General features: G+C 40.7%; 3 protein-coding genes across 9 annotated transcripts; 1 reads left to right on the forward strand and 2 right to left on the reverse strand.

Annotated features, from left to right (window-relative positions):
* Positions 1-4,134: 4,134 nt before the first annotated feature.
* tex29 (testis expressed 29) lies at positions 4,135-22,034 on the reverse strand. 2 transcript variants are annotated; one of them, XM_062975446.1, is made up of 4 exons: positions 20,729-22,034; positions 9,632-9,742; positions 6,032-6,101; positions 4,135-4,699 (listed from the first exon to the last, which is right to left on the reverse strand). In XM_062975446.1, the coding sequence occupies exons 1-4, from the start codon at positions 20,910-20,912 to the stop codon at positions 4,594-4,596; spliced, it is 471 nt and encodes a 156-aa protein (XP_062831516.1). In that variant the 5' UTR covers positions 20,913-22,034; the 3' UTR covers positions 4,135-4,593. The 2 variants fall into 2 exon arrangements, 1 of the variants encoding a protein (XP_062831516.1); XR_010004356.1 differs by lacking the exon at positions 6,032-6,101.
* Positions 22,035-25,922: 3,888 nt separating this feature from the next.
* Positions 25,923-173,835, reverse strand: arhgef7 (Rho guanine nucleotide exchange factor 7). Of its 4 annotated transcripts, XM_062975448.1 has the most exons (23): positions 173,682-173,833; positions 173,293-173,549; positions 147,846-147,932; positions 131,025-131,109; positions 123,955-124,085; positions 122,972-123,173; positions 118,601-118,689; positions 99,225-99,319; positions 98,607-98,702; positions 94,547-94,669; positions 82,682-82,820; positions 81,477-81,536; positions 77,676-77,822; positions 76,971-77,057; positions 76,279-76,357; positions 74,859-74,998; positions 73,860-74,084; positions 72,392-72,485; positions 70,712-70,801; positions 64,693-64,869; positions 44,695-44,794; positions 43,924-43,978; positions 25,923-27,926 (listed from the first exon to the last, which is right to left on the reverse strand). In XM_062975448.1, exons 2-23 carry the CDS (start codon positions 173,455-173,457, stop codon positions 27,804-27,806), a joined length of 2,589 nt encoding a protein of 862 aa, XP_062831518.1. In that variant the 5' UTR covers positions 173,458-173,549; positions 173,682-173,833; the 3' UTR covers positions 25,923-27,803. The 4 variants fall into 4 exon arrangements, with proteins under 4 accessions (XP_062831518.1, XP_062831519.1, XP_008105207.1 ...); XM_062975449.1 differs by lacking the exon at positions 147,846-147,932 and having other exon boundaries at positions 173,293-173,835; XM_008107000.3 differs by lacking the exon at positions 64,693-64,869 and having other exon boundaries at positions 173,293-173,831.
* A 46,666-nt stretch (positions 173,836-220,501) lies between these two features.
* Positions 220,502-249,029, forward strand: ankrd10 (ankyrin repeat domain 10). Of its 3 annotated transcripts, none has more exons than XM_062975451.1 (6): positions 220,502-220,855; positions 227,110-227,262; positions 227,705-227,796; positions 243,601-243,836; positions 244,641-244,736; positions 247,437-249,029. In XM_062975451.1, exons 1-6 carry the CDS (start codon positions 220,652-220,654, stop codon positions 247,913-247,915), a joined length of 1,260 nt encoding a protein of 419 aa, XP_062831521.1. In that variant the 5' UTR covers positions 220,502-220,651; the 3' UTR covers positions 247,916-249,029. The 3 variants fall into 3 exon arrangements, with proteins under 3 accessions (XP_062831521.1, XP_062831520.1, XP_003218774.2); XM_003218726.4 differs by having other exon boundaries at positions 220,544-220,855; positions 247,455-249,029; XM_062975450.1 differs by lacking the exon at positions 244,641-244,736 and having other exon boundaries at positions 220,542-220,855; positions 247,455-249,029.
* Positions 249,030-288,358: the final 39,329 nt, after the last annotated feature.

Raw genomic sequence — 288,358 nt, forward strand, 5'->3', positions numbered from 1 at the left:
CTTTGGTGGGAAAACGAGACCCTATTTAGGTTCTTTGCCCTGTAGGAATCTTGCGGAGTCAATTCGTCAGCTACTGGAGTAGGTTGTGTGTGGACAGCGCTACTCCCGCTTCCAAGCCTTCGTTCCCGCTTCCAAGCCTTCGTTCCCATTTCCAGCCTTGTTTTGCTCCACGGACCTTGCTTTGCTTCCTAGGACTCAGCCTTGCTTTCCAGGACCTTGCCAAGTATTTACCACGGATTTTGTCCCTGTTCCTCGTTCCTTGTTGCCTTGTATCAAGCCTTGTGTTTCAAGAATCAAGTTTACCTTCTAGCCTTACATCAAGTTCCTTGGACTAAGAACCTTGTCATCTCCCCTCACTTTGCTTGGCAAAGTGAGTGTTTCGGTTATTGGATTACAACTTTGGACCTTAATATTTTATATTGGACATTGTTTTCCTGGACTATAATTGACCTTTCCTGAAAGGTCTTCTTCTGAACTATATTCTACACTTATTTTTATTGACTTTACATATTTCCTTAATAAAGATATTAGATAGATTCTGGCCTCTTTGTATGGTTATTGGTGCTCTGCAGCCTGGGTCGTGACAAGGAGGTGAAGGCCAGGCTGTAGCCGCGGAGGCGGAGGCAGGCCAGGCCACAGCCGCGGAGGCAGCCCAGGACGCGACTGCAGCGGGGACAAATCAGCGGAAGGAGAGGAAGGCCATGCCTGGGCAGAGGGTGCTGCGGGTGGAGGACCAGGAGGGAGGCCCAGGCATGGCCTTCCTCTCCTTCCGCTGCTTTTCCCCCGCCGCCTCCACCTATTCTGCTCCTCCTCCTCTCAGCGGCAGTGATTTCCGCACGCAGAAGGGGGAAGGTGAGGCGCGCCCGGAGGGCATGCCCCCTCCCAGCAGGGAGGGGGAAAAAAGACAAAAAAAGACCAAAAAAAGACAAAAAAGACAAAAAAAGACCGTGCTCATTAGCCTTAGGCAACAGCCTTCAACAACCGCGTAGTTTGCCTACCGGTTGAACCGCCCCTCCATAAAAGGGGCCTGGGACACATTCAGTCCCCAAGCCAACTTGGTATCTCTGTTTTAAAGTTATGAAGCCTCAATCACACCCTCAATTGTTGTTGTGGTGATGTGCCATCAAGTCATTTCTAACTTATGGTGACACTATCATGGGATTTTCTTGACAGAATCCATTCAGATGGGGGTTTATCATTGTTTTCATCTGAGGTTGAGTGAGTGTCTTACCTAAGGTGAAGTGACAGTTGAACCCTCACCCACCCTACCTTTAAAAACATGGCTTTGCTCTTAGAAAGTTTTACCGTCTGTTCCAGGCGGTTCTCCCCACATAGAAAAGTGTCATTTTCCTTATATTTTCTTCTCCACATATAAACCTCTCTTAATCCTGGTTTAAAACCTAGAATAGACTTGTCTAGGTAGGATTATGTAAGCCATAGGGTTTTTGCCATTTAATGGAGGAACTACTTCACAATGTATTCCTTAGTGATACCCATTCACTGATACTTTTTTAACTAAACCTATGTGTTTCACTTAGATAATGATCCTGAAAAACAGGTGCTCTCTGTTTTCAGACATGACATTTTTACTTCAGCAAATTAGTTCTGTGAATGTAAAATCTGCATTGGACAGTGTGCTCATGGCTTCCATGGTGTGTGAGTGAGACAAAAACTTCTTTTGGGTGAGTGGTAAACACCCTCACTCCAACCACAGATATGGCTCACCAAACATGCATAAGCTTTTGTTCTTCTGGGACTTAGCCACCTCTTGCAGAACAGATGGGTACTCCAAACACTGTTCCACTGTCACTCCCAATATAAGAAGATATCATCTCAGGGACAATAAATGTTGTAGTCTCTAAATAAAGTTAAAGTGTATTGGGAAATGCTATGGATATAGAGAAGAACTGTGTGAACAAATTGGTCACTGGGTATCTCTAAAAAAAGTAGCTTCGACAAGGCCTCCATCCAGTGTCTAGTGGTGGTCCACGTTATTCTTTTGCCATCTTCAAAAAATCAGAGTGAAACTCCCCTCCTTTTTCATACCATGAGCCACTGATTTTCTAATACCATAAGGTGGACCTCCAGGATTTCAGACAGGTGTCCTTCTCAATCCTATATGTGAAATGGTAAGGACTGAACAGGGCAGGCCCTAGGGAATTTTCAAGTGTAAGCGACAAGAATGTTGACGCCTCCCCAAACCAATCACTGAAAAATAAAAGCGTTGGATAAGCGAAAATGTTGGATAATAGGGAGGGGTTGAGGAAAAGCCTATTAAACATCAAATTAAATCATGATTTTACAAATTAAGCACCAAAACATCATGTTTTACAACAAATCAACAGAAAAAGCAGTTCAATACATGGTAATGTTATGTAGGAATTACTATATTTGCGAATTTAGCACCAAACATTGAACTGGCTTATAGGGCAGTGTGGACTCAGATAACCCATTTCAAAGCAGATATTGTGGGTTACTCTGCATTGATATTCTGGGTTATATGGCTGTGTGGATATTAGGTGATATCAGTTTGGTCATATGTTATGCTATTTCTTAGGGAAAAAATCAGTCTTCAGTTTTGTTTTTTATTAATGCTCCCATTAGAAAATGCATAAGGATGTGGGTGAACTACAATTCCCAAAAATCTTTGGTCAACCCTTCCAAAACTCCCACAGTATTCAGAGTTGGCCATGTTGGGACTGTTTGCCAAGTTTGGTCCAGATCCATCACTGGCTGGGCTTAATGTTCTCTGAATATGGGTAAACTATAGCTCCCTGATGCCAATGTCAATCACCCGCAAAGCCTGCCAGTATTCATAGTTGGGTCTGTGTGCCAAGTTTAGTTCAGATCTATCACTTGCTGGGTTCAGTGTTCTCTGAATACGGGTGAACTGTAACTCTCTAATGCCAAGGTCAATCATGGTAAGTTGGCAGCGTTGGGTCTATGTGTCAAGCTTAGTCCAGATCTGTCATGGGTGGGGTTCAGAGGACTCAGAGGACACAGGTGAACTATAACTCCCAGAAATAAAGATCAATCACCCCCAAAGTCCACTAGTATTCCCAGTTGGCCATGTTGGATTCGTCATCAGATGGGTTCAGTGTTCTCTGAATACTGGTGAACTATAACTCCTGAATGTCAAGGTCAATCACCACCAACCCCACCAGTATGCATATTTGGCCATGTTAGGTCTGTATGACAAGTTAGTTCCAGGTCCATTGTTGGTAGAATTCAGAGGGCTCTTAGATTGCAGGTGAACTATACATCCCAGTCTCCACAACTCCTAGATATCATGGTGAATTCTCCTCAGACCTCTCTCTCTAGTATGTTCAGTTGCTGATCAATTCCCCTTTGCTGTGTGCCATAGGAAATGGTAGGAAAGGGTTAAGGGAGAGGCAGTGGGCGGGGTCATGCAAATGGAGAAAGGAACACTGGGATGTGCTTGCTGTAACCTGCAATGTCATGGGAGGGGTGACTTGGTGGCTCCACAACACTGGGAACTATAGCCTGTTTGCGGAGGCCGGAGGCTGTCTGTGTGAGTGGACACCCGTGCCACATACACACATAAAGATTTTCACTTTTATTATGTGTATAGATAGATGTGTATAAATAGATGAGAGAACAATTTAAAAATATCTAAAACTTTCTAAATGCTGAACAGATATTTAAAAGCACACAGCCTTGCATTCTAGTAGATGTTACAATATAACGGTAAACAACACAGTCAATTGCAATCTAATGGAATACAAAAGGGCAAAGGAACGGGGCACAAATAGTAGAAGAAAGAGAAATGCAATTAAGCAAGAAGCTGACAATCTTATCCTGTTTCTCCATAATACCATAGTATCATTTGTCTAGCTACTCAATTCCTCTTCAAAACAGATGGTTATTCTTCCTGCCCAATCTTTGCTGCGCCATCCTCCCACTCACAATGTGTATGTTTGTGGACCACAGTGCAATACAACCATTCAATGGTTAGGCAGGCATTTCCTCTCTACAAGCAAGTTAAACATATGTGAAGTGATTCTATATTTCTTTAACCAGTGAGAAAGAAATTATCTTTTCCTCTTCTGGAGTGAGAATGGCACATTTCTCACTTTGCCCACATGTACACAGAGAGAGAGCTGCCCTATTAAATTTGATTGAAATGTTTATTATAAACATATGTGGAACAGAGATATCATAATTCTTTGCCTTTGATCTTTATTTCAATTGTCCTATACACTCAAAGTGTGAGATACTGAAATGGAGGGTTTCCACCAACCTGTTGAGTTTCTCTCCAAGTGTTAGGACTCTGAAAAATCATAGAGAATTCCTATGACTAGTGGAGGCTCTCCAATTTTGAACATCATTCTGTATGGACAGAAGTTGTCAGAACTGGAAAGAGAGGAGGTGAGGGACTGTGTTTCTTCTCCATGTGTGTTTAGCATAACACTTTTATCATATCTCAAAAAGGTCTTCAGAACATTTGTTGCTTGGTGAAGGGACCTGGGTTGAGATAAGAGGTACAGCTACCAAATATGATAAAATGTTGACTGATGGTTTCAGTTTGCCAGTGTGTTTGAGACGCTTGTTTTTCACATAGAGTTAATATTCTTATTCGCTTGAACTTTCACTTGGTCCAGATGACGACTCTTCTATCTCTAGTGGCTGAATCGTCTCTTTTATAGCTGACCTCTTTGGTTTTCTTCCTACAATACAACTACATTAAAATTTTATTATTTAGCATGTGTGAGGTTTCATTTCAAATTCCACAACACTGTAGCATTGAAGAGGACATTCCAGATCACTTTAGCAATAGTTCCACATTGAGGAGACTGACAGTGGTGAGCAACCTCCTAGAAACACAGCTGGCTTTCCATCACTGACCATACCCTACAATGTGCTGGCTTAAGAAAGTGGACACTGTGGATGAGTGCCTGCAGTGCCAACCACACTAGTTCACACCACAGAAAGAAATTGTGGCAAAAATATTCTGCTATAGGCTTGGCATAGCAAAAAACATTGAGTCATACAGTTAGAAGAGACCACAAGGGCCTTCTAGTCTAATCCACAATATACAATCAAAGTACTCCCAGCAAATGGCCATCCAGCCTGTTTGAAAACTCCCAAAGAAGGAGATTCCACCACATTTCAAGGCACTTGGTGAATTACCTTGGACATGTTCTAGCTTGCCAATATCCTTATTGATTTCAATACCTAGAACTGGACACAACATTCCAGGGGAGGTCCGACCAAAGCAGAACAGAGTGGTACTATTACTTCTCTCAGTCTAAACATTATGCTACTACTATTGATGCAGTCTAGAATCATATTGGCTTTTTTGGCTGCCACATGCCACTGTTGACTCATGTCCAGACTCCTAGATTTCATTTCTTCTTGCTAAGTATAGTAACATATATTTTTCTCTTGTTGAAATTTATTTAACTAGTTTCTCTCATTAATTAAAGTTATTTTGAATTCTGATCCAGATCTCTAGGATATTGGCTACTCTTCCTAATTTGGTGCCCTCTTCAAATTTGATACGCATGCTCTCTATTCTGTCACTCAAGCCATTTATAAAGAGGCTGAACACTTGGTCCAAAACACACTCCATTTTTTCCAGTGATCTCAATTTTCTTTAGGAATGTTCCTCTTCAAAAGGTGGCATAAAGGTAACACATTAAATAAATAAAATAATATGTAAATACATAAATAAATAAATCTGAAACCAACCGAATCCATATATATTCGCAAACATATGGTGATCTCTCACACCTTCTCTTGCTCACACATGCATCTGCATGCATGCCCGCATACATACACACACCTATTGTATATCCCAAATCATTATATCTTCATCCATTTATGAAAAACTTAACTCTTTCATTTTCAGTGAATCAACATGACTCACAAGGTAAAGTAGTCTGTTATTCTTTTCTAAATCCTGTCATTTGCAATGTTTCCAGGACCTAATCCTGAAATAAATCCTGTTGTAAGACTTCGGGGAACACCAATCAGCCACTGATTAAATTCATTCAAAATAGCGCCTTACCTTTGCAGCATATATAAACTGAACATGGCAAAGACGATGAATATTAAGCCAATAAATGCTCTCATGTATTCTAAAAAAGCAAACAAACACAATAATGTAACATTCTTCAAGTCTTTGTCAGAGTTCATTTATAAAAGGTAACTGACACTACTGACACTTTCTTTGGATCAGTTCCTTTTAGGAGTCAACCCAGGATTTACTAAAGTATGTCTATTTTATGTAACCTTATTAGTTTTATGATCTATTCAATTGTTGATTGATTTGTTTTATTGTGTTTTTACATTGTCTGTTTATCCTGGGCTTGGCTCCATGTAAGCCACCCCGAGTCCCTTTGGGGAGATGGAGCGGGGTATAAAAATAAAATTATTGTTGTTGTTGTTGTTGTTGTTGTTGTTGTTGTATGACACAGCAAACAAGATAGATATGCTGGATTTTGTTTCACAAAATCACAAGTCAAACATTTCCCAAGTGTCTAGGACTGTGTGATGTATTTTCGGATGATGCGTGCAGATCCCAGTAGGGTGGCCTTTTGCAGTTGGCAGATTGAAATTTTGTCAATGTCTATTGTTTCCAAATGCCGGCTGAGATCTTTTGGCACGGCACCCAATGTGCCAATCACCACTGGGACCACCTGCACTGGTTTCACTGGTTTATTATTATTATTACTGTATTATTATTATTATTATTATTATTATTATTATTATTATTATTATTATTATTATTATTTATTATGACACAGCAAACAAGATAGATATGCTGGATTTCGTATCACAAAATCACAAATCGAACACTTCCCAAGTGTCTAGGACTGTGTGATGTATTTTCGGATGATGCGTGCAGATCCCAGTAGGGTGGCCTTTTGCAGTTGGCAGATCGTGATTTTGTCAATGTCTATTGTTTCCAAATGCCGGCTGAGATCTTTTGGCACGGCACCCAATGCGCCGATCACCACCGGGACCACCTGCACTGGTTTCTGCCATAGTCTTTGAAGTTCAGTCTTGAGGTCCTGATAGTGGCTGAGTTTTTCCTGTTGTTTTTCGTCAATGCGACTGTCACCTGGGATGGCGACATCAATGATCCAAACCTTTTTCTTTTCCACAACTGTGATGTCTGGTGTGTTGTGTTCCAGAACTTTGTCAGTCTGGATTTGGATTATTATTATTATTATTATTATTATTATTATTATTATTATTATTATTATCTCTGATATAATAATCAAAGAGGGAACATCACCATTCATTGCAAGCATTTGTCTGTCCACCATAAATGTTATCAAACCTTGGGAAAGTTACTTTTTTGGATGACACCCACTGGACTTTCCCAATGAGGCTGTGTTTGAAGCCCACGGTTGGCAGGCAACTTCTCACTTCACCTATTTTTCTGAAACAAAGCCATTTCTAAGATGGTTGAGAAAAGATAGGAAACTCTTTTGTATTATCCCTCTCCTCTCAGCCCAAGATGGGAACATTTCTGTTTGATAATAAAAGATATCTCACAACATTTTTTTGTGAACCCAACAGGTACATTTTAAACGGCGTCACACCTGGACAGATGACTTCAAACAAAGGGATGGGATGACTTTCATTCATTTCCATAACAATGTAGGATGTGTCTGCATCTTTCTGCTGCCACTAGTCTGATATAGCAGGAAGCAGAAATAAGATTTACTATTTCAGACTATAACACCCAGAATTCCCTAGTCAGTGAGCTTGCTAGGTAGTGTATTTGGTGAGTTATAGTCCAAAAAACACTCTAGTGAAAACCAGAAGAAACTTTTATTCCTAATGTATATTTCAGCTGCTACTTGATTTATTCTCTGTAGATCTGAGTGAGCATATGGTAGCAGAGGCATAGATACTGAGGGATAAATTGGGGGCATTTGATCCACCATAAGAAATCTGCTGCCCAATAAAAGTTTTCTTCAGTTCCCAACTTTCTAGCATTGTAGTACTTTAAAACTTCAATCAACTATTTAGAAATACAGATTTGTTGGAAATGGCAACATTCCAGGCCTTTCACTATTTATTTGTTAATGTATATATGGATTTTAATCTTGGACATTCTTAAAATTTTATATAATGTGATTTTATTTTGTAATGGTATATGTTTTATATGAACTGTTGTTTTGTAGATTGTTTTATATGAATTGTTGTTTTTACATTGTTTTTAGGCATTGAAGTTTTGCCTATTTACTGTAAGCCGCTTTGAGTCTCCTCGGAGAGAAAGTGATGTAAAAGTGATGTAAATAAATAAATAAATAAATAAATATATTTGCTAACCTGTATTGTATGTATATGTTGATTTGCCAGTTTGATATTACCTCTTTGGTGTGGAAGGGGTTATAGACATGTGATTTTACTGAGCATGTTCAGACTCAAGACTCCTTTTTGTTATCAGTATGTGTTTAGACTTCAATAGAACAAGTTGCGTATGGATTTTAATGCTATCAGTCTGCTTTAGACCTCAGTGGAAGTGGATGCATGTATGCTTTGGACTTCAATGGATACAGTGTCATTTCGGACCTCAGTGAATACAATAATACTCTGGACTATGGACTATTGATTAAAAATGATATCCTGTATTCACTTTAATAAGAAATGTGTCTGTATAGTGAATTAGTACAAGATGTTTGTGAATAAACAAGATATGTTCTTTTTCTAAAGAAGACTTTGGTTTTTTATCTCTGAGTGCATATTTTAAACTAAGCGGTTTCAAGGGAGTATATATGTTTTGGGCAACTGCAATTGCAATTTCAACTTAAAAGAAACATCTTTAAAACTCTGCTAACCAAACGTATTTTTGTAGCAGCATGTTTTTGTCCTTTGCAGTTCAAAGACATGGTTCTTCAGTTTAACAGCTGAGTTACCTGTGTGACATTACATGAATGCTTGTGGATATCACTTGTTCAAAGGGTTTACTAACAAGGTCATGCCTTTTCTTGACTAGTGGTTTTCAAAAGGTGGTCTCCACATGTTCATGGAGATTCAGATTTACCAAACAGATGAGATATCATTTTTCCTTTTCACTAAGGTTATGATTGCCATTTTTTCCAAAAGGTTATGTTTTCCCAAAAGATTAGCCATCTAAAGAAAAGGACCAGGAAAAGTATCCAAGGAAATAGGAAGACATCAAATAAAAGAGTTCTCAGTATGAATGATTTTCAGTGTCCCATTTCTCTGCAGTGCTAGACATCTTGACGAAAAATTCATGGGAGGTGTGTGGAATTATTTGGAAGAGTAGTGATCCTTATTTTGCCATCCACATAGTTACACTCCAGCATAGGTGCCCATTTTTTCCTTAGTCTCCAAGCTTGTACCTGGTTCTTCTGTGACAGAAGATCTATGTGCCCTTTGGCTATATGTGACATCACTGTAAAGTCAAGATGCAATTGTACCAGGAAAACTGTTTTCTAGAAGCACCTTTACAAGTTTGTGTTTTCACAAGTTTGTGGGCAATTGTGTTGTGACCAAAATGTTGCTAGACTCCAAATGGCCAGAAGGCTGGAAGTCAATCTATCTTTTTTTTGGCGGGAGGGGGGGGGGAGCACACAATCCTTTCTTTTATTTAAATATTAGCAATGAAGAATAATCAATTACTTACGGGGCATGGCTTTCTTGTAGCATACTTCTTTGTGATAACAACATCCTAACTCTGAACACGCAATTCTTGTCACATTTGGACGGCATACTTTATAAAAAGGGATTTCACATACTTCAAAGAGAGAGAGAAAGAGAGAGAAAGAGAGAGAGAATAATTTAGTGTTATTTCAAAAATGTGAAAAATCCACATCAATTGAAAGCATTAGTTTTTAAGGAGATCCCATCAAATCAATATAAAGCCTTATTGTATTACTAACATGATACCTTATGAACTAAATTTAATAACCTTGATTGCATACTGATGAATCAGGAGAGAATACTTCTGGAACATGGCCACAGAGCCCAAAAGACATACAACAACCCTGTGATCCCGGCCATGAAAGCCTTCGACAACACATTTTTAAATAATTAAGTTTGAAAGCTTTTGTGTTCTTCAGTGTCTAGTAGGCAACAGAATAGAGAAACTGGGGCCTCGTTCACGTTGAACATTTATTACATTATGATTCCACTTTAATTGCCATGGCTCAGTCCTACGGAATCCTGGGATTTGCGGTTTAGCGAGGCTCTAGACTACAGCGATCTGGCTATAAGTGGCCAACTGTCCCTCCTTAAACAACAAATCCCAGCGTTCCATAGGATATGCTCATTATAATGAAAATGGAATTGCAGTGCCTGTGTGCCACGAAAGAGGCACTCTGAATGGCAGTGTAAAGCTCAGGGAGATTAGTTCCAACAGACTCTGTCTCACTTCACAAGTTAGAGATTCCCTTTATTCCATCTGCTGAATTTCTCCTTGTGCTCAAAGGGAGGATATAGGGTGCTCAACACAGACCTTCTGTTTTCAACAGTAGCCTCCCACTCCAAGTGCTTTATCACATCCACATTGTTCAGTCATATTTCTTTATGTCTCACCAGCAACACTTAAGTGTTTGGAACAGACACACATATGTTTTATTTCGGCATCCATGCTGTGTTCAGAAATGATGGGAACGGCTGAATCAATTTCCTTTTGAGTGCTCATGAAACATTCCCATGAATATTAACAATGAAAGGAGGTAATGTCCTTGTCATGTATGCTTAACAAAGACCTCAATTAGGGTCACTTTCTGGCTCTCTGGAGATTTTCTTCAGTCTAATGTTCAAACCCAACTAAATAGCTATGCCTCTGTTGATTACCTGGTGCCATACCATGCAAAGAATAACGTGATGGCTACTACTCACAATAGTATATATTACCAGTATCAAATGAAGTATGTTTCTGGAAATCATTTCCTTGAAAACAGTACTAGGAAGGTATTATGATCCTCATGACTTGCTTGGTGATTTCCCAGGCACCTGGTTTGCCACTGTGTGACCACAAAGCTGAACTGTTAGATCCTTGATAGGATCCAACAGGGATCTTTATATACAGTACATGTACATAGACGGTTTGAATAAAAGTAGTCTTAATGACAGTGTTGGACTGCATGGCCCTTGTGCTCTCTTCCAATTCTGTGGTATCTTTGTGTGCTTGTCCAAACTCTAAGATCTTAAGGACAGGCTCCTCTTACAGACCTACCAATCTCCCTGGCATTTCAGGTAGGAATAAGGGAGAGGCCCTTTTTGTTGGCTGTTCTTAGACATTTGAATTTCCTCCTTATGGAGCCTAGTATTGATTCCTCCTTGAACTTATCCCACTACCTTTATATTCTGTTCGGCTTTTAGGAATTGACTGCCATGGGCTTTCAATGAGCTGCTGCCTCACTGATTTTTATCTCCCATCTCTTAGTTATTTTTAATGGAAATTTAAAATATATTTTAGGTACTTTTATGTATGTTTTAATATTAGACCCTTTGATTTCATTTGTCAACAAGACAGGGAATGACATAACTCCACTTGTCAAAATGTGCTGTTTGTAGCAGGCATTACATCTCATTGCCACTAGAGGGAGCGTTCCAGAATTTCATAACATGGTACTTGCACCAGAAATATAGTACAGACAGTCCCCAAATTACTAAAAAGATAAGTTATGTAGGTTTGTTCCTCAACTGAATTTGTATGTAAGTCAGAACAGGTACATTTTTTAAGTGTAACTCCAGCCATTTTTTAAAAGTTTCGAATAGCATAGCGAAGGGTGTTTATTTTGCTGTCTGTTCCCCTGTTCAGAAGATTTCACCACACTTTCTGTCCCTGTGATAGTTAGATTTTGAAAACTGTTGCTTATTGTGGAAACAAGAGTTGATGATAAAAGCTTCAGTGGAGAAACCTTTTCCCCATGATAACTCCTTCAGGAGTGAATTTCCCTTTTGAGGGGTTATTTCTCTCACTTTCTGTTGTTCTTAACGGTGAATTATTTGTAAATCAGATGTTTGTAACCCAGGGATTGCCTGAAATTCCTTACTATGAAAGATTATTAAGAATTAATATGTATGTCATTAAATTATTGCCACTTTAAGCAAGACAGTTCAGAGCAATTAGCAAATTACATAATGACACATCAACACATTATAGCTAAATGGGATTGTTTCACAGTGTTATGATGACCCAGTTGAAGCTGTTTATTTAAGAAACAGGCAAAACATAATCTGCATCATTTTTTGTGGATGAGTCCACTCAAGATTTTTCATCAGATCTATCATTTGAGAGATTCTGGACTTGCTGAAATATTTAAGCAATCAGACAAAAGGCTTTCTGGTTAGGGTCTGACACAGTAGCTTCATCTTACTATCATTTGAAGTGCCTTGTTTATGTTTTGTTGCTGCTGCTGTTGGTGCTTTCAAGTTGTTTCTACTTTATGGTGACCTATCACAGGCTTCCCTTGGCAAGACTTGTTCAGAGGTTTGTCACGGCCTTCCTCTGAGGCTGAAAGTGTGATTTGTCCAAAGTCACCCGGTGGATTTCTATGGTCTCCCAGGGCCATCGTCAACTTCTCAAACTGCTACACAACTCTGGCTCTCTTCTATATGCTCCAGAAACCCACAAACTTGATCATAGCATCACCAATTTCACTTCATTATCTAACGGGGACTCAAAGAAGGACAGGTTGCTTACCTGTAACCATGTTTCTTCGAGTGTACTCTGTGAATTCACACTAATGGAGAGGCTGCGCCTGCGCAGGTTCCAACGGAAACTCTTCCCAAGCTGAAGTTTAAATTTTGGCGGTAGCCACGCCCCTCCGTCCCCGGAGGGCATATAAGGCAGCCCTCGGCGGTTGCTCCCCAGTTCCTACGCCGCTAAGGCAACGAGGAAGGAAGAGGGTTTGCCAGAGGGGAAGGAAGGGCGGGCTTGTGTGAATTCACAGAGTACACTCGAAGAAACATGGTTACAGGTAAGCAACCTGTCCTTTTTCTTCATGTACTCTGTGAATGCACACTAATGGAGACTAGCAAGCTTAGGTCTCGGAGGCGGGCTAAGCAAACCCTGACAACGAGATAATGTCCAAACATATGTTTATTAAACATCAATAACATGGTCCGAAGGACCCATTGAAGTATTGCATGAACACACGCATAATACCGAGAGCAGTCCGGTAAGGCATGATATAAACAATCTAAGAAAACATGTGTAAGTCAGGCACATCATTCCTCAAAGGAGGAAGGCAGTAGCAAATAAGGCACAATATTTCAGAGAGAACAGTGCAAACATGTACTGAACAGGAAAAAACGACAAAAGAGTCGCATGAAAACATCCTTAGAGAAGGAACATATGAAGAAGCCTTTCAGGACAAACAGGATGACAAAACTGCTCTAGCAAAGGCTGAGTCCTTTAAGGTTTTCTGGTCTACCCTGTAGTGAGACACAAACGTAAGGGGGTTGGACCAGATAGCTGCCCTGCAAATAGAGTCCAGGGGAATGCCCCTTAGGAAGGCAGTCGACGTGGAGAGGCCCCTCGTCGAACGCGGGCGAACCGACGGGGGAGGCGGTCGTTTGGCTAGTTCGTAGGCCAGTTCAATAGCTTGAGCAATCCAATGAGACAGTCTTTGCGAAGAAATAGGATTGCCCAGTTTATCTGGGGCATGGGCCACAAAAAGTTTTGGGGTCTTTCGAATGTCTTTAGTACAGTCCCGATAGAAAAGGAGTGCCCTACGCACATCAAGAAGGTGCAGTCTCCGCTCAAGAGGAGACGAGGGGTCTGGAAAGAAGGCAGGAAGGACAATGTCCTGGTTAAGGTGAAAAGCTGAGACCACCTTGGGAAGGAAGGTGATGTCCGGACGGAGAACGGCACGGTCATGATGAAAACGGAGGTAGGGTTCATCAACCCGAAGGGCCGCCAGCTCTGAGGGTCTGCGCGCCGAAGTTATGGCCACCAGGAAGGCAACTTTCCAAGAAAGGAGACGTAGGTCGGTCGAAGCCAAAGGTTCGAAAGGGGAGGCAGTGAGCTGGGAAAGCACGAGCTCGAGGTTCCACCCCGGAGTCGGAGGCTGAGACGGTGGGCAGATGTTATTGTATCCCTTCAAGAAGGTTTTGACGAGGTGATCAGAGAACAACGACGGTTTACCATGCTGTTGAAAACACCAGGATAGGGCGGCCAAGTAAGATTTCATAGAAGCAAGAGAAAGTTTTTGGTCTGCCAGAGACATAAGGAAGTCCAGCACTATCGGTATCGAGGTTGGAAAGGCAGTAATCCCTCGGGAGCGAAGAAAGGAGCGGAAGCGAGAAACCTTATAAGTGTAAGATCTGGTTGTAGCCGGCTTGTGAGCTGCGCGGAGGACCTCCTGCAGGTTGTGCGGGAGGGAGGTCAGGTGAGAATTCTCCAAGCAGTGAGATGTAGAGAGGGGAGATCCGGGTGTAGGATCTGGCCGTTCTCTCTGGACAATAGGTGTGGTAGAAGAGGCAGAGTGAAGGAGGTCGCTCTGGAGAGACGAAGAAGGGCCGGGAACCAAGGTTGGCGAGGCCAGGCTGGAGCTATCAGGATCGCCGACGTCGGTATCGACCGGAGTTTCTGTAGGACCTTTGGTATGAGAGGAAAAGGCGGAAAGAGGTAGATCGGTTCCGCAGACCAGTCCAGAAGGAAGGCGTCTCCCAGGCAGCCTGGAAAGGAGGACGGGGGAAGTCTCGCCCCGTACCGAGGCAACTGTGCGTTTTGGGGAGAAGCAAAGAGGTCCAGAGTGGGAAAACCCCATTTGTGAAAGAGAGAAAGAAGAGTCTCGGGATCGAGCATCCACTCGTGGGAGGAGGTCGTCATCCTGCTGAGGGCGTCTGCTAGATTGTTCTGGATCCCGGGAAGGTGAATTGCCGCGACTTGGATGTTGCGGGCTATGCACCAGTGCCACAGCTGAGAGGAGAGAAGCATTAGCTTCCTTGAACCCGTGCCGCCCTGTTTGTTGATGTAGAAGACTGCTACTGTGTTGTCTGATTGGATGAGGATAGATTTTTGGGAGATCAGGCGGGAGAAGGCTTTCAGAGCCTTGAAGATGGCAAGGAGTTCTAGAAAGTTTATGTGATTGGCCTTCTCGGAAGGAGACCAGAGGCCTTGAACGGTGAGACCGCTCATGTGGGCTCCCCAGCCGAAATTGGATGAGTCTGTGGTTATGGTGGTCGAGGGAGGGATCGGGTGGAACGGAAGACCCTTGCAGACGTTGGAGAGGGATTTCCACCAGAGAAGCGACCGACGAACGTGGGGCGGAACGGAGAGAAACCTCGAGTTGAGGTGGCGAAATGGCTTGAAAACGTCTATAAACCATCTCTGCAGAGTCCGGAGATGGAGTCTGGCAAACGGGGTCGTGAGAACTGTGGAGGCCATGTGACCGAGCAGTACCAGGATGGATCGAGCCCGAACCCTCCGGTGGGTCTCGCAAAAGATGATCTGTTGGCGGAGGGCTAGGAACCTGTCGAGCGGGAGAGAGACAGTCCGAGAGATTGAGTCGAACAGGGCACCGATGAAGCGGATTTTGTTCGACGGAGTGAGGTGAGATTTTTCGGGGTTTAGTTGTAGACCGAGGGATTCTAGAAGAGAGAGGGTGTAGTCGACGTGACGTCGAAGAAGGGCAGGGTCGGATTCGACCAGAAGCCAGTCGTCTAGATAAGGGAAGACTGTGATCCCCTGGAGCCGGAGGTGGGCAGCCACGACAGCGACGACTTTGGTAAAGACCCTTGGGGCCGTAACGAGGCCAAAGGGTAAAACGGTGAACTGGTAGGTCTGGTCGAGAACCTTGAAAGAGAGGAAGCGCCTGTGGTTTTCTCGAATCGCCACGTGGAAATAAGCGTCTCGAAGGTCTATAGACACGAAGTAGTCTCCGCGCTGAAGCATCGGGAGGATGGAGGCGATGGACACCATCCTGAACTTGGTTGGGCGTATGAAGGCATTGAGCATACGTAAGTCCAGAATGGGGCGGAGGCCCCCACCCCTCTTTGGGACCGTGAAGTATCTGGAGAAGAAGCTTTGAGGGTCCTGTACCGATGGAGAAGGCCGAATAGCCCCTTTGGCGAGAAGGGCGTCGACCTCTGCGAGAATTTCTTGAGAAGGGTTGGAGAGAAGGACCTGACCCGTGGGCGGGAGTTCCTCGAACTCTAAGGCATAGCCTTCTTGGACAATTTTGAGAACCCAGGCATCTGAAGTAATAGATTTCCACCGGTGAAAGAAGGGAGCCAGGCGGTCTAGAAAGAGACCATGAGGTTGATTCGGTGAAGGAGAGGGGTGCGGAGGAATGAGAGCTGCATCGGTACCGTAGAAAGAGTCTTTGGAAAGAGAGATGGCGTCAGGAACGCCGGAGAGGCTGACCAGCGGTGGGGGTGGCCCGGCCGCGCTGTCTTTGTGGTTGAGCAGCCCGACGGGGCTGTTGGCGGTTCTGGTTGTTCGATACCGAGGGACGCCTGAAGGATTGATGGCGGTAAGAGGGAGGCGGGAAGCGTCGAAAGCGTTGAGGAAACCACTTGGTGCGGTGAGCTTGGGGTTGATCGCCGCATTTAGTGGCCAGAACTTTAAAGTCATGGTTGGTTTTGAGCTTGTCGTCGGTGCCAGAATTAAAGAGGCCCATGGCGTCGAAGGGGAGGTCCTCGATGACCTGCCTCGAGGAGGAAGACAAACCGGACGACCTCAGCCAGGCGTGGCGACGAATGGCAATGGCGTGGGCGATCATCTTGCCGGCCGTGTCGCCCGTATGCTTAGCCATCTGGATTTGATGATGTGCTAACGAGTCGGCCTCTTGCTGGAGGGTGGACATAACCGACCGGTCTTCGTCGGACAACTTCGAGAAGAAGGGCTGAGCTTTCTCCCAAAGGATCTGCTGGTAGGCCCCCATACAGGCCCCATAGTTCGCCATTCTACAAAGTAGAAGGGCCCCGGAGTAGAGCTTTCGGCCGACCGCGTCAAATCTCTTGCCCTCTCTATCTGCAGGGGTAGTGGATTCACGACCGGAAGATTGAGAAGCTTTAACAACCATGGAATTTGGGTCGGGATGGTGTTTAAGCCATTCTAAGGTGTCGTCATCTGTACGATACCAAGATTCAATCCTCTTCGAGGTAGGAGGAATCGAGGAAGGAGTCTTCCACGATGATTGGATGACATCCAGGAGGTAAGGCAGAAACGGCAATAGCGTGGCCGGGGGGGCCTGGGCTTGGACCCGTTTGAAAACCGGGTCAGACACTGCCTTAGAGGTTTGTTTGATTTCTAGACCCAGGGCATCAGCCATTCTAACCATTTGTTCGGAGAAGGCCCGAATGTTGTCGGTAGGCGAAGGAGGGTCCACCTCATAGGCATCATGAGGAGGAGAGAGATCAAGGCCTAGAGATACCACCGAGGCCGAGAGAGCGGAATCAGGGCGATCGATATCAATCTCATCGTCCTCAGCCCCTTGAGGGGACTGAGGGGGAGACGACAACACAGTCTCTGGTGGTGGCAAAGCCTCAAGAGCAGGAGCCATCTGTGGCCGAGGTTCCTTAGAGGCCGAGGCCTGGGCCGCTCGAGCCAGGCGGGCGGTTTGTCTACCCCGCTCCGGTGTCGAGGTCGGGGGAAAAAGCTGTTGTCGAGACGGGCGATGTGAGGCAGCAGGTCGAGGAGATGGCACCCTGACCACTGTCTGGGTAGAGTGGTGGGGTGAGTCCTGCAGTTCGCCATCAGAAAGTTGCTGAGGAGAAGGTTGACGAGGCCGCTGAGCGGGAGGGATTGGAGAGGACTTTCTGGACGAAGTCGCCGAAGAGGGGACGTCCATCTTGGAGGAGGCAGAGGAGGAGGAACGCTGGGTAGCCCTCTTCTTTGCGAGCGGTTGCTTTGATGGAACCCTCATGGATTTTCCCGGTGTAGGCGGGACCATTGCTGAGTCGGATTGGGTCCGACGAGCTTCCTCATGCGCCCTTTTAAAGGCGATCTTCATCGCAGAGGTCGATGGAGGGGCCCCGAGATGGGATCGGGCCGAGGAAACGGAGGCCACCGAGCTCGATGTCGAGGAAGGGCCGACTCGACCGGAACGTGTCGACATCGTGGCCGTGGTGAGTGTGCACGGCGGTTTGGCGGCTTTAGCCGATCTGGAGGCTCTGGACGCCCTGGACGAGACCGAGGGAGCTTTAGCCGTTGGAGCCGACATCGATCATCGTGCCCGAAGTCGACGGAACGGGTTCAGGAGCAAGCGATTTTTCGTAGAGCGCTGCTCTAAGCCTCGCGGCTCTATTTTTCCTAGCCTGAGCCGTCAGGGCCAGGCAGAAACGGCAGGTACCGACGACATGTGCCTCCCCGAGGCAGTAGAGGCACTTGGCGTGGCCGTCGGAATCAGGAATTTTAGCGGCACACTGAGTGCAGCGCTTGAAGTGAGTCGTAGACATGAGAGTCCGAAGTGAACCTTGCGGCGGAAAAAAAGGAACTGGGGAGCAACCGCCGAGGGCTGCCTTATATGCCCTCCGGGGACGGAGGGGCGTGGCTACCGCCAAAATTTAAACTTCAGCTTGGGAAGAGTTTCCGTTGGAACCTGCGCAGGCGCAGCCTCTCCATTAGTGTGCATTCACAGAGTACACGAAGAAAAAACGTTGTACTAAAGTAGAGGGTGGGTGCTAATCTGTCAATTATTTTGGCTACCTCCCAAATAAACACATGGCTGCAGCCAGGACTACCTTTACCCAGATAGGCTAATAGGACTTGTGCATTCCTAATGAGGTTAGAGCTACCCATTGTGATATCTGCCTCAGTTACACATCAACCTGATTTCTCGGTTACATCTAAACTGCAGTAATGCATTACACAGCCCAACAAAAAGGAAATTCTGGGTGTTTTGGCTTTTCGGCCTCTTCCTGCGGTTATTTGGGGTTATTTAGAAAATTGCATTTGATAGACCGCATCAGCTCTAGTTTCTTAGATATGGTTATTATGGTTCTCTATGGGCGAGCAGATGGCGACTTGTAGATGGCATCTGTTCTGTATCTCAAAAATACTAGAGCTAATAAGGGGAAACCGGTGCCATTTTTTTCATCAGCGGGTCAAATATATACAGAAACAGGACTAACATCTGAGGCACCAAAATGTGTGTTGGCCGGTGTAATCAAATCTGATGAGAACACTTAAAATCACCTTCTCTCTCCTCTAAATATTAATTTCAATTTTTGAAACCATATTTTCAATCATATAGATTTAGAACATAAACATTTAAATTAAATTAACAATTATCAAAGGGAATGTTGCAGGAGGGTTCAATTACTTTATTATATTTATATAATATATAAATATATACATTGCTAAATGTAAGATTTCAAGTAATTACTGCCAGATTTAGGGTATTTGGAACTACTAGTGTGATGTAGTGGTTTGAACATTGGACTAAGATTTTGGTGATGAGGGTGCAGCTCCATTTGGCCATGGAAGCCTATTGGGTGACCTCAAGTGAGTCACCTCCTCAGATCCAGAAAACCCTGTGATAGGGTCGAATCACAGTCACCATATGTCAGAAACAACTTGGAGGCACACAATGAAAGTGCACAGAGAAAAAGAGAGGGACAAAGAGAAAATGAACTCTCTCTCTTGAAAGCCTCTCAGAGCACTGATTCGCCTTTTAAATTGACCATGGGTTTTTTTGTTTGTTTGTTTGTTTTTTGGGGGGGGGGGAATAATGCAGCCCCTAGACAACGTGCAGTTGCACATCTTGTTCTAAGGTAAACATTTGAATTAAGCCTTCATCCTTCCCTATATGCACAAGTCCTTCTTAGTTCACTTATTAGCTTGCGTCTTATACCTGGCACCTTTCCAAATATATTCTTCAAACTAGTTTTAATGCATCAAAGCATCACAATGTTTCTGTGAATATGACTTTTTCAATAACCTTGATAAAAACAAGTCAATACAACTTTCGGGTTTATAATTTTATTTAATTTAAAAAATGACAAAACCAGGCATATATGAAAGTATGAAGGCTGCATTTGATCACAACTAGTGTAGAAAACATGGCACATAATATCCAGTAACACATCTCACCAGTTTTCCAAGTAAATAGCTGGATTAATTAGGTTGCAAATAGAAAAGAATTTGGTTAGCAGAATTGGCGGGGTCTCTAGAAATATCTGTCCAAGTTGGAAATAGTTTTACAAAAGAGAGGTACCATTCTAAAATCATGAATAGCTTGAGAATTTGTTGTCGAAGGCTTTCATGGCCAGGATCATAGGGTTGTTTTCTGGGCTGTATGGCCATGTTCTAGAAGTATTCTCTCCTGACAATTCGCCCACATCTATGGCAGGCATCCTCAGAGGTTGTGAGGTATAGAGAAACTAAAACTTGAGAATTAATTCTTGGCTTCATACAAAATTAACATTCAAAATAATCACAGAATTGCTAATAGAATCCAGAATATGTGTATAATATCTGACGAGTTAGAAAGGCAGGAAGTGGGTAGTCTCAAACGTATGTAAATGTCACTGCAGACAACAGCACATTAAACAGACCAAGTACAATTTAACTCTAGCTTTGACATCCCAAACAGTTCCAGAGATGATGTTGGAGTTTAACTCCCTAAAATTCTATAAGATCAAGTCAAGCATATCTATATCGTTTTTCCTTCTGTGTGATTTCTAACATCTTTGCTTAATGAAGCAAGCCAGTAGAACATCAAAAGCTTGTATTTTGTGCATTTTTGATGGGCCTAATAAAAGTATTAGTTTTGTAGATTTTGGATATTATTATAGTGTGATACTGATCTATCCTTACCTGCAAACCCATACTGAAGAAAGTTAGCATTTCGTTTTTTCAGCTGATGAGCCAAGGGTGGAGACGGTATTGGTTTGACCATATTATCAGACAAGTGTACACATGCACCAGGAGACCACAATGTTAAGCAATACATTAGGAAAAGAAATCCTAGGTTCTGGCCATGCTCTTCCAAGTCCTTCATTAATTGAATTATTGGGGCTGATCCCTAAAAAGCCTTTACTAGAACTATAAAGGAAAAAGCAGCAACAATATTTATGATACCCAACAATGTTGTGTCTTTAGCTCTCAGCAAATGGGTAAAAGCAATGTTTCCATAATGTTGAACAGCTGATTGGTCTACTCTAAATACTAAGTTAATGTCATTTGTCTTCAAAACCTTCCCATTTGCCCAGTCTGCCTATTTCTTTCCTCTACACCAGTAATGAGCAACTGAAGGACATTGTGACACGTGACATCCCTAAGAGCTTTGATTGTTGTCATTAGAGTAGTTACCTAGGGAACTGAGCAATACACGTAGTATGTAAGGAATTAGTGATCATGACACATCCTCTGGAAAGAATGAGCTAACTCCTCTGGTGTGGATTTAGGCATATATCCCCTATATTCTCTAGAAGTGGCCCTGGGAGGATAGACCCCTGGAGTACTTCTGGCTGAGTCTCTTGTGTTGCTTGTGGAAAGTGGAATCGTAATTTTATTTAGACACCATTTTTTGTGTATTGGATATATCCACTTTCAAGGAAAAGATTACAGGCAATGCTATAGAGAAATGGTGCTTACACAGTCAAGCTACTAAAGAGGAGAAAAATGGCTCTCCCAGCCGTGACCGAAAAGTGCCTCTAAAACCATTGCTAAAAACCTGAAGCAGGGAGGGGGACTCCTTTGCAGAAAGTTGGAGGAAAGAAATTTTTCCACATACCTGTATCCAGTTCTTTCCCAATCTTTCGGTGCTAATTTTTTTAATTCCTATTGACACTGGACCAGTATCGGCAATGGGGGTTAAAGGAGAGGAGAGGTCAGAGACCTTTGTTTTTTTGTTAATAATTTTTATTGCATATTTTAGATAGGTATACATATACATACATATATACATATATATATAAAAGCGAAGAGAAATACACACACACACACACACACACATATATATATAGGTGTCTTAGATGAGAGAGCGCAAAGAGAGAAGAGAAAAAAAGGAAGAGAGAAGTTAAAAAATCAAAATTTAAAAAATAAAATTTAAAAAACTGAAGAAATAAAAGGGAAAAAGTAGGGTATTGACAGTTAGAGAAGTGTCAGGACCCAGGCTGCAGAGCACCAATAACCATGCGCAGAGACCAGAATCTATCTAATATCTTTATTAAAGGATTATATAAAGTCAATAAAAACAAGTGAAGAATAAAGTTCAGAAATAGACCTTTCAGGAAAGGTCAAATATAGTCCAGGAAAATAATGTTCAATAGGAGATATTATGGTCCAAAGTTATAATCCAATAACCGAAACACACACTCTGCCGAGCAAAGTGTGGGGAAATGACAAGGTCCTATAGTCCATTGAAGCTTGACAACAGGGCTGGAAAACAAACTAGATTCTTGGCAAACAAGACTTGATACGAGGCAACAAGAAGCAAGAACAAGGTCCGTGGCGAGGTCCGGGGAACAAGGCAGGCTTGGAACTAGAACAAGGTCCGTGGCGAGGTCCGGGGAACAAGGCAGGCTTGGAACTTGGTCCTGGAAACAAGGAACTGGAGTAGCATAGTCCACACACGTTCTCACTCCTCAAGCTGACGAATTGACTCCGCAAGGATCTCCTTGTAGTAAAACACCTATATAGGATCTTGTTTTCCCGCCAAGGAACACTTTCCCTGGAGAACAAGAAGTGAAACCAAAACTGTGTCCAGATGCATGACTCCTTAGAATTTCCCAAGGGAAACAGGCTTAATCAGCTAATTGTCTGGCAGCGATTCTGGCGCTTCGGCGATTCGCCTCCCTAGCGCCTCTATCTCTATTATAATTATCCTTACGAGAAAACGGGGGAGAATTCTGCCCAAGGCTTGTTTGGCTGACTTCTTGAGGGCAAACATCCTGCAGGTGCAGGGGCTCCGATTCTGGCTGAATCGGTGGGAAACCCAAGTTTTCCTCTTCGTCTGCCACAATAGTACTAGGAACGGGGCTACATGGCCCATGAGACATCACAAGAAGGGATTGGGGAATAGAAAGTCCTCTGGTCCATTCCGCGGGGAGATTATCTTCTGTTATTCCTTCCTTATTCTTAGAAATTTCCGCTGCCTTCCCCTTCCCTGTTCTTTCATTTGTCATCTTCTCAATTTGTCAATTTTCCCAGAGGTAATCTTTTAGTGGTGACCAATCCATCCTATGTCTCTTATTCTGATCTTGTAGCAGAAACGTCAACAAGTCCATATCCATATACTCCCTTATTTTTATAATCCATGTGTCTACGGACGGAATTTCTTTAGTGCGCCATCTCTGCACTAAGAGTGTCCGTGCTGCTACCGTTAGATAATATAGTATTTTGTCTTTATTCCTCCCTAATTTGAAATCCTTTAACAGGTAGTACTCCGGCTTCAAGTAATACTTTGTCTTTAATGTTTTTTGTGAGTTCTTGTGGATTTTTTTTCCAATAGCTATTAACTTTCTTGCATGAAAAAAGTCCCCGATCTGTCTCCACATTTCCAGCATTTCTTATATTGATTTTTGTAATATTTAGCCAGTTGTTGGGAAGTTAGATACCAGTGGAAAAACATTTTGTACCAATTTTCATTTACCTTTCTCGATCTAGAGTATTTTAATTTAACCCTCCATACTTTCTCCCAATCCTCTAATAGGATCGAGTGGCCAATATCTATTGCCCATTTAATCTTTTTTTTTTAACCAGCTTTCTTTCGGTATTCCATTCAAGAAGTTTCTGATATAGGATCCTTATCACTTTTTTCTCCCTTAGTATTATTTAGTCCCATATTGTTTCCTGTACCGTAAAGTCGTTTGTCATCTTTATAGCTATCCCTTATTTGCATATAATGATAACATGTTAAATTTTTGTCTATTGTCCTATGTTCTTCTAGTGATTTTAAGCTCCAAATATGTATTATCGTGTTTATTCAATAAGTATTTGTAGGTGTACCATTTATCCCTTGGAATCTCTATTTTGTCATGAGCCTCCCCGGCTGAGATCTAAAGGGAGTTTTATTATAAAACCTTCCCTTATACATATCCCATACCTTGAGAAGTGCAGCCCTGACAAAATGATTTGTAAAATTATTTTCTATTTTGGCTTTATTGTACCATAGATATGAGTCCCTAAGGTCATAGCCCCCCAAATATAGAAGCTTCTTTTTAACTAATGTGGCCCAATCCTTCACGCAAACCAAGGCACATGCTTCAAAATATATCTGGAAGTTCAGGAGGGATAGTCCTCTGTCTTTTGAATCTGTTAATATTTGGAATCTGTTCTTTGCTTTTCCCCCCATCCCAAATAAACTTTGTAATCTCTTTCTTCCATTCTTTAAAATAGTAGTTTGTCCTTAATATCACAATCATCTGAAATAAAAATAACAATTTTGGTAGAATACTCATTTTTATTAATGAGATTCCACCTAGTAACGTTATGTTTAAGAATTTCCATTTCTCTAATTTCTTTTTTATTTCTCTCCAGGTTGCTTCATATAGTTGTTTTTAAGAAGTTGGGAGTTGTGTGCTGTTTATTTGAATTCCTAAGTATTTAATGCTCTTAGTTACTTCTAGATTCGATACATCTTGTAACTTTTCTCTTCCATTTCTGTTATATTTTGGTTATTATTTTAGTTTTGGACATACTGATTTTAAAACCTACAACTTTCCCAAATGCTTCCATCTTACCCATCCATTTCTGTATTGTATCTAGCGGATTTTCAATTATGCAAATGAGGTTGTCTGCAAAGGCCTTGACCTTGAATTCCTCATTTCTTATTTTAGTACCCTTTAACTCCTCATCTTTTCTAAGCTCCCCCAACATTACTTCCATCACCATAATAAACAAGAAGGGGGACAAGGGGCACCCCTGTCTGGTGCCTTTCTTTATTTGTATATTCCCTGTCTCCTGGCCATTTATTAATATATTTGCTCTATGTTTGTGATATATTAACTTTATTGAATTCGTAAAGTAAAAGCCCATGTCCATATCCCTTATGATCTCTAAGATAAATTCCCAGCTTGTGTTGTCGAACGCCTTTTCTGCGTCCAAAAATTGGAGTCCTAATTTTTTTTTGTGGTTTATTCTCATAAAATTCAACTATATCTAGCACTGTTCTTGTGTTGTCCTTCATATATCTATTTGGTAGAAAACTCATTTGTCCTTTATATATCTATTGGGTAAAAAACCCGGGTAAAAAAATAAAATAAAAAAGAGACCTTTGAGTAAGGACTAAATTGCAAAACCCTGTTGAAAGCTCCTTAGGGAAGGGAGCTCTCTTTGGACTTTTGCTGCTCTATTTGGCACCACTATTATACAACTACTACACAACAGCTCAAATTCATCAGCTTCAAAAGACCTTCAGTGAATTATAATGCTCCCTGGATCATCCTCCTGATAATCAGATATACTGATAAATCTGTGAACATCTTGCGGCTTCTCCACGATGACCTGACGGCAACAGTCTTGGACAGCAACAGCTCCCAAAGTGACCAATTTAAGGTGGGATCAGGTGCCAAACAGGGATATGTTATTGCCTCAAACTTATTTTCCATCTTCATAGCCATGATTCTACACATTGTTAACAGCAAGCTTCCAATCAGTGTGGAAATCGCCTATTGGACAAATGGCTATCTCTTTAACCTTAACAGGGCGAAAGCCAAAAGGTTGCAAAAATGTATGTTATAGAATTCCAATATGCTGATGATAATGCAGTCTGTGCTCATTCAGAGTGATAGCCTATGATTATGACACAACAATACAATGGAAAAGCAGAGATACTCATGGAAATATAGCTTGAGAAATGCGAACTAACCCAACAACCTAACTTAACTTTGCTAGCTTGAATAAAGATATTGTCAACATATAGATTATGGATCTTCTTTTCTCCTTTATGGCCCAGCATACCTTACTTTGTGGAATGTGAAATTTTAAGTAGGTACTTACCTTTGTGCAACATAACCTGAAATAGATGTACAAAACCATCCCAGAAAATAAGGCCACGCCAGCACTCTATTGTGACAATAACCATTTATTTTCAATGGAAATATAGCTGCCCATTTCTGGTTGCTGCCAGCAAGAAACAATAAATAGCTGAGCCTTATTGCTTCAGACGTGGGAAAGGGGAATGCTTTATCTTCTTAATACAAGAATCAGTTATACCACATATATAAGCAGCTGAAATGTGTTATCTTTTGGGGGGGAAATTTCATTTTAGCACAAAAATGGGGCTGCCCTTCTAAATCCTGAGATGGGATATCCCCCTCTATTCAAATGGAACAAATACAATCTTATGTTTGGGTGCCATTGGGCTGAGTGTTTTTCTGCTTCAGATCACAGATGAGAACACGTAACTCACACAACGGCATTAGGACACCAAGTGAGTTTTACTATGCAGTAAAGCTCAAAGAGAGCATGCTGCTTTTAGACCAAAGTTCTGCTTCTTGTAACCTAAATTCCTGCTGTTAGGAACCAGCCTAAAACTCTGCAGTAAGACTGATACTAGCATCGCTAAGATTTGAATTGATTTGCCAGCTTCAAAAGTTTAACTATTTTGCCTTCAAAAACCACGAGCAACCTTCAGATCAGAGTACTGAAAATATATTTGACATGATCATGCACATTACCCAAACTGTGCATTTTCAATGTTCAATAAACAGGACAGTGCCACATTTTGTTTACATGATACTGATGATGTTTTCCAAAGTAACTGAAGCTTATTCATATTGAAAAAGGAAAATGGAAAGTGTTTGTTCCCCATATAAACACTATTTCTCTTTACTTTACTTGTCGCATAAAAAGAATTAAAGCAAATGGATTACTATTTCACTTGATCTTATCAATGGGGAGACAGGGCACAGAAATAACAAGATGAAATGTCAAGCCTGAGGTCTGAATTTTCCAAATGCTCTACATGCACATTAACCTGACCTCTGCTTCAATCATGATAAAAATAAATAATACATTTAATTCACACATACTATTGCTGCCCTGCAAAACCCATATACCCTAATTAGGACTTTTATTTTAACAACAGTGTTTGAGTTATATTAATATACTAGCCACCTGTAGGGTAAAGTACAGGCTCAACCATTTTAAAATGTAGTACATGAATCAACTAGTAACTAACATTTAAAAAACAAGAGCAAGCAGGTCCACCTTCACCCACCTATTCTGGATTCAGACATTCCCCATGAAATGTAACTGTTTGTCTTGGCTCCCAAGATATTAGCTTTAATATCAAAAAGCCAAGACAAAAAGTCAATTGATAATTTACTGCATTGTCAGTTTGATGTTTTAGAATACCGGTTAAAACGGTGTCGGAAGTTTAAAGAGACATAAATAAATTGGATTAAATTATTAAAACAGTCCAATGAATACTTGGAAACATGCTGGGACATAAAAATAAAAAACTAATGTCTAATACAAGTAGAACAGGTCAAAACAACCTTGGAACAGCGCATAATTTTCAATACATTTTAACAGAGCGTCAGTCATCACTTCTGCCGCTTAGCTGCAACCACGGGAAGATAGTATAACACTGTATCAGTCCTGATACATGAATCACATTTGCATTCAAAATTACAGATATTTACAAAGAGGAGGGAAGAACACCAGGGACTTCATAGCCAGCTGTTGCACTTGCTGCAAGATGAGGTAATTTAAATGCAAACAAGTTTAGTCTAGTCAAGTTTAGGGTCCATGCTATCTACACTTAAGTACAGACAATTTCAGTGAATGTACTGAATATTATTATACATTGTAGGAAAGAAAAAAAATTAAATCCAGTTAAAAGTCGTCTTGTAGTGCTCTCGATAAAACACTGACAAAATGTCAGAAGCTTTCCCAGCTTGATTGACAACTGGTCTTTCAACAGAAAGAAACGGTAAATTTGTTATAAATTGGTTTCATCCCAAGAAGGATCATTCATACTTTTCAGAACTTTCCGGACAAGTTTTTCAAGCTCCTTGCGAGCCCTTTGTTCTTCTTCCAGTGATTTCTTCATCTTTTTGTTATCCTGGCAAACAAAAGACAAACATATGGTAAAATGTTCTGAACAGCTGAAATGTTTTAGCCATCAAGATACCTGTTTTTATATCAAAGGGGATTGGGTGAGAAGACTTATTCAGTTGTACAGTTTTACTATCTCAGGTAGAATTAACAAGTAACAAAACCTGTCAAAATAATCAAAGGACAATAACAAGTAGCTAACTCGTGAGATACAGTGATGTTTTTAGGCATATTGTTATGTTGTTAAAGGGTGACTGAATATCTTCCAATTTTATTGTTCAGAACAATGTATAGAGGATTTTGAAAAAAAGGTAAACTGAAGAAATACACATTATTTAAATAACTTTGAACAGTATAGTATTAGAACAGTCTATTAAGAAAAAGGCAACAAAGGCTTAAATGTTTTACTGTTCAAATACTCAGAAGAATACAAGTCTTAAATGGAAGAATTACAACCAGGTTGCTTCCCTATAACACTGGTTTTTCAAGTGGCCATCTATGATTCACACATAATTGTGTCTGTACCTGAAAAGATTCTCAACTGATAAGATGCAGAACGGGGAGCTGAGACTAAAAGCCTACATTTCTGCTATATCATTATCCCTACCTCTTCAAAGGAAGTGTCTCAGTTCTCCTGCTCAGATCTCAACTAATTGCCAGAGAGTAAGGTAGTACAGAAGGAAACATCTAGATCAGTGTGCATAGCCTGTGGCTCTCCAGTTGTTTTGGACTTCTGGGAGTTGAAGGCCCAAACATCTGGAGGGTCAAAAGCTGTGCACCATTATCTAGAGCAGTGGTTTTCAGCCTGTGGGTCCCCAGGTGTTTTGACCTACAACTCCCAGAAATCCCACACAGTTTACCAGCTGATAGGATTTCTGGGAGTTGAAGGTCAAAACATCTGGGAGCCCACAGGTTGAGAACCACTGATCTAGATGTAAGGATGGGTTGTGTGAATGCACAGATGGTAAATCAATGATGTTACAGTTAAGCAACTCTTCTGTTTCATGGTTTCTATGACTAGCCAGTTTACCTAAAACCAGGTAAGCAAGAACATCAATCAAGAAATGAGAGGCTGAGTCAACCAAACATCAATCAAACATCACATATACGAAGTCCCAGAAATCTACATAGTTTATAAAGGTGAAAGGCTGATGGTCAGTAGCAATAGTCTTCGTGTACTAGAAGGATCATTACATACCCTTTAGTGTCCATAACATTAAACCACTTCACAAATTGCTGAAATGCTACTGCATCCCCTTGCCAACATCTAACAGAGCAGACAGATACTGGTATAAGAAACTTTGCCATCTCTGTCCAGAAAGAAACGTCTCTTGAGAGATCAAAATCATGAAGTGAGTGTTCCAGATAGGACTTTGCTCTGGGGAAGAAGGCAGAGAACTTAATTTCCTGGTTTACAAAAAAGGAGAGAATAAAAAGTGTATGTTGACATTGAGAAAGATTTCCTTCTGATGCCATATCAGGAAGCGGGATATGCTCATATATGTGAATAGGATAGATGAGTTCACCTATCCAGTGGTGAATGTTGACAAGGAAGGCTACAAACATGGAAAGGAGTCACAAGAAAACTGCAGACAAGTATGAACTGCAGTAGCACCATGACGAATTCCAATGCTTTGAAACTACTAGCAAAAGATGAACAGGTAGCTGTTGCCCTCTCCCAGTAAAACTTTGCCACAACCCAGACATGGCAAGCATTGCTGAGGTGAACACAAAGTCCAAATCTCCACAAGAGGACAAAGATGACTTAGGGAACAGAACTGAAGAGGGTGGCAGTGTACTCAATGATTTTAATGAACTCCAGGTAGAATTTCTCCACAATGACACATAGGCTTAAGCTGCCACAGAGGAAGAGAGTGTATCTGATATGCTGACAAACACTAACTTAAAAGATGGCCACCAACCACCAATATTTGATATACCTAACAATCTCTCCTTCCAAAAGGGGGGAATGAGCAGCAATTACTATCATTCATTCCATGGAAATTCACAAGGCAAGACCAACAGACAATACATTATCTTCAGAAGCAAAGAGGAAAAACTTCTTGTGGCTGGGATTAATCTCTACATAAAAGTAAGCATCTCAGAGAATGACAATCACAAACCAATTACCTCACCAGTTAAACACTCTTTAGGGTAGCTATACTGAAAAGTTTCACTGTGATTAATTCTTTGATGTTCTTGAGATCTACCGTAGTATAGGAAGCACTGAGAATAAAATATATCCCTTTCTCTACGTTTGCTAAATGCTCAACGGCCTCCTTCCATGACTTGGAGAGGAGAGAGAAGTTGAGCCACAGACCTCAAGAGAGAAGTCCTAGAATTCAATGATGCAACTCTGAAGATGATGGCACACACCCAGTGGTCTGATGACATAGCAAACCAAGCTGCATATAATTAGTGACATCATCCAAACTAGTGACATTTTGGATCACCTTGGGAAATACAGATCAAAGCTGTTTCCCCAATGAGTCAGCAATCATATGGCAGGCATAGTATTTTCAGCCCATCAGAGATTATTTATACATCTCCAACTGAGATCAGAACCTAATCTCATAGAATGATAAAAGTTATGACACAAACTTGTGACTTTCACCTACAATCCACATCAAGATGTGTTCACCTATTGCTCTGATAGCCTGCATGCTAGAATAAGACATAGCAACTTATGTCTTATCCTAGATGCCTGAAATATTACAAACCCTTAATCCAAAACAACAGTTGTACCATCCCCACACAACCTGGTTGTTTGCAATTCTCGGGCTACCACAGAGACAGAGCAACTACAGAAATGAACTTTCTACTCCAAAGACTATATTGTACCATATTCACACAACCAAGTCACTAGCAATTCTCAACATTACCATAGACTAGAGCACAATATAATCTCTTGGTATCTACCAGCCAAGTGAAAATACCAGCATGACTTTGGTGCGCCTCTCTCTGGTACAGAATATGCAGTACGGGAGTGTTTCAGGAGGAGCTCAGCACACTTACAGCTCAGTCGGGACTATCTTAGCCGCTTTCACTGAACACTCAGCTGGTCTAGAGAAGGTAGACAGCAAATACTCTGAAAACAATGTCCATTACTTGCTTTGTCTTTGTGGAGAATCTTTTTGAAATCCCACCTCTGACACCGATTTGCAGAGATGTGGAGGAGTTCCTCTTAATTATATTTATATTATTTCTGCCACCACTTATTAAGGATGTTTATTTACGCTGCCACCAGAGGTAAAGATGTTTATAATGTGGCCACCAGATGTCAAGGGGATTATCAACTCTTGCCACCACTATTGGAAGATTTAGCCACTGGCTACTTAGAGAGGAGACTTTTATTTTTCTTCTTTCTTCTTTATTCTTGATGTGTGTATATATGACAGACTGAGATGTTTGAGAGAACAATAACAAGTTTATTCAGGCACAACTTAATGGTTACAATAACTTTTCTTCTTGTTTGAGGCACGTTACTGAACAGTTGCAAAACTATATTGAGGTGTTCCAAACTTCTTAAAACGTCAGTTCTTTCTCCACTAACAGACTACCTTAAAATAAGCCACCAAACTTATTTTAAACTGACTCAAATAAACTCTTGAGCCTCCCTGATTCCCTCAACTGAGAATCAGACTTCCCTGTACCTTATCAGGGCACAGACTACCTAAAATAAGTCACCAAACATATTTTAGAATTGACTCAAATCCCACATTTGAGCCACCCTGATCCTCCAATTGAGAATCAGACTTCCCTGTGGTTCGCTGACCACAGACACTGACTGACTGACTTTCCCTCCAAATTCTGCTCTCTTCAGCTAACCCAGTTGGCTCCGCCCGCTTCTCCATGGCAACCAGCCTCTGAGTGCTGAGTAACTGAAATATTAACCCTTTTTAAAACACAGTTAAACATGGCATCTGTAAATTAAAATTCATACTTCTTTACAGTCTTGTTTTCTGAAAACTTGAAACTAGATCTTGACTACTCTTCTGGGTGTTCCTCTGTTGGCTACAGATTGATTCCTGCACTTCCTGACCTCTGAACTGCTAATTACTCACATAGCTTTTCTCTCTCCTCAAAGTGAATGATAACAGCCTTGCCTCAATGGTGTGCTGCAACAAAGAAATACTGATGATCTTTAACTTGATAGAAGTTCTCTGGAGTTTTAAGGTCAGCAGTACAGAGGAAGGCTTAAGATAAGAATCCTTGACCAGAAAGATGACAGCATTAGAATGACTAAAATGTGGAAGCAATTATTAGCATTTTCAGTGTCTGATTTATTTATTTATTTTATTTACAGTATTTATATTCCGCCCTTCTCACCCCGAAGGGGACTCAGGGCGGATCACATTATAACACACATAGGGCAAACATTCAATGCCCATAAACACATCAAACAGAGACTGAGAGACACACGCAGAGGCAAGTTAACGTTCTTCTGAGGGGATGTTCGATTCTGGCCACAGGGGGGAGCAGCTGCTTCATCATCCACACTGACACCACTTCCTCATTCCAGGTCATAAATTAGTTAATCTTGCCTCCCACTTTATAAGTGGTACCTTATCTCCTACTTGATAGATGCAACTATCTTTCGGGTTGCTAGGTCAGCAACGAGCAGGGGCTATTTTTTATTTTTAATTGACGGGTGCTCACCCCGCCACGGGCTGGCCTCGAACTCATGACCTCATGGTCAGAGTGATTTAAGGCAGCTGCTCAACAGCTGCGCCACAGCCCGGCCCTGATGTACCATCGACCCAGGGATAAGCGCACTAGAGTTTTGGCGACCCTGGAGAAGGTTAGATGTGGTAGCCTCCATGACAGTCCCCTCGGATTAAAGCTTTTGCTGTTCAATGCCAGGTCCGTCAATGGTAAATCAGCTATCATGCAGGATTTGATCCTGGACGAGGTGGCGGACTTGACTTGCATTACTGAAACCTGGTTGGACGAGCTCGGTGGGGTAAATCTCACCCAGTTGTGTCCTCCAGGTTTCGGAGTGCAACAGCAGGTTAGATCCGGGGGGCAGGGAGGTGGGGTTGCAGTGGTCTTTCGGCAGTCCATCTCCCTGGTCAGGTGCGCCGTCCCGCAATCTGCAGGTTTTGAGTGTGTTCATCTTAAGGTAGGTACCTGGGACAGCTTGGTGTACCATCCACCCTGCAACACAGCAGTCTCCCTACCCGAGCTAGCAGAGGTGATCTCTGGTGTGGCGTTGGTCTCCCAGCGACTGGTAGTGCTGGGGGACTTTAACATTCATGCAGAGGTCACCTTGACAGGTGCAGCTCAAGACTTCATGGTTGCCATGATGACCATGGGGCTGTCCCAAGTGATATCAGGTCCCACCCATCAAGCTGGTCACACACTCGACCTGGTTTTTGTTGCTATGGATGGTGGTGTCAGAGTGGAAGAGCAAAATATTCTTCCATCACCTAATCAGTTTAAAACTCATCGTAACCTCAAACCTCCGCAGGTTTGGTGGACCCATTAAGATGGTCCGCCCCAGGAGACTTATGGATCCTGATGAATTCCTGAGATCTCTTGGGGAACTTCCTGTCATGGAGGCTGACGATCCTGTCGATGCCTTGGTGGACTGCTATAATAGCGAGATGTCCAGGGCAATTGACACCATCGCCCTCAAACGTCCCCTCTCGTTGCAAAGAGTCACTTCAGCTCCCTGGTTGTCAGAGGAGTTAGCAGTGATGAAGCGCAAGAGAAGAGGACTAGAGTGCCGCTGGCAGAAAACTCAGGACGTCTCTGACCGAACACGGTCTAGTGCCGCTATTAAGGCCTACTCCATGGCTTTGCAGGCAGCCAGGAAGACCTTCACGACTGCCCACATAGCGTCTGCAACTAATAGACCCTTGGAGTTGTTCTGTGTCATTGCGGAGCTCCTCCACCCTCCCGAGGGTGGGGAGGCACCCGAGGACTCGGCACTCCCCCTGAAGGCACAGGTCCGCAGCTTGGGGGTCCTCCAGGACTCAGCGCTGACATTTGATGCTCAGGTGTCGGCGGTGGCCGGGAGGGCCTTTGCACAATTAAAACTTGTGTGCCAGCTGTGACCATACCTCGTGAAGTCTGACTTGGCCACGGTGGTCCATGCCTTAGTTACCTCTAGATTGGACTATTGCAATGCGCTCTACGTGGGGTTGCCTTTGAAGACCGCCAGGAAACTTCAATTAGTCCAACACTCGGCAGCCTTGTTTCTAACAGGAGCCCAATACAGGGAGCAGTCAACCCTCCTGTTTAAGGAGCTCCATTGGCTGCCGTTCATTTTCCGGACCCAATTTAAAATGCAGGTGATTACCTATAAACCCCTGAATGGTTTGGGACCCATCTACCTTTGGGATTGTCTGTCCCCCTATGAACCTGCACGGTGTCTTCGGTCATTGGGGGAAGGCCCTCCTCTCGTTTCCGCCACCGTCACAAGCGCGGTTGGTGGGGACGAGGGAGAGGGCCTTCTTTGTAGTGGCCCCCTGGCTCTGGAACTCGCTGTCTAGGGAGATCAGGCAAGCCCCCACCTTGATGGCGTTTCGGAAGAGCCTGAAAACCTGGCTTTTCACCCAGGCTTTTGGTTAAGATCGCCCACCCCCATCACAATTATCATCATAATTACAATTATACTCCTCGACCTTTTGTATTGGTCGCGCTATTCCTGATTACTTGATATTAATTCAGGTCTCCTCCCAATCCAATGTTATCTTAATTGAATCTGGTACACTTTATCTATTTCTGAATTTGCAACTCATAATGTGCACTTTGCTTATCCACTTTTGCAACCTCATTGGTTTTAATTTGATGTCTTAATACTGCGTTTCTGGGTTTTTCCGGTTATTGTGTATGTATTATTACTGGTTTTTGTTCTGTATTTTGATGTTTCGTATTTTGTTATTGTTTTGTATCTGATTTTGCTGTAAGCCGCCCCGAGTCCCCTTCAGGGGAGATGGAGGCAGGATATAAATAAACTACTTATTATTATTATTTTATTATGACACAGCAAACAAGGTAGATATGCTGGATTTCGTATCACAAAATCACAAGTCTAACACTTCCCAAGTGTCTAGGACTGTGTGATGTATTTTCGGATGATGCGCGCAGATCCCAGTAGGGTGGCCTTTTGCAGTTGGCAGATCGTGATTTTGTCAATGCCTATTGTTTCCAAATGCCGGCTGAGATCTTTTGGCACGGCACCCAATGTACCGATCACCACCGGGACCACCTGCACTGATTTCTGCCAGAGTCTTTGAAGTTCAATCTTGAGGTCCTGATAACGGCTGAGTTTCTCCTGTTGTTTTTCGTCAATGCGGCTGTCACCTGGGATGGCAACATCAATGATCCAAACCTTTTTCTTTTCCACAACTGTGATGTCTGGTGTGTTGTGTTCCAGAACTTTGTCAGTCTGGATTCGGAAGTCCCACAGTATCTTTTCGTGTTCATTTTCCAATACTTTTGCAGGTTTGTGATCCCACCAGTTCTTTGCTGCTGGGAGGTGGTACTTGAGGCATAAGTTCCAATGAATCATTTGGGCCACATAGTTGTGCCTCTGTTTGTAGTCTGTCCGTGCTGTTTTCTTACAGCAGCTGAGGATATGATCAATGGTTTCGTCAGCTTCCTTGCAAAGTCTGCATTTTGGGTCATCAGCTGATTTTTCAATCTTGGCCTTAATTGCATTTGTTCTGATGGCTTGCTCCTGGGCTGCAAGGATCAGGCCTTCTGTCTCATTCTTCAGGGTCCCATTTGTGAGCCAGAGCCAGGTCTTCTCCTTATCAGCTTTTCCTTCAATTTTGTCAAGGAACTTTCCATGCAATGTTTTGTTGTGCCAGTTGTCAGCTCTAGTTTGTAGTGCGGCTTTCTTGTACTGGTTTTTTGTCTGCTGTGCTTTGAGGAGTTTCTGATTTTTGACTTCAATCAAAGCGGGTTCTTCACTTTGCTTTACATATTCTGCCAGGGCATGTTCTTCTTCTTCGACTGCTTGTTTTACTTGTAAGAGTCCTCTGCCCCCTGATCTTCTAGGCAGATATAGCCAGTCAACATCACTGCGAGGGTGCAGTGAATGATGAATGGTCATGAGTTTTCTTGTTTTTCTGTCCAAATTGTCCAGTTCCGCCTGTGTGCAATTTATAATGCCAGCAGTGTATCTTATGACAGGTATGGCCCAGGTGTTTATGGCCTTGATGGTGTTGCCTCCATTGAGCTTGCTTTTGAGATTTTTTCTGACCCTTTGTGTGTATTCTTTGCTGACCACAGTCTTCACATGTTCATGCTTGATGTTGTCCAGCTGTAGTATGCCGAGATATTTATAGGCCTCTGGCTGGTGACACTTTATCGTTTGGCCATTAGGCATATTTATGCCCTCACTTTCAATTATTTTTCCCTTCTTCAATGCCACTGTCGAGCATTTGTCCAGACCAAACTCCATGCTGATATCAGTGCTAAAAATTCGGACAGTGTTGGTCAGAGACTGGATTTCAGTTTCTGTTTGCCCATACAACTTCAGGTCGTCCATGTACATCAGATGTGAAATTTTGTGAGATTTCTTAGAAGTTTGATAGCCGAGATTTGTTTTTTATAAGATTGTTGACAGAGGGATCATGGCAATAATGAAAAGCAGAGGGGACCATGAATCTCCCTGGAAATTTCCTCTTCTGATGTTGACAAGTCCATAGCTTTCATTTCCAACAAACAGTTCAGTTTTCCAGTGCTCCATCATGTTTTCAATGAAGGGACCAACTTTTTACAAATCCCGATGGCGTCCAGGCACTTGATGATCCAGCTGTGTGGGAGTGAGTCAAAGGCCTTTTTGTAGTCAATCCACGTCATGTGAAGATTAGCTTTTCGGCTCTTACAGTTCTCCAGAATCATTTTGTTAATCAATAACTGGTCTTTTGTGCCCCTGCTTTTCCGTTTGTTGCCTTTCTGTTCATCTGGCAAGATGTTTTTTTCTTCAAGATAATCTTGAGCTTTGTCAGCTATGATGCCAGTCAGTTGTTTAAACATAGTGAGCAGACACGTTATTGGCCTGTAGTTTCATGGTGCTGCTCCTTTTGCTGGATCCTTTTGTATCATGTAAGTTCTTCCAGTTTTTAGCCATTCATTGATACTTCCTGTCTGCAGCATCTCATTGAATTGTTGGGCTATTTTTCCATGTAAACTAATCAGATGTTTGAGCCAAAATCCATGAAGTTGATCACTACGAGGCGATGTTCAGTTCTTGACTTTTTGCACTCGTTTGCTGATCATTTCAGTTGTTATTTCCATCTGTTCCATTTTGTTCTGTGAGAAGTTTCCTTCAAACTCCTTTATCTACCCAGCGTTTTTGTTGTAGTTCTTATTATTTTCCCAAAGCTCTTTCCAGAACTTCGTTGTTGCAGTTTTCTCTGGCTTTATGGTTACTGTGTCTGTTGTTTTGGTTCAGACTCTGGTAGAACCGTCTTTGGTCTGATTGAAGCAGTTGATTTTGTCTGTACTGGATGATTCTGGCTTCATATCTTTCAATTTTTCTGGCTGTTGCTGTAATTTGTTCTTTCATGATTTCCAAAGCTTCTTCAATTTTTCTGGTGTTCAGCCAGTACTTTCTGATCAGGTATTGCTTGATTTTGTCATTCTTCACTTTCTTCTCTTTCATATTTTTCAGGTTACTTGAATCTGATCTAAGATTTTTGATTTTCAGCTCTAGCCTGACCTTCCACTTTGGTTTCCCAGTCGATTTTCTTTGGGACTGCCTTGGTTGTAGGAGCCCAAGCTCTTCAGTTACTATCACTGCTGCACTGTAGGCAAACTGGTTTGTTTGTTCAATTGATGTTATTTGGACAGTGGAGAGTACTGTATTTACATCTTTCATGAGAGGCGCCAGGTGTCTCTTGGGCACTGTTTTTAGAGTTGGGAGCCACTTTCTTACTGCATTTGTTGCAGTATGAGCCATGATCTTATCCTTGAGCTCTTGTTGTCTTGCTGTCAAGGTTTCTGGTGGTTCAACAGGTGTTTCACGTGCTGGTTCTTCAAATTCTTGCAAAAGCTCCACACTTTCTTCTGGTTCAATCTGTTCCACCATTCCAAGTGTTGCTGGAGTCTCTGCTGCTGTCTGTACTGTGGTCTGATGGTAATTTGCTTTGCAGATTTTCTGGATTTTTTCGAGTTCAACTTCACTGAACACTTTGTTTCTGATTATGAATCTTTGTTGGTCAGCCAGTCGGGGTTCTGTTATCTGTGAGTCAGGTTACTCTTGTTTCCATAGTTGATGCATCCTTTTTTGGTAGCCGCACTTTTGAGGTTCAGAGTTGTAGTAGCATTTCATAATTGTGTGGTTTTCTGGCATTGTATATTTTTGCCGCTTCTGTGACTGTTCATTTGTATTTTGATTCCGTAGCTCACTTGTCGATGGATGTCCAGAATCAGCAGCATCCACCGCGGTCCTTTTTATCCTGGGTGACGACCGAGCCAGTATAGACTTCGTTGTGGTTTGATTCTCCATAATGCTAATGGGTTAGGTGCTCTTAGTTCCACTCCTCAGCTGAGGCCTCTCTGGCCCCCACCACCACCACATCAAGGTGGCACCTGTGGGGGGGATTATTATTATTATTATTATCACCAGAAGGGACTAGCTGCATACATCTGGTGATACCATGTTGCACATCTAAAGGAAATTGTGACATTTTGGAGGCACAAAGCTTTATAGACAAGAATAAAAAAGCATATCATCTGTCACTCACCATTTCAGTTTTGACAGAACCATCCATCTCACCTCTCCAACAGGCTGCACAAGTATTGGAAAATTTATTGTGCCTATACTTTCCTCATTTCATGCATCTCCTGCCATAGTTCTAGTCATGGTGGCCCAAATGCTGCTGCTAATAATGATAAAACCTTTATTATGGTATCACTAGATGTATGCAGCTAGTCACTGTCCCATCACCCTGACAGGTACATCTGGTAGAAACATGAGATTATTGATGTTTTCAAAGCCATTTTCTACAGGAAAGGGCAAAGCTTTTGGAACTAGTTCCAGAAAGCTTGCTTGTACACTTTGGCAAAGGCGACAAGTGCCAGGTATCCTTCTCCAGACAAAGGAGACAATTTGGACAACACTCTTTTTGAAAAGAATTTTGAGATATAGGCCACGAGGCTGAACTCAATATACAATGTGAAGAAAAAGAAAATGTTAATGGAGAAAACTGTCAGAAGAACAAAATAAGAAATACAAACAGCTCTCTGCCTCACTTAGATTTTTAATTACCTTGAACAATAAAAAGCCAGAATAGTAACTTGAAGTATACGCAAGCATTGAAAATAGCAACAAAAGTTCATATACAATAAAAGTACAAGCAACTTGCAAAATTATCCCTGCAAGAAGAATTGAGCACAATGACTTGTGTGTTGCTAAAGGCTGAACAGCTACTCAACCCTTATTTAGGAAACATAAAATAAAACAATCCCAAATGGCAGTAAATATGACTGCACCTGAATCGACCTTCACAATTTGGATTTGGCAGGTAAATTTTTAAGTGGGGCATCTCTAAACTAGTAATCTATTGATGTACTTTTGGGTCTTTCCCATCTTTTGGCAATTTCTAGCTTTGCTGTCTCAATTAGAAGCAATAATAATAATAATAATAATAATAATAATAATAATAATAATAATAAAACTTTATTTGTATTCCGCCCTATCTCCCCAAGGGGACTCAGGGCGGATTCCAACATACAGTGGCCAACATTCAATGCCTCCGTAAACAAACAATACTGACATAAAATCCCAGAGAAACTCCGCATATAAAAATAACATTAAAACCTAACATCAAATTAAAGCCTAACATCAATGAATTAAACCTAACATCAATAAATTAAACTGCATGTAGTCAAACAAAATTATATAATAATATAAAATCCAAACAAACATTAATTTATAGCAGCCAACTAGAGTTCACAGTTTAAGTTGGTTATATGGTCAAACGATGACCATTGGGCTGGCATGGACTAGGAAGGTCCAAATATGATATAGTTCTCAGCCACAGGCCCGGTAGTGATCTCTCTTTATCTAATCCTCCTCCTCTCTGTATGCTAGTGTGCATAAATAGGTCTTCAGTAGGTTTTTGAAGAAGAGGAGGGAGGGGACCAGCTTTATTTCTTTAGGGAGGAAGTTCCAGAGGTGACCACAGAGAAGGCCTTCTCTCTCGTTCCCACCAGCTGTACTTGAGATGGGGTGGGACCGAGAGCAGGGCCTCCTCCGCTGACTGCAGTGCCCAGGCTGGTTTGTAAGAGGAGATGCGTTCAGTCAAATAGCCTGGACCTGAGCCATTTAGGGCTTTAAAGGTAATGACCAGCACTATTAAATTAGCAATATTAGGAATACAAGCAGTATTAGATTTTTGAGACACATTTTTTTAAAAAAAAGAAAATGCTAGCAACACTATTTAATAATGTCATTTTAGGGGTCAGGGTAAGCATCTCATTTGGAATTGTCTTATTTCAGTTTCAACCGGAAACCAGAACCTGATAATCTCAGAGCACAACCACAAAATATAAAAAAGATAATCCCAGCTCGCACACTTCTTCCAGAAACCAGAGCACGAATCAGTGATGTGGGCCAAGTTGATAAGTGTTCCATGCTAACTATGGAACACTTTCCTAATAATGGCTGAAAGACTTCATAGTACCCCCCCCGCCAATTGACAATTTAACAATTATATGAGGCTGCTCCCCAATATTTCCTCTATAAATCCTAAAACATGTCCATGTTTCAGTTTTAATCCAAAGTCCACATAAAAGAATCTGCACTGACAGGGCAACAAATAAGTGCTGAGGTTGCTAGGTGGTGTGCTTTCAAATAGATCAAAGTGTCCACTGTATTATCAATCCACTCTTGCTAGAAGAAGCTATCCATAATCCTACCCTTCTATACCTAGGGGAAACCACTTTCTTATATTTCTGTATTCTGTAGTGAAACATACAAGAGTGGTTTCCCTTAGATAAAGGTAGGATTATAAGTAGCTTCCTTTAGCAAAAGTAGATGGTTAATACAGTGAAGCAAAACTATACCCTCTATGTGTTTGCACTCTAGCAGTAGGATGGGCATCACAGTATGTGTGAAGTACAAGGACCATGATGAAAAAGTATCTAGTTATAAGGACCTCCGTGGATATTTTAGAATAAATAGTACAGACAGACATTCTGCTGGTTGGAGGGGGGAGCTTTAAAAAATATGGCAGTGCTAAATACTACATGTATTTACAAATTGAGTAGATATATAACTTATAAATCAATTTAGATGACTGAAGTTGGAAGCCTGACTTTCTGCTTTTTCCTATATCCAACCTGAACATCAGTTCACAATAGTAGTGAACCATTTCAGCTTGTGAAGATCTCCTTCTGGTCAACTAGAGATTAGGAAGACAGCACTTTGAAGGCAGCACACTCAATAGAAGATACACGCTTTTCTAAATGATGCTGTTTGATAGACTGAATTAAATCAAGACAATTTAAACAGGCAAGAACAAAAGACCAATTTAAATAATTGAGTGCAATGAATTTGCCAACAGAACCTTCGAAGTTATAGGCAAAACGTCAGGAGAGAATGTTGCTGGAACATGGTCATACAACCCGACAAACTTACAGTAACCCAATTTTTCCATTCACACTTCATATATTCCTCAAGTTATTACACACATTTTCTAAACAATGTTCATTTACAACCAAAATAGGGATGGGTAACTATGTTCATTACTGTTTCCCCCAGTTTTCTAGTCTTAAATTCATTCCATCTGGTTTCTTTGTCACTTTGTCACTTTGCATTTTTAAACAAAAATACACAAACATTCTTGTACATTTTGATGCATTCTGTTCTTAACACATACATATCCTTTTCAAGCAGTTTTCACTTACATATGTTAGTATATTTCCCATTAACATGTGAATTTCTGTGCATACCTTCCTCCTAACATAGAAATTCTGAAAAATACTTTTGAGAACTTTGTGTATGTTTTTCCCCTGAAAAATAATCCATGTATGAAATAACTTGAATCGAGGGTAGAGAAAAGTCAGAACATGCTGCTAGGGTGCAAAAAGGCAGTATAATAAATGCACAATGTAAGCCATCTACAAGCAGATTCCAACTGCCTTTCCAACACACTTGCAGTCTGAATTTCTCAGAGGTTGTCAAATACTGTAGCAATGTTTCCAGCAAAGCAATACCAGTACTGATCTAGATCCATGGATCCAAATGGATTTATTTCAATTTTTAAAATTGAGTCATAGAAGCAAAACATCCAGCACGTTACATAATAATTAAAACTCTGAATTTCTGAGCCCCAGATTTGGGAGAAAGGAAGGACAGAAATAAAATCGAATTAATTAAAATTCTCCAGCAGTGCTCTTGCTGTATCTTCTCTGAAATGTTGAGGATTTAACAACTGGAGAAAATGTTGACATAAATTCCACAAAATTTAGCAAGAATGAAAGCAGACAAAAGCCCATACATTTACAGTTGCCATGATGGGTGGAAGAGAAAGCAGCTATGCAACTAATTATTTGATATAGAACAGTAGTTCTCAACCTGTGGGTCCCCAGATGTTTTGGCCTTCAACTTCCAGAAATCCTAACAGCTGGTAAACTGGCTGGGATTTCTGAGAGTTGTAGGCCATAACACCTGGGGACCCGGAGGTTGAGAACTATTGATATAGAGTGGTATATAGAAAAATAGACATACTCAGACATAGTTCAGGATTCAGAGTTTACAACAGCACTCTGACCAAGAGAATAGGAGGATAAAGTGCTCAGACACTGACTACCTAAATGTCACCAGAGAAGACATCAAAAAGAGAATGGCAGCAAGGAAGTAGTAAGGTCTTACATTAGGAACCCTTATTGCAGAGACAACCAAGGCAGGATAGGTGAAAGATAAACCTTCCTTGGCACCAAACAGGCTGATCTGAAGGAAGCAGGAAAAGCCCTGTTGGACACTTCCCCTTCCTCCAGACCAGGAATAAGAAAATACACCTCTTAAAGTTCCCTTGGCCTCCTCTAGTCCTTCTGTTCCTGACAAACAAACAAAAAACTGTCAAAAAGGTTAATTTTCCACTTCCACATATTTTTGCAATAAAATACAGGTTCAGTATCCTTTATCCAAAATGCTTGAAATACTTGCATATTCATAATGAGATATTTTGGAGATGGGACCTACATCTAAACATGAAATTAATGTGTGTTTCATAAACATCTTGTACACATTGCCTGAAGGTACTTTTAAACACAGTGGTTTTTTTTTTAAAAAAGTTCATGAAACCAAGGTTGTGTACACTGAAACGCCAGAAAGCAAAGCACCCATGTAGGAAATTTTGGATTTCCAGATAAGGTATATACATGTCACAAAGCTTTCCCTTCCAAATAAACAAAAAAGTCCAGAATAGGAAGAAGGCTTTGGGCTATTTCCAGTTTTGATTTTTCATCCTTGTGCATTTAAAAAAATACATATTTTATCATTTATACTTTTAGATTAAAGAGGTTTGATGCATTTGTATTACCTTAGAATGATTTTAATTTGTAAGCTTACAAGCCCCAATCTAAGGCAAAAAGTCAGTTATAAATTGAGAAGAGGAAGGGAAGGAGAATTAGTAAGGCTAGTGTGGTCTGCAATGGGTTCTAGGGGCAGAAAATCGGCATCGGTCTCTCCAAAAGGTATGAGTCACATCGGCCACGAAGAAGAACTCCATGATTCCACTTTGACATGGTTTCATCTTGTGGGATCCTGGGACTTAAAATTTACAATTGTCATCACAGAAGTCCTTCAGAACCTCAAACTATTAATCCCAAGGTCCCATAGGATACAGCCATGGCAGTAAAAGTAGAATCATAGTGCTATACTTGTGGAGTGTGAAATGGGCCTGGTTCTTTTGCTCATACTCTTTAGCATAAGTCCCAACAGATTTTATCTTTTCCCCAATACATGCCATTTAACCCACTGCTTAGAACCCATCCTATCACATGTTGATAAAGTATGTTATGTATATTTTACCAACCTGTCTTAATTCCTGTACTTCATCCTTTAATGCATATACTGTGTCAACAAGACTTCTAAAACAGAAAATTAAGATAAAACACTTTCACAAAATGTAAATAAATTCTATAAAATCACATTAACAAAACAGCCAGCATAAACCCCCCCACCCCGTCCCTGCAATCTGATTAGCAATATACCTTTACCATATACTGTCTCTTGCTATATTTTTAATTTAGACTTTTGGGTGGTTATGCTTATGCAATGATATAGCATCAAATCACATTGCTGGTGAAGTTGCTAGTTAGGGAATTACTTGGTATTGATATTGTGCACTAGCAATTCCGTTTAAACTAAAGGGTGGGAAGGGGCTGAGATAAAACAGCTCTTTAAATTTACATTTGCAGAAGCAATACAGTTATCAACACTAAAGCATCTAGGGATCTTAATACATTACTAAGAGCAGAAATCCCAGAGCGCTCAAGAATAACACCTTACCCACAAAACTGATCAATTCCCAGCTGGTACAAGGATGAAGAAAGAAAGATGCAAAAAGAAAAGTTAGAGAACCCAAAATGGTTGAAATTGATCTAAATGGGCTGTACAGTCAGACCAGAGACATCATAGGGCATTCAGCAATGAATTCCAGTAGGATATTCATCTCTTTTAAACTACAAAACCACAGAGTGTGCAAGGAGTAAGTTTACACACAGCTAAAATAGCAGACAAAACGTCCTGTTTTCAAGCGCACAGACTGTTCAAAATTCATCGTTTGCTTAAAAAATCGTCTTACTTTTCTTCTATCACAGTCTGACCATTACTTTTTGTTTCTTCTACAATAATTTTCTCCTCCTCTGGAAGCAGCACTTGGGGAGCAGATTCTTTACGGGAGCCTAATGCAAAATAATAGAATTAAAAGATAAATATCCAGACATGAAGGCATTTAAAAGAGCACATTTATTTTTAATTGTAGGATATTATTATTATTATTATTATTATTATTATTATTATTATTATTATTGTTATATTCTGTTATTATTGGATAGTTAATTCATGGGAGTCGGTGACTTCTAACTTCCTACCATTCTGTTTTCAAAACAGGGATACACCAACGACCTCTCTAGGGATATTCCCAATAGTTTCAGTGAGAACAAGCAAAAAAATTGACAACATATGTTTCCTTCTATCCCTGAATTAGAATAGAATTGCTTAATCAAAGTCAATCAAGATTTTATGCACAGGGCCAGTAACATTTCAGAAAAGAAAGACTTTTCACTGGCAGAATCTGCTTGAAATCTCTATATTAATATTAACAAAATTATCCAGATAACAGTATTTGGGTTGGCTATGATCCACTGCTATAAACACTTTCTTGAACATTCTCTTGGGACGTAAGAGAAACAAGGAATACATACAGAGGGGTTACTACATTGCGAGAAAATACTTCTGCCACAACAAATGAAGAAGCACACTAACACAAGGCGCATACAGACAACTATTTTCTCACATATTCACAGGTGATGTGCAGTAAAATTCTCCTAACCATGTGGCATGATGATGGCACCTTAGGAAGTGTAACATTTACCCTGAATCTATGGTACACAGAAAGTCAAAAATCTTAAGTCACTTACAGAAGAGTTGTTCTGAAAATAGGATCAAACCCAGATCTTTTATGCTGCAAATACAGGACAAAGAAGATGCGAGCAAGTGTCCCCCTACCAGTTGCTTAATTTCTTGACAATTCAAAAAGTAAAACTAAGGATAGAAAGATTAATACAATATATTCTAAAAGCTAATAAAAATGAACAAAGGTTCTCGAGTTATCCAAAACAATTGAGACAAAAACAACAATTTGATAAATCCGATCGAGAAAAGGTCAATCAAAACATACGTCAGTAATGGTAAAGCAACAGCACTACATGGATTCTGTGATTTCTCCATGTAGAATGGCACAATACGTCTTTTAAAAAGATAAAAACATGGTTAGATCCAGTATTTATTTTCTGTTGGGAAGCAAACCCTTATGGTCCAGTTTTTTTTTTTAATCATGTCAGAAGCGAATTGAGGCAAATCGCTTCTGGTGTGAGAGAATTGGCAGTCTTCAAAGATATTGCCAGTGAAGCACTTTCACTGAAAGAACAAATAAGGAGATGGTTACATGATTTTTCCCTTCCCTCCAATTTATTATCCAAATTTTGGGACTCTCTCAAACAGTGTGGGATGTAGATAAGGAGAGGAAACTAACCATGACTTGGTCCCTTTGCCTACCTGAGCAAAACCTCCTAAGCAAAACTAAGTAGCAGGCACTCCCATCCACGGGATGAAAATGCTGGATCTAAGCCACAAAACTTCTGAATGTTACAGTGGAATAAAAGCCATTGTTGTGATAAAGACATTCAAAAATTTAGACAATGAAATATTTGTATCCTTTGTTCATGGTAAAGAATACCTGTATAATTTCCCAACTCTTGACCAGCACCCTGCTGGGATCTACTGAAAAACCAAATACATGGTTTCAGCTCAACCCAGCTATGTATACCTGAGAATTACCACTGATTTCAGCAGATCTTAATTCCAAGTTAAATATTAAAATATTAGAAGGTATTCAAAATTTTAGTTTTAAAACCTCATGCAGTTGCACAGCCAAGGAAAGCATGGTAGTGAAGGAATGAATTGGAAATGGAAGGCATCTAAAAGCTTGGTATGTGATTAAAATGAGGCAGCACCATATACTTTTGCTCTTTAGAAGAACTATTCTAAAAAAGGAATTTTTATTATATGAACCTGAAATGATCTTTCAGATCTTGCAAAAATTAACTTATGTAGTGCTAAGGATAGCAATCTTGTGACTTAGAAATTCATTCCACCATCCAATCAATTTTAAATTATTTACATTAATATTAATTTATACTCTCTGAAGTAAATAAGATAAAATGCACATATAACAAGCCAGGTAATCAGACAAAGTTGCTTCTAACTTACTTTCTCTAAAAAAGCAAGTAGTGAGAGATAGCAGAGATCCGTCATTGTTTCAATTTCTTTTGTTAATTTAAACACAAGTATTAAACGAATGGAACTTAAGCTAGTTTTCTTTCCTAGAAGTCAGTGTGCTTCTACTCTAAATGTACATCACACAATATACAGAAATGTGTAAAATCTCAGCCTGTTTATATACACATTTATATTAAAACAGAAGCATAATTCTCAAAATAGCTTTTTGAAACAAAATGGGCATAAAAATACTGGGCTTAAATAACATATCAAAATGTTAAAATTTAAGGTTAAGCTAAATGTGAATTAAATGGTGCACTTAAAAATGCAAATAGTCACTGCTAGAAAGAGCTGATAATTACTTGGAGCCAATGACATTGGAAGGGAAGTCCATTAGAAGATTTTATTTCAGTGAAAGAAGCAGCTTTAAAGTAATTTTTTTTGGCCAAATGGTGGCAGAGGAGAGTTAAATTCTGCATCCTTCCCTGCTGCAATCCCAGCTTAATATCAGCACATCCATAGCAACTATTTACATTTTCCACCAAGTACACTATAAAATATCGCATTGCATTTAAACCTTACTGGAGACATAAATACACAGGCCGGTCTACCGATCTTCAAGAGCCCTGAGATAGAGGGCAAGGGTCTTTGCTCATCACCTGAAAAGATATCCTAAACAAACCTTTTGCTAGGACAGAAGAAAAACCTGAATTCATTTCTCCATCTCTCCCAAAAAGATTACCAATGTATCTCTGAACTGATCTGTCATATGTTGGAGAATATGTGGGAGATGACATCCATATGTTCACATGCACAGTTCATGGTCAGTTTGGATTGCTTTTTAAATCAGGAAATACACCTTTGCATAGAGTACATCCAAACCAGACATTCATGTGTACTGGAGTGGGAAACAAAAGCAGCACCACTCAAAAGATCAAAAACGTTTTTATTTTTTTATTTGAGTTTTTATCTCTTTGGGTTTTTTTTCTATCTAACCTTTCTTCCAGTGTTGGACCTAAAGCGGGAAAGAGATGGCCAACATCAAGGGTGAAATCAGTATTGAAAGAAAATCAATTTAAATTAGACAATTTCTGGAAAGGAGTCGAGGAGTATAAAGCATAAAAATGGAGCAATCCAGTCTCAAATGCACCTAATCCCCCTTGCCAAAATTTGCTAGGGCACCTTTTCAGATCAACAGTATCACAGTCATTCTTCTTAAACCACATATAGATCGTGCTGATGCTACTAAAATCATACAAGAATACATCTATAGCTTTCACAGTCCTACAAATACATTCATTTACAAACAATTGATAAAAAGGCAAGGTGATGCCATAAGCAATAAGAGATACTACCATCAGCAGAATTACTCAAGTATTATAATTTTTATGAATTATGATTTGATAGACTATACCGAGTAGAGTTCGGATTATAAACCCCCAATCAGCACTGATATATGATTCCTTGTACCTAACCAAACAGCTTTAAAATATCTGACATTTCTTCACATTACAGAATACAAAAAAAAGTTTGTAAAAGAATGGATGCAGAAGTATTTATACCATGGATAGGAATTATGCAATCCCCCAGATATTGGGCTGCAAATCCCAGCACAACCAACTGTGAGGGATGTTGACAGCTGGAGTCAAAAACACCTAGTGAGCCACATACATTCCACTCTTGGTTCACAGAGAAAGATTACACAATTTGACATACACTCTGATAATTCATGCAAGTATATGATCCCCTACATGAAGCACCATTAGCAAAAACAAAGCCTAACATTCAAAGCAAATTGACTTGACAACCACTCAGAACACAACAAAAGAAAATGTGCACGACTCCAAAACTGCAGATTATTTCTTTCAGTGGAACTTGACCAACATCTATAATCATCATCATCATCATCATCATCATCATCATCATCATCTTATATCCTACCACCATCTCCCCGAAGGGACTCAGGGCTGTTTGCAGACAGCACAAGGTGCCAAAAAACAACATAAAAGTGAACACAATATAAAATACAATAAAATAAAACACATGCAATATAAAATATTAATTCAGACGCAATCAAGCTGTGATCCTCTATGTGAAAACTTACTCTAGTTTATGCTCATTATACCTAGAGAGTTATTTTGCTCTCGGCCTGGCTAACTTTTTGGAGAGATTTCTGCCTCTTCTTACTCTTAATTCATATTTTCCTTAGTGATCTTAAGAAGCACCTAGAACTATAACTGATAAGAACCCACCAAAAAGACCTGGCATGACTGGCCCCATTTCTGATTGGGTCATCTTCATCAGCTCAGGAATTATTCCTACCATATAAAAGATCCCGGTGTACAGTATATGCAACATACATTTCTACAGTCTAGTTTTTTAATCCAGGGTAGTTACTGCCAAAATATTCTACTCTGCTGTGGCTTCATTATGCAGGTGTGACATGTTCATAAAACATATTGTGTTGTTTTTGTGCTATGCTCTTTTTCCAAACTGCTGCAATATTGACAGGAATTGCAAGGAAACATTTTGACTTTCTGTATGCTATAGTTTACGGATAACATTGCTCAATAAAACTCGCAAGTGTTCTGCTAAGAAGGGTTCATGCTTCTGTTCTATACTGTTTCACCACTCAATAGACCACCATCTGAATAAATAGTTATCGATTAAAATATTTATATTCCAGTCCCTATCCAGAGATCTCAGGGCAGTATATAATACTGTACCACAAACATGCTGACGGGTATTTTTAACAATATGAGGCAATCTGAAATGCCTTCTACGTCGTTTTTCCTTCTCGGGACAGTCACAATCTGGTCATAAGAGCAGACAGGACATAAATCAATTTATCTGGAAAAATAAGATGAAAACCGCCTTCATTGAAATGTAGTGCAATGGGAAGTATAGGAATAACAGGACATGTAGGAATAAGGGGATTTTGCTGAATTATGCCCCAAAAAATGCTTTGCATGCCAGGGGATTGGACTGCATAGCCCTAGCAATCACTTACAACTCTACGATACTGTATATTGTAGTGAATTTCTCCTATAAGGGCATAAAAAATAACCAGAGAGTATCAAAAAAGGAGATATATCATATTGCCAGTTTTAAATATTTTTGATAAGGGACTGTTCAAGTAACAAGTTATTCTTTCACCCTAAAGAACTGCTCAACTCTGTTGTCTTCCAACTATATCTGTATTTGCATTCAAACGTTCACATTTGTATTACATTCATCATACAAAGAGCACACCTGCAGCATATACACAGTCCATTTTCACAACCATGCAATGTGATGGCTTAATGTGTCCTACCATTGTACCATTACCACCAACTCCATGCAAACTATGCAAACTATGAAAACATGCAGAATTTCTTTCTACAAAGAAGAGTGAATCTGCAGCAAAAATCTGTACATGTAAGTTTATATTCTAGAACTTTAAGAGCAATGAGCTAATTGATGTACCTATTAGAACTGGAGTAGAAAAACCCCTTCCAAATGATACATGCCTTAAAAAATTGTGAGTTACTATACCATGAACACTTTTCATATGAGATAGTACATTAATCTGGGGGAAATTAAAGGCCCTTTTTAGATGCATATGTGGCCCCATTCAGTAGGCATTTCTGCAACGTTTGCCAGCTCTCAGTAATGCCACGAAAACCTCATTTTTCCAGTTTTTCTAGGAAGAGTTCCATATCTTGGTGTCCAGCTAATATCTGATTATGTTAGTCCTGTCAACTATTAAAAATAGATTGTGTATCCACAGATTCAGTCACCCACAGTTTCAAACAAGACTTTGATTTTGTCATTTTAGACACTATTGCACAATGCCATTGTGTATAACAGAACTTGAGCACCTACAGATTTTGTTGTTCACAGAGAGTCCCGGGATCAAAACTGGATACCGAGGGCTCACTGTAGTCCAGTCTAAGGCAACTGAAATTTTGCACCGTGACTACCCAAATTGATTATCTAACACATTTAGCACATTAGATTTTCTAACATAGGCATGGGCAAAATTCGACCCTCCAGGTGTTTTGGACTTCAACTCCCACAATTCCTAACAGCCTGCCGGTTGAAGTTGAAGTCCAAAACACCTGGAAGGCCGAAGTTTGCCCATGCCTGGTCTAACACATTAAGCACATTTCTCCATAACTCCTTATTTTGCAAAAAGTTTTCATTACTAATATGTGTATATTTATTTTCAGTCAGTAGGGAAATATAAATCTTCTGCCATGTATTTCCAAATAACGGAAAGTCCAAATACAAGGAAATCCTCTCCCGGGGGGGGGGGGGTGAGAGAAAGTAGTGGGTCCCATTAGATATAATTCCTGACATATTCAATTGAATAGTCACCTACTTTTGGTGGACAGTTCATCCACAAACCTTTCAAGCTATACAACAGTATGCAATTTTTAGAACAACGTGAAAGGAATGTCTGCATACTACATTTTTTACAATTCCTTGAAAAATTGTGAAAATAGGGATCATTTGCAGAACTAGCTAAACAGTATCAGGGCTTTCCCTAGCAATGCCCTTACTCCCAATGTAAGTGTTCCTGAATTACAATTTCTTTGAACTTCCCAAATTTCTATAATATCGGACAGAATGAGACAACTGAAAATTCTTTACACCATGTACGCGTTTCCTTGGCAGCTTTGCCTGTCGCTTTTCTTTGGGTGCCTAAATGTATTTCAAAATGTTCCTCTGAAGTTTTACTGCAGTGCTAGAAATTTGGGGACTGAAGAAAAATCTCATTAGGAGGAAACATTCTTATTTGGGGGTGGTAGGCAATGCTGCATGCTGCATGCTGTTTTACAGGAACACTTACTGGCTTTTTAAAATGTGTGAAAAATTAATCAGAATACCATATTTACGAAGTCAATTTAGTAGAAACAGCAACACCTTCATTACTTCAAGAAGTACAGAACACAGGACACAAATATAGGGCTATCATGTTCATTTTATTCAAATGCAAACAGGCATTCCAGAACCACCAGTGTGCTTTTTATCATTTAGAAATGTAAAAATAAATAGGGCATTCTGTATTTTAAATGGGAACCTTGTATGCGTAGAATGGTAACAGTCAGTAAGAAGAAATCAAGTATCATTAAAAGCAAACTCTGAAAAGCAGATTCCATTCAAAGCACTACCTTTGACAATACATAAGCATGACCATAGGATAGATTTTAAGCACCACTGAAATGATCATGAAGAATATCATTCCCCAGATTAGGGAGTTTCAGTCAAAACACTCCATCAAAACAACTACACAATTAAGAAGGGTTAAATTTCTGGGGATGTGATGGAAGAGGAGATGTAGAAAAATAAAATGGCAGCACTAGAACTCTTCCTATGATCAGCCTCTTTCAGAAGCAGACTAGCAGTACAAATTCACATTTACTGGTTGAGAGTCTCTGGGAAAGATCTAAACTCAATTTCCAAGAAAAGATTTTGCAGTATTTAATTACTGGGCCACAACACTCATGACTCCCCATATGCTGTTTAAAAATTCCTATCAAGTGGGTAAAAATGATAACATAACAACCCATCTCAATCTGGAAGATAGGTTTCCAGCCCTGCTATATATGTTTAAACAAAACTCACAAGAATTATCTAAAAGGAAGCAAAGAAGAGGCGGCAAGAAATGAAATAACTTTGCATACGTAACATTATAAAGCCATCCAGAAATTGCTGGACATGTATAACCCTCCCAGAAGGCTAGTTGTAAATTGTGTTGAATTATATTTTGTTCTGCTTTCTGTGAAAAAATATTCCTGTTATAAAGAAAAAATGTTTAAGTATATAAGTTGCAGAAGACTATCTCATTTAGGTAGCATGATAGTCTCTATCTACTAGTAGGATAATGCATTGAAGACAGGTTTCAGATGTATTTGTAGTAACGGAGAGAAGGGAAAAGTTTGATTCTAAAAAGATAAAAAGCTCAGCCATACACAAGAAGAGATTTTAGAATTGGGGTGGGACGGACGACAAAAACAGAACTAAGCGTAGTGGTGAATAACAAGACTTAGGGCCTCATCACACGTGAGAATTTATCCACTTTAAATCTGGTTTCTGCCTCCTGCAGAATTCTGGAGTTTGTAGTTTGGTGAGGCCTAGAACCCATCTGAACCCTAGAACTCTACCCCCCCCCCCCCCAAAGCAGATTTAAACTGGATCCAAATTCTAGTGTGATGAAGCCCTTTGGAGATGAAAATTCTCAAAGCTGAGATCAAGGGCTGCAAAGTTAGAGTGGGAGTTATTGCCCAAGGTTTAAACAAGTGGTCGTTAAGAAAGCTTTGCTGCAAATTAAAATAACGAAATGTTTCACCACATGTTGAACTCTCTCATGATGGAAAAACACTAGAATTTTTTTCTGCAACCTGATCAGACTGATTAATTGGCATGCTACCAGTTATAGCTCAGGGGCCTTTTCTCTCCAGATTGCAAGAGCATTTTAATTGACTCACACAAGTGCTCAACTTCACTCCATATCAGTTTTACTCCATACTGGGCCTTTGCATTTCTTAATGAAGGTGGTCTATTTTATTTAACTATATTCCAAGGAGAAGGGAATAACTTCATCTTAACCTCAGCAACTCACTGTCTACAAAGTAACATATGGAATACAGAACAGTGTGAATCACATATACCCATGTAACCAGACAGAATAAGAACACATGCTTGGGGGGAGGGTGAATATTCAAAGTGAGTAGTGTTTCTTTTTCCTCTACAGAAGAGTAGGATACTAAAAGGCTTGAATCTCATTCCCAATTGTGCCACAGCCACCTAATGGACAGAACAATTACATCTTTGGGGCTAAAACTGGTATCTCAGTGAACGTTCAACCCATATATTTCTTTCTCGTATCACATGGAGTTCCATTTCTCACTAGCCTAAGGTTCACACTGGACAATTATAACAGTATCATTCCACTTTAACTACCACCGCATCCTAGGAAATCCTTGGATATGTAGTTTGATATGACATCAGAGCTCTATTGATAAGAATTATAAATATCAGGCCCTAAACCTCAAATCTCAGGATCCCACAAGACAAAAACATGCAGTTAAAGTGGAAATCATGGTAATATAATTGCATAGTTTGAAGAGCTGGCCTAGATTTGTAGTCAAGAGAGGAACATATAAAAATAAAAAAAATAAAAAAGAAGAAAGGAAGATGTTACCTGTGATAGAATTTATGAGCTTCTAGAAAGTGTTATGGATTCCTTTAATATTTCTTGTAGCTTTTAAGGCCTTTAGAAGTTTTCTGTTCTTTCATTTTTTTGGGTATAAAAGGTATTACTTTTCTTGCTATTTTTAATCCTTATCAAAATGTCAACACATGAAGGAGGAGCTGTCTTGACAAGACCACCTTTGGTCACACATACAGAATTTTGGAAATCAGGATATGATACCTCCTTTAGCAGCTTTCTTTCCAATGTCATGAGTCACCAGATAAATAAATAAATAAATAAATAAATAAATAAATAAATAAATAAAGGTAAGGAGGACCTAGAGATTCCTAGAGATGTAATATCTGGGGGAAGCATACCATAGAATCACCTGGATAACCTTGCAAATTTCTAGAGACCATTTTCTTTTAGGCATGGGTCAGTGAAACCGCCAGCATGTGTTCTGAAGTTACAGGAGTCTTACTGTAACAAAATTGCTACTAGCTCAGCAATCCAAGATGGCAATTCAACGTTACTCTTGAAGGGAGTGGGATGATATTTATGTGCTCTTTCATCTCCTGTGGAATACTTTTAGTGTAGTGTTGGTTTCACACTGGTCACTTACTTTTTTTGCTTCTGACTTCAGAATTCAAATAATACTTATTTCAGTTAAGATGACAGCAATGTTCTCCAAATGGAACCAGATAAAGATTAGCCGCTTTTCTTCTCTGAAAGATCTCAACCCTCCCTATCACCTATTCCAGTATTTACATAATAGTACTGTATTTGCAAACCTTGGGCAACACATCTTACAAACTCAATATGGACTTACTATCAAATTCTTTTGATCTTCAGTGAATTACAAAGAGACAACAATGTAAGTTATAGATTTTCATACAGCACCTGACCTTACTTTTTTATATCCACACTCTGAAAGGACATTTGTTAATGAATAAAAATATGCTTTGAGTATGGCTGAAATCTGAAAGCCCTTGGCTGTTCTAGAGAGAACCAGGGTGTCCCAACTCAAGGTTGGATCCCGCCCCCCCCCCCCCCGCCCTGCCCCGAGGTGAATGCAACTCTTCCTACAGGTTCACTAAAAATGCAGCTTTGGAGGCACTCAGAGTTATAGACACTGACAGTGGTTACAAAACTGATACATTTGTCTCCAATGGAGTAGAGAAGTGTAGCTTTGTGACAGACAGCTTTAGCTGAGAGAGAGATGGCTTTATCACAGCTCTTCAATACCAGTACTCTAGGTACACAGATGTTGCAGCAATATACTATACGATGTTCAGTGCTCTTTCCTCATTGTCTGTCCCAGGAGGAAGAATATTACCATTCTTGTTTTGTATTTGGTAAAGCCAGTGGAACTTCTCATAGTATAGTAGTAGGCACTTTTCAAAAATACTGAATGTTCAGGTTTTTCTATGCATCTGGTGTCAAAAGAGCAGAAAACAAACTAAAATCTTAAATTGATTTTAATTCATTATATTGTCCCAGCTTAATACTCCTATAACTCTGAAATTTTGCAGCTTCCTTGCCTACCATGGTCAAATGCCATTTTCACACAAAATGCAAATAGGTAGAGGAAGCAAATTACCTTACAAAAATTGCCCTATGAAATTCTGGATGCTCCCTTACCCCAAACCCAAACAATAACAATAACAGCTGCACTTATATTTCTGAAACCTTAAGTTTCTTAATGAACATCAAATGCAGGGTCTATGATACATTCACAGAAATTGGGTGTGCATATGCATGTATGTACACATGAAGATATGGACAAGCACATTCTATTTTTAAGTCCTAAACTATAAAGCAAGAATGGGAATCATGTGGTCCGACAGATGTTTTCAGACCACAACTCCCAGCAGTCCTAGTGAGCACTGTTACTGGTGGGAAAAGCTGAGACTCCCAGTTCAACAATATCTGGAGAACTATGCTATTCCCATCCTTACTCTGAAGGCTGCTCTTGTATTAAATGCCCTTGTCAAGCTGCTGAAAGTTGGCAGGCTTAAATATCCCAGAAGGTTCAATTATACCTGCAAGTTTAATCAAATTTAACCAAGATGAAATGTTACTAACTCATTTATTATAGCACACTCCTACTTCTCCCTGCCAAAACACCCTGCACTCATTTGTCTGATGCTTCACTTTAGGAGCCAATTGTTGTAAAATTAATTATATTCCAACCAACAGAACAGAAAAGATGAACCTACAGTCAATTTTCCACATTTGTGGTTTTAACTTCTGCTGATTTTATTATTCATTTATTTTCTTTAAAGTGTTCACTTTTGGCATCTCTAGGTCATCCAGTATCACTCTATGGTCACCTTTCTCCAAATCAAGCTGGAGGACCTAGACATTTTTAGATTCTAGGAAATTTTTAGGAATCTTTAGATATTCCACAGTGTCTCTATGGTCAGCTTCCAGTTGAAGTTGATCACAGAGTCAGGCTGGAAGACTTAGAAATTTCTAGAGAGGTGTTCTCTCAGGTACCAAAAATAATTTTTTTCTCTAATGTAAAAAAAATGATATGACTGGTTTTTTTCATGGATGTTCATGGATATGCACCTAACCCCAGCGAATGTGGAGGGCTTGACTGTACCTCCTGTTAAAGTAAATGTGAAGCATGGATTGGCGATCCAAATCAAAATCTGGATTTGTATCTACGTCCAACCAGAAGGCCCCAAAATCAGTTTGAGCTCAATTGGGGTGCTTTTTAATGATCAAATATGAATATGAATCAAATCTAGGCCAGGAGTCCCCAAACTAAGGCCCGTGGGCTGGATACAGCCCTCCAAGGTCATTTATCCGCCGCCTACCATCACCACCACCACCCATGTCCTGAACTTTAGACTTAGGGTCTCCCCAAGTCTGAAACGACTTGAAGGAACACAATAAAATCTGATCAGCCAAAATCAGGCCTACACCTAGTTGATTTTTTTCAAACTATAGTCTGGCTCCCCAACAGTCTAAGGGACCATGAACCGGCCCTCTGCCTAAGAAGTTTGAAGACCCCTGGTCAAGGCACACTGCTACAAATGAGGCAACTATGAATATCTGTGAAGAGATCCCACCCCCATGTTGTTTTCACGAAATTTATATCCTTGCATCAGAACAGTAACACTGATAAGTAACACATAGGTTTGTATGCCTAAAGCTCAGGGCAGAATGTTAAACTTTTTGGCCTGCACTGTCCCCAAGGGGAAACCATTTGCTTCAAGGCACACTTTTTGAAAATAAAAATGGCACACACTGGGTCCATTACTGAAATTAGAACCACCATGGAGATGGTATTTAAAGCCTTCCATACTGCCCTGTCTAGATCCCTAACACCTACTTTGAGTAAATAGAGGGAAATAGCTGCTAGATATCATCTTTAAAATTGAATATCAATTATCTGGACATCCAAAATATTCCAGTATCCACAAAGATAGATGAAATAGTGACCCCTTAGCTTTCTGATCACTCAGTGTGTACAAACCTCATTTAATGCATGTAATAATTAAAATATTGTGTCCAATATTTTAAAAATTACTCTGGGAGGAAAATGCATCTACACTGGTTCCATTCTGAAATACAAAAATTGGGTGATGCCTTTCCCTGTGGGTGTGTAGACGGCAAATGATTCTGTCACAGGTGGATAATTACCATATATACTCGAAGATAAGCCGAGTTTTTCAGCCCTTTTTAACAGCTGAAAAAGCCTCCCTCGGTTTATAATCGGGTCAAGGTCAAGCCAGGCAGCGGAGCCTGGAGGCTATTGCTTGCAATATATATTTCTTTCCTCCCTTATCAGTGTGTTTGTTTTTCCAAAGCGTCCATGGCTCTTAACCAAGGGAATGTTTTGAAAAGGAAAATAAGCCTTTGCAAGTCAGGAAGAAATATATATATATACCCATTAATCTTATGAAAGCATTTTCCCCTGACATATTTGTTAATCTCTGCTGCAGATATATAGGCATTTCACCTTGCAAGCCTTTGCAATCCCTATGTACCTAAATATTTGTATCTTTCTATATATATTAATTTTATATATGAATTTCCCCTCATATGTTTGCAAGTCTTTGCAAGTCCTATATACAGATATCTACAGATTTCCATTTATCTGTATATCTGTATCCATGAGTATACATTATTTTTACATATGAATTTTTCGCCTCACATGTTTGCAAGTCTTTGCAAATCCTATGCAGATATAATTATCTATATAGAGAGAGATGTCTAGATAGATATGAATACAGATATATAGGGCTTGGAAATACTACAGGGGAAATGCACACACACCCACATGGAGATTTTTAGATAGATGCAGGAGGGAAATGCACATATATAGAGAGGATTTGCAAACGTTTCAGGGGAAAATGCATATGTGAAATTAGTATATATAATTGTAGATCTATATCTAGCTCTGCATTGTTTATATAAGCATTGAATGTTGCCTGTTACTATGTTGGAAGCCGGCCTGAGTCCCTATGTGGAGATAGGTAGGGTGGGATACAAATGAAGTTTTATTGTTGTTGTTAAGTTATTGTTAATACCATATTGTTTTTGTTGACTCTACTTTTCCACTTACAGAGCTAGTTTACTGTTTTTCTTTGAAATATGGTAAGTATTCAAAAATATTTAACTTGCTGGTGCCTCAATTAATGTAATTTTATTGGTATCTATTTTTATTTTGAAATTTACCAGTAGCTGCTGCATTTCCCACCCTCGGCTTATACTCAAGTCAATAAGTTTTCCCAGTTTTTTATGGTAAAATTAGGTGTCTCGGCTTATATTCGGGTCGGCTTATACTTGAGTATATACGATAAGTCTTTATCATGGATTATTGTTATAGATTTGTGTTGCCATATATCTCTATGTGACTGGAGTTTTTAAAAATTATTTTACTTAAATAAGACTTTTCTTAAAATATAATTCCTTGTAGGGCTTTTGTACTTATTTCATGTTACATGGTATCCATTTTTCTCTAGTTTAAACAGCATTTGTATTTGGAAATACAGGTGCATCAAATATCATATTAAGGAATGGGGAAAACTAACTCTTTATTACTAAGAATGAAATGCAGAAATGATTTGTCAAAGTTACTAGTAAAATAAAAAGTGAGACTCAAAGCATATTTTCTCAAAAGTAAGTTCTGTTGTGCTATAATAATTTGCTCCTGACAGTATGGCAACTTCAGAAAAATATGAACCTTATTATTACAGAGGGACATATCATATATTTCAGCACAAGCTTTTGTGGACTCCAGATGCATCTGATGAAGTGGACTGGAGTACATTAAATCTCATGCAGAAATATGGTATATCAGCCCCCAAAGATAACTAGATTCCTTCTTAGCCTGAATCAGGCAAATACCACTATCTTTCTGAAAATTAATATTACAGGATGAAAATAATGGGTGATAATGATTTGGCAAAGCTATAAAGTCAGTTCACAGAGAAATGGGCACATTGTTTTCAGCTTCTGGGTTATAATGAAGAATGGCATATAGAAATACTTACTTCAGAAAGAGTCCTGCCCCTAAATCTCTAACTGAACGGAAAGCTCAATTAGAAAAAAGTTATAATTCAAATGGACTGCCAGCATAGCAATACCAAGATAAAAATTTGCATATCAAAATCACATATTGCCAGATCTTTCTTCATTCAAGCAACATTTAAAACCAAAAGTATTATAGACAGATATTATTTTAAAAATAGACAGACTGTGCTGAAATTACTAGATAGACACAGTTCATGAAAATATGCTTCAGGCGACCAACATACAGAGAAAAGTCCCCTCACTCACCTGGGATGCGGCTGCAGCATATGGATCTGCTTCTTCCATTTATATTATTGTGTCAGCCTGCACAAAAGAGCTCTAAATTTATATCTGTTTTTGAATATTAATCCTGAAAGACCTTAAAAAGTCTTCCACTTTTAGGACCTGGTCCATTTTCTCCTTGTTATTTAACAAAGTTGCCCATTAGACATGACGAATGAGCAGGATCTTTTTAAACCGGACTGTAACAGCAAATGGGAAGTGCATGGACAGTTGATGATGTGGGTATACATCCAGTTCTCATTTATTAAGCATAATGTGACAGTAGTTTGAAAACAACACTAAGCCATTATTCGAAAACAAGTTGAACATACTGCCTCACATGCTCTATCTTCCACCTCTGCCATGATAGAAAAGGACATGATTTCATTTTCGGAAAACTGCAATTTCTCTTGTCATACAAACCTGCACAAACTATGGTTACTCTTAACTATTTTCAGTGGAAACAAGCCAACTTCAGACCAGTTTTTGAAGCTGGTTTGTTTAACTGACAACATGTAAGAGCTCAGGTTATATAGTTCACAGTAGCAATCTAAATAGATGCTTCGTAATCTCCACTTCATGGCCACACAGAAGAAGGGAGCTGTTTTTTCAAATTCTAAACAATGGTTTGATGTGACATCAAAAGACAGCTAGTGGGTATTAACTACAGTAATATGAGACCATCTTGCAAAAAAAAAAATTGAAAATAGAAAGGTTTAAAGGGTTTAAGGGCTATAGCACTGGCCAACAAAAAGCAGTATCCATGTAAAATAATTCCCCAGAGCACACAAGCAACAACCTACTTTAAGTATGTTAAGTCCCTTTATTAAACATCTTTGTCTTAGTATTTAATTCTCACCTTGACGACAGTGAATATTTTAAAGAAATGAAATTGTAAAAAGATTTTCCCTCTCATGGCATAATAACCTTAATATTAAAGGCATAGGCTAGTAAATGCAAAATTTATTTCAACTGTACATAACACATACCTTTTTAAAAAAAACAAAAACACGTAGTTGTTATATGCCACCACAAACAATAAAATGCAAACTGTACAATACAATGCACATTCAGATATACATCTATTTTCTTCTGTTTTTCAGAGTCAGTAAATTAGTAAAGATGGCTTCTCCCATTCACAAATGAAATGCACAATATATAGATTTATTCATTTTTTACGTCACTATATACACATAGTATTGTGTTTTGGCATGGTTATGCAAAACACACCATTAATATAACTTAGTGTCAACTTATATTAAATACTAATTGAATGGCAATACCATTTAAGCCATATGAAAGGGACCCAAGATGGCTCACATCTACATTCTAATTCAAATTCTGTACTCCTTCATTATAATACTAACTGTACACACTTATTTTACAGATTGCATAACATAAGGTACCATTGTTAATATCATTTAAGTTTCACAGAAGTAAAACACTAAAACTCTGGGCAGAATACCACCATTTTAACACTGGATTTTTAAAAAATGCTTGTTGCATTAATATTTCTGATCCATCCATAACACCCAACAGTTTGCAATAGCATGAACATCAAAAAGGATCTTTAGCAGTATGGCTACACCAAAGAAAAGTGCTGCAAAGATAATGCTGCTGTGGCGATTCATACAGCCACTGTAACAACAAATGGTGGCACATTATGCAAATTCTGGGTAGTAAGAACTAATTCAGCATAATTCTAAGAAGTGGAAAATTCCAGGGAAACCCCAGTATTTCAAATTTGTAGTTCTTCAGAGTAATATAAAGTCTTAAAAAGGTTTTACACATTGTAAAAAACATTTTCTTTCTAAAACCAGAATACTATTCATTAGCGAGAATAAAAAAGCAATGTCTTCTATGTCACCCAATTTTGTTTTTAAAAAGTGAGCACTAAACTTGGAAAATATAAAAGTGAAAGAAACATAAATAGATTTACAGGGATATTGTTTTGGCAACATGGATCGTGCAAATATTCCATTCCAATTCACTTCTCAATGTCAAAGTAAGACTTCACATTGGAGAGGTATGTAAATTTCCTGATTTTGTTTTGCTTTCCTTCTGCCCATTTTCCTTCTAAAAACTGTTTTCTCCCAGCTGCTTTTCCATTTCATAGTAGTGGGAGAAAATATCCATATCTTCAAAATCCCTCCACTCACTTGCATTAAAAGGAAAACTGGGTTGAGTGGGAAGGGGTAAGAAACTCTTTCTTTACTGAAGTCTGAAATTCAATTCTACAATTACCTCAAGTTTCATTATAATTCCAGTTTCTTACTGCCAACATGAGGCTGTAACTATTTTGTCTCATATAAAAATTGGGAAAAAACGGAACTAAGAGTAAAAATAGTGTGAGTGTTCTTGGCTCATCTCTGGCATCACTATTATGTTCTCTGTATCATTCCAATTTTAGTATATGTGCTGCCGAAGCGAGCACACTATTATGTTCTCTAGTGTCAGTTGTAATAAGACTGTGAAGTACTATCCCCTCACAACTTGGGCTGCTAATGTCAAGCAATTACAGTAGAGTCTCACTTATCCAACATAAACGGGTCAGCAGAACATTGGATAAGCGAAATATCTTGGATAATAAGGAGGGATTTTAAAAAAGCCTATTAAACATAAAATTACATTATGTTTTTACAAATTAAGCACCAAAACATGTTTTACAACAAATTGACAGAAAAAGCAGTTCAATACACAGTAATGTTATGTAGTAATTACTGTATTTACCAATTTAGCACCAAAACATTGCAACATTTACTACAAAAACACTGACTACTAAAAGGCAGACTGCGTTGGATAATACAGAACATTAGATAATTGAAGCTTGGATAAGTGAGACTCTACTGTATTAGGTGAAGGGGTCAGAGCATATACTCTGCCCATAAGTCGGGTGCCCTCTGTCTTGTGCTGCATTACCTGCACCAGTGCAAACAGCTGTGAATCCCTTTACAGCCAAAACATGCTCTTGGGGATTAGGTTCTGAAATTAAATTGGCTAGAGCAAAGAGCTTAGAAATGTTTCTTTTTGGGATCAGACTCCAAATATGTAAGTTTTCCAATTTGTGGTACACTACACATGTACATCATCTGCACTATTTCATAGGAAGCAAATAAGAATGTTCTTAGGAATCTAGAACTGAATTTAGAATTCCATCAGTTTATAGGAACTTACATTAATTTAAGTGAAAGTAGAGAGACTATGTCTATCCCACTATCCCTCTTTAGATTATTTATATCCTATTTAGTGATCAAGCAGTAAAACTACAGAGATCTACAAATGTTTATTATCAAACAATGACTCAGAGACATTTATGCTCATGTTGCTGGCAAAAAGAAGACAATGCTCTGTTTAATATGCTCAAAGAGTGTCATCGAAGAATGGGTACAGTGCTTTAAGGGCTTCAGCATTCTGGGGGAGTGGGAAAATGTTGCTTGTTCAAGGTTTTGAAATATCAATTCTGCTCTGATATTTTAGTAACTTCCTCTAAAAAGTTTCTAGTAATTTTTCAACACAAGACAGCTTCCCTCAAAATACCCTGTTCTCTTATTTTATGAGCTGAATATGGGGAAGTATTCTGCAAATGTGCAAGCATGCTCTTATCCCACGTGAGAAGTCAGCTACTGGAAAAAGAAGTGTGCTAATTAAAGAAATCTTTTTATATCTTGCAAACATGAAGTACACTGAAAAGAGACCCGTCCCATCCCAGTTCATATGGAATGGCCGAATAGTAATAGGAACGTGTGATATTTGTACTTTCAAAATCTAGGCACAGGCTTTTAAAAAATGACCCTAGTGAGTAATTTATCATCAAACAGAATTTAGCATTTTCCCCTAAAGCAAAAAAAAGTAGTTTATGAGGGTTTATTTTACATGTTTATGAGTGACGGTAATCTGTTGGACAAAGTAAGTTATAGCACTTTTCTCATTCACTATTTAAGAATGTTTTTCGTTAGGCATCCTTGCAGTAAACTTCTTTTTGAAATATCTCTGAGTATTAAACATAGATTGCTATAGAAACAGAGGGCAAAAAGAACTTGCTGTAAAAAAAGATGCATAAAACTAGCTAAATAATTTCCTACGTTGATTAGCAACAGAAAGTGGCAACAAACCTCACCTTGAAAAGATGCATCACATCTGCATTTTGGAAGCAGGGATCTTTCCATTTACTTGCCCAACAATTGAAATTCATTATGTAGTATTATTCCCAACATGTTAAGAAATATATGCAAGACAGTAACAAACACCAGAATCTGCTTCTTTTAAAAATGAACTTTCAAATTTAAAAAATATATAGCTGTCTGAATTTCCCACTTCTTGTACATTTGTTGTTGCTGTTGTTTCGTTTTCCTAGTTTTTTTTTTTAAAAAAAAAACACACACACACGCATACAAACCTGAACACTGTAAGGCTAAAATATTTCCATATGGATGGCACCAAGTGTTGTTTCACAAAATATAAGCATGTGCTGTAAGAAAAGGGCTGGGTGGAGTAATAAAAGAGTGTTGTACCTACACTGAATTTTACAAAAAAAAAAAAGGCCATCCATATACATATGCACACATATGCATATATATATGCATGCTGCAAGTTTTTTTTAATAGAAAAAGATTCCATAAGTATATCTCACAAGGTTTGACTGAAGTACCATAAATTTCTTCGAAAGGTTGTTAAAATATCAACATTAAAGAGACAAGAAACTGCAAGAAAACATCTAAGAAAAGCAGGCTGTGATACAACAAGCATTTGTTAAGAAAAGCTCAGAAGTGCATTAGTTCTGGTGAGAGATATATGAGCAACAGCTCTTACGAGATGTAGACCCCATTCTGTAACTATGGGCTGTCCATATACTGTCATAGTCAGAGTCTTCAGAGAGGTCGGAAGGCTCCAAACGAGAAAGGCTACTGCGACGACCCAAGGAGTCTAGACTTGATTGGTCATCATCAGCCAAGACGTGATTATGCATCAGGTCAGTGCCTTGCCATGCTAAGGATGTATGGGGTGGAATGGAATGGTGGATGTTGACAGGCAGAGGTGGGATGAGGAAGACATACAGGATAAGCCACAACCAAAACACATGAAACAAAAGCAAAAGGTGACGGGAAGAAAAGGAAAAGAGAAAATATTGTTAAGAAGGCACCAAATCTTGTCACCCTCATTTTGGTAGGGCTTTCTGTATAAATTATAGTTGGTTTTCTGTACAACTTATATCAATAGGTATATATATTTTTTAAAACACCAAACGCTTTTGTCATAACGAGGACATGAATTTGTTTTCAGTCTCTTGTTCAGAATGCGCTTTGCTTGCATATCCATTTATATGTGATAGTTTCTAATTACTATTTTGAAAACTTGGGGGAATTAGCTATATTGACCTACAGTGAATCAAAAGAGCAATCCTAAAATGAGAGGATACTTATAAGTACACTGCCTAGCACTTTTCAGAAAATGTTTATTCTGAAAAATGATACACAGGCAACCAAAATGTTATAATTCAAGAGGGAACAAACTGGAAAGGAAGAAAAAGTACCTGAATTTGGTGGAATTCAGCTATCACTCTCCTAAGTTCATTTCATTGCCCAATATCTCTAAAACATGTTTCCCTTAAATACTGGTGTTTCACAATATCATTTCTATGGAAGCGTCTTTGCAATGACTCCCATGGAGAACTATATATCAGAAGTTTATTTTGGGCAAAAAAAATCAGCAACGAGGAGTCTCGGCACTCTACTATCTCACAGAAATGTGTTTTTTTAGAAACGACATGCCAATTAGACAGCAACTATAATTGGAGTCAATAACAATTACTCTATAGGAGTCATTTCAAACCACCCTCAAAAGTGAGGTGAAGTAGGATTCTCAAAGTGAAAATAACCAAAAGAATTGTGAACTATCTCTACAGGTATAATGCATGAGCCAAAGATGATGTTCTCCTGGGGGAACTTCATTAGAGCTAGGAAAAGTCCTCTCATGCCACCAAACCTTGTTGGGGTGATGGCAGACTATAGCACAGAAGGCTAAAGTGAATAGAAAAAGCAAGTGCTCTTCAAAATGATAGTCCCTGGACCAGTGCTGATCCATGAACTACTGGCTGCTGGTCCTTGACAAGCTTCCAGGAGAAAAAGAAACAATTCTATCCAATAGGCATGAATTCAGTGCTGATCTGTGGTGTGATAGAAAATGATTAATTGCTGGTCCCTCATAAGAGATAGCTTGATAAACACTGCACTTGATGGTTATTGAATTTAGGCCACTATTCTAATTGTTCTGACTCAAGGAAAATGTACACATCTGTAAGCTCAGATTGATTTCATATATGCAGCCTGTGGTTTGGTATCCCCTGGAAACAACAGGACATCCATCCATCTGTTTACAGAATTTTAACCATATCTATATAAGTCTGGGGGTAAACGTTTTGGAATAATTTGATCAAAATTACCAGGATTACTGCCTATTTAACATAGATTCCATTTCAGCTGTTCTTCTATCCATCATATCACACACTGTGCATGTGAAGAAAGCCAAAGTCTGAAAATTATTAAAAGATTCTGAATTTTCTTTGATAGATGGGGGAAACTATGGCGCCAGAAACAATATCTGTGGCATTACGTGGCTCTTTGTGCTAGAGCACATGAGCATAAACCATTCATCATAATATTGAAAGCAAACTATTGATTTATTGGGGATGGATGTTGCTGTTGTTGTCTCCCTTCAAGCCATTTCCAATGTATGGTAATTTTAAGGTGCAGCTATCACAAGGTTTTTGGATTACATCTATTATTTTCCCAAGAGCCTTTCCACATGATCAGTCAGTTAATGAACCATGACATTTTAGTCATAGCCAATATTCATGAAACGATAAACAAAGACACTGCAATATCATAGCAATGTGTAGTACAGAAGAGGAATAGTCACTGCTCAATAATAGAATACATATTTGCATACAGAAGGTCTTAATATTGATCCTTGTCCTCTCCAAATGGGAGTGGAAAATTCTTGATTGAAATTATTTTTATCTATTCTAGTCTTGATAGAGACAATACTAAGACAAATGTCTTTGGCCTACAACTCCCATAAGCTCTCACCTTTAGCTGGCATCAAATGCCAAAAGTAACTGGAGGCCAAAACAGCTGCTAATTCCCCCTCTCCAAAGTCAAAATATAACTGTTCCATTTCTAAGAATTCGAAGGCACTTTTATCAACAAAGACAACTCTTGAATCTAATACTAATGACAGAGAAAGAAATACAAAAAGAGGAAAGGCAACTAAATGATTGAGGGAACAACTATCATTGCTAGCTGGAAATAGCTGAGTGACTGAGTATTTATTAAATGCATATCCTGACATGATTCAGGCAACAAAGAAAAGGTGGTGCTCAACTTTAGCAGCTTTAAAAAAATAGTTAATAGGACCTATGACATGTACAGAGCTAAATTTCATTTGGCAAATTTAATAGGAATAAGTGAGCATCTCCAAGCAGTCATGCTGGCCACATGACCTTGGAGGTGTCTACGGACAACGCCGGCTCTTCGGCTTAAAAATGGAGATAAGCACTAACTCCCAGAGTCGGACACGACTAGACTTAATGTCTGGGGAAAACTTTTGCCTTTAAGTGAGCAGCATGTGAGAAGGCCTGTATATTTTTTTTCTATGAAAAATATTTGGAGTGTTCTCTTTAAAACAGGGAAATTTAGTCACAAGTAAGTTGAGTAGACTATACCTAAATATAAATTTGAGAATATACACATTTGCCTACATAATAGACTGATCATGTGGAAAGGCTCTTGGAGAAAAGTTTTTGTTACCTTGAGAACAGCAGGCAGCAAACAAAGTTAAAGACATGATTTAAGAAAGAAAGAGAAGACAGGGAAGAAAAACCCAACCACTAGCTATTTTCCATTCCATGCCTCTCTTCCAAAAACTTTTATCTATTTGAAAACAAAGACGTTTCTGTCCCACTTCTGATGCTACAGATTTCCAGAACCCTGGCTTTCTCAGCTGTGCCAAATTTGCATTTCCAGAAGCAATATCTCCAGAACAATAACTGGGATACTAATAGACTTACTGGATCTGCATATGAGTATGAGGCAAAATGTGAGCACAGAAGTAAGGACAGCCTGGAACTTTGTTCTAAAACTGTCCTGCAGCACTACTATATGGACACTTGGGCTTGATGCAGACACACACATTCCCCAGTCTCTTAAATCATGATTAAGGGACTGAGAAACATCAGACCTACAACAAGCCATATTCTCAAAGCTTAGGGCCAATAACAATCGCTTTTGTCAATTTCTATTAAATTACATGTGGGTAGACAATTTAAAAAAAGAAATGAATATATATCAGCAGCCTTGAAAAAAAAAGCCGTGCATCCGATTGTTGTTATCTTCTTTTTCATTGCAGATAAATGCAAATAAAAGCTGTATATTTTTTGATGTATGCAATGAAATTTATCGCACTATGTATATTTTCATAATATACATAGAAAGGGGAAAACAGCAACAAAGCAAAATACATTTTGCATCGGTTGTGTGTCTCTGTAAGCACACATTTGCATAAAGTAAACAAAGGATGCTTTCATATAACATTTCTAATTACTTTATATATATTTTAAAATGACAAACACCAACTATGCACCAACATTTAAAGCATCAACAATTTGTTTTGCCCCACCCTGATGCAATCACTCATAAAATCCTAGTAGCTGTTACTTCAAAGCAAGTGTAGAGTTAAAATTAAATTGAAAGACATTTCAGAGTTTGCAGAGAAACATAATAAGACACAAGAATATAACATTGAAAAAAAATTATTTTGCTACAGCAAACACCAATAATTTATTAGGGCTCACAAATATTACAGATCTTTCCATAGAAGTTATAATCTGACATGCTACATACTAAAAGACCAAAAAAGTAGTCCTACAAAACATTCCAACTATGTTCACAAAAATATCAGCACTAGGAAGATTTATTGCATAGCAAACTGACAATTTTGGAGTACAAATATATACACTGCAAAGTAGCTTTATGGTCAAAGGCAAAACTGTGGAATATGGAACAAAACTGAAGTATTTCCCCCCTTTTATATAGATATAATACATGTTGGCAGATTTTCCTATGAGATTCAGTGGTTTACTTACAACAGAGAATCTTCACAATTGCAGCCTTGCTAAAGATTAAATAACCCGAGTCCCTAAGACACAGTATAAGTAGGAGATATATAATTGAGTAATTGAAGACACTGCCTTTGCTCAACATATATTTGAAAAACTACATTTTAAAAAGTAAAGGGTCATTATTAATAACTAATTTGTTTATGTTCTACAGCATTTTCTAGTAGAAATGAAAGGCTGCATTTGCAAAGAATGGTGAGCTAGGATTCTATAACACAGATGAACTTCATACTTGTCCCTACGAATCTTCATGCCTGTTCAGAACCACCTGAAATAGTTTGTCTGGTGTGTCATCTAATTCTGGATCTGTTTTGTTACATTATTTACACTTCATGGGTTTCTTCTTGGTTTATGACTCCAGGCTTCGAAACAGTGCAACAGGCCAGGATCCCAGGTTTAGGCTACTTACTGAACAAACCATATTTAATTTGAATTGCCACTTATGACAGCAAAACAACAGAAGTGGGAGTTAAAAGGATGTACATAGCTCATGACCTGTTGCATGTGAATACAGCTAAACATGATTGAAAGAAGTTTTTATCTTGCTAAACATGAATGCATATGCCATTCTATTCTATAGACAGCCATGGGGTTATGGTAATGAAAATCCATTAGGCTTGAATATAAACTCCAACACAAATATACTATCTTAAGACTTACTACACTAACAGGTACATTTGGGATACTCGGGAACCACTGCATTAGCATAACTTCAGAAGACATTACATTTAGCCAAGATTACATGATTATTATTATTATTATTATTATTATTATTATTATTATTATTATTATTATAGACTGGAAACATTAATTCAGGACAGAAATGCTATCAGCAGCAATTCACACTTACATATTACTTCATACATAGTACAAGAAGGGGCAATGTGAGCCTCTACTCTCTGCCCCTTCATAAGAGATGAACACATATAACACTGGTATCTCGTTTCTCAGTTATCACATAAGCAATGACACCATCCCATCAGAGAAATGGCATATGACAGTCCATGATACAGCAAACAAGTGTCAGGAAATCCCTAAGGTATCATCAATACACAGAAGTCAAATCTCTGAACCTTGGCCAACAGAATCAAAGAAAAGGCAGGATGTTGGAGGCAGTATCAATTTGGCTCTTACTGCACTTTGAAAGGACTATCTCTGACCACTGCTCATAATGATCTGATCAAGAACTTTTAGATCTAACTTTCTACGTGTAAAGGCAAAACATGCTTTCTGATCTAAATAATAAAAAGGCTATCCCTTATATAGCAAAAGTCTGAGAAATGTGATAGGTATCAATCCACAATTCCCTTACTCCTGAATAGTGTCTGTGGCCATTACAGGGACTTCATTTAAATTGATCTGAAATAAAATTCATACCACAGGTCTAATCTCTGTACTGCTACGTTCCATTACTAAATCTGGGAACTGAAAGCATGAGTTGCAAAAAACCCAACAAGATTTCACTCCATAAACTTCGTCCTTATAACACAGAACAAACTAAAGCTTTACAAACATACATTTATCTGTATTTCTAATAATTTCTTGCATGTTATTTCCATCCCTCTTCTCAGCCTGAATGAAGAACTGCAGCTGCAATTGCTTTGACTTGCTGTATGATTAGGAGAACAATAGTATTTGCATTGCACTAAAACTTACTTGAATTTAATGTTTGGCGGGTTTTGGCACTTGTGCAGTAAGCTTCTATTACTTTTAGTATCTGAGCATCTTCTTCTAATGCAGCAGTACCTGGAGTGGATGGGGGAGACAGAAGATATTGATGACTACATCAGCTTCCAGACCACAGTATCACCTCAGACAAACAAATCCTGACCAATGCACCAATTCTACATGCAAACACCTTCAAAAGAACCAAAGCTAACAAACACAGATGTCAACAAACTCTTTGTTTGAATGTGTGACCCTTCACTCATCCTTTCAAGCAAGTTTACTGGTTCAGACAATTTAGGAAGGTATACTTCAGCTTCAGAACAAGTCAGGATATTACACTACTGTTTGAAATATGTTCAGCTGGTTATGTTCCAAAGCTGACAGCCAGTGTTTCTGATTTCAACAAAATTATAAATTATAGCTAGATGTCCTGCCTTGCTAGCTCATATGAAGGAACTGTATGGCTGCCAAAGCAACTAAATGCATGTTAAATGGCTTTAATATTCTGGTTTGTTGTGATTAACTTTTCCACTGTGAAGGCACCTTTCCCTTGTAACTTCTCCATCCAGAAACTGTACTGTGGATAAACTTCACACCATGACAGTTGCAGTAAGTACATTGCTGCCAACCATTATTGCTTCAACAACAACATACCCTCCAATTAGTAAAAATCTTTGAAACCATAATCTCTGACTTTATTGTTTTTTAAGTGCCTATGGCAAAGCAGTTTTATTAGCACCTAATCAAGAAACCATGGAGTAATAGCTGGTTCTAGGGTTTTGTAACATTATACCTATAATTGTAAAACAGAATTAAATTAACCCATATCACATCTTTTTAATTTAAAACATAAAACATTTTGATTCAGATACTGAAAGTAAAATTAATTTTTTTTAAAGGAAACAACAAAAAGGATGTCAGTCAGTACAGCTTCACTGTAAGAAAATCAAGCCCATTTTCAGATATTGGGGTCATCTTCATGCCAGCTGAAACTGCTAGGAATTCTGATTCACCAAGAACAAGCAAGTATTCGGATACATGCTACATGGTTGCATTGAACTATCAAGCAAGAACAAATCCATCTATATTATCCTGATTATGACTGTAACATGCCTGAGTCCCTGGTTCAAATAATGCTAAAGAAACTATTGATGGGATGTTTGCTAGCTATTTCTCCGGACAGGAAAAACAAGTAAGAATGATCCATCAGCGTGCCTGAGAACACTTGCTCCTTTCTAGCCATTCTTGCTTAGAATGATATGTATGTTCAGTGCATACATATAAGACAAAATAAAATGTATCAATTTATTTTGCATCCCCAACACAAATAATTTGTATAGTTAAAATCACAACTATCTAAAACTGTCTACTAAATTTTGACGGGCTAGAATAGTACACAGAAGAAAAAAGTGGGACTTGATAAATCGGTAGGCAAATGAACTCAAAAAGCAAGGGTAAATCCTCGATAACCACTGTTAAGTTTTCTGAAAGTCAATTGGAATTAATAAATGACTCCTTTTGTGTAATATGAAGTACAAGTTCTATTCACAGTGGATGAATCTAAGGACATCAGATCCTTTTTAGAAAAAAAAGTTGTGAATGGTAACCTTTTGGATTTAGGAGAAGAAAACAAAAAGCTTCCCTCCCTCACATACCAAAAATACATACTTTTTCTCAGTGCAAATTCTTCTTCTGACGGTTTCCTTTCAGGTTTTCGCTTGGGGAGCAGTTTTTTCATGGTTTTAGGACTTTTGCTGAGATCCTGGTTGTGTTAAAAAAAAATAAACCAAACCACATACACACAATGAAAATCTTTTTTTATTTCAAGCCATCATCACATAATTTAAACAGCAATTTGCTATTATTAACTACACTTTACATAAACTGTTCCCTGCCTTTTGAGGTGACAATTCCACTTGTGTTCTGGAAATCCATCACAAGATAACATTTATGGAAAATGTTCTATGCTTTTCTTCCAGCACATGGTCACAGATAGTGGCAGCAGCCTTGAGAATGGCATGCACATGCACTCTTTGGCCCTACTGAGCAAATCTTGCCAATTTATAGGTCTATCTCTAAAAGTGGACAAGCAGAATGTGACAAAGGCCTGGCAAACACATTGAGCCTTAGGTTTTTCATATGTATCCACCCTCTGCTTTCTTTTTGTGCATAACAAGCTTCTCTTCTCTGTGTCCCTGTTCTGGTCCAATTGTAGGCTAGGTAAGAATATAAAACATCTTGTCAATTTATTTTATGTATCCTTCCAAAATAGGAAAAATGGATTCTTGATTATTCTCACTTTTTTGAGGAGAAAAAAAATCCTTGTCATTGTTTCCTTGGGCCTTCTCATATTTTTGTGGCACATTACAGGCAGTCTCAAATTAGGAACAAGATAGGTTCTGTAGGCTTATTCTTAAGCTGAATTGTATGTAAGTCAGAAAAGGTACATTTTAAGTGTAACTCCAGTCAAATTATATGTGTGCGTGTGCTCATTTCTTATCAGAAGATGTTTGATTTTTATATCTATTATACACTTATATATACCCGGGGTCACGTAAAAATATACTGGACAGAAAGGATCACAAGTGGAAAAGGTTTAATAAGCCCTGGCCTACACCAGAGAGAGAAAGCAAGACTAAGTTTATCTTTATACAACATGCTAACTATATGGTCAGATTTTGCATAGTGTATGTTTAACCAGCCCAAGGACATTACTTCCTAACTTTAACAGGGTACCCTTTATTCTAAGAAATGTGGCTGCAGAGGAAAGTTGCATGGCATCAGAACTGAAATGAGGTTAGAGCTCAGAAGGTTCAAAGCTTCTACTCAACCCATCCATTAGAACAGTGGCCCCAACTTGTGGTCTTCCAAATATTTTGAATTTCAACTCTCAGAATTCCTGACAGTTGAACTGAGTGGGCTGGGGTTCTGGGAAATGAGGTCCCAACACCTGGAGTACCGAAGGTTGGGTACTACAGCATTAAAGGAATGATTCTGTAGTTTAGAAGCACTCCTTCAGCTATTTATGACTGACTCAATGCTAGCTGAAATCAAGTTATAGAAGCATAGGGTACATACTTGCACAGAGTTGTGAGCTTAAATAAATGCAATTTCTAACCTGGTTTCTGATTCTCACCTCTTTGTAACAGAGTGCTGCTGAAGGCCGCAATGGAGGTGCTGGTCGTAAACAGCTCAAACTCCATGGCTTGGGAGTTTTAGGAGGCTCCAGGGGTCCCCAGTTTATAGTGGTATGAGGCGTCCCGTGGTGTGAAGGATGCGGAAGAGTGTGGTACACGGGAGTTAGTGGCATTTGCTTACTATCTGCATGCTTGCTGGATGGTGTTAAAGGATGAGAAGGAAGCTGCCAAATGTATAAAGGTTACAAGAACAAAGAAAAGGAATGATAAGAAGGAATGATCAAGGCTAACATGACTCACTGTGTCTATCATATTTACTTGAGTCTAATGCTCACCTTTTTTGGCTACATTATATTGCCAAAATTAAGATGTGCATTAGATTCAATGGTGCATTACAATCGCACACATAACCAGGCTCAGTCCCATGAAGTTCTTAACTGGCCTCATTCACGAGGTCTTAACCCCCCCCCCCACACACACACACACAAATCAGCTTGGAAGGCCTTGTGAATGAGACCTGTTGGGAATCATACACAGCCTTGGATGGCTTCACAAATGGCCTCATTCATACTGTCTGCCTCCCTCATGTGCTATGCCTGCGCTATTGGGTGCATTACATTCCTTTCGGCTGTCATAGGACCAATTCACACATGAGTAGAAACTCATGGGTCAGACAAACGACATTGTTGCTTTTCATACCAGTGTCACCAAACCCAAGAGAGGATCAATGATAGCATAAGAAGAAATGGTCTTTCTCCAGACCCATGTGGCTTTGTTTATAGATAGCACCACAGCAGGACACAGCTAAACCACATCTGGCACAGAAATACAGAAATATGTTACACCTGCACACTAATTCGAAAATTACTTCTTGATTTTAACATAGAAAAAAATGATTACATGTACTCAGTGATACGGCCTCTACCATTTATTTATCTAAATGCATCAGATAACACACTCATTTATAAATATGGGGCTGAAGGCACATGGCCTCTTACCGTGTGAGATGGCACAGAATGAGGTTTAATAATAGGAGTCCCAATAGCTGTCACTTTGGTTTGTTTCTGCAGATGTTCCACCCATTCATGCAAATCTTGTTGATTATTACAAGATACCAGAATCCGTTCAATCATATTTCCTAGTATCAAAACAGAAGGAAAGAGCCATAAACATATTTTTTAATTTCTCATGTAAGTAACTCCTGAAATACCAACATGCTTTATGCTCAAGACAATAAACAAAATAAAATGGTATTTTATTTATTTATTTGCCCTATTTATACCCCGCCTTTCTCTACCCTGAAGGGGACTCAAGGTGGCTTACATGTGGCAATTATTCAATGCCTTAACACATACAAAATTAAGCTTAATCTTTTTTTTCCTTTGATTCTTTCTCCCCATCATATTACCACCAACTGATGCTTTTAAAAGTATGTTTCTGGTTAAATGGCATTACTATTAGGTCTATTATTTACAGAAGTATGGTGCCATTTTACATTTCTTATGGTCCTTCAAAAATTAACAATAGTTGGCTATAGGAACTAAGGGATATTTTCACATTTAGATTTAAGTACCAAGAATATAAGAGCTTTATAGTTTTTCTCTCTATTGAACAATTCTCTTCCTATAGATCAAGGGGATCTCGTGGAGAATTATTATATACATTTTAGAAAATTGGGTCAGGGCTAGAATGCCTTGATGATGTTAACTTGCTTGGCAGAAAAATGACCTACCCAACTTTTGGCTGCTGTCACTTGGTGAACCCCTTATAGCACTGATATCAGTTGATTTCCACGCATAATCCCTAGAGAGCATCAGTTCCGTAAATTAACCTTCCTGAGATAATTGGAGAAACTTATGATTGGTGACGTTAGGAAGGCATTTCTATTTTGGTTCCATTTTTGTGGAATACCTTTTGCAAATAAAAGTCCTGACATATTTAAAATCAGAAATTCTGTCCCAGTAACAAATCGATTTTCATACAGGGCTGCTGACTGTACCATTTTAATGAAGTTTTAACTGAGTTCAGTGGAATTTTGATAAAACAGTGAAATATGTTTTGAGTTCAAATTCCAAGAAAAAATCAATATATAAATTTTGAAACCATATTCACTATTCAATTCAGTAATTAAAAATACATATTATAATGTTAATACATACAATATAAACATCTTAATAGAGAAAGTGCTTGAACTTATTTGTTAATCATTTAAGCAAATCACTGGATTGTTTAGAACTAGAATGGGGACTATATGGTCTATCAGATATTGCTGAACTTAAGTTCTTGTCATCCTGCAATATTAAATATGATGGTTAGGTTTGATGGCAGTTGTAAACTTCTGCGTTTACATACGTAAGATATTTCTTGTTGCCCACAATGACATAATCAAAAGAAGGTAGCAATGCACAAGGACATTACCTGAAATTTCAAATGCATTTCTGTGATTATCACTATCTTCTAGTTTTACAATGGTCATTCCTGTTAGTGGCAGTTTTCCCTAAAAGCAGATAAATCACTGTTTAAATAAAATCAAGATACAAATAGATCTTAAATGAAAAATGAACACAATATAAAGGATTTTCCCCACAGCAAAAGGCGAGGACACATTCTGAATTACCTTGAAGAAAGGCTTCATACTCAGAAGCTCTGCAGCCTATTTTATAATTGTAATGGCACTTACTCACAGAGCTAACACAGTATTTCAATGTAACTTTTCCAGATTGATAGGTAGCTATAATACAGATGATCAAATAACTGAAATTAATGAGCTGGATCTAGATTCAATTTTGCCCCATCAAAATCAGCAAAACAAATTAATCATACTCAACATGCATCTGTGCCTTCAAGTCACCTGTCAACACCATGAATTTCATAGGATTTCTTCGGCAAGAAATACTCAAGAGGTAGCTTTTCCTTTCTCTGAAACACAGCCTACAGCACCTGGTATTCCCTGGAAATCTCCCATCTAAGAATTAACCAGGGCTGACCCTGTTTAGCTTCAGACAGCAGTGTTTTACTCAATTTAACATCTAACATCTAACAATTGGAATATTTCAAGTGTAATTAATTTGGATCCAGTCTAATATAAATTATTCTAAAGCTTCTTTTACCTGATAGATAAATCCACTCATCCTAGGGCTGGCAGACAACATGAGCAAAATGTTAGGAAAGAGGAGAAGGTATCTTTCATTCTTTTCCTTATTAAAAAAACAAAAACAGGAAGTTAAATAAAACATTCAAATTAAATGATGTGACAAAAATATTCAGATTATATAATATGCTCACAAACACTTGCCCTCTATCTTAATTTTTAATTAAGGAAACATTTGGCCTTTGAGAAACAACAAAGACAGACAACAATACCGACTTTGGATGTCCTTTCAAAGAATGCTATAAAGAATTTTCTCTGAAAATGCATACTTTATCAGCATGTAATGGACTAAGAACCTCTGCTTTTGGAAATAGAGTGAATTTCAGAGGAGGTGACCAATTCTCTATTCAAATATGTCTGATATGTACTAATGTGTTAAGATTATGTAAAATGTTTAATACATTCTATCTCCCTTGGAAAAAAAAATATTTCAGTAGCTTATCTGAAAGATTTTCTCACCCCTAACAATTTTTTCTCTTTTTGTAAATGACAGGAAATGAGGAAGATATTTATAAAGCCAACAAGGGAGACAGACTTACAACATATAAAGTTTATAGAGTGAGCAAAATACTAGATTGTACTGCATTTCTTCCAATTTTCAAAAGAAATACATTTTCAGTAACTTGGCAGAAAAAGTTAAAGAACTAAAAATTTAATGCCTCACCTCACTACCAGCACACTGAATCATGACTTGTGACATGTAAATAACATTTCCCAATGTTTTGATGTCTTCTCCTTCCCAACAGCGGATGGCTTCTGTTAGTATCTGGAGTTCAAGTTCCTTCCTTTTCCGTACTTCTTGACACTGTGCCTATTAGACATGGGGGGAGAGAATGCCACTAAACACAAATGCACCAATCAAGAAACCATATCTGTTCAATATTATGTCTGAAATCCTCTTTAAAAAAACTGTAGAAAAAGAAAGTTCTTCTCAAAAGTCGGAGCAGTCTGGGCTCTTTGGAGAATTGAATTCTAACTGTTGGCCCTTCTTACATGGAGGAGCACAATGACAACACAGATGGCAATCATACCATTAGATCCTGAACTACTGCTGTTCAAAAGACTAGATATGCTAGCAGTCTTCAACTTGTCACTCTCCAATGTTTCTAAACTGCAATTATCATAATCCCTCATCTCTGACAATACTGACTAGGGGTGATAGGATTTGAGGCCAACAACATCTGAAAGGCCATTGTTACCCAACAACTTTTCATAGAATCATAGAATAGTAGAGTTGGAAGAGACCTCATGGGCCATCCAGTCCAACCCCCTGCCAAGAAGCAGGAAATCGCATTCAAAGCACCCCCGACAGATGGCCATCCAGCCTCTGCTTAAAAGCCTCCAAGGAAGGAGCCTCCACCACAGCCCGGGGGAGAGAGTTCCACTGTCGAACAGCCCTCACTGTGAGGAAGTTCTTCCTGATGTTCAGGTGGAATCTCCTTTCCTGTAGTTTTTTTATTTTACAAAAAGTTTTATAAGATTTTGATTTTACAAACACTGTTCAGACCCTCCTAGAAAACCACAGTTTCTATCTGGAGTTTCAAGGCAGGAAAAGCAAATGGAGGAGGCAAAAGAATGGTCTACCCCAAGGCAGCGTTCTTGCACCAACCTTGTTTAACACCTTTAGGAATGATCAGTCACAGACACCACTCACAAAGAGCTTTATATATGCTGATGACCTTGGTCTAACAACAAAAGCAAAAGACTTTGAAAAAGTCAAAAACCAGCTTACTAATGCCTTGAAAGATCTCTCCATGTACTGCAAAGATAACCACCTAAAACCTAACCCTGCCAAGACACAAGTGTGTTCTTTCCACCTATGGAACTGTGAAGCCAATAGGAAATTGAAAGTTATCCGGGAAGGCCAAGAGCTCGAACAGTTTCCATCCTAAATATCTCGATCACCTTTGATAGAACACTAACATTTAGGAAACACTGTATGAATACCAAGCACAAAGTAGCTGCACGCAATAACATCCTGCGGAAACTTACTGGCAGTGCATGGGGTACAGACCCAAAATTAATAAGAACATCAGCCCTGGCCTTGTCTTACTCAAATGCTGAGTATGCCTGCCCTGCCCTGTTTGGCACAAGTTTGTCCACGCGAAGCAGATGAACACAGCTCTAAACGAAACATGCAGAATAATCACAAGGAGTCTCAAACCTACAACTATTGATAAAGTCTACAAGCTAGCTGACATTCCCCCCCCCCCCCCAAGTTACTGCTAACTGTGAGATAAATAAGGTTGAACACTGTGAAAGCCATCCACTGCATGGCTATCAGCCTCCTCCCAGTATACTCAAATCAAGGGAAAGCTTCATGAGAACCACTCCTCCTCTTAATATTCCCCCAGCAACAGCAAGAGTATCCCTCTTGGCAGCTAAACCAGGAAATCCCAAATAGATGGCCCCTCATGACGGTCTGCCTCCAGGGGCAAACCAAGAATGGGTCCTTGAACAGACTCAGAAGTGGAGTGGGCAGATCAAAAGGCAACTTGGCAAAATTGGGACTACCTAAAACAGGGCTCCTCAAACTTTTTAAGCCGAGGGCCGGTCCACAATCCTTCAGACTGTTGAGGGGCCGGATTATCATTTGAAAAAAAATACAAACAAATTCTGATGCACACTGGATATGGCTTATTTTTAGTGCAAAAACAACAACAACAACAACAACAACAACAACAACAACAATGAAAGAACAATACAATATTTAAAAATAAAAACAATTTTACCAACATACATTTATCAGGATTTCAATGGGAAGTGTGGTTCTGCTTCTGGCCAATGAGATAGTCAAGTTAATTAGGGTTGTTGTTGTTGTTGTTGTTGTTGTGTGCCTTCAAGTCATTTCAGACTTTGGGCGAGCCTAAGTCTAAAATTTATTTATTTATTTATTTATTATTTACTGCATTTATTTACTACATTTGTATCACACCCTTCTCACCCCAAAGGGGGCTCAGAGTGGCTTACAAATTATATGTACATACAATATATTATATTATTAGCATAGCACAATATTAGCATTATATATTACTATATTGAACTATACCACTATACTGTAATATTATTAGTAATATTATATGTAATATAGAATATATAATTAATATTATTATATGGTATTATTATTAGTGTTATATTGTTACATTATAATATTATTATCAATATTATATGTATATACAAGATATTATATTATAAAACTGAGGGCGGGGGCCAGGTAAATGACCTCGGAGGGCCGCATCCGGCCCCCGGGCCTTAGTTTGGGGACCCCTGACCTAAAAGAATCCTCCACCTTGCGCGACCATGGAGCAGAACAAACAACTCCGTATCTGTAAGTTTGTCCACAATGCCCTGCCGCATACACAGAGGAAGACTTGTTTAAAGCGACAGGCAATGTGGTCGCTGTAGCCCGTTTTTGGTCAATTGTGTTCCCTCTATTTTTATCAGATTTATACTTATTTATGCAATGCCTTTGACACAAAAATAAATAAATAAATAAATAAATAAATAAATAAATAACCCAGCAACTCTTAATGACTCTAGTACACTTTGTAGGGAATTTTCAAATATATTTTCAGTACCCCGAGATTCACCACCCTTTTCTTAGTGAAATATACAGGCACCTCAACTGTAGCACTAAATCTCAAATTTGTCTATCTCTGAACTACTGGGCACAACTGTGTGAATGCTTAAAGAAGAGTAACACCCATTTAAATGGCAGGTTTCTCATTTAAGTGCTTGTTAGAATTCACAGAAAATACAACTTTTGCACTAACAAGCTTTTGCATTAAGAGAGGTCAATGCTCAAATAGGAAGCTGGTTGCATGGAACATCTGAAGAGGTGGTGCCTTTATGCATAACGAACTCCAAAATTGGGCCTTAGCTAAGGAAAGTGTTACTATGAGTTCTGAATGGACTTCAGGTGTAAACACAGTACATAAGTTATATTACTTTAATGTCACTTGAACTATCATGCTTCATGTTATGGGATTACCAAAGGGGCAGTGGCCATCTTAAGCAAAGGGTTTTACATATCTTAGTATCTCAGGATGGAGACATGTCAAACCATTATAATTCAGTGTGCATACAGCCCAAGAATCTGTGCACCTGCATTCTCACTCTCAGTTTTGATACACTCAAGAAGACAGATAATGAAAAAAAAACAGCCTCACCTCTGCAATGGGGTCCTTAGTAGGAGGGATTACCTAGTCAGCTTTGTTTCTGTAGAATTTTGTATGATTATTTGAGTTCATGTAGTGCCACACAGATCTTACTTCCTCTATTTATCTATACCTTTTCCCCTGAGCCCAAATCAAAACTATTAACAGAAACATTGATTCTAAATTATTTCATCAATTGAATTTTCAAATGTCTCTCCCATTAATCACTACCACTCTCCTGACTATTCCCATTATGTTTAGACTATTATATTTCCCTCCAAACAGCTTTTCATTCCTACATTACTTACAGAAAGATTTTTGAAGGCTGTCATGGATTTTTGAATGTCTGGTCGATCTGGATGATAATCCTAAAATTAAAAATTTTAAAAATACAAAAAATACTTTTCTGTAACTCTTCCTAGAAAGCATTAACATCAAATTAAATAAACAAGTTATATTTCCCACAGCTACACTCTTTTAACACATTAAACTTCTAGATCGGTCATAGAACATGGATAAGCAACCATATTTTAAATGGTTCATTCCCACAAAATTATCTTCTGTTGATATGTACAGTTTTATGGATGTTCCTTTTACCATTATCAAGCTTTCCCAGTCTAAAAATTAAAATGAGAAAAATGGCACTATTCATGCATAAGCAAATCTGAAGAGATGATTTGCTATAATTCTAAAGCAATTCAATCCATGACAAATGATATTTTGCAACTGAATGTTCTAGTATTTGTTAAGATATAAAATGAAAACTAACAGCTCTGTGCAAACAAACACCCATCCATCTCTTACATGAAATACAAATCTGTGTCCAATGATTTTTCTCTTCTTCTGAACAAAATGTGTAGTACATTCATACTCCATGTTGAGCAATAGGCTCAAATGGAAGCAGTTCAAAACTCTTGAGGGGAAATAGCCTAAAGGCTTCCCTCAGCAGCAACACTTCAATCCTAGCAAGTTGAGGTTTAACACCTCAAACCAAAGGAATGAGTAGTGAGCAATGTGGAGAAAGGAGCAGAAACCTTTTTTTAATCCACCTGCCCAACCAATATCTTTTAAAGCTTAGAAACACAGAAGGTGTGTACTTTGAAGAAGGGAGGTGTTTAAAATCAATACACAAACTCCTTGTTGCATGTATAAATCCGTGCATGCTTACTGAAGATACTGCCCATATTTACATTTCTGAAAGGTACAAATAGTTCTTGGGACTATCAAGTACCCACCTCGAATTAAGTGATCCCTGGTAGGTTTGAAGCAAAGTGCACCACAGGCTTGAAGCAAAGTGCACCACAGGGTATAAATTCTTTAAAAATGTGGCCTTGCATACAAAAGAATGGAATTTGAAAAGGAAATACCCTTCTATGACTCAAAAGTTCAAGCCCTGAAGTGCAATGGTCTCCAACACTAGAAGGATGTGGACATAATAGACTTAACGTATATCTTTAAAAAGGAAATTGCAAAATCATCTTCAAGCTGGAAAATAAAAGCTGTTAAAATATACCTCCATGTGTCTTTCAAGCTCTTTGAGTAACGTAGGATATTTATCCAGGCGCATAAATGGTTTGCTGAGGCCCGTTGTCAATACAAGAATCCCAGGACTGTTGGCTCCTTTCATTTCCATGAATTCTCCTAGGTCTTCACTGTTCACAAATTGGGGAGGGAGAGAATAAAAGAACTAAAATCATCAAATCTAGAAAGAAGTTAATCACTCCAGTTCTTCAGGAACAATATCTCAACTGAAAAAAGACAAACCCTTGTCATAAAACACATATGCATACTTAACATAATATGAATTTACTTTTTTAAAACAGAAAAACAGATACTTGCACTTAATGCTCTCTCCCTAAATAAAAATTAAAAATAAAAATAACAATAACAATATAATAATAGCTTTATTCTTATATCCCGCCCATCTCCCCAAGGAGACTTGTGGTGGCTTACATGGGGACCAAGCCCAGTAAAACAGTATTAAAAATATATTAGCTTAAAATACATTGCAGATTACAATGAATTAGCACATAAAATATTTAAGGTGAAAAGAAGGATTACGAGTTCTTAACGAGTCAACTAATTCCAATAATAATAATCAAACAGCCTATTTTTAATATTCCTTACAGAAGATAGAGTTCAACAATATTAACAGATCATTGCTGTATTTATACACTTAAAATTAAGCCTTACATTATTCTCAAACTAATGAGAAATACAGGTGAAGTCTTGGGGAGAAATTCTGTATTATCAAGATTACTAAAATGTCACAAATCACAAAACGTTCTCCCTTTTGTAAATGAGCATATGAGATACGAAGAAGGCTGTAAAATGGTTTTGTTCCAGCTGACATTTTGACAACTCTAAGATTCAATTAGAGGCAGGGCGGGTTAAATCGCTGAGCTGCTGAACTTGCTGGCCGAAAGGTCGGCGGTTCGAATCCGGGGAGCATAGAATCATAGAATCGTAGAGTTGGAAGAGACCTCATGAGCCCATCCAGTCCAACCCCCTGCAAGAAGCAGGAAAATCTCATTCAAAGCACCCCCGACAGATGGCCATCCAGCCTCTGCTTAAAAGCCTCCAAAGAAGGAGCCTCCACCACAGTCCGGGGCAGAGAGTTCCCCTGCCGAACAGCCCTCACAGTCAGGAAGTTCTTCCTGATGTTCAGGTGGAATCTCCTTTCCTGTAGTTTGAAGCTATTGTTCCGCATCCTAGTCTCCAGGGCAGCAGAAATCAAGCTTGCTCCCTCCTCCCTATGACTTCCCCTCACATATTTGTACATGGCTATCATGTCTCCTCTCAGCCTTCTCTTCTGCAGGCTAAACATATCCAGCTCTTTAAGCCGCTCCTCATAGGGTTTGTTCTCCAGACCCTTGATCATTTTAGTTGCCCTCCTCTGGACGCTTTCCAGCTTGTCAACATCTCCCTTCAATTGCGGTGCCCAGAATTGGACGCAGTATTCCAGGTGTAGCCTGACCAAGGCAGAATAGAGGGGGAGCATGACTTCCCTGGATCTAGATGCTATTCCCCTATTGATGCAGGCCAGAATCCCGTTGGCATTTTTCGCTGCCACATCACATTGTAGGCTCATATTTAACTTGTTGTCCACAAGGACTTCAAGATCTTTTTCACATGTACTGCTGTCGAGCCAGGCATCCCCCATTCTGTATCTTTGCATTCCATTTTTTCTGCCGAAGTGAAATATCTTGCATTTGTCCCTGTTGAACTTCATTTTGTTAGTTTCGACCCATCTCTCTAATTTGTTAGATCGTTTTGAATTCTGCTCCTGTCTTCTGGAGTGTTAGCTATCCCTCCCAGTTTGGTGCCATCTGCAAACTTGATGATCGTGCCTTCTAACCCTTCATCTAAGTTGTTAATAAAGATATTGAACAGAACCAGGCCCAGGACAGAACCCTGTGGCACTCCACTTGTGACTTCTTTCCAAGATGAAGATGACGCATTGGTGAGCACCCTTTGGATTCGTTCACTTAACCAATTACAGATCCACCTAACCGTAGTTTTACCTAGCCCACATTTGACTAACTTGTTTGCCAGAAGGTTATGGGGGACCTTGTCAAAGGCCTTACTGAAATCCAGGTACGCTACATCCACAGCGTTCCCTGCATCTACCCAGCTTGTAACTTTATCAAAAAAAGAGATCAGATTAGTCTGGCATGATTTGTTTTTGATAAATCCGTGTTGACTATTAGCAATGACCGCATTTGTTTCTAAGTGTTTGCAGACCACTTCCTTAATTATCTTTTCCAGAATTTTGCCTGGTATCGACGTGAGGCTAACCGGACGGTAATTGTTTGGGTCGTTCTTTTTTCCCTTCTTGAAGATAGGGACCAGATTTGCCCTCTTCCAATCTTCTGGGACTTCTCCCGTTCTCCAAGAACTCTCAAAAATGATTGCTAGTGGTTCCGAAATAACTTCCGCTAGTTCTGCTTTTAGCCCCAGCTTGTACCAACATAGCAATTCCAAATCATGCAAATGTGAGTAGATTAATAGGTACCATTCCGGTGGGAAGGTAATGGCGCTCCATATAGTCATGCCGGCCACATGACCTTGGAGGCATCTACAGACAATCTGGCTCTTCAGCTTAGAAATGGAGATGAGCACCACCCCCCCCCCACCCCCCCAGAATCAGACACTAGACTTAATGTCAAGGGGAAACCTTCCCCTTTACTTTAATGTTCAATGCTATATTAAACCTTTATAGTACGGATTCTTGTGTGTTATTGTGAGAATATGTAGTTACATGCATTCCTCTCAGTACATGTGAATATAGAAGATTGGGATATATTTATGCATATAAGCAAACTGAGCACCAGATTTTGTGATAAACAGAGATTTCTTAATTTTTTCAAGAAGAAACACAAAATCTGCTTTTATGAACCACCCTGACAGTTTCACCTGGACAGCCTCAAAGTCTCCACTGTAATTTCATCTACTCTTAAGCGCAATACAAAGGATGTCTTGAAAGTATTTCCATTGATTCATCAAACTTTTCAGTACTAATGTGCATCATTTCACTGAAAAGAAGTCTCCTTTGCCTACACATCTGCACAAGGCCATACTGAAATATGGTAACTTGAAATAATCCAGCAACTAGATTCAAAATTATGTGTTGCTTTCCACTGGGCATTAAAATCCAGAAAAGTCTGTAACCAAACTTCTCTCTTCTAAGAATGGCTTTTACTTGTACTTTATTAACTCAGAACATCTACAATTGTATATTGTCCTATTTCACTGAATATTTAATAACCTGGCAACTAAAAGAACTATTAAAATCCAAAACTATTAAACAAGTAGCAATTCTGTGTATGTTACTTGAAAAGAAAAATACCCTGCAAAAATGGCCCATCTCACACACACGTCTCTCTCATTATATGAAACACCAAAAAGCCATAAGCTGAACGTATGCAGTGATAATAAAATTGGCAAGTCTTATCTCACTGAATACACTGCCTTAAGACCAAAAAGTAAAGAAATAACAGCAGCCACAAGCTGTCCTGGAATGATACTGTGAGAGATGCCATACTGGCAGAGGTGGTAACAGAAGGGGAATCTATCCTGTCTATGTCTCAACAATGAAGTGGAAGGAAACATACGAAATATTTTGCCAGGTGGGAGAAGAATGATCCATGTGACAGATGCTGACTACTGCTGCTGCTGGTTAAGTAAAAGGAAATCTGTTATATATGTCCATTGCTATAGTATTATTTCTCTACATGGCCACTCTGCAATACAGCCAATTCTCCCCTGCTGAGTGAAGTTAAACAGGCAAGTATACAGAAAGCAGCTTCCCAAACCAGGAGTACCTGCTCTTTCTATAGTGAAGAGAGGCACAGAGACAGAACTTTGCTAATGTTCTCATGACCAAGACAATTCACAGTTTCTCTTGTTTCTTCTTCTTTGGGGAGTGAAGCTGAAACAATCTTTTTAAATTGCATTTCAGAAAATCAAGCTTTTACATGTTTTAAGTCTCCAAGACAATAACTTAGTTTGCACCACCATCAATACAAATACAAAAGTCTGTGCCTAAAATACATACACCCATGTGTGCAACAGCTGTGAACATTACATATACATACATGAGTGAAAACACAATAAGAAACTCTGGTTTACTTACAACATAGCAAATACTCAGAAAGCAGATTATAAATATTATGATTAGCAAAGAATTTTGCTTAGTAAATAAAATCCTTACTATTAATTGTGAAATGTGTGCACTGTGTACATTCTATGCATTCTTTCACCTATTTCCTTAGAGGTCATTGCATCCATAAAATCAGTGTGGCCTGTTCAAGATCACAGCTGTTTTGATTAACATAATAGGTCATTATAGTAGGCAGTTTAGCCTGAATATTACAGAGTATTTCACACTGCATCTCTTCTGCATTCAACTAATATAAGCATACAGCAAAGGAGCAAAATAAGATATACAACAGAAAATCATTTACCTAAGAAACAAGTAGGGCTTTGGAATAATAAAGAAATATTGTAATCATTATAATCTTATTACCTATTCCAAACTGACCAGCTAAACAGAATAGGTAGGTGTAACTATTATTTACAGTAGAAGGACACATATACTGAACTGGTGGAAGACATCACTCCTATAAAGACATCTTAATAATTTACTCTAAAGATCTGTCATTGAATTTAGCTAGATTTTGGAATTTATAAAAAGATGACCTGACTCTAAAATGAATCCGGTCAGACCATTTTAATATATTAATATATTAAAAATATATTAAAAACTAGGAGAAATTAGTAAATAATGCACAAACAAGTGAAAAGCAGTTAAAGCCGCAACTTACACTTCCAATTCCTGCCTATGGTAGACAGAACATGAACTCTCAGCGCTGAAGGGCTTAAAGATGTCACACAGACAATGCATGCTGACAACCGTTCCAGCAAACCCTCAGTTCACTTAATGAGTCTAAGTCTTTTTACAGTCTCTGGTGCAGCATTTCTAGAGAGAAAGCCTTATTCTTGGACTGTTGCTTCAAGAATGACATCACCCTCTCTGTTCGCAGCCCTTGGGAAACAAAGTGGAGGAGGGACAAAAGGTTCTCTGACTCAGATTCCTATCTGTATTCAATGCTCCAGTTATCTCCCAGAAGTGTGCTTTTTTTTTTAAAGTGCAGGCTTCACTTTTTGAAACTTGATATTATTTCCCAAATATAATGACATAAAAGCAATAAAGTTCAAATTAAGTTCTTGCTGAAGCATCCAAAACACTCTTTATTAAAAATGAAGTGACATTTTAAAGTTTTTCTTCTACCTAGAGAGATATTGCAAACTGGATAAACTGTAATATTAAAAAGAAAGCTCGACCCACTCATTTACGTTAGATATTATCCCACCATTCAAGTTTCTTCTATTTCCCTCTACAGAAAATAGTGTGCTGCTTTAGTGAATGCCCATTGTTTTAAAAGTCCATCTGTTTTTCTGTCATTCCTAATTTTAAATGGAGGGGGGAACTATCTGTGTAGTATCCAGTTACTGAGTGATATATTATTTTAAGTGTTGGATTATGACTAGAGATCAGGGTTTGAATCCCCACTCTGCCATGGAAACCCACTGGATGACCTTAGGTAGGTCACACACTCAGCCTGAGAGAAAGGCAAAGGTAACTTCCACTGAAGAAATCTTGTCAAGAAAACCCTGTGATTATAAGCCAGGAAAGACTTGAAGACACACAACAACTTCACCAGTAAGACTGATGCAGATGTAACTCTTAATTAAGGCACTTTATAATTTCACTTTCTGCCCCACACCCACAGAAATATCTCCTTCTCATATGCAGATTTTCTACCATTGTTTTCTCAACTTTGGTTACGAGTTAAAATATTAACTGATTTGTTCAGATTCACTTGACAGAGAATCACAACTTAAGATTTTATATCAAGCATTTCTTAAATTATAATATTCACCCAGTTCAGCAAAAACAAAAACAAAAAAACAAACCCTAAACTGACAATGGCAAATTGATGTGCACAAATAATTTTAACAGGGCACATAGAGCAAGTAAAATGACAAAACACCAAAGCACAACCAACCAAAGTCATGCTGATCGGGATACTTAATGGAAGACTTAGGTTTGTATTCAATTTTAAGGAAATAATAGGAAAATCTGTGAACAGAAGGTGGAGGAAATGATTCAGAAGCCAACCCCAAAGCACTTTGTCCCAATTAAGAACTACATCTGCATTGGCCCCAACAGTATTCCACACATGACAACACATCAAATTAGAAATGGCAGACAACATCTTAGAATAAGCATTTCCACTTCTATTCCATAGAAAAAACAATACAAGAAAAGTTTATTTTTTCTGCTTCACAGGCAAGTACAATTCATCATCTAATTAAAGCTTATATATTTATAAAAAGCAACTAGCTGTGCCCGGCCACGCATTGCTGTGGCTTAGTCTGGTGGTGTTGGTCAGTCTACATTAGGTTGTATTTATGTTGTGACCTCCACCCTTCTTTATACTCACATTAGTTATAGTATTTGAAGTCTGTTACCTTCTTCAATTTTTGTGTTGATTGATAATTGCTTGAGATCCCTTTTGTCTTTGGTTTGTTATTAATCGTGATGTCTGATTCTGCTGAGTGCAGTTTATATTTTTATTGTGGTACAATAGTCTTTTTTTTTTTTTGCCTGTGTAGGTGTTTATTATTATTGTTGTTGTAGTGGTCATGAAGGTTGGATAAGTTAGATGCTACTGTATTGTTTTTTTGGAGGACCAGTGTAGCACTGACTGGCCTCTCAGCCTCAGTGCCTGGCTGCTTCTTGCCTGTGATGGTGTTGATTCTTATTGTTGTTGTTGTCACTGTTATTATTGTAATTATTTTTTTGGAGGCCAAGTGTGAATGTAGGGATTGGGGAGGTGGATGAGCACTGAATGGCCTTGTAGCCTCAGTGCACGGCTGATTCTTGCCTGTGTAGGTGTTTATTATTAGTGGGTGAGTGGATGGATAGATGAGTGGGTGGATAGATAGGGTGGGTGCTCTCCTTGTTTCCTTTATTCCTATGCTGTTCCCTTTCTCTGCTCCAATCCTGAGCTCGCTGATAAGAACACACTGGTCAGAAAGAAGGGTAAATATAACTGGATCAATGGTCTTTTTCTCCGTTTTGCTCTTGGCCTTCTGGGCAGAGAGGGAGGGCTCTTGCCCTTGGCGTTCCTTCGCTTCCCTTCCCTGCCTCCTTCCTTCGTTCTATCCGTCCCAGCCTTTCCTGCCTGCGGAGCCATGGAACTGGGTTAGTGGGTTGGATGGCGGGGAAAGGGAGAAGGAAGAGGCCTCTAATTGAAATGCATGGACTCCATGCCATGGGGTGCTGGGATTTGTAGTTTGCATCCAGTCCAACCCCTTTCTTTCTTTTTGTCATGGAGGAAGACCCCACCCAAACCCCTCAGACAGATGGCCATCCAGTTTAGTTGTGTTGTTATAGTCACAATTCATTGTTGTGAGTTTTGTGGGTCCGGATTGTGGTTTTGTGGTGTGGTTGTGTTGTTGCAACCGAGAGGGAAGGCTTTTGCGTTGTGTTGCCAAGTTTCGTATTTCTGGGGCGTTTAGTTGTGTTGTTATAGCCACGATGCATTGTTGTGAGTTTTGTGGGTCCGGATTGTGGTTTTGTGGTGTAGTTGTGTTGTTACAACCGGGAGGCAAGGCTTTTGCATTGTGTTGTCAAGTTTTGTATTTCTGGGGCGTTTAGTTGTGTGCCAAGTTTTGTATTTCTGGGGCGTTTAGTTGTGTTTTTATAATCACGATGCATTGTTGTGAGTTTTGTGGATCCGGATTGTGGTTTTGTTGTGTGGTTGTGTTATTATAACTGGGAGGCAAGGCTTTTATGTTGTGTTGCCAAGTTTCGTATTTCTGGGACGTTTAGTTTTGTTGTTATAGTCACTGTGCAAACAACTTTATCCATTTATATATATAAAAGAAGTAGAAATATTTTTAAATAAAGGAACTGACATGTCAGCTTTAAGGAGTGATGACTATGAAAGAATTTAAATGGAGTCTATAAGAAACTACAGAAGTAGGAATTATGCAAGATGATCTGTGTTGTGACTGCGCCTTCGGGGATTATGGTTGATGGTGATGGAATTCGAAGAGGAAGAAAAAACCCTCGTGATGAGGGTTCACTGGAGGAGTTGCGCAGGAAGCGACTTAGAGAGCTATATGGGGGATCTTCTGAGGAAGATTCAGATGGGGAGATGGATGCTGAGGAACAGGTGGTGGCTGGGGAAGCGGGCACTGAATGGGCACAGCCACCGGAGATGTCTGGGGATTTGGGGCTTATGGATACTTCTGAACCTGGGGTTTCTACAGGAGCTGATCCCAATTGGGATGCTTGGAGAAGGGAGGATGGTTCTTTAAGTGTTCATGGGGCTAAGTGTGGGCAGGATGATTGGGACTCCGATGAATTGCTAGGTACTCCAGATCCACGAGCTCTAGCTGTGTGGAGTTCAGACTCTGAGTAGATTTGGGACACCTGGTGTTTGGGTGTGAGTGTTTGGTCACCCAGGAGGAAGGGGAATAAAATGGGAATGTTTGGCCACTGCACTTTGCGTGTGGCAAGGTGTTGCTGAGGCGCCATTGGGATCTCTGTGTTTCTGGACTTGGACTGTGATTCGGATCTGTTGAAACCATCTGGCTTGGCTCTCGCTGTGTCTTATCGTGGACCTGTTTTGGATGACTGCACCCTCTTCGGACTTTGGATTGAATTTGACCTGGCTTCTGTCTACGCCCTCTGACTGACGGCTACTCCCGGCTTCTGACTATTGGTTTGTCTTTTGGAATTTCTGCTGCCTCCTGACCTGACCTTGGATTCTTCTGACGACGGCTATTCATCATCCCTTTGAGGCTCTCGGCTTATCTGCACCGTGGAAGCAGCTTTACTGCTTTTCTAGTTTGTTTATTTTCCAGCAATTAACTCTATTTGTTTTCCAAAGCTGAATTGAAGCGTTATTTAGTTTTTTATTGAATGCCAGCATGGGAAATTAGCGTGGCTCGTTTTTGAGTTATTATTGTCCAATCTACTCTCGAAACACTGAAAAGTGAAGTGTTTCAAGGATATTTCCTGTGTTTGTTATTTTTTGGCTTATCTTCGGAATAAACTTTGTTTTGTATGTTAACTGGCGTCTGACTCTTGACAATCTATTTATGGGTGGCTCTATGTACATCCTAGTCTCAGAATCTACAGTCTGGTCTCAGGACATATTGGGAAATATTGGGAGCTACTGTATATTCCAACTACAGGATGTACAGTGTTCCCTCACTTATTGCGGGGGTTATATTCCAAGACCAGTGGAAATCCGCGAAGTAGGGACACTAGGCTTCTCCATAGGAAGGAAGTAGAAAGAGGGAGGGAGGGAGGGAAGAAGTAAAGAAAGAGGCAGGGGAACATGACGCCGCCTCCTTCTCCTCCCACTGCCCTTTGGACTCCTTCTCTGCCCCGTCACCCGCACCCGACTGAGGCCACCGCCACTGTAAATCATATTTTTATGAGTTATAATATTATTTTAGTGTTTATTAAAAAACCGCAAAACAGCGAGGGCACGAAAAGCAAACCGCAAAGTAGCGAGGGAACACTGTACAGTAATAATTTTCTTCCAGGATTAAAATACTCTATTAATTATAAAAAGGAATTGAGCTCTTTTATTCCAGTCTGATGTTTATCTTTTGAGCAGAAATGTGTAACATCTGGTTCCCCAGATGCTAGACTGAATATTCCATTATTCCATGGCATTGATTATGCTGATAAATGTTGTCATCAAACAATATTTGAGAGCAAAAAAAAAGATAAACTTGGTTCACCTGCCCAAAGCTAACCAGGCAAAACCTGGGCTTACTCTCAAACATACTTATTTTAAGGGCAGGATGACTGTAGCATACTAGTTTCTACTGCCCATTCTGCAGGCTCAAATGAAATGAAACTTGAATCTCTAAACCTCAGGAATGTAGCAGGAAGCCTAAAGGTACTTAACTAATTATATGTCTTTTGAAAACACAGTAGAAAACTTTTGAGGAAAGGTTAACATTGTAGTTTACTGGCATCAGAGTTTTAAAATACCTAGAGGAAGCGAAATTAGGAAAGAGAAGACACATTTCCTTCCACAAAAACCAGGATCTATTACAGGAATATTTCCGGAGACTATCCAAAATCTATGAAAATCTTGCATTAAGTACTCTGCAATATCAACCCACTCAACATGTAGCTGTTCAAGCACACATACACACAAACTACTCGTCTGTGCTTGAATCTGAGTTCTAATGAGTTATGAAAATTATTACAATGTAAAATGCACGTTCTGCTTCAAATAACCAAATACATCTGTGGACATCAAAATCCATAGATTGTCCAGTCCCATTATCTACACTTGTGTAGAAAAACAGTTCTCTCTGGGTAAAGTGGCAAAATCAAAGTTTGATTTTTGGATTTAGGGTGGGGGTGGGGATATTGTCAAGCAGTGGATGGTTGAATTCATGGATATAGAATCTGTGGATATGTAGGGCTTACACTAACATATCATTGAGTATATTTGCATACATACATGTAAGAGTTCTGAAAATATTCTCTAACAGTCAAAACAGAATAAGAATAAGAATAACTCAGCTGTATCAATCAACAGCTCATGTAATGCTTTCCACAATGGGCTTTTGGACCATCCCTATGAAGAGCTTCAGAGCAATAGTTGTCCCCTGCTGTTATTCTCAGAAACTGACATTTGGGGCGACACTGTTCCTAAACATGAGGGTGCCAATACAATTATCTTTGTTTCTTAATTGTTCAAAGGATTCTGGAGTCATCTATAGCTTATCTCACCAGCACTCTTGGCACATAAGGCTAAACACCATATAAAACTACAACTACCATATTTAGTAGCATTGAGTCATGGAAGTTAGTGGTGTCAAACTGCATTAATTCTGTACCGTAAGAATTTCACTAAACTCCTTTCAAATCTCTCTAAACTAGTGACCATCTTGTCTTGTTGGCACAAATTGCAGAAATTATTAATGCAGATGGGTTTTTAATGCTTTCAGAAACTATAAATATACCACAGAGTTTCAGTCACATTTCACCAAGCAACTATACAGCATTATGTCTAAACAACATTTATGATTGATATCTCCTACCTCCCTTCAAATAATTTGGTGGGAAATAAAGACCAAAACAACGTATTTCTTTGGACAAAACACAGTTAAAATTATAATTTATCTCTGCAATATGCAGTCACAGTCACTTATTTATACATTGTTAAAAGAGATTAGGGAAATAGATTCCACCTAAATATCAGAAATAAATTCTTTACTTTCGAGATGTTCAGCAGTGGAATACAGACTGACTCAGACGATGACAGACTCTCTTTCTTTGGAGATTTTTAAATAAAGGTTGGATGGCCATTTCTTGGAAATGTTTTAGATGTGTCTTGCTGCAGGGCATGGGTTGAACTTGCAATCCCTCCCAACTCTATGGTTCTGTGATTCAAATCTTACATGTTCCTTTCACCCACAGCAAAATCTTTCTCAAAAGTGATTTATGTCTGCTTTTTAAAGGTGAAAACATTGGGCTTCAGGCAGAACATGTTTACAAAAATGGAACATGTATTAACCAATTCATACTAATATACATGTGCCCATTTCTCCCCTGTATACTTATATATTTGATCTTTATTTCTGGATTTAAGAAGAATTTTGTATAAAACACAGATTAACAGAAATACAAATATTCCCACAAACATCTCAGTATGTGTACATATAGCATGAACACACACACAATTTAATGCGCAATTTAAGAGAGGTAGAAGGGAGGCAACTTCATAAGCTCTTCCTCCACTTTGTCATTTCTAGATCCACATACCTATGTTCTGTGAGAACAGTTACTGCTGATGGATGGTTGGCACAATACGCAAGGTATAGACTTTTGGTTTGTGGCATCAGATTTAGAAAGCAACCACCAACTCTCTGCTGAGCTTCAGGCAACCTGAAATAAAACAACGTCAATGTAATTATATAACTTATTCACTACAGAAGTACGGAGAAGGTGATAAGTCATTAAAGGGGGGTATATCTGAAACTGTAAAGTTTCTGTTTAGCTTTTGCAAGGGAGAAGTTAAAAGTTTGGAAAAATACTGCAATTTATCGCATAATAGTTGCACTTTTTATCCTTTTCTATGTTATCAAAGAAAGGAGATTAGACTATTATGCAAGGGAAAAAAACTGATTTTTTTCCTTCTTTACCTCCAAGACAGGAAGCAGAAGGAAAGATTACACCTACCTCCCTTATTCATTTATTTATTTATTTGCAACATTTCTACCCCGCCCTTCTCACCCGAGGGGACTCAGGGCGGCTTACAACAACTGGCAAAATTCAATGCCAAACAGATCAGTAAAAACAGCAACACATTTAAAACCATTAACAATAATCCATAAAATACATTAGTCAAGCTTAAGACATATAGTTACTTAATACCATTATTCCAAGGAACCAATGCACATAAACCTAAGTTCAGACCGTATCAATATAGTACTTATTCATTAAATGCTTGCGCACAAAGCCATGTCTTAATGTTCTTCCTGAAGCCCAGGAGAGTTGGGGCCTGCCGGATGTTACTGGGGAGGGCGTTCCACAGCTGAGGAGCCACCACTGAGAAGGCCCTGTCCCTCATTCCCACCACCAGACGGTCTTAGTGTTCTTGATGGTTCATAGGAGGAGATATGTTCGGACAGGTAAGTTGGACCAGAACAGTTTAGGGCTTTATAGGTCAAAATCAGAACTTTGAATTGGGCTTGGTAGCATATTGGCAGCCAGTGGAGCTGGCTTAGCAGGGGGGTGGTATGCTTCCTGTATGCCGCCCCAGTTATTAATCTGGCTGCCGCCCATTGTACTAATTGGAAGTTCCGGGCCGTCTTCAAGGCAGCCCCACGTAGAGCGCGTTGCAGTAATCCAAACGGGATGTAACCAGAGCGTGGACCATCATGGCCAAGTCAGACCTCCTAAGGAATGGGCGTAGCTGGCGCACAAGTCTTAGTTGTGCAAATGCTCCCCCGGCCGCCGCCGAGACCTGGGGTTCCAGGCTCAGCGATGAGTCCAGGAGAACACCCAGACTGCAAACCTGTGTCTTCAGGGGGAGTGTGACCCCGTCCAACACAGGCTGTAACCCTAGTCCCTGTTCAGGCTTGCAACTGACCAGGATGACCTCTGTCTTGTCTGGATTCAATTTCAATTTGTTCGCCATCATCCAGTCCGACACAGCGGCCAAGCACCGGTTCAGGACCTGAACAGCCTCCTAAGTGACAGGTGGGAAGAAGTGACAGAGCTGGACATCATCTGCTTACAGATGACACCTCACCCTGAAACTCCGGATGATCTCTCCCAGCGGCTTCATGTATATGTTGAACAACATGGGGGACAATACTGACCCCTGCGGGACCCCACAAGACAATGGTTGCGGGGCCGAGCAGGTGTCCCCCAATGACATCATTTAGGAACGACCCTCCAGAAAGTAACGGAGCCACTGCAAAACAGTACCCCCGAGCCCCATTCCAGCAAGATGTCCCAGAAGGATACCGTGGTCAGCGGTATCGAAGGCTGCTGAAAGGTCCAGCAGAACCAGCAAGGACACACTCCCCCTGTCCAGTTCCCGGTGTAGATCATCGACTAAGGCGACCTAGGCTGTCTCCCTTCCTCCTTTCTTTCTCTGAAGACAAGGCAGTTTACAAAATCTGAGCTCTTTGAAGGAAGGAGGAAAGATTGGAGTTCCAGATATTTCTATTTCATAGTTTTTAAGCTGCCTTGCCTTTGGAGAAAGGAGGGAGAAACAGTCCCACACAGCTCTGGGAGAATTATGCTAGGAAGACAGAAAATGGGGGTGTGGCTATTTTGCAGTGGCTATTATGCAAGGAGCCGTGGTGGCGCAATCGGTTAAACCTTGTGCCATCTGAATTGCTGACCTGAAAGTTGGGTCGCTGACCTGAAGGTTGCCAATTCAAATCTGCGAGATGGGGCGAGCTCCCGTCTGTCAGCTCTAGCTTGCGAGGACATGAGAGAAGCCTAGCAGGTAACATATCCGGGCATCCCCTGGGCAACATCTCTGTAGATGGCCAATTCTCTCACACCAGAAGCGACTTGCAGTATGTTCTCAAGTAGCTTCTGACATGATAAAAAAAAATATAATCCGACAAAATACAGTATTTTATAGGAACTTAGTCTACTGTGTATTATTATTTTTATGTGACATAATCAATTGCCAATAACGTAAAGGGACACTAGGAGCCAACCTAGACATGAATATCCTTATCAAATATGTAGGAAACACACCAACTATAAAATGAGAGGAAAAGTATTTTTAATACCAAAACGAGCACACAGTAAAGTAGAAGGAAAGCCAATGTCATCCTCATAACTGATCTAGTTACTAGAGGTGTGCAAAAGGCATCCTGTTTTCGGGGTGTTCAATTCAGTCAAATGGCATCCATTTGGGGGGTCCATTGTTGGCTGACCCCTCATTCTGTTTACCAGGAAGTTATTCAAAAGGGGAGGGTTGCTGCTGTTTTCATTCAGCAACGATTTGGCCCATTGGCTACGAAGGGAAATTTTAAAGACTCAATCCTATGCCATTTTAAGGCCTATCTGCATGAAACCTAACTCAATTTTAGACCCCATTTACAACTGCAGGCCTATCAAGTTTCAAAACAATTCACCAATCTACTGATTTTCTAGAATTATTTTAGGTTTTAACCATAACATTTTTCAAAATAAGACAAAGGGCTCTGGGAACTGTAGTCACTGGTTGTGTCCATTCTCAGCCAATCAGAGCATGGACACAACCAGGATTTTTATTGGCTGAAAAACAGCAGGAGAGAGAGACTTCAACTCCCCCATGCTCCAAGAGGAGACATTTCAATGTCCACCCAGCAGGGCCCTCTCTGGAGGAAGAGCCTGGGAAACATTCCAAAAAGAAATGGAGGGACACTGTTGCTACCGGGGAGAGATAAAAAGACACGCAAATCTCTGCCTCAGGTATATTGCAGATTTAAGCCCTTCTTATCCAGGAACTGGATAAAACCCTACTCCCTTAATCCGTTTCGCCAGGCTTTTCAGCTCCCTCCTCCCCGTTCTGTTATTGGAGATTACATAAAACGGCCCACTGAATATTACAAATAATTTTCATTCAAATTGATTTGGGCCCAAGCCTACTAGTTACCCTTGGATATTTTCAGACATTTCCTCACAGGCTTTCTTCACCTATGCTACTGGAGTCAGCGGAAATATCTTAACATTGATGCAAGGATGGAAGGGAGCAAGAGTTTGTTGCATTACATGTAAATTTGTCACTCCCACTTTAAAGCCACAATAGGTGGCATGATCATTTAGAAAGTGCACATTTAGTTTGGCCCTACTTCACCTAGCTATATACACTCACATAAACTGTGGGCATGAGCATATCTGATGGAATAGACTAATGAAATATAAATAATACGGATAAGAAAAAATGTAAAAAAAACCCACTTCATCTTTTACTAATTATTATCATTATTATTTCCCCAATGTCTATCAATAATACACAGCAATGAAAGCCTCTAATTTAGGTGCAATCAGAATGCAGGCACAAAGTTACTTTCAGGTTCTTTATATTGAGAGGTACTTGTTTTATTAAATCTATATTTCTAATTACACTGTTTACCACGTAAGTGAAATACTGTTTCTTACTTGTAAATCATGTAATGTCAAACATTGTCTCTCATTATAGCTAACACTTTCTTTGGATTATTCAAGACCAAAATTGGACTGAAAACACAGACAGTTAAATCAACATATCAGAATGAACTAACAACTTCTTCAGGTAAATCAGGCTTATTATAGACAGTTCACTTTTGTTTGTGAAGTATTACAAAGCACTTAATTATGTGATACGTACTTGGTGCATTCTTCTAAAGACTGTACAAGCATTTGCTGAAAAGAACTGATTTCTTCTAGGTTTCCCATTAAATAGGAAGTATCTGTACAGTTTAACCTGGAATCAAGGGGGGGGGGGAGAAAACAAAGGTTAAAAAGTTGTAGCAAACCCCCATACCTTCCATAATATGAAATATTTCTTACAGTGAGGAACACACTTCTGATGCGAAACTCACATAAGCTTGGAAGGTGGAAGAGGGGCTGACAGTCAACACATGCTTTTCAGAGTGGCAATCTAGTTATATATGCCAATATCAATTACAGTTCTTCACTAGCTTTATGACTCCCCCAAGCCCATAGAGCAGCCATTACTTAAAATGTCAACAAATACTCATGAACAACCAAAAGTTGCTACTGCATGAAGAACAAGGCCAGTTAAATACTAAAGTGCTTCCAAATGGCAGACATGCGATCATCATGGGCATCTCCAATCTCAGTGGCAGAGACATGACCTGTGATGGAAAGCCTTTAAAAATATACGCTGGCCCAATCCCTTAAAATAGCTAGCATATGAAGAGCCGTTTTTAGTCATTCTTGAAAGAGAGAGAAATATAAATACTACTAATAATAATGTACTTACTTTTCACTAACTTGTAAGGGCCGTAGGTAGTTAGAAAGCATGGTCTGTAGCTCTTTAGCATATTCATTTTCTGTTTCTAGAATGTTTTGTAGCACCTACAATACAGGAAGACTTATGATGTAACTTAAAAAGAAATACACTGAAATTCTAAACACCACTATTCTTTAAATTAGTTTGTTTCACTTCTCATAGAACCTGGAGACTATAGTGGAAAGGAAGTGAGTTGGAAGGGGCATGCTGACCATTGTAAGCAGTGCACAAATAGAAGAATATCAAAGTGGTAGAGAAGTGATGTAGCACAGTGGCAGAGCACAAAATATGTTTATAAAAAGATCCCAGGCTCAATCCCAGATTTGTAATCCCAAATGCTGCCAGTAAGCATAAGCAGTACTAACAGATCTTGCTTACCTGGTTGTTTGCAGAGAACAATGCCTAACCAATATCAAGTTTAAAACAAGAAACAGCACCATATTTTACCATTCTCCCTCCAGCCTTGGTGTGACTTTGCCACAACTCTATAGCCATCATTGTAGCAAATGGGACAGTGAGAGAAATGTCAGTGTTTATTCTCCTGTAAGACTCTGTGTGTTTGCTGTTCCTTTAATATCTTCTGTCAGCGAAAGGTTTATGATAAGACTCTAGGAAGCTCCAGAAAAAACTGTGCAGTAGGAATCCTATTGTATGCCGCCAATCAATTATTCGATGGTGAGTCTGTACATATTTAAATCCCACTGATTCAGTGGGCTGGCTATAGAGTTGTGGCAAAGCCACACCAAGGCTAGTCAGAGAAAATCAAAGAATTAATGCCAAAGTCTCACAGACAAGACACACATTAAGAACAGGGCCATTCCAAGAGTGGGACCTCTCTAACTTCAGATATTCAAATAACTCTTAGGTCAGCAAACAACAGGATCGCCTATAGCAGGCAGGATTTCTGCATCCTTCAAGAACAATTGTCTCTCCTTAGCTTTTAATATACCAGGCTTTTATTCCTTTAAAACCCAATTTATTACTATTATGGTACCCCAATAGTGTTTAACTGCTCTCCTAGCATCCCAAAGATTTTGAGATGTACACATTGTCCAGTGCTGCAGTTTATAGCCTGTTTAGGACATAAAACAGTTATTCATGCCTGTATGAAAACCTGATGAAACTAGTGACATACTGAACTATTTAAAACAGAGAAATCACTGCTTCTTTCATTAGCGTTGCCAGACTGTGTTTTATTCCCTTGAATAGGCCTATTCAGCTGAAGAGGACGAGTGGGGAGGCAGACCATTTCTGAGTTTATTCTTTTGTTGGTAACTTGACTCCTGCCCCAAAGATTAAAATGTCTCTATTCTACAAGAACCACTACGAAGGACAGATGTCACAAGGAACACATAAGCTATTAATTAGCTGGTTTTGAAAGTGTAATGCCACCTTTTCCACTGGAGAAGCAGGAAGATCAATACATTATATTTTGCAAAGCTAAAGATGATGGTGAAATGTCAGTAAGTCACAACATTAGCATACATATAGCCAAGCAACATAAAGGAAAACACTGCACTGTTACTACCCACAACATTTGGGACTAGCAACAGGAAAACAACAAACCCATAAAATGAAGATCCAACACAACCATTCCAAATGATTTTTAGTATTACAGCTCTAGAAATATATTAAAGATGTGCATTACAGTTTTGCCATTTTAGCACAAATCATGACAAAGTATTTTCATGACCTAATTTCCAACCAAACAAGAACAATCCTATTAAGCAATCCAAGTGTCTATACATTTAAAAATGCAGACATTATTCTATTTAACCTGAAACCATTTATAAGTAAAACAATTCGAACTTTCAACTTGTTTGCATTTTAACTGACTGCAAAAACTGAGCTCACATCAATAAGCATATATTCCAAGTTTAAATATATTTAAACCTTGCATCTCTCTTAAGCACCCAAGGTTAAGAAAAAAAACGCTTGCTCTAACATTTGTATGAGCCAATTTTATTTCTGAAGATGTAAATGTTCAGAATGCCTCAGTGTCTCACTGATATTAGATAGTATTCATAGTCAGTTACCTACTCCCCTTAAAGAAGGCTATGGGGCATTGCATAATTATAGTAACCCGGAAGGTAAATAAATCCGAACACATCATACGTCACAGATTGCATAGCTGCGCCCAACTCTGTAGTCTCCCCACCATATTTCCCTGCTCTAATAATCACCTCTCTCTTCTTCTTTGATTTATACACATTCTGGCTGCTGCAAAACCCATGAGATTTCAAAGACCTTGTTCTGAAAACTCCATGACCATTTGATGAAACTAGGCACCAAAAGTAGATTGCTTTCACAGACATAGCAACCTTTTACAGTCTGCAGCACAAATGAAAAGCACAAAAGGATGAATTCATCCAGTGTGAACTATTCCTTAGTCATAAAGCATCAGGGGGAACGAGTATCAAGTATGTCTAGCATTTCACACACACAAAGCCCAATTTATTTTCACCCTAAATTAAAAACTTTCACCAAAGTGTGGCTTAAAACAAGGTTTTTAAAGGTTTGTTCAATGTCAGATAAAGGAAATATACAGTTATTTCACAAATAGGATTATTGCACCATTTAAAGAAGAGGGGGATCATATGGGAAAATGACATGAAACCTCCATGTTTGGAAACTACTATTCAAAATAACAGCAAAATGGAATCGCAAAATATTCTTCCAGATCTAGTGACCTATACTTCATCCAAAGGGGGAAAAAACAAGCCACTACAGAATAAAAGCTAAAAAAAACAAACAAACCCCAAAACAGTATTAAAAAACAATCATATACAACTATGTCAGGTATTCCTGAGTGTTATACATATGAAGGCTCAAAATACAAAAGCTGAAAGAAGCCCATCAATACTTATCACTAAACCCATTTCAGGAAATACTCCATCAAGTGCCAAGCTATATACAGTTGACTCTCAGCTAACCAGCACCTATGGGATTGACAGATGCCAGATAAATGTTGTTCCTGGTTTCTTCAGTTACTATTAAAATAGGCCTAACCAATCCTATATCCAAGACTATAGCATACTATAAAATCTGTATTGATTTGATATTAATAATGATGTACAACACAGTAATTAAAATCAAATAAACTGAAATTAATGTGATAAAGTTTTACTGTATTACCCAGATTTACTCGAGTCTAATGCACCATCGAATCTAATGCGCACCTCAATTTTCAAAACCCTGAAATCAAAAAAGGTACTTGCTGTTGAATGTAATGAGCAGTGTCAAGTGTACTCTTCGTAATTTGGCCAAAAAAGGTGTGCATTACTGTTGCTGCCTGTTTAGAATTCTTTCGTTATAAACAATTGTGTTAGAACACCAAAGCTTGGAAAAGAAAACATTTTGGTTGCATCTAGGCTGTAAATGAATCCACTTTAACAGCTCTAGTTCAATGCTATGAAATCCTGGGGGCTGTAGTTTGACAAGGTTTTGCGCCTTCTCTGCCAAAGACTGCTGTTGCCTCACCAAACTACAAATCCCAGGATTGCATAGCACTGGGCCCTGGCCATTTAGAGAGGATGTCCCTCAAGGATGAACTCCAGGTGCAGCTCCTGAAGCAGCCTCCCCTTTTGCTTTAACTCAGCACTAACATTACTGTATGACACGAATCTAAGGCACACCCCAATTTTGGCAAGGTCATTTAGCCAAAAAAGGTTAGCATTATATTTTAAGTAAATATGATATATAAAACAGCTTTGTGAACGCAGTACCATTTCTTCAATTTTTTAGCCTGTTCCTTGAGAGTTCCAGTTGTTTGAGTTCTGATTAACTGAGGCTCTGCTGTATAAAGCTTCACCAATCCACTTCTTCTTCTTCTTCTTCTTCTTCTTCTTCTTCTTCTTTATTTGGTCAGTCATTTCCAACTCTTTGTGACCTCATGGACCAGTCTGCACCAGAGCTCCCTGTCGTCCGTCACTGCCCCCACACCAATCCACAGCATCCAACAATAACAACAATAACAATAAAACAATTGCAATTACGTAATACAGGCTGAGATAAACAACTTAAACAATGAATATTTAATATTTAATAGTTCCTAAGAATCAAATTGGAAAACTTCCACTAGGAATACTTTTCAAGAATTTGCCTACCAAACTTTCAGTGTCTGGCAAGCGCCAAAAGTACAGTTATTCCCGGGGGGGGGGGGGGATATTTCAGCTATGGCAGCAATAAATTAAGTCTCTCAAGAACCTTTAGATCAGAGCTTTCCAAACATTCCATGTTGGTGACACACTTTATAGAAATGAATAATTTTGTGACATTGTAATTCAGTTTTAATAGCAATCCAGAGGTTAAACCAACCCCTTGTAAGAAATACATACACATACATAAATTGTAATAATGATATATATGGGAACACAATGTCTCATGAAAACCTTTCACTTCTATTTTAAATATATATGATTTATTGCTTGTTTCAGACAGACTCAGAGGTTTCTCATTACATTTGTGTGACATTCCTAAACATCACATGTCAAGGACAGAACGCCACAAGATTCAAAGTAACAGAGTTTATTAGATTACAGAACTCAAAAATGCCCGTAAAACACAAGGGCCAGGCAGTTTTTGCCTTTAGGAGCAAAAAGGGGCAAAAGTAAATGTTCAAAAGATAAACCGGATTAAACCGGAGTTTAATCCGGGTAAAAACAAACTGCTTGCGTCAGCCTGGGTATAAACGAAACGAAAGCCAAGGAACAAAAGATACAAAGAATGCAACTAATTGGCAGCAGATTCCTCTCTGCTGCCAACACTGTGCTTAGAGTAACTTGCGTCGCTCCCCCACACACACAGCAGACAGGATCTCCAACACGAGTAAATCAGCCAAGGATTGTAGCAGTTGAGTAGACCAGTTCCGTTCCGTAGATCAAAGCCAGAAGCAGACGTTTGTAGTTTTTCCAAGTCCAAGAGGGGGGGGGAAGACAAGCCGTGGTCAGTTCAGTCCGAGTTCTCAAAGCAGGAGATGGCGTCCGTCAAGAAGACGACGGAAGGTCAAGCTAATAAGAGTAAGCACAGGTTTGCACAAACAAATGCCCACACAATCCCTCCCGCCGTCTGACCCTGGATTCCAATCAACTTACGTCACAGCACAGGAAAGCACACAAGTCTTCAGGGAAGCGTCCCACACACACACGGATCCCAAGCGTTTGCCCAGATTACCTTGCCCAACGCAATTTGCAATTGCTCTCAAGCCCCATTTTATGCCAGTTACAAATCTTCATCACTGTCAGCTGTCCTCCTTAACCCGGGCGTTTCCTCATCACTTTCCTCGTCAGAGCTGGAACACCTCTGACTACGCCCAACAGCATCTCCAGCTGTGGATCCCGTCCCATCCCTCCAGCTAAACCATGGGTCTAATCCTGAAGGTCCCCATTCATCTTCTGTCCCATCATGGCCAGTGGCACCCACTTCCTCCCTTACCCGAGTCCAATCCATCTCATCCTCCTCTGAGCTAACCAGCCCCTCCTCCATTCTCTCCGTAAACCCTTCGAAAGACTCCTCGTCAGATGGTGCTGCAAATATGTCTCGCAGTCTTTTTCTCTCTCGCTCCTCGAGAGTATCTGACTCTCGAGGAGTCTTACGCCCACGTCTGTCAGTAACAGAGCCATGAGGCTCAATCATAACACTATCCCCTCTCACAAAGGCCTCCTCCCCCGATGGCGGAGAAGTGGCAGTGATACCTTCCGCTATAGCACCACGACGACTAGAGGTATCAAGTTTCAACAGCGAACGATGAAAGACTGGATGGACCTTTAAACTAGACGGTAAACGCAAACGAAACGCAACAGAAGAAATCTTTTTAACGATAGGAAAGGGACCCAAATACCGAGGCGCAAACTTTCCCCCAGCCTGTTTAATATGTTTGGAAGATAACCACACCAAATCCCCTTCTTCCAACTCCTCCCCTGCCTGCCTGTGGCGGTCAGCCTGAGTCTTCTGCGTTGCCTTAGCTTCCAACAGTAAGCGACGGGCAACATCATGCAATGCAGCCATTTCCGAAGAGCGGTACACAGGGTCCGAAGAGACCACATTGGTCGACGGCGCCACACCTCCCCGTGGGTGAAAACCATAAGTTAGCTCAAATGGCGTATGCTGACTAGACGTGTGCACCGCATTGTTGTAAGCAAATTCCGCCACCGGTAACCACTTTACCCAAGCCGTGGGTTGATCTAAACAAAAACAACGCAGATACTGCTCTAAGAGCCCATTAACCCGTTCCGACTGTCCATCCGTTTGCGGATGGAAAGCTGAAGACACGTTTAACTTAGTCCCCAAACACTCATGGAAGTGTTTCCAAAAGCGTGACACAAATTGCGGAGCCCTATCTGAAATAATCACCTCGGGTGCTCCGTGCAAACGATAGATGTGCTTTGTAAATAGTAAGGCCAACGTAGGGGCCGCCGGAATGGTTGAACAAGGAATAAAATGAGCCAGTTTACTAAATAAATCCACCACCACCCAAATACAAGTATAACCCCCAGACTTAGGCAAATCTGAAATAAAATCCATGGAAATGATTTGCCATGGCCTCTCCGGAACAGGTAAAGACGATAACAACCCTCTAGGGCGCCCAACAGGCGTCTTACTCTGCTGACAAACGGCGCAGCTGTCACAAAAGCGCAGAATGTCTTGCCGCATCTTTGGCCACCAGTAGCTCCTGGTGATAAGCTGTACGGTCTTGAACCTGCCAAAGTGCCCAGCCATGGGTTCGTCATGGTGGGCTCTAATCACCTCCAACCTGAGGGTCCCTACTGGTACGTAAACCTGCCCCCTACGCACCAATACCCCGTCTTGATCCTGGAGATGCGGCAGTATGGTACGGTTACCTGCAGAGAGCAGCATCAGTTGCTCCTGAGTCCACACATCATCCTTCTGAGCCTCAAGGATCTGGTCATGTAACCCAAGCTCATTATCTACAACACACAGAGAGGCAGTAGGCAAGATGGTCTGACATACTACCTGCTCATTGGTCTTAAATTCCGGCTTGCGGGATAAAGCATCGGCCCGCAAGTTTGCCTTCCCCTCCACGAACTGCACCTTGAAGTTAAACCTGGAGAAAAACAAAGCCCAGCGGATTTGACGCTGGTTTAACTTCTTTGCTGTTTGCAAGTGCTCTAAGTTCTTGTGATCAGATCTGACCACGATCTGGTGCCGTGCCCCTTCAAGCCAGTGCCGCCACACCTCAAACGCCACCTTAATCGCCAACAACTCCTTCTCCCATATGGTATAGTTCTGCTCGAAGGGTGTTAGTTGCCGCGAGTAAAATCCACAGGGACGCAAGGTCCCTGAGGAATCCTTCTGAGACAATACAGCCCCCAACGCGTAGCTAGAAGCGTCCGCTTCTACCACGAACGGTCTGTCAACATCAGGATGGGTTAGTATGTTGTCCGATTGAAAACTAGACTTTAGTTGTAGAAACGCCTCGTGAGCTTCCCGCCCCCACACAAATGGCTGTTTCTTGCGCAGAAGCTGCGTCAAAGGTACCGTGAGCTTTGCAAAATTCGGAATAAACTCCCGGTAGTAATTAGCAAAACCCAAAAACCTTTGTACATCCTTCTTAGTCTTCAGCTCCTGCCATGAGTTGACGGCGTCAACCTTATGTGGGTCCATTTTAAGTTCCCTACCTGACACTACATGACCTAGGAACTCCACTTCAGGCACATGAAAGACGCACTTGGAAGCCTTGGCGAAAAGCCCATTAGCCCGCAGTCGGTGCAGAACCTGCTTGACATGTTGACGATGTTCTTTCTCGTCCTTAGAAAAAATCAAGATATCATCCAAATAAATCACTAAAAATTGGTCAATTAGGTCCCTGAACACATCGTTCATGAACCTCTGGAATACCGCAGGAGCATTACAAAGCCCAAAAGGCATGACTCGGAACTCGTGGCATCCGAAACACGTGTTAAATGCCGTCTTCCATTCATCCCCTTCCCGTATACGGATTAAGTTATAGGCCCCCCGCAGGTCAAGCTTGGTAAAGACCTTAGCCCCTTGCACCCTTGATAACAGTTCCGAGATTAAAGGGAGCGGGTACCTATCCCGAATGGTGTATTTGTTTAGGATCCGATAGTCACAGACCAGCCTAAGTTCCCCAGTCTTTTTGGCTACAAAGAATACTGGTGCCGCAGTTGGAGAACTAGATGGGCGAATAAACCCCTTGGCTAAATTTTCATCTAGAAACTCCCGCAAAGCTTGCCTTTCCGGTACAGTCAAGGCATACAGCCTCCCTGCTGGCAGTTTCGCACCTTCTGCCAACTTGATGGCGCAATCATATGGCCTGTGCGGTGGTAATTTGTCCGCTTCTCTTTTACAAAATACATCAGAGAACTCCCCATACTCAGCAGGCACTCCCTCCATATCAGAATGAGTAACATTTAGAGTGCAACAATCCTGCCTCTTTAAGATCACTTTACGTGTTGCCCAATCTACTTGTGGGTTTACTACAGCTAGCCAATCCATCCCCAGGATCACATCATATCTAGGCAAGCTCGTAATATCCCACACAAACGTTCCCGTTACTCCCTGCACCTCCCACGTTACTGCTGAGGTTTCATGGTTAACCACCCCAGTCTCCAGCAGTCTCCCATCTGCTCCTTCCACCCACACGTCGCATGCCTTGCGCACTCTAGGAATGCCATGCTTCTTAGCAAACTCAATATCTACATAGGAGACCGTAGCCCCTGAGTCCAGCAGTGCCAAAGTAGAAACAAGTTCCCTTCCCCCAACAGATAATGTAATGGGTACGAAAACATGCTTCCTCCCCTCAGTTGACTGCTTGAGGAGCCCTAGTGCGTTGGACTCACGTCGCACTAGGGCTGGCCTTTTCCCGAAAGCTGGGAAGGTTTCACATTACAATTTTTGGCAAAATGCCCAGCATTCCCACAGTACAAACACAAGCCCAGCTGCCTCCTACGGCTCTTTTCCTCTGTAGACAGCTTTTTAAAGACCCCAAGCTCCATGGGCTCTTCCCCCATCACCACAGGTGCCCTGGTTACATGCATGGGTGGCGCACACATTGCTTTTGAGTGTTTACGAGCCTCGAACCTTGCGTCTAAACGCAGCACCTTAGCTACTAAGGCGTCCCAGCTTTCAGCCGGCTCCAAGCGTGCTAATTCATCCTGGAGCATATCACTTAACCCGGCAGTAAATAAAAGCATGAATGCATTTTCCCCCCAATCCAGCTGGTGGCGATACAGGTTAAACTTATTTAAGTAATCCAAAACAGTCCCCTTTCCCTGTTTCAACCGATACAGAGCCCACCCAGCGTTCTCCGTGCGGAGAGGATCCCCAAAAGTATCAGTTAACAACTTTTTGAAATTATTCAAATTGTCCTTGACTGGGTCATTTCCCAAAATTAAATTAGTGGCCCATTGTCCTGCGGGACCGGTCAACAAACTCAAAATAAAGGCCACCTTGCTAGTGTCTGTAGGAAAAGCATGAGCACTGAGCTGAGAAAAATAAAGCTCCACTTGTGCCAAAAAGGTTGGCAACTTGCACCTGGTTCCGTCAAAGCGTTCAGGAGTCAAAACATGTCCTTTCACAGCCTGAGCTGTTTGGATAACGGTAAAAGCCGTTTGCAATTGGTCTACTTTGGCCCTTAACTCATCCATCGTCTTCCTGACGGGTTTATTGCTGCAATAAACTTTTTATGGGCGTTGGGCAATCTGTCAAGGACAGAACGCCACAAGATTCAAAGTAACAGAGTTTATTAGATTACAGAACTCAAAAATGCCCGTAAAACACAAGGGCCAGGCAGTTTTTGCCTTTAGGAGCAAAAAGGGGCAAAAGTAAATGTTCAAAAGATAAACCGGATTAAACCGGAGTTTAATCCGGGTAAAAACAAACTGCTTGCGTCAGCCTGGGTATAAACGAAACGAAAGCCAAGGAACAAAAGATACAAAGAATGCAACTAATTGGCAGCAGATTCCTCTCTGCTGCCAACACTGTGCTTAGAGTAACTTGCGTCGCTCCCCCACACACACAGCAGACAGGATCTCCAACACGAGTAAATCAGCCAAGGATTGTAGCAGTTGAGTAGACCAGTTCCGTTCCGTAGATCAAAGCCAGAAGCAGACGTTTGTAGTTTTTCCAAGTCCAAGAGGGGGGGGGAAGACAAGCCGTGGTCAGTTCAGTCCGAGTTCTCAAAGCAGGAGATGGCGTCCGTCAAGAAGACGACGGAAGGTCAAGCTAATAAGAGTAAGCACAGGTTTGCACAAACAAATGCCCACACAATCCCTCCCGCCGTCTGACCCTGGATTCCAATCAACTTACGTCACAGCACAGGAAAGCACACAAGTCTTCAGGGAAGCGTCCCACACACACACGGATCCCAAGCGTTTGCCCAGATTACCTTGCCCAACGCAATTTGCAATTGCTCTCAAGCCCCATTTTATGCCAGTTACAAATCTTCATCACTGTCAGCTGTCCTCCTTAACCCGGGCGTTTCCTCATCACTTTCCTCGTCAGAGCTGGAACACCTCTGACTACGCCCAACAGCATCTCCAGCTGTGGATCCCGTCCCATCCCTCCAGCTAAACCATGGGTCTAATCCTGAAGGTCCCCATTCATCTTCTGTCCCATCATGGCCAGTGGCACCCACTTCCTCCCTTACCCGAGTCCAATCCATCTCATCCTCCTCTGAGCTAACCAGCCCCTCCTCCATTCTCTCCGTAAACCCTTCGAAAGACTCCTCGTCAGATGGTGCTGCAAATATGTCTCGCAGTCTTTTTCTCTCTCGCTCCTCGAGAGTATCTGACTCTCGAGGAGTCTTACGCCCACGTCTGTCAGTAACAGAGCCATGAGGCTCAATCATAACACTATCCCCTCTCACAAAGGCCTCCTCCCCCGATGGCGGAGAAGTGGCAGTGATACCCTCCGCTATAGCACCACGACGACTAGAGGTATCAAGTTTCAACAGCGAACGATGAAAGACTGGATGGACCTTTAAACTAGACGGTAAACGCAAACGAAACGCAACAGAAGAAATCTTTTTAACGATAGGAAAGGGACCCAAATACCGAGGCGCAAACTTTCCCCCAGCCTGTTTAATATGTTTGGAAGATAACCACACCAAATCCCCTTCTTCCAACTCCTCCCCTGCCTGCCTGTGGCGGTCAGCCTGAGTCTTCTGCGTTGCCTTAGCTTCCAACAGTAAGCGACGGGCAACATCATGCAATGCAGCCATTTCCGAAGAGCGGTACACAGGGTCCGAAGAGACCACATTGGTCGACGGCGCCACACCTCCCCGTGGGTGAAAACCATAAGTTAGCTCAAATGGCGTATGCTGACTAGACGTGTGCACCGCATTGTTGTAAGCAAATTCCGCCACCGGTAACCACTTTACCCAAGCCGTGGGTTGATCTAAACAAAAACAACGCAGATACTGCTCTAAGAGCCCATTAACCCGTTCCGACTGTCCATCCGTTTGCGGATGGAAAGCTGAAGACACGTTTAACTTAGTCCCCAAACACTCATGGAAGTGTTTCCAAAAGCGTGACACAAATTGCGGAGCCCTATCTGAAATAATCACCTCGGGTGCTCCGTGCAAACGATAGATGTGCTTTGTAAATAGTAAGGCCAACGTAGGGGCCGCCGGAATGGTTGAACAAGGAATAAAATGAGCCAGTTTACTAAATAAATCCACCACCACCCAAATACAAGTATAACCCCCAGACTTAGGCAAATCTGAAATAAAATCCATGGAAATGATTTGCCATGGCCTCTCCGGAACAGGTAAAGACGATAACAACCCTCTAGGGCGCCCAACAGGCGTCTTACTCTGCTGACAAACGGCGCAGCTGTCACAAAAGCGCAGAATGTCTTGCCGCATCTTTGGCCACCAGTAGCTCCTGGTGATAAGCTGTACGGTCTTGAACCTGCCAAAGTGCCCAGCCATGGGTTCGTCATGGTGGGCTCTAATCACCTCCAACCTGAGGGTCCCTACTGGTACGTAAACCTGCCCCCTACGCACCAATACCCCGTCTTGATCCTGGAGATGCGGCAGTATGGTACGGTTACCTGCAGAGAGCAGCATCAGTTGCTCCTGAGTCCACACATCATCCTTCTGAGCCTCAAGGATCTGGTCATGTAACCCAAGCTCATTATCTACAACACACAGAGAGGCAGTAGGCAAGATGGTCTGACATACTACCTGCTCATTGGTCTTAAATTCCGGCTTGCGGGATAAAGCATCGGCCCGCAAGTTTGCCTTCCCCTCCACGAACTGCACCTTGAAGTTAAACCTGGAGAAAAACAAAGCCCAGCGGATTTGACGCTGGTTTAACTTCTTTGCTGTTTGCAAGTGCTCTAAGTTCTTGTGATCAGATCTGACCACGATCTGGTGCCGTGCCCCTTCAAGCCAGTGCCGCCACACCTCAAACGCCACCTTAATCGCCAACAACTCCTTCTCCCATATGGTATAGTTCTGCTCGAAGGGTGTTAGTTGCCGCGAGTAAAATCCACAGGGACGCAAGGTCCCTGAGGAATCCTTCTGAGACAATACAGCCCCCAACGCGTAGCTAGAAGCGTCCGCTTCTACCACGAACGGTCTGTCAACATCAGGATGGGTTAGTATGTTGTCCGATTGAAAACTAGACTTTAGTTGTAGAAACGCCTCGTGAGCTTCCCGCCCCCACACAAATGGCTGTTTCTTGCGCAGAAGCTGCGTCAAAGGTACCGTGAGCTTTGCAAAATTCGGAATAAACTCCCGGTAGTAATTAGCGAAACCCAAGAACCTTTGTACATCCTTCTTAGTCTTCAGCTCCTGCCATGAGTTGACGGCGTCAACCTTATGTGGGTCCATTTTAAGTTCCCTACCTGACACTACATGACCTAGGAACTCCACTTCAGGCACATGAAAGACGCACTTGGAAGCCTTGGCGAAAAGCCCATTAGCCCGCAGTCGGTGCAGAACCTGCTTGACATGTTGACGATGTTCTTTCTCGTCCTTAGAAAAAATCAAGATATCATCCAAATAAATCACTAAAAATTGGTCAATTAGGTCCCTGAACACATCGTTCATGAACCTCTGGAATACCGCAGGAGCATTACAAAGCCCAAAAGGCATGACTCGGAACTCGTGGCATCCGAAACACGTGTTAAATGCCGTCTTCCATTCATCCCCTTCCCGTATACGGATTAAGTTATAGGCCCCCCGCAGGTCAAGCTTGGTAAAGACCTTAGCCCCTTGCACCCTTGATAACAGTTCCGAGATTAAAGGCAGCGGGTACCTATCCCGAATGGTGTATTTGTTTAGGATCCGATAATCGCAGACCAACCTAAGTTCCCCAGTCTTTTTGGCTACAAAGAATACCGGTGCCGCAGTTGGAGAACTAGATGGGCGAATAAACCCCTTGGCTAAATTTTCATCTAGAAACTCCCGCAAAGCTTGCCTTTCCGGTACAGTCAAGGCATACAGCCTCCCTGCTGGCAGTTTCGCACCTTCTGCCAACTTGATGGCGCAATCATATGGCCTGTGCGGTGGTAATTTGTCCGCTTCTCTTTTACAAAATACATCAGAGAACTCCCCATACTCAGCAGGCACTCCCTCCATATCAGAATGAGTAACATTTAGAGTGCAACAATCCTGCCTCTTTAAGATCACTTTACGTGTTGCCCAATCTACTTGTGGGTTTACTACAGCTAGCCAATCCATCCCCAGGATCACATCATATCTAGGCAAGCTCGTAATATCCCACACAAACGTTCCCGTTACTCCCTGCACCTCCCACGTTACTGCTGAGGTTTCATGGTTAACCACCCCAGTCTCCAGCAGTCTCCCATCTGCTCCTTCCACCCATACGTCGCATGCCTTGCGCACTCTAGGAATGCCATGCTTCTTAGCAAACTCAATATCTACATAGGAGACCGTAGCCCCTGAGTCCAGCAGTGCCAAAGTAGAAACAAGTTCCCTTCCCCCAACAGATAATGTAATGGGTACGAAAACATGCTTCCTCCCCTCAGTTGACTGCTTGAGGAGCCCTAGTGCGTTGGACTCACGTCGCACTAGGGCTGGCCTTTTCCCGAAAGCTGGGAAGGTTTCACATTACAATTTTTGGCAAAATGCCCAGCATTCCCACAGTACAAACACAAGCCCAGCTGCCTCCTACGGCTCTTTTCCTCTGTAGACAGCTTTTTAAAGACCCCAAGCTCCATGGGCTCTTCCCCCATCACCACAGGTGCCCTGGTTACATGCATGGGTGGCGCACACATTGCTTTTGAGTGTTTACGAGCCTCGAACCTTGCGTCTAAACGCAGCACCTTAGCTACTAAGGCGTCCCAGCTTTCAGCCGGCTCCAAGCGTGCTAATTCATCCTGGAGCATATCACTTAACCCGGCAGTAAATAAAAGCATGAATGCATTTTCCCCCCAATCCAGCTGGTGGCGATACAGGTTAAACTTATTTAAGTAATCCAAAACAGTCCCCTTTCCCTGTTTCAACCGATACAGAGCCCACCCAGCGTTCTCCGTGCGGAGAGGATCCCCAAAAGTATCAGTTAACAACTTTTTGAAATTATTCAAATTGTCCTTGACTGGGTCATTTCCCAAAATTAAATTAGTGGCCCATTGTCCTGCGGGACCGGTCAACAAACTCAAAATAAAGGCCACCTTGCTAGTGTCTGTAGGAAAAGCATGAGCACTGAGCTGAGAAAAATAAAGCTCCACTTGTGCCAAAAAGGTTGGCAACTTGCACCTGGTTCCGTCAAAGCGTTCAGGAGTCAAAACATGTCCTTTCACAGCCTGAGCTGTTTGGATAACGGTAAAAGCCGTTTGCAATTGGTCTACTTTGGCCCTTAACTCATCCATCGTCTTCCTGACGGGTTTATTGCTGCAATAAACTTTTTATGGGCGTTGGGCAATCTGTCAAGGACAGAACGCCACAAGATTCAAAGTAACAGAGTTTATTAGATTACAGAACTCAAAAATGCCCGTAAAACACAAGGGCCAGGCAGTTTTTGCCTTTAGGAGCAAAAAGGGGCAAAAGTAAATGTTCAAAAGATAAACCGGATTAAACCGGAGTTTAATCCGGGTAAAAACAAACTGCTTGCTTCAGCCTGGGTGTAAACGAAACGAAAGCCAAGGAACAAAAGATACAAAGAATGCAACTAATTGGCAGCAGATTCCTCTCTGCTGCCAACACTGTGCTTAGAGTAACTTGCGTCGCTCCCCCACACACACAGCAGACAGGATCTCCAACACGAGTAAATCAGCCAAGGATTGTAGCAGTTGAGTAGACCAGTTCCGTTCCGTAGATCAAAGCCAGAAGCAGACGTTTGTAGTTTTTCCAAGTCCAAGAAGGGGGGAAGACAAGCCGTGGTCAGTTCAGTCCGAGTTCTCAAAGCAGGAGATGGCGTCCGTCAAGAAGACGACGGAAGGTCAAGCTAATAAGAGTAAGCACAGGTTTGCACAAACAAATGCCCACACAATCCCTCCCGCCGTCTGACCCTGGATTCCAATCAACTTACGTCACAGCATAGGAAAGCACACAAGTCTTCAGGGAAGCGTCCCACACACACACGGATCCCAAGCGTTTGCCCAGATTACCTTGCCCAACGCAATTTGCAATTGCTCTCAAGCCCCATTTTATGCCAGTTACAAATCTTCATCACTGTCAGCTGTCCTCCTTAACCCGGGCGTTTCCTCATCACTTTCCTCGTCAGAGCTGGAACACCTCTGACTACGCCCAACAGCATCTCCAGCTGTGGATCCCGTCCCATCCCTCCAGCTAAACCATGGGTCTAATCCTGAAGGTCCCCATTCATCTTCTGTCCCATCATGGCCAGTGGCACCCACTTCCTCCCTTACCCGAGTCCAATCCATCTCATCCTCCTCTGAGCTAACCAGCCCCTCCTCCATTCTCTCCGTAAACCCTTCGAAAGACTCCTCGTCAGATGGTGCTGCAAATATGTCTCGCAGTCTTTTTCTCTCTCGCTCCTCGAGAGTATCTGACTCTCGAGGAGTCTTACGCCCGCGTCTGTCAGTAACAGAGCCATGAGGCTCAATCATAACATCACAGCTGACACACTAATGTGCCCCGACACAGTTTGGAAAGCTCTGCTTTAGACTGTAAGGCCTTATCCATTATCTGAATAGTTCATCAGTGAATGTATTGAAATTTGGCAATACCTGCATTAAAATTGTAATACATTAGGATAACCAATATGATTCACTGTTCTGACTGCAAGTAGCATACAATAAGGAAATGCTGAATTTCTTCCATTTGGTTGAATTCACTGGAGTCAAGCATAGCTTACTACTCAAGAAGTGTCAATTTTATATTATCTATTTCACTTCTCTTTCACTTTTTGTCTTTTGGTCCTAGCTGAATTGAAACACATTTGATTTGATGCACACAAATTTCTTTGAACATGAGGCATTTTTATAACCTACAGCAAAATGAAATTGTCATTGAATTCTGAAATACTGACAACTCACAAAATGTAATTTTTACCCTAGTGGATGCGGGTTGAGCCATTCTATCTATAATATAATAGTTCAGTCATCCTCTTTTCTCTGAGTCTGAGATTTTCTGTTGTGCTACAATGTCTTTGAAGGTTTCTTTGCTTTCACCTACATTAGCTCAGGTTTGAAAAAAATTCATCTATAGAAGAGCACTTAGACCTGATAACATTACATAAAGATTGCAACATTTCTTGATCATTACTGTAGAATAAAAAGAATTTAAAATTTCTTGTGAGCATGATTTATGACTAAGGCCCAGCAAAGGCCCTATTTTCTCTCAATGTTTATGGAAGAGGTTATACGTCTTCTTGAAAAAATACATTCCCATTACTGAATAAGCGAACAGTGCAAAGTCCAAAATCCTCTAAGACAGCCCTTCTTTTAGTAAAACTAATGCAAGTAAGATATATCACAGAAAATAACATATTTCAAACAGTTACCCTGTTTCCCTGAAAATAAGACAGTGTCTTATATTAATCTTTGCTCCCAAAGATGTATTAGATCTTATTTTCAGGGGGTGTCTTATTTTTTCATGAAGAAGAATTCACATTTATTGTTGAACAAAAAAGAGAACATTTATTATATACTGTACAGAATTGTCATTACAAAACAGCATAACCATCTACTTTGAAGTGGATGATATGAGTCTAAACTGTCATAGACAACAGGTTACTGAATCCAGATTATCTGTTTTGAAGTGGATGATATGAGTCTAAACTGTCACAAAATCCAGGTTTCTGAATCCAAATTATCTGCTTTGAAGCAGGAGGATATTTGCTTTGAAGTGGATGATATGAGTCTAAACTGTCATAGAAAACAGGTTTTTGAATCCAGATTATCTGTTTTGAAGTAGATGATATATGATATGATATCTGCTTTGAAGTGGATGATACAAGACTAAACCAGGCCTGGGAGAACTTCGGCCCTCTAGGTGTTTTGGACTTCACCTCCCACAATTCCTAACAGGCTACCAGCTGTTAGGAGTTGTGAGAATTGGAGTCCAAAAACACCTGGAGGGCCAAAGTTGGCCCAGGCCTGGTCTAAACTGTAACAGAGTCCAGGATTCTTACTCCAGATGCTCTGCTTTGCCTGGATGGTATGAGTCTACACTGCCAGATAATCCAGTTTGAAGCAGACAAGCTGGATCCAGAGACTGCTGGGGGGAGATGGGGCTGAGGCCTGGCACAAGAGAGAAGCCCAACCCACGGCGTCCCTGCCACCGAGGGGCTCAAAGGGGGAGAAAGACCGACCATTTGGCCCCTTCCCTCCCTTCCCAGCTACACGGGAGGCCCAGCCCCGCACATTCAACTCACCCTTGCTGGATTTCTCCCAAGTCTTCATCCACTCAGCAGGGAGCGCGTCCCCATTGCCACTGCCATCTTCCCATCTGGTGCTGGAAGCGCCCGGATGTACGAGCGGAAGGCAGGCAGGCAGGCAAGCAAGCAAGAAGGAGCCCACCGCATCTTCCTCGATGACTGCGCCTCCGTCGAGGAAGGCATGGAGGGCCCCTTCTTGCTTGCTTGCCTGCCTGCCGTTTGTACATCCAGGCGCTTCCAGAGCCAGGCGGGGAAGATGGCAGCGGCAATAGGGATGCGCTCCCTGCCGAGTGGATGAAGACTTGGGAGAAATCCAGCAAGGGCGAGTTGAGTGTGTGGGGCTGGGCCTCCCGGGGAGGGAGGGAAGGGGCCAGATGGTCGGGTCTGTCTCCCCCTTTGAGCCTCTCGGTGGCCAGCCCAGGCTAGAGGGTGCGAGCGAAGGGAAAGGGAAGGAGGGAGGGCTCCTTCCTCGGCGGCAGCTTCCTCCTGCTAGGACTTAATTTTGGGGGAGGTCTTATATTTGGCCAGTCACCAAAATCTCTATTAGGTCTTATTTTATGGGGATGTCCTATTTTCAGGGAAACACAGTATCAGAAGCTGTAAAGATCCACACACTGTGCTGGCTTCTCATATACCAAAACACAATTAAACCACCTCACCATTCATAAGAGAAACATGGAAAAAATCTATATCACATGGGTTTTCTTCTAAAATATTAATGATATACACAAAACAAAAAAGTCATTCATCTTATAAAATCTTCTCTATTGTTCTCAAATTGAACACAATATTGTTCTCTTCAATAAGGCATAGCTAATTCAACTACAATTCTTCTTTGACATTTGCAGACTTACTCTACCTAAGTGTAAGAACATAGAGCAATAACACAAAATATATCTTTCCCTTCTATTTCACCCCATTTCCCCCCCTTTTTTTTTTACAATACTAAAAAAAGGAAAACAAGAATGGCTATAATGAGAAAGAAAAGCACATAAATGGGAAAAACCAAGATCATGGCTGTGTAGTTTTCAAATATTAAGCTAAATTTTGATAATCCCTAAAACCTGATTTGATAAAAATGAAACGAGTTCTCAAAAATCATGAGCTTTAGTTAGCACTTCAGGTATATAAAACTGTGTGTGTGTGTGTGTGTGTCTGTATACACTGAACACTGTTTCACATGTGTATGGGACAGGAGAAGGATTCTCCCAAATTCTAACACATTTTAGGCAAAATTCCCATTTCTTTTAAAAATTTAAAGCAGGTGCTTAAATTGTATATATACAGTCAACTATAGCATCATACCAGAGATTCAGCAATCTCTTTTTTTGTCACGTTTTTTGGTATTACAAAAATAGACAGTAAGCTTGGTTGTCAAGTATAAACGACTAATGGGCTTTAAACATAGTGGCCAAACACAAATAGTAGATAACTAATTTTAAGCAGCTTAGTTATTACAGAAAAATGACAACCCTTGAGGGGAAAAATGCTTTACCTCTGAGCATGAAGTTACTGATAAACGGTACAAATAAAATTCAGAGAAATATCACTCACCACATTATAATAGCTTTTGCTAATAGAAGATGTGTCAAATCCTTTTGGAGGACTCTTTAGGGATCCTGATTTGGGGGAGACAGGTTTTTCTGAAAGATATAAAATCTTTTATCATCTGAATGTAATTTCAAAGTTCAAACACTAGAGGTCAAACAAAGTGCACTTTTTAATGCAATTAAAACTGGATTCCGAAGTACTTATTTGACCTAAACAAACAAATACAGTGGCCTCTTCAGAGGATCATATTTTAGTTTCATACCCTAAGGCTTCCTGGAGGCTTGGCCTGCATGTTCCCTCTTAAGTCACCCCTTCCCTTGCTCATTTGCAGCACACAGAAGCATGTCAGACCTCTTCATTTAATCGTACCTTACTATTATATTTGAAGTGCAAAAATCTGATTCCAATATTACAGTATAAAGATCAAGATTTTGGGCTATGATTTGAAGAAGTTCTTATTTTTAAGATCTGTCTTGTTCTAAATCTTTTATTCTTAGTTTTGTAGACCGAGAATAAAAATGAACAATGGTTAACTGATGACAGTTAGGAAAAAGTGAACCAAATGCAGACACAAGCTACAGTAATTCGCATTAGGTTAGTATGTCAAAATATGACTGCCTGGTCAAGTCACATTCAACAGTAGAAATTTAGATTAGATGAAAACATATTGTAATAATTTCCTCATGACAAATAATGTACTTGACATATTACATAAGTAGATGTCAGGGTTGCAAAGCTTCCAAAATAATATTCATTGAATTTACAGTGATAATAAACCAAACAACTAATGAAAACATGACCACTTGTGGGGCTACTTAAAGCAAGAAGGAGAAAGTAGCACCTATTAGTGTGGAGTACAACACCATACTCTACCAATATATTTGCCTTGTTACAACAGGTTTAAAAAGCACCTGCACAACTTTCAACTTCTATATATACAAGATGAGGAGGGGATTGATTCCAAAGATCATCTCTAAAAATTTATTTTGCCTCTGCTTCTTGCCCCATCTCCTCCAGCTAGAAAACCTTTCACACCAGAGCTCGCAGAACTTTATTAATTCATGGCATTTGTGGATCAGGACTTCTAAGTCTATATATAAAGAATAAACACATTTAAACCATAAATAAATAAATAAATAAATAAAACATTTTTAAACAGACTGCAACGCCTTTGAAACTAAGAGAAAGAAGTTAATAGCAGAAGCTTTCATAGACTTAAATCTATTTCATCAGGTGTATGGAATGAAATCCCAGGGAAAAGACCTTTATAGCTATGAATATCAATAGAAATGCAAAATCAGTGGCTATGACGAAGAGGGGACAGTTTTAAGAATGGATGAGGTAGATGGTTGCTGGGGTAGAAAGGCAACAGGAAAAGATGTTGCCTAAAGTCAAGGAGAGCATTCCTGGGATATTGTAATGTCTCAGGTACCTTTGGCCCCTGATCCAGCAGCCATTGCGGATCAAAATGAAGAGAATTTGGTTTTTTTCCCACCTCAGCAAGATTCAATCCCTTTCCAGATGTCTCCTGTTGACATTGCAGAGCCAGAGCCAGAGCCAATTAGGAATGCCCTTGAAATGTTGCCGGCTCTTCCCGGATCTCCGGAGAGTTTAGATTTTGATAGAAGGGCTACTTTCCAAACAGATCGCTCTCGAAGACAAAGTTTAAGGAGATTAGCGGAGCGAGGAGATTATGGCTAAGCCAGTTCTCCTGGGAATAATTGGGTAGGCAAGCATCTGGCGCCTCGTTGTTAGCAGCTCATTCTCTTGGGAACATTTGGGGAGTCACGCACCTGCTTTGGGGGAGCTTTTGGACTTCAATAAAAGTTCTGCGCAGAGAATCTCTGTTGCGGTGTCAACTGAACTTCTGACTGAAGAATACATCGTCTCTTGATCCTGAGCTTCTAAGCGGTCCAGTGGCGCACTTACTCTCGAGTAGACCGGGCGTAGCGGCTCGTCCCTTGCCAAGTTTGGACTGCGTTTCAGATCCACCACGAACAGCCTTGCCTTGCCTCGAAACCTTGTTCTGGACTATTATTTCAAGTTCTTTCCTGAGGAACTTTGCTCCTTTCCCCACTCAAACTTCCAATAAGTTTGAGTGTGTTTCGGTTATTGGATTTTGGACTTTGGACTCTAATATTGGACATAAAACTTTCATTCTTTGGACTAATTCTGATCTTTCCTAAAAGGTCAACTGTTTGACTATCTATTCTGCTTATTTTTGTTTGAAACTTTTATTGTTTAAATAAAGATATTAGATTGTTTATTGGCCTCCGTGTTGGTTCCCAGTGTTCGCGCTGCCTAGGGGTGTTACAGATATAATGTGATGCTGGCTGGCAAGGAGGAAGGAGATGTGATAAACAGTAAATTTCATGTGAGCCAAATTCTTTTCTCCTGTTTCATTCATTAATTTCGTTTCTTTCATTCCTTTGGAGGCATAGAATGGAAAGACCCCTCCCGATATGAAAATAAACACCACACGAAAGCAGGCAGGAGTGGGTACCGGCTCCAAGCCCACTTTTCAGCATCACAGTTATAGAGGAGAAGAGGGGACTGCGCTCAGGGAAACTTAACTTACACCTCTGCTGAGGTCTCTTCACTGGAGTTAGGGGTGGACTCATAGTGGGATCCTTGGTGTGGGGCTGAGATGCACCACATTTGCTGGTGGCTTGCCGGGGTTTGCCCTCCATCACGTTTGCCTGCGGCCTTGCTCCCTGACTGTGCAGGCCCAGATGGCACTAGCAGGTGTGGGTGTTTTCCGGGCCTGCATGCTACACATGTGCTCTTTTTCCCAGGAAAGTGCATGTGTGGAATGCAGGCCCATAGGTTGCACCTGCATGTCATATACACATTCTTGGAAAGAGAGTGTATGTGTGGCATGCAAGCCCAGAAAGCACCCATGCCTGCCAGTGCCTTTCTGAGCCTGCACTGTTGCAAGGCAAGGCAAATGTGATGGAGGGCAAGCCCCGGCAAGCCGCGAGAGAACATGGTGTGTGCCAGCCCTGTGCCAAGGATCCCACTGTGGGTCTGCCCCTGGCTCCGATGAAAAGACCTCAGCAGCAGTGGCACAAAGTAGGTTTCCCGATTGAAGGGGGAGTGAGAAATACCAGCGGAGCTGGCCTCTAGCCCTAAAACTGAGGGGTTGGGGAGTGTGGGAAGCCTGCACATTGTCTCCAATAGGACGAATATATTCAATTTTTCAGACGTGGGACAAAAAAACTCATTCAGAAAGACGCCTGTTTTTGGGAGAGGCGCTCGAAAAGAAAAATGGGGCCTGACAAATGAAACAAACAGAAACTGATAGCGATTCTACACAAATGCACAAGACTAATAAACAGGCCCTCATGAGGTTGGGGTGTTAATTAATATTGTAATATGTGCAGTGTTCCAAAACACCATCGTCTGTTTAACTCACTGTTGATGGACACATTTCAATTCTGATATTTCTCTTTCCAGCGTGTTCAGACTAGTTCTATATGTATGAGTTTAGAAAATTTTAATTAAAAAATTATCCAAAAAACCTGGGTCGACTTATCCACGGGTCAATTTGAGTATGGTACCTTTATTCTTAGCAAAAAGAAACCACCTTAGTCTCTGAGTCGAGTGAGGAAAGGTGAGATGAGTTCATCCCAGAAGGGCCTAAAAGAAGCTCCTCTTCCCTCTACTTTCTCTGCTGCAGCCCCACTCTTGGCTTTTTTTAATGCCAGAGTGGGAAAATGGCAGCAGTAGCTCTTTGGTGATTCACCTAAAAGGAGCACTGAAGGAGTCGGGGGGGGGGGGGGGGGGCGGAACTTCTTTTAGGTTTTCCCAGGGTGGACTAAGTTCTTCACCCATCTATTCAGAGAAGGGGCAAACGCTGATACAATACCTTAACTTTGAGTTGAGTGGTGAAAGGTCTTTTTGAATGTGTGAGCAGCAAAATGGTTGATGCTGCAACGGGAATGGATGGCTGAGCTTTTCCTTCTCCAAAAATTGATCCCAAACTTATCAATGGATCATATAAAAATTCCTAATTTTGGCCCCAACACCTGCCCTTGCCATATATATGAGGTCAACTTATAAATGAGGATATACAGTAAATATGGTTAGAAGCCTCCTAATTCCCAATACGTGGTGAGGTGCCATTATTGCAATACCGCAAACAAATTATGTACATTTTATTAGAAAGATACTTCTAAGTAGATTTCTACACAGGTATTAGAGTTCCAAGAATAAAGTATCAAATTCAGCATTCTGCTTTATGTACCAAAGGTAAATTCAAGAATTCATATATGAGATGAGATGTACTGCAAATTCAAAAGCCTATATCAGATTACACATAAATCCATCCTTAATGAAACTAGATAGTCTGTAAAGCAGCCTCATGGAACTTACCGTTTGATTTGACTTCTCTTACATAATTGCTAGGAAACCACCCCGTCTTGCCATTGTAAGTTCCTTCCCACCAGCCTCCTTCTTCTACTCTTGTAACGTGGATAATATCTCCTTTTGTAAAAGAAAGTTCATCTTCATTGGTCTGCTGAAAGTTAAATTTTGCCCTTACCACCATCTGGTGGTTGCTGTTGTCTGTCATATCCTAGAAGTAACAAGACCAATGAAATGCAAAAGATTTAGGTACTTTTCAAAATAATTAGAAAATGTTTTAATCAAAACTAGTCTACTGGGATAGATAAGGTAGTCAGTATAGCTACTTCTGCATGTGTGATTCTACAATTCATCTGTATGGGTTTTGTCCCAAAATGCTTACACCTTATTTGCTTGTTGTATCTATTAATCTAAATGATAATTATGAAGTACATATATTTAAATTTTCTTATTTGAGCCATTTATCTAGCTTGTAATACAGCTTCAGGTGTAACTAAACTAAGCCAAAACAATTCTTGTTTTGTCTTAGTCCATACTTAAGGCTGGTTTAATACATTCTCTGTAAGGGCTTTCCACATGTACAACAATTTAAGCTGTTGTACAGCAAGTCATAAATAACATGATAAAAAACATAGCCATGATCTGTTTACAGTACAAAAGTTATATGAGTCTTTGGCTACAATCCAGCCCATTGATTTTAACAGCCTCAAGCAAACTGTATCGTGTTGGAAACTGTGATCCATGCCAGTGATCCAGTGGAAAAAATGCACTGTTTGGAGAAGCGGTATCTGCCCTCAGATACTCTCAAAACAGTGCATTTTTTCTGCATTTTTAAAGTTTCTGCTACTGATAGGTGAGAAGGTAACTATCAGATATCTGTGAATCTGAGTCATGCTTCTCACTTTGCAACACTAATTAAAGAGAGTGGAGAGAGAGAGAGAGAGAGAGAGAGAGAGCAGGGAGAGAGAGATTATAAATAGGTCAACACTTACCAGACTTCTATACTGGCCCTGAAAAAGTTTTGAAGTTCTGCTGTGTAAAGATTGGGAGCCCAAGGAATCAAATGACTTTATCCGATGAGACGATGGCCTTGCACATACAGAATCACTTCCTAGCCCAATGTCTGAAAATATGACCATGAACCGAGAAGTTCAGAAACAATGCATACATAAATACACTTAAAACTTGATCATGTAAAATCAAAAACTGGATGTCACAGAAAAATGTACATAAAAGTGGAATTGTCCACATAACTAAATGTCAATAGTTTTTATGACAACTACTGGTGGCATACAGAGGGGTGCACTAACCGCTCTAACGGGGAAAAATAGGACTGGAGCAGATAGATTCAAGCACTTAGGATGTTTCAAAGAAGCTACTTGAGTTTAAACTCAAAAGGGTGAGGGAAACTGCATTCTGAAATCTCACACCTCCAAGCCCAATTTTTCCTGCTCAAAATATCATTTGAACCGCAAGTACAGAATATGTGATACTCTCATTAAGATGCATGAGGATGTACATCCAAATCCACATACAGCAGAGACTCGCTTATCCAACATAAATGGGCAGGCAGAACGTTGGAAGTGAAAATGTTGAATAATAAGGAGGGATTAAGGAAAAGCCTATGAAATGTCAAATTACGTATGTGGATGTGAATTTTGTGAATTGGATGTTGCTTGTGAGAAAACTGGTTGAATTTCTTGTTGTGGTGATACATTTTGTTTTTAGTTGTTTGTAATTTGTGTAGTTTTTGGTTTCATTAAACAGTAAGCGATAATCTCTGCAATATGAAAAGAACAGAATGCGCTGTCATTATATAAATAAAAAGTGATTTGGTCACGTTCACATTATTCTCCTAGAGGTTGGCATTTCCCTATTCCCCTTTGGGACTTCTGGAACTGTAAGGAGTCAGATATGGAGAGATTTGGTGTAATAAAGCAGCATTAACTCACAGTTTTTCTTGAGATTCAGTCCCACTTCGTGAGCATAGTTTTAATTTCATCTGCTTTCCCATTGCCCTGGGTGCTTAGGACAGTGATGGGCAACCTTTTGTGCTTGGTGTGTCAAACCCTCTCGATGGATTGTCACCTTGACGTGGTGAGGGGGCTTGCATGTTCCGATGAACCTGTGGGCACAACCACTGGAGTCATGCACTCCCAGAAGTGGCCACAGGGGAGGTTCCAGACCAAGCACAATCCGAAAACCCAAAGACCTCAACGGTGGAGCAGGCGGAGGATAACATGGTACATGTTACAACGGCTGTGAAAGCGGAAGAAGGCTGCAACAGACTGAGAAGCCACTCTCGTTGTGTTAACCACACCACTGCTGGAACCTCATTCTGTGAAGACTGTGTGTTGCACCAACCTCCACACATTAAAAAAAATCACACACAAGAAAAATTTAAAAATTAGAAAAATAAAAACAAACCAAAAAGGTCCCATGGCGATCAGCGAGTGGCGACGGGGGCAGGACTGTGAAATCTGGAAGCCCCTCGTCACAGACTGGCACTGGCACATGGACGGTGGATATGGACTCAGTCGCTCTACCTCAAGGACTGAAGCAGTTGAGAAGTCCGGCAGCTGTATCCCTTTTTAGGATCCGCTCTGTTCACCCCACATGGGGAAGGGGCTAGAAAAGGTGCCCTAAACGTAGTCTGCCTCTCTTACCCTGACTGGACTGCCGCGTCCAGAGGGGTCACCACTCTGCGGCCAAAAAAGAGAAATGAACTTTGGAACATGGAACGTATGGACACTGTTGGGTAACACTGACAGCGAACACCCCGAACGCAGGACTGCTATCATTGCAAGGAAGCTGGGACGCTTTAACATCGACATAGCAGCCCTTCAGGAGACCCGGAGAGCAGAAGAGGGACAGCTGAAGGAAGAAAAAGGAGGCTATACCTTCTTCTGGAAGGGACTGCCTGAAGAAGAGCGAACAATACACTGAGTTGGCTTTGCTCTCAGAAATGACCTGGTGAAGCACCTGACTGAAGCACCCACTGGCATCAATGAACGACTCTCAACCCTCTGAATTAACCTTGCCAAAAACCAACAGGCAACCATCATTTGTGCCTATGCACCAACTCTAGATGCTGACGAAGACATCAAGGAAAATTTTTATTGTCAGCTGGACACCATCCTATCGGAGATACCTAAGGACAAAATCATCCTCCTGGGGGACTTTAATGCCAGAGTTGGACGGGACTCCGATCTGTGGCCTGGGATCATAGGAAAAGAAACAGCAACTCGAATAGCATCTTGCTTCTCACCAAATGCAGAGAGCACAACCTTGTCATCACCAACATGCTCTTCTGCCAGAAAAACAAGCTCAAGACATCATGGAAGCACCCCCGGTCAAAGCACTGGCACCTCTTGGACTATGTTATTACACGTACCAGAGACCGCCGCGATGTGCTTCTCACAAGAGCCATGACAGGTGCCGATGACTGCTGGACAGACCACAGGTTAATCCAATCCACGATGGCTATCAAGATCGTCCCCAAACACAGACCCCAAGGAAGAAAAACAAGGCGCAAAATGAACACCCAAGCCCTTCAGGAGCCCTCCAAACAAGCTCTTCTCCAAACAACACTCAAGGATCATCTACCCACAGAACACCCTAAAAATGTTGAGGAACATTGGAAAAAACTGAAGACCTCCATCATCACAGCCTGCGAAGAAACCATTGGATACCAAACTAAGAAACATCAAGACTGGTTTGACGATAACGACAAAGAGATCCAACAGCTAATTGATAACAAAAGGAAAGCCTTCCAAACATGGCGGAGAGACACCAACTGTGCTGCCAAGAAAAATATCTATGCCAGTGCAAAAGCTAAGGTCCAAAGAAGGACCAGAGAACTCAAGAACATCTAGTGGACAAAGAAGGCTGAAGAAATCCAACACTTTGCAGATACTCATGATGCTCAGGGATTTTTCAAAGCCACAAAGATCATTTACGGACCAAGAAACCATGGCATACAGCCCCTGCGCTCATCAGATGGAACCAAAATTCTGAAGGACAAAACATTAATTGCACTATGTTGGAAAGAGCACTACCAGAACCTGCTGAATCGCAGATCCAATGTGGCCGAAGAGGTTCTCTCACAAATCCCACAACAACAAACCAGGGATGAGCTTGCAGCACTGCCTAGTTTGGAAGAAATCAGCAATGCCATCAGCCAACAAAAAAAAAAAAAACAACAAAGCCAGCGGACCTGATGGGATCCCTGCTGAAATCTTCAAAGCGGGTTGACCTAAGCTGTTACAACAACTCCACCAGCTCATTGAAAAGGTGTGGGTGACCGAGAAAATCCCAGCAGACTTCAAGGATGCCACCATCATCACCCTTTTCAAAAAAGGGGACAGAACAGACTGCGGGAACTATCGCGGTATCTCCCTTCTAACCTCCGCCGGGAAAATCCTCGCAAGAATCCTTGCAAACCGCCTTCTCCCCGTTTCAGAAAACACCCTCCCAGAATCCCAGAATGGCTTCCGTCCCTCCAGAGGAACAGTGGACATGATCTTCACTGCACGACAGCTCCAAGAAAAATGCAGGGAACAAAATCAACCTCTGTACATAGCATTCATTGACCTTGCAAAGGCATTCGACACAGTGAATCGCAGCGCTCTCTGGACCATCCTCCAAAAAATTGGGTGCCCGGAAAAATTTGTGAACATCCTGCAGCTCCTCCATGATGACATGATGGCAACAATCTTGGACAGCAACGACTCCCAAAGTGACCCATTTAAGGTGAACTCAGGTGTCAAGCAGGGATGTGTTATTGCCCCTAACTTATTTTCCATCTTCATCGTTATACTTCACCTTGTTGATGGGAAGCTTCCCACCAGAGTAGAAATCATCTATCAGACAGATAGCAAGCTATTTAACCTCAGCAGACTGAAAGCCAAAACCAAGGTCACCACAACATCTGTTATAGAGCTCCAATATGCCGATGACAACGTAGTCTGTGCGTATTCAGAAGAAGACCTACAAGCCACTCTAAACACTTTCGCAGAAGCATACGAGATGCTCGGCCTCTCACTGAACATCGAGAAAACCAAAGTGCTCTTCCAACAGGCACCAGCTAATCCCTCTGCAATGCCAGGAATACAGCTTAATGGTGTAACATTAGAAAATGTTGACCATTTCCGCTACCTTGGCAGCCACCTCTCCACAAAAGTCAACATCGACACTGAAATACAACACCGCTTGAGCTCTGCGAGTACAGCATTTTTCCGTATGAAGCAGAGAGTGTTTGATGACCGGGACATCCGTAGAGATACCAAGGTGCTTGTTTATAAAGCCATTGTCCTCCCAACCCTGCTCTACGCCTGCGAAACGTGGACGGTCTACAGACATCACACTCAACTCCTGGAGCGTTTCCATCAGCGTTGCCTCAGAAAAATCCTGCAAATCTCTTGGCAAGACAGGCGGACAAATGTCAGCATGCTGGAAGAAGCAAAGACCACCAGCATTGAAGCGATGCCTCTACGCCATCAACTTCGCTGGACTGGCCACGTTGTCTGAATGCCCGATCACAGTCTCCCAAAGCAGCTACTCTACTCTGAACTCAAGAATGGGAAACGGAATGTTGGTGGGCAGGAAAAGAGATTTAAAGGTGGGCTTAAAGCCAACCTTAAAAACTGTGGCATAGACACTGAGAACTGGGAAGCCCTGGCCCTTGAGCACTCTAATTGGAGGTCAGCTGTGACCAGCAGTGCTGCGAAGAGGCACGAATGGAGGGCTTAAGGGAGAAACGTGCCAAGAGGAAGGAGCGTCAAGCCAACCCTGACTGGGACCGCCTTCCACCTGGAAGCTGATGTCCTCACTGCGGGAGAACATGCAGATCAAGAATAGGTCTCTTCAGCCACCTACAGACACACCCCCAAGACACCAGAGATGGAAGACCATCATCCTCGGCCTACGAGGGATCGCTTAAGTAAGTAAAAGGTGTGTCAAAGTTCGCCAAAAACCCTAGTATGACTTGCGTGGTGTGTCACTTCGAGAGAAAACACATAATTTTGAAATATGTATAGTTTAAATAACAAAAATGTATAATTGTAATATATACAGTAGAGTCCCACTTATCCAACATAAATGGGCTGGCAGAACGTTGGATAAGTGAAAATGTTGGATAATAAGGAGGGATTAAGGAAAAGCCTATTAAACGTCAAATTAGGTTATGATTTTTCAAATTAAATACCAAAACATTATGTTTTACCACAAATTGACAGAAAAAGCAGTTCAATACATGGTAACGTTATGTAGTAATTACTGGATTTACTAATTTAGCACCAAAACATCACAATGTATTGAAAACATTGTCTACAAAAACATTGGCTACTAACAAATTGACTACAAATAAAGATAGAATTGCATAAAATGAACTTACAGTAACAACACAGTTGAATATTAAATCTGTAAAAAGTTCAGTCCTTGCTGCCTAGAGAAACAGATGTGGATCCGGACGGGAGGCAGACTGTGCTGGATAATCCAGAATGTTGGATAAATGAATGTTGGATAGGTGAGACTCAACTGTAACTGTATTTAATAAACCAAAAACTATTTACTACCATTAGGTGATTAATGGGAGGGTGACACAGGGGATCCTGGTGATGTCAGTGCTGCCTAGAATCCAAGGGAATGCAACCAGTCCTCCTGTTTTCCTGCCTTCCTTCCTTCCTTCCCCCACCAACCACCGCCTCGCCCAGAACACCCACCTCGGAGCCCCGGATTGTCCTCCTTGGCCCGAATCTTGCAGACCTTCATCGGCCACCCGCTGAGCGTGGCTAACACTATCCTCTGCCACAAAAAGTTGCTGTCAACATTGCTGAGCAAGTGAGATTGGCTCACCATGTTGCTGGGGCTGCTGCGTGCCGCTGCAATCACCGCCCCCCCTCCCCCCCCCCCGCCTTTTGCAAAAGCCCGGGCAGCCAATTAGCGCACAGACTCTGCCGAGCAAGCACACTGATAGGCTCGCGAGGCAGAGCAGCCTCCACCGCCTGGTGCTTGTGTATCGTAGCGGCAGCAAATGTTGCACGGCTGCCCCATGCGCAGCCCACATCTTCTGAGAGAGGGAAGGAGGGAGGGAGGGGGAGGAGGAAGAGGAAGTGGGCAGAGCCTTTGGGGCAGAAAGGAGGGGCAGCTGGAGCCTGACAGCTGCTTACTCCCCTTCCTTTTAGGGTGCATCTACCTACACGAGGCCTGGGCAAACATGGGCCCAATTCCCCTCTGTATGCGGCTGCATGTGGCCATGTGTCAACACAAATGGCTAGGCGTGTCAGTGCTGACAAGCGTGTCATAGGTTCGCCATCACTTGCTTAGGATATGAATATTCTGATAATTGATAATAGGCTGGATGCTGTGCAGGTCGAAAACTGTGCCTGACGGGAAAAGTCTGTGCCAGCGGCATCTTGCCTCTCCCTGTGAGACGTGGCCGCTGACTGCATTGGATAATACAGAACGTTGGATGAGCGAAGGATGGATAAGTGAGACTCTACTGTATATGCATCCATGTGCACATTTAATCTAATTGCAAAGTTTCTGATACCACAAGTGATACATGCTACTTTCAGGAGAGGATTTCCACAACTGCAGGGAACTGGGGACAGGAAAGACAGGTAAATTTCCCTTCCTTTGCATCTTTCCATCATCATCTTCAGGAGTGGAATCAGAACAACAAATTAATCCCATTATGACATTCGTTTTTACTATTTAACTCAATCATTCTGGAAACGACTTTTCTTTCTGGGTTTTTTTCTTTCAAGGAGGGGGCATTAACATAAAAGATAAGTGAGAATTCCCAAGAATAAAGCAGCACCTTAAGTGCACCGAAATCTTTCTGATTAATAACAACTCAAGTTATTAAAAATTGTATTTCAATCACAGAACTTTTTATCTGGAAACACAAACAACCTCCCGGAAAATTCCAACCAGAACAGTAAGAAAAAGATGAATGTAGGTTAAATACATTCTACTGTTAAGAAAATTGAACACAAGCAAATAAACAGAGCTAAGGAAATATAATTATTTGCAAGACTATGAAATGGAGTCTGCTTACCTGCTGTGACTTTATTTAGTGCAACTAAAGAACTAAGCACCTTGTTGAAGTTCTGTCCTTGATACAGATCATTTGCATCAAAGGTCTAGAAAAAAAGAAACAATACACATTATGACAATTTAGGAAAAAACACACGTTTTTCTAAATTTCTACAAACAGATTCTCTCTCATGCAGACTAAAACACACAGACACACATAAACAGATAGAGAGGTTCCAATTGCAACTCAAAGAGCTATCACTACCCTTTAAGAGGGTAAGGAATATGAGATCTTCCAGATGCAATTGTTGGACTGTAATTCCTATCAGTCTAAATCAGAACAGCCCAAAGTAAGGAATGATGGGAGTTGTAATCCAATAACATCTGGTGGGCAAAAGATTGTGCGCCTGTTTCAACAGCTTGATAGTCCGTGGCCTATGTTGCTTATCTCTTTACTTATGAACTTCCCACATCCTTATTTATGCCACAGAAATGTCAGTACAGTAGAATCTCACTTATCCAAGCTAAACGGGCCGACAGAAGCTTGGGAAAGCGAATATCTTGGATAATAAGGAGGGATTAAGGAAAAGCCTATTAAACATCAAATTAGGTTATGATTTTATAAATTAAGCACCAAAACTTCATGTTACACAATAAATTTGACAGAAAAAGTAGTTCAATACGCAGTAATGTTATGATGTAATTACTGTATTTACGAATTTAGCACCAAAATATCACAATATATTGAAAACATTGACTACAAAAATGGCTTGGATTATCCAGAGGCTTGGATAAGCGAGGCTTGGATAAGTGAGACTCTACTGTATATGAAGTCTTTTTAGACAGATAGGATCTGTAAAAATGTAGCCAGTACTGATCGGGGTTACACAACAAATTTCCAAGTGGGGATTCACAAGGCTCTTCCAATCCTACACAGACATGTAAAAAAGCGGCTATCCCATGACTGAGTAAGAGACATGAAATTTACTTGGGGAGTGAATCACGTTATTCTGCTTCAGTAAGTATTAGGTAGACCCTTGAAGCAGCATGCTTAAACTGGAAAGACACTGGCTCAAATCCTGACACCCAGCGGCTACCTGGTAATCTCAGGACAATTATCGCCAGCCTTAGTGAATTTTCCAGAGCTGGAGGAGGATGAGAAGGTGAGAGTATATACACTGCTTTAAATTTTCTAAAGGAGGGTTTAATTAATTACAGATGATGATGCCAAAACCTTTATTAATCAATTTTTTTTATTATGATGTTGGTTGTCATTGTTGTGGCTGGCGTCCACATCGTATTTTTATACTCTGTATACCACACTTGGGGGCCCCTGGTGGCACAGTGTGTTAAAGCACTGAGCTGCGGACCAAGAGGTCCCAGGTTCAAATCCTGGGAGCCCCAGCTCCTGCCAACCTAGCAGTTCGAAAACATGCAAATGTGAGTAGATCAATAGGTACTGCTCCGGCGGGAAGGCAACGGCGCTCCATGCAGTCATGCCACGTGACCTTGGAGGCATCTATGGACAACGCTGGCTCTTCAGCTTAGAAATGGAGATGAGCACCAACCCCAGAGTCGGTCACGACTTAACGTCAAAGAAAACCTTTACCTTTACTATACCACACTTGAGAGTTGATTATGGCAGAAAACTACAGCCTACTGCAATGAAGAAATAAACAAACAAACAACTCCCTTGCCCCCAAAATAGGCACATGTTCTTGAATCCAGATCCTATACATATTTACTCAAATTAAGGCGCACTCATTTCAACAGGGTTTTTCTTTTTTTAAAAAAAAAATGCATGCCAAGGGATGTATGTGTGTTTGTCTTTAACAGATGTTTGTGTGTTTCTGCTTAAACGTTGTGCCATATATGGCAGATTGCCATGTAGAAGGAAGAAAAGTTAAGTGCTTTTTCTTTTTACATTAATTCTAAACTACAGTGAACCTGAAATGTCTGCTCAGCAAGACAATCCTAAAATACCATATGCTTGGGAATAAGCTCTGGTGATGTTAGTGGGAGTTACTTTAGAGTAGACACACATAGGAACAAGCTGCTGGTGACATTTGAGAACAGATGCTATGACCTCATCTGAACATGTTAAACAAAGGGAGTTTTCACATGTGAGGCCTGAAATGGGTAGCATGCTTCTGGGCAAAAGTTTACATTTGCATTCAGATTAACTTTAGTTTAGAACTAATATAAACAGAAAATCAGAGAACCATGCCCACTTCACATTTAACTTCTCTTCTTCACTCCCACATAGAAAACTATCATAAATAGCATGTGTATTTAAGCAGAAACACCCAAATACCATTAAAGACTGTCAAACACACACATTAAACACATTTTCTCTCTTTTGTATATATTATAGATAGATAGCAAATCAAAGATGGTCTTCCTGGCCTCTCTGCTGTCCAACAAAGGAAGGAATAACTGCTCGTCTTCCCTAGAAACCAGAATGAAACTCTGGGTTCGTGCGCTAAGTATCAGAAAGCATTTACAAAGGAAAGAAAGAAATTACTCTCAGTTTTCAACAAAGAGCTAGATGGTTCTTTGATATAACCTGACCATACATGTCTCGTGAGCAAGAATATAGACACCATAGAAAAAAGTATATAAGAACACTGTGCAGCCAGTACCATGAATTGAACGATATCTGATTATTTGCAAGCTGGACTATTATATTAGTCCAGTTTGCAAATAATCAGAATAAACATATATATGGAGCTTCCGGTGATGCAGTGGGTTAAACCAATGAGTGGCTGAACTTGATGACCAAAAGGTCGGCTGTTCAAATCCAGGGAGCAGGGTGAGCTCCCCCTGTTAGCTCCAGCTTCTGCCAACCTAGTAAAAGGTAAAGGTTTCCCCTGACGTTAAGTCCAGTCATGTCTGACTCTGGGGTTGGTGCTCATCTCCATTTCTAAGCCGAAGAGCCGGCGTTATCCGTAGACACCTCCAAGGTCATGTGGCCGGCATGACTGCATGGAGCACCATTACCTTCCCGCCGGAGCGGTACCTATTGATCTACTCACAATGGCATGTTTTCGAACTGCTAGGTTGGCAGAAGCTGGAGCAACAGCAGGCGCTCACTCCACTACCGGTATTTGAACTTGGGACCTTTTGGTCTGCAAGTTCAGCAGCTCAGTGCTGCTGAACTTCGCCACCAGGGCTCCTAACCTAGCAGTTCAAAAACATGCAAATGTGAGTAGATCAATAGGTACCACTTTGGCGGAAAAATAACGGAATGCCATGCAGTCATGCCGGCCACATGACCTTGGATGCATATATGGACAACGCTGGCTCTTCAGCTTAGAAATGGAGATGAGCACCACCCCAGAGTCGGGCACAACTAGACTTAATGTCAAGGCAAAACCTTTACCATATGTGTGTGTATGTATTTAAAAAAATAGCCAACTCTAAGATTTTATGTAAATGCAATGCAAACCAAAAAACTTCAACCTTCACTTTTTGTTAAACGTCGATGGACAAAGAACATTGAAGTCCAATTTTAGCAGGAAAGGACTATTTAAATGAATGGCACTTATTAGTCATCCTTTACCAATCAATTTCCAGAGTCTAGCTAGACCTAAAAGGAGATTTAGTTGAGATATGTAAAAAGCATCATGAAATCCTAATGCTAACAATTGGAGAAAGGAGAGGTATAGGAAGCCATATTTAGAGTAGAATGGTTAAATTAAGTCCTTTCAATTTCAATAGGTTTACTCCAGATATGACTCATCCTAGAGCGAGCTTTCTGAGTTTTGATGTAAGACTCAAAGTACTTTATCCAGAAAGTACTTAAAACTAGTCACTCTGCCAAAAAGTCTAATGAAGCATTTTATTTTTCTCTTTTCCCTTTTTTTTAATATTGCAGAGCAAACACCTCCATAAACGTCCAAAGCATTTTTTCTGTACTAAGGAAGATTTCCCACTATTCCCCACCTTGTTTTACACACCGTAAAGTCTTCAAAAAGCACTTCTTTAAACTATAATGTATAAAAAACCAGTTTCTGCACTCACACCACTGGGGATTAGAACATCCACGCTTTTCCTTAGCTAACATGAACAGACAGGAAAACACAAATGAGCAACCATGTTTTATAAACTACATGCCCAGTAACAAGGTAGTCTCCTGTTTTTTCAAATAGTAAGATTCAAACACACATCACCTGTATTTTCAAAAACCTTTAAATAAGGGGAAAGCATGAAAGTTCCCCAAGTCTAAAGAAAAGCACTCCAATACCATTTAATAGACAACTTCTTGTCTATTAATATTATTTATAAATAGTAGATTTGCAAAACAGTCAGGTAACAAAATAATCTCTAAAAAGCGGATAAAAGTCAGTATTTAGCCTCACCTTCATTGTGGGTTTGCACTGAAAAAAAATAATCCACCAAACCAGTCAGTTAAAAGAAATCAAGAAAAACAGGATGTGAAGAGGCTGATGTTTCCTGCTAGAATGAGACTATCTAGGATATACTGGGAGCCAACTGACTGGCTCATCCAATCCCTAGTCTACACAGGACAACAGGAAATCAAACAATAGGATGACAAATGTGGGATAGGGAAAGAGGCATCCGTGCATATAATGGTTTTAAGGATCTGTTTTCCTGTCATGTAAATATTTTAATACATAGAATAGTGAACATATACAATAGATAAAAATTAACTAGTTCACAAATATGGAAATTAATGTACTATTCGGAATTTCCATATGCAAAAAAACTATTGTGGATTCAACCCATCCATAGCCTGAAAATATCCCACCAAAATAAATTCCAAAAAAGGAAACCTTGATTTTGTCTTTTTACATAATGAACACTGTTTTACTACACAACATATATATTGGGACTTGAGCACCCATGGATTTTGGTATCAACACTGGGTTCTGGAACCACACCACAGCAGATATTTAAGAGCTTGCTATAATTTAAAATAATTTATCATAATTTATGTGGCAACATTAGCTCCCTGGTTATATGTTTGTTCTATTGTATAAGAATTATTGTAAAAATAAGGACTCTGGGAGCTATACATTTTTAAAAGAACTTTTCCAAGCTCTAAAAAAAACAAGTAATATGTGACCAAGAAAAGCAGCTGCTCCTCAGGTAGCCAGATCTCTTCCCAGGACTCTGGAGAAATACTGTCAGTATTTCCAATACCAACTTCATAAAATGGATTATAGGCAGTTCCTGAGTTACAAGCATCATACATACATACGACACCCTAGTGAGACAATATAAAGTCAGAGGAAATCTATCCCTGGGAAGGGAAATTCACTCTTGGGAAAGCTATCATAGGAAAAAGGTGTCTCCACTGAAGCTTTCTCAGCAATCCTTGTTTTCATGACAACCCAAAATTCTGAAAGTCTAATTGTCACAGGGACAGAATGTGAGGTGAAAATCTTCTGGACAGGGACCCAGACAGCAAAACAATTGCTATATGGCTGTTAACCCTTCTCTTTGCTGCCCAAAACTTTTTTAAAAATGGCTGGAGTTACACTTAAAAATGTACCTCTTCTGACTTACATGCAAATTCAACTTAAGAATAAACCTACAGCATCTATCTTTTTCATAACTAAGGGATTGCCTGCATTTGGACCAGCTATGACTTTTTGATTCCAACAGGCACTGGCAGGTAAATACAGAGAAGTGCAGGCTAGCCATAGAGATGATTTACCATACTGAGAGGCATGGTCCTGCTGAAACAGAGCATACCTTACTATTTGGCAAAGTAGGACAGTTCCCTGAGGCAGTATATTATCATAAAAGGCAGTGAACGATTGTTTACTTTGTGGATTGTTCTGCATCTGGTAGATTATTTTGCCTGGTTTTTCTGTACCTTGACAGGACTTTTTCACCTGCATTCAGCATGTTCCCAGAGAAATGGCGATTTTAGCTGTGTTCCTAAAGGACTTGTCTTTAAGACATGTTGGGTTCAATCCACAGCGTGTATCTCAAGGCCTCTGCATACTTTTTACCAAGGAAAGGCAATTTCCCTCTTTTCCACTCTCCTGAAGCCTCCTGAACATGTTTATCCTGAATTAATATTTACCACAAGTTTTATCTATCCACAGTTTCATTAATTCACTTTGGCCTCCTGTACAAGTTACACCATCTTTTTAGTACAGTACTTCCATCATTCATCCCATTGAAAATAATAGGTTTCGCTATTATATGTGATTTCATGAGAAGTCTAGGAACATATCCCCTATTGATATTGGGGTCATACTGTATACCCAAATAAATACATGTATGTGTAGACTTAGTTTATTGCTTTGGTAAAGGCAAAGGTTTTCCCCTGACGTTTAATTGTGTCCGACTTTGAGGGTTGGTGCTCATCTCCATTTCTAAGCTGAAGAGCCGGCAATGTCTGTAGATGCCTCCAAAGTCATGTGGCCAGCATGACTACATGGAGTGCTGTTACCTTCCCATCACAGCAGTACCGATTGATCTACTCACACTGACATGTTTTCAAACTGCTAGGCTGGCAGGAACTGGGGCTAATAGCAGGAGCTCACCCTGCTCCCCAGATTCAAACCACCGACTTTTTAACCAGCTGTGCCAAATATCAGAAAATATGAGATTCTTTTCAAAAAGAGTGAAAAGGGAAAAGATAATATTTTCTGTTCCTTAAAACCTATCTATTCTACAGTATGAAGAAAACAGTTTTATCTAGCTTCATGGCACACATCACCTATTTCTCCAAGAAACTATATAAGAGGTCCAAGCAGGACATGATCCCGCTCCTTTTCCAACAACTCTACAGGCTATAAAAAGTAGATTATTTGATTTGCATACGAACAGGCACACTTCTGCTTGTGTTGCATTCCCCCACCCCACGAGCATCATTGATCTCCTGAACTGTCAGGCAGTAGACCATTCAAAATTATTCAGCCTCTTCAGCTCTTCAGACAGTGGAAATGGTGGTAAGGTAGTAAAGAACAAATATCCATGTGAGCCACATGACATGTCTCACATCCCATAAATTGTTCAAGACAACGATGCTTAGTATCGGAGTAGGAACTCCTTCAGCTTCCAAGGGCTTTAAAGATACTATGAATGCTGAGAAATCGAATAGAAGGTGGCCAGTCAACACCAGTGATATTTATTCAACAGACATGCCACTGCGGTTTGAATGAAGTGAATAAACCCCCATACAACACATACAATAGTCTTAGACATTCTCAGTTCATGGATAGGAGAACTGAGACCGGACTATCTCTGTATGATAGAGACTGAAATTTGAAAGTGGCTGAAGAAGTTAAAACACACATTTAGAAAATCTATAGGGACTGTGCTTTAGTTCCTGTCCCATCAGATGTGCAGGATGACAGTGATGCTGCAAAGGACAGGGAATTAACAGAAGAGTGATAAACACATTGCCCAATGGAGGCTGAAATGCCCAATGGAGCATAAAGTGAGAAAGGTTCAGGAAATCTATATTTTTCCTTGTAGCTGGATAACACAGTTTTTGCTCTCAAGTTTTCCTCCTTAATATGTCACAAATGTACTAGATGGATAAATACTCTCAGTGTACTATGGAGAGAAACAAGTGTATTTTGTTGTCACATGTTATCATGGTCCCTACACATTCAGTACACATAACAGTCACACAGCCATGGCATGCAGAACAATTTCAAAAGCAACACAGGTACTAAACATGGGGACAGGGAAAAGTGCAAAGTGCTCAACAACAATGGCATCCTTATATCTTCACAGAGAAAAAGTAGTCTGTGTACAAACACTTCAAAGGAAGAAATTTCAAGATCTTACACTTATATTTAGGATTATCTTCAACTACCCAACACACCCTACATAGTTATTTCAGGATCAGCCTGCCATCTCAGCTCCAAAGTACTACAGATCCTCAAGAATTGGACCACCACACTTTCCTAATTATGTGCCCAATTGTAACTGAATCTCTGTAGTTATTTTTACTACAGCCTGCCCTGGTTTTTATTGCTTTTTCTGAATTTTGGGTTGTAATGCATGTTATTATTTATTGTATTGTTAAATTGTGTTATGATATGTTGTTTTATATTCTGTTATATTATATGGTTTTGGGCATGGCCCCATGTAAGCCGCCCCGAGTCCCCGTTGGGGAGATGGTGGCGGGGTATAAATAAAGTTTTTTTTAATTATTATTATTATTATTATTATTATTATTATTATTACATGGTAATGGTCACCAAGCCATACGATACAGGAAATTTTAAGCATCTTCTCTCATCACTATTTAATAGTTTACAATTATTTAATATTTCAAGCATTACCATTTTTCAAAATATTTAATTGCACTGTAAAGCAGTGATGAAAATTAAGATCAGAATATTAAAGTATCTCATTATGAGCCATGCTGGATAGGATCGATAGAAGTAGCAATCCCAACAATATCCAGAAAGCTGTTTATTCTGCAGTCCTGTTATAAAGCATCCTCATCTAGACAGGTACAGGATATTTTAACAAAACCAATTAACTTTCTAGAAATGAGAGTGCAACCGGTCTCAATTCCAAACAAGCCTCCCTTTCCTTCCAAATATCTATGCCCTTTTCTAACATTCGATGTTTCAAAATTGTGCCACCTAAAGAAAATGCTGTCTGAAAAGATTAGGCTTGCATCCTCCTTCTCCCTGCTGTATACTTTCCTATGTAAAAGGATTTTGCATTTCTACAGAACAAAATTTAGTCAATAAATTCATGCTTACAGCCTAACAAAACACCCCAGAGAGTCCTTTATAACTTTAATGAGAATGAAGTCAAAATTAAAACAGTACGTATTTTGGGAGTTCTGGTAATTACAATTCTGTAAACACCGATAGTCCTCTTTTATATAAAATTCTCAATAACCTCACTCCCCAAACTATAACTTTCAGGATTATTTTGCATAAACAGTGATAAATATATTCCTGATGTTGCTTTCATCTTCTCATGTACATCACCAATTTAACCTTCATGTCAAACAGTTATTTAGCAACCCATATCCGCCTGATGTGTGTCTGTTTCCATTCTACATGTTTGCTTTAACGTCCAAAAGTATTTTACAACTTGTATTGAAACATGTCTTCCTTATGACAGGGACAGACTACCCAACTATACACTATATAAACTTACAAATTAACACAGCAAACTATCTCAGGGTGGAACAATAAATATAGAATCTCTATGTAGGGTTGTACCTGCATCAAAGTCAACCTCATTACGGTATCTAGACTGTGAACTGGTAAGAAACTACAACTTAAATATAATACAAAATAGGGCACTGGTACCTTTTCCTTAACATTGTCTTCAGCTATGCCAATGTGAGTAGATCAATAGGTGCCGCTCTGGTGGGAAGGTAACGGCGCTCCATGCAGTCATGCCGGCCACATGACCTTGGAGGTGTCTACGAACAACGCTGGCTCTTCGGCTTAGAAATGGAGATGAGCACCAACCCCAGAGTCAGACATGACTGGACTTAACGTCAGGGGAAACCTTTACCTTTACCTATTCACTATTCGAATTTAATTTACAGATTAAAATGGAACATTCATGGTACTAAACCTCTTTAAATTTCACAGACACCAAAAAATATTGTACTGTTTCACAAATCCACACAACACTGGGGAAAATAACACATTCTTATCTCTTTTTGACTTTTTTACAAGTTGTAAGAACTCATTCTGCATTTTGTATTTGATGTTCAACTGATTTTCTTAAAATAAAATTTTGGCTAACAGTTTTGAATTTCTTTATCTCAACAGAAAGACAAGATGCCAACAAGATGGCAAACAACCTACAATATGTCTTCAAACAGCACTTCCCTCTCAGCATATTAAATTAAATATTGCTTATGCCCAGAATCAGTCATTTCGCTTTAAACACAGAAACAATTATTTAACAGGCAGGAGAGCAATCCACATTACTCCCTTCAACAGAATTAAAATAATTATATTTTTAAAAATCATATTTGTATTTCCCCTAAAGATCCATGGGATTCTAGACTTATGCAAACAATATAAGAGGTTCAATTGGCTCATGTTACTACTGTTGTCCATAAGCTTGCTTCAACAAGTTTGAAAGAACGAAAGTTATCATTCTATGAAGCATAGAAGGTATAATTCAGGGTTCAAAGAGCTACAGATATTGTTCTAATCTATTTTCTATCTTTCCATAATATTCTGGCCAATGGTAACTTTCAGAGAGATATACACACACCCCAGTTCTGGGATAATGGATCAAGTAAGCAATATCAGACTACTATGTTCTAATCAAGCATAATTTATGAAAAATTATTAAATTGTAAAACTTACTAAAATTGAGAGAATTTTCTAAAAATTTACAAGTGTTGTAGCTCTGAGATCTATTAAAGAGTCATGAACCTAATGGAAACTTAAGGTGCTCAAGGCAAAATGCTATGTCAAACAGCTGTGTAAGGGAAGGAGGGAGTCAGAGGAGTTCATCATGAGTCATTGGCTATGACTCAGCAAATAGGTGTCACTGCCAAAAGAATGGGAAAAGATATGGTTCTAATAAAAGAATTATATACACACAGGAAATATCTGTCCTGTTGTCATTACAGAAGTATTACAGTTGGCCTTCCACATTTGCAAGTTCGGCTTTAGCAGTTTTTATTATTTGCAGATTTGATTAAAACTTGCTCTCTAAGAAACTCTTGGACCTTCTGGAGGGCCTTGAATATAGAGTTGTGTTGGAAATCTTAGAAATTTTTAAAAATAATTTTTATTGAAGGGGTTTTCAAATGGGGCAGGTAAAAAGCTTCACACTGGGCGAAACTAGAAGAAGAAAAAAGGAAAGTGAGGGGGGGAAGAAAAAGGAAAAAAGTACTTCCTTTCTTCTTTATAGTGGGGGATCAGCTCATCTCATGTTTGAATGTCTATGTTTCTCATGTCATTGTTTACTTTTCTGTAAATGCTTCAATCTTCTCACACTCTTTCAGATTAGAATCTTTAACTTCTTTTCTTTCATCCATTCTTTAAAGGGGGATCAGTCAGTTCTTTTTCTAACCTTGCCCTGTGATTTAGCTATCAGGGAGGTCAGTTGATCCATGTCCATGATGTCCAGCATCTTTTCAATCCACTCCTCTTTTGTTGGTTTTGTTTCTGCCTCCATACTCTTACATAGATAATTCTTGCTGTTGTTGTGATGTAGGTAGAAAGCTTGTCTTTATTCAGATTCCAGTCCATGTTCGTTATTCCTAACAAAAAATATTTTGGTTTTAGGGGTATTTTTGTTTTTAGTATTTTTTGGTTTAGTTGATGGATTCCCTTCCAGTACAGTCTGGCTTTATCACATGACCACCACAAATGATGGAAAGTTCCTTCAAATTTCCAACATTTACCGTTTAAATTTTGCCGGTTTATGTGGAGTCATGTACTACTGATGCATCATCTTAATCCAGTTTTCTTTCAAATCGTATGAATAAGTGTAATTTATTTTCCTCTTCCAAATTGATTCCCATTCTTCTAAGGTTATTGTTCTGCCAATGTTCTTTGCCCACTTTGTCACACACTCTTTAACAGTTTCTTTCTCTGTGTTCCATTCAAGCAATGTTTTATAAATCTTGGTGACTGTTGTCTGTCCTTCTTTCATTATCTTGTCCCAAGGTGTTGTTTCTGCTGCAAAGCCAACTTTTTTGTCTTTTTTGTAATATTCTTGCATCTGATGGTATTGGAACCGTGATATGTTGTCAAACTGAATGCCTAATTCTTTCTGAGTTTTCATGCATAGTACCCTGTTTTCTTTTGTCAGTATGTCCTTGTATGTCAGCCATACATTCCATCCCAGTTCTCTTCTATGGCAGGATTCTAAGGGTGAAATCCAAAGTGGTGTCTTACTGTAGAATCCTTTTTTATATTTCTCCCAGATCTTAAGTAAAGCTAAACGTATAAAATGATTACCGAAATTTTTCTCAATACTTTTTCTGCCGTACCATAGGTACGCATGCCAGCCTGCCCTTAGGTAATGGCCTTCTAGTATTAATATTTTTTATTTTTGAGGAATGTCCAATCTCTGATCCAGTCTAAACCACAAGCTTCAAAATATTATTCTAAATTAGTTAGTCCCAGGCCCCCTCTGCGCCTATCATCAGTCAGGTTAGTAAAGCTTATCCTTGGTTTTTTGTTTTTCCATATAAATTTTGTTATGTCTTTGTTCCATTCTTTGAATAACTGCGACTTTCTGACTATTGGTAGATTTTGGAAGGTATACAGCATTTTGGAGAGGATATTTGTTTTTACCGCAGCTATTCTTCCTAATAATGACAGTTTTAAGTGGGACCAATTCGACAGACTTTTCTTAATGTCTTTCCATTTATTTTTGTAGTTTTCATGTAACAGCTGCGAGTTTTTGGCTGTGATGTAAATGCCTAAATACTTTATTTTATTTATTTTATTTTATTGGTTACTTCTAAGCTGGTAACTTCTTTTAGTTTCTCCTTTTTGTCTTTGGATATATTTTTCATTAAGATCTTCGATTTTTCTTTGTTAATTTTAAAACCTGATACTTTCCCAAATTCATCTATTTTTTCAAGCCATCTTTGGATGTTAGTTAATGGGTCATCCACGGTGTAGATTTCTTGAGAGATGTTCACTTTTGAGGTGGTCTTATGCCCTTAGCCCAGCAAATTGGAGAGCCAACTGTAATTACGACAGCATACCACAGTTAAGAAAGTATCTAGCAGAGACGCTCATTTTTACTAAACTCTTTTCACACCTGCCCGTCCCCCATTCTTCTTCATCCACAATATAGCTAAAACTTTTTTAGCAGCATCAGCATTGGGTGGGTGGTGAGGGACAGTTGGAGAAACTCAGACTTTTCTTGTTAAGTTGCAGTACTCTCTCTGTATTAAATAATGCAATGAACCAATCCACTATACTGGAAAAGAGCAGGATTTCACTCTAGCTGAGCCTACTAGACCCGTGTGCGTCTGCCTACAGCAGGCAAAGTAAACGGCACCTGTCTTCAGAATCTCCTACTGAGCACATGAAAACAGAAAGAAAGGGAGAAAATATGATAAGCCTGTTTCAGTATCTACACGCAGTATGTCACAAAAACATAGATCTATGCTTGTCCACCAAAATGAAAATTTTAAGAAAAGTGGAGACTAGTGAAACAAAAAAGTCATCCCTCCTTACAGAGATGTTCAGTTTACCTGAACTGGTTGTTTCATTTAGCATATGCATATTGTTAATTAAAATAAAAGTCTGCTGAAACATGTTCAACTTCTTTTTGTGGAATAGGAACCTGTTTCTATTATTTGCATGTTATATCTTCCTATGCTACCAAATCTTCTGTTAAAGAAATAATGACTTGGATCACGTTTACTTTGTTAAAAGAAGAAACAACAAAGAAGTTGTGAAGAATCCAAAATGAACCAAAATAAACTCCAAATAGTTTTAATTCAATGTACAGGTCAGTGTTTTATATTCCTAAGTGGTATATAGTTATATACCAATATGCATGTTGGTAAAATTCAGCTGCCTACGATGGATTTGAGAATACAGTGCTCCCTTGCTAATTTGTGGTTCGGGTTCCGCAGATTCGCTATTTCGCGGATTTTCCCATCCGGCCCGCCGTCCCCTCACAGGCACAAAAGTACTCAGTTTGAGGCACGTGACCCGGCACGTGCTTCCTCCTCAGCCGCCTGCAAGCAGCGCCAGTAGGCCCTGCCTGCCCCTCATTGCCTCAGGAACAACAAGAAATATAGTACAGTACATTAAAAGAGGAAAAGAAGGAGGAAGGGAGGGAGGGAGGGGGTATATTTATTAAAATAAATAGAGTGCCGCTACTTCGCGGTTTTTCACTTTTCATGGGCAGGCCTGGAACCTAACCCCCGCGAAAAGTGAGGGCACACTTACTCTATTAGTAAGGGTAACATCATGTGTTACAATACACAGAATATACATAGCACAAAGACCAGGGGGTCCCCAAACTAAGGAAAAAGACAGCAGGTGCAGCAACCATGAAAGAAATAAGACATTAAAAATATTTATCTTCTTTTCCTTTCCGTTCCATCAAACAGCCATAGGAAATGGAGAACTGCTAGCACTGACTACCAACAGGATTCTGGCCACAGGTTCCAAAAAACCCTCCTCACTCACTCACTCACCCACATGTGCCCACAAAAGGCTAAGAACTACACCAGCCCTGGAACGAACACAAGCTACATTTCCTGGGAGAAGCCAAGAGTCACTCACACCTCACTTTCTATCCTGGCCTTATTGATAGCCACCAGGACACATTAAGCACCCTGATGGTTAGAGCTGTTTGGCAAGAGAATATGCTGCCTCGGCATGTGGTGGAGTTTCCTTCTAAAGAGCTTTTTAAGCAGAGGCTGAATGTCCATGAGTGCTTTGACTGTGTGTTCCTGCAGGGCAGGTGGTTGGACTGGATGGCCCTTGTGGTCTTTTCCAACTCTATGATTCTAAGAGGCACTAGTTTAATTCCAAATCCTCCCACACATAGAGAGAGTGTTCTATAACACTGCTCTGTAAATATTCATTTGCAATTTGTGGATTAACAGAGAATTGTGATTTGCAGAGAAACAGAGCACTGTATTTTGAAAGATACTGGAAAGTACTTTAGTAGGATTTATATATGTGTGGAATGTTCAGGGTGGGAGAAAGAACTCTTGTCTGTTTGGGACAGGTATGACTGCTTCAACTGGCCACCTTGATTAGCATTGAATGGCCTTTCAGCTTCAAGGCCCAGCTGCTTATTGCCTGGGGGAATCCTTTGCTGGGAGGTGTTAGCTGGCCCTGATTGGTTCATGTCTGGAATTCCTCTTTTTCTGAATATTCTTTTATTTACTGTCCTGATTTTAGTGTTTTTAATACTGGTAGCCAGGCTGTTCATTTTCTAACTGTTGTTCATTTTCATGGTTTCCTCCTTTCTGTTGAGATTGTCCACATGTTTATGGGTTTAAATGGCTTCTCTGTGTAATCTGATGTCGTGGTTGTTGGAGTGGTCCAGCATTTCTGTGTTCTCAAATAATATGCTGTGTCCAGGTTAGTTCATCAAGTGCTCTGCTATAGCTGACTTCTCTGGTTGAGTTAGTCTGCAGTGCTTTTCATGTTCCTTTATTGTGTTTCTTCATCAGCTTTCCTACCATACATTAAGGGAACAACTGAACATTCCACAGATATATAAATCTCACTTGCCTAGTTTCCAACAGACCTCACAGCCTCTGAGATGCCTGCCATAGATGCAGGTGAAATGTCAGGAAAGAAGAATTTCCTCACTGTGAGAGCTGTTCAGCAGTGGAACTCTCTGTCCTGGAGTGTGGTGAAGGCTCCTTCTTTGGGGGGCTTTTAAGCAGAGGCTGGATGGCCATCTGTCAGGGGTGCTTTGAATGCAATTTTCCTGCTTCTTGGCAGGGGGTTGGACTGGATGGCCCATGAGGTCTCTTCCAACTCTATGATTCTATGACTGCTTCTGGAACATTTTATTTATTTATTTATTTATTTATTTGTGGTATTTATATATCACCCTTCTCAACCCCGAAGGGGACTCAGGGTGGTTCACAGTATTGGCAACAATTCAATGCCCTTGATAAAAAAGAGTATAAAATATCAAAGTTGACCTTCCCCTAATAAAACATTAAACATTATTAAACACATCACATAAAATAACATCATATATCACACAAAGACATAGCCATTGTCTGTAAACAGTCCTGAGTTTGAAAGCACTTTCAACATTCACTTTAACTTTTTTTTTTCGTGTCAGGAGCAACTTGAGTCGCTTCTGGGGTGAGAGAATTGGCTGTCTGCAAGGACGCTGCACAGGGGACGGCCAGATGTTTTGATGTTTTTACCATCCTTGTGGGAGGCTTCTCTCATGTCCCCGCATGGAGCTGGAACTGATAGAGGGAGCTCATCCGCACTCTCCCCAGGTGGGATTCGAACCTGGCAGCTTTCAGGTCAGCAACCCAACCTTCAAGTCACTTAGTCCACTACGCCATCTGGGGATTCCTGCTTTAACTTTAAATATTCCTATGATGGGCCGAACGCCTGGTTCCACAGCCAGCTCTTTAGCTGTCTCCTAAAGGTCTGGAAGGAGGGGGCCGATCTCACTCGGGAGGGAGTACGACAGCCATGGGGCCACCACTGAGAAGGCCCTTACCCTCGTCCCTACCAGTCGCACCTGTGAGGCCGGTGGGGCCAAGAACAGGACCTCCCCAGAAGATCTTAATCTACATGGCCATACAGCCCAGAAAACTCACAACAACCCAGTGATTTTGGACATGAAAGCCTTTGTCAACACTCTGATCACAACCTGTGTCTGAGGCTGAGAGAGGGTGACTTGCCTGAAGTTTTCTGTGCTCTTGTGGTTCCTTGGAAGACTCAAAACACAAAACTGTGTTGAGGCCACTTAGGAAATATGGTTGGCAACCCAAACATTGAGTTTTCTTGGTAAGTTGTGTTCAGAAGAGAAGCTTCCCTCTGAGGCTGAGAGGCCTGCCCAGCGCATTCCCACAATGAAGACCAAGGGTGCATCTCCACTGCAGAATCAATGCGGTTTGGCACCACTGGAATCCTGGGAGGTGTAGTTTGACATGAGTTTAAGTCAGACATGGCAAACTTTGGTCCTCCAGGCTTTAGCGGCTGAGGGGAAAAGGAAAGGGCCCGAGGCTGTCAGGAATGGTGGGAGTTGGAGTCCAAAACACCTGGAGGGCCCAAGTTGGCCCATGCCTGCCACCAGACTTCCGACAGCATGGAGTCCAGGCCCAGTTCCTGGCCCAGTGAGGACGCCGCCTCACGCCCATGCCTTGCCGCCAGGCGTGCCCGACGTGCGGGCAGGTAGGTAACGCGTGCACCCGGGCATGCCCCTCACTCACCTCCAGGCGCAGGGTGGCTCCGCAGGCGCGCAGGAACTCGCGGATGTTGCTCAGGCACTCGGCCTCGGTGCGCGGCTCCGGGTAGACCTGCAACAGGAGAGGAGAAGGAGGGGAAGCGCGGGGCCGGTGAGTCGCGGCAGGACAGGCAGGGGACCCAACCGCTCTCCCTCCGCCCGTGCGGGAGGCTCGCACCAGGAAGTAAACACCGAGGCAGGAAGTGACGTTCGGACGGAGTAGTAGTGGGAGTCCTGGTCCTGCCCGCCTCCATCCCCCGCCTCCTCTCGTAACTGACGAAGGGTGGGAGAAAGAACTCTTCTCGGCCCGAGGCAAGTGTGAATGTTGCAATTGGCCAGCGTTATTAGTATTGAGTGGCCTGGCAGCTTCAAAGCCAGGTAATTAAAGAACAACTCTCAGAAGACGGGAACTCCAGACAAGAAACAATCACGGCCAGCTAACACCTCCCAACAAAGGAATCCCCCAGGCAGGAAATAGCCAGGCTTTGAAGCTGCAATGCTAACCAAAGTGGCCAATTGCAACATTCACATTTGCCTCAAACAGACAAGAGCTATTTCTCCAGGACTTTCCACAGATATATAAACCCCACTTACTTAGTTTCCAATATACCTCACAACCTCTGAGGATGCCTGCTATTGATGTGTGCGAAACGTCAGGAGAGAATGCTTCTAGAACATGGCCATACAGCCTGGAAAGCTCACAGCAACCCAACTCCCATGATTCTATCTATAGCAGTGGTTCTCAACCTGTGGGTCTCCAGGTGTTTTGGCCTACAACTCCCAGAAATCCCAGCCAGTTTACCGGTTGAGAACCACTGATCTATAGCATTTAGCCGCGGCAGTTAATGTGGTATCCAGCTGCATTGATTGTACAGTGTAGCTGCATCACCATTCTTCTAAGTAATCACAATTATATACATAACAACTAGTATAGGAGGCTTATAGAAGGTTGCTATTTTCAACAATTTTTAAATATATTTCTTGTCTGGTAATACTGTTTTGGCAAATCAGGTCATAACTATGAATTCAAGTTTGCTTCAGTACTCCAAATTTATTGGCCATTATTACAGTAGAGTCTCACTTATCCAACATTCACTTATCCAATGTTCTGGATTATCCAATGCATTTTTGTAGTCAATGTTTTCAATACATCTATCTTATGTCCCTGTTCCCCGTGGTTTTTATTCTTATCTTTTTCTCACCCCAAGTTTTAACTGAGTGTTCATGTGGCCCGCCCTGTTATATTGCTTTTTTATTATGTGTTGTACTGTACATGATTATTTATTGTATTGTTTAACTGTATTATGATATGTTGTTTTTATATTTTGCTATATTGTATTGTCCTGGGCATGGCCCCATGTAAGCCGCCCCGAGTCCCCGTTGGGGAGATGGTGGCGGGGTATAAATAAAGTTTTATTATTATTATTATTACATCGTGATATTTCGGTGCTAAATTCATAAATACAGTCATTACTACATAGCATTACTGCGTACTAAACTACTTTTTCTGTCAAATTTATTGTATAACATGATGTTTTGGTGCTTAATTTGTAAAATCATAACCTAATTTGATTTTTAATAGGCTTTTTCTTAATCTCTCATTATCCAACATATTCACTTATCCAACATTCTGTCGGCCCGTTTACGTTGGATAAACGAGACTCTACTGTAGTAGTATTATATTTATTTATTTATTTATTTATTTTATACCCTGCTTTATCTCTCAAAGGAGACTCGAAGTGGTTTAACATAAAAGCATTAGCATACAATTTAAAATATACAAATTGCTCAGGGGTTTAATGAAGCTGGGGGGGAGGGGCGCATGTGCCTCCAAGCCACCCTGAACTGCCAGTCCCCCATCCAAGTCCTAACCAGGGCTGACCCTGGTTAGCTCCCAAGATCAATGGGATCTGTGCCTTTAAGGTACAGGTGGATGAAAATGTTTGGGACCAGAAGTGTTTCAGATTCTGAAACACCTGCATTTGCACACACATTTGCTGTGGTTAGGGGCACAGGGCCCCCATGAAAGTAAAAAACCGCAAATTTTAAAATGGCAATTTGTTTACATGAAGTGACATCTCTCTAGGAATCTCTAGATCCTTCCAGTGTATGGTAAACATCCTCCTGAAGTGGAGCATAGAATTGTACTGGAAGACCAACAGGTGTGTATCAAAGTGTCCTCTGTAGGAATCCCTAGGACGCGGAACAATGGCTTCAAACTTCAGGAAAGGAGATTCCACCTGAACATTAGGAATAACTTCTTGTGAGAGAGAGCTGTTAAGCAGTGAAACTCTCTGGCCTGGAGTGTGGTGGAGGCTCCTTCTTTGGAGGCTGGGCAGCCATCTGTCGGGGATGCTTTGAATGCAATTTTCCTGCTTCTTGGCAGAATGGGATTGGACTGGATGGCCCATGAGGTCTCTTCCAGCTCTATGGTTCCTCCATGACTATGGTCAGCTTTCAGTGGAGTCACATTGGAGTGCCACCCAGATCAGAGCTTTCCAAACATTTCACATTGGTGACACACTTTTTAGACATGCATCATTTCGCAACACTTCGCAATTCACTTTTACTAGTAAACCAATGGTTAAACCAGCCCCTTATATGAGATACAGACATGATCATAAATTGTAATAATGAAATCTATGGGGACACAACGTATCTCTTCAAAAAATATATATTTTCCATAGACTGAGGTTTCTCATTACGTCAGCAACATTGCTCTCTTTCGGTCTTCTTCCTTTCTCCTCATACACATGCCACGTTTTTTTCCAGTGACATAACAAAAGGGCTCCTTCACCTAGCAACTGCCTTTGTGGTACAAACAGAAAGATAAACGAACATACATACTTTGACTTATGTAGATATAGATATTGCATCTAAAATTACCTTCAAGCTATGAGTATAAAGTATACATGAAACATAAATTAATGTCATGTTTAGACTTGGGTCCCACTTCCCAATTACCTCATTATGTATGTATGCAAATAAAAATCTTCCAAAATCCAAAACACTTCCAGTTTAAAGCCTTTTGGATGAGGAACACTCAACCTAGATTTTGGAATTCCAGACAAAGTGCTGCTCAACCTATATTTAGGTATTAATGAAGCTACACCTGTTGAATTTCGAGGGAAAAAAATTAAAGTAGCAATACTGAGCCGCCTCATCTTGAATAATAACAAGATTGGGCTGATTTGGTTATTGTTTCATTTCTTTCAATTCCTGCACCACCCCAGTAATAGTACTACTCAGATCTGGCTCACAGAAGTAGAAATTTTGCCCAGAACAATTTGGCAGCCAGTAGAACTTTGTTTGTTGCAGGGGCAGTTTCATGGTCCCTATAACTGTCCCAATTAACACTCAGGCTTCAGCTTTTTGTATTAGCTTTAATTATCTGTACACTCTTCATGGGCAGCCTGTTTAAAATAATCCAAAAGGGATGTAAAGAAACCATGGCTAGATCAAATGTCCACATGTGCATTTGAAAACCTGTCAGTGGTAAATATTTTATGGCCATTTCTTCTGTTTCATCTACTATTTTACTTCATAGTTTAAAGATAACTGAACTTTTGTTTTCCATTTTCATTCATTTCAAACCCTTTTGGAAGACTTGCTCTTTGCAAAACTGAGTAATGAAGGGTAGTGCATTTACTTCACATTATTTATAAATTATAACATTACAAATAATGTTAAATACCACCCTTCATTGCTCTAATTTAATATATGAATGTGTGTGTGTGTGTGTATTCACACACATACATATCTATATATATAAAAGGGTAATGAAATTTCGGCCTAGGACAAAACAACAAAACTACACATCCCAGAAACACTAAACTTGGCAGCACAACCCCTCATCCATGCCTCTACGTTCATACAACAAAAAGCTCCAGCTACTCCAAAAAACAGCCAGGCTTTGAGACTGCAAGGCTATTCACTGCTACTCCACCTGGCCAACAAAGGATTCTCATAAGCCACAGCAACGCATGGCCGGGCAAAGCTAGTACATATATAAATGAATAACACTCTGAGCACAGGAATGGTCTAACACAGTGGTTCTCAACCTGTGTGTCCCCAGGTGTTTTGGTCTACAACTTCCAAAAATCCTGGCCAGTTTACCAGCTGTTAGGATTTCTGGGAGTTGAAGGCCAAAACTTCTGGGGACCCACACGTTGAGAACCACTGATCTAACAGCTAGTGGTGCTAAAAAGAAATGGAGATGGACTTGCACTAGAATGAATGCAGTTTGACACCCCTTTGAACTTCCATGGTGCAATACTATGAATCAAATGGTTTTTAGTTTGGTGAGGCACCAGCAATATTTGGCAGAAAAGATAGTGTAAAGCTATAGCTCTCATGATTCCACAGCACAGAGTCATGGCAGTTAAGGAGGCCCAAAGGTTGGGAACCACTGTTCTATAGTGTAGATGCACTCTGTGCATGTGTGTCCCCAAGAACTGTGCAGATTGTAGTCTAAGAATTCTTCAGTAGAGATCCCTTTCCATGTACTACATTTCACAGTGTTCCTCACAGCAAGGGAGCAATTGTTAAATAATTTATGTCAGCATGGTGGACTGCATGTCCAAATAAGAACTCTGCTCCCCAAATTTCTAATAGTATTTCAAAATACAATCCAAAGAAATGTATATTAAAACACGAATAAAAATTAAAAAGTATTATATGACAATAGTTACAATGGCGAGAGGAAATTTAGTACCTTTACTTCTCAGTCAGCAAGAATACTTCTCATTGATTATTAAAAACATAGACCCAAAAGAAGAGCAACAAACAGAGAAATTTCATCACCAAAGAAGGTTAATACAAGACAACTCTACATGACAAGTTGATAAAATGTTATTGAAAGACAGCTCTTACAGGCAATCAGTTTCATCACAGTTTTACCATGCATCAGTATCTGATTAACCTCTTTAAAATTTAAACATCCCCTTTCCCTTTCGGAAACTGAAAACTTCGGGGCAAGAGCTGTGCTCTTTCTTCCTTTTTCTTAACCATTATATGCTCAGTGTACCCATACAACACAGTTCAATGCAGTGAAAGTGCATTATATGAGTCTACACTGGCTACATAATGCAGCTTCAAAACATTACATGGCAGTGTAGAGGGGGCCACACATGCACACACCAACTAGGCTCTAACAGTGGCTCAGTCTCAAGGCTTGTACAATTACTTTTACAAAAATAATCCATGCAGCTCGAAAGCATAACCCTCCAAAATTTAATGAAAAGTTAACTCTTTGCTATCTCATTATTTCAAAGCAACTAAACATTTTAGTTTAATTAAAAGCAGATTACAATGTTGCAGGCCTGTGATACAGCCAATAATGGGGCCATATATACACTACAAAAGGGATAGAGTCATCCCTTACTGTGTTGTATTTGTAACACAACTCTGTTATGCCCCAGTTAATGCAAAAAGGAAACCTCAACATTGTAGTGTACCTAGTTATTTCCAAGCCCTGCTCCAATTTCTGATAGGAAGCAGTAGTGTCCAAGGGACTCCCAAATAGTCTACAGCAAAAATCAGCAAACAGTTGGCATTTGGCCCCTTAACCCAGACATCATGAAAGCTGGCCTTAAGGAGGAAGCTTCAGTTTGCCGTTCTCTGAGCCACCCGGACAGCTGGTGTTAAAATTAATTTGAAGCCCATTCAAGAAACGTTCATATGGCCAGCTTTCAAAGAATTAACATTGTAAACCATAGTTAATGTGAACCATTATTCTTTGAACAGACCAAACACAGCTGTCCCAGCCAGATTATGCCCGCCATGAGCGCACATAAATCTCTACAGAAGGCTGCACATAGCAGCTATTGTCAGAGAAAAAGACCATATGCGTAATAAATACGTAAGCCACGCCTTGTGTCCCAAATGGAAAGGCCCAAGATACCTCTGAACAACTGTCACAGTGGACACATAACGAGCTCCTTTATGATGGATTGGGAAGCAAAACTGCAATGACATGATAGTAACTTCCATTCTAATGCCCGCTGCCAACACAGGTCAAAGACACTGGAATAACCTGCAACTATAATCTTTACCTTGCTATCAGCTGTTATTTTCTCACTGATGCACACGTTTCTTCTCTCAATTTCTATGTATTTTACACCTAGAAAATGCCACATCCAGGGCTATATAATATTTTAAAAAAAACAAGACATACATGCCATAGAATCCACATCCTAGTCCAGTCTGTATGTTTAGCTGTTATCAAGTAATGCATCTTTTTCCCTACAATTCGTGCTTCCTTTGGAGAAAGACAATTATACATGTTTCTGGAAAGGTGTCAAGTGCTGTGAAGCTGAGATCTAGGGTTCTACACTGTAGAAATAATGCACTTTGACACCACTTTAATTGCCATGGCTTAGTTTTATGGAATAATGGGAGTTGTAGTTTGGTGAGGCACCAACACACTGGGAGAAGGTAAAAGTCCTTGTAAAACTAAAACTCCTTTGATTCCATAGCACTGAACCATGGCAGTTAAAGTGGAGTCAGTTTGCCTCTTTTTCATTCAAGTGATCATGCTACCAAAAGCAAGCAACTTTTTATTTTGGTAATGCTCCTACTCCAAAACTAATGCATCACTAGTTGAAATGTTTCCAAGCTCACACTGCTGGTAAAAACAGCTCCATCTACTGTTGAGGTTTGCAGACTGGGGATGTGGAGGGGGGCAACAGGTATATCTCACAATAGCAAGGCACTAAAGGCTAGGTAAAGGTAAAGGTTTTCCCCTGACATTAAATCTAGTTATGTCCAACTTTGGAGGTTGGTGCTCATCTTCATTTATAAGCCGAAGAGCTGGCGCTGTCTGTAGACACCTCCAAGGTCATATGGCCAGCATGACTGCATGGAGCACCGTTACCTTTCCGCTGGAACGGTACCTATTGATCTACACACATTTCCATGTTTTCAAACTACTAGGTTGGCAGAAGCAGGGGCTAACAGCGGGAGCACACTCTGTTCCCAGGATTCAAACAACCGACCTTTTGGTCAGCAAGTTCCGCAGCTCAGTGGTTTAACCTGCTGCGCCACCAGCTACTGTTTTATTAAGAAATACCGGCAGTCCGCAGGCAGAGCCTTAGGTTTTTCATATGAATCCTGCCTCTGCTTTCCCCTTGTGCATAACCAGTTCCTCTTCTCTGTGTCCCTGCTCTAGTCCAATTGTAGGCTAGGTAGCAATATAAAACTCCTTGTTAACATGTTTTATTTATTCTTCTAAAATAAGAAAAGTGGATTCTTGATTATCCTTACTTTTTTGTGGGGGGGAATCCTTGACATTGTTTCTTTGGGCCTTCTCATATTTTAGTGACACATTAAATGCAGTCCCAAGTTATGAACAAGATAGGACCTGTAGGTCTATTCTTAAGCTCAATTTGTATGTAAGTCAGAACAGGTAAATTTTTAGTGTAACTCCAGCTAAAATATTTTTAAGGTTTTGGATAGCATAGGGAAGGGTTAACACACCTGTGACATTTGTTTTGCTGTCTGTGTCCCTGTTCAGAAGATTTCACCTCATTTTCTGTGCCTAAGACAACTGGATTTTGAACATTTTGAGCTGTCGTGGAAACAAGAATTGGTGATGAAGCTTCAGTAGAGACATCTTTTCCCCATGATGATTCTTACAAGGGTGAATTTCGCTTCTTAGGGGTAGATTTCCTCTCAGTTCTACTTGTCTCATCCCCGGTCTTAACTCTGAGTCATATGTAAGTGGGCTGTAACTTGTGGACTGCCTGAACAATGATCTGCAAATGACCACCGATAGTCAACAGGGGTAAGTGTGCTAAGCATGTGTGTTCAGAATAAAGGAAATAGAAATAAGGAAATAGAAATAAGATCTAGCTCCCCAGCATAGGAAATACAGTCTCACTACGGTTAGAACAGAATATAGAGAAACAGAATAGTTTCCAATTGGCAAAAGGATCAGTCAAGGCTGCATTTTCTCACCTTATCTGTTTAAGTTATAGAGCCACTGGTGACACAGTGGGTCAAACCCTTGTGTCGGCAGGACTGCTGATCGATAGGTCAGCGGTTCGAATCCGAGGAGAGCAGGTGAGCTTCCTCTGTCAGCTCCAGGTCCCCATGTGGGGACATGAAAAAAACCTCCCCAAGGATGGTAAAACATCAAACATCCGGGCATCCCCTAGGCAGCGTCCTTGCAGACAGCCAATTCTCTCACACCAGAAATGACTTGCAGTTTCTCAAGTCACTCCTGACACAAAAAAATCTGTTTAAGTTGCATGCTGAACATATCATACTAAAGCACGCTTAGACTCAGAGGATGAAAACATGAAAATTGAAGGAAGGAGCATCAATTTAAGATATACAGGTGACACCATACTACTAGCAGAAATTAATAGAAGTCTTGGAATGATTCCTGAAAAAATGTCAAGGAAGAATGTGCAAAAGCAGATTTATAGTGGAATATTAAGAAAAACAAAAATAATGACTACAGATTATTTCCTTTAGAGTGAAATGATGAAGACATTGATTTCCTGTAACAAGCCTCACTTATTTATCAGAATGGAGGCTGGGCCAAGAAATCAGGAAAAGGCTGAAACTTGAAAGGCCAGCTATGAAGGAACTAAACAAGAGCCTGAAGTGCAAAGATGTAGCACTGAATACTAAAGAAGGGAGTGTCCATGTCACAGTATTTCATTTGTGAGAGCTGGACAGTGAAGAAAACTGTCCGAAAGAAAATCAACTCATTTGAAATGTGGGGCTGGAGGTAAGTTCATCAGATGCTAAGGACTGCTAAAAATAATAAATGGGTCCTAGACCAAATCAGGCCTGATATCTCACTAGAAGCCAAAATGATCAAATTGAGACTTTTATACTACAATGTTATCATGAGAAGACATGATCTGTTAAAACAGGCAATAATTCTTGGAAAGGTAGAAAGCAGTAATAAATAAGGAAACCCACAATATAGATAGATAGACTTAATCAAGGAAGCTATAATCCCCGAGTCTGCAAGATTTGAGCAGGGTTATTGATGGTAGAGTGTCTTGGGGATCTCTCATCCATTTGCCATAAGTCAAAGTCAACTAACATCCAACAACTGCAGCTTCAAACACACACAAACCATATTTTTGCATCAGGATTTCTTTCTGCAGGATAAGCAAAAGATAAAATCTTTTCAACTTTTTATAGCACTAGCAAGCTCTAGATAACATAACCTTCTAGTTTGCCTCAAATCTAGAGCAACCAAGAAAGGGCTGGAAGAGGGAGCAAAGGGAGCATGTCTTCAAATGCTCAAAAGAATGTTGGGAAGCCCAAAATAAATGCCACAGTGATGACCGTCACCCCAGCTTTCAAATTGATTTGAAAACGCAGCGGAGAGTTCCGTGGATTGCTCACCAAAGGAACGGAACGGGACCGCAGCAGACTATTATTAAGAGATCTTTTTTTATTTCACTTTCCCCTTCCCTGAACTATGTAACAAAATCCCCCAATAAAAGTAGCATTTATTTTAACAATAACACTCTCTATCTGGTTATTTTGTATCTTTTTCTGACTCCTTCCTTTGCCTGCAATTTCTCTCTCTCTCGCGTCCCTTTAACTCCGGCTGAGGTTCTCCGCCATAGATTAACATGGCGGACGATATAAATTGGCTCATATCTCTATCAAAATTACCCCTAGAACGCTCCTCTTTTAGACCTAACCCTTTCTAAGGCTCCTGACTCGAAGACAACCAGCGGAACCAGAATCGGTCCAGTTTTCGGCACCTCAACAGCTGACTGTCAAACGGGACCGACGGCTCCTTTCAAGCCAAACTGCTGCCTTATCCCGGACTTTCCTCTCCCCGCGGCCCGCGGAATGGTTTTAAGAGATCCCTAGCCCCTTTCTGTGAACTGGGGATGGGGGGGGATCGCTCTCTCGCTGGGGAAACATAGTTCTCCAAGAACCCTTACCCTCTCTACAGCTGCCAGGGGGTGCCCAGACGGGTGCCCTCCACATGTCACTCATACTTTCATGATTTTATGAAGGAGAAGAACACTCTTCCCCAGACCTACCCCTGGACTTATGAAATCCTATACTTCCAAAGACTGCTACCCACATGTGCCCCTTTCCCCATGCCATCTCTACGAATTCCTCCCATCACAGATGAACTCTTTTTCCTCATGTATCCATGAATTTTCATATTCTATGTACTTGGACACTCTCATGACTCGCTGTTGTATGAACTTCTAACCATTGGGCTAACTTCATGAATTGTGAAATCATGCTGCCAGAACTCCACTTCTCCCCAGATGTTGTATCAAATGTTTTCTATTGTTTATATCATTCATGATTCCCCTTTATGCAATGTCACCCACCTTTATGGATTCTCCTTTATTTCCTTGAAATCTATCTACCTGCCTATATGTATTTGTACTCTTTGGGATCCCCGGAAAATATGTATTTTCCCAGCAGGGTTTATGTTCCAACTTTATTTTAATTTTCATTCTATCCCATATAATTGTCAAATCATGAAATCAAATGGGAAATATTATGACCCCAACGTGAACTCTAGCCCTATGACCCAGACCTCCCTTCCCAAAAACAAAAGGATAATCTGCCACCGTTTAATCCAATCTCATTCCGATCGCATGGACAATATAGGGCTTGAGCCACCAGATTCCTAAAGGTGACTCGGCCCCAAGGCAAACATTGTCATATCCCAGGCCAGGGCACCTCCTGTGGAGCCCGTCAATGACGGCTCATCACCACCCTTCTTTACTTCCCGTCTGACACCCCCAAGACATATCTAAAGACTTGTGAACGTGACAGGACCCCGGACATCCTTGATGGGTGCCATTAATTCCTTTAGAAATCGGCTGGGCCAGAATTAATCTGATATTTCCTGTCCTGTCACCTCATTGTTTCAATAGCTCCCGCCTCCTCCTCTCTGATTGGCCCGAGGGGGGACAAAAAGCGGCTCCCCATTGGGCCAGCAGAGCAAGGCGGGAAACGAAAGCCCGCCTCGTTCAACCTCCCAGCCTATCCACGATCAGATGGGCGGGGAAGCGGGGCGGGAAATTCAAAGGGCTGTCAGACCGAAACATTGTATAAATATGGCTTTATTTGAAACATATGTTACGCTAGTAGATTGAATGATCGCTATTAGCGTCCTTTTCAGCTGAATTGCTCAATAAAAACTCCTTGGCGGATTTTCCTTCATCTTTGGCGGACCTTCTTCATTTCAGGCTTCAGGTTGTATTGCGGCTTATATTCTCCTTTTGGCTTCGCCAAGGTCCGTTCCCTCAGGACCGGGTCGGGTCTCTCCTAAAGGGCCCGATCCCCTAAAGTGCGGTCGACAACAACAGGAATGTAGGCTGTCAACATCCATTCCCCACAGCCTCTTGTCACCCTGATAATGTATAGTGAGGCGAGGCAATGATGCCATACCAATATTATATTACCTTGCTTGTTCTGTTTCACTGGCTACTACCTGCTGGGAAAAGCTAACTAAATGTCCAAATGTCACATATCCCCCATCCCCATAGTACAAGCAAAGTACCAGGATGGTAGCCCCTATGTAGCTCTCCATTACGCAGCCGAGGACTTTGTGTACTCCAAAAAGACTTTTACCTGTAGCCTATATTTCTTCACTACTACTACAACTACTATTATCAGGTTCTGCAACATCTTCCATTCAAGGGTCCTTATGGGACAGTCTTGCAGAGTGAAGAAAAGGCTCCTGCATCCAAAAAAAGCTCTGTCTGGACTGTGACCTGTAGCCACGTTTACAGAGATCTCCCAACTAATAGACTACTGAAGCTATTCTGACTGTTCCTTACAAGGAAAGGTTCTTTCTTGGCAAGGCTCCAAAAGCTTAATTCAGAACAGAAATTTGCACTTCATGACTTCTCTCTGAAACAGCAGCCCAACCCTGCGTATGTTTATACTTTACGCCCTTACTCTCTGAGAACCTTGCATATGGTTTACATGTGGTCTACCACTCAGGCAGGTTAATGGAACAGGCTTACTTGCTTCAAACAAAGCAGAATGAAAGACTTCACAGTTCATTCTTTCAAACGTTTTCAGAAGCCCCATAATAGGACTTATTTTTATGCAGACATGAATACTTATTTTAACATTTATAATCTGCCTTTCCCCCTGTTTTTATTTCAAAAATTAAATACAAATTGAAACCTCACCCAGAATACAAAAAACATTATCACCCACAATATCAAGAAGACAAAGAAACAGGTAAGCTCTATTTAGGTAGGTCAGAGGGCACTTCTATATTGTAGAAATAATGCCGTTTTACAACACTTTAAAAGCCATGGCTCAATACTATGGTATCATGGGATCTGTAGTTTTACAAGGTATTTAACCCTCTTTGCCAAAGAATGCTGGCATCTTACCAAGTAACTGTTAAAGTGGTGTCAAACTACATTAATTCTACAGTGTCAATGCAGCCAGAGATGGAGGACATGTGGACCTTCTAGATATTGCTGTACTGCAGCTCCCCTCATCCCTGGCTACAGTACAAACAGCATTTAGAGATATGTATGTTTCATAGCAACGTGGTAGATCAGTGGTCCCAACCTGTGGGCCGCAGCCCAGTAGTGGGCCACGAGAACAAAAATCTGGTCCGCGAACCTCCTTCCTCTTTATTTATTTATTTATTTTCCGCTCCGTTCCACAGAACTGACAATTGCATTGGATAGACCACATCAGCTTTAGATTATTAAATATAGTTTTCTGTGGACAAGCAGATGGCGACTACTGGATGGCATGCGTTCTGTATCAGAAACTAGAGCTGATGTGATCTATCCAATGCAATTTTCTGATTCAGCACCCCAAATAACCAAACCAAATCTAAAGTTGACCAAAACCTTTTCCATAACCCTTTTGGTACTAATGTTGGAGGGTAGTCTCTGGTCAAAGTGGTCCCTGGTCTAAGAAAGATTGGGAATCACTGTGATAGATCATCACAACCCAGAATAGTATAATGCCTTGATGTAAACTAGACAATATCACTACCACCATCCAATGGTTTTATTCTATTTTTAAAAGAGAGTACAATAACTGAGAGTATAGAAGGGGGGGGGGAGAGAGAGAGACTGAGAGAACCAAATGATGTGAGAAGGAATAGAATTGCACATTATAAATAAGCATAAGGATGATGCTAAATTTGGAATGTCAAGGTCAAGCTGAAAACCTGTCATCTTTCTCTGCTCCTTAGTATAATTTTATCATGTTGTTGTTGCAATTGCACATTGATGTACAGTACATGGCACTGTACAAAAATAAAAGAGCCATCTGTGCCAAAGGCACACAATCTATTTTTTAAGCAATCTATTTATTTTATAAATACAAAAAAGTAGTCTAAATATATATAATCAGAATATGCAAAACATGGGTTCAAATATTATATCAATTGTAACAGAAAGTTCAGCCTGATAGAAACTCAGAAGTGAAGTGTATCAGGGTTAACGGTAAACCTTGGGCTTGGAAAGATTTTTTAAAAATTTTATTGTGGGATATATATATATATATATATATATATATATATATATACGTACACACACAGAGACATTCAATCTTGATGTTCCACAATCAAAATACCAATATTTTTCCCCAATCCCGCCACCTCCCCCTTATCACCCATGAACTTATTCTTTCATAATACGAGGGTACAAAAATACTATTGTATATTTATACTTAAGTATAACTAAGCATGTAAATGTCCCCCTCTTTGAAGACTATTGTCCTATGCAAAAACAAAATGATAGTCCGCCAATATCATTAAAGACCTTGACTAATCTTCAGTAGACCATGAACAAGTTAATTTGATGAGTATTTCTAGATAGGAATTCCATAAGTACTGTGCCAACACTGTTAAAGTCTTGTACCTACAAGCAGTACAAATCCATCCAGACTCTGGCATCCCCCCTCATGGATGAACTGAACCACGGAAAATAACCAATAAACAAAAGACTGGAGGCAGAGCTTCAGTTTTAAACTAGCACCTTGGATTGCTCATGAAAAATAACTGGCCTTTTTATCAGACAAAGTTATTAAAATCATGTAGGAGAGGAAAGGTGACATGTCAAAGGCTTATATTTTATCTCAATGTTATGCTATTGTCAATTAATATGGTACTGAGGGATCTCAATGCAGGCAGAGGCTGCTCCTCCTAATGGCCAAATTAGGATTATGTTGGGTGTAGAACACCTCTATGATTTAAGACCCAGTCCATTACTCCCTCATGCTGGAGTTTCCCCAGTTGTAGCAAAATTCAGCTATCTTCAAATCCAGGAAAGATCTACATAGGAGGATAATGCTTTGCTTTGAAATTGTTTTCAGTTTAAATGGATCAAGAGAGAGCTCAGTCAGAAAATGTCCAGAGATTAAAACCATTGGTTTCCATATCCCACAAGCAATGTAATTTTTTGGAAAGGGTTGCTGTAATAAGCCAATTATCCAACCCATTCTATTTTACAACATGTGATGAAAAGTCACTATTTTTGAGTTAAAATGTTACCAAAATCATTGTGGCAGTACACATTTTGCACTAGTCAGCCAAAACTAAAGCTAAAAAGTAGAAGCTAAATATGACCTATTTTGCTTAAAAGGCTTTTTCGGCTCTCCATTCCTAAATTTAAAGTAAATTGCTTTAGCCAAAATGGCATAAAACCCATTCATGAATATGCTGCCTTTGGCTGCTTAATTTGACAATGGAAAACTAAAGTCATTTTTACAAAGCAGCCTGCTAATTATTTCAATTTAAATGTATGTAATGTGCGACAGAATACAGTGAACTACGTACTTATTCAAAGATGTTCAGGTGCAGAGATTTATTATTAGGCACAATAATTTATTCTGTTGGCATTAAAGCCATTCTACCAGCTGAACTCCAGAGATCTGCTGACAACACAAACTGCCAACAGAACAACCCTGCTGGCTAAGATATGCTGCCAGAAGAGTCCAAAAGAAGGCAGGAAAAGGACAATGTGAAAGAGGAGCTGTATTATGCCAGATCCAACACTTTTCCTACATGACAATCATGACCCAAATTTATGCCAGCTCAATTTCATTCTCTTTGAGTGGTTCTACATAGACATTGTAATGCAGTTCGAAGCCAGATCAAGGACAGGTTGTCCACAAAACATATACCCCTTTAGCTGATGGATCAACCCAGAAATAACCTATTTAAAAATTCACCAGAAAGTCCAGACCAAACCAGATAATGCGTGCAACCGATCAGAATACACCCTGTGCAGGGCTCAAAACTGGGCTGACCCCAAACAGACATAGATATACATATCGGCATTTCAGCAGACTGATTCAAAAAAAAAATTGGCAACAGCTCTCTCCAATCTGCAATCAGTGAATACTGCAGCCACCGCTCTAGCCTCGAATCGGTTCCTGAGATGTTTGCATAGATGCTGGACAGCAAAACCAGTTTGTTTTAATCCACTTCAAACTGGATTATAGTGTCTATGTAGAACCACCTTAAGATACCTTTGCTGTCTGCGAAAGCTTATGAAAGCTTATGCTATTTCGTTTTCTCAGATACCTTTGCATGCTAATATAGTTAGACTCTTAGTCACCTGCTGAACTGGATCCAATTATGGTTCGACAAAGCTATAAAGCTGAGCTCTCACATGTTACTCTGGCCTCTACATTCACTAGGGTTAGGGTTGGAGAAGCCTTGTGAAAGTAAAAAAAAATCTGCAAATTCAAAACACTATGATTGACTTGAGAGAACACCTCTCTGGGAGTCTTTAGGACCTCCAGCACAACTCTGTGGTCAACCTCTGTCAGAAATGGAGGATCTACAAATGCCTTGAGAAATGTTTTAATGACATTATTTTAATTTGTGTTGTGTCATATTTCTTGTTAGTCATATTGAGTCCCTATTTTGGGAGAACAGCAAGTTAAAAATAAGGTAAATAAATAAATACCTTTGGAGGATCTAGAGATTCCTAGAGAGAACACAGTAATCAAATCTGTGAATAACCAAATCCACAAAAGTTAAACCAGCAAATGCAAGGGGCTGATTGTATTTAAGAAAAAAATATCAGTATTCACTGATCTGGTTTTCTCCAGATGGTACCTCAGTCTTATCTTGGGATTTGCTATTTCTATTATTGATTTCCTGACTGTATCATGAACTGAAACACTATACTGTATACTAATCAAGACAGGAACACGTGTAATTGAAGGCTATATACCAGTTACAGTTCAAATATTAGAGATTACTATGCAAATACTGCACTGAAAACTGAAATGCAAAGAAAATTCTTTATATGCCTCTTGTTAAGTGTTTTTTCACTTCACATGAAATGACCGTATTTTGCCATCTGTCCCTCATTACTGCATTCCTGAGCAAGGGTAGTGTGCATTTGCTTTTTTTTTTTTTTCAGAATGATTGGTGGATGAGAACAACATAACTGGGAAGGGGTCTTGTAAATGCTTTATTTGAAAAAAATAAAAAATTGGGACCAATTTAGCAACAGCTAAGTTTAACTAAACCCAATGGAAAAGAATAATGACTGATTCTCATTTACTTTAGCAAAGCCTAACTGTTCACAAATTGTACTTTTCTTTGTCAGGATATGAATGTTAGTTTAATAGAATTAATCAATGTGGAGTATTTAACTTGAAATAAAGAGCAAGCAGATCTGCTGACAGTATTTCTAATGTGTTTTAGCAACAATATTCATTTCTTCAGTGCAAATTACTATCTAATAATTATTAGATAATTGGTTGCAATAATTTGCAACCAATAGCAGCAATTACTGTATCATTTGGACTCCTTAGAAAAGTATACTAAAGCAGGAAGACATGTGACTGAATGGGAAAGCTTTCACAAATTCTTATCCCTCACCACTGGCTATGTTGGCTAAGGCTGATGGGAACTGCACTTCCACAATGTCTAGTGAATGCCCAAAGATTTGGGAGGTCAAAAGTTACAATGGTATAATTATTGAATCTTGATTCTAGGAGTCCAGTTCTTCATGAAAACAGTTCTTATTTCCAAGCAATAAAAATGGAGGAGAATAGCCTACTTCAGTGACAGATACTAACAAGATAAAAGCTTTGTGGACATATGTCAATTCAGCCTCAAAGTCTTCAACTTTATGTATAAAAATTCACATCTAAAAAGACCACATCAGTGCCACAAATGCTTTTCAGTGATATAATATCACTAGCCTTATTAATGAAAAGAATAGTCACCTTTCCGATACATGTACTTATATGAGTTAGCAGGCATCACACCCATTATAATTGCAGAATTTAATACGTATATAGTAGCTGAATGTCTAAACTTTATATTATAAAACCTCCCATAGTGACCCAGGTTACATATGTAGGAACTTATTAGAAGATCTGATAAAGGAATCTTCCATATAAAGATGTTTATTGTTGATATTGGAATGGCCATTTCAGACAATCATATCTCGATTTGATAAACTCAACCATTGCTTCTTAAACTGTAGTTCCTGACTCGAAATGTGGTCCCCTTAACTCAAGATGGGAGTCACACAAAAAATGGCAACAATAAATCTGTTAGCAACATAGTGCAGCATTTACAGTGGACTCTACAGAAAATGCTTCAGCTGTACTTCATAAAAAGGAGCTATCAGCCTGTTCCGCAAGCCTAGCAAATGCCAATTTATTATCAGTAAATGTTTGATTTTATACCTGTTTTATATACCTATATACCCAGGGTCACTTAAAAATTACTCAGGTGGAAAGAGATTGCGAGTGGAAAAGGTTTAAGAAGCCCTGAACTAAAATACGAAACACTCTTTGTTCCCACATGCAGCTCTTTCACACCTCCCTTTGTGATATCTATGCTCAATTTTTTTATGTTTACATTAAGCCACAATTGCCCATTTCATCCATACCAGATAATTACAGTTAAAACCTTCAGAACAAGCCAGGACAGTAAACTAACTTGAAACTAGTTTACAACCCAGCTTCCTTGTTGGAGATATCCTATTCATACATTTCTGATTCAGAAGAAACAAAACAACTATGGTTAGAGATTTAATTACATTTCAAGCTGAGCAGTTGCATGTACAGCCAAAAAATATAATCCACATCTCAGTTTACTAAAATGAGATATGATCACTTCAGTGAAGTCAGTACCATGTCAAGGTCATAAGACTTTTTTGAAAAGGAGGGTTCACAGTGGCTGCAATCTTTTAAAAATTAATTGCATTTGAGTTGAATTTTCCTCACACTTTACATCATTCAAGAAATGTCTTCCACCCTAGTCTCTTCATTTTCTCAATCCAGATAACTGTTGAACTAAATTTGTAACACCCGAATCAGTGTTTCGTCCGCCACCGTCAACTTACGGCAGTTTATTCCAAATGCCTTCAAACAATCCAAGGATACAAAAACATTAGAAATTATTTAGGCTGAGATAGTATGCCCATTTACTGCAGAGTAATCCCTGGGGAATTCAGTGGAGCTAACGTCTGAGCAGACACTCACTATGATGTTAGAATGGGTGGATAAGCTGTAATCTATGTTGGACTAGGATTCTCAGCATTCTTCACGTTGTCTATGGTGGCTGGCTGGTGAGAGTTGGAGCCAAACGTCATCTGAGAGTGGTTTTATTAAATGCCTCAGAGCCACATTCAAGTGAAATAGAATAGACCTCTGAAGCAAACTCTGAGACTTAGACCATGTTTCCTCATCACCTAGCCTACAGGTGCACTCATAGGGAAACTCACCTGCCAACTCACTGTTTGAAATGGCAGGCTGAAATTCTTCCTAAAAAAAAAAAAAGAGTCCCGGGATATAAAAAGAGCACTGTAGGGAGAGCTGACAGCTCTCTTTTAAGTCTAAAATAGAGAAATATAGTCCTCAGAGTTCCTCAGCTCAGACATCTTTTGTACAGTCACTTTTTAAAACACCATCCAAATGATATTGCTAGCAACCAACTGTATTCCAATGTCTTTTGTCTTGTCCTTCCGGCAAGGGACCATTATCTGTAGTGACTCTTTGATAATAAAATAGTGTGGTGGTAAAAAAATATCATGTAATGTAGACAAATAAAATATTAGTAGGTCTATTACAAAGTATCTTCAATTTCAAAATCTTATGTTTGAAGATCCTGCCCATTTTATGGCTACCAACTGGTCACAGCTGGAAGATCAATGATGACTTGTGCCTCGTAAAGCCTCTCTCAATTGTCACAGCATCAGTTTCTTTTTCCTATTAGGAAGGGATGGCCCCAAGCTTGGGAAAAGAAATCTGTAATGATATAACCAGTCTATCCCAACTAAGGTTACCCACCTCAGAGCACCTAGCGATCCAGAGTCCTAGTTCAGTCAAATGGCATGTTTTCCAGGCACTTTTTTCAGCAGGAGATTGTTAATTACTAAAAGACACACCCCAATCTGAATATAATTTTCAAATTCTGCCCCACCAAAAATATCAATATCACCAGATACCAAACCCGTCTTCCACCATCTATGCAAGCCTCCACCATCAAAACCTTCTTCCTTTCCATGCCACCACTTGCCATCCAAAAGATTTACACATCTCAGAACAGCTCCCTCCTTAACACAGCCCATTTTGTCAACCTAAATATTCTCACCATTTAGGTCAGCTTCCTTTTCTCAACTGCCTCCACCATCCATCCCACACCTTTTTTCCCTAGCTGCAAACACAAGCAAATTCCACACTCCACTCCTATACTCCCTTAAATTCTCCACACTCCTTGAAGCACAGTAATTTTAAAAGGAAGAACTTACCATTAGAGTCTTATTATCAACTAACCTTCAGTCAGGTCCTTTATCCTACAAAAGGACATTGCTTTCCAGCCCAATGACTGAATAGTTTCTGTGGGTTGTAACAGACGTGATGGGCTGCAAAGTGAACCTCAACCGTTACATCTAAATGGTCAATGGATCCATATTGGTCCACAAGCCATTAGCTATCGGTCCATGGAGAGTTCGCAGGAAGGAAAGAAATAACTTTAGACAATATGTCTAAATATGGTCCCTGGCCCTGGGAAAATAGGTCCATTGTATTGAACAACGTAAGAAGAACTGATATAACTGAATGAGAGCCAGCATGGTGAAGTCTGAGTGTTGGATTAGGAAGCTCGCCTCATAGGAAACCAAGGGCAGACTCCCTTTGAACAAATTCTGCAAAGAAAACCCCTTGAAGGCACACAACTGAGCAACAATTGTGTGGAGATCGAGGGAAGTCATAGTCCCACTGTATTCTGTATTGGTCAGATCTCACCTGGACTATTGTGTCCAGTTCTGGACACAAAAATTCATGAAGGATATTGACAAGCTGGAATGTATCCAGAGAAAGGCAACCAAACTGGTCAAAGACTTGGAAACCAAATCCTATGGAAAGCGGCTGGGGAGCTGGTTAAGCTTGTTTTCTGCTGCTCTAAAGACTAGGGCCCCTTCCACACAGCTGAATAAAATCCCACATTTTCTGCTTTGAACTGGAATATATGGCAGTATGGACTCAGATAACCCAGTTCAAAGCAGATATTGTGAGATTTTCTGCGTATATATTCTGGGTTATATGGCTGTGTGGAAGAGCCCTAGGACACAGAGCAACAGATTCAAACTGCAGAAAAGATATTCCACAAAAACATTAAGAACTTCTCACTAAAAGCTTTTCGGCAATGCTTCTTTGGAGTCTAGTGGAGTCTCTTCTGGAGGTGTTTAAGCAGATGCTGGACGGCCAGCTGTTGGAATGCTTTGATTATGTTTTCCTACATGGTTTAACTGGAAGGCCCTTGTGGCCTCTTCCAACTCTATGGTTTGGTGATTCTACAATTCTATGATCTGTTAGGACGGAGCACAACATATATATGGCAAACATTCAATAATAATAATAGAATAAACTATAAATATACAAAAACACTAAGAACAATTATCTTCACTTTAAAATCAATAGTTTAAAAACCATCTCAGATCAGCCATACCTGATCTGCTCAGCAGGGTAAAGTTTCCTGTTGTTGCCTTATTGCACTGTCCCAAAGGCTAGGTCGCACAGCCAAATTTTTACCATCTTTCTGAAGGACAAGAGGGAGGGGGCTAATCTAATCTCACCAGGGAGGAAGTTCCATAGCCGAGGGGTAATAACTGAGACGGACCTCTCTCTCATCCCCGTCAATCACACCTATGGCGGTGGCGGGACTGAGAGCAGAGCCTCCCCGGAAGATCTTAATCTCCACGGTGGTTCATAGAGGGAGATGTGTTCGGACAGGTAAACTGGGCCTGGGCCGTTCAGGGCTTCATAGGCCAAAGCCTATGAATTGTGCTCGGTAGCAAACTGACAACCAGTGAAGTTGACGCAACATGGGAGTTGTGTGTTCCCTGTATGCCGCCCCAGTTATTAACCTGGCTGCCTCTTGTTGGACTATTTGAAGCTTCCAAAGACTTCAAAGGCAACCCCGCGTAGAGTGCATTGCAGTAGTCTATCCTAGATGTAGCGAGAGTGTGAACATTTTATTTATTACTACCAACAGGCAATCACTGGCAAGTCCAATATAACTGACTTCTCCTGTCCTTTCCAGTGTTATGAAGACTATTGTACCAGAGAAGAAAGAATTTGAGAATCATAAATGAGTACTAGAGTAAATTATTCATAGAAGCCAAGATAAGCAAACTGAAATTGTCATAATTTGGAATCTCTACAAAAGGCAGTAATGCTTGGTAAGGTAGAAGGCAGTTGGAAAAGAGGAAGATCATTTTACAGATGGATGGACTCAATCAAGGAACCAAGAACCCCGAATCGGCAAGGCCTGAGTTCATGACAGAGTGCCTTGGAGATCTTTTCATAGTGTCCCGTAATTCAAAGTCAACTTGATGACAATTAACAAAATCAAACCACTCTTGCCAATAGCCACTCTGCTCCCTAAAGGCCACTGCCATGCAAATGATACTCAAAAGATACAGAGATCTATGAAATAATACCAAAACTTCAGGTTAGGTTATCCTTTCCAAAAGACAACAGTTCCTCTATTATGTCAAGTTCACATCACTATGGAACTTCTCAAAATAAACTAGTCTAGGCTCCCCTTTCCTACTCACTCACTTCCACAAAGAAAAAGAATAAAAGCAAAGCAATATGTAGGTCAAAGTTCACCATAGTTTATGGAGGGAGGGAATCAATGAACAAGCACCAATTTTTCCAGAACTATAACCAGGGAAATTGAAATTCAAAGTGCCAATCAGAATATCTGGTTCTTAGACACAGAATGAAACATGCACCTATAGTCACTTGAATTGAAACAATACTTAAAAGAACAAACATTGAAGAATATTATGGGTTTTAAATGTATAAGCAAGAAAAAAAATCCCCCACAACCCATTTTTCCCCCAATTTGAACAGATCTAAAAAGCATCAAGTAATGAGATCTCAAAACTTAAATTTGGAGAATAACACACACAAACAGTGCCTTTGCAAATTAGGTCAGCATATTGCAATGCGAAGTACTTGAGACACACCTCGTTTTAAAAAGGACTTATTTAAGCAACAGGGCCTGTAGTGGCTCCTTCTAGTCTACCCATCGAATATTGCACATCATTACATCCACATAGAGACTTTCAACATAAATCTTGTGAAGACTTCAACATCCCATTCAAAACTAGGGCCTGATAGCTTGTCCATCCTGTCAATAGTCAGCCCTCCCATCAAAGAGGCCAGAAATGGGTCTTTGGGTTTGAAAAAGACTCCAGCAGTTTCCTATCATCAAAACCATGCATTGTGTTTATAGACAGCGAACAGATGCCATTGGAGGCCCTTCATCTCTGCTGTAAAAGCCTTCTGCCTCTTTGCCTTGATGTTATTTCTCATTAAAGGACGAGGATTGCCCTAAGAAGAGCATCTTTTCATTCAAACAGGATGGGGGGAAAAGAGCCACCTTCTGCTGTAGATCTATCAGGTGGGGTTGATCATTGCTCTTAGGGCTCTGCCCTTGTGAAGACACCATTTTGTGGGCTATCCAGGACTAACCACAAGTGTTTTGTCCCGACTGAGAATAAATGAAGTACTCTAGAATCACAGAATCATAGGGCCTTCTTGGTAGTGGACCCCCGGCTCTGGAACTCCCTCCCCAGGGAGATCAGACTAGCACCCACTCTAACCACATTTCGAAAAAGCTTGAAAACGTGGCTCTTTCAATGTGCTTTCAAATAATCAGCTGCACTTTCACCATACAGTCCAAATCGCCTTGCCGGCTCCAAGCATTTTACCCCACTCTAGTTCCAATATTCATGTTACATAAATCTGCCCCTCCCATGTAATCCTAAACAACCCCACCCCCTTGCCTAACTGTATTTATCTTAAAGTTTTAAAATTGTTTGATTTTTGCTATGTATTATAATTCTATATTTGTTTTGTTTTATGCATATATCAATTGTTGTTTTTAGGGCTTTGTCCCCATGTAAGCCACCCTGAGTCCCTTTGGGAAGATGGTGGCGGCATATAAAAAATAAATTATCATCATCATCATCATAGAGTTGGAAGAGACCTCGTGGGCCATCCAGTCCAACCTCCTGCCAAGAAGCAGGAAATTGCATTCAAAGCACCCCTGACAAGATGCCCATCCAGCCTCTTCATAATAGCTTCCAAAGAAGGAGCCTCCAGCACACTTTGAAGCTAAACAGCTCTCACAGTGAGGAATTTCTTCCTAATGTTCAGGTGGAATCTCCCTTCATGTACTTTGAAGCCATTGTTCCGCATCCTAGTTTCCAGGCCAGCAGAAATCAAGCTTGCTCCCTCCTCCCTATGACTTCCCCTCACATCTTTATACATGGCCATCATGTTTCCTTTCAGCCTTCTCTTCTGCAGGCTAAACATGCCCAGCTCTTTAAGCTGCTCCTCATAGGGCTTGTTCTCCAGACCCTTGATCATTTCAGTTGCCCTCCTCTGGACACATTCCAGCTTGTCAACATCTTCCTTCAATTGTGGTGCCCAAAACTGTACACAGTGTGATTCCAGGTGTGGTCTGACCAAGGCAGAATAGAGGGGTGGCATGACTTTCCTGGATTTCTAGACACTATACTCCATTTTATGTAGGTCAAAATCCCATTGGCTTTCTTATCTGCCACATGACATTGTTGGCTCGTGTTTAACTTGTTGTCCACGAGGACTCCAAGATCTTTTTCACACATACTACTGGTGAGCCAGGCGCCCCCCATTCTGTACCTTTGCTTTCCATTTGTTCTGCCTAAGTGGAGTATCTTGCATTGGACCCTGCTGAACTTCATTTTGTTAGTTCTGGCACAGCTCTCTAATTTGTCAAGATTGTTTTGAATTCTGCTCCTGTCTTCTGGAGTATTAGCTACCCCTCCCAATTTGGTGTCATCTGCAAACTTGATGATCAAGCCTTCTAACCCTTCATCTAAGTCATTAATAAAGATGTTGAACAGAACCGGGCCCAGGACGGAACTCTGTTTACAGCACTCCACTTCTCATTTCCATTCCAGGATGAAGAGGAAGCATTGGTGAGACCCTTTGGTCTAAATCAGTGGTTCTCAACCTGTGGGTCCCTAGGTGTTTTGACCTACAACTCTCAGAAATCTCAGCCAGTTTACCAGCTGTTAGGATTTCTGGGAGTTGAGGGCCAAAACATCTGGGGACCCACAGGTTGAGAACCACTGGTCTAGATCTATCAGGTGGGGTTGATCATTGCTCCTAGGGCTCTGCACTTGTGAATACACCCTTTTGTGGGCGATGAGGGACTAACCACAAGTGTTTTTGTCCGATTGAGAATAAATGAAGCTCCTTTCGGGAGAGAGGGGGCCACCTCCAAGGGCAGCCAGAAGCTGCTCAGCCCCAAACTCTTGCTCCTGAGAGAAGCCCCCTCCCAAGCCTTGACAATGGCGCCTTTGCAGCGAAAAGGGAAGGATGTCAGTGCGAGGATGTGGGGAAATGGGGGGGGGGGGTGGAAGATTTATTTTAAAAGACCCCAATTTCCTGCCTTTGCAAGGGAAACGGGGAGGGCTAATGTGGGACAAAGGAAAGTGCGTGGAGATTTCACCCAGCCTCTCTTGTCTCCCCCAGTCTGGAGGGCTTTTAAAGAGGATCAGGAGGGGGGAGTAAAAAGGGGGTGTCGCTTGTATCGGAGCCACCGTTTTATCCTGCCGAGAGGCGAAATGTGCCATGCGGGAGGCAAGGTGGGGGGGGATATTGGGGGGGGGGGGGAAGGAGCAATCTGATGAAGCAAAGGAAAGCAAAGGAAGGGGGGAAAGGGAGACCCTCCCTAATCTCATCCTATACAAGGGAGACACCCCCACCTCAACCTCATCCTATATCCAGATTACATCTCTCAACCCACCCACCCACCGTGCAAGGAGGCTGGGGAAAGGGAGCCCTCCCCCAGCCTCATTCTATTCCCAGATTACCCCTCTCAACACACACTCACAGCCCTGCAAAGAGGCTGGGATGTAAGGGCTGGGAAGGCGAGGCCATGGCTACGGACTCACTTTGTCGATGGTGCCGGGGAGGAGGCGGTCCAGGAGCCTGCAGAGCACCACGCCGTCCTTCAGCGAGGCCTGCAGGAAGCCCTCCGGGTCGGAGATGCTCTTTTTGGGCGACTCCAGCACCCCCAGCGTGATCAGCCATGTAACGGTCTGCTCCGCGGAATTCATGGCTGCGGCGGAGGAAAGACAGGAGCGGAAGGGAGGCAGGGCCCGTTCCCTTTTTCCCAAATCCAGGGGGAAGGAGAGGAGGGGGGGCAGGGCTGCACAAGGAGGAAAAAGAGGATCGGGGTCGTATGTATTTCAAGAAATAATAACAACCAGAGGGTGGTTGCGGTTGTATTAGGGAAGCCTCCCCTCCGGCTGCCTGCCAGCCAGCCAGCCAGCCAGCCCACCTTGGCCCCGGCTTCACATGGAGGCGCCCCGCTCCGGGCCTGGCTGCCTCCTCCTGGCCATGGAGCCGTGGGGGGCCGGCCCGGTTCCTCCCTCCTCCGGAGCCTCTGGGCCGAGGGTCAGGCGCCTTCTCATTACAGGCACACTGGAGGGACCTGCAGGGCCGCCGCCGCCGCCGCCTCTATCCTCTATCCTCCCTCCTGCTGCCTCTCCATGACATCATTGAGGGAGGGGAGGGGAGGGGGAGAGGAGGAGGAGGAGGAGGCTCAGACCCCCTCCCCTTTCCTCCAGGAGCCCCCGCATAAAAGCCGCCACCCTTTCCTTGGCGAAGGCGCTGAAGATAGACAGAGGGATGGATGGAGAGTGTGGGTCTCCCTTATGGACACCCGCAGAGAGAACAGCCCCGCGCCTTCGTCGCTGCTCTACGAAGCCTGGCCTTCCCCCGGCCAAACCCTGCGCCCCCAAAACGGCGTCCACTCGAGCGTTTTTGGCACCACTGGGTCTCCCTGCTTCGCTTTCCACCCCGAGGAGAGGGGGGGAGGATGGATGGATGGATGGATGGATAGATAGATAGATAGGCAGGCAGGCAGGCAGGCAGGCAGGCAGATGGGTAGGTAGGTAGATAGATAGATAAATAGATGAACAGACAGGCAAGCAGGCAGATGGGTAGGTAGGTAGGTAGATAGACAGGCAGGCAGGCAGATGGGTAGGTAGGTAGGTAGGTAGATAGATAGATAGATAGATAGATAGATAGATAGATAGATAGATAGGAGAAATAAGGGTAAAGGTTTTCCCCTGACATTAAGTCTAGTCGTGTCCGACTCTGAGGGTTGGTGCTCATCTCCATTCCTAAGCAGAAGAGTCGGCGTTGTCCACAGACGCCTCCAAGGTCCCGTGGCCGGCATGACTGCATGGAGCACCGTTACCTTCCCGTCTTGATCTACTCACATTTGCATGTTTTGAAACTGCTAGGTTGGCAGAAGCTGGGGCTAACAGCGAGAGCTCACCCCCGCTCCCCGGATATAAACCCCATTTGCCTAGTTTCCAACAGACCCCACAACCTCTGGGGATGCCTGCCATAGATGTGAGCGAAACCACAGGAGAGAACATGGCCATACAACTCACAACAACCTATATATAGAGAGTTATAGATCTAGCTAGATAGGTAGGTCTGTATAGATAGGTAAAAAATAGGCAGATACATCTAGATCAGGCATGGGCAAACATTGGCCCTCCAGGTGTTTTAGACTACAGCTCCCACAATTCCCAACAGCCTACCAAACAGATAGTCAGATTCTTGATAAATAGACTGATAAATAGATCCATGAATATAGATAGAGAAATAGATGGCTAGAGCTATCTATAGCAGCGTTTCTCAACCTTGGGGTCAGGACCCCGGGGGGGGGGGGGATCACGATGGGGGTTCAGAGGGGTCGCGAAAGACTAATATTTTCTGTTGGTCATGGCGGTTCTGTGTGGTCAACTATAACTATAGGTCAAACTATAAATCCCAGCAACTACAACTCCCAAATGTCATGCTTTATTTTCCCCAAACTCCACCAGTGTTTAAATTTGGCCATATTGAGTATTTGTGCCAAGTTTGGTCCAGATCCATCATTGTCTGAGTTCACAGTGCACTCTGGATGTAGGTGAACTAAAACTCCCAAACTCAAGGTCAATGCCCATCAAATCCTTCCAGTATTTCCTGTTGGTCATGGGAGTTCTGTATGCCAAGTTTGGTTCAATTCCATCCTTGGTGGAGTTCAGAATGCTCTTTGATGGCAAGTGAACTATAAATCCCAGCGACTACAACTCCCAAATGACTAAATTAATCCCAACCCCACTAGTATCCAATCTTGGGCGTATAAGGGAAGGGGGGGGGGGGGTAACGGCGGCTTTGGTTCGTCTCTCACGACGTGAAACAAACAGATAAGCCCAGCTGTCACTTTGCAGCACCAGAATCCGAATCTGTATTTAGCAGGCTGGGATCCGGCCTCGGGCGCCCCCTGGCGGCGGATCTTTTTGCGCAAAGGCGCGGGTGAGCTCATCTCATGGAAATAGCAGCAGCGAGAGGCGTTAAAGGGAAGGAGGGGGGGGGGGGGTTGGGCTGCTTCCTTTTCCTGGCGGCAGAGAAACCTCACAGACAAATGAACTGGTTTCCTGTATCAAGGAATACACATACAATACATCAGCAATCATTGCTGATCTTAAAATACATGGGATCACTGATGCAATGACAAATAAGACTCCCATCTAGTCCAAAAAGATTTGAAAATCGTCTTCAACTACCAAAAGCATTAGAAATACAAATTGTTCATTAAACAGTACCAAATTGATTAAACCTATGGGCATCTTGGCCTTATGTAAAAATTAAGACAGACTTTAATGAACATATTGTGATATGTATATAATAATAATAATAATAATAATAAGAAGAAGAAGAAGAAGAAGAAGAAGAAGAAGAAGAAGAAGAAGAAGAAGAAGTGAGGGCATAAATATGCCTAATGGCCAAACAATAAAGTGTCACCAGCCAGAGGCCTATAAATATCTGGGCATATTACAGCTGGACAACATCAAGCATGAACATGTGAAGACTGTGGTCAGCAAAGAATACACACAAAGAGTCAGAAAAATTCTCAAAAGCAAGCTCAATGGAGGCAACACAATCAAGGCCATAAACACCTGGGCCATACCTGTCATAAGATATACTGCTGGCATTATAAACTGGACACAGGCGGAACTGGACAATTTGGACAGAAAAACAAGAAAACTCATGACCATTCATCATTCACTGCACCCTCGCAGTGATGTTGACCGGCTATATCTGCCTAGAAGATCAGGGGACAGAGAACTCTTACAAGTAAAACAAGCAGTCAAAGAAGAAGAACATGCCCTGGCAGAATATGTAAAGCAAAGTGAAGAACCTGCTTTGATTGAAGTCAAAAATCAGAAACTCCTCAAAGCACAGCAGACAAAAAACCAGTACAAGAAAACCGCACTACAAACTAGAGCTGACAACTGGCACAACAAAACATTGCATGGAAAGTTCCTTGACAAAATTGAAGGAAAAGATGATAAGGAGAAGACCTGGCTCTGGCTCACGAATGGGACCCTGAAGAAGGAGACAGAAGGCCTGATCCTTGCAGCCCAGGAGCAAGCCATCAGAACAAAGGCAATTAAGGCCAAGATTGAAAAATCAGCTGAAGACCCAAAATGCAGACTGTGCAAGGAAACTGACGAAACCATTGATCATATCCTCAGCTGCTGTAAGAAAATCACACAGACAGACTACAAACAGAGGCACAACTATGTGGCCCAAATGATTCATTGGAACTTATGCCTCAAGTACCATCTCCCAGCAGCAAAGAACTGATGGGATCACAAACCTGCAAAAGTATTGGAAAATGAGCACGCAAAGATACTGTGGGACTTCCGAATCCAGACTGACAAAGTTCTGGAACACAACACACCAGACATCACAGTTGTGGAAAAGAAAAAGGTTTGGATCATTGATGTTGCCATCCCAGGTGACAGTCGCATTGACGAAAAACAACAGGAAAAACTCAGCCGCTATCAGGAGCTCAAGATTGAACTTCAAAGACTCTGGCAGAAACCAGTGCAGGTGGTCCCGGTGGTAATGGGCACATTGGGTGCCGTGCCAAAAGATCTCAGCCGGCATTTGGAAACAATAGACATTGACAAAATTACGATCTGCCAACTGCAAAAGGCCACCCTGCTGGGATCTGCGCGCATCATCCGAAAATACATCACACAGTCCTAGACACTTGGGAAGTGTTAGACTTGTGATTTTGTGATATGAAATCCAGCATATCTATCTTGTTTGCTGTGTCATAATAAAATAATAATAATAATAATAATAATAATAATAATAATAATAATAATAATAATAATAAATATGTCTGGTGGGGACGAGAGCTGTGGCCCCCGACTCTGGAACTCCTTCCCCAGGGAGATTAGTTAGCTCTCTTGCTACGTTCCTTCAGGAAACAACTAAGGACTTGGATGTTTCGGTTGGCCTTTGGTGAGACAAGCATTAGATAGCTAACCCTATACAGTATTATCTGGTATTTATTGGGTCCCTATTTTATTATCTTTGCATTTTATCTCATCATTGTATTCTTGCATAGATGTTTTAGTTCCTCCACTTATGTATACAACAGAATTGTATTTCATGGTTGACTGATATTATCAACTATTATAATACTTTTGTTTTATATTGTATTTTGTTTTTATCTTGTTATATTGTGAATTGTATGTATGTTGTTTTTATCTGATTATGCTGTCCGGGCTCTGCCCCATGTAAGCCGCCCCGAGTCCCCTTGGGGAGTTGGTGGCGGGGTATAAATAAAGTATTATTATTATTATTATTATTATTATTATTATTATTATTATTATCTGCATTTTGAATTGGGGTCGGATACTTGTCAGAAGCCAGTGGAGCTGCTTTAATAGGGGCGTTGTGTGCTCCCTATAATTAGCTCCCCCCCCCAAAAAAAAAATCCCGCTAAAAGAGCAATCATTGCTGAGTTTAAAATACATGGGATCACTGATGCAATGACAAATAGACTCCCATCTAGTCCAAAAAAATTGAAAGTAGTCTTCAATTACCAAAAATATTAAAAATAAAAATTGTTCATTAAACAGTACCAAATTGATTAAAAGTATGGGCATCTTCGCCTTGTGTAAAAATTAAAACAGACTTTAATTAACATATTATTATATGTATGTGTGTGTGTGTGTGTGTGTGTATGTATGTGTGTGTGTATGTATATATATATATAAAAACAGTATTTATATACTGCTTTATCGCTCTAAAAAGAAACCCAAAGTGGCTAACAACACTAAGAACAATATAATGCACAGTTTAAAACCTCAAAAACATAACACTAAAATAGGATTAAACATGAAAACTATTAAAAATAGTTAAAACCATTAAAACCTATTCACATACCTAAAAATGCTGTACAACTCTGACCCATTTTTAAAACCTTTCTTCTTTAAAATATTGAAATGTATGAGACACGAGGTGGGCTTATATCCATAGTTAACCAAATCAAAAATAAGATTTTTTTTCCAGAATGTCCAGAACTGTTTTTAAGACGGGGGACTTGGCATCTGCAGGCTCTTGTTAATTTTGCCAACTTCATGGTATTTGTGAGGGGCAATTACTTTTCTCTATTAAATCCTTAAATATTAAGACTGTTAATGGATTGTGTGGCAGTTGAAGTTGTTGGAGCAGAAGAACCTTACGAATATTCTGTAACATTTGCAAAATTATAGAGATGCAACAGGCAAGTCAAATAACAGAAAATTCATATAGGAGCCATTTAGATAAACAGTGTGGTTATATTTGTCTGTGCTACAACAGGTAAGCGGGAAAAAATATCGAGTTTACAGTAGGATCAACAGAAGAACATAAGATTGCTGATTCTTCATCCCTTGGTGCATACATTTTGTTGATGTTATTGTTGGGTGTCTTCAGTTATCTATGATATATGGTGATCTTAAGGGGCCCCTGCTCTGGGATTTTCTTAGCAAGATTTGTTCAGTAAGGTTTACTTTACCCATCCATTATCGTTGTAATCCTTAAATATGAAGACCCTTATAATCACAGTGTCTACTTAGAATTGTTCCCCCAGATGTCCAGTGTAGTTCAATCCCAAATACGGTAACTGCACAGAATAGATAACGTTTCTTATTTGGGGGGGGGGGCAACCCTAAGGTAACCCTATCATGGGCTTTTCTTGGCAAGATTTATTGCAAGTATGTTGCTATTGCCTTCCTCTGGGTCCGAGAGAGTAGGACTTGCTCATAGTCACTAACAAATTTCCATGGCCAAGCATGGATTTGAACCCTGGTCTCCCAAGAATCCAGGCCCAGCACTCAAGTCACTATACCACATTGGCTTTATGACAATAGCTGGGTAGGGAACAACACTGAATGCTGTTGTTTGTGTGCCTTTCAGTCATGTCCAATTTATGGTGATTCTAATGGGAACCTGTCACAGGTTTTTATTGACAAGGTTTGTTCAGAGCGGGCTTGCCTTTGTCTTCCTCGCCCAGTGAGTTTCCATAGCCAAGAAAGGATTCAAACCTGGTCTCCAGAATGATAGTCCAACACTCAATCCATTACATCATGCTGGCTTTGAGCACATAACGTATAGCTCACTTGTGCCTCTTCTCCAACCACTTTCTGAGTCTCCCTCTGTTATCATCAACATTTTCTAACTGAGTCATCTGAGTAACTGAGTACTACTCCATGGGATATCAGGATGTTAATCTCATTGAAGATCCAGGCTGAAAATAGATGAAGATTTTTGAACTGTTAATTGCAGTGCCACCACTCCCAGAATAGCTCAGGCATGCACATAAATGGGGCCCCTATTTTGGGAATGATTCTTGGGCCCCAGCCACCTTAATCTGTTTAATCCTAATCTGTCTGGGACCCAGACACCTTAATAAGTTAAACTTAATCTTTCTGGGTTCTAGCTACCATACACAGGTTTTCTCTTTCTCGTTATTTTAAAAAATATTTTTACATTATTCCATTAATTTAAAATATTTTAATTTTAAGATGCTACTTCTTTTAATGTATTATCTTATTTTCAAATTCCATTTAGCTGTATTTATTTTAGCAGAGCTTTATTTCAATTTTTCTCTTGTAACTCTGTTGAGTCTTGTATTAGCAGAAAGGAATAACATGAATGATATAAAGGAATAATTTCCACACCACCACCATCAGCTTCCCTATGATTCCCTATGAGATAAGGAGAAATCTCTCCACTCCTCCAAGCAAGAGAAGATTGCTAGGATGTGTGAACATGCATGTAACCCCTAAGATTGTAAGTTATTTGAGAGATATTTAGTGCTGTTTGGAGATTTTTTAAAATAACACCTTTTAGAAAGCAGTGAAAAAGTCACAAAATCATAAGAATTGGAAGAGACCACATAGGTCATCCAGTTCAAACCACTGTCAAACAGAAACACACAATCAAAGGATCTAGAAAATCAGTATTTACTAATGGTAGAATAATAACGAATGCAAACTGGATATTGTTTAAAAACCTAATGCCATACTCTGGCTGCTTCTCCTTCAGCAGTGAAAGTATGTGTTCCAAGCCTGTGAAGACTTCTTTTCATACCAAAAATGACATACATCCATACAATAAGTTTTGAAGATGATAAGTGATGCAGCAGGTAGTCTACCACAGAGAAGCATCACAAGATTTTAGCTGATGGGCTCCAGCATCCTCACACAGTAAATGATAAAACCAGGCACCAAAACTAACTCTATCCCAGGATCAATGCTCAATGTTCAATATCCGCATTACTGGTTGTTGGTTCTCTGACTTGGGGTGCATGTTGTCTAAGAGCTAGCCCCATGGAAGATGGATTTCCAAAGAGTATATGGTGTAGAAGATAGTAACAGAAATTGAAGTATGAAGGTGTCCTGGCAGCTCTGAGAACCATAGAAGAGGTTGCTTACAGGAAAAGGTGCTTCCCCTATTCATTTCCCAGCCATATAGCTTTTTGTGGTCTTAAACTACCAAGTGAAAGCAAAACTTTCACACAAAACTTACTAAGTACAAATCCCTTTCTTTGCCACCAGACATGGTGGCATCAAGGATTTTAAAACCAGGACATGTTTGGTATAGCACAGCCAATATTTCATGACAAGCTGAGAAAATGGACCATTGGTTCTTCACACTTCCCTACAGCAAGGAGCACTTCACATGTTATAATTTTAATGTAGTCTGGTGCTTGAATATGTGTGTTTCCCTCCCCTCCCTACATCTTTTTGCCTCTTGTTTTCTGTTATTGATGTGTTGTTTAGATTGCAAATTATCAAGCAGGTTGCTACTGTTTTATTGATACTGTTTATTGATACTGTGTAAGCAGTTATCATTAATCTATTAATGTTAACATTAAAAGTAATGTACCCTTACCTCAAATATGACTCTGTTATGTACTTATTAAAGAAACAGATTATATCATAGCCTATCACTTATAAAGACCCTATAATCTAGAAAGCGGTATCATACTAAAATTTAAAAGGAAGGTATTTCCTGCTGTTAGTTCACAAGCTAATAGTTATGGTTCAAAAGGAAGAGGATATGAGGATACAAGAAGAAAATAACCAACTGCATATACCAGTTTTTACATTTACATAACTTCCAATGTTCTTATAATGAGCACTTGGAAAACAAATGCTCTAGGAAGGAGAAGAGCCAAACAGCAATTTCTTCCAGTCAAAAAGAAGGGATGGGCACTTCTTGAAGAGACTGAAAAGACATTAGGAAAAGACATTGGCAACAGATATTTAGAGAAAATTCAGCTTGCCAGTGAACATTAATTTTAGCAATTGGCATTCTTTCAGGCAAAGATTGATATATTCTCATACACTGTGGATAAGGTCAAGCTTGTCCAAGTAGATAATGAAAACTGTTGGTAAAGAGACTCTTTGGTTTAATCATGATTTATAAACATGCTAAAAAAATAGTAAAGCAACTGCCAGATAGGTCAAAAAAAGTACAGTAGAGTCTTGCTTATCCAACATAAACGGGCTGGCAAAACGGTAGATAATTGAAAATGTTGGATAATAAGGAGAGATTAAGGAAAAGCCTATTAAGTGTCAACTTACGTTTACAATATTTTACAACAAATCGACAGAAAAAGCAGTTCAATATACGGTAACATTAGGTAGTAATTACCTAATGCTTCTACCTTAAACCTTTCCTACCCTTTCCTATGACACACATTTATAGAGGAACTAGCTGTGCCCGGCCACGCGTTGCTGTGGCGTTGTCTGGTGGTGTTGGTGAGAAATTTGAGTTAGCGGTGGTATTGAATGTCTGTTGTATGGTTGTCTTTATGTTTAGTATGTACAGTAGAGTCAGGCCTCTCTGAGTATACAGCTATCTTCTTTCTATGTGAAAAAGATAAGGAGACACTCTAAAGGTTCCAAACATAAAAAGAGATGTGACATGTAAGGGCCACAGAAATAGTCAGGCCTCTGTGAGTATACAGCTATCTTCTTTCTATGTGAAAAAGATAAGCAAACACTCTAAAGGTTCCAAACATAAAAAGAGATGTGAAATGTAAGGGCCACAGAAATAGTCAGCCTCTGCAAACCTTAGGATTGTATGATGATGTTGTTATTGTTATTATTATTATTGAGAGGCTGGGTGGCCATCTGTTGGGAGTGCTTGGATTGTGTCCTGCATGGCAGATCGTGGGAGGTGTTCGCTGGCCCTGATTGTTTAGTGTCTGGCATTCCCGTGTTTTAAGAGTGTTGTTTTTTATTTGGTGTTGTGATTTTAAGCTTGTTAAAATATTAGGAGAGAGATTGTGTTGATTGTCATGGTTCATAGCATATATTTAAAATATAGAGTATTAAAATGGGTTGGATATTGTAGAAGGTTGAAGTGGAGATAAATGATTCGGATGATGGGCGGGCGCTAGGACCCAGGGGACAGCTTTTTCCCATTGCCTGCCTTCCCTGTTGCCGGCGGCCATGAGGGCTTCTCTTTTCCCTCCCTGGCATGGCTCCCGATGGTGCGTTGTGGGTTCTCTCCATGTGGAGGTGCGTGAAGTGATTTTGTGTTGTTTCAACCTTAAGGTGTGGGTGATGGGTTGTGTTATCCAATGTCGAGGTTGGGGGCCCCGTAGTTTAGTTGCTTTGCTCGGTGCCGCGATTCCATCACTCTTTTATATATATAGATTGATCAGCAACTGAACAAGAGGTTTGGGGAGAATTCACCATGACTTACAATAATTATACTTGACCTACATCCAGAGAGCACTGTTCACCCAACAAACAATGGATCTGGACCAAACTTGCCACAGATAATGGTACTTGCAGTACCTTCACTAATACTGTGACCACCAACAACAATGGACCGGGACCCAACTTGGCACAGAGAAGTCCCATGACCAACTGAACATACTACAGGGGATTGGGAGAATGGGCCTTGATTTGGGGAGTAGTTCACCTGCATCCAGAAAGCACTGAACCCAGCTGGTGTAATATCTGGACCAAACTTGGCACACAAACTCACCATGGCCAACTGTGCATACAGGCCTGGTTGGGGGTGATTGACCTTGGACCTGGGAGTTGTAGTTCACCCTTATCCAGAGAGCCCTGAACCCAGCTGACGATGCATTTGGACTAAACTTAGCACATTGACCTCAACATGGCCAACTGCGAATACTGCCAGGGTTTGGAGGTGATTGCCCTTGAAATCTGGGAGTTGTAGTTCACCCTTATCCAGACAGCACTGAATCCAGTCAACAACAGATCTGGACCAAACTTCAGTGATATTATCTAACATCCCAAAACAAACAATTTCTTCTTGTAATAACCCAGGCACCACCGGATCCCCAAGCTAGTATATATATTTATAATGTAAATGTTTCCCCTTGACATTAAGCCTAGTCGTGTCCGACTCTATGGGGTAGTGCTCATCTCCATTTCTAAGCCAAAGACCCGGCGTAGACGCCGCCAAGGTCATGTGGCTGGCTTGACTGCATGGAGTGCTGTTACCCTCCCACCAGAGCGGTACCTATTGATCTACTCACATTTGCATGTTTTTGAACTGTTAGGTTGGAAGAAGCTGGGGCAAATATCAGGAGCTCACCCCCCGCCTGGTTCAAATCGCTGACCCTTCGGTCAGCAAGTTCAGCAGCTCAGTGGTTTAACCCGCTATATTACCAGGGGCTACACACACACACACAGGGCACAAGAAGATATTGCATACAAATTGATTCAAGCTTTAGGTATTCATATGTTTGCCATCCAGTTTAGTTAGCAGCATCTTTTTTCTACCCTTTGGACATAGTCAATTCTAAAAAACAGTAATTACTTCCCTATCCAGGCCAGCCTTTAATTTTTACATGACCAGATGTTTGTTGACACTTTCTAGTCATTGAAAGGCTCAATTATCTTTACATTATAAGACAACAGGCTTGTTTGGTAATGTTGAAATAATAATTTTGGGGCCTTGACAAACTGCCAAGTGAGCAAGTTAATATTGTTGCTTGGACACTGCTTTTGCTGCAGTCTCTGGCTAGAGGGACCAATTAATCTGCCAGATGTAAAGCAAGTGGAGTTCTCAATGGAATTCTTAAGATTCTGGAGACATTGTGGGTGTGTAAACAAGATTCTGGAGACAGAGTAGATGTAGACAAGTGTTCTTAAAATATTAAGGGACTAATTATGTCACTTTTTAAATGTGATGCCAAACAGTGGGTCATCGTGGCTCAGCCAAATTATAATTCTACAGAGTTCTGCTTCTTTCATCTATTTTGGGAATTCCCAAATGTACTTTCTAGTTCTGCTTAATAATGACACTGGAATCTACCTATCATTATGTGTGTTAAAGATAAATGTTCAGCTGCTCATCAGCAATTTAGGCTACAGCATGTGACAGATTTTTTACATTATGCCTACCTGAAACTTAATTAACATTTAAACTGGGGAGGTATGGTATCACAGAACAAAATGGTTAATCCAGTCGTGTAGATGTTGACTGATTAGTAAATCCGTTCATAATTCTGTTCTTCCCCAGCTGCCATTCCAGCAGGCTGCAGCAGAGGGAGAAATGGGACTGAATGGCCCATTCCATAAGCTTTGTTGCGAGACTAACTCCATTCTGCTATTCTTCCCAGACTACAGAATTTCATTCCAGCTGACCATTGCAAGAACAGTTATGGCAGAGTTCAGAATTATGGAGTGATATATAACATAATTAAATGCAAGAAGTTTGTTTGGGATGGCTTAGGAAGAAAGGGTACTATGAAATTACTTTCTAAAAGAAGGACTGTACTATTATACTACTTCAACTGCTATGGTTTTGTCCTATGAAATGCTGGGATTGGCACTTTAATGAGAAGCATTTAGAATGCTTACCCAGAGAGATCTAGTGCCTTACTGTAATACAAAACCCAGCATTCCACAAAATAGAACAATGAAAATTAAACTGAAATACTGCTGCTACACCTGAGCATGGTGAATAAGTCCCCGGAATGAGGAATGTGGTAGCCGTGGCTAAAAAGAAAGAAAGAGGCAGAGTAACAGAGAGCCCAACTCCTTTTTAATGAATACCTGGTGCAGCAAAAGACATAGAGTAGGGGTTCTTAAACTGTGCTCCATGGAGTCCTTGGGACTCCACGGGTGATAGTTAGGGCCTCCACAGCACCATGATGCTTCCTGCCTACTCCTCTTTCCTCCTTCTGAGAAATGCAGTGAAATTTTGAGCTGCTGGAAACAAGGCACAGACGCTTTCTCCCCTCCTTCCTCGCTGCTGTGACTTTCTTTGTTTCCAAAATGTTATTTCCCTCCAACAGCTCAAAGGGAATAATAATAATAATAATAATAATAATAATAATAATAATAATAATAATAGCAGAAACCCCAGAGGTCATTGTGTTTTTCCTGCATAGCAGAAGGTGGTCAAACTGAATGGCCTCTGGGGTTTCTGCTATTATTATTATTATTATTATTATTATTATTATTATTATTATTATTATTATTATTATTATTACAAAGGCTAGATGGTCATCTGTTTGGGTGCTTTGATTGTGCTTTTCCTGCATGGCAGAAGGGGGTTGGACTCAATGGCCCCTGGGGGTCTTCCATTCAAAGTTTATGTTGGCTGAAATTTTTTTTAATTCACTGTGTGAATTAGTTTACACAAACATTCTCCATCCATCTGCCACTGGCCCAGTCCATGCCTGATACATTATATATAATATGATATGATACAAAATAATATAAACTTTTCTTGGGGCTCCACGAGAAACTTTTGCTTCAAAAAGGGCTTTGTGGATGAAAAAGTTTGACAACCCCTGGTATAAAGCAACAAAAAGAAGAAAAAAACCAGGACTGTGTCCTCTACCTGTTTCTTTTTCAGCAGTATGCAACTAAAGCTCCTAGAGGAACTATCTCCCTTTCCTATTTTCATTAGAGTCAACCCTCCACATTTGCAGGTTTCACACTTGAGGATCTGATTATTTGTGGATTTGATTAATATGTTCTCTCTAGGTGTCTCTAGGTCCTCTAGCATGGCTCAATAGTCAACTTCCGCCAGAAGATGATTACGGAGTTGCACTGGAGGACATGAAGATTCAAAGGGGTACCTTCTCTCAGGCAAAAAAAAGTGCTTTTTTTGTTCACAGTTTCCCCACTTTTGTGGGGTCTTTTGCCTCTAACCACAACAAATGTGATGGGCTGATTGCATGGTGATAGTGATAATCACAATTTTATTGCATTCGTATTTTAACATGTTGTATGTATTTCTGTATAGGTTTACAGGCAGCTCTGTAAACCTGAACATTAGGAAGAACTTCCTAACTGTGAGAGCTGTTCAACAGTGGAACTCTCTGCCCCAGAGTGTGATGGGGGCTCCTTTTTTTAAAGCAGAGGCTGGATGGCCATCTGTGGGGGGTGCTTTGAATGCGATTTTCCTGCTTCTTGGCATGGGGTTGGACTGGATGGCCCATGAGGTCTCTTCCAACTCTATGATTCTATGAATCTATGATTCTCTCCACATTTTCTGGCTGTAGAGCCATGGGACCCCTGCAAAGGTCTGAAACCACAAATAATAAAATGGCTATATTCTTACCTGAGATAACAATATTCTAGAAATATCTAGATTCTCCAGCATGACTCTATGGTCAACTTCCACCAGATTTGTACGTTTTAAAGAAATCCACAAATAATCAAGTCTGCAAAAGTCAAATCCACAAATATGTTGGGCTAACTGTGTTGCCTTAGAAAGCCTCTTTAAATTAGTGACTGGATTCTGAAACTGAGCCACTGGGAGCCACTCCTAAACTACATTTACTACAATAAATTAAGAGAATTTTCTTCACCCAAACACATGTATTTTACATTCAAAACAATTATTTTTAGCGCTGCTTACTTTGGCTTTTTAAATTGCCTCTCCAAAATTCAAGCATGGATCCCAACCCCCATGTTTGCATTGAGTAGAAAGTAATTTTACAGCTCTAATGAGAAGTCCATTTGTAAATGAGTTTTCCAGGACAGCTTTAACATTTTAAAAGCTGCTAAAAGCTTCAGCTTCATAGATCATCAGTATGCTTAGGCTCTGCTTCAATTTGTTTTTGAAAGCAGAGTCCACCCTTGAGAATTACAGCCGTGTCTAAATAAATACGGATGATTAATACATGAGAAAAATAAGACATGAGTTTTCCTTGGATAAAACAATGGATGTTGTATGGAATTATTTCAAGATTTGTTCCTTACTTGTTGCTTCTCTCTGAACTCATGTAATCTGGAGAGAGAATAGCACATAGAAGCATGCAAACACCAGGAAACATAAAATGCAAGGAGTGGAACATAGTTTAACAGCATATCCACCAACATTTCACAGTTGAAAACAATGACACATGCAGCCAAGCAATATACAGTAAGATTGCGACCTAGATGGCAACATTATTAACAAGGAAGAACACACAACTCTAGCAGTTTGCTTTTGCCAGAGCCTCTTGAGAAGAGCAAAGTTGTATAGCTTACATAGCTTTTATCTGGACTGTCCCTGACAAATTGGGACAATTTGAATATATACATTCTAATGTCCCTTGGCCTAGATTTCATCTGTGAAACATTGGAGGGTTTGTGATTTGTATGCTTCTACATACCCATTCAGAACCTATATTTCTATGGATGGGCATGCATAGTCACCATATCATATTGCATTCTAAAGTGAGTTTGTAATGATGTGTGGGTGGTTTACATCACCCTGAATGGATCCCAACAAGGCAAGTAGGCTTTCACTTTCACTTTCAGTGGAATATGTAATACAGTAGAGTCTCACTTATCCAACATAAACGGGTAGACAGAACGTTGGATAAGCGAATATGTTGGATAATAAGGAGGGATTAAGGAAAGGCCTATTAAACATCAAATTGGGTTATGATTTTACAAATTAAGCACCAAAACATCATGTTATACAACAAGTTTGACAGAAAAAGTAGTTCAATACGTAGTAATGCTATGTAGCAATTACTGTATTTACGAATTTTGCACCAAAATATCACGATGTATTGAATATATTGACTACAAAAATGCATTGGATAATCCAGAACGTTGGATAAGCGAGTGTTGGATAAGTGAGACTCTACTGTACTACATATGTAATATGCATTCATGTAATATGCATACTACAATATGTGTGCATAATTAAATTCTTCATATACATTTTGCTAATTTAAAAAACTTCCTGCTAACACCTGGATTAAAATGAGATGGGACTGTTTTGCCTTTTAAATTTTTCCTTGATTTCAAGAATATTTTAGGCATATCATAGACATGTACTTACTATTTAAAATGTTTTCATAATAGTCCCAGACAAAAAATAAATTCACATGTTTCAGGACCCTTCTACACTGTTCCAAACACAGGAGGAACTGAGTTTTGAAAACCCAGTTCCTCCTGGGTTGCTGTCCCCACCCCAACCCCAACCCAGGCCTTTCCCTTAGGGGTTGACCCAGGATGACATCCAGCCCCCCATTTTCTTCTTCAAAACCTCTCTGTGCATCAGGGAGACTTTCTGCTGCCAACAGACCCCTCAGGTAAGTTTTGGAGGGTAAAATGGGGTGGGGTTGAGAAGGGGGCACCATCCCACTCCTTTGGGCTCCAGGAGCCTGAAGAACCAGGATGGTTGTGGGAATTTATCCCCGGGATCGCAGAAGTCAATCCTCACAGGCCCAGCATAGGCTCGGCACCTGTAAAGTTCCAGATCTTACCCTAAGGTCCGGATCTTTGCCCATGTCAAATGAATCTAGATTAAATTGACAAATCCCAATTTACTCCAGATTAATTCTGGTTAATCTGAGGCATCATTTAGATTACAGGTTTTGGACCTGTATAGAAGGGCCCTCAATCTATACTTGATTAATGCAGCACAATCACTAAAAAAAGAGTATTATTATTTTTCAAATGAAGACAATATACTAAATGTTCCTCCCAACAAAAATAAACAATTAATTATTGTCTGAGTAAATAAAGGATTTGGATTAAACATGCCTAGATTTGGGTTATTTTTTCTTTCTCTTTCTCTCTTTCATTCTTTCAATTCTTTTCTTTTTTCAGGTACTTGAATTCCATTTGGCATACATATAGAAAAAAATGCATGTTTCAATAAGAGCTCAACCTCTTTAAGAGTGAAGAAAAAAACCAAAATACATGATAGTAAGACATATCCTTGAATAAAGGTATCACAGCATAATCTATAATATATATTGACATTATTCTATATTTGAAGATCACTCTCTTGCTTGACATCTACAATTATTTTGCCAGGGTGTATTGTATGAAAACATAAAATGCAATGCCATGCAATACGGAAAACCAGATGCCTTAAATTCAGTGTTCTGTTAGTTTATTTACATTCATTGCTAAGTTCAAATTTGATCCGATCCAATACTATCTGTATCTGTTTTCTGCATTGTGCAGAGATTGTTGTGACACTGTGCACAGTTATGAAATCTGGCCCAGGGATTGAGAATCTAGAGCTTTGTCTCTGAGCTATACACTTCACTGCACAAAATAATTGCGTGCAAATGCCTAATTGCTACTTAGAATGAGCGTACCTGTGCACCATCACAGTAAAGACACAGCTCTACTCCATTAACTAATTGAATTAAGAAGTCTCTGTTCAAGCATGCTTGTGATCAGAGACAGCACCATTAGGTGCCGAGACTTATCTCTAACCTAGAAAAACAACTTGTGAAGTTCACTTTTTTTCAACCTTTGGCTTCTGTTTCGCCATATATTCATCTATCACCTTTTTTGCACCAGCAACGTGTATACATTTCACAGCCATAAAATAATCGGAATATTTCTATCCACAACTCGAGCATCTTTTTCAAATAAACTAGTTGAAATGACAGAGGAAGTATTGGGGGTCTCAAGCAGAATGCTAACCATGTTGATTGAGGCTTAGCAGGTAATTCCAGGTAAGTATGCTGAGGATTTTCAGTCTGCTGATTCTTTAAGCCTTATGGCGCTCCCACTCTTGATGTCTACTCAATACTAGCAAGCTACAGATAGGTTTCAATGCTCTTGCTGCGCTATTTACAAGTATTCCAGTAGCTCCAGACCTTGATTAATCACAGGATTCAGACTGGTGTTTGACCCATTTCCAGTGGGGTAAGCAAGACACACCTCTCATGAAATAACTACAGTAATATCTATAGGGATCTGTATGGAATTCTATTCATCTCTCTGGGCACTTCCAGGAAAAATCCAAATCAGTGTCAAAGCGGGTTTTTAAAACCTACTTTTCTGCAGATTAGAGTACACCTCCCAAAAGAACAGGCTTCCTGGGGAGGCGGTGTCTAGATGCCATCCAGGTGACTACTGGGATGGCACCCAACTATGCCCCCCCCCAAAAAAAGTCTTAAAATTTTGAAAATATGCTGGGCCACCATTAGCCTGCTTCATGAGACTTCCTGGCATGTTGAAATGACATAACAGGAGACTGCCCCCCATCTCCTGGCACATCATTTCTGTGCACCAGGAGGAATCACTGAGCAGCTTAATGGTGGCCGGGTAAGTTTTGTTTTATTTTTGGGCTCGTTTTGGGGTGTGTGGGGGGAGGGGGTGGGTGCCATCTTACACCTTTGGGCTCCAGGACTGCACCACATCTAGATAATCCATTTCTTCCAAGAACATCTAGAGTTGTGAGGCCACCACACATTCCATGACTTTGCCCAAAAAGGGGAGATTGGACACAGGCCGAAAGTTGTTCAACTGAATGGCGTTCCAGTGATGGTTTCTTCAACAGCTGTTTTATAATAGCTTGTTTTAAGCTCACTGGAAATTTGCCCTCCCCACAGGCCCAATAGCCCATTAAATCCGGGTCTTTCAGGAAGGCCTGAGGCTAATGGAGTATTTAATTAATTTGGGACAAAGCAGGATTTACCCGAGGCGTCATTTGGCATTTTTGTGCCTGTCCGGAAGGGCTCTCTATTAGGGGTGTGCAATTCGGCAAAAACCCATGCCGTGTCTACTTTTCAGCTGCCCCCAGTTTTTAGAGAACTTCCTGAATTGAGGAGGAGCTTCTGTTTTCATGCCAAAAAGATTTGGCTCATTGCCTCCAATGGAGAAACTTTAGAGCAGTGATTTTCAACCTATGGGTCCCCAGGTTTTCTGGCATTTAACTCCTAGAAATCCCCGCCAGTTTACCAGCAATTAGGATTTCTGGGAGTTGAAGGCCAAAACATCTGGGGACCCACAGGTTAAGAACCACTGCTTTAAAGGCTCATTTCTCCATCATGTTTAGGCCTATCAGCATGAAACCCACCTCACTTGTAGGCCACATTTACTTCTGCAAGCCTGCCAACTTTCAGAAAGTTTCACCAATCTACTAATTTTCTGGAAATATTTAAAGTTTTTACCATAACATTAAAAAAAAACCACAAGGGGGTTCTGGGAATTGAAGTCTCAAGCACATGCTACAAGAGGGGAGGAGAATGGACACAGTCAGCCAGGTCTCTGATTGGCTGAGAAAGAAAGTGAGAAACACACAGAGAGAAAAACCTCAACTCCCATCATGCCTCAGAAGGGAGCACAAGGCTCCTTCAATGCTTGCGTAGGACAAAATGCTGCTGGGAAAGCGAGTTCCCATTTGCCTCAAGTGGGTGCGTGGGGAGGGCCTTTGGGAAGGGATGAAGGAGGCTGTTGGGGAAGAAAATAAAGGAGGAGGAGCAGCTTTCCTTAGCAAGGCTGCTCTGGCCACACACCGCTGCCGCGTCCACCTCAGGTAGAGTCAGTGCCACTTGCTCAGCCCCATTGGTCCCTATTGGCCCCCATGAGCTGAAAAGATCCAGGCGCTATGATCTGTTCCGGCTAAGGCTTCCACTGCCCCCTGCCTGGTTTGTTTTCATGGATTCAGCAGCTGAATCCTCCAAACCATCCGGAGCCCATTTTCAGAAACGGAAGTGTGTACAGCCCTACCCCTTTGTCACACCATCATGAAATAAATATTGTTTTTATGCTATTGCATGTGACACCTTCCACTTCATTTTTTTTTAAACTAGGTCATAGTGATGTTACCAGATGTCCTGAATCTTCATGGTCTCCACTGCTCCTCTTAGAAACAATGGTAAAATGGCTGCCTGACTGTTGTTTTCTTTTTGTCTTCTCATGATGTAAGAAGTGTTATAAGTAATTGATTCCTGTCCCTATTTCCTGTCTCTCATAACTGCTTTTCAGTTTGATTTCCCCCCACCATCAAATTAAGGGAGGATAACTCTTAAGAAATGTATCTAGGCTAAAATATGAGTCAGAATATATCTATATTCTATCTCAGTGAACTAGTGCACAATCTTTTAAAACTTTTTCTCTTTTTCTTGAAGAAAAGTGAGTGGGAAACAGTGAACAAGTGAGTGGGGCAGGCTTAAAGATAAAACATAAATCCGCAGTTCCTTCCTGTGCTCTTCCCACACTGCCTCATCATGGATCACTTTGCTATCTGCTTTATATTTCACAGTGTTATATTTATAAATATGTTGGTGGTAAAGTAATGTAAGTAGACAGGTGAGAGCACATTAACACCTCCAGCATTCTTCTGAAATAAAAAAACAATATACACAAATTGTGTCCCCTTGAGCCACATTGCCAGCATCAATGAGTTACATTGAGGTTATGAGTTACATTGAAGAATGTAGACTGATGATTATGAAACTTGCTCAGTAATATACCCAACGCCCACACAAATGTCATACATCAGTTGTGCAACATGCAGAGTCACCTCATTAAGATTTTGTGGATTGACTGGGCTGATAGCCATGGGTTCACCTGCCTGCATCCAGCAAAAGATCATATCTAGATGTTTTCTTAGTCCTCAAGGTGATTCTATTGTATGCTTCTTCTAGAAGTTACCTTAAGTTTGCCAGGACCTAGTAAATTCCTTCTGCAGACGGAGCTGAAGGAAATGGGGGAAAGCAGGGGAAATTGCATGCAGAATCTTCTTTGCCTGAGATTCTGACTATAAAGAAGACAGAGAATGTACTTACCCCCATCACAAGGATCGCTTCCTCCTGCCTCTAGCTCAACCATCTGTAGAGGAGACAGATTTATTTATTTATTTATTTATTTACCTCATTTATATACCGCCTTTCTCCCCTAGGGGACCCAAAATGGTTTACAGCATACAATGCAACAAAGAACACAGTGTTAAAAATGGTCAAACCCATAGCATTTAAAACATTCCAAGTAAAAACAGATTAAAACATCGCAAATTGTTAAAATCACACAATCCGAAAGTGTTGATCCAAGACCAGTCCAATGTCAATTCTTCATTTTTCATTTTTCATATTATTCAATGTCTCTTATTGCTGTTGAGTAAAGGCTTGGTCCCACAACCAGGTTTTTAGTTTCTTCCTAAAGATCATGAGGCAGGGCACAGATCTGATGTCACTGGGGAGGGAGTTCCACAGCCTGGGGGCCACTACTGAGAAGGCCCTGTCTCTCATCCCTGCCAATCACACCTGCGAAAGAGGAGGCATCGAGAGCAGGGCCTCCCCAGATGATCTTAGATTCCGGGCAGGCTCATAGGGGATATACGTTCGGACAGATACGATGGGCCCAAACTGTTTAAGGCTTTATAGGCCAAAGCCAGCACTTTGAATTGTGCCCGAAAGCATACTGGCAGCCAATGGAGCTGCTGTAACAGCGGAGTTGTATATTCCCTGTATCCTGCTCCAATTAGCAATCTGGCAGCCATTCGTTGGACAAGTTGACGCTTCTGAGCAGTCTTCAGAGGCAACCCCACGTAGAGCATATTGCAGTCGTCTATACGGGATGTAACCAGAGCGTGGACTACCGTGGCCAAGTCAGACTTCCCAAGGTATGGGTGCAGCTTGCGCACAAGCTTTAGTTGTGCAAAAGCTCCCCTGGTCAGCGCTGAAACCTGGGGCTCCAGGCTCAGTGATGAATTCAGGATCACTTCCAGACTACAAACCTGTGTCTTCAAGAGGAATGTGACCCATCCAACACAGGTTGTAACCCCACACTCTGTTTAGCCTTGTGACTGACCAGGAGTGTCTCTGTCTTGTCTGGATTCAATTTCAATTTGTTCGCTCTCATCCAGACTGTCACAGTAGCCAAACACTGTTTCAGGACCTGAACAGCCTCCTTAGCAGCAGGTGGAAAGGAGTGATAGAGTTGGACATCATCTGCTTACAGATGACACCCAACTCCAAAACCCCGGATGATCTCTCCCAGCAGCTTCATGTATATGTTAAACAACATGGGGGATCGTACTGAGCCCTGCGGGACCCCACAAGTCAATGGCTGCGGGGCCGAGCAGGTATCCCCCAGCAATACCTTCTGGGTACGACCCTCCAGGAAGGATTGGAGCCACTGTATAACAGTACCTTTAAGACCCATTCCCACGAGGTGCCCCAGGAGGATACTGTGGTCTATGGTATTGAAGGCCACTGAGAGGTCCAGGAGAACCAACAGGGTCACACTCCCCCTGTTGAGATTCCTATGGAGATCATCCACTAAGGTGACCATGGCTGTTTCAGTTCCATGTCCTGGCCTAAAGCCAGACTGCAATGGATCTAGATAATCCCTTTCTTCCAAGAACACCTGGAGTTGTGAGGCCACCACACGTTCCATGACTTTGCCCAAAAAGGGGTGATTGGACACAGGCCAAAAATTGTTCAATTGAGTGGGGTCCAGTGATGGTTTCTTCAACAGCGGTTTTATAATAGCTTGTTTTAAGCTCGCTCGAAATTTGCCCTCCTGTAAGGAGGCATTTACCACCACCTTTACCTACTAGGCCAAACCCCCTCTGGCCTCCCTTACCAGCCAGGATGGGCAGTGGTCTAGGATGCATGTGGTTGCCCTCATTTCTCCAAGGATCTTGTCCACATCCTCGAGCTGCACCAATTGAAATGAATCCATCAAAACTGAACAAGCAGGTGCTCCAGTTATATCCACAGAGTCTGCCGTTAACATGGTCAAAGTAGATCAGAGCGACTTTGTTTGCGAAGAACTGAGCAAATGCTTCACAGTGGCCCGGTGAATGGTCAGGGACCCCATTTTGAGGGTTGGGGGTTTAACAAACCACTGACTGTTCAGAACAGCTCTGCTGGACAGTTCTTCGCAGACACAATGTTCGCTGCAAAATGATAATTTTTTGCGGCATTGATTGCCACAGCATATGCTTTTAGATAAAGATAAAGCCATGTTCAGTTTGATTCATTACACCTGATACACCACATGTTCTCTAGTCTCCTCTTGGTTCGCTTCATCACTGCCAATTCCTCGTTGAACCAAGGAGCTGGTTTAGCTCTGCTACTTGAGAGGGAACGTTCAGAGCAATCGTGTCGATAGCCCTGACCATTTCCCCATTCCAGAGAGTGACCAGAGCATACACAGGATCACCTACCGAGGTGGTGGGAAATTCCCCAAGAGCTGTCAGGAATCCTTCTGAATCCATCAGTCTCCTGGGTGGACCATCTTAATTGGCCCTCCACCCCTGTGGAGGTTAGGGGGTGCAATTAGCCTAAACCTGATCAGGTGATGGTCGGTCCATGGCAACGGAGTGAGTCAATTCCTCAACACCACCACCATTCTCCCATCCCTGGCAGAAAACCAAATCCAATGTGTGACCAGCACTGTGGGTAGGGCCAGATACCACTTGGGACAGCCCCATGGTTGCCATGGTGGACATGAAGTCCTGAGCCGCTCCTGACAGGGTGGTCTCTGCATGGACGTTGAAGTCCCCCAGCACAATTAGCTGTTGGGACTCCAACGGCAGGTCTGAGACCATCCTGGCTAGCTCAGGCAGGGTGGATGGGACACTAACAGAATCTCTATTCTGTTCACCTACCCTCAGGTGGATAGATTTGAATGTGGTTGACTGCAGGATAGGACACCTGGTCAGTGGGATGGAATCCCTATAGACCACTGCAACCCCTCCTCCCTGCCCTCCGGCTCTTGGTTGGTGCTGCATGGACTATCCTGGTGGACAAAGCTGGGTAAGATTTACTCCTCCAGCCGCATCCAACCAGGTCTCTGTTATGCACACCAGGTCTGCCCGTTCCTCCAGAATTAAATCTTTTTCTATTGACAGACCTGGCGTTTAACAGCACCACCCTTAAGTGAGAGGGACCACCAGCCTGGGTACACAATCTTATCATGCCAGGAGACCGTTCTGGAATTACTAATACTCTTTCTCACTCCCTAGGCCAAATGGAAGGTCTCCCTTTCCCGTATCTCCCCCTTCCCAAAACCACCCCTATGGGTGCCCCCCAACCATAGGAATCCCCTCCTCATTGGGCTCCTCTACCTTACACTCATTTTGGGGTCCTCACATTGTTATTTGAGGAATTGTTCCATTGCTGATTTGGTCCACTCCCTTCTCTTCCCTTCTCCCCATCCCGAGGCCCCCAATTTCCCCCTGCCTCCCCCATAGCTCACAAAGTGCAAGTACATGGGTGATGTACAAGGGGTTTAGGGTCAGCATGGGAAGACCTGGGATTTATAAAGTGCAAGTGGATAGTGGGTGGATATGAAGGGATTCAGATTATAAAGTGCTAGTGTAGGACCAATTTATAGCAGTTCCAATTTAGGAAGTACTGGAGTGGGACCAAGTCTAAAGTGCAATAGAGTTAATGGTGGCAAAAATGCAGCAACACTCAGCTGTTTGCTGGATCACTGGGTGGCAGTGGCAGAGTTCTTAAGTCTGGGTGAGTGGGCAAGGCCTTGGAGGTCCCTCTCCTTCCCTCAGCTGTTTGCTGGCTCACCAGGGCAGCAGCACAGAAGACTCCTCAGCCCTGCCAGGGCCTGGTGGACTCAGGTTTCATGGTTGCACCCTCCTTGGAAGTACTGAGTCACACCCAGATGGAAAGGGCCTAGGGCTGTAGCCTACGCACAAGGAGTCCCAAAGGCAGCAACAGAAGGGCTGGCTGGAGGTGTTTCTGGCCTCTTCTGCAGCAGCCCAGCAGACTCTTCAGCCCTCCAAATGGCATTCCTCTTAAGGTAGACACCACTTCTCTGGTCTCATTTCCTCCCCCCCCCCCGCCCCGCCCGTCTCCTTACTCTGAAGGAGACACAAGGCATGATTTTAAGGCAGAACCATTTCCTTCTATGGGCTCCCTTCCTTTCCCTACCAATCTCCTTACTCTAAATTGTGGAAATCCAAAATCGTCTAGGCATAGAACTTACTGTAGTTGATTTTTAAAAAGGAAAAACAAAGTTAAAAAGCTAGCAGTAGGTGACATGACCATCAGTTTGGTGGTTTTAGTATAGCTGCTGGGGAAGGTTTGGAAGGGGATAATCTACCTCCTGTTTGTAAGAGGTTACGTCAGTGGTTCTCAACCTGTGGGTCCCCAGATGTTTTGGCCTTCAACTAACAGAAATCCTAACAGCTGGTAAAGTGGCTGAGAATTCTGGGAGTTGTAGGCCAAAACATCTGGGGACTCACAGGTTGAGAATCACTGGGTTAGGTTAAATTTCCCCTCAAAGTAACTATTCACAGGCTGTAGTGATTATTTGGGAGGCCTGCTAAAATGAGATGCAGCAGTAAAGAGAAGCATAAAATATTCTGTAAGAGACTGTTTTTCAGAAAGCAGTAGCTGGTGCATTAAGATGTTGTTTGTCCCTTGTGTTGAAATCGATGCCCAGTACTGTTTCTTAAGCCTGCGTGTATCCTAAGTAATACTGAAACCTAGCCATGAACTGTGGAACTTCATATAAGTATTTAGACTGACTTCTTGGCATGACTTCTGGAATGGCAGGCCACTTTGAACCTTTGATTGATGGACATTACTTTGCCTGGACTACTGAATGTTATTTTGGGATCGTTGTTTGAGCCTTAGAGTAATAGAATCATAGAATCGTAGAGTTGGAAGAGACCTCATGAGCCATCCAGTCCAACCCCCTGCAAGAAGCAGGAAAATCTCATTCAAAGCACTCCCGACAGATGGCCATCCAGCCTCTGCTTAAAAGCCTCCAAAGAAGGAGCCTCCACCACAGTCCGGGGCAGAGAGTTCCACTGCCGAACAGCCCTCACAGTGAGGAAGTTCTTCCTGATGTTCAGGTGGAATCTCCTTCCCTGTAGTTTGAAGACATTGTTCCGCCTCCTAGTCTGCAGGGCAGCAGTAAACAAGCTTGCTCCCTCCTCCCTATGACTTCCCCTCATATATTTATACATGGCTATCTTGTCTCCTCTTAGCCTTCTCTTCTGCAGGCTAAACATGCCCAGCTCTTTAAGCTGCTCCTCATAGGGCTTGTTCTCCAGGGCCCAGGACGGAACCCTGCTTATGGCACTCCACTCGTGACTTCTTTCCAGGATGAAGAAGACGCATTGGTGAGCACCCTTTGGGTTCGTTCGCTTAACCAATTACAGATCCACCTAACTGTAGTTTTGCCTAGCCCACATTTGACTAGCTTGTTTGCCAGAAGGTCATGGGGACCTTGTTGAAGGCCTTACTGAAATCCAGATAGACTACATCCACGGCATTCCTCGCATCTACCCAGCTTGTAACTATCAAAAAAAAGAGATCAGATTAGTCTGGCATGATTTGTTTTTTGGTAAATCTGTGTTGACTATTAGCAATGACAGCATTTGTTGCTAAGTGTTTGCAGACTTAGCGATCTTTTCCAGAATCTTGCCTGGTATTGACGTGAGGCTAACCAGACGGTAATTGTTTGCGTCGTTCTTTTTTCCCTTCTTGAAGATAGGGACTATATTCGCCCTCCTCCAATCTTCTGGGACTTCTCCCGTTCTCCAAGAACTCTCAAAAATAATTGCTAGTGGTTCCGAAATAACTTCCACTAGTTCCTTCAATACTCTTTCAACTGGGGACTTTGTTTTATACTATCAGCCAGGTGCTATCTTTATGTTTGTAGTTGGACATCAAAGGGACTGTATATTTAAGCTATTGCTTTCAGTAAAACAATTTTTGACACAAACTGGCTGTTGTTTTGGTTAAATTCTGCCCGCATTACCGGGCAGAGCCCTGGAACATGACAGTAGCACAATTTTGAAAGCCAAGATGACTAACAAGAAGAAATGACAAGAAAAACAAAGTGACGATATCTTGAAATTCTGGTATTCCTAATGATTAAATTAATTTTAAAAATTACCATGCCAGGATTATGAAGTAGGTTATTGGGAGAAAAAAATTAAGTATCAGTGCTCAGTAGGAGACTGCCCATAGGAACACCTCACATTACTGAGGCATTTCAACATGGGCAAATTTGACAAATTCCATTCCATGTGTTTTTCCCTGCTTCTCCTATTTCCATGAGCATCGGGAGCTCAGAAGATGCTTTCTAACTGGTTCCAATTCCTCCTGTTTCCCTACACTTCAGAGAAAGTTCACAAAAGAAGCATCACAGGTGAAAGATGGAAGACCCCTTGCATCATATGATAGGATCCATGTTGCTTCATCTATTAACTGTTTTGGAAGTGTGTGAAAACAAGTGAGATCTTGCATGTGATAAAGTCCCTAGAGATTATACCTTTGCAGGAATTTTCTAAGTCTTCCAGGATGACTTTATGATACCTTGCAGTGGAAGTTGTTCATTTCAAGTTGTGTTTGTTGCTTTTCATCTGGAGTGATATCAGCTGGGATGCTGGAACTACTGTATGTGGGAGTGAAGAGTAAGAAGGGGAGGAATTGCTCCCTCCTTGCCCGCTCCCTTCTCCAATTGCCTTGTTACTCCAGCTAGCATTACTCCAGGTGATGAGCAATAAACATTAACCATGTTGCACCTGCTGGCCACTGCATGATTAAAAACAGGAGGCGGACAGTGAGTGCCATCCTGTGTTTTGAGGCTGTCTGACCCCGGAGAATATGGGATAGTCATATAAACAGTTTCAGCCGGATCCATCTTGGAAGCAGCCCAACTGCTAACATGAGCCCAGAATGAGCCTGTGGCTTTTGTTAATGTGGTTCAAGGCCACGTTAACCCAAATCAACTTCATCTCTTCTATATAATGGATGTGCCCCAAATCCCAAAGCCAGGTTCTGTAACATATGTAATGTTTTTAACTGTCCAATTTACAGTTGGTACAATAGTTTCCTGCCTTAAAAAACCTAGTTTTAAAATTCTAAGCAGGTACTAATTGAAAAATATTTTCTATGATGCACCTCTTCACTCAAGCATTCAGCATGTGCAGGTTGTATTCATCTTGAATGAAAGCCAATTCAATCTCTATCCCTGCAGTGCCCTCTCATATTCCCAAAATAAAAGGTGAGTGTGCCTGTTCACAATATGATACAAGTACTTTGTTTATTGAGAATAGAAACATTAACAGCACAAATATAATAACTCTTCTTTGCCCTGCTGGAAGCTCAGAAATCAATTTCTATGGAGTATTTAACACATCTTCAACATTTTTAAAAGAAATCTCTTACCTTCTTCCATTGTCTTTCCACAGTATACTGTGATAGTGAGTAAGGGCAAGAAAAAGCTAGTGAAAAACAAGATGATAATACTGTATGCCCGACTGAACACACACATTTCCTGTGTCCCATTAAAATTGAGGCTTAAAAGTACATTGTTCTACAAAATGTCCTTCCCTTGAAGAAATGTATTTTAAAATCAGCACATGAATGACATCTGGCAACAAAATTGCCTTACCAGTGGACAATAAGTCAGTGGTTTCTGGAGTTAGTACAGGTCAAAGTTTGAGAAGTAGATTTATTATCTATCTAACATGAACACAGTCAAGTCTCAAGAGTTCTTTAAAAAGTAATTTAGCAACAGTCCAGTTTTGTAATGTTCTAAATTATATTACCTACAAGGCTATTTTAACAATTCTGTCAAGACATATGGCTCTTAATTATGCGTCATGGCCAGAGATGACATCTTAACTCCTGACCACCTGTCCGGAAGCATCATGCCCACTTACTGGGTAGCCAAAACATTAATCAAGTGCTATGCCAAGGGAGAGGGAGTGTACCTGAATGTCTCTGTGAACAACATGGGTTATGAGCATGTTTGTGTGTGGGATCTCTTTCCCCTTGTTCAAGAACAATTTACAATTATCTCATTCTAACCCCAGAAAATCTGTGTTCAGTATTCGAAAACAGTCAGATGAAGGCATACAAGGTCTCTCATTTGTGCAGAGAAGAGAATGCTAGACTAACATGAGCCATAAAGTAGGAAAAGATAAAAGATAATGATTACATATCACTCCCTTCAGCACAAAAACAGGGAGTGCTGACAGCTCTGTAGCCAAAACACAGCTAATGAAATACAACAGATGTGCCAGCATGTTCCTGGAACCCAAGGTGTACATCAGCATCACAGCAGCATTTACTGTAAAGTCATCCCTCCCCTAAAGGGCCCAGTGACAGACACTCTTTGGGTGAGGGAAAGGATGGAAATTAGTATTCTGGAGGAGTGTTTGGTCAGCTGGCTGAAATATCCCAGTTATAAGACAAATGTATATTACAACACAATCCATTTTCTAGATATAGTAAAGAAATTACTAGAAGGTGTTTAGAATGCTGTGTTGTCATATTCTACAAAGGAATACATTTTAACTGCCTCATTTCACATTTATTATTAATCACTGTAATTCTGTTTTCAGAACACATACTGTTGACCCTCTCTGCACCCACGGATTTTATAACCACAGACTTAATCATCCACAGCAGGAAAATATTTTTTTAAAAAAATCCCGAAAGGAAACACTGATGTTGCAATTTTATATAAGAGACACCATTTTGCTACTCCATTGTATATAATGGGACTTGAGCAACCACCAATTTTTGTATCCACTGGGGTTCTGGAACCAAGTCTAAGGCCCACTATATACATATTAGCATGTGGTAAATCATTAATTTAAACAAAGAAAATTGCTCTTAATGCTATAAATATGAATTTAGGAAATGGAATTAAATGTTTCCACCAACCCTTTTCATGGCTGGCCTTCAAGAAAACACTACCACCCTGCAGCAGTTGTTACAAATCACTCCCAAATTTGTTAAAGATTACTACAAATGGGTGATAAGCAAGGAATTTAGAATAGGATGGTATGAAAATGTTGTGGAAGAATAATAGTATTAATTATACTAGTTGTTCAATAAGATTTTTTCTTAGCACTTCTCTAAGCAACTCAGTAATTCAAATAAGATGACAAAGATATTCAGCAAGAGAGCTAAGACTGAAGTGCAATGGTAGTATAACAAGTAACTATTATACAATATAAGCAAATACTATATGAGTATTAAAGTGTTATCACATCTTACACATTTTCTGTAATGCAGAGGCAAACACTATTACTGATTTACATAAAGTAATATGAAAATATTTAGAATCATAGAGTTGGAAGAGACTTTATGGGCCATCCAGTCCAATCCCCTGCCAAGAAGCAGGAAAATCACATTCAAAGCACCCCTGACAGACGGCCATCCAGCCTCTGCTTAAAAGCCTCCAAAGAAGGAGCCTCCACCACAGTCCGGGGCAGAGAGTTCCACTGCCGAACAGCCCTCACAGTGAGGAAGTTCTTCCTGATGTTCAGGTGGAATCTCCTTTCCTGTAGTTTGAAGACATTGTTCTACATCCTAGTCTGCAGGGCAGCAGAAAACAAGTTTGATCCCTCCTCCCTATGACTTCCCTTCATATATTTATACATGGCCATCATATCTCCTCTCAGCCTTCTCTTCTGTTGGCTAAACATGCCCAGCTCTTTAAGCCGCTCCTCATAGGGCTTGTTCTCCAGACCTTTTATCATTTAAGTCACCCTCCTCTGGACACTTTACAGGAACTAATTTGGTTTATATTAACTGTTAACTTTTTTAATTCTGAATTTTTAATATGGTTTATATTCAATTCTCTTTTAATGTTTGCAACTTCTTCTTTATTCGGTCAGTCGTTTCCAGCTCTTCGTGACCTCATGGACCAGTCCACGCCAGAGCTCCCTGTTGGCCGTTGCCGCTCCCAGTTCCTTCAAGTTCATGCCAGTAACTTTTTTTAAAAATAATTTTTATTGTAGATTTTTTACAATTATCAACTAAAGGAATGGAAAAAAGGGAGGGGTTTCAGGGTGAATATGGGGAGGGGTAGGGGGTGGTGGTGTGGGGAGGGATCGGTCCATAGGAGTAGGTGGGATTTGGGGTGGGAAAGTAGCCCTAATTGGGGTTGGGGGGGGGGGGGTGGGGGGGTAGACTTCCGCTCTACTATCTTCTGTTTGTCTTCTTACTTGATTTATCTTCTTAACTCTTCTTCTATGTATTCTTCAAAGTATAACCAGTCCGTTTCTTTCATTATTCCTCCTGTATTTTTTTTTAATCAAAAATGTTAGCTTATCCATATTTTTAATGTCCATTACTTTGTCTAGCCACATCTCTCTAGTTGGTGTTGCTGGGCTTTTCCAATCTAGATAAAATCTATACCTATTTAATCACGGCAGCGAGATTAGTAATTGCCAAACACTGGAAAAGTTCATGCCAGTAACTTAAAGGATACCGTCCATCCATCTTGCTCTTGGTCGGCCTCTCTTCCTTTTTCCTTCCATTTTCCCCAGCATCATGATTTTTTCCAAACTTTCCTGTCTTCTCAAATGTTTGCATATTTGTATATTTTAAATTGTATGCTAATACCTTTATGTTAAGCCACTTTGAGTCTCCTTCAGGAGAAATAAAACGAGATATAAATAAATAAATAAATACATCTAATACTAATAATAAATTTGGACAATTGAAGCAAGCTTGAATTCATGGTTATGACCTGATTTGTCAAAACAGTATTACCAGACAATGAATATTTTTTTAAAAATAACCACAGCAAAGGCTCAAGAAGGCATTCTTGCTTGAACCTTCAGAGGATACCTGTGATACCTGTGAGCTTTTTCTATAAATATTTCAAATAATGGCTTTAATGACACAATTGTAGTATTATTTCTTTATTTCTTTATTTTATATACCGCTCTTCTCCCCCAGGGGGACCCAGAGCAGTCTTACACAATGGCAGAATTAAATGTCACATATAATACAACATGTAGTAAAACCAAACATGAAACACAATTAAAAGCCGGTATCCAAATCAAATTTAAACAATTAAAACCATGTGACAACAGGGGCAGTTTTGAGCCAAAGTCAGAGCCAGTCCGTGTTCAACCTTTCAATAGTTGTTACTTTTGCATTCTATTCTTTCTCCAATATACCTGTTGTTAGACCTGGAAAGTGTTGGTGTGTGAGGTGGAGTGCTGTGGTGGTTTGAGCACTAAACTACAGGTTTGGAGATGAGAGTTTGAATTCCCGCTGGCCCATGGAAGCCTACTGGATGATCTTGAGCAAGTAACAATCTCTCGTGTTTAGAAAATGACAAAGTCAAAAGTCGAATTCTCTCTAAACAAATCCTGCCAAGAAAACCCGGACAAAAGGGTCACTTTAGGTTCACCTTAAGTTGAAAACGATTTTAAGACACACAGCAACAACAACTAGGGACCTCAGCCCATGGATTCTGGGCTCCGTTTCCATTCACTTTGGAAATAGAGTCCCACAGGAGCCCCATGGAGACCATCACGTGACATAAGGGCAATTCTGGTGGGACTCCATTCCCGCAGCTCATGGAAGCAGAACCTACTGCTACTCGACTCTAAATGGGGGAAGTGAAGGAAAGAGAGACCTCAATGGGGAAAGGATGTGGGATGGCTAGACATCCCAGAAGACAGACCTTGATGGCAAGGAACGGAGCAAGACAGTTCCCTCTGCTTTCTCCCACTTTCCCCCCACTCATGGGATGAGATCCTAGGTTAGATTAAGACAGTCAAGTATGGGTTTCTTATGCAAGAAAATTATTATGATAGCACAAAGGGATCTCATTAAAGTAAATATGGTTAAGATTGAGTATTTAAGACTCTTTGTTCTCAGAAACTGTTTTTGACTGCAGACTCCATTGACTAACAGCACCCTGGCTGAACATTATCCTTGAGTTCGCAGAAGGCAATGAGAAGGCATTTGTATTGATTTCTGTTAAAGCACGGAGTGGTTGCTTTTTTTACTTATTTTTGAAATATGAATATTTGATCACTTCTTCACCAAGCCCAGTTATAAATAATGCAGAATAGTTGATAGAAATTCTATTGTTAGTTTGATTTTAACTTTTTGCATGTTTGTACTGACATGTATTTTATCTATATCTGTTTGGGGGAAGAAAATAAAAAAATTACACTACTAATCTTCTGACAAATGGCATAGTGTTTACTTAAAAGTAATTGAGAGATACCATTAAAATTCAATATGAAGCTCATGGTTGCAAAAGAATTTACATAGGTGTTTCACCTTTTGTGTGTATGTCATGTTTTCCTCCACAAATTATACCCTATCAATCCCATCAGCTCCAGATAGCATGACCCTTGACATGGGGAAGAGTGACCCAGGCTGCACAGGGACTTCTGCAATTGTCTGGATTTTCCATCCTGTGCCATGAAGAGAATTGGGCTTGTACCTTATATTTATGAACTTAATATACCTGAAAAAAAATTAATTAAAAAACTATAATAGGCTGCAATAAAAATGAATTATTACTATGATTAACTCCATGGGATAATAAATTAGATCTGATTCTATGTCTAAGACACATTGTCTAGGTTAATGCACCCTCGTTTATAGTTGAAAACCTTTACTGCAAAGCAAAGAAAGGATACATTTCAAATTTCATCTAAGAATTTGCCTATAAAATTTCATTAGATGCTCGCTCTACCACCAAATTTAGTCAGAATGATGTCAAGAGAACTAAAACAGTTTAAAATAGGCATTTGGGATTTAGCTTAGTTGGAGATCAGACATTATAAGCCATTGCATTCTCTATTTGAGGCAATATAATGTCACCTTTTCAATCACTGGAAAATATTTATCAGAGTTTACTCACAAAATGGCCTCATAGTAAACATGGTATAGTAGATTCTCAGTTATCTGGAAATCAGGCAACTGGAGCTCTCAAGCAACTGGCACAAATTAAAAAAACACTTTAAATAAAAATTAAAATAAAATAAATTTTAGCAGAAATCTTACATCATTAAGTTTCTTTATTTATATTTATTTGCTTTTAATTATTGTATTTTGATATCACCATAATATCATCAATACAGAGTTAATGGTTTGGTATAATACAGAAAGGTCCCAGGTTCAAACCCCGGGAGCGGCGTGAGTGGCCGCTGTTAGCTCCAGCTCCTGCCAACCTAGCAATTCGAAAACATGCCAATGTGAGTAGATCAATAGGTACCGCTCCAGCGGGAAGGTAACGGCGCTCCATGCAGTCATGCCGGCCACATGACCTTGGAGGTGTCTACAGACAACGCCGGCTCTTCGGCTTAGAAATGGAGATGAGCACCAACCCCCAGAGTCAGACATGACTGGACTTAACGTCAGGGGAAACCTTTACCTTTTTATAATACAGATTGTATAGTATTAGGCCTATTTTTAATAGTAACTCTCAAGCAACCAGAAACTACATTTATCCAACTTCTACCAATCCTCATGGGTGCCAGTTAGCTGAGAGATTAGTGTACATCTAAAATTATGACTAAGAGACATCTGTCATGTTGTCGTTCAAAGCATAGTTGCAGGTGAGATAAAAGGCTGACAACCTTAAACGACCCTGGGAAGTCTCTATGTATAGATAGTGAAGCGACAGTAAGAGTCTATATAAATGGCAGCTTCCCCTGTGACCAATTTAAAGCTGTAATATTAACCTTGAAAAGGAAGGAGTGGAGGAGGAGATCACTTTTAGACTATGCCATGTGTAGAAGCTAATCCTGCATTTGGATCAGCAGTGACCACTTTCTTTGTGGCTTGCTGGCATCAGGCATCGTGAATCAGCATTCATTACACTTCTTTCTGGTCACAGGCAGTCAGTGTATATTTAACTTTTCTGTGTCCAGACAACTCACAGATTCACCTTAGTTTTCCTGAGGCGATCATAAAAACAACACAAACCTGTTAACCAGCCTTTAATCTTTATTGCCAGGCCTTGTGTAAATTGTTATACCCGGACAATGTGTAGTTCCATATGTAAGCAAAGAATGTTTTTAACATAGATCACAAGTTAGCTTCCCACTGCTTGCATTTGCTCTGTTATGACTTGGTTGGATTATCCACCCACTTTTGTTCCTTTCCAGTAGCTCATAAGGAACAGCTGTGTGAGCTATGTGCTCTGCCTCTTGTATATGGAATTTCCATTTTAGTCAGCTTTTCAAAGGGCTTCTGTTTGTTCATAGTCTTGAGCCCTTTGATAGATGTTGTGGGTTGATACTATCCAGTAACACGTTCCCTTTTATTTCCTCATACCATGTGTAGCTCTGGAATAACCACATGTTGACATCTGTATTATTTCCAAGCTCTTTCCATAGTAGGGTGAGCTTCAGCTAATTACGGTTACTTTATGAAGACTGTATGCAAATGGATCTGAGAGCACAAAGTTGGTAACATAAGCTTTCATAGACTATTTCCTCAGATGCAACCTTGCAGTTAAAGTAGTGCCAAACTGCATTGTCTACAGTGTAGATGCACCCAAGGATATTCATATTCTCCTCCAGGCTAAACATGAAACTTTTTACCCTACAGACAGGCATATAGCCCGGGGAGGGGGGGGCTTGAGGGGCTTCAGCCCCTCCCCCCCAAATTCTCAGGGTGATCCGCGAGAAGGCCTTATATTTATTATTTAAACTGTTACGTTTATTCATATCATGATCTGATCACCATGCTCAATATATCCCGTATGCATGGGGGTATTGGGATAATGATACAAAAGGTTTGCTAGTGTAGACCCTCTCTCATTCAGACTCAGCCCCCCGAACCAAAATCCCAGGCCTCCCCCCCCCCCAAATCAAAATCCTGGCTACGGGCCTGCCCACAGATAAGGTATTGATGTTGTTGAAATGCAACTCCCTGTATTCCATTGGCAATGAAAGCTAGAGTTTCTGGGAATTTATCTGGATGGCCAGAAATTTCCAGCCAAATATATGACGCTATTGTGGCCATTTATTCTTTGGGACACTTAGAGACAATTGCCTTTTCATATGTTTCAGAACTAGGCAAGTACAGATTGAGCATCTTTTATCTGAAATTCCAAAATCCAAACTTGTTCACATGTGGCAAAGGTAGTGACAATTTTTCCTCATGATAGTTCAATGTGTATTAACTTTGTTTTATACACAAAGATGTAAAAACATGTTGTATATAAAATTATCTTCAGAGTATGTGTATGAAGTGTATATGAAAAATAAATGGAATTTGTGTTTAGACTTTGGTTCCAATTTCAAGATATCTCATTATGTATATGCAAATATTCCAAAATTAAATGAATATGTTCCCAAGTATTTTGAATAAAGGATGCTCCACCTGAATTGAGAATACAGAGCTGAGAACAGGATCCTGATATCATATAAAAACTGTAATAATTTCTTCTCCCTTTTTTTCTTTTTTAAAATACAGTAGATGTTTTAACTATAAGCATAGCTCAGTAATTGAAATTTCGTCTCTTTTGTAATAAGTCTATACTTTTTTGTGCATTCTCTTATTTCAATTCCCCTACTCTTGGAATCTCCACATGGAAAGTTACAACATTTTCTGAAGCAAGAGTAATTTCAGCAATAGAACAACTGGTCACTTGAAAATTTTCCATTATAGAGGAACAGTGACTTCTATAGGGCTTGCCAGTTTTTCCAATTTTATCTGGAGTGTCTTGATGGAAAGACCCAGCTGGTGAAACCATCTGAAGGCTGGCTTTTGCCCAAGCAAATGCAGACATAAGGTCTGGTGCTTGCATAAAAAGTATCTGTGAGTAAACTCCCAGAATAGGATGTACAATTTTCAGTACACAGATTCAATCAATTGGTTGGCGGGATCTGGCCTCAGGAGGTATCAAATTAGAAAATAATCTTGTTGACAATGATATGCTTAACTTTTAAAAAGTATTGAATGAATTCCAGAAAAGGAACACATCTAGTTGCACATGATTGGAGCAGTGGTCTTGTGTTCCTCAAACAGTTGTTCATGATTCATAGCAATCTGTATTCAAAAATGGAACAAGATGGAAAAGTAGTTTTTGATATGGTTTAGAATAACTCTACTGTACAAAGAAAATAAAACTTTAAAAAAAAACCGGGCATGCCAAAGCTTTTGCATTGGCTTGAAGCTTCATTTTTGATACCTGCTACTCTATATTATTATTACCGGTAGTAGAGTTCTTATCCTCTGAGCTCATAAATGTTGCACTGTTTATTTACACAAATGAGGCCGTTGGAGTTTATGAATAGCCTTTTTGTGTGAACACTTATTCTACTCACACCCCACCTATGCTGCAAATATTTGAAACAAGTTGAATTAATGATTGTAAAGACTAATGGGAGAATAAAGATCTAACTGCACGGCACTTTGACCAACAATGAAAAAAAAAGTTTGCAATGTGTTGTTCTATCTTAGTATGCCTACATTGTGGTAAGAGTAAGGGTAAACAGATATTATCTTCTCTGGGGTGTATATGAATAATTTCAACAGTATTACGAAACAACTGTGAACAATCATACAAAGTATAAGGCTTGCCAAACCAAGTCCCCAAGATATTATTTTCGAAGTTCTTCAAAATCTGTCTTTAGTACTAAGCCAGGAGCATATGAAAAGCTGTAATAAATATTTTCTCAACAGATACAGAGTGCCTTTATGTCATCACTGGAAATGGAAAACTACAATCAGCAGCCTGCATGTCTTGGATTAGGAGATTTGAGAGCATATTGAAATGAACTCTGTTGAGGTCAGTGGTGCTTACTCTGAAAGAAGCATGTACAGGGTGGTTGCAATTTTCATGACATTCCCAGTTTGGCTAGCACAATCATGCTGTTCCTTTAGGGGATTTTAAAGGGGTCCAAAGTACATGATCTTCCATTTTAAAAAGGGGGAGAGGAATAATGTAGCAACACCTTTGAGGTTTATTTACTGTAGCATGAGTTCTGTGGATTTCAATTCATGTCTGCAGGTACATGGTCAGAGTTACAGTATTAACATCATGGGTATCTAATTTATTAAATCTGAGCAGTTAGCATTGTTAAATGCCTGATAATTAATTAGCAGGCATTTAAATAATAACACTGTTTTATATGTAATTCACAAGATTTTCTGATTAACACTGCCATTACTCTTTTAATGAGTCAATTATTTTTAATTTAAAGATTATTTAATTTGGGCATGTGGCACTTACTCTTCCAGATGTGGCAAATGTGTTGGGAAGTGGCAGTATATGTTTCTGTATGCACCACTTTTATGTTGCTCTCTGATATTTGATAGAGTCGGTGTATGGAGCCCAAAGAGATGGCTAACTAGTCATGCCTTCCCATCATTGCGTTCATCTTTCTTTACAAAAATCTACTCAAAAATAAGTCACAGTGAGTGAAATGAGTGAAATATATGATGTACGTGATATTTGCTGGCAATGCTTCTTGACAATGAATGGAGAGTAGTCATTCAGTATGTTCTGACCAAAAGAAACACACCATTTCACACTTAATCTTTAATACTGCTCCAAATTAGCATTTAACAAACAGAATTTGTGTGGACTATGATAAAAGTGTGGTGGCTTCTGTCGTGAACCTCAACCATTACATTGACAGTCCCAATCTTAATCCATGGACCCAGACCGATTCACAAGCTATCACCTGTCAGCTGTGCATTTGTATATAATGGGACTTGAGCATCCATAGGTTTTGGTATCCACAGGGGTCCTGGGCAGGGCCGGCCCCACCATAGAGGCCACGTGAGGCGGCCGCCTCGGGCGCAGGTCCCCAGGGGGCACCGTCAGGCTTCCCCCGTCCCTGCGGGGGGGTGCTTTTCCCCACCCCCTGCGCGGCGCCGGCCGGGGGGGGCGCTTTTCTCCACCCCCGCTTAATATTTTAAATTATCTCCGGCCGGCCCTGGTCCTGGGATTTAACCTTTGTGAAAACCAGAGGCTGTCATATTTTAGCCAGGGTTGTCAGGTGTCTACCTTAAAAATAAGGGGCCTCAGCCAATGAGTGGACATTCCAAACTGCGTGTCACAACACATTCATGTGTCAGCTGCAGTGGGTAGGCATGTCACACAAATATGTGAAATAAACAATAAATCATTTATTTAAAAAAAATGAAAGCTTTTCATGAGATATGTTGTGTCTCCATACATTTCATTACTACAATTTAAGTATATGTCTGTATTACTCATGTGGGGTTCATTTATTTATTTACAGTATTTATATTCCACCCTTCTCACCTTAAAGAGGACTCATGGCAGATCACAGAACATACATATATGGCAAACATTCAATGCCAATTATAACAATGACAAGACAGACAACAGATAGAGATATATATAGGCTTTCCCATATTTCGGCATCTTTGGAGACTGTGTTCAGTTCCGGCCACCGGTGGGTGCTGTCGCTCTATCTCCCTGATGAAGAGCATTCTTTGTTCATAGACTTCCTCATTTTCTGATCAAAGCCAAGCCCAAATACCTCCCAGATTTAATGTGGTTCCTATTTATCTACTCACATTTGTTTTTGAACTGCTAGGTACCCTGTTTCCCCAAAAATAAGACATCCCCTGAAAGTAAGACCTAGAACAGGTTTTGTTTGGAAGCTTTCCTGCTGAACAGAACGCCAGAGCATGCAGGATCGGTAAATGTACGTACCATAGATGGTTGTAGATGGAAATAATGGTAGTAACAAGAAATTCTTGATAAGATTTCACAGTTTGTCTGGTTATGCTGGTTTGTGATGACAACTACTGTACAGTGTATAATAAATGTTCATTTTTTTGTTCAACAATTTTTCTTAATGGAAAAATAAGACATCCCCTGAAAATAAGACCTAGCACATCTTTGGGAGCAAAAATTAATATAAGACACTGTCTTATTTTCGGGGAAACAGGGTAGACAGAAGCTGGTCTAAAGGCTTCAAACTCTCAGTATACCAGTTGGCAAAATTAATTGCAGCTTGGTGATTAACCTGCTGTGCTAAAGCCCGGGGTTGGTTTAACCCCCAATTTGCTGGAAATACTCGATTACTGTGGAGCAAAATGATGCACTACTAAAATGTGCTACCAACATGAAATATTTGGAAAGCTCTTCCAGTGACCCAGACTGATCCTCAAACTACCTCTTGTCAGACCCTGGAGAGTGTATTTTACTATGCCATTGCATATAACAGGATTGTGGTATCCACGGGTGTCCTGGAACCAAACAAAGTGCCTATATAGTACTGGACTTACGATTGTATGCTTAAGCACAGTGCCCCGTTAGCTGGGGAGGGGGGAAAGATGCTCCTGGCCCCCAACATTTTTTTACATTGGATTTTGCTTATGTGGTAATTCTAAATTTGAAGGTGTTCTGTTTTGGAGTGATGACAGACATAATGCTCGAGTTGATAAGTCTATGGGAGTATGCCACAAAGCAGATGGTCTAGGCCAGGGGTCCCCAAACTTTTTTAACAGGGGGCCAGTTCACGGTCCCTCAGACCATTGGAGGGCCGGATTATAGTTTTTTTTTAAAAAAAGCTATGAACAAATTCCTATGCGTACTGCACATATCTTATTTTGAAGTAAAAACAAAAACAAAAAAGGAACAAATACAGTCTCAATGTTAATAATAATAATAATAATCATCATCATCATCATCATCAAAATAATAAAGAGGGTTGGAAGAGACCCCTTGGGACATCTACTCCCTCCCCCTTTTGCTTTTGTGCATCACATCATAATCAAAGCACCCCTGACAGATAGCCACCCAATAACAGCAACAACAACAACAACAACAACAACACCATAATAAACATGGTTGGAAGAGACCCCTTGGGCCATAGAGTCCAACCCCTTTCTCCCTTTGTGAACCAAAACATAAAGCACCCCTGACCAACAACAACAACAACAACAATAATAATACACTAAAAATCAGGGTTGGAAGAAATTGCTAGCCTTCAAGAAAAATGAATCCACGACAGGGCTGCAAAGGAGGGAGTCTGTGTGGCAAGATAAAACAGGAGCCCTCTACCTTTTACCACAGGCATGCCCCTATTGTTGTTTCGCCTCCTCCATTGCAGGAAGGCGCATACCAGGTGAGGGAGGAGGAGGAAAAGGAGTGTGCGAGGTGAGCGAGGAGGCAGGAAAGGCACGCATCTTTCCCTCCTCTCTCGTTCTGTGCAGGCCTTCCTCAGCGGTAGCGAGGAGGAAAGGAGGAAAGGCCCACGCCTTTTCCTCGCCCCGTGAGGCCCTTCCTCGACAGCGGGAAAGGTGCGTGCGTGACGAGGAAATGGCGTGCGCCTTTCTCACTTCTCTCACCTCACGCGCACCTTTCCCACTGCCTTCCTCGACGGCGGCAGCGGGAAAGCTGCCCGCGAGGTGAGGGAGGAAAGTCACATGCCTTTTCCTCGCCTCGTGCAGCTCTTCCTCGGCGGCAGCAGCGGGAAAGGTGAGTGCAGGGCGAGGAAAAGCCATGCACCTTTCCTCCCTCACCCTGCGCTCACCTTTCCCGCTGCCTCCCTCAGCAGCGGCAGCGGGAAAGCGCCCCACGCAGCGGGGGAGGAATGCCTTTTCCTCCCCCCGTGCAGCCCTTCCTCGATGGTGGGAAAGCTGCCCCTGGGGTGAGGGAGGAAAGCCGCACACCTTTTCCTCGCCCCGCGCGGCCCTTCCTCAGCAGCGGCAGTGGGAAAAGTGCCTGTGGGGCGATGGAGATAAGAAAGGCATGTGCCTTTTCCTCCTTCTCCACACTACATGCACCTTTCTTGGCGGAGGAGGAAGGAGCCACCACCGCGGGGGCCGGATAAATGGCTCCGATGGGCCGGATGTGGCCCGCGGGCCGTACTTTGGGGACCCCTGGTCTAGGCCTACCGGGCCTACCTCCTTCAGGGCCCACAAAGGGGACTCATAACATAACTAGTACAAGACATTTGTCCTAAATCCAGCACTGCCCAGGTGGTCATTTTATAATTTTGGAGCATTTTGTATTTCTGGACAAAGGGTGCTCAGACTGTATTAAATGAGCAAGCATTTACAAAAAGCATGTTTGCATGCATTGAGCAGTCAGGAACTATTTTTTCCTCTTGTGATGCGCAATGGCTGGCGGAAGGATCCAGCCCATTCCGGTAAGTGAGGCTGTCTCACTGGTTCCACACTGGTTTTTCCCACTCCCTCTATTATCAGAGCTTTGGCTAGGATGAGAGAGACACATTGAGGGAACAGGCTGATGAAGGAACATTAAATTTATCTCCAAAAAAGTGAAGAGAAGAATAATTGGGAAATCTGGCAAAGACAAAGTAAACCATAGCTCACATTTTTCTAAGCAAACCAAGGAACTTGTGAAACTGACCTGAATCTCCTTTGGCCACTTTCAGCATTCCTGTCTTTGAAGATCTGCGCAGTGAGTTGTTTTGACACTTGACACAACAATGGCTATTTGGGTCCATTGGGATAGGCGAGTCCAGTCTTCCTTTTGTTTTGTTATGTTCTTCCTTTTTGAATATTGCACAGATAATGATGTTTGAATTTAAAAGCTTCTCTGTAGTTGCTAGTTAACATGCTGTTTGGGTTTTAATAGAATTAAGGTGCTGCCTTGATTTTAAGAAATAACAGATGCTTTGTTGTTTTTGTGAATTGTTCTGGGGCCTTTGGTCGAAGTGGGGGAACTATTCTCGTTATTTCAGATGTATTCCTTCTACCTTGTCAATGCCTCATTTACCTGGATTTCTGCTGGTTTTCTTTGGGGGAACTGGGAGGGCTGTGGAAACATTGGTATTTTAGGATTGCTTTTCCTAGATCTGTGGAGGAATCCAAGAAGTTGCCATTTCAATGGACAAAGATACAGGTGAGCCACCTTTTTACTTTTTCCCTACAAAGTGAGACTGTTTTTGTGGGAGGATTTCCTTTTCTGTATTTTAAATACTTGTTGTATTCTAACAACCTGATATTCATTCACAATCAGCCACAGACATCATGTCAGTAAGTGCCATCACAATCTTCTTGCTCTACATAGAAATCTATTCTTTTTATTTTTATGGGATTCCTGATTTGGGACTGGAGACAAAGTGGGGTGTTTGGAGGCTATTTTTCACAGATCAAGACAAGAAACTCTCAGAAATGAAAATTTGCGCTTCAGTGAAGAGAAGGTAATTTTCCCCACTGTTTCTGCACCATGCATGACTTAGCTTTTAAGAAAGAGAAGAGTTGTTTGCTGTGATTTGTTATAAGGATTGTAAACCTAAAATGCTGTTTTATACCATAAATATCTGTGACAGACCACTTTTACATTGCTTTTAAAGCTGGATTTAGCAAATTTTGTCTCTAATTTCTAATTTATAAGCAGAAAAGAGGAAGTGTTGACTAGGTGCTGAGATAAAATCCTGCTCAATGCTGCTGTTCTCAAGGTAAATACCTTTTTAAACTATATACAACAGTCTGCTTATTTTGTCCATAACGTCTCATTTGGAGGGAATATTATTAGCTATGCTTTTGAATTCTTACATATAACTAATTATTTTGAATTAGAAATACAGGTACGTATTTCTTAATAAGCAATATCATATCTTCAAATGGTAAGAATATATAGTCTATACATTCTGAATGTGGGACTTTGGATCTCTTTCCTGAATTGTTTTAAAAAGCTATTATTATTCATTTACTTTAATTTTGTTTGAATTAATTTGTTGTAGTACAGTACTTGTACAACTTAAGTTTCATTTTGTACATGTTTAATGTTGTTGCTTTTTAAGCGTATTCTAAGAAATGATGATGATGATGATGATGATGATGATGATGATGATGATGATAATTCCTGGCTAGGCAGGAGTTCTCCAGTGTGTCCATGTTTTGGAGAGGTAGTCTCCTAAGCCTCTTTCAGTTGCTCAAAAATGGATGTAGATTTCTTCATCCTTACTCTGAAAGGTTTTCTTTTTCTGAGACAATATGCTTTGTATTGTCTCAGGTTTTGCTTTTCTCCTTGTCGCATTGTCAGAAAAAAGCAAAAGGCGCTGGCGGTTGGTGCTCTTGGCTTCCAGGACGGGGTTCAAGTCCCTGCGGTGCCCTTGCTGACCTCCCAATGCGACTGGGACCAGGGGATCTGAAATCAAGGGAGGTGTGAACCTGTTTCAGCATTTAGTGCGAACCTGGAACGAGCTCTCCTAATGGTTGGAGCTTGTTTTAGGATAAGTTTCAGTAACTTGGATCTCATAGGTTTTTTGAAGGGCTACCAGGGAGGTTTATTTTACATTCTCATAATGTGTACTATTGTTTTAATCTTCTCCTTTTGTTTTCTTTGTTTTATAGAAACAGGCGTATAGGGTGTTTCAGAAAGACCCAAGTTCTGATTTTGGTTTTGTTTAGACACCGCCACCACCATGCTTTCATGATTTAGGTTAATGTAGAAAACCACAAAGCTTCACATTTTGTGGATTGAAAGCAGCAGCAGGAGAAATAAGATGCCGCACCGAAGACATTGGATGCGAGTCCTATGGATATCCTTAAATCACAAAAAGAGGGATCCAAGAGCAAATCAAACCTGAACGCTCCCTGGAATTAAAAATGAATCAACTGAAAGTTTGGACACATTATGAGAATATAGGAAAGCCAATTATGTTTGGTACGGTGGAGGGCAGTAGGGAAAAAAAAGGACTATGCATTACAGGTTAATGGATTCCAATCACTGAAGGTACGGTAGCTGAGCAAAGACTGCAAGACCTTAGTACTATTGAGGGTTTACATAAATCTAAGTCAGTGGTTCTCAACCTGTGGGCCACAAGAACAAAACTCCAATCCACAAACTTCTTTCTTAATTTTATTTCAGCTCCTTTCCACAGAGCTGGCCATTGTATTGGATAGACCACATCAGCTCTAGATTATTAAATATGGTTTTCTGTGGGTGAGCAGATGGCAACTACTGGATGGCATATGTTCTGTACCAGAAACTAGAGCTGATGTGATCTATCCAATGCAGTTTTCTGAATCACCCCAAATAACCACACCAAATGGTAAGTTGATCAAAAAGTGGTTCATAACCCTTTTGGTACTAATGTTGGAGAGTGGTCCTGGTCAAGTGGTCCCTGGTCAAAAGTGGGCCCTGATCAAAGTGGTCCCTAGTAAAAAAAAGAAAAAAAAAGGTTGGGAACCACTGATCTAAGTCCATTTGATGGCTAATAACAACAGCCAAATCTTTGTTCCTGTTGTTGTGAGCCTTCAAGCCATTTGTGTCCTATGGTGACACTAAAGTGTACCTATCACCGGATTTTCTGGGTCCGGGAGTGTGTGACTTGCCCAAGATCCCCTAGTGGGTTTCCATGTCCAAATGGTGAATCCAACCCTCCTCTCCAGAGTTGCAATCCACTGGTTAAATCACTACATCAGTCATGAACAAACAGGTATTTTGGACTTCAGCTCCCACAGTTCCTAACACCTGGAGGGCCCAAGCTTGCCCATGCCTGCACTACATGGAGAGAGATCAAAATGTATATGCGTATAATTTGAAATCATATGGTCGATGGCTGAAAGTGAGGAGCTGAGGAGCCTTATAACCAAAGTGAAATAAAGTGCAAAAGCTGGATTGCAGTTAACATGAAGAAAACCAAGATTATGGGAACCAGACTGATTGATAACTGGCAAACAGAGGGAGAAAATGTGGAGGCAGTGACAGACTTTGTATTTCTAGGCGCAAAGATGACTGCAGACATGGACTGCAGCCAGGAAATCAGAAGACGTTTACTTCTTGGGAGGACAGTAATGACCAATCTTGATGTTATAGTGAAGAGTAGAGACATCACACTGGCAATAAAAGTCTGTATAGTGAAAGCAGTGATATTCCTTGTAGTAACCTATGGATGTGAGAGCTGGACCATAAGGAAGGCTGAGAGAAGGAACTGTGGTGTTAGAGGAAAATGCTGAGAGTGCCTTGGACCGCAAGAAGCTCAAACCAGTCCATACGCCAGGAAATAATGCCCAGTTGCTCACTGGAGGGAAAGATATTAGAGGCAAAGATGAAGTACTTTGGCCACATAATGAGAAGACGGAAAAGTTTGGAGAAGATAATGATGCTGGAGAAAATGGAAGGAAAAAGGAAGAGGGGCTGGCAAAGGGCAAGATGGATGGATGGTATCCTTCTCTTCGATCCTCCGATCTCTTCGATCCTCCAGGGAGGCTCTCCTCTCACTTCCACCTCCATCACAGGCGTGGCTTGTTGGAATGAGGGAGAGGGCCTTCTCTGTAGATGCCCCCCAGCTCTGGAACTCCCTCCCCAGGGAGATTAGACAAGTACCCATCCTGTCTACCTTTAGAAAACAGTTAAAAACCTGGCTCTTCCAGTGTGCCTTCGAATAATTATTCCCCATAATAGACCCCATCCTAAAGGAAAATTGATTTATCTTGCACTTTATTCTGCTCCTGTATTGGAAACAACCTGACCTCATACCCCATAGATCAGGGGTCCCCAAACTAAGGCCCGGGGGCCGGATGCGGCCCTCCAAGGTCCTTTACCTGGCCCCCACCCTCAGTTTTATAATATAACATTTTTATATCAGTTTTAATAATATAATATATTGCATATGCATATAATATTGATAAAAATATTATAATGTTATATAATATAATACTAATAATAATACCATACAATAATATCAATTCTATGTTATATAGTACATATAATATTACAGTATAGCGGTATAGTTCAATATAGTATTATATAACGCTAATATTGTGCTATGCTAATAATATAATATATTGTATGTCCATACAGCTGCTCTTAGTCCCCTTTGGGGTGAGAAGGGTGGGATATAAATGTAGTAAATAAATTTAGTAATTAATTAATTAATTAATTTTAGACTTAGGCTCGCCCAAAGTCTGACATGACTTGAAGGCACACAACAACAACAACAACAATCCTAATTAACTTGACTATCTCATTGGCCAACAGCAGGCCCACACTTTCCATTGAAATTCTGATAGGTTTATGTTGGTTAAAATTGATTTCATTTTTAAATATTGCATTGTTCTTTTATTGTTGTTGTTTTGCACTACAAATAAGACATGTGCAGTGTGCATAGGAATTTATTCGTTTTTTTTTCAAATGATAATCCGGCCCCTCAACAGTCTAAAGGGTTGTGGACCGGCCCTCTGCTTTAAAAGTTTGAGGACCCCTGCCATAGATTCTCGCAGACAACCATTCAGCACTTTATAAAATGGTCCTATAACTATAAACATTGGCACTTTGTCTAGACCTCCACCCCTCTCATTTTATCTATTAGTGGTGCTGCTGCTGTATGTCATTTTATCATTTTATCTGTTTGTTGATGTTGCTTATATATGCTTTTAATCTTGTTTATATTTTGATTTTTGGGCTTGGCCCCATGTTAGCCGCCCTGAGTCCCTTTGGGGAGATGGTGGTGGGATATAAAAATAAAGTATTATTATTATTATCATCCTTGAAGTGACTGGCTTGACCTTGAAGAAGCTGGAGGTGGCGACGGCCGACTGGGAGCTCTGGCGTGGGCTTGTCCATGAGGTCACGAAAAGTCAGAGGCGACTGAACGAATAAACAACAACATGATTTGAAATACAGTCAACTCCCCCCCCCCCCCCCCCATCCAAGGATTCTGCATCCACTAGTACTATTGTCCATGGCTTGTTTTGTTTTTTTTTTTTTGTTTTTTTTGGCAGGTTTTCCTAATGGGCCACCTTTATTGCGAGTGCTGGTGTATGGGGACGGGGCTTGTTGTGGCTGCATTTTCAAGGGTGGCGAACCGGGGCCGTCTTTCTCCTTCCAGCTCCGCCTCCCACGCCTCCCCCTCTTCCCCTGAGGCGACGCCTCTCGCCGGGGAGGAGCCAGCTTTCTGCGAGTCCCGCCCCGCTCTCTTTGTGCTCGGCGGCAAAGCGGAGGGCGGGCAGTCAGTCAGGCGGCGGCTGGCTTGGGTTTGTTGCAGTTCTCTCAGGCTCACTTGTCCGTCCTGGCCATCATGTCCGTGAGCTGCGGCGCCGAGGCGGGCTTCTCGAGCGAGGAGCTGCTCAGCCTGCGCTTCCCGCTGCACCGCGCCTGCCGCGACGGGGACCTGCCGGCCCTGCGCGCCCTGCTCCTCCAGGGCGCCTCCCGAGACTCCCTGGCGGCCGAGGACTCCTTTTACGGCTGGACGCCCGTTCACTGGGCCGCCCACTTCGGCAAGGTAGGCCTGGCGCCTCGGCCAGGACCCGGCGCCGACGCCGCCATCTTGGCGCGAGCATGCCTCTCGCCTTCCCCTCCTTTCCGCGCTTCCATTTTCTCTCCAGGCCGGGCTCGAGCCATTCCCTCAGGGATACAAAGGAGGGGTGGGAGTGAGAGGCAGGGACACAGGCAGCACAGCTCCTAGTTGAGAACGGGGGTGAGGCAACGGGGAAGGGAGATTCACTCCTGGAGGGGCGATTTATTATCATGGGGAAAAGGGAGCTCCACTGAAGCTGTAGCAACAGACCTTGGCCTCTTCCACACAGCTGAATAAAATCCCACATTACTTGCTTTGAACTGGAATATATGGCAGCGTGGACTCAGGGCCCTTCCACGCAGCCTTATATCCCAGAATATCAAGGCAAAAAAATCTCACATTGAAATCCAGTTCAAAGCAGATATTGTGGGATTTTCTGCCTTGATATTCTGGACTATAGGGTTGTGTGGAAAGGGCCCTCGGATATTCCCGTTCAAGGCAGATATTGTGGGATTTTCTGACTGGATATTCTGGATTATATTTCAGGGTGGTAGGGCCCCTTGTTTCACAAAATCCACATTTCCCCAAATCCAATGATCCCAGGGACAGAAAGGGAGGTGAAATCTTCTGAACAGGGGCGCAGACAGCGAAACAAACGCCACACGGTGTTCACCCTTCCCTATGCTATCCAAAGCTAGCTGTATCATTCTATATATTTATCTCTAGGGCCCCTTCCACACAGCTGTATACAAAATCACATTGAGCTGGATTATATGACAGTGTGGACTCAGATAATCCCGTTCAAACCAAACATTCTGGCTTACCTGCCTTGATATTCTAGGTTATGTGACTGTGTGGAAGGGCCCTATGTGGCTGGAGTTACACTTAAGCCGTGTATCTGTTCTGATTTGAATACTCATTCAACTTCAGAACAAACCTACATAACCTACTTTGTTCATAACTCCAGGACTGCCTGTACCAAGGAAGGAAGGTCACCTCAGCTATCAAAATGAGAGTAGAAAATTGTACAGGGGATCCCCAGACTCTCCATACATAAGAAATTGTGGCTAAATGTACCATTAGTGACAATATATTTATTTATATACCACCTTTCTCACCACTGGGGGGACTTAAAGCAGTTCACAACAAAGTAAATGACAAAGCTCAATGCCTCAAAAAATATAAATATAAATACATCACATAACTAAAATAGCATATAACAATAGATTAAAACAAGCTATAGAACGTAAAACATCAGTCATAAACAAACATAAAACATAGAACATTAGACATTGCACCAATCCCAAAGTTTATCTTGGCTACTTGATCTCACAATTTAAGCCACGTTTTAAATTGTTTCCTAGATGCTGGAGGGAGGGGGCCAATCTAATCTCGCTGGGGAGGGAGTTCCACATCTGAGGGGCCACCACCAAGAAGGCCCTGTCTCTTGTCCCTACCAGTCATGCCTGTGAAGGTGGTGGGACTGAGAGCAGGACCTCCTCAGTTGATCTTAATGCTCTAACTGGCTCATAAAGGGAGATGCGTTCAGATTGGTAAGCTGGACTGGAACCGTTTAGGGATTTACAGGCTAAAGCCAGTACTTTGAATATCTGTCACATGTTTTGGCCACCACTTTCCACACACACACAAAGTCTAAATATTTAAAAAGCATAATATAATATGAATTTGCTAATTTTTCCTATGTATGGAGACTTAGGAACACCCTGTATTCCCCCAAAATGCCTTTATATGCCTGGTTAATGCAAGGTTGAGCATCGCTTACCTGGAATAATCCAAAATACTCCAGACCATTCACATGGGAAGGTGAGATCCTGGCCCCTTTGTTTTCTGATGGTTCACTATACACAAACTTTGCTTCATACACACAAGGGTATTGTGTATAAAATGACCTTCAAGCCATATGTTCAAAGTGTCTATGAAAGATAAATGGATTTTGTGTATAGACATTATGTATATTCTATTTTAGATAAAGGATATTCTATGTATCTATATAACCAGCAGCCAAAAACGTTGGCAGGTGGTTTCCAGATACCACAATCCATATTTTGTATTTTTAGCCGTTTACAGAGATATCCTTGGCTGTATAGTACCAGTTTGTGGGAGTTGCTTCCAAGAAACAGAGGAGAATATTTCAAATTATGGAAATCCCATTATCTATATGCAGATGTGCATAGCCTCTATTTATATATTTCCTGGTACAGTATATGTTTTAATTCTGAAGTGTCTTGGCCCACCTTGCAATGTTATATTTAGAAACTGAAAGGATTTCCTCACAATTCTTCCCAATTTTCTGCCTTGTACAGAGTGGACTAGCAGAATAATATATATATATGTTTTTCGTACCTTTTCAAATCTGAAATGGACCTCCAAACGAGGCTATGTGATCATCTTGCTGTCAATTAATAAATGGCAACCTTTTTCCTGGGTCTAGTGGAAGCTCTGAATTGCTTGAGAAAATTACAAATGGGAACATGAATTCAGATATTGCCATGTATAATAGGGGTGTCCTATTCCAGTGGTCACAGAAAAAAAGCTTCTTTTGCACTTTGGGGCTTATTTCCCCCCTTAGGCTCCTGGAATCTTTCTAGACTCTAACAAATGTGTTTAAAGGATTTAAGAGCTGTCTACTTTGGTGTGTGCATTGTCACGTCCAGGATACTATAAGAGCATATGGCTTATAGTATAATGTCTCAAAGACTAAATCCTGCTTCCTTCTTCAGTCAAGGGGGAAATGTGCATAGGAGAGAGGAGCCATGCCTCTCCCTTCCACCAGTGTTTTATCTCCCTCTATTTCAGTGGTTCTCAGCCTGGGATCCCCAGATGTTTTTGGCCTCCAACTCCCAGAAATCCTATCAACTGGTAAAGTGGCTGGGATTTCTGGGAGTTGTAGGCCAAAAACATCTGGGAACCTCAGCTTGAGAACCACTGCTCTATTTGGCTGCTTCCTTTCTTTTTTTATCTTTGAAAATGAAAATGTACACAGATAATGCTACTTTTTCCATTAATGAGACACATAATCTACTACTGGATTTATATAAATTTGTGTTGTCTCCCTAGGTTGGCTATATCATCATGGATGTAGATATACTGGTAGATATATAGTGCTTGTTTTAGTGTTTTGTATGTGCACTTTTTGCCTGGTTGTAAAATAAGAGATGGTCCGGGGCACTGTCTCTGTCTTGTTTAATTTTTTGCAAGCAAATTGGATTGGATATCTGGTATAAATTTGCCATCTTCTACATCATAAAAATTACAATTTACAGCCTAAGGAAGGAGAAGCCGAAGGGAGAGAAAAGGAGCCCAAGCAGCAACGGGAGGAGAAGGAGGCGATTTATCAACACACGATTGGTTGATAAAGACTTAAAATAGTGTATAACTACTAAAATAATGTATAAATATATAGCGTCCCTACTTCACGGATTTTTACTTATTGCAGATGGTCCTGGAACCTGACCCCTGCCATAAGTGAGGGAGCACTATATATGTACACAACAACTCCTACAGGTTTCATTTTCTTTTGATTTATCTGTTATGGCAACAAAATTCTTCAGTTCCAGGAGAGAGTTTTCAAATGGCAAACAACTCTCTGCTTGTTCTTGGCAACAATAAACTTGATGTGAAAATTATTTTGCGAGAGGAAATCATTTATTTTTCTCCTTGTCTGTTACAACCGTGTTGATGTGTGGCTGATTGGAAAATTTTCAGGAATTTAAAGTTTTTTGGGTAGAATTCGAACTTGCACACGCAGTTTCTCCTTTCCATGGCTTTGATCTACCCTGGAGGTTCTTCAATCCCTTAGCTGATTTTGAGCAGGAAGGAAAATAACCCTCCTTCCCATTAGAAGATAGTCTGTTAGTGAAATGATTTTAGAGGATTCCATGCATAATTTCCTTCTGCATTTTTTTTGTTAATATTTCATCCAGAAATGTAAATTATAACTAAAGGGGAGATATTTTGTTATCTTCCATAATATATTGAAAATGCATTAACTGGATGTTATAAATATGTTCATGAATATGTAAACCATATAAATAAGAGTAGCAAAAATTTCCTTTGGGAGAAAAGTTGACAGTCTGCCCCCTCCTTTTCTCCATCTTTTCCATATATTTTCACATACTGTAAATTAAGGTAGTCAAGAGCAAATACTGTAATTGTAAACAAATACAAGTTGTAAAGCTTTTGCCCCCGAACTAGTACAACACCTGTGTACTTTTTCCCATTCTTGTCATGTTTCCATTTCTCTCGTTCTTCCGTCTTTTTTTTCTTTTTTTTTTGGCCTGATGGTGAAGCTCAGGATATAATTAGGACAGCAAAATAATACTATGCAGTACTTTTAGCATATGACCACTCGTACAAGGTATTGTCATATTGTCATATTTTGTTTTCTCTTTGGGGTGATTTTTGGAAATGTATAATATTGATAACAATTTTACATTTATTCTGGATACATTTGATGTGTTTAAGTATGAGAATATGCAAGTAGATGTTTGGTTAAGATTTCTGTTAAGTTCTATAATGCATGCTGGCCACTGTATTTTGTGCAGGATAGAGTGGAAATGCAAAAAGAATCACAGTTGATTAAAACAGGAATCCATCAATCCTTCTCAAGTGATTTGGGTTTCTGAGAGTTGTAGTCCGGCAACATCTGGGGAGGCACATAATTCCCATCCTTTGTCAATGAAGGATTTAAGATGTCTATGGAGTAGTAGACTAAACATGTGGCTGTTCCTTAATTTATGAGAAAACGGGTATTTCAGCCATTTCTGAAACAGTCCTTTTGGCCTTATAGCTACAATCTGGTTTGAGGCTGTATGCTAGCAAAAACGAAAAGCCATTTCACAAGTAGTTTTACTTGTGTAAGTACAGATAGTGGTTCCACAAGGTCACACACACATTTTTGAATTGGTGCCTGGGGAACTAATTGATGGTAGCACAATTAGTACGTGAAGGCCATGATGCTTTTGTTGTGCAATTGTGCACAACTGTGAAATCTAGCATAACCATAGTGATGTATATTTATGCTATGAAAAAATGTGTAGATTATTGTCTCAATTATTTTGCCAAGCCTGTCGGGTGGGAACCATGTGCCCCTCCAAATGTTGCTCCTTTTAAACGTTGCCTTCTAAGCTATAAAACAGATGTATTATTGCTTAAAAGTGCACTCCAGCACGCAATGTCTTTGAAATTAGACCCAGACAACAGATTCTCAAGCTATTCCATTATGTTCTTACAGCACTTGAAGTGGACTTGATTCTAAAAAATTTATTTTTTTCGTGTCAGGAGCAACCTGTTGCTTCTGGTGTGAGATAATTGGCCGTCTGCAAGGACGTTGCCCAGGGGACGCCTGGATGTTTTGATGTTTTTACCATCCTTGTGAGAGGCTTCTCTCATGTCCCCGCATGGAGCTGGAGCTGATAGAGGGAGCTCATCTGCGCTCTCCCCGGGTGAGATTCGAGCCTGGCAGCCTTCAGGTTAGCTACCCAACCTTTAAGTCACAAGGCTTTAATCCACTAGGCCACGGGGGCTCCTGATTCTAAGATTATGGCATATCACCATTAAACACCATTAAGAGATTGTTCAGTGATGTAGTCTGGCATGCCATCATACCATGAGTGTTGTCCAGCAACTCTTGATAACTTTTTGTGGCTATACACTGACAAAGATACTGAATTGCTGTTGACTTATCTTTTTTGGATTCTAAGTGTCATTGAACTGTTTAACACTAAAAGCATATAGGCTTCAATTACTTAGGTTCATGATCAAGTTTAAAATATTATACAGTATTGTAAATGTATTACTTGCAAGATGGGAGCTTTCAAATGACTATTGGGATTACCCCAGTCTAAATACAGACAAATCATGTTTTGTCTTCGAAAGCAGACTTAACAGAACCATCTAGCGATATGCACTTACCATTATTTATCTCCTTTGCATTTGTACAAAAAAATATTGAAAATGAGGGGGAAAAGGGGTGGGAGTAGGAGTGTTGAGGTTTTTTCTTGACTATTTTTGGGGGGTTTTCCAACAATAAAATTGGAAATTTGGAGGAGCAATAAAACAAATCTCATATGAAATACTTTCTGTTATTGAAATAAAGTACATGCATTTTAAGAAAATGTTCCACTAAAAAAATAGAAACATTGCTAGCATTGTGATAAGATTAAAGATGATAACCAATTAAATATGTGTTCTTCTCTGTTTCTTGTTTCTTTTTGAAGCTGGACTGTTTGATGCAGTTAGTGAGAGCAGGAGCTTCTGTAAATGCCTGTACAACACGTTTTGGCCAAACACCTGCCCATATTGCTGCCTTTGGAGGGCATCCTCAGTGCCTCACCTGGTTAATTCAATCAGGAGCCAACATAAACAAACAGGTATCAATGTTGACAATTACTACTTCTAAATCTTTCAACACAAACATGACACTGTTATAATGATATCCAGTCAAACATTCAGACCTCTGCCCCAACTCTGCTCTGCGATTTCCCTCCCTTATTGTTGATCTGAAACAATGTCCTGCCCTAGTGGAGGACAAAATCACTTTAGGAACAATATATCCATCCTAGTTACTGAAATGGAGGAAAGCATGTTCAGCCTCACTTGAGAAGAACAAGTATGTGATAGATCCTAGGTGTTTTTACAATGTTGGTGTTTTATCATAGTTAACCAACAGTTAATTATAAGTACCCTGCCTACTCCCTTCCAAATAATTACTTGCAGATTTGTATTAATCATTACCTACTTAATGTCCTCAGTCCAAGAATCCTTCTTGAAGTCATACATTCTTGATATTGAACTGTTGTTTTCCCTCACCAGGATTATGTTGGTGAAACACCAATTCACAAAGCAGCCCGGTCTGGTAGTATGGAATCTATAAGTGCTCTTGTGGCTCATGGAGCTCAAATAGAGTAAGTAAGGTTTGGAGATATTTTTGGTAGTTGTGTAGTTCACTAACATAGAAGAAAATACTTAAGTATTAACTAACTGAGAAAAGGCAAAGCAGTGGGCAACTTACTGAGAATTTCAATTAGACATGTTGAATTACACTAAGTGCAATATCTTTAACATGTCTTATATTTTTACATGTTTATGTTGTAGTAATATGCATGATTATTGAGAAACAAGTCCCACTGCATTCAGTGTAATTTACTCCAATGTAATTGTACATGAGATTGGAGCCTTACGTGGAGTATGTGTCTATCACATATGAACCACTGAATTTACTTTTTAGTTAATACTATTAATTCCCATTTCTAAATAAGCTGTAAAGCATTTAGTGCTGAAGTCTGTCTTTAAAGTATGACAGACTAGTTATTTCAAAATAGCATTTTAGATATGCATGTCTAGTAGTTTTGTTCTATTCTTGTACTTTTAACTTTTTCTTTGAAGGTTTTATGTCTTACAAACATTCGGAAAATCTCATAAACAATGACAGCATACCGCATGGACATTTGGATGCCCTGTTCACTAGAACTGTTGAGTGTAAGCTATGTGGCTTATAAGAATAATAAAGTGACATTAGCACTTTTTCTTGCAAGTACTTTTATTATTTAAATAGTTTTTGTATTTTAGTCTGAAGTATAATCTATATTTTAGTTCAGTGCAATAAGAGTTGACTGTTGTTTAACCCTTTGGTTTCCATTTAATGAATCGGCTAATATTGAAACTCAACAGAGAGATACCTTACATCCATATGCATTTTAAAAGTTGTTCAACAAATGGTCTTGCAGTTTAATTATTCTAATAAAATCTTTGTGCTTGTTACATTCTCACCCCTACCGTGAACCATACCCTCAAGGACCTGAAACTTTTTGCTGAAGTTTTCAAAAATGTGGATACCTAAAATGAAGCCTCTCATTCGTGGGATAGAATTGATCAAAGAGTTAGTGTTCTGTGTAGATTAAAGTAAGACTTGAAATTAAATTATTTTTGATCTTACATAAGAATGGCATTAAAGGTACAGTAGGGTTTCACTTATCCAACATAAATGGGCCGGCAGAACATTGGATAAGCGAAAATGTTGGATAATCAGGAGGGATTAAGGAAAAGCCTGTTAAACACCAAATTACATTATGATTTTACAAATTAAGCATCAAAACAATGTTTTACAACAAATCAACAGAAAAAGCAGTTCAATACACGGTAACGTTATGTTGTAATTAGCGTACTTACAAATTTAGCACCAAAACATCACAATGTATTGTAAACATTGACTACTAAAAAATTGAGTACAAATATAGAATTGCATAAAATGAACTTACAGTAACATTTTTGAAAGTTAAATCCATAAAATGTTCAGTTCTGTGAAGATTTTTAAAAATCTGTGATTCTTGCCTGACTAGAGAAACAGCTGTGGATTTGAGGGGAGGCAGACTGTGTTGGATAATACAGAACGGATAAGCGAGACTTCTGTACTTCTAAATCTTTTAGGTCCCTACTTTCAGACATCACATAACCAATAGAAGTCTTGCAAATGCTTGAAACTTGTACCAGCTCGATATACCTAACTTTTATTTGCCTTTCGTCTTGGCTGGTTCCCACTTGTAATTTCATCTTAAAACTAACATGAAGCACAGGCCTAAACATCTTAAGATCTTAGAGCTAATTATCTGCCTCTCTACTATTACTGTTGTAATTTCGAGTACAAATACACATTCCTTATGATTTTTTTTCTTCCCATTTGAACACCCAAACCTGTGAAGATGTGGAATGGAGATGGGAGAAATCTATCACTTCAGTTACTTTCTTCCTGTACATGAAATTCAAGGTGGATAGTGATAGCTTTTCTGGCCTGTTCCAGTCATGTCACCATACAGGTCATTTGTATTTCAGACTCAATCACAGATCCCAGAATTGCTTGTAATGAGAAAGTCATATGTGCTGTTGCCAAATAATCCAACAAAGAGTAAAAGTAAGAGAGAGGCAGAGTGTCTTAATCCAAAAACGAATGAGATGTAAGTGTTTACACATAATTTAAGAAATACAGTAACACAAGAAGGCAGTATAAATTAAAGGTGATTGCATTCTTTAAATATCTTAAAGAGTTGCTGCAGAGAGAAAGGTGCAGGCTTGTTCTTTGCCACCTCAGATGGTAGAACTAGATCCTGTAGTTTTAACTTGCAGGAAGGTAGGTATTGATTGAACATTTGAAGGAATTTCTTGATGTTTAGAGCAGTTGACAATGGAACCAATTGCCTAGAGAGGTTAGCCAGTCTCCTCTGGATGCCCTCAAAAGAGGCTGGACAGCTAGCTACCTGCTGGGAGTGCTCTAGAATGGAGATCCTGCTTTGAATATGGGGTTCAAAGCAGGATGTCCTACATTACATACTTTTCAGTAAACATATTCTGAAAGCTGTGTGAGTGCATTAGATGCCACATAACAAAAATAACCTGTGTAAATGGCAAAAGAAGGTGAACAGGTAGTTCCCTGATATAGTTCCCTGAATAAATTGCTTGTCATTTTAATTGTGTATATACTCGTTAATCCTGGAGAACACTTACTTGGATCAAATTATATTTGATAATCTGTCTGTTTATCCAGGGTGTGCTTATTCATTTGTGTATATGTGTGAATACACCTTGTAGTAAACTGTTGCAGTGGTGTGATATCTGAAAAATAATCTCCTTTTAATTAAAATTTTTAGAAAATGAATAAGACTTTTAATGTTTTATGTTTTGCCTGTTATAGTAGCATAAATAATTTGCATGTACATTAATAATATGGTTCCTGAGTTGAAGAAGTGTAAACTATTCATGTAATAATAACATAAGTATACCAAAAACGGTTTGAGCAATATTGACTGATCAGTTTGCAGTATAAATCTTCCAAGCAGTTGTCATTCTATGAATGTGGCAGTTTCTTCCTTGAAAAGGGTGTGCTGAACGGTTTGAAGGTTTGAGAAAGTGACCATTCTAGGTGGATGGTAAGAATTGTAGTACTCTGTTCTAGATCCGAAATCGAGGTGCTTACAGTCATAAAACCTATTAGTCATCTATGAGATGGTTAACAATTTAGGTATCCACTCTGAAAACTGAGGCTCAAGGGTTTATTATATTACACAAATACTGTATAGTGATGTTTCAACCTGCATGGTCTTTCTTTTAACTAATTTGGTCAAAAGTATAAAGCATTTCACAGAAGGATTAAGAGTAGCATTATAAAAGCAGTGTACATATCTGAGTATTACATTATCTCAGTGCAAATCTCTTTGATGAATTTGATTGCTCTAGGGACTCTTTTATAATAAATATATTTAAATGTTATTGGCATTTTAGTAAACAGCGTGTGTTTCCAGGATTTTTGTATAGTTAGGATTACATAGACTCAAATCTGAATCTAGCCTTTTGATAAAATTGATAAATATAATTGGGTAGATAATGCACACTGCTCAGAGTTTTTTAAAGAAATTTATATCAAAGGCTTCATTTTATTAATGTTGAGAAATTTTGTAATGTTAACTAAGTGAATATATCATTGATATTTTACAATTGAAATATTTGTGAAAAATCAATATATTGCTTCCTTTAGCAATTTTTTATAGTACTAAAAACATCCAGGGCAAATTAAATGGACTTGCAAGGCCTTTAAGAATCTAGTAACTTCCTCTAAATTTTTAATCTATTTCTATAAAAAGATGACCTAGCAACCCTGAAACAGGAGATTAAAAGTAATATAAAATAGATACTGTGTTGCTTTCTCTAATGCTATTTAGATACTTAAGTTGTATATATTTAATAGATGGCTATGCTAAATGTACCCCAGTGAAAAATATTTTGATATGTTTGTGGTATTTACCTTCTCATTTTAGCTGGAGCATATTCTGTGCACAGTGTGCCCAACAGACATAAACATGATTGCTCCATTAACTTTGGTTCAATGTTCATGGAGACGTGAAGAGGGGAAGCAGGTGGTCCCAATGCCCTCATATCAGTAAAAGGTTTGAGGTGTAACTTCTTTAATGTGGAAACGTATTTTTGATTATCCATTTATGATGAAAAGTAAGAATTGCATAATAACAAATATTGTGAGTTGTATGCATTTAATCTTGTAGCAGGGTGAACCTTGCACATGTACAATTTTTGGTGCCATGGTTTCTTTTGTTTTTCCAACATAACATTAAATCGAAAGTCTTGTATTAAAATATGTGAGATGTATACCATAAGCAATGCTCAGAAATCTTTTTAGAAAACCGTGGAAGTATGTTGGCAAGACAGTTAATTTCCATTTTCATGGTTTCACATCGTAAGAAATTGCAAACGATTATTCTAAGTAGTAAAGGAATATATTGCGATTAAAAGAAAAGCAGAAGCCAAAGATATGTAAAATTTTGGATGTTCTCAGTTATACTTCGACAACTTAGTCTCATTCTTACTAAGATAGTGGCTTTGAGAGCTTGGAAAACCTCACCTCAGTGCATCTGAAAGCATGACTTGTGCTACTCATAGTTCAAATGTATATATGGCAAAAATGGTTGAAAATCTATTCTCTGCGTCAGTTTTCTTCATAATCTTACTCTCCTGTTTCTTTTGTGCAGTGGTCTGAGACCAGTCAATAGCTGCATCTGGCTTGTCAGGGACATCGCATTAAACCATAGAACATTTTTTTTCCCAGAATTTTGTTTCTTGGACCATTAAGTGATTGATTTCTTTGATTTCAGTTTCCATATTCTACACTTCTTAAAATATATATATTTATTTTATAATGCAAGCAAGTACAAGCTTCTTGGATTCAAGGTACTTAATCAGTGCTCTAGGCCGCTGTTTAAGAAATTATTATGGATTTATAGCACTTTGTCTTGTAGCATTTCTGCCAGGCAAGACTGCTTAACTAAAGTACCTCTTAATTTGAATCCAGTGCCGAACATTGAAATATGATTTTGTGAAACTTCAAATAAAAAGGGGTATCACCATTTAGATCAATACCAAGATGTGTAGATCATTCTTTTTCAGAAAGAATCTGGTGTATTATAGGATTAGATGTGTTCAAAAGATAAAGTATTTTATTACTGATTCATGCCCACTGCACATGGAAAGTGGAAGAGAGTAAACTGCGAAACATGCACAAAGCTGTGTAAACAGGTCACAAGGCTCTTATGCCATAGCATCCAGGCTTAACATTTTAAAAAGCTGGGATGAGAGAGGATGAACTGGCTCAAACTGCTGAGTAACCCAGGAACAAAGAAGAGTCATTTGCCATTTATAGTTTCATTGATGACGTGCAACAGCAGGTTCTTAATGTTTTATAAATTGAGCCCCCTGGATTTAGTACCTAGACATCTCTAAACAGGATGAAACACTGCTTATGATCACGAAAGACATCCAGCTTGTACCTATAATTTAAGCATTTAAACTGCAAATTGTGTTATCTATCAATTCTAGATTTATAGTTTCTTATTATGGAAAGTGGAAAGTTATAAATTTATAGCTGCTTTGGCTATACTTGGCCAATTGTGTACAATAAACACAGGTCCAGACAAGAAGCTCTGTTATATTGCCAAGGGTGGGGGGTGGTATCCTAGTTTAGTCAAACTCTTTTGCTGCTTGAACTTCATTTTGAGAAAGCTGTCTGAGAGAAGAGTACATTATTTATTTCATTACAAGTATAGTTAGATGATTCAAAATAGATTGAACATTACAGGAAGAGATATAATAGAGCGTGCTTACAAGAGTTACAAACCAATGTAATCCATTGTCTTGCTCATTTGTTTCCATGAACCCATAATTGATTGAAACTTTAACTCCCACAGTTCCTAATAGCTGGTAAGCTGGCTAGGATTTTTGGGAGCTGGAAATCCAAAACAACTGGAGGACTAAAGGTTGGGAATCACTGAACTGAACAATGGCAGAAAATATTGATTCAGTTAAAAAAAAAGTAGAACAAAACCTTACCTGTTTTTTGCTGGTTTTTTCTATAAGCAAGACTTTTCTGTTGATGCATTTTCCCCCTTGTGTATGTTTTTTATAGGGAGGAAGTGCATAGTCAGCCAATTTGCATTATTCTACTAATGGTCTAGTCCTGTTAACATTCTTAACAGAAAAAAAGAGTAATTCTGGGACTCATTTGGAATCCAAACCACTTCATTTATTTAAAAAAATTATTCTAGAAACAAAAGACATAAAACATACAAATGAGCTTTTTAGTTGTATAAGGCTACCAGAACTACACAACTATATATTGTCTACTACAGCTGATCAACTGTTTAAAAACACACACACAAAAACCCTATAAACTTTCCATGCTCTGATAGTTGTTATCTCTTATTAGTCTACTCCCTTTAAACAAAGTGACCATGCTTCTACTTCAGGCAACACTCTACTTATTCATGAATCCCACAGTTGATAAAAGCCTCCATCATTGTTATGATGAACAGGTCCCAGTCCTTAAAGCTAGTCAAAAATTTCTCCTCAATCAGCATAGACAGTCAGTCCAAATCACGCCTTTCGCCAGTGATGTATGAAGTGATGGGCTAGGTAGGAGGATATTCACTTTAAAATTAATTTATTCATACTAAGGTCTGTTCCCTAGCATAGATTCTGTAGACGTCACACAGCATTAACCTTAATGAAAAGATCAATACCGTCAGTTGAAAAGGAAATCATGTTTTGATAAATTAATAGTTTAGTGAACAATTCAAGTTAGTGATATTGTCAGCTCTTTTTCTTTTTCTTTTGGCTGCAAATGATTTCTCAGCAAATGTACCCCAGGAAGCTGTTTGAAGATCAGGGCTTTGCTTACTGTGTAATCTCATAATTTCTTACACTTATGATTTTAAATTCCTGGTTGTCTTCTCTTTATAGCATTTGTGACACCGGGAAATAAATGTACTTTTTTGCACATTGCAACAATTAGAAGATGATACATATACAGAATTTTTATTTTCTGAGTATAGCAATCATAGTTAAGAGCTGTTAGTTAATATGTAGGTTTAATACAGACCACATTTCAGTTACATATTTTTCTAATATCCTATATGGGAGATGTTTTCATTTTCTCTTCTACTTCAGATTCCACTAAATTTCCAGGTAGTGAAAACCTAGAGCAAAGTTTTAATTTGTACCACACAATCAACTCTAATCAATCCTTTATTTGATATATATATGGGGGGAGCTTGTTAAGTCATCAAGTTGACTTTGACTTACAATGACTCCATAAGTGAGAGGTCTCCAAATTGACTTATCATCACTAGCTCTGCTCAGGTCTTGCAGCCTCAGAGTTGTGGCTTCCTTGATTGAATTTATCCATCTGCAATGCAGTCTTTCTCTTGTCGTACATCCTTTTGCTTTACCAAACATTTTTCTTGTGGGTTATACCTTCTCATGATACGGCCAAAGTGCAGCAGCATCAATGTAGTCATCTTGGTTACTACAGAGAGTTCAGATTTGATTCATTCTTTGGACCCACTTGTCTTTTTAGCAGTCCTTTGGTACCCGTAAAAATCTTCTCCAGCATAACTTTTCAGGTGAGTTGAATGGAAAATATGATGGCATGGACAATCCTAGCTTTATTGTATCTATCCTTCCGGATCTTGTCTAGTTCCTTCATGGCTTTTCTTTCAAGTCCTAGCCTTCTTTCAATTTCTTGATGGGAATTTACATTCTGATTAATAGCTTAATCAAAGTATGGAAACCTGTGACTATTTCAATATCTTCATTGTTTGCTAAGGAGGTCATGTAAACTATTTGTGGTCAGTATTTTGTTTTCTTCATGTCCTAAACCTAACTTTAGTTTACAGCGATACAGCTTTACACTGTAGGCTCTTGTCCAGTCCTTTCCTAATCTTAGTCTTATTCCGATTTCTTGAGTTCTGTCTTTATTCTGATTAATGACTTAGCCAAGATATAAAAAATTGATTCCAATGTCTTCATTGTTTGCTTTAATCAGGGGAAAAGTTCAGCATCCCAAGTGCTGTATGAAGTGTTGGACTATCCTGCATGTAGCAGTGGAACCATTTCAGGCTACCCATAGGCTCTCAAGGTTCCTGTGAACTTTTGATATGTTTATTAATAACTTATCTCACATGTGTGACTACTAAAAAGGCATTGGGCACAGGATGGAATTTCTGTTAGGTATGGTTTTTCAAATCCTCGAATTGTACAGCTATATCCCGCTCATCCTTACTGCAAAGAATTCAATGCTGCTGATCCTTAGTTTCAGCCTTATGAAATGATTAGATAGACTAAGAGATATGAGTAGACCAAGGGCACCTGTCTGGTGATCCTTGGGGCCAGTAGCTCTTCATGTTCTTAATAACATTGCACTCAAAGTGATAAGCTAGAAAAAATATTTTTTTGTGTGTTGGAGGGTATGTTTAGGGCTACTGTAGATAAAGTCTTTAAATATGTTTTGCCATACTTTTCAGGAAGACCTGTTTTAGCTTTTACATTCATCTTTAATAACACTATATGGAAAACATCAATAGGCGTAAAATAAATAAATAACTAAATGTAAAAATTAGAAGGCAAAACGGTAATGGTAAAATCTTAAATCACCACAGATATTCACAAACAAATACATATTCAAGAACATAGCAAATATGAATGTGGTCTTTAAAATAATAAAAATATATAGGTGCATTTCCATATTAAATCATTTATATACTGTAAGTATGGAATCAGTATTCTTCTCTGAGTGCAATTTATAAATTGTAAGCAGTCCCAATGGGAAAGAGCTATCATTTCCTTCCTAATCCATAATTGGATATACTGTTACTTTCTTTGGCATCTAGACACAAGTAGCACTATCTTAATTGCAGGTGCTTTACTACTTTTCCATTTACCAGCAATTAATATTTTAGCTTCTGTGAACAAATTCTAATATACAGTACTTTGTGGTGGTGCATCTTTCCTGCATTCTTAGTATGGTTTAATAACATGATTAGTGTCTCAAGTCTGAATTTATAACCCAATACTAAATTAACTATATATTGAATCTTGTACCAAAATGTGGCTATTTTTGGAAGTTGCCTCCATGTGTGCAAAGGTTTGTTCTTGTGTGTATCATCAGCATTCTCCTATTCCATTTCTTTTTAATAATGCCAGTGTTAAATCCTTCCATGATCATCTTTATTCATAAAGTTATAGCTGTAGATACTGACACCCATGTGGTTGATCACCTCCAACATTATAGATAATATCAGCTCTTATCAAATAGTTATGTTCATGAGCCGTTTCTTTTAAATCTTTGTAACTTTTTTCTATTTCTCAGTGTAAATCATTTCATGAACAAAATGACAATAATAAAAAAAATTCTTTGCACCTACTATCTCTACATTTTTTTCATACTTGTATGGTGTTGGCTTCATTCATACATTAGATTTCCTTCAATTCTGAAGTGTGGCATTGACAAAGAATATTTCAACTGCAGGAAATTATTCAAAACTTTTAACCAACTTTTGAATGTCTTTCTGATAATGGAAATTGCCACATTTTCAAGAGGAAAGACAAGCTATGGAATTATTTTCAAATCAACTGTAAATATTCTTCCTAGCCATAGTACTTACCATGTCTCAAATGGTTAAAAAAAAGATGTATTAATGGAACTATAGGACTAGCAGATGTTGTCTTGTATAGCGTTATCTGCTTCTTGTATCTTAAAAATAAGAAAGAAAAAAATCATTCCACTTGTTTGATCATTACATATAATTTATTTCAGCCTTAAGGTGATTTTTGGTGATTTCTGTTGGCTTGTTTGGGTGAAAATATCATAATGAACAGCTATCCATATTGGTCTCTAGAAGTTGAAGAAGCAAGTGTGAAGACTCTACAAAGCTGTAGAGAAAATATTTAAAAATATACATACTTATAAATATGAAATGAAAACATGGCACCATAAATATATGTATATGTAGTACATTTTTGCAACTCCATAAAGACATTTTCCCAGTTTGTTTTTCAGAACTTGGTAACAATCTCAAGATCACTTTGTTGTGCTTTCTACTTTTGGATGCCAAAGGGTTAAAACTTTCAGTTTAGTGTTTTGAAAGTCTGGCTTTATAGCTTTATCCTGGTATCTGAGAATTTATGAAAATAGCTTTCTTCAGAGATACTGTAGCAGAAGTTTAATCTTTAATCCCATGTGTTAGCTTCTTTTTCAAGTAGGCATAGTTGATAATTATTTTTAAGTGACATTTACCAAATTTTTAAAGTATCAGAAGCCATGAATTGACCATTTGTTTCTAGTACCTATCATGTTTGCGTTTCAGAGAACTGACAGGATTACAATGAGCTTCAGGATGAAAATCCGTGCTTGAGAGTCCGTGCTTGAGTCAGGCGCACTGCCTCATTGTTAAGGTGGTCACATGATAGTAAATTATGTGCTACTGCACGTTATGTATGTTAATATAACTTTTAATCTCAATGTTGCCTGCAAATATGTGATCCCTTATGATATAAGTTTCCTGTTTTATGCACCATTGCCCGTTTTTTAAATCAAAAGAGGAGATTCTGAAACTATAAAAACTACACATGTCAATGTTTTACAGCTACGTAATTCGAATTGACTTGATTTTTTCAAGTAATCCTAGAAAGGGGGAGCATTCCATATAGAAACTGCTGAAACTGCCACAGGTGCTTCTCCGAAAACCTTACAGTTGTGGCATTGAATGTTCAGTATCGCTTCCTTTCTGCACACAAGGCATACTGTTGAGGTATTTGTTGCGGTGATTGGTTTTAATGCTAATCTAGGAATTCAGATATAGAATATATAGATTTGCATGCTTTTGCTTACCCTAATTACAGTATCTATTTTTAATTTGTAAACTAACAATATTACATTTTGAGTATTTTTAAATGGGCAATTACATTAAGAATTTTTTATTATCTTAGACTGTCTCATGGCATTAGTGAAAAACATTTTAAGCGGTAAATGCAGTGGCAAATGCTCTAATTACTCTAGGGTGTTATTTATATAAATGTACTCTTGCTTGTAAAATAATAGAGTTTTGTGTAGCTGTAATTTTTATTCAAAGTATGTGACATTATAAGTGGATTATATATTCAAGTTTTCGACCACTCATCTGGGAATGAAAGCAATCTTCTCTTTTCCTTCTTCCAACCCCCCCCCCCCCCCCAACAAAGGAAAGATTAAGTGGAAGTTATCCATTGACTCAGAAAGTCAGAAACAGGAGACTTTCTTCTACACTTTACCTGTTGATAAAACTCTTAGAGATACCTTTTTAAATATTACTTACGCCTTTGTAGTTGTCCTTAGAAATCTAATAATTATTATTGAAAGGAAGAACTTTTGCTCAACAGAGAGAAGCCTGAAGGCACTAAAATCACTTTCAGGATAAGGTTCAGATCCTATTGAAGTCCAGGAATACCTGCTTGATAATTTTCCTGGGAAAACATGCTAATGAATCTGTTTTCTGAGAGCATTGAAGTTTACATTCTTAAAATTGCTATCTCACTGCCATACTTTAAGAGCTGGTTTATAAGAATGCAACAGTCTCAAATGAATCATGGTCTTAGAATGGATGTTATTCTGACATAACTAAGTGGAAACTTAAAGCAGAAGAAGTTTGAAATCCACAGACGAGAAGATTCCGAGTCAAGATTAAATATAGCAATGAAGACTCTGGGAGCAGCACATTGTCTAAGAGGAACATGGATGAGGCAGAGGAGGAAAAGGCTGCTCTGAATATTGCCCTTAGTATAGCAAGCAAAGATATATGTGTACACCACTATTAAATATCGGAACGTGAAGCATTTAACTCAGGTGAAATATAATCATGTATAGGAAACAGGTATAAATACCTTGAGACACGACCATTTGGATTACCAGTTGAGGATCGGTTTTTTTGGGGTTTTTTGGTAATGATGTCTCCCTTTGGAAAGATGTGGTTCCCCTTCCCAGACAATTCTACTTAATTTCCAGCATTTTAGTTTGATGAACTCTTAGAATATGCCTTCAGATATCCTTAGTTGTAAGTTTTCTTCTATTCACTACTGCAAGATTTTTTAAAAAAAATTGTACGAGAGTCTCTGCTTGTAAATGCAATAGTAGAAGTCAGTCTGGCCTAAGTAAGCCTAAAGTACTAATTTCAGGTGATTGCTTGTTGCACCTCAGGCTAAGTTCACCTTGCTATAGATACCCAGTCAGACACACAGGTAGTCTTTTGAGGTTTTTATTAAGCAAAGTAGAATATAAAGCAAGCAATCAAAAGGTAATTCAAAGTTGTAGTGAAAGAATCAATAGGTCCAAGAGATTCACAAAATACATAAATGTCTGATAATCCAAAAGGCTAGGTCCATAGGTTCAAAGAGCATAGCCAGAACAATAATCCATAAGGCAAAGAATTAGTCCATAGAGTCCAAAGCACAAGGTCCAAGAATCCAAGATAATCCACAAGGCAAGGTATTAGTCCATAGAGTCTAAAGAACAAGGCCCAAGGATCCAAGAACTCTGGCAAGGTAAAACGTCCACACAGATGAAGCGATGAAATTGCACTGACAAAGAATAGTCTGTGAAAGCATGCTTTAATAACAACTTAGGAATGCATTCCTCTTCCCACAGCTAGATTCACGTTTGCACGCCAAACGCTCACTTCTACGGACCTGGGAACCCATCCAAGACAAACGGTCCTCTCTAGATAACTCCTCGTTATCTTGCACCTGGTCAGAAGCTAAACCGTCATCCTCATTATTTTCCAAGGCTGAAGTCTCTCCCTCAATATTTCTCATGTCAGCTTGACCGTTATCTGTTTCTCCTGGAATCAGCAGCTCATCCTGCTCAAACCGAAACTGCATGTCTGAGCTGGCTTCAGCCTCAGACTGCTGATCTTGAATCCCAAACCCAGAATCCCCTTCATCTTCATCTAGAATATGGCCAGCCTGTGGCTGGGATACAACATTGCTCTAGTTTCACTATTATACAGTCATCTCTTTAAATGGATCAGTGCTACAGTAGCTTCCGTAAAAGTTAATGAATTCTTTTCACTGTATTTGCCATTTCATTTTTTCAGTATTTCAGATAGGTCGGTGGTCTATTCTTGATCAATAAAATCAATAGGCTTAATCACCTCTTTTATTGAGGTTTTTACTATAGACTATTGCCACTAGTGTCTTGGCCCATATCAAAGCTCCAGGAAACCTGATCTTATTTATCAGGTTTTAAATTAATAGTATTTTATTCAAGGATTCCCCCATTGAGTTATTTTTAAATCTTTGAAAAGATGTAATTTAAATTTAATTTTTCTAAAGCAAATTTATGAATAATTAGTATCAAGTCTTTCTAAATTAAATTAATATTTGGCCCCAGCAAGTTAATACAGATGGAAACATTGGTATATACATTACAATATGGGTGTATATACCGTCTTTGGCCCCAGCTTCTGCCAACCTAGCAGTTTGAAAACATGCAAATGTGAGTAGATTAATAGGTACTGCTCCCGCGGTCATGCTCCATGCAGTTATGCCGGCCACATGACCTTGGAGGTGTCTACAGACAACTCTGGCTCTTAGAAATGGAGATGAGCACCAACCCCCAGAGTCGGACAAGACTGGACTTAACGTCAGGGGAGACCTTTACCTTTTTTTACTGTCTTCATAAGTCTTCTGAAAAAAATGACGAATCTAGAATAACCCACTCTGATATTCCATATTTTTTTACTTTTTTCATTTATTATTATGAATAGGCTAAAATAAGATACCACAATTCTGTGGAAACAACTCAGTCTCTGTGCTCTTTTGTTCTTGAAGGAACTCTTGTTGATTCTTTGCAAAAGGATCACTTTCTCATAATTTCAAGGTACTATACTAATCTTCCTGGTTGCATGATGTACTTATTTCCTTAATACAAAATAAGAATGTTTATAGATGTGATTACAAGAAATTGAATCTTTGAGAAAGACCTTATTATATCATTAGTCTTTTTTTGGATATAGGAGATTTCTGACTAACTGGAAACTTTTCTATAAAAGATTAGAAGATTTATTCTCTTTCTGTTATGTTTCCTTCCCTCCAAGCATACAATTCCATGTGCTGTCTTTTCTTTGCCATTCCAAATCAAATCAGTGCTACTGAGGATTTCTGAAATACATTTATGAAAAGTATATTCCCTGTCTGTTATTCCTTTGGCTGAAACTGGTTATGTTTCAATCCTTAAGATGTAGAATTTGTAAAGAATTGTTAAGTATTTATTTATTTATCACAGGATTTCTACCCCACCCTTCTCACCCAATAAGGGGACTCGGGGCGGCTTACAATTCAGTGATTGTTTCATATTCAAAGCTTTAACATAATCTTTTTAAAATGTGTGGAATCAAGTGAAAAGTTTCATCTATAGTTAAAAAGAATAAGAGGTTCTGCTCTGTATAAAAACACGTTCTTCAATCTGGATAAGATTTTATTATCTCTTGTTGACATTTCCATCAAAATGTTAGCAGTCTCTTTCTGAATGGCTTCTAATATCTGTGCAGTCTTCAAAACAATATAGTAACAATGAATTACCATAATTTATTATACAGGATCACCTTGAAACCTTTTCTCTTTGTTGAAGCAGTAACTTGGATCTTTGGGAGTAAAGGAATAGCAGCTAGATACATATTTTGGAGCGTGGGCAGGTCTCCTATTAACAAAGCACTGGGATAAAGGGAAGAGGGCTCCATTGAATCTTATGCCAATTTCTTCCCAATGCTCAGATAGCTTTTTCCATTTAAAAACACCTTTGTTTGTGCTCAAACACTATAATATAAAGCTTTCCAAATGCATGTTGTCAGCTGAAATACTATCCTACTTTGGTCTGAAATCTTAAGTACATCTGAAATCTGAGTACATCATTTTCTGGAGAAAGTCCATATCTGCAGAACCGAAGAATCGTTATCAGAAACATTTCTCAAGACAATTATGAGAATAGCAACAAGTCTTAAAGTGCAACATCTAATACGGTGCTTGCTATTGAAATTTTCTTCTTTGTCCCCTGAATTGATATAAGAAGAGGTGTTTGCATTAAACAGTTTAGCTGTATTCATTCTCTGCATTCTTGCTCGATCAGTTCATCAACCTATTCAAAGATGGCAAGCAGCATCATTAATGGTGTGTAGATTATGTCTTGGTTTTTTCAGTTTTAGGGGCTTACAGTCTGATGGTAAATCTTCCTATGGTCATGAGTTCAAATAACAAGTCATACTCCACTACTTATAATGTCACAAACTTTGAATTCAACACTGAGTTTTAAACAAAACCATAAGCAATAATGAAACAAAGGGCTGTATGTGGGTATATATGTAAATTATTTGTTACACTTGGCATACCAACTTTATATTATTATGAAGGATAGTGATGTATTTGAGTGATGTTAGATTCTAGAATGCCATGGACAACTATTCTGTAATAATTGTTTTGAGTATACTATTTATTCTTTTCAGATAACCCCTTTTTCACAGATTAATTAATAGAGGATAGGATTTGGATTAAAAGTCTGAAGTGTGCGTAAAAGTTAGTTGCTTCAGACCGCAGGCAGGACATTATAGCCATTTCAAGAACTTAAATAGGAAACTTTTCCTTTTTATGGCACATAATGATTCTTAATCGTACTGCTTCCCAAACTTTGCTCAGAATGCAGATATGTGCTAAGAGATTAATTAATTAAATTAAATAATTTACTAGTCCTTCATGGACATTACAAAATTCTATCTCATCAACTTCTTAGTAAAATCAACAGCAGCCACCAGTTTTTGTTACAGGGTATAATTCAGTCTATTTGTATTGTGCAGCTTGAGAAATGCCAGTGGCCTGACATCAGCAGACCTTGCACATACCCAGGGCTTCCAGGAATGTGCTCAGTTGCTCTCGAACCTCCAGAACTCTCCACTGAACAATTTCTGTTACAATGGCACCTCAAATGGGGTCCATCAGAATATGAGCCCTACCTTGCTCAGTAGAAGCATAAATCGAAAGAGAGCATTTGAAGATACAGGCAGTATTCTAATGAAGAAGGCCAGGACTGAAGGTGAGATGTGCTTCTATCACTTTGTATGTATTAATTTATGTGTTCTTAATACATTTTTAAAATGAGGTGAATGGTGGTTCAGTTGAGCCAGAATGGCACCGTTGCATATGAGCCTAATTTTTACCCTCCCACCTCTTTTGCCAGCTAGACGGAGGGAAGATGCACCTACTTGATTTTATGCATCTCCTCTTCCAGGTTTTGTGCCATGTCACTGGCAAAGGAGCTTAAGAGGAAGGACCAGAAAGAACTGCATAAAACCAAGTACAGTAGTTACATTTTTCCTCCATCTGACAAAAAGGGGTGGGATAGGACAGGAAGGAACTGCCATCTCACATATCCAGGGTCGAGCCACCCACCTTCAATTCTGCATAGGAATTGGATGTGGGTGCTTGCACGTCCCAAGCACAGGAAAGTTCTAGGGTGCAGCCTTATTAAGCACTTTTCCCCAAGTGAAATCAAATCACTTTTTGTGTTTTCGTAGACATCCACAGATTGATCTGACCCACATTGACCTAAACAGTCAGTTTAAATGCACCTTAAGACTGCCTTTTATGTTTGAATCAGGGTTAAAAGTTTAATAAGCATGATTTTACCATTAGGCAGCATGAGGTGAATTAGATAAAGCTTGTACTGGACTGTGTAGTCCTCAGTACACAATTTCAAAGGTGTACCCTTGACATTTTTCCGTTTCTAAACAGACAGTGTGCTGTTATTTTTAAGAATCATTTTGGACATCCTTATAAAATTGCATGAAGGGTTGTGCCAATATGTAAAATATTCATCATTCTCTTTTATAAAAAACAGGTCAGTGTTTCGGTGGCTTAATACCAATGACAAATGGAGGAAGTGAAGACGATGCTGACAATATGCATGTTGATAGAGAGTTTACTGTTCTATCAGGTGGGAGTGGAGAATTTCCTGTTAACTACAACAACAGTCAAATGGTTGAAGATACTAAATTGAAGAGTAGTTCTGTTGGACCCAGAGATACTGAAATTTACACAGTTTCTGCCATGCAAACACCTTGTCGTTGCAAGAATCAATATGCATTTTATCTCTAACTTTATTTTGTTGCACTTGTCCCAAAACTATTGTATTGCTAACATAACTAAAGACATTTTAACTAGCAAAACTAGCAAGTATAAGATAAAAAATGTAATTAGTGGTCTAAATATATTACAAGCCTCTGCAGTTCAATTGTGTGTTCCTTGATCAAATTTGTTTCTTAAAAGAATTGTTGGATTAATGCAAAAATTATTGTGCATAAAAGAAAAAGCCAATAGCAATGCCTGATCAGAGTACGAATTGCAAATTTAGCTTTGCAAATGCTACTAACATTTTCCCAGGGCTAGCTTGTGTGTATTGAAACAATATCTGTATCATTCATCCAAATTAATATTTTATAGTATAATGAATGACTTGCAATTTTCAGTGTTCAACTGTTTTTAAAACCTTTCCATATCCACTTAAAAGGTCTTTGTTATCTTTATTTCCATCTACATGCACACAAGGATCTTATTGACCCATATAGCTCAATAGGGGTTTAAAAACATTTTTAATTGATGGTCAATGGTGCCTGTTTTTATTAGAGTCACAGCATGTAATAAGAGGAGAGTTAAACCTTATCTGCCAGTCTGTGACCCTGATAAAAGGTGCTCTCCCTGCACTGCAGTTATAAAAAAATAAGCCCTTCTCATTCCTTCCAGTTAAAATGTAGGCATCCTCTATCCATTTATGTTATCTTGTTCAGAAGTATTAATCAAAATGAAATTTAGAGGCATTGCTGTTTAAGCATATCTTAATATTTTTAAAATAAAGAACTAATTGTAACTTTTGTATTGCATTTCAACATAATCACAGCCACAGGAAATTTTATTTGTATTAGTAAGAATCTTACACAAATGTTAATAAAGAAGCAATTGCTTCCTTATTATTTGTCTGTGTTTGATTCTTTACCATGTTGTCAAGAACAGTAAGCCAGGCTTCCAGAATTCTGACTGACTGAATGCACTAGGCTTTTGTGTATGAGGCCTGTTTGTTCATCCTTGCCTTCTATTCCTAGCCTGAATGGCTAAACCAACCAGGAATTGAACACCTACTCTGATGCTTGAACAATTCGTCCCCATGCAATCCACACATCATTAACCAAGAACAACCATGTACACATCATGGCTTGTCAAAAGTGCAGCTACCTAGCAGTTCAGTTTCTGTTTCGTTTAATGGCTGGAAGGTGGATGAGCAAATGGACTGTATGCACCAGCATGAAACTCATGCATAACAAACCACGAGTCTCCAGAATTCTGGCTTAACATTCCTTTCAGATGTGGCTCTCCTCTGTAAACACATTGAGATAAAACATTGACATATTATATTATTTGAATACCTTTGAATAGAGCTGTGAAGCAGAAATACTCTATTTTATATAGATTGATATAATGGCTGTGGTTAGTTTCTCTTCTAAATACCAGAAACAATCCACACACTTTAAACAAACTGATGTTTCTTGCATAGGAGTTTTGAGAGGTAAACCTAAATAGTAATTGTGCCTGGATTCACGGGATGTAATAAATCATGGAGTGAATCTCCTGGTTTGTTTAGCTTTTCTTTTTGCAAACAGGTACTTAGTTTATTGTGCCATAAAACAACAGGCAGCAGGTAATGTTCAAAGAAACCTAGAAAGAGTGCAAAATGTTCAATGTCCAATTTAATGTAACTAAGCAAAGAGTTATTTTTAATCCCAAAATACTCTAGATCCTGCTGCTTCTAGTCCCATTACATACACAATTTTCTTTTAAAGAGAAAATATTTATTGTACGACTTTGTACTTCTAAAAGTAGATCCCTGGAAATTTCCTACAGTCGAAGGCACACTTTTTAAAGGAATAGATTCTTGAAACTTGATTTGAAATAATATAATGAATTGGTTTTATATTTTAAATGAAAGTTGATCTGAAATAATCACAGGTCACAAGTTATGCAGCATAATCATTCTTGCATTTGCATAAGGCTTTTTGTAATGCCTGCTTAGCGTATGTTCATCTAAAACCCCAATATGACAAAATTTTCACACTACTTCTGATATCCCAAATACAATCTGTTTGGCTTTTATTCAAGCTACTAAAAGCTTTTATATATCTTAGAAAATGTTAGTTGAATTTCTAAAATGTGTTCCAGTTTCAGAAATATTGCTTGCAGTTTTTAATGATCAATTCATATTAATAATTTCTGTGGGACATGAATATGCAAGCCATTTCTAGATCTCTTTTCTTAACATAACCTCCATTGTGTTCAGTGGAGCTTTTCTTTGAACAACTTTGTATAAAATTGTGGCCTTATTAACCATTTCTAATATCTTTTCCTAGTAAATACATTTAAATTAGACTTCTAGATAGGAATCTTACTTGCAGAAATTGCTTCTCAGCCTTTGTTAAACAGAAAGAGCTGTACTGTTCTTGAGGGTTTTTAAATATATACTGTATGAGCTCATGAATTAAGGCCCATGGGTCTGCTCTGGTCCAAATTTGCTTTGGCAAATTTATAAAGAAGTGCACCATAGTAGAGATGGCTTTTTTATTCTGCTTGATTCAATTTCTGGTGACAGGTCTATTTCTTGATGCAGATATGAATTGCAGTAACTCCATATTGAATGCATTGGCAAATGGACATACCGTCAATGGACATTTGGACTTCACTTCCCCAGCTCAGCTCAATGGATTGAGTGCCAGGGGCGAAGAATGCCTAACATTAATAGTACCTAATGTACTAGCATCTGCTAATAAACATGCTGTCGGTGTGGGCTATAATGTTGTTGAGGAACCAGAGAAGGTCCTGAGTGCTGCTTCTGATATGTGCGGCTCTTTGCACCTCAATGGGAGCCCAAGCAGCCTTGTGTCAAGCAGGCCCTCCTGGGTGGATGACCTGGGGGATACATTGCACTATGGACATTACCACGGTTTTGGGGACACTGCCGAAAGCTTCCCTGAACTTAACAGTGTTGTTGAGCATTCCAATTCTGTTAAAGTGGCACAGAAATATGACAATACCGTCCTGGGTACAATGTATCTTTATCATGGTTCCTAAGCTTGCCAATATCACAATTTTGTGGTTGTCATGCATATTTTGGAACTGTACTACTTCACAAGATAATTTTGTTGGGGGGAGATATCATCTTTAAGGATGCAACGAGTGATTTTTTTTTACACATTGTTTAAAAGACTTTGATGCTTGACAGCCTTATGCTTCTAATTTTGCATGCACAGGACTCATTAGATTTACAAATAGGTGCTTTTACAATGGATTGTTCTTTTTTTAATGACAAGTTCTAGTTTTTTACTTTTTTATTTCTAAACTATAAGCACTCTAGAACTCGTTTCCACTTTAAGCTGTTCTAAACTTAAACTCTTTAGAGCAAAGTTCAAGTTTTTTATATTAGCACAGTGCAAATTCTCTGGTTTAATATTTTCTGTCGAGACTATGGTAAGCAATATCAGTGCCAGCTATGACTATGCAAAGAGTGGGTGGTGACAGTAAAAACATCTGACATAATCTGTTTGCTTACTTCTCAAAAGGGAAGTGCATTTTCTTTTTAATATTAGCAAATTCACTGCTTAAATTAGCATTTAGATGGCTCAAACCACATCATACTGTGTGGTTCACTAGTATAAAACTGTTAGAAGAACCTGGAGATCTTTTCCTTTTGTTACATTGCAAGTATGCATGATATTTTACCATAGTTCACAGAATAGCATGCTGACACTGTTATACTGTGTATGTGAATTACAAAAACTGTTTGTTGAAATGTCTGGTCAGTATATTTCAGCTTTGTTTTGCTGCATATTCTTATATTTTGGAGGTTTTCCTCATTTTTTAAAAAAGAGAAACACATTGGTTTAAACCGTTGAAATGTTGTGAATTTTCAGCCTTGTGCAGGGGCTATGTTTTATTTTTAAGCCAAAATTGATGGAAATACATTGTTTGAAGGTTTGAATAAATTGTTTGTATATGCAGAATATCTACACATGCACTGCAGGACTTTGTAACCTTAATACTTTTGTGATTTTTTGGTAAAATTAAGATGGATGAAGAAATTGTTGAACTATAGGTTGGCGTTCTGTTTAAATTGTGTTTGTATCTTTTTGTTTCAAAAGGGACCTTTACAACTGAATTTTAAAAATAAACTCCATCTTGTATTATACTACAGAATTTCTGTGCAGCATCTATATTTGCCTTTTGTTATTTGGCTCCTACATACATTTTCAAATGCAGATTGTAATTTTTTTCTTCAAAAGAAGCCTAAATTAAATGAAAATGTTCATTAATCTAAAACAGGGCTTTTAAAACTTTTTCCGCTCACAACCCCTTTCCACCTGATAATTTTTTATGTGACCCCTGATATGTGGTGTCTAAAATAGGTATGAAATTCAAATATTTACTAATGACAAATTAGCATTCACCAGTATTGTTGCTAAACAGTCAGATTTTCCTTTTTGTGGAGTACAGCTGAAGCATTTTCTTCAAAGTCTACTGTAAACACTGTTGTTGCTAATAGATCCGTGTAAAGAGGGACATTTAGAAGTTGGCAAATTTTTTGTGACCCCCAACATTGAGCTGAGAGGACCCTATTTGGGTTCAGTAGGTTCAGGACCCTCAGTTTAAGAAGCAGTGATCTAAAAGTATAGTTTTTAAAAGTACATTGGAAATAATAAATGAGATAGTGGGTGCCTTCTCTCAGTATTCATCACTAAGAGTGTATTTCACTACTACAAGTCACTGTTCTTCATGTAATTAAAATTGCCCTCACAATAGAACCAGGATATGCTAGTGTTTCAGTGGTGCTTCCCCTGAATACCAGGATTACTATTCTTCACTGTAAATGATAGAGACTTATGCCCCTTCCACACTACCCTATATCTCAGGATGTGATCCCAGATTATCTGCTTTAAACTGGATTATGTGAGTCTCCATTGCCAGATAATCTGGGATCAGATCCTGGGATATAGGGGCAGTGTGGAAGGGGCATTAGAAGGCATACATTCCTGGAGACAAGCACAGGAGTACATAACGTACTGCTCTTTCCATGGTCGTTCATCACTACCATTTACCATTTCTGAGTCTGTCCACCCCACCCACAGTGCTACCCAAATCCACAGAGGAAGTTCTGCCTTTCTTTGCTGGTATTAACTTTGTCCCCATTCACAGTACTTAACTGTAGTTATGTCTGCCTCACTTAAATCACTTATCCTGGTTTTGTGATCTAATGGTCGTACACTAAGCTGCACGCTTTCAGCATGACAATAATCAAGGTCATGTGTCACTTCAGCAGATCATAGATTCCTACTAGCAGTGATGTCAGGGAAGCTCTATACTGAATATGAAGGCACTGTCATATGTATATGTAGATGAGTAGCCAATGTGGATGCCTCAACACATTCTGCAGTTGCAGTGCACAAAGAAACAAAATGCTTTCCCACACTACTCTGTACTTCAGTGCATTACCACATGCACCACAATTACTCCTGAGCATCTCCCCTTAGACATCAACAACTAGATATAACTTGCATATTGTCTCCGCAACCCAAAGGGACAATGTACCAGTATACAATAGCCAGAGGACCTGCTAGTTCCAACATGTTAAAAATACTCTTTTCCATCACACTTCGTCCAGTGTAAAAACACGCATCAACTACTATGGCTACCATATTGTAAGCCTACCCAGGTTAAACTTCAGAGGATACGATGCCTTAGCAGTGCAAGACCACCGCACTTTATGCCATATTTTCCTGTTCACTTGGCACATTGTATGTGAAATAGTAGTAGTAGTAGTAATATGTAAAGCAAAGTGAAGAACCTGCTTTGCTTGAAGTCAAAAATCAGAAACTCCTCAAAGCACAACAGACAAAAAATCAGTACAAGAAAACCGCACTACAAACTAGAGCTGACAGCTGGCACAACAAAACATTGCATGGAAAGTTCCTTGACAAAATTGAAGGAAAAGCTGACGAGGAGAAGACCTGGCTATGGCTCACGAATGGGACCCTGAAGAAGGAGACAGAAGGCCTGATCCTTGCAGCCCAGGAGCAAGCCATCAGAACAAATGCAATTAAGGCCAAGATCGAAAAATCAGCTGATGACCCAAAATGCAGGCTGTGCAAGGAAGGTGACGAAACCATTGATCATATCCTCAGCTGTTGTAAGAAATTCGCACAGACAGACTACAAACAAAGGCACAACTATGTGGCCCAAATGATTCATTGGAACTTATGCCTCAAGTACCACCTCCCAGCAGCAAAGAACTGGTGGGAACACAAACCTGCAAAGGTAATGGAAAATGAACACGCAAAGATACTGTGGGACTTCTGAATCCAGACTGACAAAGTTCTGGAACACAACACACCAGACATCACAGTTGTGGAAAAGAAAAGGGTTTGGATCATTGATGTTGCCATCCCAGGTGACAGTCACATTGACGAAAAACAACAGGAAAAACTCAGCCGCTATCAGGATCTCAAGATTGAACTTCAAAAACTGGCAGAAACCAGTGCAGGTGGTCTCGGTGGTGATGGGCACACTGGGTGCCGTGCCAAAAGATCTCAACTGGCATTTGGAAACAATAGACATTGACAAAATTACGATCTGCCAACTGCAAAAGGCCACTCTGCTGGGATCTGCGCGCATCATCTGAAAATACATCACACAGTCCTAGACACTTGGGAAGTGTTCGACTTGTGATTTTGTGAAACGAAATCCAGCATATCTATCTTGTTTGCTGTGTCATAATAAAATAAAATAATAATAATATTTGTATACTGCCCAGTCTCCCCAAAGGAACTCAGGGCAGTTTCCAACATGTAAGGCAACATTCAATTGCCAGAAAGAAAACCATACAGTCCTATGGAATTCCGGGATTTGTAGTTTGGTAATGAAGCACTTGTAATTCTCAGCCAGAGTGCTCTGCTAGCACAAACCTGCCAGAAACTGACATCTTCAAAAGATGACCTATTATGTGTCCCAGCATCGTGTGAAGTGAAGCTGATGAGTACAAACAAAAAGGCTGTAGTAGCACCTTGATTGTGTGTATCTGCACTATAGAATTCATGCAGTTTGACACTACTTTAACTGCTATGGCTCAATGCTATGGATTCTTGGTATTTATAGTTTGGTAAGGAACCAACATTCTGTCAGAGGAGGCTAAAGACCTTGTAAAACTACAGCACTCATGATTCCATGGCATTGAGTCATGGCAGTTAAGGGAGCATCAAACTGCAAAGTAGAGGTACCCTGTGGAACTCCCTACCCAAGGAAGTTAGGCTGGCCTCATGTCTTCTGTGCTCTCCGCAGACAGCCAAAACAGTGCTGTTCTGCATGGCATTCAGTGTTTGAAATTGCTTTTTTGTTTTAAGACTGGATTCTAAAATAGTTTTAGGCTGCTTCTGGGAGTTTTTAAAGAGAATTTTAATCTGTTTTTAAATCTGTCTGCATTGTTTTGATTGTTTTTTTATATGTTTATCGCCATGGGATCCCTTGTGAGAGGCAATACAGAAATACTTTGAATGAATAAATAAAATAGTAGTTCAACACATTATAAACCCCAGGATTCCACAAGATGGGAGCATGGCAGTTACGTGGAATAATAACGCTAGTGTAAATGTATCCCTGTTCATCAATGGTTACATTGTCCCTAGCGTATCATCTTTAAAAAAGCTCAGTAAATCGTCACTCACGTACCCTGAAAGGCAGCTATTTCACAGTGACTCTACACATCACTCTTGTTTCCTAGTTGTGGAACACTAAGTAGCTTGTGAGAGCACAGCACAGTCATCTTTTTGAAGTGGCAGCATATTGAGAGCAGATGCCTCAGTTGGGTTGTATGTCTTTCGGGCTGTGTGGCCATGTTCCAGAAGTATTCTCTCCTGACGTTTCGCCCACATCTATGGCAGGCATCCTCCATGCCACACAGCCTCTGAGGATGCCTGCCATAGATGTGGGCGAAACGTCAGGAGAGAATACTTCTGGAACATGGCCACACAGCCCGAAAGACATACAACAGCCCTGTGATCCCTGCCATGAAAGCCTTCGACAACAGATGCCTCAGTTCCTCCCTGACTTCTTGTACATGTATACCTTCAGCTCAAACTGACAAGAGACTTCCATTTGCTTGTCTCTGGTTTCTCTTGTTTCTTACTATGGTCTTGGACAGAGCCGTCCCTAGGTATTTTTCAAGTGCAGGCGAACAGAATTTTGGCACCCCTCCCCCCAAACCAATCACTGAAAAATAAAAGCGTTGGATAAGCGAAAATATTTGATAATAAGGAGGGATTAAGGAAGGAAAAGCCTATTAAACATCAAATTACATTAAGATTTTACAAATTAAGCACTAAAACATGTTTTACAACAAATCAACAGAAAAAGCAGTTCAATACCTTGCGGAGGCAGGCCGCAGGAGACAGGAGTTGCCTCGATGGCGCCCCCAACAAGATGGCGCCACAGGCAACTGCCTAGTTGGCCTGGTGGTTGAACCGCCTCTGGTCTTGGACATTTCTGAATGATCACAGAATTAGATTTGGAAAGGACCCCATGGGCTATTAAGTCATAGAATCATAGAATAATAGAGTTGGAAGAGACCACATGAGCCATCCAGTCCAATGTTTTTCCATGCAGGAAATCACCAAGTACCCCTGACAGATGGCCATCCAGCCTTTGTTTAAAAACTTCCAAGGAAGGATCTTCCACCACACTCCGAGGCAGAGTCCCACTGCTGAACATCTCTTATGATCAGGAAGTTTTTAATGTTCAAGTGGAATCTCCTTTCCTATTATTTGAACCTATTGTCCAGAGTCCTAGGTTCCAAGCCAGCAGAAAACAAGCCTACTCCCTCTTCCTTATGGTCCCTTTCACATATTTATACATGACTATCATGTCTCCTCTCTGTTGTCTCTTATGCAGGCTAAACATACCCAGCTCTTTAAGATGCTCCTCATAGGACATGGTCTCCAGACCTTTGGTCATTTAATCTCCCTCCTCTGGACACCTTTCCAGCTTGTCAATATCTCTTTTGAACTGTGGTGCCTGGAATTGGACACAATATTCCAGGTGAGGTCTGATCAAAGCAGAAAAGAGAGGTACCATGACTTCCCTGGATCTAGACACTTTTTTAGCTGCTGCATCACATATTTGGCTTATGTTCAACGTTGTTCACGAAGACTCCAAGATCTTTTTCACATGTACTGCTGTCAAACTAGGCATCATCCATTGTGTATCTTTGCATTTCATTTTTTCTGCCTAAGTGTAGTATCTTGCATTTGTCCTTGTTGAAATCCATTTTATTAGTTTTGGCCAAGATTCCTATCTGTTAAGGTCATTTAGAATTCTGGTCCTGTCCTCAGAGTATCCTTCCTAATATGCAAACTTGATAAGCACACCCTCTAAACCTTCATCTGAGTCATTAATAAGGATGTTGAACAGTACTGGGCCGAGTACAAACCCTGCGGCACTCCACTAGTCATTTCTTTCCAGGATGAAGAGGAACTGTTGGTGATAATCCTTTGGGTTTGGTCACTTAACCTATTACAAATCCACCTAACAATAGCACTGCCTAGCTTACATTTGACTAGTTTGTTTGCAAGAAGATAATGGGGGACCTTGTCAAAGGCCAATGAATTGTTGGCATTGAATGCTTGTCCATTTTGTGTTTTATATTTAGAAGTCGTCCTGAGTCCCTTCGGAGAGAGAGGGCAGGTTAAAAATAAACTTTTATTATTATATTACTGAAATCAAGATATGCTCCATCCACAGCATTCCCTTTATCTACCAAGCTAGTAACTATTGAAAAAAAGAGATAAGAATAGTCTGGCATGACTTGTTTTTGAGAAATCCAAGTTGACTTTGACTAATCACAGCATTCCTTTCTAAGCGATTGCAGACTGTCTCCTTAATGATCTGCTCCAGAATATTTCCTGATATTGATGTCAGGCTTGCTCAATGTAGGATCCCCAACTAAAGCTTCCCAAGCAGATAGATGTCCAGCCTCTTTCTGAGATATCCAGAAAAGAAAAAACTCACTAACTCCCAAGGCAATTGATTCCCTTGTCAAACTGTTCTCATTATTCAAGAAGTTCCTTTTGGTGTTCAATCAAAATCTACTTGAATGTAAATACATTAGACCTATTCCTCCTCTTTGTGGCAGCCCTTGAGGTATTCAAAGAGTGTAACCATATTGTCCCTGGGAAATAATGAACACTGTAGAACAATTTCCATTTATGTCTTTCCATTTATGTGTTTTAAATGAAATTTTTATCTTGTATTGTTGTTTATATTGATATATTGTATTATTGTTTTATCTTTTTATATTGTGATTGTATTGTGTTGCTTATATTTTGTTCTTATGTTGTTTGGGCCACTGCCCCATGTAAGCCGCCCCGAGTCCCCGTGGGGAGATGGTGGCGGGATATAAATAAAGTTATTATTATTATTATTATTATTATTATTATTATTATTATTATTATTATTTCCCACATAATCTTTAGTACTGTATATTGTACTGCTGTGGCATTCATGTAGGTAAAAAGCTATTCCTAACTCTACACCCCCATCTAGTGGAAACAAAACATACTTGAGCCACTTGTCTCCTAGTTTCAATACCTAAAAAGCCTTTCTGCATGATAATTTTATCTCTAAAAGAATATTTTGAGCTAGTAGTGACTGAGAAGCAGTACCACCATCTCCATATTGATTGGGAGTATACAGCTTCCCAAAAGAATCATCATGATTCTTTGGGCAGCTTTAAAAACTTGATGAGCCCTGGACAAGTGCTCTCATGGTAACTCTGACAGGGACTCCACCAAGCGAGCATAGCAGATAAACAAGGCACAGAAAGCAAGAACATCAACAGATGCTTGAGGAGATTGCCTTAAGTTTGATACATGGTACACAAATTCACAACATTTATTTTGAACACTCATGCACAACAACTACCCTGTTTCCCCGAAAATAAGACAGTGTCTTATATTAATTTTTGCTCCCAAAGATGCGCTGGGTCTTATTTTCAGGGGATGTCTTATTTTTCCACAAGGAAGAATTCACATTTATGGTTGAATTTTTTAAAAATGAAAATTTATTATCTACTGTACAGTAATTGTAATCACAAACCAGCATAACCAAACTGTGAATCCTTTCCAGAATTTCTATATTATATTTTATTGCTATACTGTTTTTAAGTTACTGTTTTAAATTTCTGTTCGTATGTAAATGTATTTTGTTGTTGGGCTTGTCCCTGTGTAAGCTGCCCTGAGTCCCTTCTGGGAGATGGAGGTGGAATACAAGAATAAAGTTATTATTGTATTATTATTATTATTATTATTATTATTATTATTATTATTATTATTTCTTGTTACTACCTTTATTTCCATGTACAACAATCTATGGTATGTACATTTACCGATTCTACATGCTTCCAAACAAAAACTTTACTAGGTCTTACTTTCAGGGGAGGCCTTATATTTAGCAATTCAGCAAAACCTCTACTAGGTCTTATTTTCTGGGGATGTCTTATTTTCAGGGAAACAGGGTAATGCATGTTCATTGAGAGGTAATATTGTTGCATGCTTTCAAGTACTTTTCAAATTATGGAAACCTGACCTGGTAGTGATCAGTCCAAGACCACAGAACTGTGACAGGTTTCTCCTGTCAATCACCATCAATCACCATCACCCCATCCTGCACAAAAAACAAGGTCCAAAGTGTGTCCAGCAGCATGGGTAGGACCCATGGTTATCACGGAGGCCATGAAGTCCTGAGCCACTCCCAACAGAACAGTCTCAGCATGGATGTTGAAGTGTCCTAGCACTATTAACCACTGAGACTCCAACCCCAACCCCAAGACCACTCCAGCTAGCTCAGGAAAAGAGATTGTTGAGTAGTAGGATGGATGGTACACCAAGAGAATCCCTATTTTGTCCTGGTTACCCAACTTAAGGTAAATACACTCAAACACCCTTGATTGTGGGATTTTTGTGTGTGTCAGGAGCAACTTAAGAAACTGCAAGTGGCTTCTGGTGTGAGAGAACTCGCCATCTGCAAGGACATTGCCCAGGGGATGCCTGAATGTTTTGATGTTTTTACCATCCTTGTGGGAGGCTTCTCTCATGTCCCCACATGGAGCTGGAGCTGATAGAGGGAGCTCATCTGCGCTCTTCCTGGGTTGTATTCTAATCGGCAACCTTCAGGTCAGCAACTCAACCTTCAAGTCAGCAGTCCTGCTGGCACAAGGGTTTAACACACTGTGCCACCGGGGGCTTCTGACTGTGGGATGGGGAACCTGGTCGCGGGGAGGGGTAAAATCAAGATAGATCATTACAACTCCACCTTCCCACCCCCAGGACCCACCTGGTGCTGCACACAGAATCCTGGTGGGTAGAGCTAAGAGAGATTGTGCCGTCCGCCAGACAATAAAAAAAAACTATAAAGCTGAAACGTGCCGTCCTTTATCCGGGCGAACTGCAAATCCCTATAAGCTGTCCTAAAATATTGAACGACTGAGTCTGGAGAACTTCAAAAAAGGATGTTTATTCATACAAGGTTGTAAACCTGGCACAGATCTTAAAGTTGCAGAAAATGAAACAAATTTCTATAGGTTTTAGGTACAGAATTATCCCTGGTTCCAGAAAGCAAAGGTGATTATAAAACCACTATACCCTAATCACGCTGCCTATATTAGAAGGAGAAACTCTTTCCTTCCCTATCTTTACAGCAAAGATTAGTTCTAGAAGCGACAGAATAACCCTGCTCCTCCAACTAGATTTCCTATTCCAGATCAATATAATTCAATACTTATCTAATTTGGATAGGCTTAGATTGGCCTGGTTTTGAGGATGATTTGTCCCAGTTAGCCTTGCACAGCTCCAGCACGTTGGAAGACTATAGCCAGAATGAAGCTCTAAAATGGAGACTAGACCCTGGTAAAAAGGGCGGTCCTAAGATGTTGCATTCTTTGACCAATCACTGCAAAGAAAACTGCAGCCAGCTCTTGCAGATTCCAAGCCATTTTTCCTAGGCTTTTGCAGCCAGAGGCTCAAACAAAATGTAAAGGAGGGAAAACAAACAAACGACCAATAGGTAAGGCAAACCATCGTCCTGGGGGACGGAACACTCCCCGCTAAATTCCCAGGATATGGGAATTTACCAATCAAAAACATACAAACACCTTTGTATACACAACAATACAAACACTAGAACTTTAAACATCTCCAATAAGCAACACGAGGTCACTAATTGGTCTGTCCAAAATGGACACTTTGTCTCTGTTGCAAGTCTTTAATTGAACTTTCCTGACCTTACCATCCGGGCAAGGAAAGGTCTTTAATACAATGCCCATGGGCCACGCATGGCGGGGCAAGTCTTTGTCCTTTAACAACACAACATTGTTAACCTCAATGTTGTCCTGTGGGCTTTGCCAGATTCTTCTAGCTTGAAGCTGGCTTAAGTACTCAGCTTTCCACCTTTTCCAAAAGTGGTTGGCCAAGGACTGCACCTGTTTCCACAGGGCACGGTGAGTTCCGTCCGGAACTGGCAACATGATGTCCTTCCATCCTGGCACCTTTTGTGTCAAAATAAGTGCAGGAGTCAGTGGTTGTAAGTTCTCAGGGTCACTGGTAAGGGGAACCAGCGGCCGGTTGTTGATAATTGCGGTAACTTCCGCCATAAGTGTCACCAAAACATCATGCGTCAATGACCTATGACTCAAAAGCATGGCATTAAGGATTTTGCGACTAATACCAATCATCCTCTCCCAAACACCACCCATGTGGGAGGCGTGAGGAACATTGAAAGTCCACATAATTTGTTCAGTATTCGTAAAGTTCTGAACCTTTGGGTCTCTCCCAAACCTAGACACACAATTGAGTTCTTTGGTCGCACCTACAAAATTGGTGCCACAGTCCGACCGAATTGACTTAATTGGCCCTCTGAGGGCTATGAACCTTTTTAATGCGTTTAAAAATGATGAAGTGTCCATCCCTTCTATGACTTCTATATGGACAGCTCGTATTACTAAACAAGTAAACAACTGCCCACCTCTTGTTATTTACAACACCACCCCTGGTTTTCCTAGTGACAACCTCCCAAGGACCAAACACATCGATTCCCACATGGGAAAAGGGTGGGTCTGTCAAAGTCCTATCCTGAGGTAGTTCTGCCATCAACTGACTTTGACAGTTTCGCCTAAGGCGCCTGCATTTAACACATTTGAAAATACAACTGTTGACCAACCTTTTGGCATTAACTACCCACAGACCTTCATTTCTAAGGGCTGCCTCAGTTAGAGTTCTACCCTGATGATGGATCCTTTCATGGTGATGCCGAACGAGCAGCAATGCAGTGTGACTATTAGGGGGTATGATGATGGGGTTTTTTATGCACGCCTTGAGTTTAGCTTTGGCTAACCTTCCTCCAACTCTCAAAATACCCTCCTTGTCTAGAAATGGGTTTAACTCATTTAGAAGACTTTGATTAGGGATGTTGAGCCCTTGCTCTAGCCTAGCTATTTCCTGCTTGAAAGCAGATCTCTGTACTGACTTGAATATGACGCTCTTAGCCTTTATCATATCCTGGACCTGTAAAGGCTCACTATCTTTGCAAGCTAAACGATGTATAAGCCTAGCAACTGCTCTAAGAAGACTGTGCCACTCCGAAAAACATTCAAAACGGTGTGGTTCCAGGCAAGATCTTTGGCCCATCTTGATTTCTGTGGTCATCTTGCAAACTTTCACCTCTGGAACGGACTCGGGCAATTCTGTATTATCGGTGGGAGAAAAGGCTGATGGAAAATTGACTTCGGTCAAGCATCTGGGGCCTGTCAGCCAACTTGAACTTAACACTCGTTGAGTTGAAGCTCCTCTGGAAGCGATGTCAGCTGGGTTGTTGCTGGTGGCGACGTGGTGCCACTGGCTAGGCGTAGAACTGGATAGAATGTTGTTGATTCTATTAGCCACATACACCTTGAATCTTTTGGTTGTGTTGTTGATGTAACCAAGCACAACTGTACTGTCCGTGTGGAAATGGACATCTTGAAACAAGTCTCCTATCTCTTGCTGGATGATGCGCCAGAGCTGGACAGCAAGAACTGCTGCACACAATTCCAGCCGGGGTATTGAAGTTCCCATAGGAGCTATTTTAGCCTTTGCCATGATGAATCCTGCGTGACAAAAATCTCTGTCCTTTTGTCGCATGTATGCCACAGCTGCTATAGCTCGCTCAGATGCGTCACAGAAGATGTGAAGTTCTGTGGTGGGTTCTATCATTACCTTACAGGGCGCAAATTGTCTGGGAACTGCGATGGTTTCCAGTCCTTCAGCTTGAGAAGTCCAATTTGCCCAAGCTGCTTTCACCGATGGGGTCAGCTCTTGATCCCATCCTATCTTCTTCAGTGACCAGAGTCTTTTTTCTGTCACATGCCTGTTGTTTGGCAAAGTGGGTTTTTCTGCTTTAAAAGGCAGAGGGGCTATCCAATTTCCCTCTGGACTCCGGGAAACTTGAGAGTTCATGATCTCTAAAAACCTCTGTTCATCTTTGGAAAGCGCTGTAGTTTCATCCCTTTCGGAGACTTCAAAGATGGAAGAATACTCTGGTGTTATCCCCTGACAATAGACCGAGATATGACTCAAACAGCTATGCATTAGTGTGGGGTGACTGCCTTGAAGCACGTGCGCTTGACAAGTGCCCACCGACGATGGAGGGTGCATCCTATTTATGCACACTGGGCCTGTAACTGTCCAGCCTAGTGGTAGCAGCTGAGCAATGGGCGCCCCTGGAGGTCCCTTAACTTGGTCGTTCACATAGAACAAGTTCGGACAGTCCGCACCAAGCAGAAGGGCAATGTCCACATCTGGACGGAAAGCAGGTAAGGCGTTCTTCAGCTTTCGCAAGTGAGGATGGGGCTGGGCCCAACCATGCAGCCAGAAGAGTCAGTTCTTCCTCAGGCAATAACTTTAAGTCTCTGATTGCTCTCTGGAAGGTGGCCTTCCAGAGAAGAAATTCCTCAGGCTTGTCCGAAAACTTTTCGACACCCTTGTCCTTAAGATCTCTTCTGGGGCTTCTGATGATGGAGACAAGCTGGGACTCTGGCGTCGAAGGGAACAATTGAGGAGTTTGCTGTTGTGGAGTGGACTCCCACCGTGCACCTTGCGTCAACCTTTGGCCTCTTGGAGGGATGACATCGACCACTGACGAATCGGTGGCTCCCTGTGCAGCTGTCTGTAAGGGCCAACTAGCACTTGGCCTTGAGGCCCTGATTGACTGACCTAGGGATTTAGCAGGAGGCACAGGTAGCTCGGGCAAGGGTGAGCTCCCCGCTATGACGCTCTGCTCTGCAAGAAACTCAAAAGTGACTTTGGGGCCCTGCTCTGGGTAAGGAGAGAAGTCTTCCTGTTCCTCATCCGAAAACTGGCTGTTTAAGCTATTAAGATGCACAAGCACCTTGGAAGAAGGGTCCTGCTTCGGCAACTGACTTACATTTTCTTCTGTGAGTGGCTCAATTAGGGCCTTGGCCAAAGTCTCAGCCCTTACCTTTTTGGCAGTAGCATCCATCCTTATTCTAAGCATTTCTATTTCACCTTGCCTTTGGGCCTGTTCCATTTGCATTTCGCTTTGTCTACGGGCCTGTTCTATTTGCATTTCGCTTTGTCTACGGGCCTGTTCTATTTGCATTTCGCTTTGTCTACGGGCCTGTTCTATTTGCAGTCGTTGCTCTTCTTCTTTAAAGGGAAGGGTGAGATCAGCTGCCTTAGCATCAGCCTCCGCCCCCGCTACCTTGCTCTTTAGCTTCAGACGTGCAGCCTCCTTAATGTGCAAGGCAGCTAGGGAAGAGATGGCACTCCCAGCAGCAGAAGACTTGCTAGAGTGGCTATGTTTAGATGATGCACACTCCCTTAGCTTAGATACCTGGCTAGAGCGGTTGGACTTAAGACTAAGTGCCACAGCAGGTGATTTTAAAAGATTGGTCTCATGGCTGCATAAGGAAGACTGATTTCCTTTTGGCTCAGACCTTAGATTAACAGGTGGAGAACTAAATTCCAAGGCATCTAGAATTGCCCTCACCTTATTTTCTTTCTCATTAGTGTCAGCTAAGACACTCACTATTTCTAGCTCTGAATCCTTGGCGTTAATGCGCTCGAGGACCTGGACTATCTTAGACACCAAACCCCTCCAAATACCGAAGGTCTCTTCAAGGTCGGTCTGTAATATGGATGGCACCCTTGTAATACCCAAGCTCTCAATTCTGTCCATCAATGTTACAATTCGCTCCCATGCCGAACCTAACCTCACATGGAGGAGCTCCTTTTCATCTATTAGATGGGCTAGCATCTTGGCTGAAGGGTGCTTTATCCTTTGGGGCCTTTCATTCCTACTTTCAGCCTCAGAAGGAGGTATACCATCTGCATCATCTTGAAATTGCATAGACATTATGTATTCTTAATAGCAAGTAAATTTACAACAAAAGCAAATACAACATACCAGCAAGTAAATTTACAATAAAAGCAAATGCAATATATAATACAATGCACAACACTTAACCATAGCAATATATATCACTAAGTAACTATACTTTACAAAGATTGTGACCTTTGGCGCCAGATTTTAGTGGGCAAGCTGCAAAATGCCAACTGACAGCAACTTGCCACTTGATACCTCCCTTGCCCGAGTGACGTAAACTGCCAAAATGGCGACTTCGCCAAATTTTCAAGCACCTCGTGCTCTGCGGCTCGAGGCCTGCCGCCGAAGGAGCACCGAGGCTGGCTTTGGAAAGGAGGAGAGAAAAGACGCCTCCTCCCCGCTGTGAAGGGAGGTCACCACCGCAGGACGATGAAGCAGGTCACCACCGCAGGACGATGAGGCAGGTCACCACCGCAGGACGATGAGGCAGGTCACCACCGCAGGACAATGAGGCAGGTCACCACCGCCAGGCGATGAGGCAGGTCACCACCGCAGGACGATGAGGCAGGTCGCCACCGCAGGACGATGAGGTAGGTCGAAGCCGGCCGAGTGCTCCGGCCGAACTCGCAGCAGCGTTGCCAGGCCTGTCCAGGTTCTAGCCTGGTTCTGGTGGGCTTCACGCCTCAGAGCCAGCCAAAGAACTGTCGCTGGTGCTCCGCGGCTCGAGGTCTACCGCCGAGGGAGCCCTGGACGTTGCTGGGAACTGCACAGCCTGTGCAAACCCAGAAAGCCACTGGGCCACGTGCGCACACGCGAGCCAAATAGCAAGGAAATAGAGCCCCACTATTTGACTCCTTCAGGTCTGAGAGCGGGCTCCACTGCCTCAGACGCTGGTAGAGTCTTTAGGTATGCAGACTGAGCTCAGGCGGAAAAGCCGCGGCCTAAACTAAACTTCCTAAACTATAAAAAACTATAGGCTGTGCAAGCTAGCTCAAGCGGAAAAACCGCTGATCTACCTCAAAACTGTGCCGTCCGCCAGACAATAAAAAAAAACTATAAAGCTGAAACGTGCCGTCCTTTATCCGGGCGAACTGCAAATCCCTATAAGCTGTCCTAAAATATTGAACGACTGAGTCTGGAGAACTTCAAAAAAGGATGTTTATTCATACAAGGTTGTAAACCTGGCACAGATCTTAAAGTTGCAGAAAATGAAACAAATTTCTATAGGTTTTAGGTACAGAATTATCCCTGGTTCCAGAAAGCAAAGGTGATTATAAAACCACTATACCCTAATCACGCTGCCTATATTAGAAGGAGAAACTCTTTCCTTCCCTATCTTTACAGCAAAGATTAGTTCTAGAAGCGACAGAATAACCCTGCTCCTCCAACTAGATTTCCTATTCCAGATCAATATAATTCAATACTTATCTAATTTGGATAGGCTTAGATTGGCCTGGTTTTGAGGATGATTTGTCCCAGTTAGCCTTGCACAGCTCCAGCACGTTGGAAGACTATAGCCAGAATGAAGCTCTAAAATGGAGACTAGACCCTGGTAAAAAGGGCGGTCCTAAGATGTTGCATTCTTTGACCAATCACTGCAAAGAAAACTGCAGCCAGCTCTTGCAGATTCCAAGCCATTTTTCCTAGGCTTTTGCAGCCAGAGGCTCAAACAAAATGTAAAGGAGGGAAAACAAACAAACGACCAATAGGTAAGGCAAACCATCGTCCTGGGGGACGGAACAGAGATTAATCTCCCTCCCAAGTCTCATCCAGCCAGGTCTCTGTGATACAAACCAGGTCAGCATGCTCATCCAGAATCAAGTCCTGGATGGCAGTTGTTTTTTCCATTTACTGTCCTGGCATTCAACAGTGGCATTTTCAACCTAGGGGGGGGGGGGACTGTCACCCTGGTTATCCAGGTTATTAGATATAGGAGACAGTTTGGGGGCAATAAGCACACAGTCAGGGAGGGCCTCAGTTCTGCAAAGAGCCAGTTACAAGGAGCCGAGTCAAAGAGCAAATAAATGTTGCCTCTTCCCTGCAAGATCCCTGTTGATGATATCTTGGCTCTTTTGGTGGTGCTATAGTTGCCATAGGTTGTCATAGGGTGGGGTTGACTTTGAGGCAAATAGCAGCATAAGTATGCAGAGATGTAGGCAGATGAGGGCAGACAGTCAACAGATCGCGTGAAGGTGCTCTCTCAGTTCTCCCTTAGTCAGTGGCCATATGGGTTAAAAAGGTAGAGCCTTATTTGGCAGTCTGTCAAATCTCTCCCATAAAAAGATGTTTGATGTTTCCTTCTGAGACTCTGGCCTAAGCAGTATTAAAAGCCAAGTCTTAGATATGAGACTGAAATGCCAGAAAGCATTGTGTTTATGAATATTTGCTGATTTGTTTTTATATATGTCTCAATATAATTAATAAACTAATCCATCACATAAAAGTGAGGGATTTATGCCATTGAGCATGCAGAGTTAACAACTACATAGGGTCACTGAAGTGTATATATATAACCATGGTGAATGTACAATACCTGCAAATATTAAGAGATTTGCCGTCTTCTCTGAGGCTTCATCTACCCTACCATAATAATAGAGTTTCACACTTTATTATATGGTCAACATGGACTCATATAATGTCGTTTAATTGCATTGAACTGCATTATATGAGTCTACACTGACCATATAATGCAGTTTCAAACTGTATGATATGGCAGTGTAGATGGGGTTCTTGACTGAACCTGAGCACCCCTTGTTTCCATCAATAATGAGGAAAGCAGAACTGAAGTCAAATAAAGAAAAAAGATTATGAAATGTCAAGGCTTATTCAGCATCAATGGGTGAAGAAAACATTGGTGGTTTCAATATGGATAAATGTGCTTGGAGTAATGCCAAACAGACAGCATCATAGATAAGGTCATAGTAGCACAATTACAAAACATGACACTGCAGAGGGTCCTTGGTATCTGATGGATGTTAGTTCCAGGATGCCCTATGAATAGCAAAATACGTGGATGCTCAAGTCCCACTATATATAATGGTGTAGTAAATTGGTGTCCCTTATATAAAACAGCAAAACCAGGTTGACTTTTTGAAATGCTTTAAAAAATATTTTCGAGCAGTGAGTAGTTGAATCTGTGGGTGCAGAATCTGTGGATACGGAGGGCCAACTGTACTTGGAACATGCTACATTATCTTATAACATCTCATTGATTTGTAGATTCTTGGACAGAATTTAAATTACCACTTTGCTCCTGTTTGCCACCGTCATGCTCATACCAGCTCTACCTAAAGAGATACTGGCCAGGAGGTGACACTTCTTTGCTGGGCTTTAACACAGTTGTAAATCACCAGCAGCAATAAGATCTACCAACTGAAAGGTGGCCAGTTTGAATCCCAGTCGGGGTGAGCACCCAACTGTCATGCCCAGCTCACTGTTTACCTAAGCAGTTTGAAAACATCTTCAAGCTGTTAAGTAGAGAAATTAGGTACTGCCAATCAGCGGGGGAGATATTTTACAACACCATAAAAAAGGAAAGACCATAAATGCCAGTGACCAAAAGGAAGGAGCAAGTCCTGATGGCTCTTCATCATAGAAAATGGAACAACAGCACCCCCTTGTGTCTGAAGTCGAGAACAACCTCCTAGGCACCAAGCTGGACTTCACCACAACATACCCCCTTTCTGTCTGTTCTGTCCTGTATGTCCAAATGGCATTGAATGTTTGCTGTGTATGTGTAATGTGATCTGCCCTGAGTCCCCTTGGGGGATAGGGCAGAATATAAATAAAGTGTTTATTATTATTATTATTATTATTATTATTATTAGTAGTAGTAGTAGTAGTAGTAGTATTTGCATTGTGGGGGGACAGGGTCAGCAATGAGAAGCATAGGGAGCAAGCAGGGAAAGGAGTGTGACCCACTGGGTGATCTTAGGGAAGTCATACCTATTATTTCAGCCTAAGAGGAAAGTCATGGCAACCCCCTTTGAATAAATCTTTCCCAGAAAACTACATCATAGGGTCACAATAACATACCCAACAACCTCGCCATACCAACAGCCAAAGGAAAGTAAACCCCACTTTCGTTGCCATTACACAGTCACAGCTTGGGATCACTAAAACAACTTCCAAATCTTAGCAAATTTCCATTTTAACAATGGTTTCTCCAGTCAGTCTCGCATATTGAGTGTAGATTTTGAGAGCAGTAAATCCTTGAGCAGCCACATATGCATTCGCCCTCTCTCCCACACACTTAACTTGGAGATAAGCAGTACTTCATGATAAGCTAACTAGCAAAAGTGGCCAGGTGGAATTTTCTCACAAAACAGTAAGCCATATACCTTATTGATTCTCCTTCTTTCCATAAGGCTAACTGGTTCCAATAATAATAATAATAATAATAATAATAATAATAATAATAATAATAATAACAACAACAACAACAATAACAACAATAACAACAACAACAACAACAACTTTATTCTTATACCCCGACCCATCTCCCCGAAGGTACTCGGGGCGGCTTACATGGGGCCAAGCCCGGAACAACAATATAAAAGCAAACGCAAACAATAAAACAGATCAATCAGCAATAAAACATCAAACAACGATAAAAACAGTCATAAAAAGTCACATACAAAGATAAAATCTTAAAATCCCAAGGATCTGGGTCAAGGTGCAAAATATGTCGAAATCATATACAATGTATTATCTGTTATGGGAGTATTTATATTGAGTATGGGGAAGAAAAAATAAAGTTAATATGACCGCCATCTGCAAACATCTGAAGGACGGTCACTTGGAAAATGGAGCAAACTGGCTTCCTGCTGTTCCAGAGGATATAATCCAAATCTGGGCATTCAAATTAAAAGGAAATTCTGACTTGATGTTAAGAAGAAATAGTTGACGATAAATGCTATTCAATAGTGAGTGGAATGGATTACCTCCGCAGGTAGTGGATTCTCCTTTGTCTTTCAACAGAGAGTTGATGGCCACCCAACAGGAATACTTTAGCCATGCATTGCAGCACTGTCAAAGGTGGGACTAGAAAACTCTTGGAATTCCTTAGAACTCTGTCCAGCAGGTTTATAGATCTATGTTTATACCATTCAGAAAAACAGAATAAGGCAGTCCCTGAGTTACAAACATCCGACTTACAAACAACTCATAGTTAAGAACAAGGGTGAGACAACAGGAAGTGAGAGAAATCTACCCCCTAGGAAGGAAAATTTATACCTGGGAGAGTTATCATGGGGAAAAGGTGTCTCAACTTTATCACCCAACCTTGTTTCCATAACAAGCCAAATTTTTCAAAATCCAATAATCACAAGGCTAGAAATTGAGGTTAAATCTTCTGAACAGGGCCACAGACAGCAAAACAAACACTGCAGGGGTGTTAACCATTCCCTATGCTATCCAAAGCTAATACTGTGTGTGTGCGTGCGTCTGTGTATAAGGCTGGAGTTATCCTTAAAAATGTACCTGTTCTGACTTACAAATTCAACTTAAGAACAAACCTACAGAATCTATCTTGTTAGTAACTTATAGGCTGCCTGTAGTCTCACAATCTCATCTTTCATTTAAATAACCAAACATTCTTGAGAAGCAGCTGTCATTAAAAAGAAAAGGATTTGTGCAATTGAATACATTTGTTTACCACCTTGTAAGAACTGCAGTTGAAAGGAAAAGGGAATTGTTGAATAGAGTGTTTGAAACTGACTTCTGTTAGAGCCAACACTGGGTCACTGAGCTGACGGATTTGTAGATCTGAGCTTTTGAAGCACCTCACCAATGTACTTGATATAATAGTATACTCTGGCCTATAAAACCAATCTTCACATGCAGGCCTGTAGACGGGTGGGGGATTAGGATTTCAACCCCCACCCCAAATTTTTCAGGTTAAAAAACCTGGTTTACTCATGAATTTTAATCCCCATGCTAAGTCTATGAGAAGCAAATCCCCATGCTAAGTCTATAAGAAGCAAAAATTAAGAGTCTCTCCAGAACTGCAGGCACTACCTCTACCAAATTTTTACAATTTATTCATGCTTTCATTCACACCTAACTTTCCACCAATTTACATTGCAATAGCCTGTATAGTGGAAGCAACCACCGTCCTGCAAAAAAAATCGGATGCCCTGACAAATCTGTGAAAATCCTGTGGCTCCTCCATGATGACATGATGGCAACAGTCTTGGTGACCCATTTAAGGTGGAATCAGGTGTGTTATTGCCCCAACCTTATTTTCCATCTTCATTGTTATGATACTTCATCTTGTTGATGGGAAGCTTCCCACTGGAGTGGAAATCATCTATCAGACAGATGGCAAGCTATTTAACCTCAGCAGATTGAAAGCCAAAACCAAGGTCACAACAACATCTGTTATAGAACTCCAATATGACAATGATAATGTTTCTGTATGCATTCGAATAAGACCTACAAGCCACTCTAAACACCTTTGCAGAAGCATACGAGAAGCTCGGCCTTTTATTGAACATTGAGAAAACCAAAGTGCTCTTCCAGCGGGCACCAGCTTAATGATGTAACATTAGAAAATGTTGACCATTTCCACTATCTTGGCAGCCACCTCTCCACAAAAGTCAACATTGACACTGAAATACAACACCACCTGAGCTTTGTGAGTGCAGCATTTTCAGAATGAAGCAAAGAGTGTTTGAGGATCGGGACATCCGTTGGAACACCAAAGTGCTTGTTTATAACACTATTGTCCTCCCAACCCTGTTATATGCCTGCGAAACGTGGATGGTCTACAGCTGTCACACTCAACTCTTGTAACAATTCCACCAGCGTTGCCTCCGAAAAATCCTGCAAATCTCTTGGGAAGACAGGCAGACAAATGTGTTGTTGAAGGCTTTCATGGCTGGGATCACAGGCTTGTTGTGTGTTTTCTGGGCAGTATGGATGGTCTACAGATGTCACACTCAACTCCTGTAACAATTCCACCAGCGTTGCCTCCGAAAAATCCTGCAAATCTCTTGGGAAGACAGGCAGACAAATGTGTTGTTGAAGGCTTTCATGGCTGGGATCACAGGCTTGTTGTGTGTTTTCTGGGCAGTATGGCCATATTCCAGAAGTATTCTCTCCTGATGTTTTGCCCACATCTATGGCAGGCATCCTCAGAGGTTGTGAGGTATACCTCACAACCTCCTGAAACGTCAGGAGAGAATACTTCTGGAACATGGCCATACTGCCCGGAAACACACAACAACCCTGGTGGACAAATGTCAGCATGCTGGAAGAAGCAAAGACCACCAACTTCGAAGTGATGTTCCTTCACCATCAACTCCGTTGGACTGGCCACGTTGTCCAAATGCCCGATCACCGTCTCCCAAAGCAGTTATTGTATTTCCAACTCAATAATGTAAAATGGAATGTTGGTGGAGAGGAAAAGAGATTTAAAGATGGGCTTAAAGCTAACCTTTAAAACTGTGGCATAGACACTGAGAACTAGGAAGCCCTGGCCCTTCAGTGCTCTAACTGGAGGTCAGCTGTGACCAGCAGTGCCATGGAATTTGAAGAGGCACGAATGGAGGGTGAAAGGGGGAAACATGCCAAGAGGAAGGCACATCAAGTCAACCCTGACCGGAACTGCCTTCTATCTGGAATCTGACGCACCCACAACCAGCAGGCCAGGCATGTAGCCAGGGGGGCCCTGAGGGGCTTCAGCCCCCCCCCGAAATTCTCAGGGTGGTCTGCGAGAAGGCCTTACATTTATAATTTAAACTGTTATGTTTATTCATATCATGATCTGATTACCATGCTCAATATATCCCATATACATGGGGCTATTGGGATAACGATACAAAAGGTTTGCTAGGGTAGGTCCTCTCTCACTCAGACTCAGCCCCCCACCCCGAATCAAAATCCCAGCACCCAGCCCCCCCCCCCCAAATCAAAATCCCAGCCCACCCCCGAATCAAAATCCTGGTTACGGGCCTGCTGCAGGCAAAACCTAAGATACAGGGGGGAATTTCAAGGCCCTGATGAAGGAGACCAGACTTGGTGGGGATGGTTAACAATGGCGGAGCTGCAGGTTATTTAAGGCTGCTCCACCCCCTTGCTGTGCTCTTTGCTTCAGCTTCAGCTAGGAAGCAGGTTCCTAATGGGGCCTTAGGTCTTTCCCTCCTTGCTCACTCCCCTCCACTTCTCCAGAGGATAGTAGGGTTCCCATTGCCACGTCTTTGTCACTGAGATTCACCTTACAATTTGGGCAGTTTCTGCCCTTGGCATTTATTGGCAGGGATTTTCCAGCGGAGCATAAGAGCTGGAGGTTTAGGTGGCTGCACTAAGCAGAGTTCCCCTCCTCGCCCGGTGGCAACTAGGCCTCCTGGGCTGCCTCAAGGAAGGCACATCCTGTGGCAGAGGTTTGCTCCCCTTTAGAATAAACTCTTTATACATTTTTGCCTGGGTGAGTCACGCTCTCTCGACTTCAAGTCATGATTGCTGGGCTACAGAGGAAGGTTGCAGACAACTCCTTCCTTTAAAATAATGTTTATGAATTGTTGTCTGGAGGGAGTCACACTCTCTCAGCCCCAGGAAGGCACAGGCAATTCCACTCATTAACTCTGTCATCACATATTGATGTCTACATTTTATTGCATGTCTCATGTTAGGAGTTAAGCTTTAGCCTCATGTTAAGCTTTAAGCTCTTCCAATTATATTGGGGTGGGCTCTCTTTTGTTTCAGGCCTCATGTTAGGCTTTAAATCTTGCCATTACATTGGGAGGCCTCCATCTTATTCTAGGCCTCGTATTCAGCTTTATAACTTTGCCAGTAAATTAGGATGCCTTAATTTCGAGGTCTCCATTTTGTTCAGACCTTATGTCGGGTTTCATGCCTTTGGGCTGCTGTTGTCTCAGGCTGGGGCCATTGTGGAGGAGGCCATGTGGTCTTCCTCGGTATCTGAGAGGCCCTCCTGTAGCGGAACCTTCGTGCTACGGTTCTTGTTGGCGCAGTGGAGGAATTTGAAGACGGACAACTGAAGGAATTTCCCAGAAAGCAGTTTTATTTCGCTAATGGCCACTAGGGGTCCCCCTAGCACAAAGTAAGTGCTTCTCCAGGGGAACCGCCCAGTGGCATGCTGAGTGAACATTTATACACACTACAGGGTTCGGGTTATGCCCGCCCACAAGCAAATTCATTGGCTTAGAGTTGTGACGCTGCCCAATCGGTGCTGACTAGCAGGCCGGCTGCACCCTTTTTGTGCCGTGCTCACAAATCTTTCAGAGCGCCTGCGTACGCATGCTCTGTTTGTTTATCTTTAGCTTTCATTTCTTCAGAAACACATGATTTCCCAGAAGTCACATGTTTCTGTGAGTTTATGCACCCGGGTCGCTAGCTGTCGCCATCTCTGCCCATATATGGTATTTCCTGGGGTTCCTTAACCCCCCCCCCCGCCTCACTCCCCCATTTTCTTTTTGCGAAGCGCATGTACAAAAGCTGAAGCAAAGCATTATGGTTCCATCCAATCCCGCTTGGCTTGGAGTATGGCTATCTTTTTTTCAGGTAAAGATTGTGTGACACACCTAGTACACATTTGCATCATTATTGGAGTGCAACACATAACTATGAGAACAATGAACAATCCTAAAATCCCTACCAACAATATGTTCTTCAACCATTCTATTGAGGGTAACCAGCTAGTCACCCAGGAGAAGGGAGACCAACCTTCTATCTCCTGGACATTATTGTAAATTAACTTTTGTAATGACTCGATGTCATCTTCAATAGTATTATTCAAGTTATGAAATTTCACTACACAACGTCCTCTAACCATGGCGCATAACCCCCCTCTGGCCGCCAGTAGGTAGTCAAGGGCCAACTTATGCTGTAGGGCCATCTGGCTGATTTCTTCTACTTCAGACTGGATTTCCCGGAAAATTTTACCAGTGGCATTTATGGACTTTTCGAGGCGGCAAGTCAGGCCTAGAACACTTCTACGGTTTGCTTGAGCTACAATCCCTGGGTAAGCACCCAGTGTCAACAAGCCTGTGATCAGGCCTCCTCCTACACGGGAGGCTTCTGAACCTGACAGGGCCTTGTTGATAATGACCTCATCCGAGCATTCTGGTCCTAGAGGGCCTGTTTGCACAATGTCCCGTTTCAGGCGCTGATGCCCTTTGTGTAAGACCTGAACTGGGAATGTCAAATAACCCACACCGACACACTGGTAGTTGCCGGGGTGATAATTTGTGGCCCATTTATCAAAGAAAAACCATAGATTTGGATCCCTAATTTGCCATAACGGACAGAGGCTTTTACCTAGGCTCAGTTGGGTTAATTGTTGCAGTATGTTCATATAAGATTTTAGGCCCTCAATAGAATCATTCACACTAAATGTGGGATAATCTGGATACATGCTAGCCCACTCGGTTGCGGTTAGATTTAATCGTGAGACATAAGATGTATTAAATCGTCCATGTAGATAGAACCGGTCTCGACAATGGGAATAATTGCCTAATCGGGAAAAGAACGCCTGCCTAGTTCCCCAGTGTTTCCACTCAGAATTCCATATTCCCGATCCTCCACAACAGAAGCACAAACCCCTGGTGGAGGTATGGTATCTAAACCGTCGAAACCGAGTTTTATTTATCCTTTGCGGTATGCTAGAAAACACGGTAGGTGGACCCTCCTGAGCCTTGGACAATCCCTCCAACACAATCTGTGGTTCATCAATTAAATCGGGAAGAAATGAAAAATCTCCTACGGTGAGGGGGTGTTCATATATTAATGCTACCTCTTTCCCGTGCTGCTCAAACATATAATTGGCATGTTCTTTTATCCAATTCCCATGTGCTCTTTTTCCAAAAGAGAGAATAAAACTCAGCACAAATAATATACCAAACACAGTGCGCTTTCCTCCCCTCCTCATAACTTGTCTCCCACTTTTTCCTCTCAAAATGTCTAGCCACCATCTCCCGGAGAGCGCCTTTGTTGGGCCATGCTGCGACATACTTGACCACCGACGCTCCGTTGCACCCGAAGGGATCAGCTTCATGGCCTTGTTGACCCCTTAGGGAGTTGCCGGATGATCCTGAGTCTCAGGTCCTCACCAGGAACTCGCTCCGTCCGCCACTCCTCAGGTGCTAGTTTTACACGGGTGTAATGTATCCACGGCTTAATCTCCTTCACCTTCACTGCAGTGGGGGTAGACAGGAGCACAACATAGGGTCCTCGCCACTTGGGTCCCAATGGCTCAATCTTCCAATCCTTGACCAGAACCTCGTCACCTGGTGAAAAACAATGTAGAGGTGTGGTAGGGAATGGTGGGTTCAATTCAGAAATGTATTTTTCTAACTGCTGCATTTGTCTGCCCAAAGCCTGAACCTGGGCCAATGTCTGTTTCTCTCCTATGAGGTGCTGCTCAGCTCCTGTCTCTAAGGCTCCCTTCAAGTTCAAAGGGGGTCGTCCATAGAGTCTTTCAAAAGGGGAGAGTCCTGTCCGTTTGTGTGGTGTACATCTGATTCCTAATAATGCCATGGGCAAAACCACCGTCCACGGCAATCCTGTCTCTTGGCAAAGTTTCCCAAGCTGAGCCTTTAATGTCCTATTCATTCTTTCCACTTTTCCAGAAGATTGGGGTCTATATGCACAATGTAACTTCCATTTTATGCCCAAAATTCTACATAATCCTTGCACAGCCTGTTGAATATATGCGGGGCCATTATCTGATCCAATTTCTAAGGGTATGCCAAATCTGGGAATAACATCTTTCATTAGAGCTCTTGACACCTCTACAGCCTTCTCAGTTCTTGTAGGGTAAGCTTCCACCCACCCTGTGTATGTGTCCACGAACACCAGTAAATATTTGTATCCTTTGTATGGGGGCATTTCTGTAAAGTCAGTGACTAAAGCTTCAAAGGGTACCCCACCCACATGTTGGACTCCTGGTGGCTTGAGGGGTCCTTCTCTGGGGTTATTTTTGATACATGTCCAGCATCTTCGGGCTGCTGCTGCCGTTAGGCTATGTAATCCATCGATATACAACTGTCGTCCTAGCAGATTTGCCAATGCCATTTTTCCTAAATGTGTGTTTTGGTGCATGTGTTGGACTAAGTGCCATGCCAAGTCCTTAGGGACGTAGACACGGGCGTCTGGCATCACTATGAGTTCTCCTGACCACTGACCCTTCTCCTTTAAGGCCCATTCTTCTTCCTCTGGTGTATATGTAATGTTATGTTCAGTTAATTCTACCTGTAGGGCCATTACCTGATGTTCAATATAGGGCAGCCTAGCTGCCTCTTTGGCTGCCAGATCAGCCTGCCTATTTCCTTGCACTACGGGATCGTCTCCACGTTGGTGCCCTTTACAATGCATCACAGCCACCTGCCTTGGCTTCCAAACCGCCTCCAGGAGATCCACAATCTCTCCAGCATGTTTCACGCACTTTCCTCCAGACGTGAGGAGCCCGCGCTCCTTGTACAGTGCTCCATGTGCGTGGAGGGTGGTGAAGGCATATTTTGAGTCTGTGTAGACGTTAACCCGCTTTCCGCTTGACAATTCCAACGCTCGGGTCAGGGCAATCAATTCGGCCTTCTGGGCAGACGTCCCCGGGGGCAGTGACTCTGCTTCCAGCGTCTCTCCCCCCCACCGAACAACCGCATAACCTGAGTGTCTTTGATTATTTTCCATAAAAGAGCTTCCATCTGTGAACAGAGTGTCGTCCACCTTAGTTAGTGGCACATCCTTCAAATCCGGTCGACTGGAGAATACCTCATCCATCACCTGGGCACACTGATGGATCGTGGTGTCTCCTGGAGTCGGGAGCAAGGTGGCCGGATTCAGAGTGGAGCAAGTCTCCAGGGTCACCAGTGGGTTGTCACACAACAATCCCTCATATTTCATTAACCTCTCACTTGTGAGCCAGCGCGGTCCCTTAATGTCTAACAGTGCCTTAACGCTATGGGGCACCTTAACTGTCAGTGGCTGTCCTAGGGTCAATTTATTCGCTTCTTTGATTAAATCTACTGATGCTGCCACAGCCCTCAGGCAAGGTGGCAATCCACGAGCCACTGTGTCCAATTGCTTTGACAAGTAGGCAATCGGCCTTTGCCATGAACCTAGTGGTTGGGTCAATACTCCAACCGCTGTTCCTTCCCGCTCTGCAGCGAACAGAGTGAATGGTTTTTCCAAATCGGGCAGTCCTAATGCTGGAGATGACATCAATGCTTCTTTTAATGCCTTAAATGCCTGTTGACATTCTTCTGTCCACTCAAATGGATCTTCTCTTCCACCTCTCGTAGCCTGGTACAGTGGCTTAGCCAACACGGCGTAGTTGGGGATCCACTGTCTACAATATCCTGCTGATCCCAAAAATTCCCGCACCTGTCGCCGGGTACTGGGAGTGGGGATGGCACAAACAACTTCCTTTCTTTCAGCTCCTAACATCTTCTTTCCTTCGGTCAGATGGAACCCCAAATATTTCACCGTGGGACAGCACAACTGGGCCTTTTTCTTTGACACTTTGTAACCCTTTTCTTCCAATGTCTTGAGAAATCTCAAAGTATGCTCTTTACAGCCCCCTAGTGTCCGGCAAGCGATAAGCAGGTCATCTGCATATTGAAGCCAAATTCCCTCTTCCTTAGGTATTACAAAATCCTGTAAGTCTTTGGCCAGGGCTTGACCAAAAATGGTCGGGCTGTCCCGGAACCCCTGAGGAAGGCGTGTCCAAACATGCTGGGTCCTTTGCCCTGACTGCTGAGATTCCCACTGGAAAGCAAAGATCGGTTGGGATACAGGGGCCAATCGAATGCAAAAGAATGCATCCTTTAAATCCAATACAGTAAACCATTTGGCAAATGCTGGTACTAGACTCATCATGATGTATGGATTTGGCACTACCGGGGTTAGGGGAACGGTGACTTGATTTACAGCCCGCAAATCTTGGACTGGGCGATATTCTCCTTGTCCTCCTGGTTTCTTGACTGGGAGCAGGGGCGTGTTCCATGGGGAACTGCATGGTACCAATATCCCATGCTGCAGAAGTCGCTCTAGATGCTTTCTGATCCCCTGCACTGCCTCTCGGCTGACGGGATACTGTGGCTTGCATATGGGCCCCATTCCTCTTTTCACTTCCACCACCACCGGTGGAACATATTTAGCTAATCCTGGAGGATTATCTTCTGCCCACACTAAAGGAGTCTCATGCCATGGCCATTGTATTTCTTCAGTAAAAATCCTAACTTGAAACAGTCTCCATTCCTCTTCCATGGGAAATGATAGCTCCACTTGTCCATTCTTCATGAACTGGAGTTGTGCTTGTAATTTTGATAAAATGTCCCTTCCCAATAAAGGGACTGGGCAGTCTGGGAGATATAACATCTTATGCTTGACCTGATGTCCGGCCAGATTGCAGGTGCGTTCCTTAAGGAAGGGGCACTTCTGGGTCTTCCCAGACACCCCTATTACTTTCGTAGTTTCCCGAGTTGGTGGACTAATTTTTGTATTTACTACTGATTTTTCGGCACCTGTGTCCACTAAAAAGTCCAATTGTTGGTCCCCGATTTCAAGTGTGACCATCGGCTCCCCGGGGTCCAACAAAACAAGAGCCTGGCTTCCTCATTCCTCTCCTCCATCCATATCTTCCCATTCTTCTTCCATCACAGCTGCTGCAGCTATCACCTCTCTTGCAGGAAAAGGTACGTAGTTCCCACGTCCTCTTCCCCTTCCTGGGTTTCTTCCTCTCTCAGGCCTTCCTCTTTCTCTCGGTCCTTCCTGACTTCCTTCTCTTCCTTCTGGGCATTCACCTTTCCAGTGTCCAAACTTCTTACATTTAGCACATTGGTCTCGACCTAACCTCCGAGGGGGCCCCCTTCTTCCTCCTTGTCCCCCTCTGGCATATCCTCCTCTTCCTCTCTGTCCACTTGCACTTTGTTCCATCATGGTAACTAATGCTTGGTATTCCTGCTTCTTCTTCCTGTCCTTCTTCTCTTCTTCTACCTGGTCCCTCGCCATATAAACTTGATCTGCGAGTGCCAACAATTCATTCATAGTCTTTCCTAGAAATCCTGGTTGCTTTTGAATCTTTCTCCGGATGTCAGGAGCCGCTTGACTGATAAAAGACTGTTGAATCGCCCTCCTACCGTTTTCATCCTCCAAATTATACGGGCTATACTTTCTATATGCTGCCTCCAGCCTTTCCAAAAAGGCTGTTGGTGACTCAGATTTTTCCTGTACCACTCCCTGAATTTTTACAATGTTGACGGGTCGCGGCGGGCCCCTCTTTACCGCTTCTACCAATATACGCTGGAATCCTTTCAGTCTCTGCAAATGTCCTTCTTCTGCGGTGTCCCATTGGGGATCTATTTCCACAGGAAACCTCTGTGCTCCCCACTCGGCTGCATCACCATCTTGTGGGGCACCAACCTGGGCTATGGCTACCCCATTATTCAACACTGCTCTTCTCTCCTCTGATGTGAACAACATATTCAACAATTGTCTGCAATCTTGCCAGGTGGGATTATGGGTTGCCATAATCCCTTCCAATAGCCTAGCCATAGCTTGGGGTTCTTCACTATAAGGTGGAGTATTATTTTTCCAATTCAAAATGTCACTACTACTGAAAGGCACTACCTGGTATGCTTGAACTATCTCATTCCTGTTGTTTATCACAGGCACCGTTCTCAAGGGCATCTGGAGGGCCGGTCCGGTCGGTGAATCACCAGACCACACCGGAGCTCCATGTCTCCGAGTTTGTGCCGGAGAAGCATCACTGGGCATCCGTTGTGACTTCTTCTTTTCCTTTGTTTCCTCCTGATATTTTTCTAGGCTAGGATAGTGTTTCTTGGCCGCTTCGGTTGACTCCGAAGAGTAGGGTGGGGGTCTCGTTCCTAGTGTAGGTGCACCGGGGGCTGTTCCCTGGGGTGGGGGGGGCGGTGGCAAGGGTGGCGGCAATAATTCCTGTTGTCTAGCCTGTACACTCAACTGTAAATCTGGGTAGTCCTCCTCATTGGATTGGAAAACTTCCTTCTTTTTCCCTTCCTTCTTCACCACCATACATTTGCCATTCCTGCACTGTCGAACCCAACCTGGATCTTCTCTAACTACCCGTTCCCACGTAGCAATATAGACCCACTGGTTCGGATGATTCACAGCACAATATTCTTCCACTGTTCGGATCAGTTTCAGATCCCACGTTCCTTCTACTTGCCAACCTAAACCAAAATCTGGCCATTCTCCCTGACACAAATTTCTCAGTCTATAATCTCTCAGGTCCCTTGGATTCCCTGCTACGGCTCTGTTAGCAAAAGAGCCAAAATTATCTAAGATGCATTGTAAGGGAGTGGAGCTCTTTGAATTTTTCCCTCCCATCCTGCCTAATAGAGGGGACTGTCCTGGCCTGGGCACCCGGCCACTCACGGCATGCGTCAGGAAACACAAGACAGAACCCCTCTCTACCTCCCTGGGAACTTTTTTTGTCCCTCCCAGCGCTGGCGTTCCCTTAATATCTCATGCAAACCCCTATACTTGCCAGATTTCTGTAGACGTCGGACCAACCTTCGCCCCTGGGCTTTTTCCCCTGGATCCTTTTCCTCCTAGCCGGTTTCTGTGGAACCTCGCTGATGTTGCAGCTCTCACCGTCAGTCGGCGTTGGCATCAGAGGCAAACACCGCAGCCGGTCGTGTAGTATTCAGGGGCCCCTTCTCGTCTCACGGTAGTTGCCTCAGGCCCCCACCGCTGAGTTGAGGCCGTCCCGCCAACGGGATCCGTCTCCAAATCTCCTGGCCCGTCTTATAGGAAAAAATCACGTCGGGGTCACCAGAAAATGTAGCGGAACCTTCGTGCTACGGTTCTTGTTGGCGCAGTGGAGGAATTTGAAGACGGACAACTGAAGGAATTTCCCAGAAAGCAGTTTTATTTCGCTAATGGCCACTAGGGGTCCCCCTAGCACAAAGTAAGTGCTTCTCCAGGGGAACCGCCCAGTGGCATGCTGAGTGAACATTTATACACACTACAGGGTTCGGGTTATGCCCGCCCACAAGCAAATTCATTGGCTTAGAGTTGTGACGCTGCCCAATCGGTGCTGACTAGCAGGCCGGCTGCACCCTTTTTGTGCCGTGCTCACAAATCTTTCAGAGCGCCTGCGTACGCATGCTCTGTTTGTTTATCTTTAGCTTTCATTTCTTCAGAAACACATGATTTCCCAGAGGTCACATGTTTCTGTGAGTTTATGCACCCGGGTCGCTAGCTGTCGCCATCTCTGCCCATATATGGTATTTCCTGGGGTTCCTTAACCCCCCCCCCCGCCTCACTCCAGGTTCTGCTGGTCAGGCTCCTGGCCTAACAAACTAGAAGGCATTAGATCTGGTCTGTCATGGAAGCTGTACAGTCATACTCTCTTGGCCTCAGAGCAAGGCACAGACACACTATTGGAAGTATAAATCTTCATTATGTGGCCGACTGCCTGGTTCAGGGTGGGTATTCTGGCTGTGGCTTTCAGGCCTGCATTTTCACCTCATATTAGGTCGTATGTTAGGCTCTTCCTGGAAGAGGCTGTTTGCTTTGCTGTCACAAAGGATGCCATTTTCTACAGTGTTTGAGAGGCGTTGCCAGGACTTGCTTGCTCAGACTCATAGTCTAACCCCCTGAAAGGCACAGAAGTTAAGCCATCATACTCTCACCCACACTCAGATTAAATATAAATTTTCATTATTTTACTTATATTCATTATGGTGAATATCCTGGCAGTGTCTTTCAGGGCTGGGCTTTTGTCTATTACCAGGCCTTCGGACAGATCTTGAGGCTTATCAGAATTTCCTGAACTATCTCACTGTGGCCCCTTCCACACTGCCATATAAAATCCAGATTATCTGCTATGATCTGGATTATATGGCAGTGTAGACTCATAATCCAGTTCAAAGCAGATAATGTTGATTATCTGCTTTGATAATCTGAGTTATATGGCAGTGTTAAAAATGCCTCTGAGTCTGTCTAATGTCTGTCTAATGTATGTTTGTCTGTTGGCATTGAATGTTTGCCATATAGGTGTTCATTGTAATTCGCCCTGAGTCCCCTTTGGGGTGAGAAGGGCGGAATATAAATACTGTAAATAAATAAATAAATAAATAAATAAATAAAACTGTAGTATTGATATTTGCCATGTTTCTCATAGTTACAATTGCACAGGCATCATCAGAGAAGGAAAAATGTGGTATACAGTACTTTCAAACTTGAACAGTTGGGGCTGATTATTTAATATTTATTGACATATATAACAAACCTTCTTGATTACAGAGAAATTGAACCCAAGTAAATAAATAATCTCTTAGGATATATTTTTAATTTCAATAATTAATCCTAAATTTCAACAGGGCAGATCATATTGCATTAATATAATCCATCTGGAGAAGATCGTATTACTACAGCTGCTTGCCCAGTCATTAATTATTACAGTACACTTTTGATTCAAGGTGTAACACAAAGGTTTTTAATAACTGCATGCTTCATTTAAGATTATCACAGTAAGAAATGTATTAATATTTAAATGTATTTGATGCCTCATTTGGCACAAATATAACATTTCTTATATAATGACCATCCTAGATTTTTCTTGCATTTTACCAATGCAAATTAATGATTTCCATAATCATTATTATACTTAATCATTTCTGAAATAATAGTTGTCACAAAGAAAAATGTAGAAAAAGAATAGCCTTAGCTTTAAAAAATTAGAGAGATGACAGATGTCAGCAACGAAGTTGTGCAAGAAGTCAAAGAGCACAGCATAAAATGAATGTATTATACTGTTTAGGTTAAAAAAACACACCCTTAATTGTTGTTAATTGCATGCTGATCTTAAGAGGCCTTGTAGGGTTGATATAGGTTTGATGGGAGAAGTCACTTGACCTATGGTCTATTTTCAATTAAAGGTATGGCTAGGCCATTATTTACATCATTACAGATTACATAATTTCCAGGTCAGATTATCTAGAGAGGATAGAAGTTGGCCTCCCCTTGTACGTTTAAGACATTTAAATTATTTTTAACCAACTTTATTTTGTTTTCTCGTCAGCTCTACCATTATGTGCTTTCCTTTTGTTTCCCTGCTGGCTGTTAACTGCTGTCAACTGTCATCAATTTATTCTAACCTTATGAATGAGAGGCCTTCAAGTTACCCTGCCATCAATACTCAGGGTTTGCAGACTGGAGGCTGTGCCTTCTCGGACTGAGTCTATCCACCTGGAATAAGGTCTCCCTCTTTCCCTACTGCCTCTTTTTCACCAAGCATAGTGTTTTAGATCTAGTACATCATGTCTTCTCACGATACATTCTCATTTGACAGCCTTAATCCAGATCTACATTGCCATATAATCCAGTATTTGATTCCAGATTATCTGCTTTGAACTGGATAATATGAGTCTACACCTTGCCACGTAAACCAGTTCAAAGCAGATAATCTGGAATAAGATACTTGATTATGTGACAGTGTAGATTCATCTTTAGATTAGTCATATTGACTAAGAGTATAGGCCTAATTTGCTTTAGGACCCATTTATTGTCTTTTTTTTTTTTAGCAGTCCACAGTATTTATTGGTATTATATCCTGCTTTTTTTCTGCCAAAGGAGACTCAAAGCAACAAACAATAAAAACTACAACAACGTGTGAATTAAAACCCAACACATACAAACATTAAAATAGAATTAAGCATTGGAATCCATAGAACTCTTCTCAAGCACCACAATTCAGATGAGTTGATCTTCTATCAATTTTCTTCACTGCCTGGTTTTCACAGTCATACATAGAAATGGGAAATATGATGGCATGGACAATCCTAGCATTAATATTCAATTATGTATCTTTATCCTTCAGGATCGTATCTAGTTCCTTCATAGCCGCCCTTCCAAGCCCTAGCCTTCTTTCAATTTCTTGACAGGAATCTCCATTCTGATTAATAACTTAATCAAAACATGGACAATCTGGGACTATTTCAATGTCTTCATTTTTTACTTGAAAGTCACACAAACTACTTGTGGCTGTTATTTTTGTTTTCTTCTTGCCCAGCTATAAACCTGCCTTTACGCTCCATTATCCAGTTTATGTTTGTAGTACGATCTATAGTACCACTTCCTTTCTTGAACCCAGCTTGGACATCTGGTGTTTCTCATTCCATATATGGTAAAAGTGTTACATGTAGGATTTAGCGGATCACTTTACTTGCACCGAAGCTTAATGCAATCATCCTGTGATTATTGCAATTCCTGAACTCCCCGAGAAAGGAATGTATATTGTGCATTTCCAATCTGTAGGCCATTGTTTTATTTTCCATATTTGTAACACAGTTTAATTAATTTGTTAAGTTTAGTATTTGAGGGAAAGCAAACTAGGAATTTTAGGGAGCGTTTTCCCATTTTAATACACACACTGTCAAGACCCAGGCTGCAGAGCACCAATAACCATGCGCAGAGACCAGAATCTATCTAATATCTTTATTAAAGGAATATATAAAGTCAGTAAAAACAGGTGAAGAATAAAGTTCAGAAGTAGACCTTTCAGGAAAGGTCAAATATAGTCCAGGAAATTAATGTCCAATATGAGATATTAGAGTCCAAAGTTATAATCCAATAACCGAAACACACACTCTGCCGAGCAAAGTGTGGGGAAATGACAAGGTCCTTTAGTCCAATAGAGCTCAACAACAAGGCTGGAAGCAAACTAGATTCTTGGCAAACAAGGCTTGATTCGAGGCAACAAGAAGCAGGAGACGAGAACAGGGTCCGTGGCGAGGTCCGTGGCAAGGTCCGGGGAACAAGGCAGGGTTGGAACAAGAACAAGGTCCTGGAAACAAGGAACAGGAGTAGCGTAGTCCACACACGATCTCACTCCCGAAGCTGACGAATTGACTCCGCAAGGATCTCCTTGCGGGTAAACACCTATATAGGATCTTGTTTTCCCGCCAAGGAACACTTTCCCTGGGGAACAAGAAGTGAAACCCATACTGTGTCCAGATGCATGACTCCTTAAGATTTCCCAAGGGAAACAGGCTTAATCAGCTAATTGTCTGGCAGCAATTCTGGCGCTTCTGCGATTCGCCTCCCTAGCGCCTCTATCTCGATTATAATTATCCCGGCGAGAAAACGGGGGAGATTTCTGCTCAAGGCTTGTTTGGCTGACTTCTTGTGGGCAAACATCTTGCAGGTGCAAGGGCTCCAATTCTGGCTGAAACGGTGGGAAACCCAAGTTTTCCTCTTCATCTGCCACAACAGTACTAGGAACGGGACTACATGGCCCATGAGTCATCACACACACACATACACACACACTGTACTTCTTTCAGGAGATGAAAAGTTTGATTTGTCATAATCAAAATGTATGTATTAGTTATAATAATTAATTTAATAGATGACATAGGGCATTTGTTTTTTTAAAAAACATAATAAAATAAATAGAAAAAATGTAAAAATATGGCCTCTGATTAAAGCCTGTGGAGTCTTTGGAGTCAGATTTACTCCCAAATGTTTATTAACATTTGAATTAAAACTGTTTTAAATTTGGGTGGGGGGAATAACCCTGGTTTATGATATGAAAAGTGGGAAAGGAGAATAACCAGCGAAAACGAGGAAAACGGTTTTCCTCCTTCAACTCCTGCCTCCCATAAAATGGACTATCCTTCTCTCTCTAGCGCCCCATAGTGGCATTTGCCCAGATAATGGAACAGTACCATGTTTTACCTTGTTTAAGATGCTTTTAGTGTTCTAAATTGTTTTAATCTTGGATTCAGAGAATGGGTTCAAATTACAGGAAAAGATTCCACCAGAACATTAGAAAGAACTTCTAGACTGTGATTACTGTCCAGAAGTGGAACCTCTGCCTCAGAGTGTGGTGGAAGCTCCTTCATTGGAAGCTTTTAAACACAGGCTGGATGGCCATCTGTTGGGAATGCTTTGATTGTGTTTTTCCTGCATGGCAGGGGCTTGGACTGGATGGCCCAAATGGTCTCTTACAACTCTATTATTCTTTGATTCTATTATTCTATGAATCTACTTAAATCAATTTCACTAGAGATCTGACATGGAAGCAAAATTTATATTTTAATAAATAATAGTAAATCAAAATATTAAAAAATAATAAATCAATCTGCAATAAACAGAAATTAGACAAATGAAAAACATTTACAAGTTAGATGTCCAAATTTGGTGTCAACTGCAAATTTTATTTGTACCCCACTTGTCATTTTTCTCCAGAATAAAAGGGAGCTGCATTGTTTGGGTTTCACCTGTCAACCTGTTATAAAGCCACCTAACAGTATCATTTTCTAACTCACATTTTACTACCATGTTAGCAAGAATTCCTAGGGGACTTTGTTAAACGTCTTGCTGAAATCAGGATTTGCTACATCAACATAATATTTTCATTCTGCAGAACTTAGCACATCGTAACTTATCTTGAATCCAGCAAATAGGAGAAATTCATCAAAACAAATGGATTCAAAATAAGAATTGCTCTATTAATCCATGTCTTCCAGACAAAAAGTCATCTTTCAGTGTTTAAATCTGGATTACCCTATAAAGTTAAATTTGCATGAGAAAAAGGATCAAGGCACAGATGGCATGACATTGTATGGAAAAGCTCCTTAAGTACCAAAACTGTGGTGAAAGTAAAACTGATTAAGAGACTTTGAGATAAAGACAGTTCTGACACGAAGACCAGAAAGAGGCATCAGGTGAGAAGATGTGCAGATAAAATACCCCAAAGTGCAGGTGGCATAACTAGAACATGTCAATAAACATGATACAAGATAAGGTCTGAAAAACCAAATCATTAGAGAGAATTTGCATCCTTTTAAACAAAATTCTGTTGTTTTGAGAAGTCCCAAATTAATGCCACAATAATATTATTAAATATTTGAAAATATTTGCAAGATATATATAAAGAGACCCCTCATCAAACAATATTCATGTTGAATGTATTTATTTTTCCCATAGAATAGATTTTAAAACAATCCATCTATCCAGATCCAACAATATATCAAAAAGAAAAGTAGCACAATAATATGAGAAATGTATTTGGGAATTAGGATTCCTAAAGAGACAAAATTGCCAATTGGCAAATATATTGTATTCTACTAGAAACAGTAGGCCAGTAAATGAAAAGACAACTGCCATTCAGGACGTCATCCTAGATGAACCAACCTGGCCTGTATCACAGACACCTGAAGTCTAAGTTGAATGAAGCAGAGCAGTAATCTCTCTTAGGACTTCATCACATTGAGATCTTGAAGCCAGGGAATAGCTGGGGCATTTGTTGAGCAGCGGGGCAAATCCTGTGGGCAGTGTGGGAACCCATCACAACACGCCCCACATCGCCCCTTCCCCATCCTTCCCAATGCTGCCCAGCTTCCCTCTGTGCTTTTCTTGTTCTACCTTATGAGAACACGGGAAGCCTCCCATGTTCACAGCGCTCCGTCATAGGACACTTTCAACACGGAGCTTGGATGGAGTCCTGCCAGAAATAGGCCTGAGTCATGTGATGGGCTCAGTCCTGGCTCCATGTAGGAAATGCCCTACAATGGAGCCCAGACCTTGTGTAATGAGGTCATTTGTTTCAGCCACTAGATTTCAGCAGCAGCTGAGAATATGGGGAAGGGGAGGTTGAATTACAGTGGTCAGTCATGATGCCACCCCTCTGACCAGATACCCAACCCCATAAACTGCAGGGTTTGAGTGTGTGTATTTAAAGTTGTTTGGCCAGAACAGATTATGAATTCTGTGGGGTCCTGTCCATCCCTCAACACTTTCTTTTCATGAACTAGCCAACATGATCTTAGAATTCGAGTCCCCTTGACTTGTGGTTTTGTAGGACTTAGGGAATTGCTCTTAGGAAGTTTCCTGTTGCATTGACAGGTGATTCTGTGATTCTGTTATAGACTTGGTGGATCTCTGGAATGAAGAAATTATTAAGTTGGTGGATGCAATGTACTGAATGTACTCTCTCATCATCATCCGAGCACTTACTTGACCATTCACCGCTGTTTGACTATTCATCTTCTTTCAAAGCCTGATGCCACCTCTGCTTGTGACCCTTCTTCCTTCTCATGGCTGTTTATGCCCTCTCATCATCATTCCCTTTTGAACTTTTGTAGCTGCTTGGCTCACTAGCTTATCCGTTTTCTCCACTAACGTTTCCAACGTCTTTGATGCCCCTTGTAAAATGGTTGTGCCACAGATCTTAAGACTATCTGGTCCTAATACAGACAGAAGCTTTTTTAGATATCTAGGGAGGAGATCTGAATTAAATTTTCACTCCTGCTAACAAGATCCTGCTTCTTTGTAGCCAAATCTCCTTTCATTGGCTACTCTTTCTGCCCTCTTAAAAGAGTTTACTGTCGTCATTGGATAAACTGGGAAGATGCTGGCCAGCAAGAGTAAGAAAATGGCATCATCAAAAGAGGCACCTTCATCATGAACCACAACAGCTTCGTCTGATTAAGTTGCGAAAAGTACATTTTGTGAGCTGCTCTGAGTCTCAGCATGGAAGAAAGGTGGGATATAAATTGTGATTATGGATGGATGGGTGGATGGAAAGATGGATGGATCAATGACGATTTTCAACAGTTACTGAAATAATCAGAAAATTCACCAAAAGAATTTTTTATATATATATATATATATATATATATATATATATATATATATGTCAGTAGCACCTTGAGAAATTGCAAGGGCTTCTAGTGTGAGAAAATTGGCCGTCTACAAGGACATTGCCCAGATGTTTGATATTTTTTACCATCCTTGTGGGAGATTTCTGTCATGTCCCCGCATGGGAAGCTGGAGCTGACAGAGGAAGCTCCCCCGCTCTCCCCGGATTTGAACCGCCAACCTGTCGGTCACCAGTCCTGCCAGCATAAGGGTTTAACCCACTGCACCATTGGGGACTCCATTAATTATAATAATACTAAACAATTGAAAACTTAAAAGTTTTTTAAAAAAATATGTCAGCATAAAAAAAACCTTTTTTAATTATAATGTATCATGTATAAAGCCATTAAAATAAGGTTTTTTTTCTCTAAAGCACAAGCCAAGGTTCCAAAAACATAAATAAAAGATCAAAGTGGAAGCTAGAAATCCCCGTCTAGTGCTTCTCCAAGGCAATCAATACAGAAAAGAAATCATTAATAAATAGAGGCTGAGCCTCCCTTATCTAGAATTTTGAAATCGGAAATATTCCAGAATCCAAAATTATTCATATGATTGGTTGATATAGTAATATCTTTCCTTTCTGATGGTTTCATATACAAAAACTTTGTTTCATGCACTGAATTATTAAAACGATTATATAAAATTACCATCAGGCTTATCTATATAAGCTACATATAAACATATATGCATTTTGTGTTTATGCGCTGGTCCCATCTCAAAGATATTTAATTAAGTATGCACATACAAATAGAGGTAATCAAAAATCTGAAATTATTCTAAATCCAAAACACTTCTGGTCCCAAACATTTTGGATAAAATATGCTCAACCTGTACCAATTCAATAAAAATAATGAAGAAAACCAAGTTTACCCAGTGTAACAAGGATAAGGAGCCCCCAGTGGTGCAGTAGATTAAACCACCGAGCTGCTAAACTTGCTGACCGAAAGATTGGCAGTTTGAATCCAGGGAGCAGGGTGAGCTCCCGTTGTTAGCCCCAGCTTCTCCCAACCTAGCGGTTTGAAAACATACAAATGTGAGTAGATCAATAGGTGAGAAGATAACGGCGCTTCATGCAGTCATGCTGGCCACTTGACTTTGGAGACATCTATGGACAACGCCAGCTCTTCGGCTTAAAAATAGAAATGAGCACCAACCCCCAGAGTAAGACACGACTAGACATAATATCCAGGGAAAACCATTACTTTTATATTACTAACAAGGATATATTGCCGATAAATTTTGTAAAAGGCATTGTCAGCATTCAGTGAAAGAATAAAGAGCTCATTTAGATCTCTTACTCTGCAAAGTATCAAGCAATTTACAATCAAGAATTATCCACTCTCTGCCTATATCTGAAAAACACCACCCATTTGATTTACAGGGCGGAAATAATTCTTTTGAAACCTATTTAGCAAACAAGGCCATCAATATCTTGGCATTAAGGTT

The sequence above is a fragment of the Anolis carolinensis genome, chromosome 3 (genome assembly GCF_035594765.1).
Source record: "Anolis carolinensis isolate JA03-04 chromosome 3, rAnoCar3.1.pri, whole genome shotgun sequence".
NCBI lineage: Eukaryota > Metazoa > Chordata > Lepidosauria > Squamata > Dactyloidae > Anolis > Anolis carolinensis.

What these genes read in the sequence shown, in the direction of transcription:
- tex29 (XM_062975446.1), bottom strand. Translation starts at nt 20,912, where the DNA reads ATGAAGGACTTGGAAGAGCATGGCCAGAACCTAGGATTTCTTTTCCTA. An exon ending in CTACAAGAAAGCCATGCCCC is followed by an intron (nt 6,102 to 9,631) that starts GTAAGTAATTGA and finishes TTGCTTTTTTAG; the next exon opens with AATACATGAGAGCATTTATT. An exon ending in AGTTTATATATGCTGCAAAG is followed by an intron (nt 4,700 to 6,031) that starts GTAAGGCGCTAT and finishes ATTTTAATGTAG; the next exon opens with TTGTATTGTAGGAAGAAAAC.
- arhgef7 (XM_062975448.1), bottom strand. Translation starts at nt 173,457, where the DNA reads ATGAATTCCGCGGAGCAGACCGTTACATGGCTGATCACGCTGGGGGTG. An exon ending in AAGAGAAGTCAAATCAAACG is followed by an intron (nt 118,690 to 122,971) that starts GTAAGTTCCATG and finishes TATATCTTTCAG; the next exon opens with AAAAACCTGTCTCCCCCAAA. An exon ending in CAGCACTCTGTTACAAAGAG is followed by an intron (nt 72,486 to 73,859) that starts GTGAGAATCAGA and finishes TAACACAACCAG; the next exon opens with GATCTCAGCAAAAGTCCTAA.
- ankrd10 (XM_062975451.1), top strand. Translation starts at nt 220,652, where the DNA reads ATGTCCGTGAGCTGCGGCGCCGAGGCGGGCTTCTCGAGCGAGGAGCTG. An exon ending in GAGCCAACATAAACAAACAG is followed by an intron (nt 227,263 to 227,704) that starts GTATCAATGTTG and finishes TTCCCTCACCAG; the next exon opens with GATTATGTTGGTGAAACACC. An exon ending in GAAGAAGGCCAGGACTGAAG is followed by an intron (nt 243,837 to 244,640) that starts GTGAGATGTGCT and finishes TATAAAAAACAG; the next exon opens with GTCAGTGTTTCGGTGGCTTA.